Consider the following 288,358-nt stretch of genomic DNA (forward strand, 5'->3'; position numbering starts at 1 on the left):
AACACTCAAATAAATGAATAAAATCTTTTTTAAAAAATTTTTATTCATTTATTCATGAGAGACAGAGAGAAGGAGAGAGAGAGAGAGAGAGAGAGAGAGAGAGGCAGAGGGAGAAGCAGGCTCCATGCAAGGAGCCCGACTCAGGACTTGATCCCAGGACTACAGGATCATGCCCTGGGCTGAAGGCAGGTGCCAAACCACTGAGCCACCCAGGGATCCCCAATAAAATCTTTTTTAAAAAGTTCCAAACCTCACTCATGGACTATATCTTGAAAAGAACTCCATTTGGTGAGGTTCATAAGAAAGAAGTTCCAAATAATCTTACTCCCAAAGCTCAAAGCTGTTGGCAGATGCCAACTGGAAGCTCAGCTGGAGGTGTTGTCCATAGGCTTCAGAGCTCCTAGACTCAGCCTTATTTAGGCTTCCTTGCTGCAGCAGCTGAAGTCCAAGCAGGAGAGTTCAAACAGGACAGGCTTTGAGGTGGTCTTCCATTGTAGCTAATTCCAAACCCATTCTTGTGATATAAAAATCAAATATGGATTGTTTGGTTCAGAAATGCATGATGCCAGGGCAGCTCAAAGAGAAAAATATTGTTTGATAAAATTGCTAAACCTAAATACCAAAGGAAAATGTATACCTTATTTTGAAATGTGTTTTAACAAAGTAGCTTTAGGAAAGAATGCCAAGAAACTTCTACCTTGGAAAAGGAAAGGTGGATTAGTTCCTCTAGATTTATGATGGGTTGGTAATCAAGGATCTTGAGGAAAGAACAATCTGAGCTCAAGGGCTTAGGTCTAAAAAAGATGGAGTCAATTAATACATATGTCGTCTTCAGGGCCAAAGGGGTGATCCATTTTTATAGGTATGAGGCATGTGCTGTCTTTTGCCTGAGAAATAGCCTACTAGAAAGGTGAGGTGGAAAAAGGCCCATGGATTTCCACAAATGAATAAGAGTTCTAGAGTAGTTGCTGATGAAGGTCCTCCTGGTAGTGAGATATTTTGGCTGCAGGCACTGTGAAATATTAACCCAGAAGAGAAAAGTGGAAAAGCTGGCCACGAGGTCTGGGGAATATCCTAGAGGAACTCACTCTCTGGGAATGGTGGTTTCAGAAAAAGAGGATCCCATGGGGTGGGGGACAGGGCTGAGTCTGGCATCTAGTGATATCTGCATGCACCAATACTCCACTGGACAGGGCTGCCAACTCTGGTTCTTCAGAGACCTGCAAGCTTAGGGACTGAAAACCCAACAGGCATAGGTGGGCTGTCAGTGTCCACACACACTCAAGGTGACAATGGGCATATCACAGCAAACACAAGAGGAAACATCTGTGTTCCAGTGGTCTCAGCACCTCCTGGCTGCCTGGTTCCAGACCCTCCACCAGCACTACATGCCAAGAAGGATGGTTACGGGCAGCCCAGGTGGCTCGCGGTTTAGCACCACCTTCAGCCCAGGGCCTGATCCTGGAGACCCGGGATCGAGTCCCACATTGGGCTCCCTGCATGGAGCCTGCTTCTCCCTCTGCCTGTCTCTCATGAATAAATAAATAAAATCTTAAAAAAAAAAAAAAAAAAAAAGAAGGATGGTTACTTGGGCTTGTATGGCTGGACCTTGGAGGGGAAAATAGCAGGAGAAAGGTGGCATAGTACTGAGGGTTCAACCTGAGAGAATTTTTTTCCACTAAGGTGGCAGCAGATTGCCCACATGTGGCCAGAAAGACCTGGATGCCAATGCTCCTAACTTTTTAGGGCCTCACGAGAACTGCTGGGTTTGAGGTACCTCACATGACCCTGCATCAACTGGGGAAAGTAACCATCATTAGGCTAGGTCCTATCAAGTCAACTTTGGCCAACTGATAGTCCGACTTAAGTTTTTTTTAATTTTTTAAAATATTTTTTTAATTTATTCATGAGACACACACAAGAGAGGCAGAGATATAGGTGGAGGGAGAAGCAGGCTCCTTGTGGGGCACTGGATACGGGACTTGATTCCAGGACCCTGGGATCACACCCGGAGCCAGACAGATGCTCAACCACTGGCCACCCAAGCGTCCTCTGACCTAAGTTATTCAGGCTTCCTCCATGCACCACCTGAACTAAAGCCACAGACACTGAAGCATCCAGCTTCCTTGTTGGACCAACCAGTCCTCTTATAGCGAGATGATACAAATTGGAAATGATGCCTACTCACCTGTGTGATTCCTCTAGGGTAGGAACCAGCTGGAGTCAACACACTTCCACTGAGTAAACATGTTTCCACAGGTTTTCTGGGACCTTCCAAAGCAGTGACATCAGAGGTTTGAGCTCTGACCCACCAACTGCAGGTATCACTAGCCTCAGAGTTCTGGAATGGAGAGATTGTGTCACATGGCAAGTCTCTGTCAGCCCTGGGGACTCTGCAGCATCTGGAAAGTAGTAAGGTCATAGGTGGGCTTATATATCCTCATTTGGACCACTTACAAGGGGGCAGGTCAGCAATGGCCATGTTTTAAGTTTAGGAGAGGCCAAATGCCCTCTCCTAAAGCACTTGTATGGAGGATGTTCTGTTAGGACAAGTGGAGCCTGAAAAATAGCCTACTAGAAAGGTGAGGTGGAAAAAGGCCCAGGGATTTCCACAAATGAATGAGTTCTAGAGTAGTTGCTGATGAAGGTCCTGATCCCGGAGACCCCGGATACTGAGAAAACTGTTAAATGCAGGTGCATTCTGGTTCCATTCACTGTATCCAAGTCAAGTGTTGTGGCCTTTGGTTTTGCACTTCAAATGCCAGCCCTGCAAGGTGTCAAATTCAGGACTTTTGTGCTGCCAGAGGCAGGTGGCACCACATCCCAGTGTTCAGCAAAAGTAAAATGAGGGCAGCTCCGGTGGCGCAGCGGTTTAGCGCCGCCTGCAGCCCAGGGCGTGATCCTGGAGACCCTGAATCGAGTCCCACGTCAGGCTCTGCATGGAGCCTGCTTCTCCCTCTGCCTGGGTCTCTGCCTCTCTCTCTCTCTCTCTCTCTGTGTCTCTGAATAGATAAATAAAATCTAAAAAAATAAAATAAAATAAAATGAATTTTCATAATTGCCTGACAATGTCTCAACTGCCAGTCCCTGTGGGACTTTCTTCTATGAAAAGTTCCCAACTATGAAAGATTAGCCCAATCTTAAAGTTAGTCAACAGAGGGGCAGCCTGGGTGGCTCAGCGGTTTAGCGCCTGCCTTCCGCCCTGGGCGTGACCCTGGAGTCCCGGGATCTAGTCCTGCGGCGGGCTTCCTGTGTGGAGCCTGCTTCTCCCTCCGCCTGTGTCTCTGCCTCTGTCTCTCTGTGTCTCTCATGAATAAATACATAAAATTAAAAAAAAAAAAAAAAGTTAGTCAACAGATCTGGGCAGAGTCTAATTACTACTTCCTATTTCAAGTTATACTTTGGTGAAAAGACTCCATTTCAATGCTACAAAACTCTCATTTCAGCTTTTTTGAAAACCTCTGTAGTCTCTACACCCATATGTTTCCTTAGTTTTGAAGGGCAGACTGAAGATAAAGGGAACATGATTTTCCTGGATAAAAGGCAAAAATAATGATTTACAAACTCACAAAACTGAATTTTTCCTACACTAGCACACAATGGGGAATATTTATCATAAGGTGTACAATATCAGGGTTCTTTCTTATTTTATTATTTTTTTAAAGAGTTAAGTTTTTATTTATTTATTCATGAGAGACAGAGATTGAGAGAGAGGCAGAGACACAGGCAGAGACAGAAGCAGGCTCCATGCAGGGAGCCCGACATGGGACTCGATCCCGGGTCTACAGGATCAGGCCCTGGGCTGAAGGCGGCGCTAAACCGCTGAGCCACCGGGGCTGCCCTCTTTCTTATTTTCTTAATTTTTTTTTCAATATCAGGGTTCTAACTCTACTTAGGAGACCGGATGACATGAGTGTAAGAACAGCAATGAGTAATAAATATAAAGTTACTTTCACATGTTTTGAAAAGTTATTTTTCTTCTAAAGTATTCAGAATTATCTTCCAAAATCAAAAGGCAAAATGTTATAATTAAAGAATGTAAAGATTTTAAGCCAAATTATTTAAAGCTGAACAATCTTTTTTTTTTTTTAATTTTTATTTATTTATGATAGTCACAGGGAGAAAGAGAAAGAGGCAGAGACACAGGCAGAGGGAGAAGCAGGCTCCATGCACCGGAGCCCGACGTGGGATTTGATCCTGGGTCTCCAGGATCCCGTCCTGGGCCAAAGGCAGGCACTAAACTGCTGCGCCACCCAGGGATCCCAAAGCTGAACAATCTTATTTTTGGTAAAATTAAATGATTAAATATTGTTATAAAAAATAAAATTAACAGGGTGCCTGGGTGATTCAGTCAGTTGAGCATCTTACTTTTGGTTTCAGCTCAGTTTAAGCTGCTCAGCATGGAGTCTGCTTCAGATTCTCTCTACATCCCCCTGCTTGCACGTACACTCTCTCTCTAACATAGATAGATAGATAGATGATAGATAAACAAATAAACTTAACATGATTTTAGCATTCAATGTTCCACCTAGTTGCCAATGTTTTTTTTTTTCATCCAGTTGACAATATTAACAGCATATTTCATGTATATTGGAATTTGGTATACATGTGTAGGACTTTATAGCTAATATGAATAAATGTTTTCACAGCTGTTGCAAATACTGTGCTAAACTAATTCATGTATAATTCTGGAACCACTTGGCGATGCCTGGGTGGCTCAGCAGTTGAGTGTCTGCCTTCGGTTCAGGGTGTGATCCCAGGATCCAGGATTAAGTCCTGCATGGGGCTTCCTGTGGGGAGCCTCCTTCTCCCTCTGCTTCTCTCTTGCTCTGTGTCTCTCATGAATAAATAAATAAAATCTTTTAAAAAAATTCTGGAACCACTTGTTGAAATATAAAGAGAAGCAAGAAGCTGATGCTCCATACTACTAGGAAACGATAAGTGTGATGTAAGAATGGTTTGCATTCATGCTATCTGAAAAGATTTGGCAAAAAAATGTAACTTGTTATGATATCCCACTTAAGTGCTTCTGCTACTCAAAAACTCTCTACTCCCTGCAGCGGTATCCATCTCTGATGTTGGCCATGTACAACTGGGGAGCCAGCAGAGCATCTGGATGTAGTCGTGTTTTCTTTCTTTTTTTCTCTTAGATTTATTTATTTATTTTAGAGTGAGAGAGTGAGCAAGCACACAAGCGAGCAGGGGCGGAGGGAAGGGGCAGAGGGAAAGAATCTCAAACAAACTCCCTATTGAGCACAGAGCCAGAGGCAGGGCTAGCTCTCATGACCCTGAGATTATGATCTGAGCCGAAATCAAGAGTTGGTTGTTTTTTTTGTTTTGTTTTGTTTTTAAATTTTTTTTTAATTTTTATTTATTTATGATAGTCACAGAGAGAGAGAGAGAGGCAGAGACACAGGCGGAGGGAGAAGCAGGCTCCATGCACCGGGAGCCCGATGTGGGATTCGATCCCGGGTCTCCAGGATCGCGCCCTGGGCCAAAGGCAGGCGCCAAACCGCTGCGCCACCCAGGGATCCCAAGAGTTGGTTGTTTAAGTGACCGAGTCACCCAGACACCCCTGGATGCAGTCACATTTTCTTTTGAGGACACAGAACAAGAGATGTCGTGAAGTGTTTATCTACCTGAGACCTGCAGGGTAGCAGAATATACCATCCCAAAATATACCATTTTGGCATCAGAATTATTTTGAGCTGAAGGCAACTGAATAGAAGTATAAAAAAAGCTTTCTTCCCTCCCCCTTTTTGCCTAAAAGCAGGAAATAAACTCATAAAGATGTTCCCCCTCTTCTATCCACCAGAAAGAAGTTAATTACCAGAGACAACTCTAGACCCTTACCAGCCCAGAGACTGCACCAAAGGAATCTCCATAGCAAATTTTACTAATTTTATATTCCATTAGTTCCCCCATTTATCTGCTTTCCCACAATTCCCTCCTAGAAACTCAAAGACCTTTCCTTTGTCTTATCACTTCTCTAAACATTTATTGTTCTTTTGTTAAGATGCTATAGAAGCCATGGGACGCCTGGCTGTTTCAGGCAGAAGAGCATGCAACTCCTCATCTCAGGGTCATGAGTTTGAGCCCCACATTGAATGTAGAGATTATTAAAAAATAAAATAAAATAAAAATTTAAAAAGATGCTATATAAGACCAAATTCTAAACATTCCTTTGAGTTGCTTACCTCTGAGTACTACCACATATATACGCAATTCTCATATTAATAAACTTGCTTTTGTCTTGTTAGTCTGTCTTTCATCAGTCTAATTCACACGGTTCCAGCCAGAGAACCTAAGATGGACAGAAAGAAAAGAACTCTTCCCCCCTCTCCTGTAGATCTTAGCAGTTTAGTGTTTGTGATATGTGGGGGACACTAAAGTGCAGGGCTCGCTGAGGTCTAAGAGTTAATACTGCCTTACTGGGTTCCTATGATAATCACCAAGTACAGGCCACATCCAATGGACCATGTAGTAAAAATGTAACCATGGTAAAAACATGGCTTTGGAAAAATGAATGCCCAAATAAACCTCAGCAACCTCTTATGCTGCTGTTAACTTAAAACTACCCTGTACTGATTCAAGCTTCCAGATTTCCTTCTGGGGATGCCAGGAACTATGTGGTGCAGGAATCTTCTACCAAATTGTCTCATGCAATATCACCAAAAGCCCATAGCCATTAGGAGGGCATACCACAGAAAGGATGCATTCAGAGTACCTGGCTACTCCCTAAAAAAAGATTTGTACTCCAATGGAAGCCATCATTCCATGTCAAGTGGACCTAAGACTGCTCCCCAGATGTGTTTTGATGAATTTAACACTTTACTGCCCCAAATCTAACTTTTCAGTAACTGGAAATATAAAACAATAAGGTAATTTCACACTATTCAAAGGAAGTGTAAATTAAAGGCCAAGGGATACAGAATTTGTTTGCATTTGAAATAGAGCCTTAGGGTAGCAGGAGCTATTAAGTAAATAGTACAATTTGAATATGTACTAATGAAAGCAACTCTGTTTTAACATGTAGTCTCTGTTTTGCAGATAAAATACTTTTCCTCTCTGAAGAGAGCTTATAAAAAATAAATTTGAAAAATTAAAAACCTGGGACACCTGAGTGGCTCAACTGTTGAGCGTCTGCCTTTGGCTCAGGGCGTGATCCCGGTTTCGTGATCAAGTCCCACATCGGGCTCCCTGCATGGAGCCTGCTTCTCCCTCTGCCTATGTCTCTGCCTCTCTGTCTCTCTCTCTGTCTCTCTCTCTGTGTCTCTCATGAATAAATAAATACAGTCTTTAAAAATAAATAAATAAAAATAAATAATTTTAAAAACAAGGAGCTTATAATGCGACAAATGTTATAGTTTCTTAAATTAAAAATAAATATGTGAGATGCCTGGATGACTCGGTTGGCTAAGTGTCTGCCTTTGGCTCAGATGATGATCCCAGGGACCTGGGATGGAGCCCTACATCAGGCTCCCTGCTCACTGGGGAACCTGTTTCTCCCTCTCCCTCTGCCGCTCCCCCTGCTTGTGCTCTCTCACTCTTGCATAAATAATAAAAATAATAAAATAAAAAAATAAAAATAAATGTGTGTATGCACTTATACTTAAGGTCTGAAAAACAACTACCAACTTGTCAATCAAGATACACATATACAGATATGTCTATATACATTTTAAATTTTCAAAAGTAACATCATGAAGCTTCAATTCATAAAAATGTATGAAACATAAAGAATTCATTTCTGAATATTTTGCCTGAATGTATTTATGGATTTATTTAGGCAAAAAGATAACTCACCAGTGTGAATGACTATGTCTGATACTTAATATCCTACGAATTAAATTATTTTAAAGATTTTATTTATCTATTCACTCATTTATTTGAGAGAGAGAATGCATGCACATGAACAGGGCAAGGGGCACAGGGAGAGGAAGAGGGAGAAAGAATCTGAAGCTGACTTAGCATGAGCACAGAGCCTGATGCAGGGCTCAATCCCACATCTGGGAGTCAAAACCAAGAGATGAACACTTAACAAACTGAGCCACCCAGGTGCCCCTGAATTAAATTATGTTCGAGTCAACTTTACAAAAACACATCTTAGGCTCAAGAAGAGAAATTTAAGTCTGAGTTGGTAAGAGCAAGCCACAGGCAAGGAATAGATAAAAAGCTTGGCTCTGATGCCAGACTCCTAAAGGGGAAAAACTGGGATTTAAAGAATTTTACCTGGGCGGCCCTGGTAGCTCAGTGGTTTAGTGCCGCCTTCAGCCCAGGGTGTGATCCTGGAGACCCGGGATCGAGTCCCATGTCCGGCTCCCTGCATGGAGCCTGCTTCTTCCTCTGCCTGTGTCTCTGCCTCTATCTCTCTCTGTGTCTCTCGTGAACAAATAAATAAAATCTTTAAAAAAAGAAAAAAGAGTTTTACCTTCCTTAGAGGTGGTGGAGTACCTGACAGAAGATCCTTATTCCTTAAATGAATGCATGGAGCATAGCCCCCACCAATCCATGTTAGGCTGTGACGTGAAGAATAAACAACAAAAATTTATTGTGCTGGGCACCCTAAAATTTGGGGTTATTTGCAATAGTAGTTTGCCTGAAATTCACACAATAATTGCAAACTTTGTAGAATTGTTTTAGGGATTCAAGAAAAATAATCTTTTTTTTTAATTTTAGTTATTTGACAGAGAGGGACCACAAAGAGGAGGAGCAGTAAAGGGAGAAGGAGAAGCAGGCTCCCCACGGAGCATGGAGCCCAACACAGGGCTGGATTCTAGGACCCTGGGATCATGACCTGAGCCAAAGGCAGACGCCCACCAACTGAGCCACTCAGGAGCCCCAAGAAAAATAATCTTGCCTAAAAAAAGCAGGTCAGGTTTTAGAAAGATAGATATCAAATCAACAAGTTACCTTTTCTTTGCTAAATGATTAATTGAGGAATCATACTGGTTCTCTAAAATATTTATTCCTGTCAAATTTCAAAAGCTGATTAAATGCGTTAGGTAATAGATCTAGGAAATTTAATATTTTGTTTTAATTTTTAAAAATTAACTTTTTGCTTTAAAATTTTTTAAATTTAAAAAAAAATAAATAAAATTTTTAAAATTTATTTAACAGAGAGAGAGAGAGAGAGAGAGAGAGAGAATGCACACAAGCAGGAGGGAATGGCAGAAGGAGAGGGAGAAACAGTCTCCACGTTGAGGGGAGATGGATCCCAGGACCCTGGAATCATGACAGTTAACTGACTGAGCCATCTAGGTGCCTGTTTTTGCTTTAATTAAAAAAAAAAAAAACTGTATGTTCTTGTGTTTTCTCTACTGTGATTAATCCAGTTTATACACAAGGCAAAATTGAGATCTGGAGACATAGTACATTTGGTTGATTCCATGCAAGAATTTGCATTCCTGAAGTAATATGGAACAGCTAAAGGCTTAAGTAAATGCAATGTAAAACATGGGGTTTTAGTTGAATGTATTACAATTAAAGTATAATTTTTAAAATTTCATATATTTTATGAATTTTGTAGATTTTGGTTCAGGTCTCAAAAGTACAATTGGTTTCAAGGGAATAATCCTGCAGACCAATGTGGGAGTTTAGAGGTTCCTTTTACTGTAGTGGTTTCTAGAGTTGCTTAGGCCTTTGGACAGTTTATGAAAGCAGTTAAAGGGGTTTGTAAGCCTTCTCCTGAATTTCAAAAGGTCTGCCAGGCATTTGTGGTATAAGCACTGACTGTATGATGGATAATGGTTCTTCAGTCAAGCTGTTCTTTGATAAAAGGCCAGTTACTTCACCTCAATTTCTCCCATGTAAAAATTGTGTTAGGACTATTGAACTCAAATTTGCTTTGTCAATTATACCTCAGTTAAGATGAGGGAAAAAAGAATACTTAACTCAAGGGATTGTTTTAAGACTTATTATGAGATAATGTTTGTAGAGTTTGACACCTGATAATATACAATAAATGGTTCTTCTCACCCTCTCTCCAATAAAAACTGTAGGTAACATTTACTAACAATAAGGATGGATAAGATAACCTGAGTTACCTTTTTTCAATTGCTATTACATCAGTTCAGTATTAAATCATTTCCTTCAGAAATATTATTCCACAGTTATTATTCCAAAGTCCTGTTTTGGCAGTACTATATGCATGTGATGAAAACAATTGAAAAACATATTTTTCTTTCTAAAACTGTGTTCCTTTTGGTAACCAAATTGTCTTAGAATTTGATGCATAACTATAAAACATCAATAAAAATCCTTGGTAACATGTGAAACTAATGATGTACTAATTGAATTTATTTAAATTGACTAATTGAATTTAAAAAAAGAAAGGTAAAAAAAAGGTCCTTGGGATAGAGAACCAGAGTAGTATGTCAGGACATATTCTCAGAAATGAACGCTAGATGGCAGCTTTTAGACAACATCTTTGGGTAAAATGACCCATTTTCTTTTCCCCCCTCCTTGACAAAATTTAAGCCAAGTCTTCCCTAAAATCCTTTCTTACTCAGAGGATCCTGCTTCCCCATGAGCCCTCCCACCTGCTTCCATCAAGAGAGCAGTTACTAACCTAAAAAATTAAGCATCTATAGAGACTTCTGAAGAGAAAATATTTTAATTAAAAAAAAAAAAAAAAAACAGAAATGGGACACCTGAATGGCTCAATTAGTTAAATGTCTGCCTTTAGCTCAGGTCATTATCCTAGGGTCCTGGGATGGAGCCCTCATTAGGCTCCCTGCTCAGCGGGGAGTCTGCTTGTCCTGTCCCTCTCTATCTGTCCTTCCCCTCTCCCTTGTGCTTTCTCTCTCTCAAATAAATAAAAATCTTAAAATAAATAAATAAATAAATAAATAAATAAATAAATATCTTAAAGAAAAAAAAAATTAAAAACCTAACCTGTAAGCCTGTCCCTCCATTATACTTTACTGTTTAAAGAATAAATACAAAGTGATTTCATCTTTGTGGTGATGGAGTAGAGCGGAGCAGGGGGAGAAAGGAATCGTTCTTAATCAATTCTAAAAACCTCAGTATATTGTTCATTACAACAGTAGGTTTTTTCAGCTTGTTCTTTTTCTTTAAAAAAATGTCTATTTTTTTCTTTCATTTATGCCTTCAACAAGTCAAGTGTTTACAGTGCCCAGTTTGGTCCATGTTTTGGTGTGTCATTAAGAGTGGGAAATTAGAAAATATATTTGGATAAGTTCACCCCTCTACCCTTCAGACTGCCACAGTCTCATGAGGGAAATAAGACAGGAACATAAATGTCGGAGTAAAATACACTTTCTGGCATGTACATTTTGGAAGCACAGCACCAGTGAAGTCTTATCAAGTAGCATTTTATCATCTTACATTGGGGTAAGGAAAAAGGAAGGGAGCTAATTTGAGTGCCTGCTGTATGATGGGTGCTTTACAAAGCCTGTACCACATTAGGTAATTAACACCTTTTACCATTTTTTTAGATAAGGAATATGTGTTTTACAAAGATTAACTAAAAGGTGCAACATGACACAGATGATGGCAGGATCATGAACTGAACTGTGTGTAACTGCCTCTTGAAGGCACGATGTGGGAGATGTCAATTCTGGTAACTTGATTACTTAGTAAGATGTTTTTCTTCTCTTCAGCAACAGTTCTTTGAATGTAATAGACAAGGATTGAATTATAGTGCACTTTGTGTTACAGAATGGCAATATTCTCTTTCTATAGCTTCTTCTTGCTTTGTATCTGTATTCCAGATGTTGAATTTTCTACTTTCACTGTTTTACATCTTCTTCAACTAACTGTTCCTGGCCTTTCTCATTCTGTTCAAAATCTGCTATCTGATTCTAGGGTGCATTAGTTTCCTGGGGCTTTGTAGTTAATTACTACAAGCTGGCTGGCTTAAAACAACAGAAATTTATTTTCACAGGTCTGGAGGCTAGAAGTCCAAAATCGAGGGATTGGTAAAGCCACACCACCTCTGGAGGCTCTAGGGAAGAATCCTTCCTTGCCTCTTCTAGCTTCTGGTGGTTGCTGGCAAATTTTGGCATTCTTGGCATATAACAGCATCACTCCAAACTCTACCTGTCTTCACATGACCACATATTCTCTCTGTGTATGTCTCTGTACAAATTTCCCTCTTGTAAGAGGGACACCAGTTGTCCTAATCCACCGTAACCTCATTTTAACTTGACTGCATCTGCAAAGACCCTATTTCCAAATAATGGAAATGTATTTGGGAGATATGCTACTCAGCCTAGCACATAAAATTTGTTTTTGTTTCTTGATTCTCTGCATTAGAGTTTGTTTCTAGGTAAGCTTCAAATAATTGCAATGAACAGGATTACTCTTCCAACTTCCTTCTGTGGTCTTCCAACTTATATCTACCATCTATGATTTGTGAGTGGCTGATATCACTTTACTTATCTTGCCTAGTGAAGCATTTCTGTCCTCCTGTTTTCCAGAGCTTGGGTCCTGATTCTCTACTGCCTATTTCAGTGTATGCATTAAGTTTTTCCATTACTTTTGTCCTCAGCTTTCAGAATTCACTTCCTCAAGATAACTGTTCCAATTCTCTTTGCCATTCTCTTTGTAATCAACAGATTTGTTCTTTGCTTTTGGAGACCTCCTCCATACATTTAAGGTTTTACTCAGCCTAATGTGACTGGCTCATCCCAATTCTCTACTCTCTGTAGAAACTGCTCTATTTTCCAAAGCCTCAATCTCCCCCACACCCCGCCCAACTCCCTGCATTTGAAGAGCTCACATTTGATGGTCTCTTTAATAACTTTTGTTTCACTGATGCTGTGGTCTGAATGTTTGCGTTTCCCCTAAAAGTTCCTATGTTGAAATCCTAATGCCTGATGTGATGGTATTAGGAGGCAGAGCAGCACTTTGGGAAGTGCTTAGGTCATGAGGGTGCATTTTAGCACTTGACCTTGGATTTCCCAATCTCTAGAACTGTGAGAAATAAATTTCTGTTGTTTTTTAAATTAGCTAGTCAGTGGTATTTTGTTACGGCAGCTGGAATGGTTCTATAAATTGTAGTGATTTCTTATGTTTTATCTTCCCAGAAATTTGTAACATTTTCCAGATTTCTTCATCACTTCTTTCTCAAAGTCCATCTTAAATTTATTGTCCTCTGCTCTTGCCTACTTTCTTAAAGTCCTGGTTATAATTTTAAGCCCAGCCTTCTTTTTTTTTTTTTTTAAGATTTTGTTTATTAATTCATGAGAGACAGAGAGAGGCAGAGAGAGAGAGAAGCAGGATCCATGCAGGGAGCCTGACGTGGGACTCAATTCTGGGTCTCCAGGATCACACTCTGGACTGAAGGCGGCGCTAGACCGCTGAGCCACCTTGGCTGCCCTAAGCCCAGCCTTCTTTTTTTTTTTTAATTTATTTATTTATTTATGATAGTCACAGAGAGAGAGAGAGAGAGAGAGGCAGAGACACAGGCGAAGGAAGAAGCAGGCTCCATGCACCGGGAGCCCGATGTGGGATTCGATCCCGGGTCTCCAGGATCGCGCCCTGGGCCAAAGGCAGGCGCCAAACCGCTGCGCCACCCAGGGATCCCAAGCCCAGCCTTCTTAATAGTGAGTTGTATTCCAAAGCATATTCTGACGTGACCATGAATCCAAGGATTTCTTAGCTCCTGTTATCTTCTATTAACATTTGGACACATTCTTAGGAATTTCTGGGATTTTTCTTTCAAGTGAGGTTTATTTTCAACAATTTGAACTTTACTTATCTTGCATATTCTGTTTTACATAGAAAAGAACTTTCTCCAGATTAAAATAATATATTCACCAACCTCCCTCAAGGCCATGATAACAAGAGGCCTCCAGGCCACTGCATGACCGTCAGAACTAGATGTGAATGCTACAGGAAGCGTAAGTGATGTTGATTGTTTTCTTCCTGGGTATTCTTCACCTTGCCTAACTTCCTATGTAGATACCCTAGTGGCCAAATCTTCCTTAACTCAATTTTTGGGATATTCCTTTGATTGTTCCAACATGGGCCACCCTTTCCTTTTATGTTTGACTCAAAAAAGTGTTTTGGAACTGCTTCTCCTGTCTGAGTCTGGGGTCAAAGGCAAAGGGGTGGACAGGGGGCAGGACGAAGGGAAGAAGGAAGGGGGACAAGCTGGACTTCTGGGGTATGCCCTCCTCTTTAGTCCCTAAGTGCTGTGTCCTGTGTGTGTGTCCATCTACCACCACCACCTTCTGCCACCCCCAAACCCCCACTCCTCCGCAGCATCCACCATCCCTACCTCCTCCTCCACCTTGGCATGGTCTGCAGCCTCCTCACATTCTGCTGCTTCCCTCTACCTGTCCCACTAAAGCACATCTGCTCTTCAGGTCTGTGTGCCCAAACTTCCCTGATGAAAAATAAAGATAGCCTTACCCAGGTGGAAAAGCAAAAAAACAAAACAAAAACAGATCTTATTTTGAATAGAACACATACTAAGAAATCTTGGTTTTTCTCTTTCTGGTTTATCCAGTGCCAAGTTACTTTGCTGTTACTTTCTGCTGCTTGCTTTTCTCATTGGCAGCCATCCATGTATTGGTTGGAAATAAGTCTTCAGCATTTATTTATCTAATGTGAAATAAAACACATATACTGAAAACTGTACAGAACATTATATACCATTTAAATTGTTTTAAATAGAAACCCTTTAGACACTATACAACATATATACCATATATTCTGCAGCACCCAACTCTCTCTCTCCTTTGGAGATAAATTCCACCCTTATTTTCTTAGGAATCACTTTCTTGCTTTACTTATCCCCACTTTTAGTATCATTACATTAATGTGCATACTGAAACAGGCATTTTGCTTCTAAATGTAACTGAAGATTATGTATGTAGACTCAAACCCCATGCATTTTCTGTTTTATTACTTTCTCTCAACATTGTGATATTTATCCACGTTGGATTTAACTGTAATTTGTTCCTTTTCTGTTGTATGAATGTAGTATACTTTCTTATGTTCATAGATAAAGGCACTGTTTGTTTGGGGCTATCAGGAACACTCCTATCCATGGGGCACAGGTACAGAGTTTCATTCATAAGGTCAGTAGTAAGGCCCAGAAGTGTCCATTTCTAAGAAACTGCTGGAAAATACTGGGGGTTTTGGTCTATAGTCCACTCTTGAGTAGCAAGGATTAGTGTAGAGCCGGGAGTGAAAGTGCTGGTCATAGAGAGAGTATCTGTATCTTCAATTTTTTAGAAAATGTCAAACTATTTATAGAGTTGTTGCATTGATTTACATTCTCTCTCTCTCAGTGTTCCTGTTGTTCATCATTCTTGCCAACATTGGTTATTGTCAGATTCTTAATATTTGTCAATCAGAGAGGTGATTTAAATTTGCATTTTCTGGATATTTATAAAATTGAAAGCCTTTTAATGTTTATTATCCATTTGGATTTTCTCTTTTTGGAAAACGAGGTTCCCCACCACCACCACCCAATTTCTTTTTCTCACTGAAAAAACTGATGTCTCTTTGACTACTGTTGGGGAGGGAAACTTTTTATCTTTTAAGTTCCATAACTGGGGTCTAATAAAAAGCCATTAACAGGAAAAAATGATTTACTTATATACATATGGTATTAACAAAAGAACCTAGCTCATTGAACAGTTAGTCGGAGGCTTATACACCTAATTTAGTAGGTAAAAATGGTTTCTATGGGAACAATAAATAGATTTACTCAGGAAAAACAAATCAGTTTTTAAAAAAAAACAATCTGAAAAGAACATTTGTAATAATGTTTATGCTGGTGGAGTGGTCTTTCCTTCCTTTTCATGGCCATGAATCTCCTCTGGGAAAAGGATTTATGGTAGGTTTACTCTTGGTTTCTCTACTGGGGACAGACTCTCACTGAAGAGGGAAATTCTGGCAGCCCCACTTCCCAGAAGTTTCTGCTTTAGTCAGATAAGGGAAACTCTCAGAAGGCTTCTTTCTGCACCTATTGATTCTCAAATGTCTTAAGTTTAAACTAATCTTCATACCGACCCTGGGGTTCCAAGTGGTCCCTACACCACCTTGTAAATTTCCAATTTTTTTTTTCTTCTTGAGGTTTCTTTTTTCTTTTTCTTTTTCTTTTTAGAGGGAGAGAAAGAGAGCACATGCATGTACAAGCAGGGGGAAGGTCAGAGGGAGAAGGAGAGAAAATCTTAAATCAGACACTTAACAGACTGAGCTGCCCAGACATGACTCTTCTTGAGATTTCTAACAGATAAAGTATCAAGCTATGTAGTTAAATTAACCACTTGGTTATTATAGGACCTTTATTTTTAGACCACTTATAATATCACTGCTTTCAAAAGTCCTCAATTTTTAAATTATTTTTATTTGATTAAAAAGAGACTTTCTGGTATTCATTTTCAGTTGAATTAAATACTAGGCAGGTAAGCATTCTTCTTTTAGTTGGCTTTTATTTTTTTTAATTTTTTAAAAATTTATTTATGATAGTCACACAGAGAGAGATGAGAGAGAGGCAGAGACACAGACAGAGGGAGAAGCAGGCTCCATGCACCAGGAGCCCGACATGGGATTCGATCCCAGGTCTCCAGGATCGCGCCCTGGGCCAAAGGCAGGGGCTAAACCGCTGTGCCACCCAGGGATCCTTAGTTGGCTTTTTAGAGATGCTTTTCAGCAGTCTAAATGAGAATGCATATGGTATAATGTATTCGTTTTTGAGATAAATTTCTTACCTTTCCGAAAAGAGGACTCCTGGAATTGACTTAACTTGGCAAAATCAAAAGCAAAACATCTGAATTTCTGCTTTTCCATTTTCCTATAAATTTCTCTTGATCTAGGGGAAAAAAACAAAATAAAGTCAAAGTACTGGATTCCTTTCTTTCCCCGTATAGCTTTACAGTTCTTTTAGAATTTTTAGAACCCACTAAAATATTTTTCTCTGTCTCATTTGTTTTCTTTTGCCAAATACACCTCCCTTTTTCCACAGCTGATGCAAGCTCAGACTGAAATAAGCCCCAATGCAGCAAATAAATTAAACTTGGTAGAGGGAAAAGGAGATGCCCTGCTGAGCAGAGAGCCCGACATGGGGCTCGATCCCAGGACCCTGAGATCATGACCTGAGCCAAAGGCAGATGCTTAACCAACTGAGCCACCCAGGCAACCCTAGAATGTATGTCAAAAACTATTAAAACAAATGAACAGAAAAATGAGACAGGGTTTGCACTGAGTTCCCAGAAAAGAGAATATAAATGGCTCTTAAGATGCTCATTTTCCAAGCAAATGAAAATTAAAACTGTTATGTGATACAATGACAATCTTAACACATCATCAAAGGAAATAAGTATGCTAATATGTTGTTGATGAGACTATGGGGAAATATATATACATTGCTAGTGGAAATTAAAGTAGTATAATCTTTAAAGGAGGCAGTTTGGCATTTATCTATCAAAATTTCAAATGAATATAACTTTTGACACAGAAATGGTCTTCTAGGAATTTATATTTTGTCATAAATTTGCATAATTGCAAAAAACTTTTTTTCATCACAACATTATTCATATGGACAAAAGACTGGAAAGATCCCAAATGTCCACCAATAGGGCACTGGCAAAAACAAAACAAAAACTACATAGTATATCCATACCATGGGCTCTGTCCAGCTATACAAAAAGTGATAACATTGTATAGTCTTATGGGTCTCAAAAATTTTTTTAATGAAAAAAGCAGGATGAAGAACATTATGTGTGTATTAGGCCACTGTGTAAAAAAAAAAGTATATTTGAATTTCCTTGGCTATGCATAAACTACCAACTAGTTGTCTTTGGGATAGGTTTCACTAGAAATTGAGCAAATAGGCTGCAAGGATGTAAAACAGATTTTTCACTATATATTCTCCTACATCTTAATTTTTTAATTTTTAAAATTTATTTTTCTACTTATTTTTTAAAAGGATTTTATTTATTTATTTATTTATGAGAGACACACACAGAGAGAAGCAGAGACATAGGCAGAGGGAGAAGCAGCCTCCCTGTGGGGAGCTCAATGAGGGACTCCAGGATCACATCCTGAGCCAAAAGCAGATGCTCAACCACTGAGCCACCCAGGTGTCCCTACATCTTAATTTTTTTAATTATGTGACTACTGACACAGATTGGACCTTTAGGGGCAGCTGACTGGCTCACTCAGTACAGCATGAGACTCTTGATCTTAAGGTTTTAAGTTTGAGCCCTATGTTGGGTGTAGACATTACTTTAAGAAATAAAATCTGGGGGATCCCTGGGTGGTGCAGCGGTTTGGCGCCTGCCTTTGGCCCAGGGCGCGATCCTGGAGACCCGGGATCGAATCCCACATCGGGCTCCCGGTGCATGGAGCCTGCTTCTCCCTCTGCCTGTGTCTCTGCCTCTCTCTCTCTCTCGCTCTCTGTGTGACTATCATAAATAAATTAAAAAAAAAAAAAAGAAATAAAATCTGGGACGCCTGGGTGGCTCAGTGGTTGACTGTCTGCCTTCAGCTCAGTTCATGATCTCGGGGTCCTGGGAGGAGTCCCTCATCGAGCTCCCCACAGGGAGACTGCTTCTCCCTCTGCCTGTGTCTCTCATGGATAAATAAATAAATAAAATCTTTTAAAAAGATTGATGGGATTTTTAAAAATCACTAAAACTCTGTTAGTAGAAGTTTTTAAAGCAATTCCTCAGAATTAAGTTTGCTTAACTATGAAGGAAAAGCAGATCTGTTTACAACTCCTTTTTTTTTTTTAAACAATTTTTTTTAAGATTTTCTTTTTTTTTTTTTTAAGATTTTATTTATTTATTCATAGAGACAGAGAGAGAGAGAGAGGGCAAAGACAGGCATGGGGGAGAAGCAGGCTCCAGGCAAGGAGCCCAACATGGGACTCGATCCCGGGTCTCCAGGATCACACCCCGGGCTGCAGGCGGCGCTAAACCACTGCACCACCGGGGCTGCCCTGTTTACAACTCCTGATGTGACAAAGTCCATTAAATGCTTTATTTCATGGAATTTTGTTTTTTGTTTTGTTTTGTCCTTTTTAAGCAGGCTCCACACTCAGCGTGGACCTGAAGATGAGGCCTGAACTTACCAACCTGAAGTCAAGACCTGAGTTGAGAACAACAGTAGCTTAACCAACTGAGTCGCCAAAGTGCCCCTATTTCATGGTTCAGAGTGAAAAAACCTTGGTGTCAATTGCAGATCTATCAACAGCATTTGCACAGGGATACCAATATCTGTACCTGTCAGATAAATCACCTATTTGATATTTAAATCTCACAAAAAGGAGCCATTCATCCATTCAGTAGAAATACATTCCACAATGTGATAGACTAGTTAGTAAAAGTGTTTTCTAAAAGTTAAACTTCAGGTAAAGACAAACAGGCAGCGATTTATTTTTAAGCTTCTCTTTAAAAGTATTACTTTTCGTGACTTTTGAAACGACCAAACAGCCTCCTCATCTGGATTTTGCTCAAACAGGAATTTTGCTGTTGCATATCGGGAGTGGAAACCATTTCAATGTGAAATGGTCCTCTTGTCCCTAATATACTCCTGTTCTTGGGGCGCCTGTCTGGCTCAGTCGGTAGAGCATGTGACTCCTGATCTCAGGGTCCTCGGTGTGAGCCCCACCTTTGGTGCAATTACTTTAAAAACATATACATTCTCATTCTTTTACGAATCATGTTTCACTTATTTTTTTTTTTTTAAGATTTATTTATAGAGACACAGAGAGAGAATGAGAGGCAGAAACACAGGCAGAGGGAGAAGCAGGCTCCATGCAGGGAGCCTGACGTGGGACTCGATCCCGGGACTCCAGGATCACGCCCTGGGCTGAAGGCGGCGCTAAACCGCTGCGCCACCCGGGCTGCCCCAGAATCAGATTTGAATAGTTTAGTTGGGAATGCCAAGGTAGTACAAGGGGAAAAAATATGTTCGATTAACAGTAAAACTAATCACTAGAAGAAAATATTTTTGAGATTTTTGAAGCATGTTTCAACAGTGAAGCTGAAGAGAGGCAAAGATGTCCTGTCCCATCAAACCGAGTCTCATGAGGCTGGAAGATGTGTCTGGAGACGGCAGCGGCGGGGGAGTCCTAGCGCCAAGCAGTGAGTACGGAGACCATGCACTACATGGTACGTAAGGTATCTCTTGAACTCAGTAGGTCAGAATGCAAGAACCAGGCCACTTGTATTCACACTGGCTGCGGTTGTCCTCGGTGTGAGCGCGCGCCGGGAAGGGAGGACCACCACACAGCCGCACCGCGACCCTGCAGCTCGCGCTCTCCACTCCAGCCCCAGCTCCGGAGAGAACACCGGACCCGGGACCCGGGACCCGAACCCCGGCGACACAGCCCTGCCGCTCGCGCCCTTCCTGAGACCCTCGGAGCGGGAGACGGGGATGACCGCAAAACTCCCCTCGGCCGCCGGCTCCCGGATCACATTCTCCTCCAGAGCCCAAGAAAGCGGGCGTTTCCGGACTCTGCTGCGCATGCGCCAACGACCGAGGCGCCAAGGCGGCTGGGAGCGCAGAGAGGCGGTAAACGCACACGCCCCCTAGAGGCCGGCGGTCTCCGAAGTTGCGCCCGGCGCGGCGGTCACGTGACAACTGAGCCTGAGGTCTGTCACGGGCCCTCGCCCGGGCTGACGCACCAGTGGGCGGTAGTGGTGGTACTTAGCAAGTCACGTGAGTCTCCGACAGGTTTCACGACCCCGGTCTGACTCTAGTACCTTTAGCGGCGCCCAAACTGGCGCCGTGCTCTAGTATCTTCTTGCCCCCTAAAATGGGGACACCCTCTTCCTACACAGGGCGGATGTGTTTGAGCAGGGAGGAGGAACAGGTGCATAGGCACCTTGCAGAAGCCTGCACTGACGCACTACGCCCAAAGGTGTGTCGGCACGAGTCCCACCACGCCACAGGCTTTGCTGCGGTCCTCTGGGGACTCTGCCGCGTGGCGACGTCAGAACGCGGCTTCTGCAGGAAGGGTATTCCAAGGCCCCGGCTGCGTCCTGCGTGTTTACTCGCTTCTTCGTGGCCGGAAGTGACGTATCTTGTCTGGCTGCGTCCTGCGTGTTTGCTCGCGGCTTCGTGGCCGGAAGTGACGTATCTTGTGCGCGTTTTCTCAGCCCTGCAGTGCGAATCTCTCCTCCGGCCTACTTCCGGAGTGAAGGAGTCCTCGGCAGGTACTTGTGTGCTCGTGTGCAGGGAAATAGGAAACCGAAATCGTTTAAAAAGTAATTGAAAGGGTAGTACGAAAGTCTTACCACGAAGAAGGCTCCAGGCTACCCTGATTTCCTTGGGAAGTTAAGCCAAACATATTACTAAGATAACTTTGCCGTCTTAATCAGATGCTTCCAAAATGGGGATAGGGGGACAGACACAGGGAGCGCTTCAACGTTTCCTGAGGCTTAGAGAAACCCTAAGAACCTGACAGAGACCCCAAAGTGTTGGGAAGTTTTAAGCCGGTCTTGCTCATTGAACGTAGACATAAAAACCCTTAAGCAGAATATTAACTGAAACCGTCGTATAGAAAGAACAATACATTATAAGCAAGTTAGGTTGTTTTAACATCAGAATTCAAGATATTTAATGGGTTGATGGAGAAAATGCCCTCTCAAAAAATGTAGAAGAAATAATTAAAATAGAAGGGAAGCTAATCTGATAAAAGGCATCTGCAACATTGAAAGCGTCCTCTTCCTTACAATTTTTTGACTGACCTAGGTCCTTTGATACTAGGAGTTTCCTCCGGTCTGAATTTTGCTGATTGCATATATACGGAGCGTTTCAACGTTCCTCGGTCCCATTTCCTGCTAATTGATAGTTACTAATTCAAACATGGTAATCAGGGCAGCTCGGGTGGCTCGGCGGTTTAGCGCTGCCTGCAGCCCGGGGCGTGGTCCTGGAGACCCAGGATCGAGTCCCACGTCGGGCTCCCTGCATGGAGCCTGCTTCTCCCTATGCCTGTGTCTCTGCCCCCCTCTCTCTCTCTTTTGTGTGTATTCTCATGAATAAATAAATAAATAAAATCTTTGTTTAAAAAAAAACATAGTAATCCTAGTTTTGTAACTTGTGTCATAACTAATGTCTCAATTATTTCTTGGTTCCTTTCTGCTGCCTCATATTTCTGTTGTACATTGTCCGTGGTGTCTAGTTTTCTTGTGTATTTGCTTATCCTTGAAAAACTATTTGTGAGAAAAAGTATTTATGGCTTCTTGCAAAAAGGACTTTTGTTTGCTGCCATTAGGTGTTTGAGGCCTTTCAGACTGTTGTCATGGGTTGAGGTTCCTTAGTCATTGCTAACCCAAGCTACAAATCTAAGCAGGAGGGCTGCTTTTTTCCCCTCCTTTTATAGTCAATGTAAAAAACCATCTTTCTTAAAGTTCTTGGGTACTGCTTCACCTCTACCCTTAGGGTGTAGCCTGTGGAGTCCCAACTTAATGTAGGAAGACTCACCTAACAGCGTTTTCACTTTGGATAGCCCTAGACCTGGGCTGCTCTTTCTATGCTCTGTGAAGCTACCAAAACAGTATTAGATGTTTCCTGTCCAGAAAATGTCCTCAAGGCAAGAGTAGCTTTTGTGCTCCTTTACCTCATTTGCTTTTCTGGGCTTCTACCTTCTCTTAGCTTTTGGCATAATAGTTCTTTAATAACTTGTCAGCAATTTTGTGGCTTGGAGGAATTTTTTATATATGTTTATAGTTCATTTAGCATCTTTACTCATTATATATGGATATATTGATCTGAATAACCTAGCCCGTCATAACCAGAAATAGAAATTTGAGATTTACTTCATTTTCTTCATTCTCTTAATTTTTTAAAAAAAATTTTTATTATTATTTATGATAGTCACAGAGAGAGAGAGGCAGAGACATAGGCAGAGGGAGAAGCAGGCTCCATGCACCAGGAGCCCGACGTGGGATTCGATCCCGGGTCTCCAGGATCGCGCCCTGGGCCAAAGGCAGGCACTGAACCGCTGCGCCACCCAGGGATCCCCTCTCTTAATTTTTCTATCTCAAAATACCTTGCTGAATGTTACATTCTTGTATCACACTTTTTTTCTTAACCTGTGTGTTTTGTAGGCCATTGCTTCATTTTCTTTTAGCATTAAATTTTGATAGAGAGATTGCTAACAGCCTGATTTCCCCCTATCCTTTATGGTTGACATGCTCTTTTTGTATGGATAAACCACCTTTTTCAGGTCCAACTTGAAGAAAATTTACTATAGTGAATCTCCCTCAGAGAATAAGTAGGCAAGGAACAATCTCCAACTACCAAAGAGAATTCAGGAAATCAGCTACATTTCTCTTGTTCTAGTTTTATATATTCAGGATTCATATGCACAGCTATATGACCAAGGATGCCAGTATAGATAATTATGGACATTCATTATTTATTGAGTGCCTACTATGTGCTATTAACTGTGCTGTATGCTTGATATATAGCTTTGAACATAATAAGATATAAGTCCTTGATCTCACTGACCTCACAGTCAACCCAAAGAGCTAGATATTCAATAACCAAACAACTGTTATTTAATTAGGGTTGTGGTAAGCACAGCCATGACAAAGTACAGGGTGTTATGAAAGTATAGAACAGAAAGACCTAACTCAGTTTGCAAGATTTGGATAGGTGTCAGTGAATAAGTCACAAATTAGACCTGAAGTGTAAGGAGGAATCGGTCAGGTGGAAAGTTGTGGAGTGAGCCTTGTGGGCTGAGGGAACATTATGTGCAAAGGTCCTGAGGCTGAACAAAGCTCAGTGACTTCCAGGAGCAAAAAAAAAAAAAAAAAGCAATCTATGCTACTGCAGCATTATAAACAAAGAGGAGGCTTTGTGGGCAACATTAAAGAATTGTGACTTCATCTTGATAGTAAGAAATATTAAAAGTTTTTTAAGTTAGAGATTTGATCATATTTTAGTTTTTATAATACAATATCATTCTGGCCACAAATGAAGGCTCTGCATGGGCACAAGTAGAAATGCAGACTCCAGTTTAGAGATAATTGTAGGTGTTTGATAAAACATGAAGCCATTTTGAACTATAGTGATGAAAATAAAGATCTAGAGACTGTATATATTCACAAAACATTCAGAAAGTAGGATCCTTGAGGTGTGGGAACAGGTAAGATGTGATTAGGTGATTGAGAGAATTCCTCAAGATTCTGAGGAATCTCAGAATTCTTTCACCTAGAAGAAAAGCTCTATATTCTCTTTGTGGAATAAGGCTGTACTTTTTAGGAAATGGTAAACATTGAAAGTTTGGTCAATATGAAACTTAACAGAAGCGAACAGGGAGAGTGAGAAGAAGGGAATGAATCCCTGTAAAAGGAGCTGTGTAAAAGTTGTACAGCTTTTGAGGCTCCTAGGAAAATCAGAAGAGTTCGAAGAGTTCCAGTTGAGGATATACTTTCTGGACTCAGCACCTGGCTGTGCTCTCACATGCCTTCCCTTGCCTTTCATGGACCCGAAGTGTCATCCTGGTTTCTGGGATCTAGCCTCCCATAATCCAGTCCTCACTACTGTCACCAACATCCCTTCTGTGACCTAGACATTCTCCTCCCTTTGGATCGAGCTCTATCTAGTTCCAGCCTCAGAGGCTAAAGCACCATATCTTCTCTACCCTGATTGGATAAGACTGTTTCCTGGTTAATAACCACGAGTTATTAAGCATCTACTCCATACCATCCACTTTACATTATTTCACTTAACAACTTTGAGAGAGAAATATTATCACTTTTTCCATCTTCAAGATGAGGAAGATGTGGAAACTGGGTCAAGGACTTTAAATGCATAGCCCCAGTTCATAATTCCTGTACGTAGCAGATCTGATTTTCCACACTGATCTACCCCACTCCAGAACTCTGACTTCATAGGGTTCTGTCTCTGGTTAATCTTTCCTTCAGATTCTTAGCTCTGCATATGTTTGCAAGCCCATCAAGAAATATTACTTGATTTTCTAACAGTTTCCCTTGTGTAATTTAGTTTGTTCTTAACTGGAGACTGCACCCTGATTCCTTCTAATTTTGTCATAATAGCACACAGGAAGGGCCAGAGCCCTGCCTCTGAAAAAGCAATTTATATCAACTTCATTTGGAAAGGCTTTTTTTTTTTTAATTTTATTTATTTATTCATGAGAGACAGAGAGGCAGAGACCAGAGGGAGAAGTAGGCTCCCCGTAGGAAGCCCAGCGTGGGACTTGATCCCTGGATCCGGGACCACGCCCCAAGCCAAAGGCAGACCACTGAACCACCCAGGGGTCCCAGCTTAACTTCATTTGGAACGCTGAGGACAAAAAGGGTTAATTATCTGGTAACTTTGGTACTTAGTCTAATTTATCATTTATTTTACTATTTAACTCCTTGTACCCTGTGCTTTCTTCAAGACTGTTGATTAAAACTGCTTTTTTTTTTTTTTTACTGCTGATCTCTCTCTAAATGTTAACATAGATATGTGTTTAGATATATAATTGTTTACCCCTGCATTATCTTAGAGTAGTAAAAATCTGAACCAAACTATTGAGTCTAAGTAAAATACAATTATCCATAAAATGGAACTCAATGCAGCCATTAAAAAATATAGAATAATAATTCTGTCATGAAAAATTGCTTCAAGTTTTTTTTTTTTTTTAAGGCAATTAGGACACCTGGCTGGCTCAGCCAGAAGAACATATGCCTCCTCTTGGCCATGGGGTCATGAGTTTGAGCCCCACATTGGGTGTAGAGATTGCTAAAAATAAATAAATGATCTTTAAAAAAGAAAACTGTGTGTTTAGTGTGTTGCTACTTTAAAAATTACACAGGAGCACCTGGTTGGCTCAGTTGGTAGAATATGAGACTCTTGATCTCTGGGTTGTGAATTCCAGTTCCACATTAGGTATGAAGATTACTTAAAAAATAAAAAATAGGGGATCCCTGGGTGGCGCAGCGGTTTGGTGCCTGCCTTTGGCCCAGGGCGCGATCCTGGCGACCCGGGATCCAGTCCCACGTCGGGCTCCCGGTGCATGGAGCCTGCTTCTCCCTCTGCCTGTGTCTCTGCCTCTCTCTCTCTCTGTGACTATCATAAATAAATAAAAATTTAAAAATTTTTAAAAAATAAATAAAAATAAATTTAAAAAATCATACAAATGCACGCATGCACATATTTTCAAATACAGATTTAAAACTTTACATACACATCAAAGTATTGGAATTTTAGAGATTGGTGTTGCTTTTTAATTTTGTTTCCTTTTCCTCTTTTTTTTTTTTTTTTTTTTTGAGGATTTATCTATTTATTTGTTCATGAGAGACAGAGAGGGAGGCAGAGACATAGGCAGAGGGAGAAGCAGGCTCCATGCAGGGAGCCTGATGTGGGACTTCATCCTGGGTATCCAGGATCACACCCTGGGCTGAAGACAGGTGCCAGACTGCTGAGCCACGCAGGCATCCCTCCGTTTCCTCTTTAAAAAAAAAAAAAAAAAAAAAAAAAAAAAAAAACTTTTCACCATTGAGCACAAGCTTTATTTTTTAATTAGAATTAAAAATAACATCTCCATGATTTCTACAACTGTGAAACCTCTTATTTAGCTTCAGTTCTCATGAAGATAAGAATATAGAGGGGTCCCTGGCTGGCTTAGACAGTAGAGCATCTGACTCTTAATTTCAGGGTCATGAGTTTGAGCCCCATGTTGAGTATAGCAACTACTTTAAATTTTTTATTTTATTTAATTTATTTTTTCAAGTATTTTTTTTAAGATTATTTATTTATTCATAGAGACACAGGCAGAGGGAGAAGCAGGCTCCATGCAGAGAGCCTGACTGGGATTCGATCCAGGGTCTCCAGGATCACGCCCTAGGCTGCAGGCGGCGCTAAACCGCTGCGCCACCGAGGCTGCCCTAAAATTTGTTTTTTAAAGACAAAGATGTAGGATGTTTTTGGTTTAAGTTTAGTGTTTTATTATTTATTGATCATTTCCCCTTTAACTTACTATCATGTAGTTCATGATACATCTTACATCATCTTACAAAGGTGAATTAAGTCAATTTGTGCTTAGCATCTGTTGTTTCTGACTTAGGTATTGGAAAGTCTGGGTTCAGTTCTCAATGGTATCAATGGTACAATTTATTTTTAAGGACATTAATATGCCAATGGTTTTGTGTTTCTTTAGTTTTTGTTAAGGTCACCATTAGTAGAAATCTATAAGGATATTAACCACAGTCTGTGAGCTATTTCTGGGATTTTTAAACATCTAACAAGTGTTGGAATATAGATTAAAAAGCATAGAGCTTGACATTGGTAGACACAGGTACAAATCCTAATTCTTTTCTCAACTAGATTCAAAAAGCCTGTCAAGTTAAACTGTCTAGGCCTCTATTTTCTTGTTTTTAAAATGGAGATAGTAATATTAACTCAGAAGGGCTTGGGGAATACCTGAATTAGAGTATGTCTGTATAAAGAGACTGTATATGAAAAGTACTCAAATAAACAGCTGTATTCTCACTCCCCAACAGAAGTCACATGTACCTGTAAGGAGGATTCACAGGATAACCCAAATTTCCTTTCTTTGATTTTGGTTGCAATGGTATCAGTTCACTATGGAGTCATTTCTATTAGAATTCTAGGGAAATTTCCAGTTTCTCAGCTACCACCTCATTACTGTCAAAAGTTGTACTTTTGGTAATCAAAATTTCTTCAAATCTGGGATCCAATAACAAAACAATATTAGAGTCCTTACTTAGAGGAAGGAATGAGATTGGTCTGTTAGGACATTTCTAGTTTTTTGAAGTGAACACTAGGTGGCAGCATTCAGGCAGGACTTTCTACATCAACCAAATGGGCTTCCCCGCTGGCCCCAAACCCTCTTATCCCCCCAACAGAGCAAAAGCCCAGTGATCTTCCTGTTTATCTCAGTTTGAACCGTAATTGAGGGACAGTACATGCCAGGGATAAAACTAAGAGAAGTACACTTGGGAAAGCTTATATAGTATTTACTTGTGCCACCAGGGATAAAACTAAGAGAAGTACACTTGGGAAAGCTTATATAGTATTTACTTGTGCCGGGCACTATTCTGATCATTTTTACATATGGTAAAACAAAGAGTAAATAAACTTAGAAATTTCTTAGAAATGAAATTTCTTAGAAAAAATAGGGATGCCTGGTTGGGTCAGTCAGTGGAGTATGTGGCAAGAGGTCTTGGAATCCTGAGTTCGAAAGTTTGAGCCGCACGGTGGGGGTAGAGTTTACTTTGAAAAAAATAATACATTAAAAAAAAAAAATAAGTTATTTCATCCTTGTCATAGATTTTTTTTCCAATTATTTTCCTTCTTTACCTTTATTATTCATGCTTTCAACTAAACAAATATTTTTATACTTGTACTGTATTTGAGATACTAAATGTGTCACTTTGGGCCCATGGATAGGAAGGTGAAATAATTCATATAAGGTTAATTAAGCTTCAAAGTCTCTGTAAACTGAAAAGGAAAGAAGACTGTAAGTTAATAATAGGGCAAGGTAAAGTGTACAATATTTGCATTTTGTTCTCACAAAAGTTTTATTGAATGGCAAAGGATATATGAATTATAATGGGATGAGCAGAGAGAGAAATGGAATGAACATATATTGAAACTTTACTATATGCCAGGACCCTATTAGGCACTTTACATAAACCATTGCATGTATTTTCATTTTTAAAAATTAATTTTCACTTATTTGGTTATTAATATTCCCATTTTTGGATGAGGAAATTGAATCTTAAGAAGGGTAGGAACCTGCCCATAGGTAGAGGTAGAATAGGGCATCATGTATGAGTAATAATTGCTGCTCTTTGTTGCAACTTAAAAAGAATATAGTTATATTTTCAGGATAGAAACTGATAGTTGTGCATTACAGAATGGTAGGATTTTGATAGGATGGATGGAAGTAGAAGAGTGGTCTGGGTCAGCATGAACAAAGACATAGAGACCAAAGGAATGTATATAGTCTGAGAGAAATGTGTGTAAAAAGTGCCCATTTTAAAGCAGAAGAGGAGAGTTTAAAAGTCTGCTCAGGGGTGGAAGATACCAGTGAAGCAGATCAATGAGGAAGAGTCTCCATCTTGACCCAGCACTGTTCTGTAGTTCAGTCCCTGTTTGTTTTCTCTGCTGCCTTCCACATTCTGATCTTATCCACAGAACTCAGACAGGTGAAGGACATCAAGTTCTAATCTCCCACATATGAATAGCTTTGACTTTTTTCCCTTCAACACACAATTTTTGATACTAAACCCACTGTATGCTAAAGCACTGGGCTGTAGAGTGAATATGCATATGCCAGTAATATTGGGTCCTTGCCTTGGTCCTCCCTCTAAATCCCTGTTAAATTGGCCATTACTAGAAGATAGTAGGGCACAGATCGGCCAGTCGCTTTATATTTTCTTGCACATGCAAAGTGGTAAAAGCACAGATTTTAGAGTCAGACTCACAGTTGATGAAATTGTATAGAGAAAAGTGAAGATCCCAGCAGTAGAGGCATATTCTAAAGAGGCTGGTGCACAGGTTGAAAACAACAGTGTGCTCATGCCTTTCTCAGTCTCTATGTGCATTTGCACAGAGTTCCATAAGTACATGAGCACAGCCTTTGGCTGCTGAAGGCCCTAAAAGCACATGGTCTCTGGTGGTGTCTTGGAAGTCTTCAGCCTTTGACTGCTGCCTGACCTCTCCAGACCGTGAGTTTCTCTGACCCTCAGTCTGCATACCGGGGTTCATTAACTTAGAGGAGAGAGGAGAGTTGGTTAAAAGGAAGACTGTATGCCCCAAATAAGGGAGTGATAAAGTAATTGGCAATGAAAATGTTAGAGGAGCAGGATCCCACAGGGAGTAAATGAAATCAGGCTGCACTGAAGTGGAAATTTTAATTAAAAAGGGAAGATATAATCTATAGTGTGCAGGCTTCTAGTTGTCCTTGTCCTCAGATCAGAGGCTAACATTCATGGTGTTTCTGTAGAGAGAAGACTTGGGGGAGGAGAGTCACCTTTGAGGTCATAACTAAGTTTCTCTTTTTCTTTCTTTATTCATTTAACTAAGTAATCTCTACACCCAACATGGTGTTTGAACTCACAACCCTGAGATTAAGAGTCAAATGCTTTTCCAACTGAGCCCCTCAGGCACTGCACCAATGAGTTCTCTTAGGGCCTGCTTATTGCTTCTCAGAGTTAGAAGGAAAACCCAAGCCAGGGCCAGTACTCCAATCCTGCATCTGGCCTTCTGACCCGTTGCCTAGAACTGGAGGTCAGAGTCAGAGTTGATGGAACCCCAAGGATTCCCAACTTGATGTTGATGAGCCAGAATGCCACAGTGGCATAGGCCATTCTGATTCCATGTAGAGACTTGTGGTTAATAAAAAAAATATATTTGGTCTTTGTCCCTGGTTCCTGGCACAAAGCTGCTAAAACCCTTGGAATTTCCTAAGTGAGAGTAGGAGGATTAGGGATTGGGTTTTTTTTTTTTAAGTGAAAATAAACTTTTATTTTTAAAACTCTTATCTTATTTTAAAGATTTATTTATATATTCATGAGAGACATGGAGAGGCGGAGACATAGGCAAAGGGAGAAGCAGGCTCCAGGCAGGGGTCACTGAGCCACCCAGGTGTCCCTACATCTTAATTTTTTTAATTATGTGACTACTGACACAGATCGGACCTTTAGGGGCAGCTGACTGGCTCACTCAGTAGAGCATGAGACTCTTGATCTTAAGGTTTTAAGTTTGAGCCCTATGTTGGGTGTAGACATTACTTTAAGAAATAAATAAAATCTGGGATGCCTGGGTGGCTCAGTGGTTGAGCATCTGCCTTCGGCTCAGGGTGTGATCCTAGAGTCCTGGGATTGAGTCCCACATCAGGCAGACCCGGAGCCTGCTTCTCCCTCTGCCTACATCTCCGCCTCTCTGTCTCTCATGAATAAATAAATAAAATCTCTAAACAAACAAACAAACAACAGTTATTTATAAGAAATTCCTTTTTAGTATATCTGAGTTTATGCTGATCAGGTAATTTAGGGTGGGGTCCCTAAATAGCCTCAGGATGGGGCTAGTCACCAGAGAGACCAAGTGATTAGAGGATCAGAACTTTCAGCTCCACCCATTGGCCTCCAGGGAGGGGAAGGTAGAGGGGGTGCTGCAGATTAAGCTCTATAAAAACTCTTGGTAAGATTTGATGAGTTTCTGGGTTGGTGAAGACATCCAAGGGCAGGGAGGGTAGCACATCTTAATTCCACAGGGACACAAGCTCCTATATACCCTTTCATCTGAGTGTTCACTGTATCTTATTTTTTATTATTTTCTTCAATTTTTTATTTAAATTTGAGTTAATTAACATAGTATAATATTGGTTTCAGGAGTAGAACAGTGATTTCATCACTTACATATAACATCCAGTGTTCTACACAATAGGTGCCCTTCTTAATACCTGTCAACTCATCTAGCCCATCCCCATTGCCCACCTCCCTCTGTCAACCCTCAGTTTGTTCTCCATAGTTAAGTCTCTTATGTTTTGCTTTCCTCTTTTTTTCCCCTCTTTCCTTTATGTTCATTTGCTATGTTTCTTAAATTCCAGGTAGATCATGTCAGAATTGAGTTAAATTTGTAGGACACCGCATTGGTGTCACCTGAGAATTGAGGAACTGTTTGGTGGTGGTGGAAAACACCACACGAGTCAATGCCCAAGGTTGAGCTGGACACATAGCTTTGGCAATGACTGACCTCGTTCTGGCCCCAAATCCCTCCCCCATCATCCTCTGCTGTTGGCCTTCACCTACTCCAGAATCTGAGAGTAATCCACTAATCTGGTCTCTAAACAGGGAAATACTTAGGAGCTTAGTTTTCCTGCTTATCCTAGGGTGGGGTGGGTGGTGATCTACTTGGACCTTATTTCCTGGTTCCAATAACTGGGACTCTGACCGATTTTTAGTAATGGGCACTCTGTATCATTCAGTGACCCTGCCACTGAAACTATCTTAAATTCCAAGTGGATTTTTTATTCTCCCAGTGTCTCTAGGGCCTTGTGGATTCCTTACTGTGTTATTGGAGTATTTATCTCATCAAATTCGAGTGGCTGGACCTTGCTTTGGAGTTACTGCTTGGTAGAACCACTGCCTCATAAAAAAAACAACAACAAAAACTAATTGCCTGATGCCAAGCCCTGGCTCGTGGTGGTGGTGAAATATCCCCTCCCCACTGCATTGTGGCAGTGCCTATTGCTAACAGCTGAATCCCCCAGATTCCAGCCTCCTGAAAGATCCCTACTCCTACTCTTATGTCACCCTCTGAACTATGAACTTGTCCCATGACCCCTCTTTCATCTTGGACTCTCTAAGCCCCTCCTGGGGAGGCATCACCACCCTCAGCAGCCACTCAGCCTGACAGAGTTAGGAGTTTTCATCCTGTTTGCTTTCATCTCCACTTTCAGCCTTCTTCCACTCCACTTTTTGATGGCAACTGTGTTTGTCTAGACTCCAGCTTCTCCAAATATGTGGACGAGCTGTTCATCTTCTGACGCAGTATCCCTATGTTTAATGCACTTTCTTTCCAAAAGGGATAGAAGTTCGGCTATTCCAGAGGTCATTTTTGTATAGATAATGGGATTTGAAGAAAAACCACTCATGGCTTATTTGTTTTTTTCACAAGCTGACCACTGAGTGAACTTTGGAATTGACTCTATGATACCTGTTGGTGTAAAACTCTGACCAGTGAGTGCTGGATTACACCACCTTGGATAGCACCAGCCAGGAAACCCCATGTGAATGTGACACCCAGTGGCACAAAGGTCAGGGTCTGCCTGCTTTGAAAACTTACTCTGTCATTGCTCCCTTTAACCACCATTGGATTTCCTCCCTTCTTTCTTCACTAGACATTTAAAGACTGAAATCTGCTACATCCCTTCCTTATCACTCTCAATTCCAGCCCTGCATGGATAGGCTCTAGACCTCTCAAAGGCCACAGGGGTCTCCTCAGTGCAAACTTCACTGAATCTTTTCCTGTTTCCCTTTCCCTTGACCTCCCTGAGGCATATGGGCACAGTGCCACTACTTATCCAATCCTAACATTTCTCCTTTTTGGTCTCCAGGACTCTAGGCCATCCTGTGTCTGCTCTTTATTTCTCAAGATTTTTCCTTGGTTCCTTCAGAGACTTTGCTCTCTCTCCTCAAATATAAATGATCCTCAACTTTTGATCTGATCTGTTTGGTCACACCCCTTTCCAGAGACCTTGCTTGAACACAGTATACTAAATCCCCACCTTCCCTGCTGGAAGTAGATGGCTCTTAGGCCCCATATCTCTAGGCTTGACTTCTGACTTTAATCTCACATTATCAATGGCCTATTCTGTGCCTTCCCTTGAGTACTTTTACCCCTACCTCAAAGTCACATTTTTGGAAGTACAGTCAACTTCCTACACCCTAAACTCCCTCTCCTCCTGGATAGCCCTAATCCCCTTATGTATGCCAATACCCTACCATTTTCCAGATTAGAATTTGGGAGTGACCTTTGATTATTCTTTGTCTCTTGTCTTTTATCTATATTATAGTAAGAATGTTCATTATATCTTGTAATCTCAAGTACTGCTTTTGTTTTTTTTTTGTTTGTTTGTTTTGCTTTTGTTTTTAAAAAAGTTAAAAAAATATTTTTAGGAGTATATTTCCCCACCGTGATTACCCTTCCCTAATGTTAGGTTTAGTTATATAATTTAATTTATTACTGGGTCAATGTCTATTATTTATTTATTTATTTATTTATTTATTTATTTTTAGAGATTTTATTTATTTATTCATGAGAGACACACACACAGAGGCAGAGACATACATAGGCAGAGAGGGAGAAGCAAGCTTCTTGTGGGGAACCGAAGGTGGGACTCAATCCAGGGACTCCAGGATCACTCCCTGAGCGGAAGGCAGACACTCAATCACTGAGCCACCCAGGTGCTCCAATGTCTCCATTTTAAGTGATTGAATTATTAACATTTAAATATAACCATGTATACTTTTTATTCTGACTGTGGAGGTATCTGAACTCTCTTCTTGGCTTGCTACAAATAGAGAGTCTGTTTCCCAGCAGGTAGTAGTGGCTGTGAGACTATGTCTGACCAATGAGTTACAAGAAGTTCACCAATTCATCTATTAGGTGCGGCTTTAAGTATATGATGACTTGATTTCCTAATCCAAGTCCTATATTTTCTTATTAAAGGACCAGGATAGGGCAGCCCAGGTGGCTCAGCGGTTTAGCACTGCCTTGGGCCCAAGGCCTGATCCTGGAGACCTGGGATCGAGTCCCATGTCGGGCTCCCTGCAGGAGCCTGCTTCTCCCTCTGCCTGTGTCTCTGCCTCTCCCTCCCTCTCTCTGTGTCTCTCATGAATGAATAAATAAAATCTTAAAAAAAAAAAAAAGGACCAGGATAATTTCCCCCAGGGAGGTCCACAGTTTAGCCATGTTAGCAGAGTGAATTACGGTCCTGTTCTCTGAGGTCAGAGAGATATTACAGCCTGCACATCTCTGTGGATTTTCTAGGGAGGAAGTGACCAAGCATGGTGTCAGAAGCACAGAAAGCAGATTAGAGGTTACCAAGGTATAGGGGTAGGAGTAAAGAGAAATAACTGCTTAATGGATATGGATTTTCATTTGGGAGCAATGAAAAACTTTTGAAACTGGATGGTGGTAGGGTTTGCACACATTGTGAATTTACTAAATGCCACTGAATTGTTCACTTAAATGGTTAATTTTGTGTTATATGAACTTAACCTCAATTTTAAAAAAGTCCTATCAGCAGAAACATCATCCTGCCCCACTTCTTCCCAGGAAGAGGGAAGGAGAATGGTTGGTAATAGGGGCATACACACACACACACACACACACACACACACACACACACACACATATATATACAAGAATCACAAACTGATGAAGACCAATAATTCTCCAACCTTTTCCTTCTCCTCCCCCATGTTTTACTTAGGGATACTGACTGTTAAATGGACTGGCCTCACGTCAGACCCTAAATATAAGGAAAGAAGTGTGTAGTAACTTAAGAAAAGCATGTCATAAAAATATTTTTATTATGAAGGCAGACAAAATACATATGAATAGTGATGCAAACATAAAAATTCATTGGTATATAGCTTTTTAAAAAAGTTATTGAAGTATAGTTAACACACAGTATTACATTAGTTGCAGGTGTACCCTATAGTGATTTGACAACTCGATACATTCTGCTCTGCTTACCACAAGTATAGCTACCATCTGTCACCATAGGACAGTATTGCAATACCATTAACTATATTCCTTATGCTGTACCTTTTATCTCTGTGACTTATTCTAGCTTAATATTATTATTAAAAATAAAGTTCCCAAATAATGTTCTGGCTTGTATAATTCTGAGAAAAGAGGATTCAGCAATTCACTCAGAAAAATCACAGCTGTGATTGCCTTCTTTGTATTCACACCTCCAAATTCCTGAAGCCCTCACTGTAAAGACTCTCAACTATTCCCCAGCAGCCCAGATCATTTCCTTTCACCAAGAGACTGCAAAACATCTCTCCATGCTAAGAGAAAGGTCCTGACTGATCTACAACTTTTGGAATTATTTTCCCTCCAGCTGGGATGAGCCACCCTGTACCTGCAGGCTCAGCCTGTGTTCTCAGTCTCTAGGACAATTCCAAACTTTCGGCAGGTGGCAGGACTTGCTTGAGATGTAGTGGCACCCCACCATTTATTCATGGGAGCTGCACTGGTGCTTTTAGGCGATGTTTGTTGTTCTTTTAATTTTCCCTCAAGGGGGTGGAACCATTGGGTTTGGGCAGGCATGTAAATGGTTCCTTACAAAAACCTGTATGAAAGGGTGCCCTGGTGCTGGCTCATTCCTGGTGGTTTATTACCCTAGAATTGGTGCTTAGGCCAGAGTTGGAGTGGCCTGCCTTCATCTGGATCTTGCATAAGAAGTTCAGAGGGGCCTCACATCTTGTTCAATGTTTAAGTCACCTGGCATCAGATTAGATTCAAGGTTAGGGCACCTGGGTGGCTCAGTCAGCAAAGCATCTGCCTTTGGCTCAAGTCATGATCTCAGGGTCCTGGGATCAAGCCCTGCATCAGGCTCCCTGCTCAGTGGGGAGCCTGCTTCTCCTCCCTCTGCCTCTCCCCCTGCTTGCGCACTCTCTCTCTCTCTCTCTCTCTGTGAAATAAATAAAAAACCTTAAAAAAAAAAAAAAGATTAGCTCTGAGACTCCTCATCTGTGGTATTTAATAGTGAAGATATGTATTAGGGCTTGGGGCGGCGACTAAACTAGCCAAATATCCTACTGATGACTCCCTGACATTCAGTATCCTGTATCTGACACTTCCCTGAACTTATCATATTCTCAGGTGGTTTTTTTTTTTTTTTAAGATTTTATTTATTTATTCATAGAGACACACACAGAGAGAGGCAGAGGCACAAGCAGGCTCCATGCAGGGAGCCTGACGTGGGACTCGATCCACGGTCCCCAGGACCAAACCCCGGGCTGCAGGCGGTGCTAAACTGCTGCGCCACCGGGGCTGCCCATTCTCAGGTGTTTTGAATGATATGGCTTTTGCCATTTTGGATCCTGTAGGCAAGTATGACAAGATTTCAGCCCAGCAAATAACCAAAAAGGTCTTGATTTTCTTGTGTCGACTTACTGAAATTAGGAAATTGTAATGCAAGCAAATAAAAATAGCAATCTCTATAAATATTTAGGGTTGTGAACATGAATGTTTTGACAGTACAAGAAGAGGAAAGGAAGGGAAGGGAAGATTTCATTTATTCATAATTCACAATGATTGCATTTTGCCAATGAGGAATAGAGGCAGGCTAAAACGCACACACTTTTCCAGTAAGCGGCCAACCAGGACCCAGCCACAAGGACTGCAGTCAGAGAGCTGAATCTCTGCCCTTCCTTTCACAGCAAATGCTCATTTGCTTGAGGTAGTACACTCAAGCTTACCTATAACACTCATGTCTTCTGTGTGATATTTTTTCCTTTACAAAGCACATTGCATTAAAAAAGAAAAGGTTTTGTTTTTTAAAAATTAATGTCAGAGAGGAAGTAGAATAAGAAAAGTCTATTTCTACTGGATCTATAGAAAGAGGTGTACTTATTTTTTATGCAATGAGATTTACAATTTGAGCAAGGCTGTGAGAGTCCAGCAGTTGTGTGGAGCTGGTGACTCCTCCTGCTTTGGGATCCTGTTATGCACGTGGGAATAACCCAGGTCTGGAAGCAAATGCTACTATATCACATGGCCTGTTCTTAGCCGTGAATTAGTGGTCTTCTGGGCTTTGAATCAGTCTTGCTTTCTTGCCTTTCCAGCCAGCCTGTGCTGGTCCATGAAAGACCCATGAAGGCTGATCCTGATCCTCTTCCAGTACATTTTCTGTGCTGCCATTGCTACAGTCTTCTTTCTGAATCTGCTTCCCTACTTTAATTGTAATAAAGGAGACATGTATTTACTTCCTTATTTGCTCTTTGGTAAATCCAGGGACTCTAGCTGGACACTTACAGGGCCTCAGCTAAGAGCAGAGTGAATTGTCTTTTTAGGGGAATTCACGCGCGTTGTAAATGAGGGTTGGCCTGGCAGTAACTGCTTTTATTTTTTTATTTTTATTTTTTAATTTTTTTAAATTATTTATTCATGATAGAGAGAGAGAGAGAGAGAGAGAGAGAGAGAGAGAGAGAGAGGCAGAGACACAGGCAGAGGGAGAAGCAGGCTCCATGCACCGGGAGCCGGACATGGGATTCGATCCTGGGTCTCCAGGATCGCGCCCCAGGCCAAAGGCAGGCGCCAAACCGCTGCGCCACCCAGGGATCCCCACAAATGTGTCTCTAATTGGTGTATAGTGGGAAGTGATATTTTTGGACAGGGGCCATGGGGTAATCCTTTGTTTCCTGTCTCCCCCACAACCAGCCCCCTCAGTCAGCCAGGAAATACAATCTCAGTTCTAAATTTGCATCTAAATCTCTCAACAATTCAGTTTCTTTCAGAAAACAAAGCATCACATAGGAGCCAAGCTCCCTAGGCTCTCTTACTGGAAATTTAGAGCCTGTATAAGTCTTAACACTATCCTGAGTTAAAAAGCCCATGGGTTTAAAGCATAGCACTAAAACCCACTACTATAACATGGGTATTCACTTAGAATTTTCTTCACTCCTGGTATCTGCCCTTAAAAAAGAGTAATGTGGCAGCCGTTGCTGATATCTAGAAGTTAAATCCTGGCTCCCTCCCTTCCTCCCTAGCTTTGTGACCTTGGGCAAGTCACTTTACTTCTCTGGAATTCATTAATGTGTGAGAAAGTACTGGGCACACAGTAGGCCCTCTATATGTTACTTTCTGCCTGTAATTGAGGTCTTTCTGGAAATACATGTTCAGTTCAGGGAAGGAAGATTTGATGAACCTTTCCCTGTTGAATACCCCATGTTCCTCCACCCCCTTCACACCCTTCCCCCAGCCTTTGCATCTTTACTGGCCAGAATGTTTCTGTGTAGAAGAGATCATTACTTGTCCATTTTAGTATGTATTACCTACCTTTTCATTTATAACGGAACCCAGATTTTTTGCCTGAGCCCATAGCCATCCCAATACAGTTTACATTTTCTAGCTTTCCTCCTTTGCAGCTGAATGTGGCCACACGTCTTATTTCTGGCCAGCAAGATGCAATGGAAATTGTGTGTATGACAACCCACAAATGTCCCTAAATGAAGAGGCATGCCCTATTTCTCTCATTCCTCCTTCCTGCTGGATAGAGTGTGAATATGATAGCTGGAACTTGGGTAGCTATCTTGAGTCATAGGGTAGAAGGCACATGTTAAGGAGGGCAGAGCAGAAACAGAAAATTGATTGTGTCTCCATCATTCCTCCCCAAGACTGTCAAATCTCTAGGCCTCATTTAGAGGAAAAAAAATAAACCATTGTTATTTCAGGTTTCTTGTCACTTGTGACCTAACCTAATCCTAAACAATAAGGCCTATATATTCCAAAGGGCAGGGATTTTGGGGTGGCAGTTCTTTAATGTAATACAACTAGTCTCTTATAGTTACCTTTGAAACAAGATATTAGATACTAAGTTGGTGTGCTATATAGTCCTGCTCACAGAGCAAATTGTCAGCATGGATCCAAGCACATGTCTGTAGGTCTAAGCATCCTTAGGACTTGAAGGATGTTTACTGAATATTGATTGTGTGCAAGACTATGCTCTGGGAATGTCAAAGATGCTCTTTTGCATTTTGCTTTTTGAATTCTGTGGCCTTAAGAACAAAAGCATAATGTGGAAGACAGGAGGGGAAGAAATAGGTCAAAGCATTTTCCCAGGTGCTTCCCTGTAAGCCCTTAAACCCAAGCAGTATATTCCTTTTCTATTTCTACATAGATGCTACCAGATGACCACAATCTGGGCTCCTACTGCTTCTCCCTGCTCAGACTCTCAAGGGCCTATTTTTGTGGAGATCATACTTCTTTCAAGGTTTCTTCTCCCAATCACAATGTGGCTATGGGCACAAGAGTGCTCAGAAGAGACAAGTTGTCTTTGTCCCTAGCTCTTTAGCCCTTTCCCTCTAGCTCTACAAAGCACTGCTAAATCTGGGTGCCTCGGGTGGCTCAGTTGGTTAAGTCTCTGCCTTCAGAGTCCCCAGTTCTGGGATTGAGGCTCATGTCTGGCTCCCTGCTCAGTAGGGACCCTGCTTCTCTCTTTCTCTCAATGCCTATCACTCCCCTGCTTGTGCTCTCTCTCTCTCTCTGTCAAATAGATATAATCTTAAAAAAAAAGAAAAGAAAAGAAAACCAAAGCACTGCTAAATAAAAGCACTTCTGCATTTCTTGGAATATCTTATTCATTATAGAATTTAGTTTCATCAGCTGTTCTACCTACAATATCTCATTTACTTCTCAGAGTAACTGGATGAGCTAGGTACTATTTTAATTGCTGCTTTATAGTTGAAAAGTCGGGTTTAAATTCATCCAAAGTCACCAACCTAGTAAGTAGTGGAGTCAGGATTTGATTTTGGGCAACATGACTCCAAAGCATATTTGACCACTAAGCTATAATATTTTCTTAATGCTGAATTTCTGTTAATATATACCCTCATGTCTAAATATTACCATATAATTTCATTTGGAAGAAACTAGAGAATCATGAAATACATCAGATGTGGGGTATGGAATATTTTTGGTGTGATATCAGAGACATTTTTAGTTCACAGTTTAAAGATATCTTGCTTTTAGGTATGACCGGGTCCAGGTTCTCAACTGATGTCACTGGAACTGGATCTTTCCTTCTTTTTTTTTTTTTTTTTTTTTTTTAAGATTTTATTTATTTACTCATGAGAGACACAGAGAGGCAGAGACATAGGCAGAGGGAGATGTAGGGTCCCTGTGGGGAGCCTGATGCAGGACTCAATCCCAGGACCCCAAGATTACGACCTGAGCCAGAGGCAGATGCTCAACACTGGTAGCCACCCTAGTGTCCCTGGACATTTCTTTTTCTTTGTCCATTTCTTTAACCCAATGTGGGAGATGAACTCATGACCGTGAGATCAAGACTTGAACTGAGATCAAGAGTCAGATGCTTAACCAGCTGAGCTACCCGGGCACCCCTTTCCTCATCCATTTCTGTGTATAAGCCACTTTGGGGTAGGTTGTTACATGCATGAATCTAATCCTATGTGATATGCAACCCCAGCTCTCTCAGGAGTCACAGTGAAAGTCTTGGGCTGGCCTGTGGCCTGGGGTGTGGTCAAACCATTCAGATATATGGTCTGATAATGTGGGAGAGATGCTTTCCCAAAGAAATGATTGTACTCTTAACAGAAGCAAGGAGAATGCTTCAGAGTAGGCAGGAACTTCAGATATTCACAGCAATAATTAAGGGATCTTCTCTATTTACAAGTTTAATGATCAAGCAGCCTGTTCCAATAGAGAGGATCTTGGGGTTAAGATCAGAAGACCTGTATTCTAGCCTTGCTTCTGCCAATTAAAATAAAAGTCAACTCTTTGCCCTCAGTAACTTCTATAAACGTCTATAAACCAAGGGACTTAAGTTATCATTTCTAAGGTCCCACTCAACTTTTTAAATTCTATACCATTTTAAACAGCTTTCCCTACTCTTTTCTTTCTACCTTCCTCATTATGCTCCAGGCATAGCAGTTTTTTTTTTTACCTGCTCATATACGGCCATTGTATTTTTCAACCTTTACCCATATTGTTCCCTCTACCTAGAAAAGGCCTTTTCCCCTACTTGCCATCTGATTTGATATTCAGATTTCAGCTTATATCACTTTGTCAGCAAAGCCTTCCATGCATTCTCTAAATTAGGTTGCCTTTGCCCATTTTTTTTTTTTTTTTTTTTTTTTAGAGTGTGTGAGCAGAGGGGGAGGTGCAGCTGGATGGAGAGTGTGTGGGTGGGGAGAGTCTTAAACAAACTCCATGCCCAGGACTAAGATCATGATCTGAGCTGAAATCAAAAGTGGGACATTAACCAACTGAGCTATCCAAGTGCCCCTGGGTTGCCTTTGTTATTATCTCTCATAGCAGCTGTTTCTTTTAGATTATCACAATTTGTATTTATTTATATAATGTAATACAATACAACACAATGCAATTTAATTATATTGAGAACATACTCAAGCCAGGCAATCTTCTAGACTGGGATATACCAGTGAAAAGGCAGTTATTTTTTTTACCTCATGGAGCTTATAATCTAGCAAGTTGGAAAACAAATATAAAAGATCATGACAAATAGGGACTCCTGGGTGGTCAGCTGTTGAGTGTCTGCCTTTGGCTCAGGTCATGATCCTGGGGTCCTGGGATTGAGTCCCACATCAGGCTCCCTATAGGGAGCCTGCTTCTCCCTCTGCCTCTCTCTGTATGTCTGTCATGAATAAATGAATAAAATCCTAAAAAAAAAAAAAAAGATCATGACAAACATATAAGTGTGGTGAAGAACAATAAAGCAAAGAGGGGGAGAGAGTGTGATTTGTTTTAATGGCATTTTAGATGAGTGCCAAGGACAGATCTGTTCCATGATGTGACATTTAAGCTAAATGGACTGAGGGAACAAGCCCCAGCAGCATCACGGCAAGAGCATTTCAGGCAGAGGGAACAGCATGTGCAAAGCAGGAAAGCTGGGGCCAAAGGATCTGGGGCCCATAGGAAAATGACTACATTAGTTATGTTATGTGTCAAAAATCATATAACTATTACTAATATTATATGGCTATTTACTTTTGTTCATTATTTTAACATATACAAAGTCTTTCCACTACCAGAGATTAGGTGTTCATCTCTGTATTCTTTTTGTGTGTTAACTATATTTTATATTTGTTTTATTTATCTGGAATTTAGTTTTATGTGAAGTGAAACTCTACCTTTTATTTTTACATATTCTTTTTTTTTTTTTTTTCTCTTTTTTTATGTATTAGTGTTTACACTAGGGTATGCCTTGGGATCTTGGTTCCATTTGCCTAACTGCTATGTCTTAAACTAATGCCCCACTGCTTTTTTTTCTACCTTATTATAAGTTTCCAAACAAAGGGAAAATAAAAAAATAATACATTCAATGGCAGAACAAACTCCACGACTAAATGTAGGAAGAAGCTATATCTGAAAGGTTAGGAAGGGAAAAAATGGTGTGGTCAGGAGCTGCATGCAGGAGGAAGGGGCTGTAGTTGTGGACAGGGGAGAGGACCAAGGAGCCCACAGAGGGAAAATGAATCCCCATAATGTCTGGCCTTGAAAACCAGAGGGGCTGAATTCTGTGAATTTGTGTAACCAGTGGGTCTTGGACCTTTAAAAGTCAGCTGACTCAGCACTGGGTGAACTGGGAGGGCTAATGATAACTGGGTCCCCGCCCTTAAAGAGACAATAGCCTAAGGAGAGGCAACATAGAATTGACAGTTTGCACCAGGGGAGGGAGATCTGTTTATATTGATTTTAGAGTGTGTTGGGAGACTTCTCTAGGGAACAAAGGAGCTGGCAGGCTCCATTTTCTTCCCCAGCCCCACTGTGTGAGGTAGCACTGCCTAACTGCTAACAGTGTGCCCCAGGCACATGTTCTCCTAAGACTCACCCACTCCAGGTCTGCTGGCCTCCACTTTAGGCTCAAGGCACTTCTTTTGTACCCTTGGCTGCTGCTGCACTTCAGAAGATCTGGCCTAGGACTAGCAGGTCAGTGCAGATTTTACTAACACCATGAGAGTGTCCTGGCCAGCCACAGCATGCACAGAAGCCATGAGACCCTGATCACTGCCAATGACAAGAGCCATGCTCCAGCAGCAACCAGCAACAATGCCCCAGCCATTCCCCAGCCATGCCCCAGCAGCAAACAGACTTGGAGATCCAGCCTAGGAGCAGCAGCTCAGTACCAATTTTGCTAACATCACTTCCCTGTCCATGAGCCCTTCTATGGTAGTGCCAACTCAGAGCCAGCCTGCCTGGGTCTCATGAACATCACAGAGAGCAAGCACAGCCCACAACAAGCCAAGAGTCAGTGCAAACATCTAAACTGAAAGGAAAAGCAATTCCAACATAACAGCAGAATGCAAGCAACATACTAGGAGACTCCCCTGAAGTGCCAGGTTCTGGTGAGCAGGGAACACTGAACTGCAGGGCACTACAAGACCTCTTTTCATAATACCACTACTTTCAAGAATCGAAGATATAGTTGACTTTCCTAACACACAGAAACAGACACAGAGAGGTGGACAAAATGAGACAGAGAAATATGAAGAAATATGAAAGAACAGAACAAAATCACAGCAAGAGATCTAAGTAAAACAAATAATATGCCTGATAGAATTTAAAATAATGGTCATAAAAATACTGAATGGACTTCAGAAAAGGGTGGAGGACATCAGTGAGATGCCAAAGAGATGAAAAAAAAATTATCAGAGGTGGAGAATGCAATAAATTAAAAATATAATAGATGGAATAAATAGTAGACTCAGGAAGCAGAGGAATGCATCAGTGACCTAGAGGATAGAATACTCTAAAGCAATCAAGCTGAACAGATGAGAGACAAATACTGCATCATGAGAATAACTTAGAGAACTCAGGGACACCATCAAGCGTAATAACATTCACATTATAGGGATCCCAGAAGGAGAAGAGAGAGAAAAGGGGAAGAAAATGTATTTGAAGAAATAATAGCTGAAAACTTTCCAGATCTGGGGAGGAAAACAGAAATCCAGATTCAGGAGATAAAGTCACCCAACAAACTCAACCCAAGGAGGTCTACACTAAGACACATAGTAATTAAAACAGCACAAAATAGTGATAAAGAATTTTAAAGATTGCCTCTCTCTTAAAAAAAAATAGAAAAATAAAAGGGGTGCTTGGGTGGCTCAGTAAATTAAGCATCCAACTCTTAATTTCTACTCAGGTCATGATCTCAGGGTTATGAGATTGAGCCTCTCTCCCTCTTCCCCTCCACTGCTCACTCTCACATACAGTCTCTCTCTCTCTAACTAGAACAATAACAACAAAATAATTTTATTTTTTCAAAAGATTTTATTCATTCTTGAGAGACACACAGAGAGAGGCAGTGACACAGGCAGAAGGAGAAGCAGGCTCCCCACAGGGAGTCTGATGGGGACTTGATCCTAGGATTCCAGGATCACACCCACAGCCAAAGGCAAACGTTCAACCACTGAGCCATCCAGGTGTCCCAACAACAAAATAGTTTTAAAGGCTGCAAGAGAAAAGTAGACAGTTACATACAAAGGAAACTCCATAAGGTTATCAGGTGATTTTTCAGCAGAAACTTTGCAGCCAGAAGAGAGTGAAATGATGTATTCAAAGTACTGAAAGGGGAAAATCTGCAGCCAACAATATTCTATCTAACAAGGCTAGAATTTAAAGTAGTCATTCAGACTAGAAGATAAAGAGTTGCCTAGACAAGCAAAATTAAAAACCATGGCCACTAAACCATCCCTACAAGAAATGTTAATAGGGACTCTGTGAGTGGAAAACAAAAATCATAGGTAAATGTAAGAAAAATAGGAAGCACAAAAGCAAACAAAAATTATATCTGTAAAAGTCACTCAAGCAAAACAAAAAGATGTAAAATATGCCAAATATCTGAAATGTGGAAGGGAGAGGAGTAAAGAATGAGTTTTAAGCGACCATCATTTTAATATAGACTGCTATCTGCAGAAGATGTTATATATTAGGTGAATGGTAACCACAAATCAAAAAACAGTAATACATTTGCAAAAAAAATACAGAGTAAGGATTCCATGTATATCACTAAAGAAAACCAGCAAACCATGAAAGAAAGAGATGGATCAGAGAAAAACTACAAAAACAACCACAAGACAAGTCACAAATTGGCAATAAATACATACAATAATTACTTTTTTTTTTTACAATAATTACTTTTAATGTAAATGGATTAAATGCTCCAGTCAAAGATGTAGGGTGACAGAGTGGATAAAAAAACAAGACCCATCTCTATGTTGTCTTCAAGAAACTCATTTGAGACCTAAAGATACCTGCAGATTGAAAGTGAGAGGATGTAGAAATATTTATCATGCAAATGGATGTCAAAAGAAAGTCAAGTAGCAGTATTTATATCAGACAAAAGACACTACATAATAATAAAGGGGACAATCCAACAAAAAGATGTAACAATTGTATTTATGCATCCAACATGGAAGCATCCAAATACATAAAACAACTAATAACAAATATAAAGGAACTAATTGACAGTAGGGGATTTGACACCCCACTTACACTGATCGACAGAATATCCAAACAGAAAATCAAATAAGGAAACAGTGGCTATGAATGATACACTGGACTAGATGGATTTAACAGATATATTCAGAATATTCCATCATAAAACAGCAGAATATATATTCTTTTCAAGTGCACAAGGAAAATTCTCCAAAGTAGATCACATATTAGGCCACAGAACAGGCCTCAACAAATAAAAAGAGCAGTCATACCATGGACCTTTTCTGATCACAACACTATGAACCTGGAAATCATCCACAATAAAAAATCTGGAAAGACCACAAATACATGGAGGTTAAATAACCTGCTACTAAACAGTGAATGGGTCAACAAGGAAATAAAAGAAGAAATTGAAAAATACATAGAAACAAGTGAAATGAAAACACAACAGTCCAAAACCTCAGTTTTTGTTTTGTTTTGTTTTTTAAGATTTTATTTATTTGCTCATGAGAAGCACACAGAGAGGCAGGGACAAAGGCAGAAGGAGAAGCAGGCTCCCCACAGGGAGCCTGATATGGGACTTGATCTCAGGACCCCAGGATCATGACCTGAGCCAAAGGCAGATACTCAACCACTGAGCCACCTAGGCATCTCAGCAAAACCAGTTCTAAGAGGGAATTTAATAGCAATACATACCCACCATAAGAAGCAAGAAAAATCTCAAATAAACAACCTAACATTACACATAAAGTACCTGGAAAAGAACAACAAACAAAACCCAAAACCGGCAGAAGGATGGGAATAATAAAGATCAGAGCAGAAACAAATGATATAGAAATTGAAAACAAACAACAAAAAACCCCCAAGAGAACAGATTAATTAAACCAGGAGCTGTTTTTTTGAAAAGAGCAATTCATTAAAAAAAACAAGAGAAAGGATTCAAATAAACAAAATCACCAATAAAGGCAAAATAACAACCAACATCACAGAAATATGAACAATCATAAAAGAATAATCATGAAAAGCTATATGCCAACAAACTAGTCAATGCAGAATAAATGGATAAATTCCAAGAAATATGAAACCTACCAAAACTGAAGCAGTAAGAAATAGAAAATTTGAGCAGACTGATTACCACCAAGGAGATTGAATCAGTAATTTAAAAACTCCCAACCGGGGATCCCTGGGTGGCTCAGCAGTTTAGCGCCTGCCTTTGGCCCAGGGTGTGATCCTGGAGTCCCGGGATGGAGACCCACATCGGGCTCCCTGCATGGAGCCTGCTTCTCTCTCTGCCTGTGTCTCTGCCTCTCTCTGTGTGTGTCTCTCATGAATAAATAATAAAAATCTTTAAAGAAAAAACAACAACAACAAAAAACTCCCAACAAACAGAAGTTCAGGACCAGATGGCTTCACAGGCAAATTGTACAAATATTAAAAGAAGAGGTAATATCTATTCTACTCAAGCTATACCAAAAATATAGAAGAAAGGGACGCCTGGGTGGCTCAGTGGTTGAGTGTTTGCCTTCGGCCCAGGGCATGATCCCAGAGTCCCAGGATCAAATCCCACGTCAGGCTCCCTGCATGGAGCCTGCTTCTCCCTCTGCCTATGTTTCTGCCTCTGTCTCTGTGTCTCTCATGAATAAATAAATAAAATCTTTTTTAAAAAAGCAAAAAATAATAGAAAAAGAAGGAAAACTTCCTGGGACGCCTGGGTGGCTCAGCAGTTGAGTATCTGCCTTCAGCTCAGAGCATGATCCTGGGGTCCAGGGATCAAGTCCTGCATCAGGTTGTGCGAGGAGCCTGCTTCTCCCTCTGCCTGTGACTCTGCCTCGCTCTCTGTGTATCTCTCATGAATAAATAAAAAAATAAAATCTTAAAAAAAAAAAAGGGAAAACTTCCAAATGTATTTTATGAAGCCAGTATCACCCTGGTAACAAAATCAGATAAAAACACCACACGCAAAAATGAGAACTGCAGTCCAATATCTCTAATGAACGTAGGTGCAAAAATCTTCAACAAAATATTAGCAAATGGGGACGCCTGGGTGGCTCAGCAGTTGAGTGTCTGTCTTTGACTCAGGGTGTGATCCCGGAGTCCCACATTGGGCTTCCTGCATGGAGCCTGCTTCTCCTTGTCTCTGTTTCTCTCTCTCTCTCTTTGTCTCTCATGAATAAATAAATAAAAATCTTTTGGATCCCTGGGCGGCTCAGTGGTTTGGCACCTGCCTTTGGCCCAGGGCATGATTCTGGAGTTCTGGGATCGAGTCCCACATCGGGCTTTCTGCACGGAGCCTGCTCTTCCCTCTGCCTGCCTGTGCCTCTGCCTCTCTCTCTCTCTGTGTGTGTGTCTCTCATGAATAAATAAATAAAATCTTTAAAAAAAAAATCTTTAAAAAAATAGTAGCAAACAGGATCCAACAGTATGTTTAAAAAAAAACATTCAGCATAATCAAGTGGGATTTATTCCTGGAATGCAAAGGTGGTTCAATATTCACAAATCAATGGGATCCCTGGGTGGCGCAGCGGTTTGGCGCCTGCCTTTGGCCCAGGGCCAGATCCTGGAGACCCTGGATCGAATCCCACATCGGGCTCCCGGTGCATGGAGCCTGCTTCTCCCTCTGCCTATGTCTCTGCCTCTCTCTCTCTCTCTCTCTCTATCTCTGTGACTACATAAATGAATAAAAAAAAAAATTCACGAATCAAGCAACATGATTCATCATATCCATAAAATGACAAGATAAAAACCATTTGATCATTTCAGTAGATGCAGAAAAAGCATTTGACAAAGTACAACATTCATTCAGTGTAGGTTTAGAAGAAACACACTTCAACATTAATAAAGGCCATATACCAAAAAGCCACAGCTAACATCATAGTCAATGGTGAAAAACTAAGTGCTTTCTCCCTAAAGTCAGGAACAAGACAAGGCTGTCCACTCTCACCACTTTTGCTCAACGTAGTACTGGAGGTCTGAGCCACAACAATTAGACAACAAAAAGAAATAAAAGGCATCCAGATTGGTAAGAAAGAAAAACTTTCTCATTTGCAGATGACATGATACTATATGTAGAAAACCCTAAAGAGTCCACAAAAAATCTACTAGAACTGATAAATGAATTCGGTAAGGTCACCGGATACAAAATCAATGTATGGAGATCTGTTGAATTTCTTTTTTCTTTTTTTTTTTTTAAGATTTTATTTATTTATTCATGAGAAACACAGAGAGAAAGAGAAACAGAGACACAGGCAGAGGGAGAAGTAGGCTCCATGCAGGAAGCCTGACATGGGACTCAATCTGGGGACTCCAGGACCACGCCCTGGGCCGAAGGTGGCGCTAAACCGCTGGGCCACCAGGGCTGCCTTATCTGTTGAATTTCTATATGCTTATAATGAAGTAGCAGAAAGAGAAATAAAACAACCTTGTTTATACTTGCACCAAAAATAATAAGATATCTAGGAATAAATCTAGCCAAAGAAGTGAAAGACTAGTACTCTGTAAACTATAAAACAAGATGAAAGAAATTGAAGATGACACAAAGAAATAGACATTTCATGCTCATGGATTGCAAGAACAAATATTGTTAAAATATCTGTACTACCCAAAGCAATCTATACATTTAATGCAATCTCTATCAAAATACCAACAACATTTTTCAGAGAACTATAACAAAAAAAATCCTAAAATTTATAGGGAACCACAAAAGACCCTGAATAGCCAAAGCAATTTTTAAAAAGAAAAGAAAGCTGCATGTTTCAGAATTTGAGACTTCAAGTTATATTACAAAGCTGTAATAATGAAAACAGTACAGAATAGAAAACCCAGAAATAAATCCACAATTATATGGTCACTTAATCTTTGACAAAGTTGGAAAGAATATTCAGTGGGAAAAAGACAGTCTCTTCAACAAATGTTTGGGAAAACTGGACAACTACATACAAATGAATGAAACTGGAACACTTTTTTTCTCACCATATCCACCAATAAGCTGAAAATTTTAAGACCTAAATGTAAGACTTGAAACCATAAAAATCCTAGAAGAGAGCATAGGTAGTAATGCCTTTGACATCAGCTGTAGCAATATCTTTCTAGATATGCCTCCTGGGGAAAGAAAAATAAAAGTAAAACTATTGGGATTACATCAAAATAAAAAGCTTCTGCACAGCGAAGGAAACAGTCAAGAAAACTAAAAGGCAACTTACTGAATGGGAGAAGATATTTGTAAATGACATACCTGATAAAGGGTTAGTATCCAAAATATATCAGTGAGAACAACCATATTCTATCAGCCACATGCCACTTGGTACTATGACACTATCCCACAGGACATTTCTGAGTTCACATCTCCTAACATGCTACTCAAAGAAATTAATCCCCTCAAGTCAAGACTCAAACACAAAGGGATTCCAGAGACCACTGAGGAGGAGACTGGCTTAGAAAGCTCTCCCTTACCCATGTGAAGAAGAAAGCTTGTCAGGACAATTTGAATTTCCAAATTTAGTAAGAGGGAAACCAATGTGCAAGGCAGGGTCTCTTGGGGCTGGGGCAGAGGGTGTGGCAGTGGGAAACAGGAGAGGCAAAAACTGCAGTGGCTGAGACCTAACAGCAAGTTTCTCTCCTCTACTTCTTCCACCCACCTCTCTCTTTGAGGACCAGGTGGATATTGGCACCATTGGCTGTGTTGTAGTAAGCCAGTGAGTTGGAATCCTTGATGAAAGGATTTTAAAAGTCTCCAATAAAGGATTCATCATTATCAGGATAAAGATCCTGATAATCCTGGGCAAATAGCACTTCCTAAACCTTGAAACCATGGAAAATTGGATAATAAACAAAATGTAGATTGGAATAAACTGATCAAGCGGGTGGTTGAGGGCTTGGTGGAGTACAGTGGCTCACCTCTGAAAAGCATTGAACGTTTTTTGAAAGGTCAGAAGGATGTGTCTGCATTATTTTATTTTATTTTATTTTTTTACCAGTTAAAACAAATTTTTAATAAAGCAAATAATTTTACAGTAAGGCATACATGAAATCTTTCTAGAATTTAATAAACAGCCATTTCAAGTTATTACTGGTATTTAGATTTCCAGGTATCATGATTGCAAAAGGCAGGAATGGGTATGAATGGCCAGGCAGTAATTGGTTCTTGGTTTATTTTCCTTTAACCTGTTTACAATGGAATATTTGCATGTTTCCTCCAAGGGTGCTGTACTTTCTTGCTGGCCAAGACATCCAAGTCACAGCAGATTCGCGTAGAGGAAGGCTGGATGATGTCATCCACAAATCCTCTCACTGCAGCAGGAAAGGGGTTGGCAAACTTCTCAGTGTACTCTGCCTGAGCAGCTGCCACATCCTCGTGCCCTTTGAAGAACTAATACAAACCAAAACTCAAAAAAAAAATGAACAGACTTTTCTCCAAAGAAGACATCCAGATGGCCAACAGACACATGAAAAGATGCTCATCATCACTTATCATCAGGGGAATGAATGCAAACCAAAACTACAATGAGGGCAGCCCTGGTGGTGCAGTGGTTTAGCCCGCCTGCGGCCCAGGGTGTGATCCTGGAGACCCGGGATCGAGTCCCGCATCGGGCTCCCTGCATGGAGCCTGCTTCTCCCTCTGCCTGTGTCTCTGCCTCTCTTTCTCTGTGTCTCTATGAATGAATAAATAAAATCTTAAAAAAAAAAAAACTACAACGAGATATCACTTCACACCCATCAGAATGGCAAAAATCAGAAACACAAGAAACAACAAGTGTTGGCAAGGATGTGTAGAAAAAGGAAGCCTCTTACAATGTTGGTGGGAAAGCAAACTGATACAGGCACTGTGCAAACACTATAGAGTTTCACAAAAAGTTAAAAATAGAACTATCCTGACATCAGGAATTACACTCCTGGGTATTTACCAAAAAAACAAAAAACAAAACAAAACAAAAAACAAAATAATACAAAATCACTAATTCAAAAGGGACACATGCACCCCTATGTTTACAGCAGCATTATTCACAGTTGCCAAATTATGGAAGCAGCCCAAGTGTCCATTGAAGAAGAGGTGAGATATATATACATCTATAGATATAGATATATATAATATGTATTTAAAACATTATTCAGCTATAAAAAAGATGGAAATCTTGCCATTTGCAATAACATGGATGTAGCTATTGAGTATAATGCTAACCTATATAGACCAAATTGATGGTTACCAGAGGGAGGTGGGTGGGGGATAGATGAAACTGATGGTGGGGATTAAGGAGTGCATTTGTGATGAGTTCTGGGTGATGTGTAGAATTTAACTGCTATATCATATACCTGAAACTAATATTACATTGTATGCTAACTACTAGAATTAAAAGAAAAATAGAGAAAAACAGAGGATACTGTCAACAACAACCAAAAAATGGCAGGAAGGGCATCAAAGTCTCTCATAAACAATTTTGGCAAGACCTAACATCTGGGACTCTGAGAGAGAAAATATGGATAAACTCAGTTCAGTCTTGGTGAGCCTTTGGAAGGCATTGTGAAGGGAGGGCAGTTTACTCTCTTGAAGGAAGGCTAAGAAGGGTTGGGTATATTGCTAAGTGTCCCTCCACTGGCAGAGTAATTTTGGGGTGAATACCTCCTACCGCTAAATAGTGGGACTTGGGCCAGAGTTGTCCTCTAGTGCATGTAGTGGGGGGCAACCAGAGGCCACATGTTGAAATGATTATTGGTTGCTTTCTCACTAAGACTCTACTAGCTCTAATGGACACTGGAGCTGAGTGCACACTTATCTATGCAGGCCCCTCAAAATTTCAATAAGAAATAAAAGCTATTGCTGATTATGCAGGACAAATTATCAAGGTCAGATAAGCTCTTCTCCACCTGGATGGGCAGTCTTCCTTCCTGCTCTTTTTTAGTGCATATTTCCCCTATTCCTGAGGATATTTGGGGGCATAGATATTTTGCAAGATCTAGATCTAACCACATGATAGGCAAATTCAGTTTGCATATTTGAGTACTAAAAACCCATAGTCATGGGTCATGCAAAATGGGAATCTGTTTAACTACCATACCCAAAGAGTAATAAATGTAATACAATGTAAGCTACTTGGAGGGCATAACAAGATAATAACCACAATTAGAGAATCAGAAAAGGGTGGATCACGCCTGCCTAAAGCCTATTGAATAGCCTGGTTTATCCTATAAAGAAATCTAATGGGACCTGGGGAATGACAAGATTATAGGGAACTCAATTAAAGTACTCTGCTCATCCTAACATGGTCTTATTGTTAGAATAAAATTATGGCATCCTTTAAGACATATCATTATGTATTGGACTTGTCTAAGACCTTTTTCAGCATTCCATTAGGACCTGAATCCAAGACCAATCCACCTTCACATGGAATGGAGGACAATGGACCTTTCAGGCTTTGCCCAGAGTATCTCCATAGTCTCACAATTTGTCAAAGGATGTAGCCAGAGATTTGGAAAAATGGATATTGCCAGAGGAGATGGTGTTTTCTCATTATCTAGATGATGTCAACTTGTGATGATTCATCCTCCTTGTCTCAAGCAGCCATGTCATTACAGGCATACTTAAAGTCACGAGGATGGGAGGTAAATACCAACAAGATCCAAGGGCCAGATCAATCAGCATAGTTACTGGGTGTCATCTAGTTGGGTAACAAAAAAGTGATGCCAAAGGCAATCATTGATAAAATACAAATCTTCCTAATTCCTGAAATGGTAAAGGGATTACAGGCTTTTACTGGTTTATTAGGTTGCTAGAGACCTTTTATTCTCCAGCTAGTACAGATGCCTGGTTTAAGATAAGAAGCCAAGGACACCTGGGTGGCTCAGTTGTTAAGCATCTGCCTTCAGCTCAGGTTGTGATCCTGGAGTCCTGGGATAGAGTCCTGTATCAGGCTTCCCACAGGGAGCCTGCTTCTCCTTCTGCCCATGTCTTTGCCCCTCCCTGTGTCTCTCACAAATAAATACATACAATCTTAAAAAAAGAAGAGAGAGAGAGAGAGAGAGAGAAGCCAATGGGATTGGGGTGCTAACTTATATGCAAAAATGGTAGTAAAACAAGTACAGGTCCTGGGAATATTAATGCCAGATGTGAGTTGTGAATCAGCTGTAAAATCATATCCAAAAGGGTTGGGCTGGGGCTTATGGCAATGACAAAATGGGAGACAAATCCTATTATGATCCTGGTCTCAGTTATGGAAGGGAACAGAATCCAGGTATGTAGTCCCATCGAGAAACAACTATTAGCTGTATACCTTACACTGCACAACAGAAGGACTGACTGCCTACCTGCCCATGTTGATGTGAACCCCTCTGCTGGTAGGAGGATGGATTAAGGATATCCATTGTACCCAGGTAAGCACCTTACAGAAATGGCACACTATCTCATGAGCCACACTTGTTACTAGGGCTAGTCACATACATCTACTCACTCAACTTCCAGGAGTCAAGGACATTATGCCTTCTGTCCTACAAGTAAAGGAAGAGGGCACATGGTGCACTGATGGCAAATTGCCAGAGACACATTTTACTGGCCATGAGGTCCAAGAATGGGCAGATGCCTGGGATATATTATGGACTTTCTACCTGCAGTACAGTCCCATTGCTGCAGGCCTAATTGGAAGGGTGAATGTATTAAAAAAAAAAAAACGTTAAAGATTTTGTCACTAGAAGGTTCCCCTAAAGGATAGTCTCTAAGACTAACAAAGGCAATTCAAGTCCTTAATGCCTTATCTATAGCAGGACAGATATCAACATATGAATACCTAACCAACAACATCCTTGCAGCTCTGTTGCTGGGGTACAGGTATTGTCAAGAGGTCTGAGGCCTATCTGGGAAGAAGGACTCATTTTGTGACTATCCCATCTGGTAAGACTTTAGTTCATTGGGAATTGGTTTGGAGTGCCACACAAGTGACTTGGTGTCTTAATTCCTTAGGGCCAAGGGCTCACATCTAGTATTATTCTTAACCCCTGGTTCTACATTGATCAGGGCCCAACACACATGCAAATAATCGCTTCTGAATCTCTGACACTTAGTACAAAAGTAGGGTTGTTAGTATGCAGGCCAACTGAGATGCCTATGTACAATATAGATACACCCTCTAATAATACTAAGGGACAAAAATATATGGTATCACCTCCCAGGGAATATACCTAAGCCAGTGGTGGCATTGACTCACGGGGACCAAACCATACTGTGTTGTTACTAAATGAAGATTTACCATATCTATTGCCCATGAAACATTTGTCTTATCACCCCTAGCTTCCTATTGCTGATGCTTCTATCACATTCAGAAACATCTTCCTGTCATGGGCCACCACTTATACTGAAGTTCATAATCACTCCAACTGTTGGGTCTGTGGAAAGGCCTCTTTACCAGGTTTCTGGGAAACCATAATTCTAAGTATTTTCTTTGGCCTGATAGGTATATTAATATTCTTACTGTGGCACAGGGATGCAAGTCACCTCCTGATATCATCTGGCTCTAGGGTCATCATGGAAGAATGACGTATAAAGATGGTACCCATAAAGGTGTTAAGGGTGGAGGGTAAGAGCGCTGAAAACACTGATTCCATCTTTGGCCCTCCATCTTGTTCATGGCTGTGCAATGACCTCTCTCAGGGTTACATGTTCTGGGCCCCGTGGAGGTTAATGTATGCCCTGACCAGAATAGGGGAAGGCTTGTTCTGATCTTCCCTAAACTGGTGTATAGAAGGCTCCACTTCAGATAACTAGTAGATAACTAGATAACTCACTCTCTTTCTAAAAATAAAGTTTTTAAAAATTTAGACATATTTATAAAGTTCCAATCACTATTAGATTTTTTACTAGACTTCAATTAAATGTGTACTTTATTTTGTGCAGAAGTGATTTTTTTTTTTTTACTATATTTAGGTTTTCTTTACAGGATCTTCTTTGTTTCAATATTAAAATATTGTCTCTCAGTGAAGTTTTGTTTTTCCATAATATAAATTTTGAATATTCAGTGTTAAGATTATTTCCAAGTGTTACATTATATTGCTATTATGAATGCAATTTTTCTCATCCTAAGTGATCATTGCTGATGTAAAGGAAAAGCTATTGAAACTCTTATTAGTTCAAATTTATTTCGGTTCATTATTTGTAAAGAACTACTTATAAAAATCAAAATAATGAAACTTGACTCCACCTGTCCAATACTTAATGGAGTTTCAAGCTTTAATATAGGACTATGAAAAAATATATAGGACTATGATTTCCAAAATATTAAATAAACATGTTAATTGTAGGCATCCTTGTTTGTTTCTAGATTTCTTTTATAATCATTTATGATGTTGACTCGGTGGTAAATTCTTATGGTCTCCACTCCATTGAAGACAAAATACTCCTTTATTCAACTGATTAGTTTACAGCTATCTTTACATTCTGGTTATAAAAAAAGACTTCCCTGAACATATATATGTTCCACAGGAATCCCCTATATATATATGGCATTATATATATATATATATATATAATGCCATATATATATATAATTTTTACACACCATCTACAGGTGAACTCAAGGCAACAGCTACACAAAAGAGCACCAACTGGGATCAACATTGAGACGTTTTCTTCCAACCATAAAAATGTGACAATCTGGGATCCCTGGGTGGCGCAGCGGTTTGGCACCTGCCTTTGGCCCAGGGCGCAATCCTGGAGACCCGGGATCGAATCCCACGTCGGGCTCCCGGTGCATGGAGCCTGCTTCTCCCTCCGCCTGTGTCTCTGCCCCTCTCTCTCTGTGACTATCATAAAAAAAAAAAAAAAAAAAAAAAAAAAAAAAAAATGTGACAATCTTTACTGAAGTGAGATAGTTGTAAATGAAAACTATATGCATATTCCTGAGAAATTCTTGTCACATAACTCTTCAGTACAGCTTGGTTACTTTCTTTCTTCTGGATCCCTAGACACGGATCTCAACTTAAAGACTATCAGGGGCTATTAGGGTTCAAATAGTTCATCTATGTGTTTGGTTTGGGATTTTAAAAACCTATGCAGGGACATCTGGGTGGCTCAGTCAGTTCAATGTCTGCCGTTGGCTCAGGTCATGATCCCAGAGTTCTGGGATGGAGCCCTGCATCCTGCTCCCTGTTCTGCAAGAAGCCTACCTCTCCCTTCCTTCCACCTCCTTCTCTCTCTCTCTCTCTCTCTCTCTCTCTCATAAATAAATAAATAAATCTTAAAAAAATAAAAATAAAAACCTAAGCAGAAACTATCAGCTATAAGGAATTACTCTCCAAATCATGGCTGTAATAAGTACTAGGCATCCTGGGCTTTAGATGTGCTGGCTTGATATGAGAGAGTGTATCCATCAGGGTCAATCAGGAAAACAAAAATCACTCTGGGCATTTCAAGCAGAGGGTTAATATTAGAGATCAGGTGTTTACAACACTGAAGTCAGGGGAAGCTGCCACTGGCTTCCAGGTTTGTGTTGTTGCTGTGGTCCTGAAAAACAGTAAGTTGTGGTTGTCACACAGGTCAGGAAATTACAGGAACTAGTCACCAATCATCATAGCTGTTGCATATAGACAGGTGATTAACAATGGAACACCTGTGGTTGTTACAATACTTCCCATTGGCCCTATCCCACGTGCCTGTCCACTACTGCCAGAGGAAGAAAGAAAGGATTTTTGCCTCCCTTCTGCCTAACAAATATTGTATGAGTGTATTTGTGTCTGACTATAAATTGCATACAGGATCCTGGAGGAAATGGGGTCAGAGAAATATGGTTCCAAGATTCTCCAACATTTGTGATAGAAAAGAGAATAGAAGGGAATGGGAATGCATTTTCGATAAAGAAAAAAGCAGTCTAGGGATCCCTGGGTGGCGCAGCGGTTTAGCGCCTGCCTTTGGCCCAGGGCGTGATCCTGGAGACCCGGGATCGAATCCCACGTCGGGCTCCTGGTGCATGGAGCCTGCTTCTCCCTCTGCCTGTCTCTGCCTCTCTCTCTGTGTGTGTGACTATCATAAATAAAATTTTAAAAAAGCAGTCTATTTCTTTGGCTACTTGGCAACCATACAGATCTTTCTGTCTGTATTTAAGTTTACAAATAACAGCAACAGAAGTAGGCTGTTTCCTCCTAATGTAATGCAATAATCTCTTATACAAAGGAAAGCATACCCACCTTTTCCTCTGGACAGGGACAACCAAAGTCTCATCATTTATGAATGATATTGCTAGTTCAGTCATAATCTCCCTCTGATATTCTATACACAGTAGATTAATTTATAATGTTAACTACCATGAACACATCTTATATAAAGTAATACAAAAAGGAAAGAGGAAAAAAGGTTGACAAAGTGTGTGTGTATATATATATATATATATATATATATACATATATATATATATATAAAAACATGGAAAAGCATACATAGGAACTTCATGCATGTTTCTGCAATCCATCATTGCACTATAACTTGTATTTATAATCTCCTTAATCAAGTACCTATACCCTGTTCTCTTTTTCCTCAGCCAGCACCTTAGCTGATCATGATTCTCCACCAGTAGTGTGATGACCCAAACCTCCATTTCTGAAGAGTCTGAGCTCTTATTGGCCCTGTCTGTTTAGGTTTACAATAGTTTTAGCCGTTGGATACGGAAATAATGTGAATGATATGAAGCAGTAAACCTATCTTCTGTTTATAATTAGCATCAATTGCATCAGCTGGTAAAGTAATCTTCTTCTTTGCTTGTTGATTTAATGGCATGAAGAGCCCCAAATGTTCATGTGGCAGCCATAGCTTCCAGTTTGATTGGGATCATTGTTGTATTTCCTGAAAGAAGCACTCCTTTTTTTGGAACTAGGTTCTCTAAATCAACAGAGCCAAAAACTAGAATGAGTGTACTGTTAAGCCCATATTGAACTCCTTGGCCATTTTCAACACTGAGCAAAGTTGGGGATTGATTCTGGTTGACATACACAGAATGGGTAGCCTTGTGCACTTGATTATTGGGAACCTTACCTGCAGTCAGTGCTCTTTGGGGAATGTTCACATGGGAAGCTATTATTTTTCTCATTTTATGCCATTCTAAGAGGCCCAAGCAACTTCTCTCCTTATCACTGATCCTGTAGTCTTGTTTTGCAACAACCCATTATCTACAAACCATTAGCCACTATCCCAGAGTCAGTGAGATTTGTATCTCTGGATATCTTTCTTTCCAAATGAACTATTTCAAATTCTGCCCATTTAGAGGATTTTTCTTTCCTGCTGTCCTTCAAGGCAACCCTGAATGGGGCTATAGTTTTATAGTAATTCCTTCTGGTTTTTGTCAAATACCAAGAAGAACCAATTACATATCAAGCCTAAACTTTTCTTCCATGAGCTAATACATATGTAATGAGAGGGAAAAGTCAATGTAGATCAAGTAAGTGTCACAGGAGTCTATGAACTTGTTCATGAAATTACTGGAACCTTCAGAAACTGTTTTTTTTTTTCTTTTTTTTTTTTCAGAAACTGTTTGAACCCATCTTCCACTGGATGATGGAATGGATACCACTTCTACTTGATGGAGTGCTACTGGGCACACATTGCTTTAAAGATTAGTAGGTTAGATAACATCCAGTTCTTTTTTTTTTTTTTTTAAGATTTTATTTATTTATTCATGAGAGACACACAGAGAGAGGCAGAGACAGGCTCCATGCAAGTAGCCTGAGGTGGGACTCCATCCCGGGTCTCCAGGATCACGCCCCAGCCGGAAAGTGGCGCTAAACTGCTGAGCCATCTGGGCTGCCCGATAACTGCCAGTTCTTGATGGACATCGTAAGTCACAAGATCTCTTAAGTGACTCATTGTAAGATATTAAGTTTCATGGCATAATATCAATCCAAGAGCTATTTCTCAAAAAGAGTATTTTGAAAAAAAAAAAAGTATTTTGTTGCAGAAAAGGGCATGGCTTTGCTTTGAAACTTATGTGTCTACTCTGTGATTCTCCTATTAGTGCTTACCAGACGCTCCATAGAGTATCCCTATGTCCCATAGACAGGCCAGCATTGGATTTACTAGATTATGAATCCCAAAGGTTAGGTTTCCTCTTTCATTGGCTCTACTAAAACTGGCAACTTTATAGGTAAATATGTTGGAGCAATACACATAAATGTGACATACACAGCCTCCAAAATCTAAATAGGCCCACCAAACATTGTGCCACTTTTTGAAAGGTAAAGAGTTTAAGGAACACAAAACTTGTTTTTTACTCTGAAGTGGATAGCTCAACATGACTAAGACCACTGGAGCCTTAGGAACTTCAGTGAGGTAGTGGATTCCTGAATCTTAATGAAATTTATCTTATACTCTGGCATGTGGCTTAACTAAAGCATCAAACAAACTTGCTGCATTCTGTTCACCATGTCCTTCAAGCATGATGTACTTCAGGAAGGCAAGACAGTCCAAGGTCCTGGCAGATTAGAGCATGACAGAAAGTTGAAAAGTTGACATAGCCCTGTGGTAAGATTGGTAGGTATATTGCTTCTATTGACAGGTGAAATTAAGTGCATCTGGTGGTCTTTACCAATTGGTATAGAGGAAAAATAATTTTTCCAGATTAACAGCCACATACCAGTTGCAAGGGATTATGTTACTCTGTTCTAGTAATCAGTAGGAGCAGCTCCAATTGGAATTACTACCTGCATAAATTTTCACTATTATCAATCTAAAATTATGTCTCCTGTGCAGATCAAACAGGAGTGTTTGAGATATAAATCAGACTTCTGCTTCTGGAAAAATGGAGTATTAATTATAACTCAAATCCCTGGTTGAAATATATAAGGCACCTATCAGAAGAGTCTGAAATGAAAGGTGGAGAAAAGGAGGTGGCCTAGGCACTTTAGGGCTTTGAAAATGACCTAGCAGTGAGATTCCTGAGGTTTTTATTTTGCCTCATGTGTATCCAGGCTTCAGTGCAAGAGAAACCTGCTCTTACTAGCCAAAGGAATGAGAAAAGGATGACTCTGCAGGATAAAACCTGTTTGACAATACCTATCCTACTCCAGGTAGACACCATGAAAAAAGCCACACCACCGATCCCCTCATAGCTGGGTCTGGCCAAGCCTGTAGGATGAGCCCTGCTGGCCATTAACAGAGGCAGCACTCCTCTAACCAAATGCAGTACAAACTATCAGGTGGGACACTTTTTTGACCATTGCTGCATTAAGAATGCCATTCCAGCTCATCTAGAGACTGGATGAGAATTAGAAAAAGGAATTGGACAGTGGTATTCTTTAAATCTGTAGATGAAGTCCTGAGGAGACCTTGGAGTGGACCATGCATGAAACTGACCATAATCAACACAGCAAACAGAACTGCCCAGGTTTTAGACTGTTCTGGGAAGCACCCAAGTGGGGCAGACCAGAATAGCACTGCAAAGGCTTTGAAAACTAATTGACATTTGAAATATAGCCCACAAAAGTGGGCTAAGACATGCATTCTAAACATAAACAGTTTGCCTTATAAAATGGAAGATTTAAATAGGAACCATATATATGTCCTGGATAAAATGCAAAATTATTCATCATATCAAGAATGAGGAAAATCCTTAACTTGATGAGAAATATAAAAAGGAATTAAAATTTTAGAACTGAAAAATACAATAAAAAAATATAAAAAGAAAATCGATGGCTGGGCTTACACAGGATGGAAAAGACAGAGGAAAGAATCAATGGACTTGAAGGTAGAGCAGTAAAGGTTACCCTGTCTGAATAACAGAGAGTATGTAGGAGGAAATAAATGAACAAAGCTTCAGAAACATATAAAAAATATAACAAAAGGTCTAGCATTCATGTTATTGAAGTCCCAGAAGGAGAGGGAAAAAAAGAAAGAAGGGCTGAAGAAAAAAATAATGTCTGAAAATTTCCTAAATTTGGTAAAAAATACAAACCTGCATCTTTAAGAAGCTGAGTTCTGTGGACTGAATTGTGCTCCTCATCCCAAATTTATGTATTGAAGCCCTAACCCCAATGTGATTGTATTGGGAATAAGGGCTTTGGAGGTAACAAATTGTTACATGAGGTCGTATGGGTGGGGGAACAAATCCAATAGGATTAGTAGCCTTATAAGAAGAGAAAGAAAGATTTCTTTTTTTTTCTGTCTTTTTCTCTCCCCAGCTCCCAGCCCCTGCCTCTCTTTTATCGCGCACACACCAAGGAAAGGCCATGTGAGGACCTAGCAGGAAGGCATCCATCTGCAAGCCCGGAAGAAAGCTCTCACTAGGAACTGAATTGGACTTTTTAGCTTCCAGAACTGTGAGACATAAATTTCTGTTGTTTCTACCTACTCTATGGCATTTCATTACGGCAGCCCAAGTTGACTAAGACACTGAGAAAACCTCAAATAAAATACCCCCACTCCCAAATGATAAACCCAAAAGTTCATGCCAAGACATATCATAGTCAAATTGCTAAATACTAAAGACAAAGATAAATGCTGAAAGAAGCAAAAGAGAAATGACATATTATCTATAGGAAAAAACGCTTTGAATGATAACAGATTTCTTATCAGAAACCATGGAGGACAGAAAGAGGTGGTACATGTTAATTCTTAGTTTTCCTTTTGTGGGAATAACTTGATTTCCTTTTGGAAATCAAGTTATTCCCACAAAAGGAAAACTAAGAATTAGAAACTAGCCTTTTTAAAAAATAACTGAAGGAAGTTCCCTAAACAAAAAGAAAATGATTAAAAAAAAAAAAAAAACCCAAACACTCTTGGAACATCAAGAAAAAAGAAGGAACAAAGGAAAGGACAAAATGTAGGTAATGTCTGCTAGCTATGAATTCTCTTAATTTTTGTCTGAGGAAGTCTTTCTTTCTTTCTTTCTTTCTTTCTTTCTTTCTTTCTTTCTTTCTTTCTTTCTTTTTTTTGTAGTTTCAAGTTTTGTTTTGTTTTTTTAAATTCCAGTTAATTGGGGTCCCTAGGTGGCTCAGTGGTTTAGCTCCTGCCTTCAGCCCAGGGCGTGATCCTGGAGTCCTGGGATCGAGTCCCACGTCGGGCTCCCTGCATGAAGCCTGCTTCTCCTTCATCCTGTATCTCTGCCTGTGTGTGTGTGTCTCATGAATAAGTAAATAAAATCTTTAAAAAATAAAATAAATTCCAGTTAGTTAACACAAGGTGTACTATTAGTTTCAGATGTAGAATTTAGCGATTCATCACTGACAACACCCTGTGCTCATCACAACAGGTGCCCTCCTTAATACCTGTCACCCATTTAACCCACTCCCCACCCTCCCTCCATCACCCTCAGTCTGTTCTCTCTAGTTAAGAGTCTATTTCCGGGTTTGCCTCTCTTCCTCCCTGTGCCCATGTTCTTCTGTTTTGTTTCTTAAATTTCATATATGAGTGAAATCATACAGCATTTTTCTTTCTCTGACTTATTTCACTTAGTATAACACACTTCTAGCTCCATCTTGTTCACTTTTGAAGGATAATTTCACTGCATAGGATTCTAGTGTTGTTTTTTTTTTATAGTTTAAATATTTCACTCCACTCTCTTCTTATTTGCATATTTTTATTTCCAAGAAATCTGCTGTAATTCTTATCCTTGTTCCCCTATAGGTAAGGTGTTTTTACCTCTGGCTTTTTTTTTTTTTTTTTTAAGATTGTATTTTTATTTATTCATGAGAGACACACAGAGAGAGGCAGAGACAGGCAGAGGGAGAAGCAGGCTCCATGCAGGGAGCCCCACATGGGACTTGATCCTGGAGACCCAGGGCTGAAGGGGGCACTAAACCGCTGAGCCACTGGGCTGCCCTTACCTCTGGCTTTTAAAAAGACTTTATCTTTTGGGGTGCCTGGCTGGCTCAGTGGGTGGAGAATGTGATTCTTAATCCTGGGGTTGTAAGTCTGAGCCACATTTTGGGGGGTGATTCTTTTTTTGGGGGGGGGTGATTCTTAAAAATAAAATCTTTTGTTTTAAATTTTTTAAAATTAATTGATTAACTTATTTATTTTAGAGAGAAAGAGCACACATGCAAGTAGGGGGAGAGGTAGAAGAAGAGGGAGAGACAGAGAATCCCAAGCAGATTCTGGCCTAAGTACAGAGTCTGATGTGAGACTCAGTCTCACGACCTTGAGATCATGACCTGAGCCAAAACCAAGAGCTGGTTATTTAACCCTATTGAACTATCCAGGTGTCCCCAAAATAAAATCTTTAAAAAAAAGATTGCATGTTTTTCCTTGGTTTTCTGCAATCTGAATGATATGCCTAAGCATTGTGGTATTTCTCTTGCTTAGTGTGTTCTCTGATCTTCCTGGATCTGTGATTTGGTGCCTATTTTTTTTTAAAAGTTTTCAGTTACCATTACTTCAAATATTTCCTCTGCTTTCTCACTTTTTCCTCTTTCTGATAATCTAATTATGCACCTTTTGAAATTGTCCCACAGTTCTTAGATATTCTTATCTTTTTTTTTTTTTTTTTTTTTTTTTTAAGATTTTATTTACTCATTCATGAGAGACAGAGAGGCAGAGACACAGGCAGAGGGAGAAGCAGGCTCCATGCAGGGAGCCGGACTTGGGACTGGATCCCAGGTCCCCAAGACCCCGACCCGGGGTTAAGTCGGCACTAAACCACTGAGCCACCGGGGCTGCCCTAATCTGTTGTTTTGTTTTTGTTTTCGTTTTCTTCATTCTTTTTTTTTTTTTCTTCTGTATTTTGGTTTGGGAAAATTCTATTGCCTTATGTTTGCATTCTCTAATTCTTCCCTCAGCTGTGTCAACTCTATTCATCATCACTTAGAAGTCATTTTTCATGTCTGTTATAATGTTTTTTTTAATAAATTTATTTTTTATTGGTGTTCAATTTACCAACATACAGAATAACACCCAGTGCTCATCCCGTCAAGTGGCCCCTCAGTGCCCGTCACCCATTCACCCCCACCCCCCACCCTCCTCCCCTTCCACCACCCCTAGTTCGTTTCCCAGAGTTAGGAGTCTTTATGTTCTGTCTCCCTTTCTGATATTTCCCACACACTTCTTCTCCCTTCCCTTATATTCCCTTTCACTATTATTTATATTCCCCAAATGAATGAGAACATATAATGTTTGTCCTTCTCCGATTGACTTACTTCACTCAGCATAATACCCTCCAGTTCCATCCACGTTGAAGCAAATGGTGGGTATTTGTCATTTCTAATGGCTGAGTAATATTCCATTGTATACATAGACCACATCTTCTTTATCCATTCATCTTTCGATGGACACCGAGGCTCCTTCCACAGTTTGGCTATTGTGGCCATTGCTGATAGAAACATTGGGGTGCAGGTGTCCCGACGTTTCATTGCATCTGAATCTTTGGGGTAAATCCCCAACAGTGCAATTGCTGGGTCGTAGGGCAGGTCTATTTTTAACTCTTTGAGGAACCTCCACACAGTTTTCCAGAGTGGCTGCACCAGTTCACATTCCCAGCAACAGTGTTTTGATTTCTATCATTTCCTTTTGCTTGGAGTTTCCATCTTTTGCTTACATTGGCCATCTGTTCCTACAATTGTCTTTTTCTGTTAGAGCTTTTAACAAGTTAATCATAATTATCTTAAATTCCTTGTCTGATGATTCCAACATCTGTATCATGTGTGAGTTTGGTTCTGATGATTTGTCTCTTCAGACTGCTTTTTTTCTTGACTTTTTGTATGCCTTGAAATTTTTTGTTGAAAACTGAACATGATGTACTGGGTGACAGGAACTGAGGTAAATAGGCCTTTAGAGTGATGATTGATGCTAGTTTGGCTAGGGTTATGTTGTGTTGAATGTTTGCTGCAGTTAACAGGACCAGAGGCTTCAAATTCCTCTAGTGTCCTTGTTTGTCTTTCCCCTGTTTCTTGTGGGATTCCCTAGTACTCTTCCTCAAAGAGAACCTATGTTTTGCAGCAATTTTAATTGTTTTATTGGAGCCCTATTTATGTGGTGGTGTGTTGTGGTGAAGAGTGTTTTCTAATGTTCCAGTTAAATATAGGCCTATGTCTTGGGCTGTATACCTCCAACTGTATTTCCAGTGATGTAACTCCCTCACCTCCATCCCAGCTCATACTCCTTTCCTCAGCTGTAGGGTTCTCAATCTATTCCCTCAAAGTGCTAAATCTTTTTAGCCTGTCTTCCCTCATTATGTGAGGCAAGAGGGATCCCTGGGTGGCGCAGCGGTTTGGCGCCTGCCTTTGGCCCAGGGCGGGATCCTGGAGACCCGGGATCGAATCCCACGTCGGCTCCCGGTGCATGGAGCCTGCTTCTCCCTCTGCCTGTGTCTCTGCCTCTCTCTCTCTCTCTCTGTGACTATCATAAATAAATTAATTAATTATGTGAGACAAGAAAGCTGGAGGGGGCTGGAGTGGGAGGAACTCGCTTTGGTAGCTTGGATAAACTCTAGAAATTCTTTTCTTTGGAGAGTAGGCCTTTGTTATGAAGAAGGCTCTGGGCATATTTCACAGTGATTACTCTTTTCCTTTTCCTACCAGTGCTGAGGGGGGCAGATATTTCTTGGATTTTCACCCTGTGTTGGGGCTCCTGGCGGTAAAGCCCATGAAAGTGTGGGAGCCCCACTAAGACTGTAGTCCCCAGGAGCTTCTCCCTCTCTAGTTCGTCCATAATCAGCATCCCATGATCCATCATAATTACTATTACATGTTCCTACCAGATTTAAAAAAAAATACTTTATTTATTAATTCATGAGAGACAGAGAGAGAGGCAGAGACACAGGCAGAGTGAGAAGCAGGCTCCATGCAGGGAGCCTGACGTGGGACTTGATCCCGGGTCTCCAGGATCACACCCCAGGTGGAAGGTGGCGCTAAACAGCTGGGCCATGGGTACTGACTGCCCTGTTCCTACCAGTTTTTAGCTCTTAGCATCTTCTGCTCTAGCCAAGCACATCTTGGCTATGTCTCTTTGGATGAGATGGCATTTTGTTCTGCAATGTCGGTTTTCAGACATGTCCAAAAATCATTGATTTTTAGTCTATCCAGCTTTTTCTTGTTGTAAGGACAGGAGTGATAACTTTTGTGCTCTTTACACATTGGAACTGAAAGCAAAAGTCCCAAATCTCCATTTATAATCAGACTTACATAATATCCCACTATGATTAGTGGACCAGAGTAGTTTGTTTTGGATCTGCAATATTTAGCATTGTCTTAAACCAGGTTCCAGTAACCGCCCAAAGTCTGGGTATTTTCTTTTCTTGGAGTATTATTCAGTATTCTCCAGAGAAACAGAATCAAATATATATAAGGAACAAATTCAGCTGTCAGAGGGTCTCAGTGAAAGTTGGGGGTTCAAGATAATCAAATTCAATCCAAACTACCAGAATGTTCCTGTTCTAAATTAAGATTTGGTTTTTAATTAATCCCAAACTTTCATATGTGAGACATTATAAAGCTGTGAATTCAATTTGTATGATAATTGGGCAATCCACAGGATCAGACATTGGGTCTGAGTTGTAAATATCTTCTCCCTGCAGCTAAAGAAGTTAAGAGATTCTTTTAGAGTGGTGAAGCTCTCTAGTTCTCTGAACTATCATTTTATCCTGTAAATCTCCAGGGCATCTGGAAGCCATAAGCCCTCCCTATAGTGCTTGTAGATATCATTCCCACCACAATGGTCTAACCCAGCAACTATTTTGTCTAGCAAAGACCTGCCTTCAATAGGCACTTAATTTCCCATTGATAATTTAATTGTTTCCATTTCATAGCTAAGACCATCATGATCTCATTTTCCATTAGTGACAGTGTTATCATTTACTTTAAATAGAACCAGGTCAGATAGCTAATCTCAAATTAATCTTTGGGGATCAGTTTCGTAAAGCCACTTTTTGGCCTCAGTTGCAGTCTCTGTTAAGGTTTATTTAGAAAACGTTGAGCGTTTCAAGCAGAGGAGGATTAAAATGCCAGGAATAGGTGCATATAAAACCACTGCAAGGACTAGAAGAGCAAAAAATAGAGTAGATAGACCACCATTATCTTCAGGTAAACCACTGAAGTTCTAGTCTAGGACAATGAGAAATTCCTGATGCCTCCTATGTTAGAAAACCAAAAGACATTTCCATTGAATGACATAGCTGCCCATTGAATGCCATTTCCATTGAATGACATAGCTGTACCAACATGGGTGGCTGGTAAGAAAGCACTTCATGTCTGCTACCACTCATGCATCCATCTGCTGCTGCCAGGGAAATAAGAAACTGATTTCTGCTTTATTCCATGTTCTAGTTCTTATACAAGTCTATCTTGTAGAAGATTAATAACAGAAGATTAATAACAGAAGATTAATAACATCCAGAACCCTGGAGCCAAAGGAATCTGGGAATTATAGTGCTCTGGCTTCCAGTCTCTGTGACACACAGACTGTATAGAAAGGAATATGGATAAATGCAGATCTCTGCCCCATGGCATCGTGCACTGATGGTATCTCCCAGCTTTTATGAAGGCTGTAATTTCCATTCCAAATGAATGAAAAACTGCTCAAAGACATCTAACCCCAGCCCTTCTGGCTCACTACCTGCTCCTGCCTGCCATACACACACATTTTGCTTACTGTTTTGTTTTATAGTTTCCTGTCTCTCTGCCTAGTCTATGTGCCTGTCAGGTACAGAATCCAGAAATGTGCAGAGGATAATTGAAGGGGGGAAGCTTAGAGGAGAGAGAGAGAGAGGAAAAAACAAAAACAAAAACAGATTCTACTTATCTGTAGTCTAAGTAATGCTCTGATGACTTCTGTCCTGTGCTCTTCCTCATATTAGGACAATCACAATTTTGAAAATTCATTTTTTTTAAAGGATCTTATTTTTAAGTAATCTCTACTCCCAGTGCTGGTTAGAATTTACAACCCCCAGATCAAGAGTTACATGCTGTACAGAGTGAGCTAGCCAGGTGCCCGAAAGTTCTTAGATTTATTTATCTATTTTAGAGAGAAAGAGAGAGTATGAGGGAGGGAGGGGCAGAGGGAGAGGGAGAGGGAGAGAGGAACTTTAGCGGACTCAGCGCTCAGCACCTGAGGGGCTCAATCTTACCACCCTGAGATCAGATCTGAGCCCAAACCAAGAGTTGGCCGCTTAACTGACTGCGCCGCCCAGGCGTCCCCAGAAAGTGCGTTCTTGATAAAAATCTCAAGAGATAGTTGGAGAGCTTAGCTGTACAAAATTTTACAACTAGGATGATAGTACAAAATATATACCTCAGTATCTTTTGCGTTTCCTCCCTCCCCACATATCTATGGGGAGAGAGAAAGAAAGAGAAGTGATTCGAACCTACTGTTAGGGCAATTCTTTCAACATATTATTTCTTTATCCCAGCTGAGATGAGAAAACTGAAGCTTGGGTTGACTAACCGCCCACAATCCTAACTATAAAAAAGCTCACCTACCCGTATTGGCTTTCATGAAATACGACCGGGAATGATACCTAAAGTCAATGAATGGAGACTAATGATCGAGCCTGGCTTCCCTATCAAACCGTCTCCCATCGCGGTGGAGCGACGCGGCCCCTCGCCCGCAGCTGCGCAGCGGGATCCCGCGCCCGCGCCCGCGCCGCCCCCGACCTCGGGCCGAGCGCAGGCGGGATCGCCCGGGTCTGCGCACCCGCCCGGGAGCGAGCGGGGAGGGGCGCCGAGCGCCGCGGGGCTGGGCCGCGAGCCGGGCACACCCCGCCCCGCCCCTGCGACCCCTCCATTGGCCGCGCCTCCCTGGCCCCATCCCACCGCCCGCCCGCAGGGCAGCGCTTAAAGTGTGGGAGCAGGTGCCGCCCGAGGAGCCAGAACTTTGCGCGCGTGTCCCGGCGGGGCGCTGCCCGCGCGTCTGTCCCGCTGGTCGCCCGCCCCGGAGGGGCTCCAGGCCGAGGGCAGCCGCCCCCGGGGACGCGGACCCGCAGCGGCCGAGAGCGCGGTGACCCGCTCGGGCCGGGGCCGGGGCCGGTGGCCGCGACCATGCAGACGTGCGCCAGGGCCTGGGGGCTGCGCGTGGGCTGCGGGGTCGGGGGCGGGGGCGGGGGCGGGGGCGGCCGCCGCCTGGCTGCGGGGGCCGGTCCGCGCTGGGGGCCGCGGGCCCGAGACAGCAGCGGCCGCGGCGGGGGCAGCAGCGGGGCTGGGGACTCGCGTCTCCTCGAGCGCCTCCTGCCCCGACACGACCACTTCGCTCGGAGGCACATCGGCCCTGGGGACAAAGACCAGAGGGAGATGCTACAGGCCCTGGGGCTGGCGGTAAGGACCCCGCGCGGCCCGGTTCCTGCGGGCGCGGCCTCCCCACCGGCGGGAGCTGCGGGCGCGGCGCGGCGCGTGGGGCCCGCGCTCGGGTGTGGGGCCCTGCGTGGACGCGAGCCCGCGAGTTCGGTGCCCGCGCCCCCGCCTGCTCTCACCCGTTTACTTTCTCCGTCCGCTCTTCGCGCCTCAGAACCTTGTTTTCAAGCCGGCTCGCCCTCCTGATGAACCCTCACTTTGCACAAGGAGGACCTCCTGGTGTAGCCGATTCTCTCCGGTTGCTGAAATCCAGCCTGGAGTGGTCGAATCACTAACCCAGCTCATTTGCTTTCCTCCAAGTGATCTCTGGCTTGCTTAGAGTTCTTTTCTTTTTAAAGGAAACCCTAATTAGGCGATTTAAATGAGGTTCCCACAAGCCTTAGTCGGTGCAAAAACGCAGAAGTGACTCTTTTAACTCAGAAGCACTTTCCTCGTGCGTTAGTGTCCATGGGTTTGTGTTTAATTTTAGAGCATCGATGAATTGATTGAGAAGACGGTCCCGGCCAGCATCCGCCTGAAGAGACCCTTAAAAATGGAAGACCCCGTTTGTAAGTTGCCGGGAGGGTTCCCTTGGAATTCGCTTGCTCCGGCCTATTTGTCTTACATGGTTTCTGAAAATCCAACTCCGGGTTACGATTGCCCAGGACTGGGAATACGTTTATTAAAATAAAACAGCGGCGTGTACCTCAAGGGGCGGGAGAGGATGGAATGCACAGTTCGTGGAGCAGGCAGGTCTGTAGCCCACGGTGGAGTCCGAGCCTCACCTTCGGAGGTTCTTATCCAGGGGCCAGCAAACTTCCCCGCAGAGGCGGTGCACAAAGGTGTGTGCTGGAGTCCCCGCGTCCCCGGCGCCCATCCCAGGCCACGGGTCTCACATCCTTTGGGTTGAGAGGTGTCCTCACTTCTGTTCAAGTCAGGATACCCTGAAGGGAAAAAGGAATTGCCTGTGATTATACAACTGCGGAAATGACAAAAATGGGAGGAGATGCAGACGTGTGGTCTCCCAGCCCAAGGTTCTTTATAGGACGACAGCTTCAGATTTCTTTATCTTTTTAAAAAGGTTTTATTTATTTAATTGACACACAGAGAGAGAGAGAGAGAATAAACAGGGGAGCTGCAGGCAGAGGGAGAGGGTCATGCAGGCTCCTTGCTGAGCAAGGAGCTCCATGCGAGGCTCCATCCCGGGACTCTGGATTCATTACCCGAGCCCAAGGCAGACACTTAACCTGAGCCACCCAGGCACCCCTTCAAATCGTTTTTTTATCTCACATGCAATTTTTTCACTATTTATATCTAGTGTAAGGCAGCAGTACTCTTGAAGTTCAAGTGATTTTTATAAAGAAACGTGCAAATAAGATCCGTGCTTGGTTAAAAAAGCTTAGCTTATTTACAGAATTAGAATTTTGTTTTACATTTAAATATTTTTGATAGTCTGAAGACTGACTTTCAGAGCAATTTTAATGTGAGCACTTGACTTCCTTGGGCTTAGGCAAGAATCTACATGTCAAAGGCTCAGTCAGGCAGAGCTGAAGAGCAGTCTCTAAACCGGAAAGAATTCCCTTGGAGGTTATCTGGTTTTGAATCATAGAGGCACTGTCTTTTCTTTTTGGAGTCAGGTGAAGAGAAGGGACTTTGTTTTAGGTTTTAGGAAAAAAAGGATAGATGGCAAACTTTAATTTTTTTTTAAAGATTTTATTTACTTGAGAGAGCAGGAGAGTGAGTGCACATGCATGAGAGGGAGGTGAGAGTGCAGCAGACTCTGCTCTGAGTACAGACTAGGGGTTTGATCCCACGAACCTGAGATCATGATCTGAGCAGAGTTCCGACGCTTAACCCACTGAGCCACCGACCTGCCCCTCAACTGTTTACTTTAAAACAAAATAAACGTTTGCGGCACTTGAGTGGCTCAGTGGGTTAAGCGTTGGACTCTTGATTTCTGCTCAGTATATGATCTCAGGGTGGTGAGATGGAGCTGATGAGATTGACCCCACGTCAGGCTCCCATGCTGAGTATGGAGCGTGTTTAAGATTTTCCTGCTCCTTCTGCCCCACCTCCTTCCCCCAAATAATAAGGTAGACAACTTGAGGTATGAAGCCAGTCTAGCTCCAGCTGGCTAGTGCAACTCAAGCTATGATGAGGACTGTATGCCTGGTTGGTTTCAAATCTGAACTATTTTTCCTGATGGCAGGGACCTTGCCTTTAGAAGAAAAGCTGCACATTTTGTTCATTTGAACTGATTGAGACCTAGGGATAGCTGGAAGCCTTACCTATTTCAAATTTCAGGAAATCATATTCCTGATTTTGCTCGATGTTTAAAAAGTAAAGAGTTGTATATGTGCATATATACATTAAAAAAATATATATATTTATTTATGTATTTCTAAAGGGGAAGGGCAGATGGAGAGGGAGGGAGAAACTCAAGCAGATTCCCCATCACAGGGCTTGATCTCACAACCCTGGGACCACAACCTGAGTGGAAATCAAGAGTTGGTCACTTAAAACGACAGTGCCACCTAGAGACCCCATGAATTGTATATTTTTAAAGCAAGTCTTAGGTAATGCCTTTCTGAGATTTTCAAAGTCAGAAAATATTTAGGTCAGCCCTTTTTTTACAGTAAACTCTAAGATGTTCTTTAAGAGCATTAGAGCCTAGGAATCCTGTCAAAGTTGTCTATCTAAAAGAAAGTTCAGCTAGTAATTTCCAGCTGAATAATGTGAACATCTGGGGATTCCATTTCTCCTCCTTTTTCTCAGTGGAAGCAGGCTCCTGATAAGAAATTTGTAACTTACCTGTAAACCTTAACCCAATAGCTTCTGTGAGATTTGGGGCTGGTTCCATCTGGTTATTCTGAGGTGACTCAAAGAAATATTGTATTGTAGTCAGGAGGCTCCCCCACCCCCAGCCCTGCTACTTCCTTGCCTGGAAGTGGACTGGCTCTTCAACAAAGCTGGCTTCTTAGAAGAGTGAGCTCTGGTTGGAGGCCGACAGACTGCATCAGAAAGGCATCAAAGTTTTATTCTGATGTGTGCATATGTCGTAGCTAATGAATGTTCCACATGGGGAGAGCAAATTGGTCCATGGAACTTCCAGAAGTAGCAATTCCTTTTAATAGTGGAGCAGCAGGGGGGGATCCCTGGGTGGCTCAGCGGTTTCCTTTGGCCCAGGGCATGATCCTGGAGTCCTGAGACTAGTCCCAGGTCAGGCTCCCGTCATGGAGCCTGCTTCTCCCTCCTCCTGTGTCTCTGCCTCCCTCTCTCTCTCAATCTGTGTCTATCATAAATAAAAAAATTAAAAAAAAATAGTGGAGCAGCATTATCCAAATGGTTTAATGTTGAACGCCTGTGTTCTATTGTAGTCGGAGAGGTATTCTTGACCCAATATGTGTTCACTGTTTATACAGGAAACTAGGAAGAGCTAGTTGAGTCTTAAATGCCCTCATTGCTGAATAAAAAGAAGACAGAGCTGTAGGCACCATGGAGATACTTGGGTTGTTCTTAAACGTACTAATGTTAAACATTTATGAAGTGCTTACCATGTACTGGGCACTTTAAAAAGTGCTTTTCATGGGTTAATTTTGTCCTTAGTACAACCCTAGGTCCACCCTCCCAACTACTAGCCTAAGCCACAGTCTTCATTGTTTACAGATATGCACAAATCTAATCATACAAGGCTCCCCCCTGCCATTTGCCAACTGCTCTGTTGGCAAATGTGGTGGCATATTGAGAGCGCGATTGTGGGAACACTCAGGGCACTACCAAGGAGAGGCAAGGGGTGACAGGTGCAGGACCCGGGGTGGGTATTGAAGGATGAATAGTGATGCTCTGCTGAACAAGGCTGGGGCGGGGGGAGGCTGCTGCAGACAGAGGGACCATCATGTACAGGACAACAGTGGCTTGAGAGAATCAAGGAAGTACAGTTGATTCATCTGTCCTGAGGATGCTCCCCTTGCCTTAGACATTTAAGTGCCTTGAAAGAATACCTTGATTATCAGTTGTTCTCAGTAAATCATGCTTCAAAGAAACAAGGAAAGCTACTCAATTCAAACCTGTTCAAGTGAGTCCACCATCCCTCACCCACATGCACACATAAAGAGAAAAAGAATGGAAAGGATATATGTCAATGGGAGGATTCATTTTCCTGGGTGGGCCATGATGGTTGATTTTAGCCTTCTTTTTATTACATTGCTTTTTATAGATTTTCTACAATATAACTATAACTATATATTTTGTAATTACTATCAAACTTTAAAAGTACTTTATGAACCAAGCCAATCACTTTTAGCTATGGTATATGCTTTTCAAGTGAAGTCATCTCAAGGTAACCAGACTGTATTAGCTCATAACTTCACAGAAGCTGCAGGATTTAGCGTTTACTAAAAATTGCACTTGCTTGTGAGAATGCTTAGGAAGAGAAAGGAGAACCTAACCCCTCTAATGTTAACATTATTCAACCAGAACCAAGCAGCTGAACTGTCGCAATGAGATTTTGATGGACTTGTGGGAAGTTAATGTTCTAAGCCACATCGTTAAGAGTGGTATTTAATAAATGTTAATGGAGGGGTGTTGTATAATGCAGGTGGTGACTGTCACGTAAGTGTGATTGGGCACTGACCTCCAGGACACCTAAACAGAACAGCTGTTTACCAGGCGGTGAATGTTAGGTGTCTTTCAGAGGGATGATACCAATCATCAGGTTTTGCCTGTAGAATCCTGAGTTTGTGACAAGGCTCTCCCTTGGCCTATTCCTGATCAAATTCCCAGCTTATGTGAATTCTTTCATCTTTAGGATAATACCAATGGATTTTCCTTATATTTCTGGTGGAAATAAATACAGGCTAACCAAATGAAAAAAGCAAAGGCTATTTATTCTGAACTTGTTATATCAAGGGAGTCAAACTTTTGTTTTGGCAGAGGAATGGGAAAGGCTTATAGTGAAATAAAGGAAAGGCTTCAGGTATGTCCATGTTGGGGGCTATTGGCATGTAGAAGATGTAAGGGAGCAAGTAGAAACAGGGGAACCTGTGTGGTTTGGTTAAGGATGCATATTTGGCTTTGTATGGTTGGAAAGCCAAAGACAAGACAAGACATTGGAAGCCAAGACTAAATTTCAGGAAGCTGTCAGTTATTAATCAAGTCCTAGCCAATAGTTTTGGGCCAATTATTACATAAGTTAATGTGCAGTTTGCTGGGTTGTCACCAAAGATAGCAATTTGGCTTTCTGCAGGTCTAATGTATAGTAAGCTGGCTTCTGGTGGTGTTTGTTTTAGAAAAGGTGTTGGTTTTTGGAGTAGGTTGCTGCAGGTTGTGGGTAAAAGTTATGTGGTGATATATGGTCTATCCATTGTCTGTTTGTACATTCAGTCTCAATAGAATCTGTCTGGTCCTTAAATTTTTGTCATTTATTATTGTTAGGCAGACAGCTGCTGATCTGAGTGATACTTTGGACAATTGGTCTATTGCCTAAATTGCTAAATGTTCATTGGTCATCCTAGTATGTGCAAAGCACTGTGACAAAAACGTGAATATACATTGTTAGTATCTTCAAGAAGCTTACATCTTACCTTAATATAAATTATGCCAGAAAGTTAAAAAAGTCCCAGGTGCCATGAGAAGAACTATTAATAAAATACTGTGAGTGCTCAGAAATGTGAAGTTTGATAGAGAAATAGCATTTCTGAAACAACTTGAAGAGCAAAATGCAATATCTTTCCAGACTGTTTTTGGTGTATATATGTGTTATATAAGGAAAATGCAAAGAAATAAAGGCAATATCTTCGCTGAGAACAAAGGCAAATGCAACATGGCAAGCACAATCAGGGAAGTATATTAATATCATTGCAGTCTCATTAATGGAATGTTATCAGAATACGTATGTATGTTCCAGTTCCAACACCACTAAGTAATTCTTCATCTGGGTGTTCTACAAATTTAATGCAATCTGACACTATCTACCTGGAGATAGCATCAGATCCTTTAGGTTAAGGGCTTGGTTCCAGGAAATTGTTCTTCCTTTAGATGCCAATCCCAAGTCTACCTGTGCTTCTGACCAATAAGCTATATTTTGGATGTTACCACAACCCCCTCCTTGAGTTTGATTATTTTGCTAGAGGAGCTCACAGAACTCAGATCAATATATTTGATCCATATATTTATCAGTTTTGTTTTTTAAAGATTTTATTTATTCATGAGAGACACAGAGAGAGAAGCAGAGACTCAGGCAGAGGGAGAAGTGGGCTCCATGCAGGGAGCCTGACGTGGGACTCGGACCCCGGGTCTCCAGTATCACACCCCGGGGCTGAAGGCAGGCACCAAACCACTGCAGCCACTGGGGCTGCCCTATCAGTTTATTTTAAAGCATATTAATAAAAGATACAGATGAACCTCCAGATGAAGAAGTACATAGGGCAAGGTCCGTAAGGGTTTTGAACACAGGAACTTCTTTCCCTGTGGAACTTGGGGCTCATCAGCCTTCCGGCATGTGGATGCATTAGTTGTTCCAGAAGCCCATGAAATCTTGTTGTTTAAAGAGTTTTTATAATAGAGTTTAATATGTAACCTCCCACCCCTAACCCTCTCCTTCCCAGAAATCTGTGGGTGAGGCCAAGAAAGTTCCAACCCTCATATTGGTTTTTCTTGGTCTTTCTAGCCAGCCCCATCCTGAGGCTATATAAGGATACCACCCTAAATCACCTTTATAGTGTGTTCAAAAGGGCTCTTAAAAAGATTATGTATTTATTTATTTGCAAGAGAGCCTAAGGGGGAGGGAGGGGCAGAGGGAGAGGAAGAAGCAGACTCCTCACTGATCAGGGAGCCCAACCTGGAACAACAAGATTCTAGGACCCCTGTATCTGACCTCAGCCTAAGGCAGACGCTTCACCAACTAAGCGACCCAGGCACCCCTCAAAAGGGCTTCTTAGGAATAACAAAAGAATCCTGTTACTCAAGAAATTCCAAAGACAGACCATGTATATTTTTTTTATTATGCCACAGGGATATTTCAGTTAAATGTTGGAGGTATATCCTGATAGAAGTGGAGTAATGCACCCTAACATTAATTTTAAAAGAGGTACATCCTAAAGTAAATTATCAATGTTTTCCCATTTTAAAATTAGAATACAAACTGAAATCTCAGTCTTCGTAAGTTTTTATTTTTAGTATTAAAATGTTTTGTGGGCACCTGGGTGGCTCAGTCGGTTAACTGTCCAGCTCTTGATTTTGGCTCAAATCATGATCTCAGGGTTGTAAGACTGAGCCCCATACTAGGCTCTGCTCAGTGTGGAGTCTGCTTGTGATTCTCTCTCTCCCTCTCCTCCTGCTCTCTCTCAAATAAATCTTTTAAGAGTAAAACAATATGTTTTGGACTTCCTTATTTTCTGACATAGAGGATACAAACATGTAAACTTACGGTGATGAAAGGCCTAATAAAATAGGTCCCCTGACTGGGACAAAGAACATAAAATGTGAAAACAACTTTTTTCCTCTTTGTCTTGCTAATGGATCATGGAATTCATCTAGTATCGTCAAATATATTTTATATATATGAAGTTCTTGAATATTATTTTAAAAACTGACTTTTTGGGGGGCCTCAGGGAAGCTATTATATCCATTAACTCTTGCTGCATAAGAAATTAACTGCAAAACCCCATGGCTTAAAACAACCAAGAACATTTGTTAATCCTCATGGCTCCTGTGGGTCAGGAATCCAGGAGCAGTCCAGCTGGATGGTTCTGGCTCAGCATTTTTCATAATATGTGTTCACACTGGAGGATGTTCATCTGGGGCTGGAGTGGCCATGTCTCCGGTGGTTCTCGCAGTTCAGCTGACAGTTTGGTGCTGGCTGTTAGTGGGAGGGCTTAGTAGTTCCTCACATGGGCCTCTCCACGAGCCACTTACTTGTCCCCACGTGGCAGCTGGATTCCCCGAGTCAGTGATTCAAGAGAAGCTTGATTCAAGTGATTTAAGGCAGAAGCTATCCTTTTTATGACCTACCCTTGGAATTTCTCTAGCATCATGTAACACCACTTTCTATTGATTAGAGAGTCATTAAAGTCTGGCCTGAATTCAAAGGAAGAGGAATCAACTTTCACTTAAAAATGTTTTTAATTTGAGTTAAGTTGGCATACAATGTTACATTAGCTTCAGGTGTACAAGTTGATACATTCAGCTATGCTCACCACAAATGTAACTACCATCTGTCACCATACAATGCTGTTACTATGTTGTGCCTTTTATTCTTGTGGCTTATTCTGTAACTGGAAGCCTATCTCCCACTCCCCTTACCCATTTTGCCCATTTCCCCACCCTCCCTACTCTCTGGCAACCATCAATCAAATTCTCTGTATTTATAGCTCTGATTCTATTTTTTGTTTTGTTTTTTAGATTCCACTTTATGAATGGAATCATAGGGTATTTGTCTTTCTCAGTCTGACTTTCACTTAGTATAATATATCCAAAATATATAAAGAACTTCTACAACTCAACACTAGAAAATCTGATTAATAAATGGGTACATGACCTGAATATACAGTTTTCCAAAGAAGATATGCAAATGGCCAACAGACATTTGAAAAGATGTTCATCATCATTAATCAAAGGGGAAGTGTAAATCAAAACCACAATGAGATATCATGTTACACTTGTCAGAATGGCTAAAATAAAAAAAAAAGTGTTGAAGATGTGTAGAAAGAGTACAGTGTTGTTGGGAATGCAAATTGGTACAGCTTCTGTGGAAAGCAGAATGGAGTTTCCAAAAAAAAATTAAAGAAATAGCGTATGATCCAATAATTGAACTACTGGATATTTAACCAAAGAAAATGAAAACACTAATTTCAAAAAGATGTATGTGCCCCTGTTTATTGTAGTATTATTTTTAATAGCTAAGATATGGAAGCAACCTGTGTTCATGGATAGAAAAATGAATAAGGAAGTTGTGATATGTATGTATACACACATGCATACATGGTGGTGTTACAGAGAGGCATGAGAAAAGGGTGAAGTGAGATCATACCATTTATAACCATGTGGATGGAGCTAGAGGATATTATGCTGAGTTTCCAACTTTTGAAAGGAGGATTGTAAACAAATTTGCAGATGTATTTTTTTACTAGACTTACTTTTTTAAACCAGTTTTAGGTTCACAAAATTTAAATATAAGCTAGAGAATTCCCACGTATCTCCTTCCCCCAAAAAGCTTCCCCCATTATCAATAAATCTACCCCCCCCCGAGTGATACATTTGTGACAACTGCTGAATGTCCCTTGTTGCATCAACACCCAATGTTCACAGTTTACATTAAGGTTCATTCTGTGGATTTGGAGAAATGTATACATGGATACATGTATCCATCTCTAGAGTATCATAGAAATAGTTTCACTGCCCTAAAAACATCTTGCACTTTTTTCCACTGCAGACATTTTTAAAATTACCACATTCATCCAATTTGCACATACTTCTTATCATTTTTTAATTTTTTAAATTTTTTTTTATTATTTATTTATGATAGTCATATATATAGAGAGAGGCAGAGACAAGGCAGAGATAAAGGCAGAGGGAGAAGCAGGCTCCATGCACCGGGAGCCTGACATGGGATTCGATCCCAGGTCTCCAGGATCGCACCCTGGGCCAAAGGCAGGCGCCAAACCGCTGCGCCACCCAGGGATCCCTCTTACCATTTTTTTAAACAACAGGTTTTTTTTTTTAATTTTTATTTATTTATGATAGTCACACAGACAGAGAGGCAGAGACATAGGCAGAGGGAGAAGCAGGCTCCATGCACCGGGAGGCCAATGTGGGGTCTCCAGGATTGCACCCTGGGCCAAAGGCAGGCGCCAAACCGCTATGCCACCCAGGGATCCCTTATCTTAAATTATAATGAATTTTATCTAGCTTTTAAAAATATTCAGTGCTATCAATGAAATCAATCATTGTATCATACATATAGTGTTACTTCTAAGGAGTACAAAGGCACACAGAACCATTTGCCCTACACAGTAAATGTGCCAGCCTACTCACATTTGTTAGCAATGAGTTAAAAGGTACTATCATCAAATCTACTTTTACAGCTTCCTCCATCTGCTTCCCTTTTTCATTTACTGAGAAGCTTCTATTGGAGATAAGATACTGTTTCAGGCACTGAAGTAAGAGTCAAGAGTAAAGGAAGATAAAGATGATTCTTGACTATAGGTTATAACTAATAGGGAAATAGATATTGAATAGCAATAAGGCCTGTAAGTAGGATGAATGCTTTGGCTGAGGTTGAGGCATGAGAAGAGGCATGGAAGTGTAGAAATACATGGTTATTTCAGTGATATGACCATGTGTGTAGAACATCAGTCTGCAGAAAGGCACATCAAACAAGATATGGAGGGCTCAGGGCCATAAGGGGTTTGTTTTTCTCTGTAGTGAGAAGACACTAACAGTTTTTTTAAAAAAAGATTTTATTTATTCGTGAGAGACACACAGAGCAGGCTCTATATGCAGGGAGCTCGATGTGGGACTTGATCCCAGAACTCCAGGGTCATGCCCTGAGCCTAAGGCAGATACTCAACCAATGAGCCCCCCAGGCATCCCGAAACTAACAGTTATTACAGAGGGAAATGACATGATTGTCCTTTGCAGAGTGCCTCTGTGATCAGAGGCAAGGAGACCAGCTGGAGATTATTGGAGAGTTTAGAGGTGAGATGTTAAATGTTCATTATTAGTTCAGGTCCACCCGGAAGTACTCATCAGGATGATATAGATAGGCAAGAAACTTACTGAGAGTGGGAACAGGAGAAGGCATGGGGAGTCTTTAGATTACAATGGAGGTCTTACCCTGGTGGAAAGGGAGAAAGAGAAGGAGAGGAATGGCTAGGAAAATCTTAGACTGTGAGCACAAATCTAAAGTTTTGGTCAGTTCAAATGGGAGCCTTTGAGCCAAAGTTAGCCAGGAAGGGTCCCACATCTTGCAAGGATGGGTCTGCATATTAGTCCTCTTGCTGTTCATAGTAATTGGCTGGGAGCAGCCTCTGGAGATTATGGTTTTAGTAAAAAATGCTGATTCATCCAGAGGGGCAGCAAGTTAGCTGTCAGTTTCTAGGCTGAGTGTCTCAAGGTAATGGTAATATCATTAGCAGAGTGAACAGGAAGGAGCAGAGGGTCCTGGAAGGAGAAATTGTGAGTGTTTGAGTAGAATTGTTTGAGGTGTTCATGGAATACGCATTTGGAAATGTTGAAGCAATAGGGGGAAATAATGAGTCTAGAGCTCAAGAGAAATGAGAGAGTGCCAGATTTAGTAAGTCTTCTGAATGAATTTATAGGAGTGAGATGTCCTAAGGATGGAATATGGGGAGGAAAGCAGAAGTCAGGATGTTGGGAAAGAGAGCATGTAAAAAGAGGCAGAGCTGTCTGAAGTGAAGTGTAGAGGCTAGAGGATAAGTTTTCAAGCAGGGTGTTACGGACTCTACTAGCATATCCTGAACCTTTCTTAGGCTTAAGAGGGAATAAAGTCCACTTGAGGATATAAGGACACTCTGAAGCAAGAAGAGTTGAGAGGTTGCCTGTCTGATCTGAGTGAGAGACAGGAGGTGTGAGATGGCACAGTAGAGAAAAGTAGGTAAGTTCCAGAACAGCTATTGTGAGCATCCAAGTACTGAGAATGTAGTATTTTTACCAAAAAAAAAAAAAAAAAAAAAAGTTTTTACAAAAATGCAGTTTTAGTAAGGATTATCAATGCCTAGATCATTAATATACTGATTGAACAATGAAGAAATAAAATTTCTAAAATTCTGAAATTACTGCATTAATTAATGCATCTGTTATTTCACAGAACTTGTGTAATAGCTGAGTTTTCATTTATAAATGTTTCTCTGGGGATCCCTGGGTGGTGCAGCGGTTTGGCGCCTGCCTTTGGCCCAGGGCGCGATCCTGGAGACCCGGGATCGAATCCCACGTCGGGCTCCCGGTGCATGGAGCCTGCTTCTCCCTCTGCCTGTGTCTCTGCCTCTCTCTCTCTCTCTCTGTGTGACTTCATAAATAAAACTAAAATAAATAAATAAATAAATAAATAAATAAATAAATAAATAAATAAATAAATAAAAATTAAAAAAAAATAAATGTTTCTCTGAAGCCCATACTTTTAGGGATGCAGTTGAACTAAATGTGAGAACAGTTTGTACATTGCTTTGTTATCATGAGATTCTGTGATGGGTGATTATTGTGACTATTGAGCTAGCCGTATGTGGGAGTTGAGGTGAGTTTTCATCCTAACACCTTGATTCACTTGTATTTTCTGAGCGCCTACTATGTGCCTAGCAACTTGCTATGCCCCTGCTCACAAAGAGATTATAATTTAATGGATGTGATTCTGGGTTGGATTTAATACTTTCTCCCTATGCCTATTCCAATCTAAAAAATTATCTCTTTGCTGCAATCATGTTAAATTGAGTTGGACTTGTAGAACATATCCTTCCCTTCTTGTTTTTGCTCTGCTGGCTCTAACAATGTCCCCACGGGGCAGAAAGAGGAAAAACATACTCCAGGACTTCCACCCTGATTCTCATTTCAAACTAATCATTTGTCATAATTATATAGGTAAACTGCTCTTCCAGGTAAATATGAATTGCAATATTTCTCTGTACATTTCTTTTAAAAATGTTCATAGATGAAATGAAGAGAGGTGGTAGAGGAGGGCTCCCACAGAAAGTAGTGTGACCCAAGACTAAGGGGAAAATAAGAAACATGATACCTCTTGTCCCCATTTCTCCACTGTGAGATGTTATTCTGGTTTTCTTACAGCTGATATTCAGATCTTGAACCTGTATTTCTTTTGAGTGAACAGGAAGAGCTGTAGGGACTGCTCACTTTTTATGGAGATGAGTGACCAAGGAGCCATCACAAACACAAATTGGACATGTCTCAGCTCTGTTTGGCTTTGGAGGTGCCCGCTGGAGGACTTTAACCCCTGGGGGTAGTGAGGGGCCAGGTGCAATGGGGTGTTAATTAACCGAGCAAGAGGATGGGGAAGACCCTGGCAGGATTCGGGCCAGATTGATCAGAGCCCCAGGGCAGGCCTGCATGGTCCAGTCCCAACCATGTCTTGTCACATAGGATGGGAGCCCCTCTACTAGTCTCAGAGAGATTCCTATTCAAAGAGTTTTCATGTCACTATTCTACACTACACAGAGCTTACAGATTGGTTTACCCTTCTGGAATGAAGAAATTCTATGATTGCAGACTTGTGATTTGTAACAAGGTTACAGGTTGTGAAACTGTCCTTTGTTGGGGGAGGAAATTTGACAAATAAGAGGGAATAGGGCCTATGGGCTGGGTAAGTGGGTTTAAGTCTGGCTGTTACAGGGCAGGGAGAGGGGTGCTGCAAATGATTAGGTGATACTACAGAAAGGCTACACATAAGGATGGAATTTGTATGCAAATTCCAGGTTCCACTCAGAAAAATCAGAAAATTTCCTGACAAATGCTCTATCATTCATGGCCTGTTTATCTTGATTGAGATCCTTAGCCCCACCCCATGGTTTTCGGAGCAGCTTTGAAGTCAAGGAGCTGCAGGTTGGCAAGAAAAATATGCTAAGGCAGCCTCTGTCCTAAACATTCTGGCCCCGGCTTTCCCCTTCAGCCTCTGGCAGAAAAAGAGCTTTCTGGACGAATTCAAATATGATTGTGTTGGTTTTCAGTCCTGATGATTTCCTTGGAGATATTTATGAGAATATTGCCAAGTACACGAAGGGCAGGAAGTGGGAGGGAGGCTCTGACATTAGTTGAGTGGCTCTTCTACGCTGGGTGCTCCTGGACTTCCAGAAAATGCTCGGTGGACCTTTGGACACCGTGGGGACTGACGGGTGCCTGCACTCATATATTTCACAAGGAGGATTTTGCTCTGCATATGACATTTTAATTTAATTGGAGGGAGAAGCAGGCTCCCCAATACAGAAGCAAGCCCAACGCGGGGCTCAATCCCAGGACAATCCCAGGTCTGTGGGATCATGACCTGCACCAAAGGCAGACATTAACTCGCTGAGCCACCCAGGAGCCCCTATTCTTTTTTAAAAATATAAATGGCAGAGGGGATCCCTGGATGGCTCAGCGGTTTGGCGCCTGCCTTTGGCCCAGGGTGCGATCCTGGAGACCCGGGATGGAGTCCCACGTCGGGCTCCCAGTGCATGGAGCCTGCTTCTCTCTCTGCCTGTGTCTCTGCCTCTCTCTCTCCGTGTCTCTCATGAATAAACAAATAAAATCTTAATAAAAAAAAAATTAAACCCTGGCCTAGGTTGCATTGACTATTTAATAGCTAAATTGGCTTATTCCTGTTACAAGTATTTATTTGGTGTAGTGGTTGGTACAAAGCCCTGATTTTAGGTGCTGGTGACAAGGGAGTTGCTAACGGAAAGTCTCTGATGTGGAATTAGGTAGGGAGAAAGTGTTCATTCTGAATTCTGCGAAGAGGAAGAGCGTGAGATCCACCTGTGAATTCTTAGGTAGGGTGCTGAGGCCACTGAACTCTGTTTTTGGTACATTAGAACCAGGGCATTCATTATGCAATGCTCAGAGGCGGAGGAATAAACAAGGTCAGAAGCAGGCATTTACTCTGTAAGAAAAGAACTTATTGCTTGATAGAATTCCTGAAGGAACTGCTTGAGGACTTCTGTGGCTGGGGGTGCACAATAATGCACAGTGTCTGACTGGCTGCCCTGTGAGGCTGTAGACAAGCATTTGGAGAATGACACGTTGTCTCCAAGTGTTTCTTCATGGGCACTCCCTTTCTTTTTCTGTCTCATTTCTGCCCTGGTTAGTTTCAGGGCCATTCATGGTAAAGAAGACAGTTACTGGAATTGGGCCTCTTTACAGGAGGAAGCTGTTTTTGTCAGGTTGGAAGAGTGTAAGGAATGTGCAGAGCTGTGGGATTTGCTCAGGAGGAAATGGGAAGCATTTCAGAAACATGGCCAAGAACCTACCTTACTCCTGATGACTCAGGAGTATCCATTAGCTTGGTGTACAGAGGACTGCTCATTTAACTCACTTTGTTCCCAAAAGAAGGTAAATAAGAAAAGGTCAAGCTTGAGAATCAAGGCTTGTTTGTCCTATTTCTGTCATAAATGGTATTCTCATATATGTTGTTTTATGTCCAAATTTCCCTTATTTTATAAGGACACCACTGAATTAGGACTTGCCCTAATATAGCATGAGTTCATCCTAACTTGATCTGATCATTTAAACCCTATTTCCAAATAAGATCACATTCACAGGTCCTGGGGGTTAGGACTTCAACATATTTTTTTTTAGAGGACACAATTCAATTCACAACACTCCTTTGTCTGTCTCCTCCTGGACTAATATACTAGCTTCTTACCATACCTCCCTGTTTCCAGGATCTCCCTTCTGACCTAGTGACAGTATCAATAGAATTACCTTTCTACAATGTAGAAAAGATCGTATTATTCAGTGCTCTATTATTTCTAAAGCTTGAACTCTTAATTTGACAGATAAGCCCTTCACAGACCATTCTCATTTGGGAGCTAGACCTTTAGTCCTCATGACATGCTGCGGAACAGGGGTCTGTCTCTTTTGCACCCGATCTTAACTGAAGCTGGCCTTGCTGATCATGTGCCTGCCTGGTACTGCGAGTCAATCCCAACTCCCAGTGGGCTTCTCAATCACCCTATCCTGAGAAGACTTTGGGAAGAGATTGGATTTCTTGCATTATTGCTTCTAAGGATGGTGTACTTGCATATCTCAGATATTGGTTTATTGAGCTTCCACTTATATTTCCTAAACTTTCAACGGAAGGAGGTAAGATCATCATAAGGCAGTTGGATTATATTTACTCATGCTTCTGATACGAACAAAACTATCTTCTCTTTCCTTAACCTGGTCTGGCAAAATGACCCATCTCTTGTGAATTTATTTCTTGTGAAAGTACGCAGAGTGGGAGGGTGGGACAGAGGATAAGTGTTTACACTGAGTATAAAGAAGAGTTAATGAGAGTAATACTCACATAGAATGCAGTAGGGTTAAAACAAAGTAAAGCATCCTCTTAGCCAGTTTGCCATTTTAGAGACTGCTGTATATAGATTTTTCTCTGATATAATAGCAATAAAATCAGACAATTCTAACATTTAAGTGACCAAGTCCCTGAGAAGATCTTAAAGGATCCAGACATTTGTCCAAGCTGTTAAATTTTTAGCAGCATGATATATCTATATGCCGAGGCATAGAGAATGAACCATGCATAGTCATTTATATCAGAAACTATCTTTCAGCATATGTGCTATACCTGTAGCAGGTCTGTACCTGGCCCAGTGGGGGAAGTATAGAATCTGGAGTTAGACAGACTAGGTTGTAACCATTCAATTTAAAGCTATGTAGCCTTAAGCAAGTGATCCTGTTCATGTCTCATTCCTAAGCTGCATGAAAAGCATTTGGTACAATTCCGGGCAAAGAGTAATGCTCAAATATCAGATTTGGTTGTTATTATATGAATGACCCCAAGTAGGTCTCATCTGTGTCTAAGAACTTTTATGATTCCTTCTTAATTATCAGAGTGTCCTAATGGGAATGCTGGTTAACACTGCATCATTTATAACAACTGATACTTTACACTGTTGAGTGAATGGCTTTTTATAAGTAGCCCTTTCAGTGACACAAAGGAAGAATGCATACATTCTTTGAAGAAGCATCAATTAGAAGAGATTTAGAGGAAAATATAGGTCATGTGTTTAAGACTTACACCAGTATTGGTATAAGGCAATTTAGAAGGGAAAACAATAGAAAGGCAGAATTTTTTTTCTTAAGATTTTACTTATTTATTCGAGAGAGAGAGAGAGAGAGAGAGAGAGAGAGAGTGCAAGAGGAGGAGCAGAGTGAGAGGGATGAGCAAACTCCGCTGAGTGCAGAGTCCTACATAGGGCTCAGTCGCACAACAATGAGATCAACACCTGAGCTGAAATCAAGAGTCAGATGCTCAGCCAAGAGAAGCAGAATTTTTATTCGTAAATACCACTGAAATGTAAAGGGAACAGAAGAAACTCAGAATGAGGCAAGTATTAAAATTGGGCATTTGTAACAAAGCCAAAAAAAGAAGAGCCAAAAAAAATTGAGGAACCAAACTTGAGGGGTAATTGAATGCTGTTTTGGGATTTTTGAGAGTTGCTGGGGGATTCATTATATTTTCCATATAGCTGTTTTCAAATATATTCAAACAAAACAGTGATCTTAAACTCTAATTAGAGCTCTCTTTTAAGATTGTTTTCTGTCTGTAATATTTCTCTTTCTTATCAGGTGAAAATGAAATCCTTACAACACTACATGCCATTTCCAGCAAAAACCAGATCTGGAGATCATATATGGGCATGGGCTATTATAACTGCTTTGTGCCGCAGACGATCTTGAGGAACTTACTGGAGAATGCAGGATGGTAATGTATTACTCAATTGAAAGCAGGAGTACTTTGTTTTGATTTGCATGATTCTCCCATTTTCCTACACCCTCTTCCCCCTTGGAGTGTCAGAACTTCTATATTGACAGGTATACTCCTGTGTTGTCTCTAACCTCCAGGAACCTACCTGGCTTTCTCTGGCTTGGGAAATTTCCTTATTCAGATGTAGAGGAAATGTAAAATTTCTTCCCACTTAAATTTCCATAAACAATTTTAGAGCTCTAAAATGTGGATACTGGTAATCTCGTCCTTTATTCTGTCTTTGTAAGCATATTGAGCAAAATGTTAACTTGTAGGTGGGCATATTCAAGGCTTTATTCTTTGGAGACCCTGGAGTTTTAAGGCTCTTTCTTTTCTTTTCTTTCTTTCTTCTCTCTTTCTCTTGACTATGTCTGAGCTTGGTCAGTGAGTCGTGAGTCATAATCTTGGTCCACTGTCTTCTCAGGATTTTAGGAGTATCCTTTACCTGGATCTCTCCACCCCCTACCCCATATTCTGGGTACATGACCAACTGAAAAAGCAGATGTAGGATCGGGTAAATGGAGATTAAAACATCAGCTTTATTACTTAGCACTTTGTAGAAAGAAAATATACGTATTCTGTGAACAGTCTCTTCTAGAAACGGTAAAAGAAGGGGCTAAGCTGCACATACTCAGTTGCTTCTTCTGTTCTCACCTCACCAATCAGGAAACTCATTCCTAGTCTTCTAGGTGTGTGTGTTCTCATCTCTGCCCACTCTGGCTGCTACCATTTGCACAACCTTGAAAGTGTTTCTCTAGTACTTAAGGAAAACCCCCAGGTGCACTTCATGCTGTTTTGCTATTTTCCATTGCAGCTGGCTGTATGATAGAATAAAACAGAGGTTCACCTCTTAATACTAAACAAGAAAAGACATTGGATATTTTTGACAGGGAGAGGTCATAGCTCCAAAGGTGCCTGAGAGCAGACCAGGCCATCTGCTCCTTTTGCCCACTGGGAAATATTGTCTGGTTATAGAGGATGAAAGATGGGGACTCCTGGACCTTTCTTTTTTCTTGTTTTTGGATCAGTGACATTATATACACCAACATCTTTAAAATGAAACTTTATTTCAGTTGATGACTTAGTCTCAAAAGGAATGTGTACACTTATTTCTAGCATAGAAATGGAATGGGGAGGCAATGATAATTCCTAGATGACTCTTTTTTCAGTTAGTTGGTGTAAGAAACAACTTTTTTTTTCTTTTAGCTATGCAGGAATGGATAACAAATATGCAGATGCAATTTATTTGGTCTGTAAGTACAGTATAGGTGTCTTTGAGTTTTACAAAATATCAAATATAAATAACCTGAAACTGTAACAGTACACAGAAATTGAGGGCTTACACAGATATGCCAGGCAGTATAAGCTGAAAAATTGAGTAAATTAACATTGTTTTATGTTAATATACACAGTGTCAGTTAATTTATTTATCTAAGATTTTATTTATTTGGGATGCTTGGGTGGCTTAGAGGTTAAGTGCCTGCCTTTGGCTCAGGGCGTGATCCTGGAAACCCAGGATCAAGTCCCATATTGGGCTCCCTGTGTGGAGCCTGCTTCTCCCGCTGCCTATGTCTCAGCCTTTCTCTCTCTCTCTCTCTCTCTCTCTCTCTGTGTGTCTCTCATGAATACATAAATAAAATCTTAACTTATTTATTTTAGAGATTGGCAGCGTGAGTGGGGGAGGGGCAGAGACAGACCAGGAGAGAGTGTATCAAGCCAACTCTGCTGAGCAGAGAGCCCCACATGAGGCTCCATCCCAGGACCTTGAGATCATGACCTAAGCCAAAATTAAGAGTTGGACGCTCAATCGACTGAGCCATCCAGGCACCCCAGTGCCAGTTAACATTTAAAAACAAGTTTTGGGGAGGCCTGGGTGGCTCAGCAGTTTAGTGCCTGCCTTCAGCCCAGGGCATGATCCTGGAAACCCAGGATCGAGTCCCACATCGGGCTCCCTGCATAGAGTCTACTTCTCCCTCTGCCTGTGTCTCTGCCTCTCTCTCTCTCTCTGTGTCTCATGAATAAGTATATAAAATCTTTAAAAATAATAATAATATAATAAAATAAAAACAAGTCTTAATGCATACCACTTGATATAAGAAGTAACTTTAAAAAAAAAGAAGTAACTTTGATTTCTAGTACAACCAATATTATGTGAGGACAGAATAAGCAATTGCCTCTGTAATTCAAAGGTAGTTATAGCAAGATTTAAGATCCTTTCATGTTAGCATATATAAAAAAATCAACTTTAGTAAAGGGGAGGTAGGCTTATCTATGGGAAGTCATAAATTGCCCCCCACAAGCTTTTGAGATGCCCAAGTACATCATCCACAGTAATAAATCTTAAAGAGATGCCAGTTTGCATCTTTTGTAAAATATTTTATTTAATAAATTTTGTTAGATTTAATTTGAATTCTCAGTGATGAGAATTCTTATTTTCATATAATTGCTTTATAAGAAGCTCTCCAGTTGCCATCCTAAGACAGGCTATTGAGACATCTATTAGTCCATTTTTTTACCTTAAAAACAGAAATATGTAAAGTACTTGAAAGAACTCTAAAGCTGCCCAAACTATTTACTATTTTGTTCTAATTAACACCTGAAGATAGGGCCCTCTCAGCCTCTGTAGGACGGTAGGAGCCTTACTTCTATGAGTACTAGTTACGAGCACTAGTTAGCAAATGCAGATGAGTTTCATACTCCTTCCTGATTTGTGTAATGTTTCATTTCCCTGAGTCCACTGAGCTCCTGCTCACCCCACCCTCTCCCTGCTTGCTCATTCTCTCCTTAAAACATCTAGCCACCTCTAATATACACGCATACACACATATACACACCCTAATATGCAGACTCAACTAATAATACAAACTTTTTGACAATTTGGGCATTTTTAAAAGTAAACCCGATACCTCACTTAATCTTTGCACAAAGTATTCTTAGTACCAGGAATAAACCGCTGTGGCAACTAATAACATGTGAGCTTATATTCACTTACTCTCACACCACCGATAAAGCATAATTGGTATTCTGTGTTTTTGAGTCTCTGAGGAGTGGAAGTTGTGTTTGGCTGTCAATACAGCCTGTAGTTTGGCTTTCAAGTCCAGACCTGTAGTTCTGAGGCTAGGGCAGAGGTTAACCTGGATGGATGGGAAGCACAGCACCTTTGCATCTTTTTCTGCTTTTGAATAAATGCAAAGTATTCCTGGTTAACCAGAGTGCTTTGTCCTCGATGACATTGCTCATGTCCCATCATTACAGAATTCAGATCTGTTGGCCTAACCACGCCTGCCTTGCCATTCCTGGCCAGAGCTTTTAGTTTCAATATATTCCATTTCTTCATTAGTAAGAGAACAGGAAAGAACCATCGAAGAACTAGCTTTTGTTTTATTTTTTTTTCCTTTGGTATATGTTCAAATGTATTTGCATTGCTGAGGCTTCTTTTCCACTGTGTTATTGATACAAGTTTGAATGGTTGAGCTCCAAGTTTGATTTCAAAAGCCTGTCTCCTTACAAAATAAGCCTCAAAAGTACATGAATGAGCTGCAGCATTTCAGCTGTCTGAATACTGGCCAGCAGTCTTCACTCTTGGTGGCCATAGAGAATATTCACCATATTGCTTCCTGGCTGTGAGTGGATGTGTTAATTTACTTTAGGAGCTGCCAGTATTTTGGGAGGGAAACAATGTTTTTGCTTTTTGGTTCTGGTTTTTGTGCGCATTTTAAATATTGTTCCTTTCCATTCCCTGAAAGCTGATTTGAACCAGAGGGTACTATTGTACCTCACCAGCTCTGATAGGGAGGGCTGTGCACATGAGGGTGAGATTTCACAGTATCACCCTTCTGAATGGTTTCCATAGAGACGGAACCAACAAATTCCGGTGACGTGAGGTGAAAATAAATAAGACAACATAGCTTCAAAAGAATACAAACATTGGGGCTCTTACAAGAAAATTTACATCAGATCCAGAATTTTATTTTGTGGGGTCCACTGTTACAAATATTTGACTGCTAAATAACATTAGTCACTAATATAAAAAGTCTTATATTTTCTTTGTGGCTATTTCTGTTTTGTGTAACTTTGGCACTGGGATTAAAATGAGAGAATCTCGTGAATGTTTATCCTACTGCACTACCTCTTTCTCTCTCAAACCCACAAAATCAGCCCAAAGTCATAGCAAATAGTGATTATTTTGGAATAAATGTTAATGACATGTTGAATATGTCAAGCATCATGTTTGAGCCAGACAAAATACCTTTTTGGATGTGTAGATGCTTTAAAATATATATTAAAATACATTTAGAAACAGAAATGAATTCAGTTAGTCAGTTGAAATATAGAAAATGTAGGGGTGCCTGGCTGGCTCAGTGGGCATGTGATTCTTGATCTTGATGTTGTGAATTTGAGTCCCATATTGGGTGTAGAGAATATTTAAAAATAAAATCTTTAATTTAAATAAGTAATATAGAAAATGTAGATCACAGACGCATTTTCTTAATCACCACATGTTGCCTAATTGAGGCAACTAAATGCATGTATGACAGCAGGCCCTGTGTTAACATTTTTCTTCTGAAATGAGGGTTTATTAGTGTCCTTGGGCCTCAGACTCACTGGCCTGAGATTTTTAATAGATGTTTGTTAAGACCTTTAATATCTGTTGTTTTAGTTGTGTAGAAAATGTATAGATTATAAAAGAAGTTCACAGGTAAAAGAAGTGGGATCATATATTTATTTTTGCAAGAAAACAGTTATAAAAATCTATCCTTAGTAGGGCTAATTAGGATCAGTCTAAGTTTGGGCTTATGAAAGTGTTGAGCAAGGTGAGAAAGGCTGAGCAAGGGAAGAGAATATTAAATCTCAAATTTATTATCAAAGGAACAGTGTGGTCTCAGGTATGGAGGACTGTGCTTGGGAGGTTAGGGGGTTTTTTCCTGCAGGTAATAGGGTGCCATCTCCATTAAGCAGGGAAGTCAAATACTAAACACATCTGCACCATAGATATTCAGTATGTTCCTATTTTAAGCACAGCACTAACTAGGGCAGTAAGGCAACAAAGAAAAAGCAGTGGACAGGACACTCGGGTGGCTCAGTGTTTTGGCGCCTGCCTTTGGCCCAGGGTGTGATCCTGGAGTCCCAGGATCAAGTCCCATGTTGGGCTCCCTGCATGGACCCTGCTTCTCCCTCTGCCTGTGTCTCTGTCTGTCTCTCTGTCTCCCTCTATCTCTCTCTCATGAATAAATAAAATCAAAAAAAAAAAAAAAAAAGAAAAAGAAAAAGCAGTGGAAATGGGACATTGGAAGGAAGACTAATGGTAATTGATCATTATTTGGGCTCAAAAAACCTCAGTTTCTACCTTGTAAATTGGCAGAATACCTTTTGAGAAGGAATAAGAATATTCAGGAAGAGAAACTAGTTTGTTTGGGGATCTAGGTGGAGGAAGAATAGTAAGTAAAATGATTTAATACCACATAATAATTAAAATTGTGTTGTTGGGCAGCCCGGATGGCGCAGCAGTTTAGCGCCGCCTGCAGCCCAGGGTGTGATCCTGGATACCTGGGATTGAGTCTGTCAGGTTCCCTGCATGGAGCCTGCTTCTCCCTCTGCCTGTGTCTCTGCCTCTGCCTCTCCCTCTCTCTCTCTCTCTCAATAAATAAAATCTTAAAAAAAAGAAATTGTGTTGTTGAACAATATTAAAGTTACTAGAAATTGTCCATGGCATAATGTTAACAAAATCAGGCAAAAAACTTTACATCGAGTATAAGATTATTTTAAATATGAATATGACTGTGATGTAGAAAACAGTAAGTTAATTAGCTCATTTGTGGTAATCATCTAACAAAATATGTACACAAATCATTATATTGTACACTTTTTTAATTTTTTAAGTAGGCTCCATACCCAAAGTGGGGCTTGAACTCACCACCCTGAGACAAGAGTCAGATGCTCTACTGAGTAAGCCACCCAGGTGCCCCTGTACACTTTAAATATATACAGTTTTGTTGATTATCTCAGTAAAGCTGGAGGAAAAAAAGAATTATAAAGTCACAAATCAACAAGGGACAGACAGCACAACAGAAAGATGGGTAGCATACTTGAGTGTGCCTGTCATAAAATAGAAAAAGAAAAAAAATTGGAAAGAAATGCATGGGGGCGCCTGGGTGGCTCATCAGTTAAGCATCTGCTTTGGGCTCAGGTCATGATCTCAGGGTCCTGGGATCCAGCCCCATGTCATGCTCCCTGCACAGCTCCCTCCGCTTCTCCTGCTTGTGTTTTCTTGGTCTGTCAAATAAATAAATATAATCTTTATATATAAAAAAAGAAATACATGTAAATCATAATTGTTATCTCGGAGTTTAGGAAAAATAGGTGATTTTATTTTCTCGACAGTTATGTGTTTTCCAACTTTTTACAATAAACTAGTGTAAGATAATCAGCAAAAATGGCTAAAAATAAGTTCCTGACACAGAAAATGGTTAATAAATGGTAGCTGAGGTCTTTTAAGAATACAATAAAAATAGAAAGTAAAATTACTGTTAATTGTACCACCCAGAGAAAAACTATTTACACTTTGGTTCATTTGTTTTTACAAATTTACAAAAATGGGATCATGGTATTTCACACTATATTTTTAAAAAATATATATCCAGAGCATCTCCATGGCAGGAATTATTCTTTTATACATCATTTTCAATAAATGCAGTATTATGCATGCATAACTTCTATTTAATCATTCTCTTTTCAGTGGACACTTGGTTTTGTTGCTTTTTTTTGTTACTCATTTTTCAATATTCAGTGTTGTGATGAATTCTTTGGAGCACTGCTCTTTCTATTCCTATTGTATATTCTATGTCTAAGGGTATGCTGAATCTTCCCCATTCATTGGATGGGCTAGCTAATAAGCATATGCTGTGTGCATGTGCAAGTTTGTGTGTCTATTTGTAAAATAACGACTGAGTAAAATCAAAGTTTCATGTTAGCCAGGCAATCTAAGCATGTCTTTCTGGTGTCAGGCTATGCTGCATGTGAAAGTCTTATCTGATGTGAGGTGACATTTGCTCCTTGTCTATGCCTTTTGTGTGACCCCATTTCTATTTGGATTCCTTTTCTACTTTGTTTTTAACATGTATTGTGTGCCTCATTCATTCCAGTTCATCACCCACTTAGAATTTGGCAAATTGATTTACAGTTGCTAAGTCAAGCTGTTCAAGGAGTTAACTGAAGCAAAAAGTGTCTGCTGTACACACACACACACACACACACACACACAATTATACATATACAAGTTTTGGGAAAATTATTTCAAAGATTGTACTGCTTAGTAAGGCATGTTCCCCCACCCATTCCCCCTCCAACATATGAAGTATTGATTTCAAACCTTTCAAAAAAAGAAATAAAGGATGGAAATAGCCTGCATATGATTACTAGAGCAAGAGAGAAAGGGATAGGGCTTGAAAAAATGGGGCAGGGGGGGAGAGACACAAAAAGCCGACATCTAATACTTTTCTGGCTTAGAAGAACAAAAACAATAGATAGGAAACAATATCAATCACAAGGGGGAGCATGACCTAATTGGAAACACTTTGATGGTAGATACAGAATGGATTCTTGGTGTAAAGATAAAAGCTGTGTCACAAGTCCTCAGTTACCCTCTATTGTATCACCTTCCTTTTCTTTAAAGTATCACTCTGAAATGATTTTATTTATTGTCTCTTCCCCATAGTACAATATATTCTTGAGATAAGGAACTGTTATTATTCATTTGCTAATGATGTGTCATCAAGCAGAACCTATCCTAGTTCTTGGCACTTAGTAGGCATGTAGTAATATTTGTAGGACAAGTTAATGAAGGAATGAAAAAAAGGATGAAGGCACTAAGTGGGTTAACTCAAATACCTGAAGAAATATTTTTGGCTAATAACTAGAGGATATAAGATTAAAACTCATGTCTATGCTGCCTTCTAACCATTTGAATCCTTGAATTTTGATCGCTATGGAGTTAACTTTTCAGACTCTTAGTAACTGGTTAGTGAGGATTCTTAATAGACCACTGTTTATTTCCTAGGAGCACGTAGAATTTCTCCTGGTTAGTATAAAACAAAGATCCCCATTAAACAAAAGTTTTGAGTATTAGATAGTAGGTTCTTAGTTGCTTTCCTCCTTGTGAATTGTGATTGGGCTAGGCGTTTAGCTAGATGAAAGATAACAGGAAGTAAAATTTTTGTTTAAATTACCGTAGGTAAGCTCAAGTGGATTTTAAGAACCAGCTTACAATAAAATACATAGATATAATAAGGTTATTAAAAAAGAAGTGTAAGATTATAAAGTAACTTAAAGAGATAGAAATATAAGTACTGAATGTGCCCAAACAAAAGATAATATTGTTACAATGGTTTAACTCTGAGCTTCCTTACTGAAACACAACTCTCAAGAGAAGCTTACTTGTTCCCAGTTCTCAAAAAAGGCAAACTCAGTTTTCAGGTATCGAATTCCGAAATGAAGACATTTTGTGAACCTTTTTGAATAGTGGAGTTAGTTTGGACATGGCCTTTTGTGTCTCTCACAGGATCACCCAGTATACTCCATACCAACCAGAAGTATCTCAGGGGAGACTGGAGAGTTTACTCAACTACCAGACCATGGTGTGCGACATCACAGGCATGGACATGGCCAATGCATCCCTGCTGGATGAGGCCACAGCAGCTGCAGAGGCAATGCAGCTGTGCCACAGGTGAGAGGCCCCCAGGGCGAAGGACATTCTCTAGTGTGTCCTGTTAGTGCCCAGTGACTCATCTCTTTCACAAACGCTCACACACACACACACACACACACACACATATTCTCACGCACACAGTAGTGTTATACCAGTTAGCTGAGAAAACAAAGTGACCACTTTTTAAAGCCACCATGTTTACCGTGTAACATTACACAAGAAAAACATTTGGGTTGCCTCTTCCATAGTGTTAAGTTCATGGATGTTACAGGAACTGAGATAGTGTCAAACTCTCTTCCCTCTGTGCCATCTTCAGTGTGAGGCCTTTGTCCTCATGGTCACAAGATGACCGACTGCTGGGGTTCTAACCATGACCTCTGCACCCAGGAAGAAGGAAGGGGGCAGGGTAAAGGGTGGTGCTAGCTAAATAAGTCCTTTTGAAAGAGTTTTTTGGAAACTTCAACTCAGCAAGTTTATGCTTTATTGACCACCCCTACCTACAAGGGACTTGGGGAAATGCAATTTTTATTGGGTGGGTACATTGCTGCCCTCTACATATTGGGGTTCTGTTACTGTCGGTAAAGGGGAGAATGGATATTGGGTAACAACTGGCAATCTGTATTGTAATAGATAAATACCATCTTTTATGAAGTATATTGTATTTAAATGTTTTATACCATAGTTTATGTAACCTCACCACTATTGTTACACACTGACTTCGATACAATCTTTGTTACTGATGCTACTGTTTTACCTCTTTAGAATCAATTTCGTCAAAAGTTCTGATAATTTCCTGAGGATGCATTTCTAGTAGAATAGCTGGGTCAAGGTATCTAGTTAACAACTGTTCTCCAGTTCCTTGAGTTGCTTTGTTCTTTGCTTGTAAGTATGTTTGAGTTCACCTTCCTGGTCAAGTTCTCGTAGATGTCACCCAGTTGGGAAATGTGCCCATGTTCACGTGTGTCTCTGGGGTTTTGTGCCTCTGGCCCTGAGCGTCCACGGTACTCTCTTTCTTGGCTTCCAGAGACTTAGGGGTATGCCGTCGGTTCTGGCACCAGTTCCAATGTGTGCACGGAGGTGCCCCCGACTGACAAACAATTCTTCCACAGCAGTAGGGCTGCCAAGGATTCAACTCAATTCTGAGGCAATCTATCTGGACTTGGCGTCAGATTCCAGAGGTTCAGCGTTGTTTGACAAGACCGCCCCGCCCTGCTCTGCCCTGACCCCTTCCTCCAACCAGCTTCAGAGCTGAGGCCAAACTGATTAAACCACTGGCTATGGAATGGATCTCAACCTTCTCCCCTGCCAGGGGTCCTCTAGGTTCCAGCCCTCCCAGCCCGTGCTTGGCTCCCTGCATCCACCAACGGTTCCCAAAAGTCACCTAATTAACATAAAAAAGATATCTTTATATTCTGCACAGTAGGAAGTTTGGGGGCTATGAGCCAAAAACTGGATGAAGACTCAATATCTATGAAAAAATGTATTTTGGTCATCTGAGTGACTGGATATGTATCTCTTATAAATCACAACATTGCAGGAGTGAGAGCCCCAAGCTTCCTGGCAGGTACAGAAGCTTCCACATTTCCAGCCACATGTGATTCTGCTCCCCGCCCCCAGCCTGGGCCCTGGCCCTGCGTCCTGACCCTGGCTGGACAGCCAAAAGGAATGCCTCTCCCAGCTGTTATGTTCATCTTCTCTCCTTGTCCACCTTATCTCCCCCTGCCTCTCTAAGAGCTCCCACTTCACACTTGGAGAAGCCAAGGCCTTTCTGCTCCGAGGTTCAGGAGTTCTGTCCTCTACTGATTTGAGTTAATGAGCTACAGCTCTGCAACTGCTTGATTTGCTTCCTCTCTCTTGGTTCTCATACCTTCGGGCCTGCATTTAGTGTGACCCTTAAAAAGCAACCTTGTGATTTTTTATCTTTAGGAAAATGTTCCTTAAAATAGTAGTGTTTTTGTTGGTGGGAATGTGAACTGGTGCAGCCACTCTGGAAAACTGTGGAGGTTCCTCAAATAGTTAAAAGTAGAACTACCCTACGACCCAGCAATTGCACTGCTGGGAATTTACCCCAAAGATACAGATGCAATGAAACGCCGGGACACCTGCGCCCCAATGTTTCTAGCAGCAATGTCCACAATAGCCAAACTGTGGAAGGAGCCTCAGTGTCCATCGAAAGATGAATGGATAAAGAAGATGTGGTCTATGTATACAATGGAATATTACTCAGCCATTAGAAATGACAAATACCCACCATTTGCTTCAACGTGGATGGAACTGGAGGGTATTATGCTGCGTGAAGTAAGTCAGTCAGAGAAAGACAAACATATGGTCTCATTCATTAGGGGAATATAAAAAATAGTGAAAGGGAATAAAGGGGAAAGGAGAGAATTGAGTGGGAAATATCAGAGAGGGAGACAGAACATGAGAGACTCCTAACTCTGGGAAACAAACAAGGGGTGGTGGAAAGGGAGGAGAGTGGGGGGTGGGGGTGACTAGGGTGACTGGGCACTGAGGGGGGTACTTGGTGGGATGAGCACTGGGTGTTATGCTATATGTTGGCAAATTGAACTCCAATAATAATAAAAAAACAGAAAAACAAGTGAAAAAATGTAGCAATGTTTTTGTTTCCATCTTAGGTCATTTAGGCTGAGGTGGCTCTTCCAATTTTTTTAAATTCACACTGTGAAGAACATTGTGCTTTGGATAATTAATCACCTTTCTATCTAACTAACTCTAATCTTCTATTAAGTTTATGTTTATTATAAAAATACCTGTTCAGAGTGGGAAAACAGAATATAATGAAGTGAAACCTGTTTCTCAGTCCTGTTCCACTGAGAAAGCTGTTAACTGGTCATTATATATCTTTCTGGGAAATTAAAATGTATATGTGTTTCCCCTGACCCCCCCCTTTTTACCCAGATGTGCTCATAGTACACAACTGTTATGTATCCTGTTAAAAAACAAAATTCGACTAAGTATATTTGAAGATCTAATTGGCTTTATTATTAAGTGATTCATAAATTGGGCAGCATTCCATTTAGTAGGTAAAAAGGCTCCCTGAAGAGTTGTACAAAATGAAAGCTTTTTCACAGGAAGGAGGGTGGGGCAAGAACATGATAAGCAAAAGAAAAAAAGATTTGTTCCAGGCAATATCACCTTCCCTTAGGCAAAAGAGCAGGGGGTCTTATTATGCAGATTACCTCATCTATCCTCTGTTGGATGGAGAAGGCCTCAGTGACAGATTTCTACCTTTCTGCTTATCAGAAATTTCCTGACTCACAGGTAAGACTACATTTCTAGAGGACATGAAACTGCAATTAGTTTAGATATTAAGGCTTGGTTTGGTGACTGGGTCTGGCCTAGGAAACATTTGGTGCTTATGGTTTTCTTTTTAACAATCTCCATCAATTTTGTTTCCAGAAATCACGAACTTTTAGGAAACTCCCAGGATTTAGATCCTTTAGTAGCTGTGTGGTCCTGCCAATGTCACTTCTCTGAGTACTTTTCATCTTCTATCAAATGAAGATGTTTGGTTTAGATAATCTCTAACTGCTTCTTTGGCAGTAACATTCTCATATTTTTATTTCAAGAGTTAGTTTTTTATTTCTACTTGTGTCCAATCAAGTTTTTATTGCTTTGATTTGCGAGAATGTTTTTTAAAAATTTAAGCCGGTTTAAGATTTATTTTGCTAAATGAGGTTGGCATAGTATTAAAAAAAAAGCAAAATTCAACTGAGTAAATTCGAAGATCTAATTGACATTATTCAGTCTCATGAATCGGGCAGCATCCTAACATCCCATCTAGCAAGTAAAGAGGAGTGACAAAGGGCTGCAGAAAGCAAAGGCTTTTCTTTTTTTTTTTTTTAAACCTTTGATGATTTAGTTAAGTTTTTAAATTCCAGTTAGTTAACATACAGTATAATATTAGTTTTAGGTATAGAATTTAGTGATTCATCACTTAACAGTACCCAGTGCTCATCACAAGTGCCCTCCTTAATCTGCATCTATTTAGCCCCCTTACCATCCACCTTCCTCTAGGACTCCTCGGTTTCTTGTAGTTAGGAGTCTGTTTCCTGGTTTGCCTCTTTTTTAACACTTTCTAGCTTCATACACGTTATTGCAAATGGCAAGATTTCATTCTTTTTTATGGCTGAGTAATATTGATTATATATAATATATATATCACATCTTTATCCTTTCATCAGTGGACATTTGAGCTGTTTCCATAATTTCCATTATTATGTTTCCATAATTACCATGATTTGGAAATATTGTTGATAATGCTGCTATAAACATCAGGGGTCCATGTACCCCTTTGAATAAGTATTTTTGTATCCTTTGGGTAAATACCTAGTAGTGCAGTTGCTGGATTGTAGGGTAGTTCTGTTTCTAGCTTTTTGTGGAAACTCCATGCTGTTTTCCAGAGTTTGCATTCCCACCAACAGTGCAAGAGGGTTCCCCTTTCTCCACATGCTTGCCAAGATCTGTTGATTCCTGTGGTGTTGATTTTAGCCATTGTGTCAGGTGCGAGGTGATATCTCATTACAGTACTGATTTGTATTTCCCCTGTGATGAGTGATGTTGAGCATATTTTCATGTGTTTGTTGGCCATCTGGATGGGATGTCTTTGGAAAAATGTCAATGTCTTCTGCCCATTTTAAACTGAGTTATTTGTTTTTTTGGATGTTGAGTTTTACAAGTTCTTTATATATTTTGGATGCTAACCCTTTATCATATAGGTCATTTACAAATATCTTCTCCCATTCAGTAGGTTGCGTTTTAGTTTTGTTGATTATTTCCTTCACTGAGGGGAAGTGCTTTATCTTGATGAAGTCCCAGTAGTTCATTTTTGCTTTTGTTTCTGTTGCCTTAGTAAGAAATTGCTATGGCCAATGTGAAACAGTTTACTGTTCTTGTCTAGGTTTTTTATGGTTTATTTAGAGCAAGGTTACTTTCCTTTGGGGACAAAAATGGTTTTATTGGGTGAATTACCTCATTGGTGCTTATCAGGAAATTCTAGACTGACCAGTTTAAGATTATAGTCCTGGGGAGGGTTGAAACTATAATCACATATGTATCAAGCCCTAGTTTGGTCACCTGATCCTAGCCCAAGTGACTATTTGGGCCTGTGATTTTCTTTTAAACAATGAAAATTGGATTTCAGTCGAATTCTGATCAGTAGAATTAATGACACATTTTTATGCTGTGCTCAGAGTTCCCCTATCATCCTTGATTTGCATTATTAGAAGATACGTTGATTTCTCTAACGTTCATGTTTGAATGTGATTTCCTTTTCAACAGACACAACAAGAGGAAGAGATTTTTTGTTGACCCCCGTTGCCACCCACAGACAATAGCTGTCGTCCAGACTCGAGCCAAGTAATTAATTTCATTCATATTTTGAACTCAGGGATAATATCATGCTCATATCTGTTTTTTATCCTTCTTACTTCCAAAGTGCCTGGAAGTGAACCTGGTTTAAATTGAGGTTGTTGAGTTTTACTTTCCCTCCCACTTTCTTACTGAGATGTTGCTGGGAAGTAAAGTGTGTCAGAATTGAGAGAATACAGAAGTGGCTTTAGTTGCCTTTGCTTTACATTGAATTACCATGTTTGTTTTATTTTTGTAAAAATAAAATTTAAAATATTAAAATAATTTCAGCAATGTTTTGGGAAGTTTGAAAAGCAGAGGAAAAAAATGGAATTCTCACACAACTGTTAGCTTTTTGTGTGTAGTACTGCAAACATAGTTTAGGGAATCCATATAAAAACCTAGATGTGGTGGAATGCCTGGGTGGCTCAGTGGTTGAGTACCTGCCTTGGGCTCAGGGCATGATCCTGGAGTCCCGGGATCAAGTCCCACATCAGGCTTCCTGCATGGAGCCTGCTTCTCCCTCTGCCTATGTCTCTGCTTCTCTCTCTGTGTCTCTCGTGAATAAATAAATAAAATCTTTAAAAATAAACAAATAAAACCTAGATGTGGTATGATATAGATGAAAGCAAACATACTATATTTTTTTAGTGCTGTAATCAGATAAACACAGAAAAACTATCACTTGCAAATGTGTTAATTAGCTTTCTTCTTGTGAGAACCAAGCAATATTTCCCATACGCATAGCACCATTCCTTCAGGAGTGTTCTATGCATGATTGGAGCTGGATGGTTAAGAAAAGAAAGATGTTTGTCTTTGACTTATTGATGGTTTTCCATTCCCTTAATGCTGATCCTTGCTGAAAGTGGTGACTGCCCTGTAGTTGTAGGAATTGGTTCTTTAGTCCTAGGAATCCATGTTCCTGACCCTCTAAGGAGCAAGTTCTGGCTGGAAAAGGGGAATGGGAGTAGTAAGGGTGGGAGACAGAAACAGAAGTCAAACTGTTGGAAGCACTTGAAATGTTAAGCTCTATAACCAATGAAGAATCAGGTGTGAGATGGGTGGGTATGCATGTGTGTCAGGATGAGGTGGGGGTGGGGGGCAATGAAGGAGGACACAGAATATGATTGCTATTATCACTAAAAATAAATTGTAGGGGATTTTATTTTGTCTTGAAAACCAAAAGCATGATTGCTCTTTGTCTTCTGTCTTTCTAGATACAATGGAGTTCTCATTGAGCTGAAATTGCCCCATGAAATGGACTTCAGCGGGAAAGATGTTAGTGGAGTGCTCTTCCAGTACCCAGATACTGAGGGGAAGGTGGAAGACTTCACAGAGCTTGTGGAGAGGGCCCATCAGATGGGGGTAGGCAAATCTCTCCATGTGGGGGTCCACGGAGGTGTGTCCCAACTTTGAATTATGATTCTTTGATGCAGCTTAGTTTGTATACCTATATCACCTGGTAAAACTCTCTCCTTTCTGCCTCCTTTTTTCAAGTTTATTCTGTTCATTAATTCCTGGCACATACTAAGCACAATAAATGTTTTTCTAAAGATTTATTTGAGAGAGAGAGAGAGAGCATGAGCCATGGGGAGGGAGGGCCAGAAGGAGAGGGACAAGCAGGCCCTCAGGACCCTGAGATTGTGACCTGAGCTGAAGTCAGATGCTTAACCGACTGAGCCACCCAGGTGCCCCTCAGTCAATATTTTTGAATGAATCAGTGTAAAAATGGAATTCACAGGATATAAAGGAACCTTGTCTGTCTGCTTATATTGGAGATAATTTGCTACATTCTCACTGCTCTCTGAGGAGGGTCACAGCCATGTGCACTTTCTCTTTTGTGTTCTTTCTAGAGTCTGGCCTGCTGTGCTACTGACCTTTTAGCTCTGTGTATCTTGAAGCCTCCTGGAGAGTTTGGGGTAGACATTGCCCTAGGCAGCTCACAGAGATTTGGAGTGCCACTGGGCTATGGTGGACCACATGCAGCTTTCTTTGCTGTTAGAGAAAGCTTGGTGAGGATGATGCCCGGGAGAATGGTAGGGGTAACAAGGTAAAGCAGCTCATGTTTCTGCCCTTTGCCTGTGCTTATTGTTTTTCCTATTCCTTCTTCTGATCACAAAAGTTGTTGATTTTTCTATGAATTTCTGGGCCATGCACAATAATTTGCAACGTATTTGTATTGAAGTCATATAAGTGAATTTAATTAGGTTGACGAAAGAGTTAAGAGACGGATCTTTTTTTTTTTTAAGATTTTATTTATTTATTCATGATAGACAGAGAGAGAGTCAGAGACACAGGCAGAGGGAGAAGCAGGCTCCGTGCTAGGAGCCTGACGCAGGACTCGATCCCGGGACTCCAGGATCGCGCCCTGGGCCAAAGGCAGGCGCCAAACCGCTGAGCCACCCAGGGATCCCCAAGACAGATCATTTTAAGTGTGTTTTATATCTAGCCACTTTCATTCTCAAGCATTATACCACACAGTTAGGTAAAAGACAAGCGCAGTGAGAGATTACCACATTTACATTATAATCTACATTACTTCCTAGTGGCCTACCACTTATTTATTCTAGTAATTTCTAAATGTACTTTCTTGAGTGCTTCTCATTTTATTTTATTTTTTATTTTATTTTTTATTGGAGTTCAGTTTGCCAACATACAGCATAACACCCAGTGCTCATCCCATCAAGTGCCCCCCTCAGGGTCCATCACCCAGTCATCCACCCCGCACCTCCCCTTCCAACACCCCTTTTTTGTTTCCCAGAGTTAGGAGTCTCATGTTCTGTCTCCCTCACTGATATTTCCACTCATTTTCTCTCCTTTCCCCTGAGTGCTTCTCATTTATATGCTTCCTCAGATTAGGAATTTAAGATGACTTTCATGATTATTACTCAGTTAATTTAGATCTTTTAGACCTTCCATAGAAGTTGGACTTAGTAGCCTAAGTGAAGAGTCAATATTAATGAATGATGTGAATTTTTCAAATGCAGTTTAACACATAATATAATGAGGTACCTCACTTTTTAGTGTAAAACTAAGTTTCTTCAAGTATTCTTACATTCATTTCTTTTAGTGATGTGACTTCACCAGGCAAGATGAGGCAGAGTTTTCTTTTTTCTTTTTTAGGTTTTTGTTTATTCATGAGAGACACAGAGAGAGGCAGGGACACAGGCAGAGGGAGAAGCAGGCTCCATGCAAGGAGTCCGATATGGGATTCAATCCTGGGACTCCAGGATCATGCCCTGAGCTGAAGGCAGGCACTAAACTGCTGAGCCACCTAGGAATCCCGAGGCAGAGTTTTCTAATTAAAAATAATTTGATATATTACTTATTGTTTGCTAATTTTTATATTGAACTTTTTTTTTTTTTAATTTTTTATTTATTCATGATAGTCACACAGAGAGAGAGAGAGAGAGGCAGAGACACAGGCAGAGGGAGAAGCAGGCTCCATGCACCGGGAGCCCGACGTGGGATTCGATCCCGGGTCTCCAGGATCTGCCCTGGGCCAAAGGCAGGCGCCAAACCGCTGCGCCACCCAGGGATCCCTGAACTTCTTATCTTTCTGAAAAATGGATCCCATAGCTTGATGAAATAAAAAATAAGACTGCTAAATATTTTGATTATCCGAATTCTTTTTTTAAAAAAAAGTTTTATTTATTTGAGAGAGAGAGAGAGAACAAGTAGGAGGAGCAGAGGAAGGGGGAGAGAGAATCTCAAGCAGAGTCCCATTCTGAGCTTGTAGTACAACTCGGGGTTTGATCCCAGGACACTGAGATCACAACCTGAGCTGAAACCAAGAGTTAGTTGCTTAACTGACTGCTCCACCCAGCTGTCCCTCTCCAAATTCTTAATTGTATTAGGAAAGAGGGAAATTTTCTTAAGAGACAAGTAAGATTATTAACACTCATTTTATAGGTTCTTATTTAAATTCCAGTTAACATTCAGTGTAATACTATTTTCAGGTGTACAATGTAGTGATTCAACACATTCTTTTTCTTTGTGCAGTACAGTTGCTTTAGATTCCACTGCACAAGTTATTCATTTGTTACATATTTCCCTTTTTCCTGTGTCTACCAAGTAGCTCATAGTGAAATTTAATTCTCCCTAAATTTAATTTTAAATTGAATCAACCATTCACCATCATTATATTAGTTTGAGTAATTCCTGGGAAGTTTCCTTTCAAGGTTGCTCGTCTTATTGTGTATCTCAGTTCCTCCCTCAAAGTACATACTAAAAATTAGTAGTCCTATTCAGAAGTGGCTGGCTTGGGAATTGTTTCTTTCTTTTTTTCTTTTTTTAAAGATTTCATTTATTTATTCATGAGAGACATTGAGAGAGAGAGAGAGGCAGAGACACAGGCAGAGGGAGAAGCCGGCTCCATGCTGGGAGCCCGATGTGGTACTCGATCCTGGGACTCTGGGATCACTCCCTGGGCCTAAGGCAGACACTCAACTGCTGAGCCACCTGGTTGTCCTGGGAATTGTTTGTTTATGGCCCTGCAGCCTCATAGCTTTGCTGGATTCCCTTCAAACTGGGAAGGAAAGAAACAGGTTCATTTTTGACCACCCTTGGTGCTATGATGTGTGTTAACTAGATGTTTTATTCTCGGGCCAGAGATGCCACTGGGAAAGAAGTGTATCGTCTTGCTCTTCAAACCAGGGAACAACACATCCGGAGAGACAAGGCTACTAGCAACATCTGTACAGCTCAGGTACATCACATGCCTGCTCTTCCCACCGAATGCCTTATAATCTATAGCAATGAGCTCATGGATTCACTCAATCATCTTTTTGTCTGTTCCCCACTTACTGACACTGTGTACACCAGAAATGGTGTGATCTTATTGGTAGAGAAGCCCTGTGGTCTTGTCAGAACCAAAATATAATGTATTTTCCTGGATCTCTGTGTGTGGATGTACTTCATACTTCAGTGTCTGTAGCATTCTTGACTATAGGGCAGGTTCATTATGGGTGGTGGGTGATTTGGCACCTTAGGGCTGAAATGGAAGCCCTGCAGGAATGTAGTGAGGAAGGCAATATGACTATGCTTGAGATATGACCAAGATTGACAAGTTGGTGGTGGTTGTGGGATACTCTTACTGGGGACTCAGGACAGTCATTCTTGAAATGGATGGAATAAAAGGGAAGCCTCCCAAGTTCCTCATAATCTTGGAAGTTGCCCAGGGCTCATGTCAGAGTAAGCAGTGTTTGAGACACAGCCAGTTTCCAGGCTTAGGAAGAGGACTGTTCCTGAGCATCCAGTCCATTCTAGGTCCATGTTTTCTATTCAGGGTGAGAGAAAGAGATCTGACCAACACTTCAGTGGGCAATACAGTGCTTTTTTTCTCTCAGAGCATTGGCTCAAAGCACCACCACCAGGTTTTAGAAAGACTCCTCAGGGGCAGTAGATAAAGTCTTCTTTTAGGTGGTTCTATAGCCATTGGTCTATGGACTGATTTCTTCAATATTGAAGAAATATTGATTTCTTCAATATCTATAGGTTCAATAGATAAGAATACAATCTTTATTGTATTATCTGTTGCCTCAAGAAGGTGGCTGCTTCTTTTCAGCAAAGAGCTCTTCTATTATCACAGGAAGGGGCCAGATTTCAAGAGCTTTTCCTATGTTGACAGCAAATTGAACTTTATTTGATGCTATTTCTTTCTGTAGTTTACCCTTTATTTGTTGAATTTTTTTGTTCAAACAGCAATCAGCTGTCTTGCCCTTTCTGCTCATGTTCTTCCAAAAGATGTCGATCTGGTTATAAGTGTGTTATAGGGTTTTCTGTTTCAGTGTTTGAAATTAATTTTGTAGATGAACTTAGGCTGAATTAAGGTATCTTTTTCAGCAATTATTAAAGTGATGTTTGCCCCGGAAATAGCCCAACTCAGTCTTCTCCATTGTTTTTTAAACATTTATTTACTAATTTTAGAGAATGATTGAGGGGAGGACAGAGAATTACAAGTGGACTTATGAGTGTGAAGCCTGATTGGGGGCTCAATCCCAGGACCCTGAGATCACAACCTGAGGTGAAAGCAAATCAGATGCTTAACTGACTGTGCCACCCAAAGCCCCTGTCTTTCTTCTGTATTTTTATTTTCTTATTCTGGATTGCTTCCAGCTACACATTGTCTATTTCATGTTGTGAGTTCTTTAAAGCAATTGCTCATAAATAACTCCATTTGTATTCTCTATAAGCATGTAATTAATGATTTTTGTTAGGAGATGACTGATCTTTTGAGGTGCTTCTTAAGCACTCTGACTTTAACTCCAGCCTTCTGCTTTTTATAACAACTGCTCCATGTTCCCAGGGCTGCCCCTTTCCTCTTGAGCATGCATACTAGGCTCCACACTGGACTTTTCTTAGTTTTGCATCATTGGTTGCACAGAGCATTTTTTTAAAAAAAATCTCTGAATGTGTGTTATTGAACATACATTCTTTTAAAAAATTCTGTGAACTTGTGATATTTCACAGATACCTGAATTCTCATCATATCCTGTTTTTCTTTTTTTTTAATATTTATTTATTCATGAGAGACACAGAATGAGAGAAAGAGAGGCAGAGATGTAGGCAGAAGGAGAAGCAGGCTCCTCACAGGGAGCCTGATGTGAGACTCAATCCTGAATACCGGGATCATGACCTGAGCTGAAGGCAAGCGCCCAACCGCTGAGCCACCCAGGCGTCCCATATCCTATTCTATGTATTTTCTTATTTCTTAGGTACTACCACAAGCAGTCTTATCATTAGCTTTTTCTAAAGTCCGGTGTGTTGAGGTATAATTTATAATTTACATTTCATTAACTCTTTCACTGAGATAAGATTTGCCCATTTAAAGTATGCAGTTCAGTGGTTTTTACTATTTTTATGAAGTGCTGTAATGATTACTAGCTTTTCATTTTCATCATCCCCAAAAGAAACCTGTTCCCATGAAGCAATCCTTCCCCATCCTTCTCCCCTCCCTGCAGCCTCTGGGAACCACTAACTACTTTCTTTCTATATGTATTTGCCATTCTGGGCATTTCATATAAATGGGATTTTACAATATATGGCCTCTTGTGCCTGGCTTCTTTCACTTAGCATAACGATTTCAAGGTTCATCCTTATTGTAGTATGAATCCGTGCTTCTTTTTTTAAAGGCTGAATAATATCCCATTGTATGGACATACTACTTTTTGTTTATCCATTCATCAAGTGATGGATATTTGGGTTGTTTCCACTTTTAGGTACCTTGAATAAAGCCACTACACACATTCATGTACAAGATTTTGTGAGTTGATATGTTTTCAGTTCTCTTAGGCATATACCTAAGAGTAGAATTACTGGGCCGTGTTATGAACCTACATTGAGGTAGTTTTGAGGAACTTCCAGAGTGTTTTGCAAAGTGGCTTCATTATTTTGTATTTCCTCCACAAGTGTTACGAGGGTTGTAATTTCTTTCTCCATATTTTCACCAATGCTTGTTATTGCCTGTCTTTTCAGCTATAGCCATCCTAGTGAGTTTGAAGTGATATTTCATTGTGGTTTTCATATGCATTTCTCTTAAACTAATGTGTTGTTTTTTTTTAAAGATTTTATTTATTCATGAGAGACACACACAGAGGCAGAGACACAGGCAGATGGAGAAGCAGGCACCATGCAGGGAGCCTGATGTGGGACTCGATCCCAGGGCTCTGGGATCACACCCAGAGCCAAAGGCAGACGCTCAACCACTGAGCTACCCAGGCGTCCCAGAACTAATGGTTTTGAGCAACCTTTAATCACGAGCTTTTGATTATTTTTTAAAAACTTTTAAGTCTACTGATTATATTAAGTTTGTCCAAATTATCTGGGAAATTTGAATTTTCTTGGTCTTTATTTCCTGAACTTTCTTTGGAGTTCTTTATTTTTTATTTTATATTTAAGATTTTACTGATTTATTCATGAGAGACAGAGAGAGAGAGAGAGAGAGAGACCGAGACATAGGTAGAGGCAGCGGGAGGAGCAGGCTCCCTGTGGGGAGCCAAATGTGGGACTTGATTCTAGGACATGAAGATCATGACCTGAGCCAAAGGTGGACGCTCAGCCATTGGGCCCCCAGGCATCCCTTCTTTGGAATTCTAACATCTTTCTAAGATTTCTAAAAATTGTTTAATATTTGTCATCACATTGTTGGCCAGTCATTTGATACAGTCTCCTGTTTGTGGAGAAGAATCATCTCTACATTAAAAAGGGACATGAACCACTCTCTACAAGGTTTTTGTGATAAGAGGATTCCAGAGGACTCTGTGAATATCAGGCCTGAGTTTTTTTTTTTTTCCCCAGCAGTAGTTGTAAGCATTTGGATACACAGTGTCATAGATTGTTTGATTTGCCCTCTCCATAACTGGAAGGTGTGGTAGTGCTTCTGTATTTATTTAATTGTTATACTGAGTCCACAGAGCATCTATACTCTCAGAATTTTGGTCCAAGAAAGTCTATTTTTGTGTTCTTTGAGCCACAGTCAAGAGTCACTTGCTTAACTGAGCTACCCAGGCACCCCAGGGGTCTTCCTTTCCTCTGCGTTGTCTTTATTGACTGTGGGCTTCACTTTCTAGCATCTTTTGAGAGCTGTTTCTTGTTTTGCAGTGGTTCCTTGGATTCTTTTTGGTAGCCTAGCAGGGAAAATGTGTACCTAACAAAATAGGACCTATATTGAACATCATCCAACTTTAAAGCACTATGTTTTCTTAGATGCCCTTCCTACTCTGGGGTGATTGGCTGGGAAGATGATTTTAACTGACTTAGGACATTAGGAGAAAAGTCCCTAGTGGGACTGGAAACTTCAGAAACTAAAATGGTACTGGAGCAGTAAAATGGGAGTGGCAGTGGGAGAATAGATTAGACTGGGCAGGAGAGGAATCTGAGACTTGAGTTGGGACCAGTTACCTGGGGGCAGGGATGATACTGCATGGCTAGATTGCTGATTGGCAGGATGTAGGGTGATAAAGAAGATAAGGGAAGGGATCAAGACAAGCACGAGATGAGCCTCCATCCTTTTTTGCCACTTTGTCACTCATTTGGTCTCTAATCATAGCCATCCTCTTTTTATCCTTTTCCCTAACTCAATATGCCATCATAATGAGGCCTTTCTTTGTTCCCCATGCAGGGCTTTCTCACTGAAGCTTCCCTGGAGCTGTCTGTGCTCCTTACCTCTGAGAGATTCTGATCGATTCCTTTCTATTTTCTGTTACACAAAAAACACATGCTTCCCTGTAAATGTTTTTGCGAAACCTTAATCCCGTAGTCAAGGGAGATATCTTTACCTGAGAAAGTGACCTTGCTTTGCGCTAGGAATAACCAAGAGCCTCTGATTTTTTCTTTCTAATATAAATCCTGCCAGTTCATTTTGGTTTTATTCCCTTGTGTCCTGCATTTTCATTTTTGGTAGTCCTTTGCCACACAATCGCCATTCATCCCTTGGTTGGCTGAATTTCAGCTTCTAATGCTGCTCTGAGTTCTTGTGTATTTGAAAATTACTGTTGCTTTTATCCTTAAAGACCGGTTTAACTGAATATAAAATTCTTGGATCTCATTTTTTTTCCTGACACCTTTATTGCTTTTCTTGTCTTTTCAACATGAAATACTGCTTCTCAATGTTTAATGACAACCCTATCTTCCCCCTTATGTGTGACATGATTATATTGCATGGATGAAACTCCTCCATTATAGTGACCAAATTTGAAGGTTTAATATCGTGACTCCAGGGGATCTTGGATCCTGTGTTTGCTCCTGAGATAGTCAGAGGTTATAAACAATTGTCTACTATAATAGAGAATGCAGGAAATCTGATCATTTTGTTTTGTCTCTGTTTTCAATTTTGACACTTCAAGTGAAAATAATACTCCTTCCCGCTAATTGTGTTCAACACATTGTTGAATGTGATTTCTTAATGTTCTTTGTTGTTTTAGGCTCTCTTGGCAAACATGGCTGCCATGTTTGCAATCTACCATGGTTCCCGTGGGCTGGAGCGTATTGCTAGGAGGGTACATAATGCGACTTTGATTTTGTCTGAAGGTGAGTCACTTATCTGTTTCATAATTTTGGGACATAACAAGAGTGATAAGACTGAGTAAGTAAAAAACTCACTGTATGTCCAATTCTGTATAAAAAAATTGAAAGAAACTTTCGACATTTCTGATACACTAGGCATTAAAAGTTTTTATTTATTTACTTATTTTGCATTAGAATTTTTATTTTTATTTTTTATTTTTTAAAAGATTTTATTTATTGATTGATGACAGACACACGCAGAGAGTGAAGCAGAGACACAGGCAGAGGGAGAAGCAGGCTCCATGTAGGGAGCCCGATGTGAGACTTGATCCCGGGACTCTGGGGTCACACCCTGAGCCAAAGGCAAACGCCCAACCACTGGGCCACCTAGGCTTCCCCTGCATTAAAAATTTTAATATGAAGATACCTTATTTACTCCCTAACCCCTTAAAAAAGGGATGATCACTCAGAAAAATAGGGAAAGGACTTAAATTGTGTTTTTATTTTTTTAATGATTTATTTATTTTATTTTAGAGAGACAGAGAGAGAGAACTAGGAGGAGGGGCAGGGGGAGAGGGAGAGAGAATCTTAAGTGCGGAGCCTGACAGAGGGTCGGATCCATCTCATGATCTGAAGTCACAACCTCAGCTGAAACAAAGTCAAGTGCTTAACTGACTGCATTACCAAGTGCCTAAATGTAATTTTAAAAGAAGCAAATATAGAAATAAATGGCAATAAATATGTAAAATTTCAATCTCACTATTAAGGAAGTGTAAATTGAAACAATAGTGTTTTCTCATTACTTTGGTAAAGACAAAAAGAATGCTGATGTTGGTACAAGTTTTATGAGGGCACATAAGCAATACATATCAAAAGCTTTTAAAATGTGCCTATAGTTTGAATAAATAATTCTGTTTTTTTAAGATTTTATTTATTTATTCATGAGAGAGAGATATATATAGAGAGAGAGACGCAGAAATATAGGCAGAGGGAGAAGCAGGCTCCATGCAGGGAACCCAATGTGGGACTCGATCCCGGGACTCCAGGATCATGCCATGGGCTGAAGACAGGCACCAAACTGCTGCGACATTCAGGGATCCCCAAAAATTCTAATTCTAGAGATGTATCTAAAGGAAATAATCAGGGAAAGATGTAAAGGGTATTCATTGAAACATTGCTTATAATAAAAAGGAAACATTGTTTATAATACCACAATCTTAGAAACAGCCGAAATGCCTGATATTTGATCAAATTATGTTACATGTATATATTTGAATATTCTATTGACATTAAAAATAATGATGGATATCAATCTGTAGAAAAGCAAGATATTCATTAAGAATTTTTTGAGGTAGGGACACCTAGGTGGCTCAGCAGTTGGATGCCTGCCTTTGGCTCAGGGCATGATCCTGGAGACCCGGGATCGAGTCCTGCATCGGGCTCCTTGCATGGAGCTTGCTTCTTGCTTTGCCTGGGTCTCTGCCTCTCTCTCTCTCTCTGTCTCTTATGAATAAATAAATAAAATCTTAAAAAAAAAGTACCCTTAGATCATAACCTGAGCTGAAGATAGATAATTAACTGACTGAGCCACCCAGGTGCCCCATGCATCCTGCTATTGATTTCAGCTCAGGTCATCTCAGGGTCATGGTATGGAGCCCCACTTCAGGCTCTGCACTCAGCGCAGAGTCTACTGGTCCCCTCTTCCCCCTGCTTATGATCTCTCTAAAACAAACAAACAAACAAAATCTTTAGAAAAAATTTACCTCTTTATTTCTCTGTAAAATGTCAGGGGCCGAGGAGCAGATTTCTATATTGGGGACTGGTGGCTCTCCTATCTTGTCTAGGTCTCAAGCGAGCAGGGCATCAACTCCAGCATGACTTATTCTTTGACACTTTGAAGATTCAGTGTGGCTGCTCAGTGAAGGAGGTCCTGGACCGGGCCACTCAGCGGCAAGTCAATTTTCGGCTCTTCGAGGATGGCACAGTAAGTAAAAGTTTTCCATTTTTACAGTACTCTATAATTTCTTGGGTTGCCCGGGTGACTCAGCGGTTTAGTGCCGCCTTCAGCCCAGGGTGTGATCCTGGAGACACGGGATCGAGTCCCATGTCGGGCTCCCTGCATGGAGCCTGCTTCTCCCTCTGCCTGTGTCTCTGCCTCTCTCTCTGTGTGTCTCATGAATTAAAAAAAAAAAAATCTTAAAAAAAATTTCTTGACTTGTTAAAAATTTTCTTCTTAAAATCAGTTTTGGAATCTTGGGAACAATCTATACTTTATTTATTTATTTATTTTTTTTTTAAATTTTTTTTTTTAATTTATTTATGATAGTCACACAGAGAGAGAGAGAGGCAGAGACACAGGCAGAGGGAGAAGCAGGCTCCATGCACCGGGAGCCCGATGTGGGATTCGATCCCGGGTCTCCAGGATCGCGCCCTGGGCCAAAGACAGGCGCTAAACCACTGCGCCACCCAGGGATCCCCAATCTATACTTTATAAAAAATTTTCATTTCCAACTCATAACATTGTGACTTTCAAATAAAGAATAATTCACTCTTAGTTTTACTTAAGACTGTGATTTCGTGTATGGGACTCTTAGGCACATATTTTGCTCATAATACCCTTCAAATATGACTGTTGAAGGTAATGAGTATGATAAGTGATAAAGTTAAGGGAAGAAAAGGGTAAATATATCTAGTGTCAATAAGGATGGCCTGTAGATACCAGACTGCGAGAGTCTAGAAGTGGCTCACAAAACTCTAAATTTTATGAAGTCTGGTACTCATCTAGTCATCTTCACCTAAGGTCCAAACTTGGATATAATGGCACCCAGATATTTTGGAATAACTGGGAGTTTTATCCAGCACCTAACTCCCATTGACCTTTTGGGGTTTCTCCACTGGTGTTGGTGATTAGGGCTAATGTTTTCCCTTTTATTTCATTTCTATAGCTTGGGATTTCTCTTGATGAAACAGTGAATGAAAAAGATCTGGATGACTTGTTGTGGATCTTTGGCTGTGAGTCATCTGCAGTAAGTATATTAAGAAGATACATTTCTGGGGTGCCTGTGTGGCTTAGTTGGTTGAGCATCTGTCTTCAGCTTGAGTCGTGGTCCCGGGCCATGGGATGGAGCCCCAAGTAAGGCTCCCTGCTCAATGGGGAGCCTGCTTCTTCCTCTCTTCCCTGCTTGTGCTTTCTGTCACTTTCTCTGTCTCAAATAAATAAATAAAACCTTAAAAAAAGATACATTTCTCATAATGACTGTTTGAGGTGTTGTCAAAGATGACTTGGCCTCTTGTGGGTCCAGTGTGACATTGGGTGGCCTGCTATTACAATTTACCCCTGACCATCCCTGATAGCTATAGTCACTGCTGTGGGCCCTAGCTAGGACCTTGCAGCCAGGCTATGTGGGAGCATTGTTAATGGTATTCAATTGAAACTGTCCATGATACAGAGAATTATGGCCCTGGCGTCTTGGTTATGTCTGTTCTGGGAAAATACTTGTTCATGTAACATTTATTGAACACCTTTATTGAGTTTGTGGCATTTATTGAATATTTATTGCGTACGTGGCAGCTACTATACTAGGCCCTGAGGATGGTGCTGAATTAGACATGATTCCTGCCCAATAGAGTTTATAGTCTAATGGGGACTCAGACACTCACAAGATTCAAATCCAAGTGATATGTTATGATAGATAATATCCAAAGATGCTCTGTGAGCACAAAGGAAGGGCTTCTCACCAAGACTTGGAGAAATTGTCCTAAGCTGAGTTCTGAACAATGATGGTAGGAGTTCTCCAATCTAAGATGGCATAGTTGAGGAACAGGGAGGATGGGGTCAGAGGTGAGACACTGGCAAAATAAACAATAAAAGCTTAAGGAGGAAGATTACAATGTGAACTAGGGGTAGGCAGTTAAATGTGACTGAGTTGGTTTCTAAAACCAATGAAAAACATCAGGGCCACATGAGGAGAAATACTACAGTTCCCTGGGATGAAGATGGAAAGATGGAGCAGTCATTACATACGTAACCAGGGGCAAGATGTTAATCACAACAGTCAGGGCCCGGTGCACAGGAAGCACTCAATGAATATGGTTGAATGGATCAGTGGAAGGAAATGTTTATTATACCAGTGGTTCCAGAGCACTGAATGGTGGCATCCTGGTTGTCAATGTACTCTTTAAGAGAGTAATTGAGTACCAGATAACAGTTGTAAATCATCAATGAGATATCACACTGTATTAAGCCTTAATTAATAAATAGGACTGAATAAGCCATCTTCTCCCTAGAACTCTCTGTTAAATTTAATCACAGGTTCCATACATTTAAGGGAAATTTATAGAGCACCCACCGAGGGCTCTTGGTAGCTGTACTATCAGCCTGGAGCAGAATGAGACCAAGCCATTGTATTTATATATTCTGGATATTAAGCCCTTCTTAGATATGATATGCAAACATTTTCTCCTGCTTTGTGGGTTGTTTCTTTTCTTTTCTTTTTTTTTAAGATTTTATTTATTTCTTCATGAGAGGCACAGAAAGAGAGAGAGAAGAGAGAGAGGCAGAGACACAGGCAGAGGCAGAAGCAGGCTCCATGTAAGAAGCCTGATGTGGGACTTGATTCCGGGTCTCCAGGATCAGGCCCTGGGCTGAAGGCAGTGCTAAACTACTGAGCCACCTGGGTTGCCCTTGTGGGTTGTCTCCTTTGATATATAAAAGTTTTTAAATTTAATTGAAGTCCTCTTTATTCACTTTTTCTTTTGTTTCTTATGCTTTTGGTGTCATATTTGAGAATCCAAGATCTTGCAGATTTGTGCCTGTGTTTTCTTCTTAAGAGTTTAATAGTTTTGGCTTTTAAATGTAGGTCTTTACTTTGAGTTAGTTTTTGTATATGGTGTAGGGTGAGGGTCCAACTCACTCCTTTGCATGTGGATATCCAGTTTTCTCAGCATTGACTGTTGAAGAGATTGCCCTTTTGCCCACTGAATGCTCTTGGCATATGTGTTTTATTAGAATTGTCCTCAAAGATAAAAGCAGTGTCAAGTGAGAGTCCCCACTTGAAGGTTGTCATCATTACTTTTTTAAAAAAAGATTTTTCTTTATTTATTTAAGAGTGAGTGAGAGAAGGAGCAGGGGGAGGGACAGAAGGAGAAGCAGACTCCTCACTGAGCAGGGAGCCTAAGGTGGGGCTCCATGGGCGAGCTCCATTCTGGGACTCTAGGATCATGACCTGAGCTGAAGGAAGACTCTTAATCAAGAGCCACCCAGACGCCCCATCATAACTGTTTTTTAAAAGATTTATTTATTTGATGGGGGAGGGGAGAGTGTGAGTCTGTGCAATGCAGAGGGGTGGGGCAGAAGGAGAGAGAGAGAGAATCTCAGCCACCCTGCTGAGCACAGTGCTGGAAGTAGGGCTCAATCCCAAGACCCTGAGATTGTGACCTGAGTGGAAGTCAAGATTTGAATGCTTAACTGCCTGAGCTACCCAGGTGCCCCATCATGACTTTTTGATAGCTCTTTAAAATAACTTACTGGAACTTGCTTCATTATTCAAGGAACATGCTGGATAAGTCTTTTGGGGGTGGAAGACTAATTCATTTTTCCTCTGGCAAAGGTTAATAGAATTTAAAAATGTTGCTCTGAAAAATTGCCACAATTCGTGACTCCTGATACCTGTTACCTCACCAGGCCAAATGCTAGGGGGTTGGGCGGTGGTAGTAGATCTCTAGTGCTTTGTTGGGATTCATGCCAAATAGAAGCCTGGATCGCCACATGTGCTTGCAGGCATGCTTCTTGCCATTTAGTCTGTGGTCTCTCCAAATAGGAGCTGGTTGCTGAAAGCATGGGTGAGGAGCAGAGAGGTATTCCAGGAACTGCTTTCAAGAGAACTAGCTCATTCCTCACACATCAAGTGTTCAACAGGTTTGTGTGGCTTGGGAGTAGGATATAGAGTGGCAGCTTTTTTTTTAAAAAACAATTATTTTAAATATTTATTTATTATAGAGAGATCGAGTGAGAGAGTGTAAGTTGGGGGAGAGGCAAAGCGAGAGAATCTTAAGAAGACTTCCCACTGAGCCCGGAGCCTGACATGGGGCTTGATCTCATGACCCATGAGATTCATCACCTGAGCCAAAACCAAGAGTGGGGGACTCAACCAACTGAGCCATCCAGGCACCCCTAGAGTGTGGCTTCTGGATCCAACTATGATGTGGTTTTGGTTATTGTGGCTCAGCTGTGGCTCACTAATAAAACCATTACCATAAGGATTCCATTCCTGATTTTGACAAAGCCACCCCCTGGTATGGCTCTGCTCCATTGGCAGTGTAACCCCTATGCCCACTCGTAAGGAAGAGGGGAGTATGGATGCTTGGTTGCCAGATTGAAGTTCATATCCAGGAACTCAACATCCTCTTCCCACTCTTCTTCCTCTTCTGCCCACAGAAGCTTTTTGTCCTAGTGTATTCCCTGAGATTGGGCGGGGTGGGGGTGAGGGTTCCATGTCCTTCCTTCTGATGCTTTATTGGCATGTTGCCCCTGGCTCAATTTGATCTGTATTTTGAAGGTAGATCTGTGTGTCTTAGCTTTCATCAGGAGGATGTATGTGGACTCTTATCTCATTATAATGCCTCAAATCACGTGTTTTGTGTTTACAGCTATCACTCAGAAACAAACATTGTCCGATATATGAAGAAATTGGAAAACAAAGACATTTCCCTTGTTCACAGCATGATTCCACTGGTAATTGTTATTCCTACTTCGAATCCCATCCCTGGTCCCATATCTTTGGGTTGCAAAAGACGGATGAAGGGGTGGCTGTGTGGGGGGATAGAGGGTCAAGAGGAAATAACTAACGTGATACATTTTGGATGTCCTTGAAGGGGTCCTGCACCATGAAGCTCAACAGCTCATCTGAACTCACAGTAAGTAAGACACTTCTTAAGAGGGAACTTATGAGGAGCAGTGTTCTAGCTTGTACATAAGTAGATAACTAGAGAAAGCTACTAGGACTGTGATTAAATAACTACCTGAATAATTCTTTGCCTTACTATTCTTTTTTAAAAAAGATTTTATTTATTTATTTGCATGAGAGAAAGAGAGCACTAGTGGGGCAGGGAGGGGCAGAGGGAGAAGAAGCAGGCTCCCCGCTGAGCAAGTTGCCCAGTGAAGGGCTCGGTCCCAGGACCCTGGGATCATGATCTGAGCCAAAGGCAGATGGTTACCAACTGAGCCACCCATGCATCCCATCTTTACCTTGCTGTTCAATCTATGAGAAACCCCAATTTTGTTGCAACTTGATTGTTTAAATTTATAAGTAAAATTATCTGAAACTAATAATACACTTATGTTAATTGAATTTAAATTTAAAAATTAAAAAAATATATAACATTTATGCTTTCCTGTTGCCCAGTTTATTTGTTTATTTATAGATTTTATCTTTAAGTACTCTCCACACCCATTATGGGGCTTGAACTGTAAGCCTGAGACCAAGAGTCACATGTCTAGTGACTGAGCCAGCCAGGTGCCACTCCTATCCCCCCTCCTTTTAAGACTGTATCTGTTTATTCATGAGAGACAGAGAGAAAGAGAGAGAGAGAGAGAAGAGAGGCAGAGACACAGGCAGAGGGAGAAGCAGGCACCCTGCAGGGAACCTGATGCCAGACTCAATCCCCGGACCTGGGGATTACAACCTGAGCCAAAGGCAGATGCTCAATCACTGAGCCACCACCCAGGTGTCCCTCCTACTCCCCCTTTTAAACCTGGATGTAAAAAGCTTTTAGCAACCTGCAGTTGTTAAGCTCAGTAGAATTTAGAACCTTAAGACTTCTTTCGAGAAATCCACTCACAGTACCAGATAGGTAGAGATTGGAGGTTTTCATTTATTTCTTTTATCAACAGCAGATTTATGTAACCTGCTCTTGTGGTTGCTAAGTAGCTCTACTAGGCTAGGATCCATTTTAGCAAAACTGTCTTTTTCCTTTTTTAAAAAAGATTTTATTTATTTATTTATGAGAGAGGCAGAGACATAGGCAGAGGGAGAAGCAGGCTCCATGCAGGGAGCCGGATGTGGGACTGGATCCCGGGACTGCAGGGATCACTCCCTTAGCCGAAGGCAGTTGATTAACCACTGAGCCACCCAGGTGTCCCTTTCCTTTTTTCCACAGGATTACTCTGATATGACAAATCATATCAGGTAGAGGAGATCATTTTATATTGTGATCAGAAGAGTTTTCCCCATTTGCTTTTGTTTGTGTCTTATTCTGTTCGTTGAAGAGAGAATAATATGTGTGCTGTATAGGAGTTCAGATAAACTACCTGAAACAACTCATTGGGTTTCATGTATACAAATATATCTGGGGACTTTTTGTTCCTGAAAAAATAGAAAAAGTTTGCATTTTTGTCTAAGTTCCCTTTCTAGGCCTTTGTGACCCACTTATAAAATGAAGGTAGTAATAGCACTTGGTAAAATTGTGGTGAGATTTAATGAATTACTGTATTTAAAGTGCTTAAAACAGTGCCTGGCACATAGTAAGCACTTTGTCATCATCATCATTATTAAAGTTAGTATTGTTATTACTGTTACAATTGTACATATGCATGTGTTTTCTCCCCTGTTGTTCTTCAGCCTATCACATGGAAAGAATTTGCAAACATCCACCCATTTGTGCCTCTGGACCAAGCTCAAGGCTATCAGCAACTTTTCCGAGAGCTTGAGAAAGACTTGTGTGAACTCACGGGCTATGACCGAATCTCTTTCCAGCCTAACAGGTATGAGATTTCTTCTCCCGTCAGTTTAGCTATCTCTTATGGTATAATACCCACCCCAAAACATTGAGGCTTGAAACAATTTTGTATCATTGTGATAGTCGAGTAGACAGTTCAACTTCCCTGGGGTGCATGGCTGGTAGGTCCAAAGTAGCCACATCCACATAGCTGGCAAGTTAACGATGGGCTGTTGGCTGGCAGCCTCAATTGAGGATGTTGACCCGAGCCTTGTTTCTTGTTCATGTAGACCTCTCCATGTGGTTGCCTGAGCTTTATTCCTCCCTGAATGATGTCTAGGTTCAAAGTGGAGTGTTCCACGGTGGAAGAATGTGGAAGCTGCAGACCTCTTAAGGCTCAGCCTCTGAAGTTTCACAGCATCACTTCAGAGCATTCTATCAATTAAAGCAAGTGACAAGGCCAGACCAGTTTGAATGCAGGAGGGCACAACACATGGTTGTGACTGTCCAGAGATGTGATTTATTGTGGGCCATCTTTGGAAACTAGTTACTATATCCATCAATGACATAGAACAAGAATCAGAATCCAGCACAAATGTTAACTCCTAACAAGCAACAATGTTTCAATCCAGTAGGGGCTGGAGAACTATGTACTGGTTTGTTCTGTCACTAACTTTGAAAGTCCCCTGCCTTTTTCCTCTGGCTTCTGTAAAGTAAGAACTTCTACAAATAGTGGTTTTTATTTATTTTTAAGCAGAGGGCTCTAGCAACATTTTCTGGATTCCTGTTAAAGGTACAAATGTCTGTGTTCGATTTGAGGCCTACTGATCATAATTTCCAGGGATTAGGACTAAGAAACTTCATTTATTTTTAAAAAATATTTTATTTATTTATTCAACAGTGGGAGAGAGAGAGAATACAAGCAAGGGGAGCAGAAGTAGGAGGAGCAGGCTTCCTGCTGAGCAGGGAGCCCAATGCGAGGCTTTATTCTAGGACCCTGGGGTCATAACCTGAGCCGAAGGCAGATATTTAGCTGACTGAGCCACCCAGGTGCCCCAAGAAACTTTATTTTTAAAAGCAAAATGGTATACAGCTAATTTCGAATCCACTGGGTTTTTGTGATATGTCTTCATGGGAATAGATCGATGGACAAACACTTTTATCAGCATGAGTTCACATTTTAAGTATATTCAGAAGAAGAGTTGCATTTCTGCCACTTTCTTCATCTTTCACCACTCAACGTGTAATTTTCTACCAGCAGCCTCAGCGTTGACATTACCCAGGAGCTTGTTTTAGAAATCCAGATTTTAAGATACAAAAATCAAATAATTTTTTATTCATTTAAAAAAATTTTTTTTAATCAGATGATTTTTTAAAAGCTTTATTTATTTGAGGGGTGGGGAGCAACAGAGAGAATCTTCGAGCAGACTCCTTACCAAGTGAGGAGCCCAATGTGGGGCTTGTGAGATCATGACCTGAGTTACAACCAAGAGTTGGAGGCTTACCTGACTGAGGCACCCAGGTACTCCAAAAATCAATTTTAAAACAGACATTTATCTTCTCACTCCCTGAAACAGAAAGTAACCAGATCTTAGATACAATCCAGTCCTACCTCCTGTTTGGCAACATAAACTATACAGCAAAACCATGCACTTTGTAAAAACAGTGTAGCCTACAAAATACAAACCCTATAGGAAGGGAGCATATGGCAAATAAGGAAGGAATGACATTCGTGAAAGTCAGGCTTCATGCCTTCGTTAAAATATCTTCATCCAGCACCCCCACTCCCCCTTTTAAGAAAAGAGGAACCCGAGTGAATTATTAATCTGAGGCAATAATACCTTGATTAAATGTTGAAAATGAAGAAACTTCGCCCTCTAGTGATGGCATAGGATTACATCTTCTGTGTCATATGGGAGAGTAATTGTTAGGACTATCTTAACTTTCGCAGCTCATTTTGAGGGCCCAGCCAGGGTCCTGAAAGACTGATCTAAGAATGAGGACACAATGGTTTCCAATCTTGGCTGGAAATTGGACTCATGTTGTGAATTTATAAAAAGATTCTGTTGTCCTGATCACAATCCCAGATTGAATCATAATCTTGATAGGGAAAGACAGGGGTGAGGGAGTCGACACAGGCATGACTAGTTCTTTAAAGCTCCTCAGGTGATCCCAATTGGGTGGCAAGGTTAGGAACCACTGTCTTCAAAGTTTTTCTGTTGTTTTTCTTAATATACCTAACACTCTTTCTCTGTCCTGCTGAACTCACTCATATGACTGGCAGTGAGATTCAGTACCCCATCGCAGTCTTATAGGAAGGAAGGAGATCTTTATCAGGATGTCATTTCTGTCAGTGATGCCTTCTCCACTTATACAGATTCCCAGCTAGAACACTCATTTCCAAGAGCCAATTTGAAAGTGATAGGAGCTGTGCCGGAAGTTGAAGCTTAGATGAAGGATATTTCATGTTCTTAGTAGGAACTGCTATGGGAGATGAGGAAATGCCCTCTCTTTTGTTGAGAAAATAGATCATGCTTCCAGAGATTAAGGTTTGGGGAAAAGAAGAAGGGATGCACCATATATTCTATATGCAAGGGAGTTTATTTTTATCTTGTTCTAATCCTCTTCGTTTATTTGTGCTAACCTTCTCTTCAAGTGAATGATATATCCAGGTTTCATAATGTATATTCTAAGTTATTATTAGTCTACCACAGGGTTATTTATTGTTTAATTCATCTGATTTATTGCTGGATAGTGACCACTCCAATCCAAGGTGCTGATGTAGGCTTCATAATCATTGTAAAAAGAAGTACAAGTTTTCTTGAAAATTTTGTACAAAGGGAGAATTTACTGTATTATGTCAGCCACTGAAATTATACCTTTTTTTTTTTTTTAAGATTTTAGTTATTTATTCATGAGAGACACACAGAGAGAGAGAGAGAGGCAGAGACACAGGCAGAGGGGGAGAAGCAGGCGCCACACAGGGAGCCTGATGTGGGACTCGATCCCGGGCCTCCAGCATCCGGCCCTGGGCTGAAGCCAGCGCTAAACCACTGAGCCACCCGGGCTGCCCTGAAATTATACTTCTTAAATATGCGGTGTAGTCACAATTATCATTCAGGGACCATTTCCTGGTGTTTTCATTTCTATTTAATTGGAATCGGTCAGTATGTCTATAGAGTTCTAGAGTCTAGTCATCAGAAAGTTTTGCATCTAAATGTTTCTTTTCCATTTTTGTTATCATATGATATTTAAAAGATAAAGGCAAAATTTTAGTAAGTAGCATTAATAATATTTTGCAACTCTAAATTTTTTTATCGTGGTAAAATACACAGAACATGAAAATTTATCATTTTAACCATTTTTAAGAGTTCAATAGCCTAAAGTACATTGACATTGTTTTACAGCCATCAATACCATTCATCTCCATAACTTGCTGTCTTCCCAAATCAAAGCTCTGTATTGATTAAACAATAACTCCTCATTTTTTTCATAACCCAGTGCCTGACAATCGTGATTTTATTTTCTGTGGCTATTAACTTGACTACTCTACGTATGTTATTTAGGTGGAATTATATGTGTCCTTTTGTATCTGGTTTATTCCCCTTAGCATAATGACTTTATCCATGTTGTAGCATGTGTCAACATTCCCTTTTTAAGGCTGAATAATAGTCCACAGTATGCGTGGGCCACATTTTGTTTATCTCCTTGCTCATTGATGGACATTTGGGTTTTTCCACCTTTTGGCTGTTGTGGATAATGTTGCTGTTAACATTGGTATACAAATTCCTGAGTTCCTGGTTTTAATACTTTTGGGTATATAGTTAGATGCGACATTGTTGGATGTATGGTAACTTTAATTTTTTGAGGAATGGCCATACTGACTTTGATATATCAATGCAGAGGTATACGTGGGAATAGGTATATGAAAAGAAGAACATTTAGTTACCTTAGATTAGTACTTTTTGTCCTATGCTTTTTTATTTTTCTATTTTTATTTTTCTCCTCCCAAGTACTTTTGCTTTTTTAAATCATTAAAATCTTTTTAACCATGATACATGTTAATATATAATGTAAAAATAAGTTATTTTTATTGTGGGAACATGCATATTATGACGCAAGTAAACACAGTGTAAGATGCTTGCAGGTTCATTCTCCCCTGTGTCTCCTGATCTCAGAGGATTTCTCCATCAACCAATGGCATGACGAAGCTGGCTTTGACACTTGCCCTGGGGCTGGAGGCAAACCACTACTGCCTCAGTCTTAGCAGCAACATAGAACTCAAACATAAAGTGAGAAAGTCTTGCAACAAAGGGCAACGAACCCAGCTCTGCAGAATAGAATAATCTTTAACACCATGTAGACTCGGAACACAGCTCTCTGGTTCTGAGATGACTTTGTAGGAGAGCTACAGTTGTCAGGCATGAACTTGAGCGTTTCTGCACATGGCCCTGACTGCTCCATCTTGTTTGGATTTCTGGGCCCTTCATACTGTCTTCTAATCCAGTACAGTTCTACATTATGCTCATGGAAGGCTCTTGTTCTTTCTCTAATAGTTTCTGCCTAGATATAGACTGCCATAGGACCTTTCTCTTCAGTGGATTTTTTTTTTTCTGAAAGGGAATTCAGCAGCTCAGAGGAAAGATTAGCACCCAGGATATTGAGACCTCTACACGGCTTCTTCCTTAGTCTTGATGTGGGTTTCTCTCCCATAAAGCAAGAAAGCAAATGCAATGTTATTGATCTGATTGAGGTTAAGTTGAGGAATGACCAATAATTACAGTTGATAAGGGATTTAGTATGATAAATTCTGGCATGAAATTTTTCACTCATGTGGCTAAACTTTTACATGGTCTATTTCCTAGGAGTGTTAGATTCTAAAGGTGTTTAAAAGACTTGAAACAAAAATGTCAAGCAACTTGTCCCCATTTCTCCTATTTATTTACTCCATCTACAAACCTGGGGAGCATTTCCAGTTTAGTGAAGAAAATTGCTATGCCCAGCATGACTTGTTTTGACTTATTTCTCCATAACACTATGACACTCTTAAAATTATTCAGCAGCTCACAAATACACTCCAGGAATTGCTCGTTTAGAATTATGATGTAATGTTTAAGGCAGACAGAAACAGTAATTAACACCTTCCACGGATATCCAAAGTGAAAGACAAGCCAGTATTATTATTAGCTCCTTGGCATGTAAGAGTAAGGAAGTTGTTTTTGTCTTTAAAAACAGCAAACTATGATCTTGAAAGTAGATTGAGCTGTCAGTTGCTTTCCCAGAATCTCCTCTTGGAAGGTTCTTAAACAAACATGGTGCAATCTATGGATCTCAAACTTCATCGTGCATGAGAATCACCTGGGTGTCTGGCTAAATTGCTAAGCTTCACTGCCAGAGTTTCTGATTCAGTAAGTCTGGGTTGGGGCCTGAGAACTTACATTTCTAACAAATTTCTGGATGATGTTAATATGCTGGTTTTGCTACCATACGGTGAAAACCACTCGGGTTGCTGGTATTCAGAGTTCTGGCTGCTTATTAGAATTAGTTGGGGCGGGGGGGCGGGAAGGATTGGGAGCCTTTGAAGAATATTGATACTCTCCTAACCCCACAAACTAGTTGTATCAAAACTTCCTCTCGTGTGGGGGGAGTTCAGGAATCAGGGTTTTTAATAACCTCCTTAGGTGACTCTGATGTGCATCATTGGGTTGGAGAGTATGTTGCCCGGAAGAAACAGCAAAAGAGGAAGGTTTAGTTAGAGGACTAATATCTCCTAGTGGACTGAGCTTTGAAAGTGCCCTTTGAAGACTAAGTCACTACCATCATTTGCCCATCCAGACAGTTTACAGTTCACCATAAGGAGAATCAAACGCCTGATAGTTGCCACATCCCACACCCCCTTTCTTGAGCTCATGATTGATGTTACTGTTAGCTCTATAACGACTCATATTATTAATAATCTCTGATAATGCTTTCCTACTGAACTTGGTGCAGCTTCACAACCCCCCTCAGAACTCTGGGAGGCCAAATAGCAGAGACCCTCTTTGTTAAAAACTGATTTCCTAAGGAAGCACTCAGAACACCAGGAAGAAGAAAAAGAAGGGTGAAGGATAAAGAGAACCATCTTTGGCGACATAGAATGCAGTGAGGTGGAGGACCTCACCTTCCCCAATTTCCTTAACTCTCTAAAGTGTATTTTGATTCTCACAGTTTGTAAGACTTGGAGCAGCCATTCTTAACACTTGATGACACATGCAGGATTTTCTGATTCATTACTTGAGAACTTGCATTTCTATCAGGTTCCCAGGTGATGCCAATGCTTTGTTTGGGAACTTGGAATTTGAGAACGGCTACTTTAAGATACTATTCAGCTATCAGAATGGTTAGAACAGGTGGATCTATTCAGATGTTTTTTAACCAGAATTAGAAGGTTAAATATAGAATTTAGTTTATGTCAAATTAGATGCAGAATAGTAAGAACATTCCAGAATGATATGTTGAGAAGTTTTTATTATAAGCTCATTGGAATGGAGATCCAGGTAGTGTTTGGGTACTCAAGGTAAGCAACAGAATCATATTGATGAAAATCCCACTGCTTCCTAGGTATGTGTATTGGAAAACTGTCATTCACCCTGTTTATTCCATTCGTAAGATAGGAATCAGTACCATTTTTTGTTTTCTAAGCTTCTTTTTCTGGGAGTGACTTAGGATGTTGCCATGGACTAAAGTGGGTCATTTTGACCCAGTAGCTGTTTTGCATCTTACTAGGATCAGATTTTTTTTTTTTATAGGATCAGATTTACCATGTCAGTTTCTTAGCTAATGTTTCACTCGGATTACTTGGTCACTTCCTGAGCACTTGATGGTGGTATTTTTAAAATAGTGTCGGGACGACTGAGTTGCTCAGTGCCTTTGGCTCAAGGTGTGATCCTGAAGACCCGGCATCAAGTCCCACCTCGGACTCCCTGCAGGGAGCCTGCTTCTCCCTCTGCCTGTGTCTATGCCTCTCTCTCCCTCTCTCTCCTCTCGCTCTCTCTCTGTGTGTGTGTCTCTCGTGAGTAAATAAATAAAATCTTAAAGTAAAAATAAAAATTTGTTCCAAAGATCTAAAAATTTAACCCTTCTAGATAGAACTAGATAGATAGGTACTTGTAGTACTTATAAATTCTAACCTTTTTGACCAGGGTTCTTAGTAAAGGTAAAATGATAATGTTTGACGTTTATTGTGTCCTTAAACTCTTGTTTAGTCTTGCAAAGAGCTGAACTATCACCCTGACTCTGTCATGTCATCTTAAAATTCCCTCTTTCCCCATTCCCCTTTTTGATAAATTCACAGTGAGTACCTGCCTGAAATTGCTCTTAGGATGCTACACTGATACTAATAGAATCTCAGTAAAATTGTTCCAAAACTGTTGAATCGCATCAACTGTATCTTATTTTTGCCTTGTGGGACATTGCACTTGTTTTAGCTTCTTCTACTCTATAAATGAGTCTGGGTTTTGGAGGAAGTAGTCTGCTAGATTTCACTTGTTATGTGTTAAGCAGTATAATATATAGCAGTTCTTTCATCAACCTGAATAAATGCCATGAGTGGAGGACCTTCTTTTTCTAAGACACTTCAAACTTATACTCACTTGGCGCTTCTGTGGGTCTAAGGCTCCCCACCCACTGGTATCCTTCTTTCTGTGGCCAGGTCTGCAGATCCAGGCCACCAACAACTTCAATTTAAATAGATGTCAGAAAACCACTATCCGGGATCCCTGGGTGGCGCAGCGGTTTGGCGCCTGCCTTTGGCCCAGGGCGCGATCCTGGAGACCCGGGATCGAATCCCACGTCGGGCTCCCGGTGCATGGAGCCTGCTTCTCCCTCTGCCTGTGTCTCTGCCTCTCTCTCTCTCTCTGTGACTGTCATAAATAAATAAATAAAAAAAATTAAAAAAAAAATACATAAGCTTTAAAAAAAAAAAAAAAGAAAAAAAAGAAAACCACTATCCTTGGGGCTGTTCCACATGTGGGAATTTTCCACATGTAGACTCTCACTTTGGGTTATGGAGTCAAGCAGCTACTTTTCATATTTTTCCAACAACAGGTGGCACTTATAATGACCCTCTAAAAAAATTTATTCATTTGACAAGAGAGAGAAAGAGTAGCAGGCAGAGGGAGAAGCAGCCTCCCCACTAAGCAGAGATCCCCATGCGGGGCTTAATCCCAGGACCCCAGGACCCTGGGATCATGACCGGAGCCAAAGGCAGATGCTTAACTGACTGAGACACCCAGGTGCCCCAATTCCCCTTATTTTAATAGAACCCCAGTAATAAGACTTCCGTGGCCTTTAGAACATACCTTTTTTTTGTACTTAGGAGTTGCCACATCCAGCATTTGTGATCAAGTCTTTAGCATATTGCCTTTCTCTTAGATTACTGGCTCATAGTTCCAGTCTCTTTCATTCGTGGTCTGAACACTTTGACTGGCTTTCCAACGAAACAAGATGAGCAAAAGTTGTGAGAAAAATACAGGGCCATTTTTTGAGGACCCTTCTTATGGGGGAAAGGATTTCAGTGTTGCCTGCCTGGACTGAAGATGGGAGCTCAATTTTGAGCAAATTTGCTTTGTATTTATTGCTGAGCTACTCCATGCAGAGTACTGTTCTGTATATTCTGAGACCTAGATCTCAAGCTTACGCTCTGAGATAAGACAGGCACACAAAGTAAATGTGAGCTCTACAGTCATTTTCAAGGTACATACACGTATAAGATTGTATTAACAGAATAGTGAGCAGAATACCACGACAGCATATGGGTACAATTTATTATCCCTATTTTAGAGATGAGAGCACAGAGGTACAGAGAGGCTAAGTAACTAGTAGTGTGGGTGGTTTGCTGAAGCGTGTTCATTTTTCTGCTCCCAGAATAAAAACGTGACCTACCACTGTTTTTCTTTTCTTTTCTTTTCTTTTCTTTTCTTTTCTTTTCTTTTCTTTTCTTTTCTTTTTTTTTTAAGATTTTTATTTATTTACTCATAAGAGAGAGAGAGGCAGAAACACAGGCAGAGGGAGAAGCAGGCTCCATGTAGGGAGCCTGATGTGGAACTCGATCCTCAGACTTCAGGATCACTCCCCAGGCTGAAGGCAGCGCTAAACCATTGAGCCACCCGGGCTGCCAAGTTGCTTACATTTTTAATGCTCAGCTATTCACTGAAACTTCTTTGTTAGAATTTTTTTTTTTCCTGCCAAAGGCAGGCATTAAACCACTGAACCACATAGGGATCCTCCCTGCCACTGTTTATCTAAAGCCAGGAAAATGGAAGACTGGTGTCTGCCTCTCTCCTGGAAGAGAGCAGAGGCAGAGCTTGCTTGGTGTAAGCAAGGAGGAACTGGGTGCCCCGGGTCTTACAGGGACAGACCTGTAGCTGTTATGTGTAGCTAAACCTCTTCATTCTGTCAGTCAGACAAGGGTTCTGTGAAGGAAAACCACGGCTTGGAATCCTTGGGAAAGCATGGGAAGTATGAGCCTCCTTGAAAGGTCAACTTGTGCTGACATCTGAACCTGCCACTGATGACCATGGCGGTCTGTCATCCTCAGACTTCAGTTTTTTCATGTGCAAAATGGGGCAATGGTATCTGCCTCATGGGGATATTGTGAGGATTAAATAAGATGATGAATATGCTTGGTGGCAGCCACCACAACAAGGCCTACAGTTTCCCTGTGTTTCCTCTGTGCAGAGTGCCTGGTAAATAGGAAGTGCTTAATTAACAGAGCAGTTTATACTTATTACTATTACTTAGCTCATCGGCCCTATTTTATTGCTCTGCAGATCACCACTTTCCTTCTCTTTCTCCAACCACACTCTAAGCTCTTCACCTCCAGATGTTTTCCTGTTCTCTGCCCTCTCCTAAGCCCTCAATTCTGCTGTCTCCTGATACCAGACCATCCGTGTCCCCATAATAATTTGCAAACATTTCAGATCCAGCTGGTTTTGTCCTAGCGTTCCCTCAAATTCCAGTGCTCAAAATTGTAGTTTTTGGTTTGGAAATGAAAGTTTATCTAGTTTATTCGTAAGCCTTGTGCTTATAGAGTATGATCTCAGTATTGCAGGGTGATTAGAAAGGATGAAATGCCAAAATCATTAGGCCTTCTACAGAGTTAAAGAATGGTATAATTTTGCGAAATAGTGGAAATATGCGTTTTGAATAGGATTTAAAAAACTATTACTCACTTCCGTTTCCTTCCTGCAGAGATTACTGAGAACATTAAGTAACAGTTTATGATTGACTGACTCAGCATCACTCACTGGACTGTTTGTCATTAACTGTGCTCTAGAAGTGGTGCCTTCAAGGACTGCTTAGTTGGGTATGGCCAGCCTCTAGCAGCCACCTTCATGTTGTGCCTGAGAAGTCTCACCCAGGAGACTAATGGGAATGTTGCCACATTCAAAGTGCATAGTTCCTTTGGAGTGATCTGATCACTGACTAAAAACGTGGTGGTATTGAGAAATTGTGGTTTTTGGTGTAATGATTGGATTTATAAATTTTTTAAAGATTTTATTTATTTTAGACAGAAAGAGCGTGCACTTACATGTGGAGGGGTAGAGGGAGAGAGAAACCCAAGCAGACTCTTCTCTGGGGATCTTAAGCACCTCATCTTCATTCCCTGTTGTAATCTCTAACTTTGAGTGTTGTAGACTCTTCCTTTTGGACTTACTCTTTTTTCTTAAGATTTATTTTTTGAGAGAGAACACAGAGAGAGGGAGGGAACAAGAGTCTAAAGCAGACTCCACATTGAGCATGGATCCCAATGTGGGGCTTGATCTCACGACCCTGAGATCAGACCCAAGCCCAAACCAAGAGTTGGACACTCAATCAACTGTCTGACCCAGGAGCCCTTGTAGTTAAATTTTTAAAAATAATTTTTATATTTGAAAAATACACACTGAAGTTTGAATTGATAAAATGATATGGTATTTAATTTTGCCTCAAAATAACATAGTTTGGGGCACCTGGCTGACTTAGTCTGTAGAACATGCAACTCTTGATCTCAGGGTTGTAAGTTCAAGCCCAGTGTTGGGCATGGAGCCTACTTAAATGATAATCTAGTTCTGATTGAGGGGTAGTGAGGGAAACGGTTAGGAAAAGACCTGAGAATTGTTGAAGCTGAGTGATAGGTACACGGCAGTTCCTTATATTCTTCTATTTCTGTATACTTTTGCAATTTTCTACAATAGAAATGAATTCTTAGGTGCGTAGTCCTAAGCGAGGCTTGAAAGGCTCATCTCTGAGTAGCAGTGAGTGAACTTTAGTACACAAAGTGCCATTCTGTGGTTGTTTGAGTCCCTTGTGCTTGTGCAGATCCTAGGTGAGGTTTCCATGGTGTTGGGTAGTGTTTTTGTGTCTGTCACATGTTGAACCTGTGCCCAATGAATACTGAATGAGTAAATGAAAGCAAAGACGCTCAAAGCCCTGATGCTTCTCCTTCTTATCTTTGCAGTGGAGCCCAAGGGGAATATGCTGGGCTGGCCACTATCCGAGCTTACCTCGATGGGAAAGGAGAAGGACACAGGACAGTGAGTATGGACACATGGTGTGGTTGCTCACCACCAGGTGGCAGTGGGTCTAACTCTCAGCATCCCTTTGTTTTGTGGTACACTCCCTCTAAGCCTTCTTAAAGGCAGTTAGGGAACAGGTAATCAAGAAACCAATTTCTTTGAACTGGCCATTGCAGTCCTTGCCCCCAAGATATTTCACTGGACCATCTTAAGGGAGACCATTTGGAGATTAAAGGTTTTTGTTCAAACCGAGTCTTTAAAAGTTGGCCAGTTTTTAGATTCTTCATAGTAAAATACAGGCAACTAGCCACAATTAATCTTCTGGTTGTAATAAAACCAGAAATGGACTGAGATTGGGTCACCACCTACTGTACCTCATTTACTTGGGCAGCATGAATGAGCCTGGCACATTTTTCTCTAACTCTCCTGGGAGCAAAGGAAAAGACAGGAATATTACCATTTCAGGTCTCCTTTCCCTGGCTCAGCCCTGGCCTTGGGCCTGGGCAAAGGACAGAAACCAACCTTTAGTTGTTCTGTAACTTACTGTGACTAGGCACAGTTCTCATTTCTGTATACTCAAAAAATATTTATCAAGGGGTACCTGGCTGGCTCAGGTGGTAGAGCATGTGACTCTTAATCTCAGTATCAGGAGTTCGAGCCCCATATTGGGTATCAATATTACTTTTAAAAAGTAGAGGAAGAGGGAGAGAGTAAGAGACAATCCCAAGCAAGGCTCCAGGGCCAGCATGGAGCCCAATGTGGGGCTGGATCCAACCACCCCAAGATCATGATCTGAGCTGAAATCAAGAATTGGACACTTAACTGACTGAGCCATCCAGGTGCCCCATAAATTTTAATAAAATATTTACTGAGTAATTAAATTCCCTTTTGAGGACTGTCCTCTCTAAGCAGCAAAAGAGGAAGTGGAGCAGAGTTCATGGTTCTGCTTCAATTTTTGCTTTAGGTATGAGAGTCTATCTCCAGGGTCCAAACTGCTCATCTGTGCCTGTATAGGGACCATTAGGTGCTAATAGGCTTAACTGGGTTCCACTAATCCCTAGACTCAGGGTTTCTAGCAGTTATCTGACATAGGCTTCAAAGTGTGGTAAAAGACAATATGGTTCTGAAGTCTTCATTTTGGTGATGATTAACACTAAACTAGAACTTCCACTGAGCTGTGGACTGGAGTTCTTAGAGGGAGCAGTGGGTAGGGGTTGGGAGCAGGACAAAAGTGACAGGTCATCCCACAAGAGTTAGAGAAAAATGTGCCAGGCTCATTCTGGCTGCCCCAGTAAGTGAGATACAGTAGGTGGTGGCCCAATCTCAATACATTCCTGCTTTTTATTAAAACTAGAAGTGGGATCCCTGGGTGGCTCAGCGGTGTAGCGCCTGCCTTTGGCCCAGGGTGTGATCCTGGAGTCCCAGGATCGAGTCCCATCACAGGCTCTCCTTGAGGAGACTGTTTATCCCTCTGCCTATGTCTCTGCCCCTCTCTCTGTTTCTCTCATGAATAAATAAATAAAATCTTTAAAAAAGCAACTAGAAGATTATTTATGGCTCGTTGCCTGTATTTTGCACCAAAGAATCTAAAAGCTGTTTGACTTCCCTTTCAAAAAAGGAGGAAAAAAAAAAAACCATTTTCTTCCCCTTCTCCTGTGTCTATCCTGATTCCACTCGTGTATTTTTCCCAGGCCTTTATCCTAGTTGAGTAGAATTGATTTTTAAAGAATTTTGAAAAAGAGATCACTCACTAGTTGAATAATTATTCAGTACTGGTCACATACAATGTACTATGTGTGCCCTTCCAGAGTTAAATCAGGTCATAAATCAGACACATGTAGTCCCTGACACACCAACTTGGTTTTTTAGTGGTTTTGAATTCTTTAATTTTCTAAGGAAAGGTTAGTTTAGAACTAGAATTATTCTCTGGACTTCAGGCTCAGCACTGTCATAGTATCCAGAAGGGAAACATTGAAAGTCCTCTTATCCAGGGAAAGGATGCCAGGTGACATTAAAAGTCCCCTTTATGTTTTTCTTCTTTGGCTTCCTCGTACTGAGGTAGCTCTTGGAATTCTTCCTTGTTCTACTCTTACCCACAAGTTATCTGGGGATCCTGGGAAGGGATCCGTTCATCCTGTGTGAACATCTCCACATTGCCTCCTTTCCCTCATGCCCTACCTGCCCAGAGGCCTTAGAGAGAGGTGGTACTTCTGCAAGGCCAGCAATGAGCTAATAACAAAGGGCCAGTTAACATCCAGGTTCTGTCTACTCTGATGCTTCCCACCCCTCATTGTTTCTTAGTTCTCCAGCAGGACTGACCAAAGCAGCTTGGTCTGTGAATGTCCAGGAGTTGGGGACCAAAGCAGAAAGGTCAAGGAGAAAAGATTTTGAAAGAACTTTTGACTGGACCTGGGCAGAGTTCTTCTGACTCATGGATCTTTTCTTTTTTTTTTTTTTTAAAGAATTTTTTTTTAAATTTTTATTTATGATAGTCACACAGAGATAGAGAGAGAGAGAGGCAGAGACACAGGCAGAGGGAGAAACAGGCTCCATGCACCGGGAGCCCAACGTGGGATTCGATCCCGGGTCTCCAGGATCGCACCCTGGGCCAAAGGCAGGCGCCAAACGGCTGCGCCACCCAGGGATCCCCTTATGGATCTTTTCTTGTTCCATTTCCTTCTCTAGGTTTTCTAGCCTTCTCTTCTCTCAGTCCCCCAGTGTGTGATGTTTCTTCACTGACCATTGTCCACACTGCCATCACCACAGTGTCCATGTTCTGTCCTGAAGGAAAGAGGGAAGCTAGGACGCAGCAGTTGGGGGAGGGCTGAGGGAGAGAGAGGCAGAGAAGGCCACCCAGGCTGTGAGCTTGTAGAAATACAGAACTCTTAAGTTTTGAAATGTTGGGATCCTTTCTAGATTAAAGATTTTAATTAAAGCCAACGTTTTCATTTGGAGTAGAAAATGAGTTACTGTTCAAATAATCAGGGAGGATTTTTCCACATCAGAGAAGTCGAAGGCAGCTGCTCCTGCACAATAGACTCTAATGGGATCCAGTAAAATATACCCTTTTTTGAAAAGGAGTGTAGGGAAATCATGTACAATAGAACCTCCCAGATTCCTTATGCTTCTCTTATTTCAAGCTGCTTTGGTCAGTTATTTTCACATTTGTCTTAGGTTAAGTTTCAGACGTTCCTAAAATGCAATAGCTACTGATTGATTTACTACATTAATTTGGGAGAATACAAATTTATTTATTTATTTTTATTTTTATTTTTTATTTTTTACAAATTTAACAAATACTTACCAGGCACTGTCTTCAACCCTACATAATTAATAATTCAATTTGCTAGTCAAATAGTAACTCAGATTGCTGATCAGAGATGAAAATAACCTCTAGAAAACACCAAAACCCAATCCTGCCTGCTGAATGTGTATGGGAATATTTTTCTCTTCCCAACTGCCTGAGACAAAGTAGTAGCCTTTGGTTGTTAGATTTTATTAGTAGTAAAAAATTTATTTCCCTTGCAAAGGAGCACTCCTTAATACTTTACTCATCCAGCAAGTGTTGGAGGATGAGCTGTTGGTTGAGTCTACACTGGGTACATTGGGGACTTGGAAAAATAGAGCATCTACCTAAATGGGCATTAATGCATGAAAGAGGATTGTTTTGTATAAACTAAAGAATCAAATCTGAGTCCTATTATTTCCCTGACCTTTGTGACCCCACAATTTGAAAGTGAGGAAAGATTAACATTAAAAAATTTTCCCCCAAATTATTAAAGTTTCTTACTTCCACATAGAAAACCAGAAGTGTATAATAGCAACATATAAATGAGTCATGATCAAAACCTTATATTTTTTCTTTCTGCTGCCTTATATTAGGATATGTATTAGTTTCCTGTGGTTGCTGTAACAAATTCTCACAAACTTCGTGGCTTGAAAAAACAAAAATTGTTTTCTCCATTTCAGAGTCCAGGAGTCTGAAATTAGTTTCCCTTGGCTAAAATCAAGGTGTTGGCAAGGCTGGCTCCTTCTGGAGGATCCAGGAGAGGATCTGATTCTTTGCCTCTCTGGAGGCTTCCTGTATTCGTTGGCTTTGGGTCCCTTCCTGCCATGATTCTATCCTCTTCTTCATTCATGAAATTTTCTACTTACTTTGTAGTCAAACCTCCTTCTGCCTCCTTCTGCTAAGAATACTGGGGGATATATTTAGAACCCAACTGATAATCCAGATTTCAAGATCCTTAATTTCTCATTTCAAGAGCCTGAATTTAATCACAGTTACAAAATCCTTTTTGCTATAACATAACATCCACAGACTCTGGGGATTAGGATGTGGACATTCGGGGGGCCCATTATTCAGTGTATCCCAGGATGGTTGACATTTTTTCTTGAATTTTTTTACTTCAGCAGAACTTCCCTGGTATAAATTCTTAACGTAGGCTTTGAATCAATATTTTATATTCATTAAAATTTTTAAATTTGAATATATTCATTTTTAATATTTGCCTTTTCCTTCTTGATCAGTGTTCTGCCCAGAAGGGATCCTTTTATCCAAAGGTCGTGTGGGAGAATAAAAATACTTTATGGGAAAGGACAAGTGACTTTGGTTCTGAGAAATTAAAGAAATTCAATACAATAGGGAAGCATTTATTTTTTTTTATTTTTTAAAGATTATTTATTTATTTATAGGAGACACACAGAGATACAATAGGGAAGCATTTATTTTTTTTTTATTTTTTTAAAGATTATTTATTTATTTATAGAGACACAGAGAGAGAGAAAGAGAGAGAGGCACAGAGACACAGGCAGAGGGAGAAGCAGGCACCATGCAGAGAGCCTGATATGGGACTCCAGGATCACACCCTAGGCTGCAGGAGGCGCTAAACTGCTGCAGCCATTGGGGCTGCCCAATAGGGAAGCATTTAAAGTAGAAAGAAGATTTGAGGACAACACTGAATAACCAGCGTGAGATCAGTCACAGTTCCAAAGAGGCACAAGCTTTCTGTCAACAGAAGAGTGACAGCTTGCCTTTGTGTGCACACGTGTTTCCTTGAGTAGACAACTTTGCTGTTTTGGAGGAAATAGCTGTTAGCGAAGGTTTCCCTTCACAAGCCCATTTCTATAATGCCCATCCATTTCTCTCCAAGGGGTTGCAGCACTACTGGCCCTGGGATTCAGAAGAAGGAGGATTATTTTCAGGGTGATCATTGCTTTTCTCCTTGTTGCTTTCTGTTGGTAGAAGCTCTGTGATGCATTTTCCTGTAGTGCAGCATCATCAGATCTACCAGAGCATGTGTGTTTGCTTGTGTTCACGTGATTTGTAGGAGGACATAAATGATTTAAATCTGGGAATTCTAAAATTGTACCCACCATCCACCTTCTGCAAAAATTCAGCTCATCTTTAAATGCTAGCTTAGGCTGTAGCTCTTGAAACATTTCCCTTTACCTCTTCTACTGAAGTGATACCCCCTTATTCTGAGTTCCTCTGGCACCTGTTTATACATTTGCCAGCATTATCTGTTGAACACAGGGCAGGGGTTGACTGGTTTTCATGTTCACCTTATGATTCTTGTGGCAACTAACAATTCATTGCACAGAGTAAGCATCCAGTAAACGTAATTGATGTATCAGCACTGAAAGGCCTTGGACTTAAGTCTACTGTCATCATCTCTCCTGGACCTTGGCAATGCCAAGCCAGAGCACTGAAGCTGTGATGTGGGCACTTGGGTCCTAGTGTTTAATTTCTAACTTTGTGTTCTTCTTTTTTTTTTTTTTTTTTAAGATTTTCTTTTCATTTATTCATGAGAGACACACAGAGAGAGGCAGAGACAAAGGCTGAGGGAGAAGCAGGCTCCCTTTGGGGAGCCTAATGTGGGACTTGATCCCAGGATCCCGGGATCAGGACCTGAGCCAAAGGCAGAGATGCTCAGCCACTAAGCCACCTAAGTACCTCATAACCTCATGTTCTTATAAGATGCTTTCTACATATTATAGCTGAGGCAGGGTCAGAATAAGCTTGGGTCTGGTTTTTTGGTGTGCTTGAGATGAGGGAGGAGAGTACTAATTAATACACAAGTCTTTAAATAGTAATATTTGTGGTTTCAAATGCAGAGTCCTCTTTTGGACGTTGTTTTACAATACAGTAATAATGAAATTGTTACAGATTTTAAGGTTTAATAATCAGTTTAAATAGAGCATGTGGTGCCTATTTAATGTGTGCTCCAAGCATGTTGTAGGACTTTTCTGCCATGGATAACATGGTGATAGTTTTTTCTCCTTCCTTTCATTCCATTCCTAAGGTTTGCCTCATTCCAAAATCAGCACATGGGACCAATCCTGCAAGTGCCCACATGGCAGGCATGAAGATTCAGCCTGTGGAGGTGGATAAATACGGGAATATCGACACAGCTCACCTCAAGGCCATGGTACCCATCTTCCACTAAACAGATGGGCGAGGTCTGGGTTGGGAAAAGATGGTGGGGAGAAGGGACTGGATAGTTTAGATCAATATTGTCTTGCTTTGCATTCTAATGAAAAGACTGCACTTTCCCCTCTAAATGGGTCTGGGGAAAATGGCATAAATCAGAAAACCTAACCATCTCTATTAGAAAAATAAAAAGCAACAGTCACATTTTTGGTCCATAATAAAACTGAACATAGTCTACTTCCTTCACCAGCAGGCAGAAGGTCTTTTAAACTGCAATCCCATCCTCTTAATGCATATGTAAGAAACTAAATGAATTATTCATGGGTAGTAAGGATACCCGTTGCAGCGCCTGCCTGCCTCCTCCTTCCTGCCCAGCCGTTCCGTTCCCTTCTTCCCCCCATTAATAATCAAACTGGCAGTCACAGTTATTATCGATCTTTGTATTGGGAATTAAAACATAAATGTAGATTTTGCAAATGGATGTGACTGTCCCAGCCATCACCTGCCAAATTTCGGACCACATGCCACCCTCCTTCCTGCAACACCAACCCCCATTCCCAACCTCACAACCTCCAGGAGGAGGTTGCCTAGCAACCGTATCTGCCTTCCACTGGTGGACTGGAGGCTGCATCTTAAGAGGGAAGGAAATCGGTTGAATAGCAATGTGATTTTTGTTGGGATTACTAGGCATGGAGTCCAAGAACTTCATGTAACTACCTTCAAAGGAAGGTGAAAACCCACAGCACTGCTCATCTCTCTCATCCATCCCCACCCTTCCAGAGCCCCATGAAGGTTTTACTAATAGATATTCTGGGACAGTAGTTGTAATTGCTAAGTTTCCCCAATATAGGATATGACCTTTAAAAAATGTTTTTTTTCGCTTCCACATGAGTATGCTCTGACTCACTGGCCAGAAAAACAGGAACGTGCCTCTTATGTTTGCTTTCTGTGGAAAGGAAACGTAAGGAAGATTTCTTTTTACCAGAGCAGAACACTCCTTTGTGGGAATTCTAATTTCAACAGAATGAGAGGGAAATGGAATAGGGGTGGGTATGGCAAGATGAACAGAGAGAGATTAACTGTGAGAACAGACATATCTGGAACCAAAAAGATCTAAAATAATTATTGAAAAAATAAATAAATAAAATAATTATTGATTTGACTAAAACCAAAGGAAAACCTTGGGGAGTTGAGTCTAAAATACTCCAAAATCTTCCTAATAGTCTTTTAGGTCTTGATCATGGAGACTTAGCCTGAATGGGATTTTGTTATTTCTGGAATGACTTAAAGTAATGGCGGTTAATCTTTATTGTCATCATATCTTGAGATAATTCCAGAAATGAAAAGACCAAGACTTCATCTTTCCCAATCCTTTAAAGAAAAACAAATTGCCAATAAAGATACATTTCCTCCTTTGTCTCCCTCTGCTCTTTTCTTATCTTACAGGTGGATAAACACAAGGAGAACCTGGCAGCAATCATGATTACATATCCATCCACCAATGGAGTGTTTGAAGAGAACATTGGTGATGTGTGTGACCTGATCCACCAAAATGGGGGACAAGTCTATCTAGATGGGGCAAATATGAATGCACAGGTGGGCAATGCAAGAGGGACTTCCTGAAACAATGGTTAAGTCAAAAAAAGATTTTTTCCTCTGACTTCTAGACAGTGTCTGAAACATGATACTGAATTCAAACTGGTGTTGGCTTTTTTTATTGCCAATTTCAAGCAAAGTACTGCAATTTCACTGAGATTAGATTTGACGGAAGTGATGGAGCGGTTGGGGGAGTAAGTAAAGAGATTGACAGGAAACAGGGAATGAGAACTGAATGTCCTCAGTTTGTCAGAGATTATGATCTTTCTCAAGGTGCTACCGGTAAGAAAGGTACCCGACTGACTCCCTTCCTAAGGGATCTCAGACCCAAGTTCTGGTCACTGGATTTTGGTCCCCCACAGCATGGCATGACAATGGATAAGCCATTAATCTGGCTTTGACTTGCTAAGTGTATAGTGGCTGAATAGTTCAGTCCTTGAAGGGCGAATCCTGATTATGTGTGCGTGTATATGTATGTGTGTGTGTGTGTGTGTGTGTGTGTGTGTAAGAGACAGAGAGACAGAGAAGAGAGAGGAGAGAGGGAGAAGGTTCTGTGTAATGTACACCACTGAGCGAATGCCATAGGGGCTATTGGAGTAGAAGAGGTCATCATCTTTCAGAGTTTTCCTGACTTCTTGGTCATTGTTGTTGTGGTTATGATTGTGGGTTGTTTTTGTTTTTTTGTTTGTTTGGTTTTACTTTACCATTTCAAATTCTTTCTTCTTTATTTCTGTCTGATTCCCTTTTTTTTAAGTGTGGTTCAGAGATTGTTTATTGCTTCAATAGCATTAATGCACTCTTCATCTTTGACCATGTTGAAAATTAGCCCTAATGCCAAAGTGGCAGGAATGCCTGTTGAATGTTGTGGCTGGTATTAAGTTGGCCTCAGGAAAACTATCAGCCTTCCTTCCTTTTCCTTGGCTCAGCATCCTCTCAGCTACCCAAAGTGCATGATACTCAAAGCTAACCATGCAACGGGTGGTACCATTGCTGGGGTAAAAGTAATCTGTTTTTGCAGCAAGGAGGTACCTCCCTTTCTTTCGCTCAGTGTGCTTCCTCTCCTCCCTCTTGTGGTGGAAAATTAGGAATTGATGATATATTCAAATCTGTATTTTAAAAACTAAATTAGGCTAAATGGTCAGTTGCTGTTTCCATAGAAACCATAAACCAGGCTGCCTATGGGATGCAAGGTTTTGACTGCAGAACTTGGCCAGAATTGAGAACATTTCTGTGAAGAACTCTGAATGCCTTTTCTCTGAGGGAAGAGACCGCAGCAAACTGCATGGCCGCCTTTCTAGAGCACCCTTTCAAGCTCTTGACTTTTGATTTTGGCTCTTTCCCTTTGTGGTAGGTGGGAATCTGTCGTCCTGGAGATTTTGGGTCTGATGTCTCACACCTAAATCTTCACAAGACCTTCTGCATTCCCCACGGAGGAGGCGGCCCTGGCATGGGGCCCATCGGCGTGTGAGTTCTGGGCTGCTTGTTTCAGGAAGGTTTTAGAGACTGAGGATGAAAGAATGACCCCAAAATTGCTGTTCCTCTCGTCAAGGTCTTCAAGTGTCACGGACACCTTCAATCTAGTTTGCCAGTGGGGGCTGGGAGAGAAGCAGTGAGGGTGATTCAGGGAATGTCCAAAGAAGAGCATAAGTGGATTTTACTAACCACAGTGCTTGACTGGCCACACGAAGCTCCTAGTCGTGCATGACTAGCGCAGTTTTGTTAACAGAACAATGAATAGGGTTTTTTTCGGGAGCATTATGGATCTGAACTGGATTATTAGCACCTACAGGGACCTCTTAGACTTGAACTTAGATTGCCAAGCAGCCCTTTTTCTTTTTCTTTTCTTTTCTTTTCTTTTTTCTTTTTTCTTTTTCTTTTTCTTTTTCTTTTTCTTTTCTTTTCTTTTCTTTTCTTTTCTTTTCTTTTCTTTTCTCTCTTCTTTCTTTCTTTCTTTCTTTCTTTCTTTCTTTCTTTCTTTCCTTCTAAAAAAGAAATCAGCTGATGGTTACATTGAAAGTGAATTATCTATGACCAACAAAACGAATTCATAGGAGAAAAGTGCTTGCCAAGGACTGGGGAACAGGGACGTGGTTAGGGTGAAGTTGGTAAAGGGTACAAACTTGAAGCTATAAGATGTCTAACATGGTGATTCTAGTTGATAATGCTGTATTGTATACTTGAAATTGCTAAGAGAATAGAATTTTAACTGTTCTCAAGGAAGGAAGGAAGGAAGGAAGGGAGGAATTGGATGTAAAATGTTGAACATTTTGCAGCCTAGATTCTTATTACATCTGAGATAAGTAAGGAGGAAACAAACCTCATTACTAGAAATAATTGGATGAGGTCAGAATAACACTAAAGGAATATTTTGTAGTTGCTGATAAATTTTTACACTGTGAAGTTGAATCATCTTCTGAAAACGATGCTGAACAGCCATTTCATAAGTTTCTTCAGTTTTCCAAAAATGAACCAAAGGGGTCCAGTCTTCAGGATCCTGGGAGGCTGGCCTTCTTGCTTTTTTTTTTTCGCTTTTCTTTTTGATTATTATTCATAGCAAGTAGGGGCGCCTCAGTACCTCAGCTGTGGGGGAGGTGGGTGAGTGATGTTCACATGCTGGCCTTTGATATATATAGGCCCATGGGCCTCCTTCTTACCAGCATTGTCTGTCCCTTAGTTGTCTTGGGAAGGAATGTGGGGGTGTGGGGCTGGGAGGTCTCCATATCTTGGTGAGTCCATGCATTGCAAGGTATTTCATGGCTGCCTATCTCTGCCAAATCCTCTACCATAGTTCTAGGGTGAGCCACTTGGACACTGATGGCTGGTGAAGAGGAGGGAAAGAATACTTCCTGAACATATATTTCTTAGCAGGTGTCAATCCTTTGAGTTCCTCTACTAGGAACAGAGCTTTCTGGGAGGACTCAGCCCTTGCCTGTTTGGTTGGTCTGGATCTTTTTTATATCTTCTGAATTTGCATTTAAAAATAACAGGAAGAAGCATCTTGCCCCTTTCCTGCCCAATCATCCCATCGTTTCGGTAAAGCCAAGTGAGGATGCCCAGCCTGTGGGTACTGTCAGTGCAGCCCCATGGGGCTCCAGTTCCATCTTGCCCATTTCATGGGCCTACATTAAGGTGAGGCCTGTGACTATGTTAGGTGGGCAAGGGATGTGATATGTGGGTGGGAAACTAAGACTGCATACTCCTCCTTAAAAATGAAGAAATCCAGGGGTGCCTAGGTGGCTCAGTCAGTTAAGCATCTGACTCTTGATCTCAGGGTCTGAGATTGATCCCCACATCAGACTCTCTGCTCAACTCAGAGTCTGCTACAAATTCTCTCTCTAGCTGACCCTGCCTCTTTCCCCTTACTCTCTCAAATAAAAAGCAAATAAAAAATCTCTAAAAAAAAAAAAAAAAAAAAGAAGAAGAAATCCATGGATGAGATGTGGTTCAGTGAAGATTGTTGACTTAGGTAGAAGAAATCTTAAAGAGATCAGTTAACTTTATTTCATCTCTTCTTCATGATGCTATTTCCTTTGCGTTCTCATAGTGGGTTTAACATCACAGAAACTGAGATGCCAGATATATTTTTCCATGAGTCATATGGATGTTCTGGGTATGTCATTTAGTTTCCTGTAGGATTTGGATAGCTTCTTGTAGGTGAAAAACACATACTAATTATTACACTTGGTTGAGATTCTGGGATAAATTTTAGGAACTAAATCTCACTTTGCTTTATATTTCGTAGGAATATACGGATAGGATATCTGGAGGATAAGATTAAAAAGTAGCAGAAATTTTGCTTATGTGGTAGTTTCCCAAAGCTCTTTGCCCTTTAGAGCCTGTGGAACCGTAACTCTCCAGGGTAATTACACTTTGTTAGAGAACGGCTTTCGTTTCTTTGTGTTTCTCCAAAAAAACTCTAGGGCCAGAGTTTCTTCAATACAGCTCTTGTTCAAACTGGCCTGCCTACCTCCTGGGCTGACAAGGCCATGCATTGGATAGGAACACTTGTTCAGCAGCTAATTAGGGCAGCTTTCCCAAACTGGCTTCCCTCCTTAAAAGAACGTGGCTTCTGCTGAAACAAGACTCCACAACTCAGCTATGCAAATCATGCTGGATGGTTCTCTGGGGCTGGCTGTTATTTTTAAACAGTGTGGCATTTATGATTCTTAATGAAAACTTTCTGGGAGGCTGGAACAATTCTGTACCTCAGAGACTAAAACCTAAAACAATACTTGAGTTGTTTTACAAATAGTAACAACAAAAACTATCATAATCAAGGTCTGCTTCTTTGCAATTAGAATCTTATTCCCAGGTTCCTTTCGGTCCTTAGATTGTATAAACTTGGATTATTTGTTATGGATGTATTTGGGTTACAGATTATTTCCCACATACAGAAAATAAATGCCCCAAAGCTGGTTTGGCCATATGCCAGGAATACCAGACGGAACCTCAGTTAGGGAGCCTGGGTGGCTCAGTCAGTTAAGTATTTGCCTTCAGTTTAGGTCATGATCATAGAGTCCCAGGATCAAGCCCTGCATCTGGCTCCCTGTTCAGCAGGGGGTCTACTTCTCCCTCTGACCCTCCCCCACTTCTCATGTTCATTCTCTCTCTAATAAATAAATGAAATCTAAAAAAAGAAATGAAATAGGTTTTAAACTACCCCTCTGACCTTGACCCCTCTCTTTATTTCAGGCTGTTATTACTGGTCACTTAGGCTCTAGAATTACCTTTTTTCCCTGCTGCAGTCCATCTCGGACACTCCCTAGAGGGCTGCTAGATTTCCCCTAAGAGCTCAAATTATCTTCTGGTTTCCTTTTTTGCCTTTACTGCTCAGTCTTAGTAGCCTACACAGAATCCTTAAAGGATTAGGCCCCATCCCAGAGAGAATCACTCTCAGCATATGAGGGGTAGGGCTTGGGCCATCAAACTTTCCAAGTGACTCTGATGCATGAGTTAAGAGCCACTGGCTGGCTGAACCCATTCCAAGTTCTTCATAGCAGAGGTTCAAGGCTTGCACAAGGTCACACAGCCCACCAGCCTCTACAGTAATCCCTGGACTGCTCTTGTACAGCTGGGTTTTTGCCATTCATGTCACCTGGAGCACCTTCCCTTTTCTTTTTGCCTCTCAAATTCTACCTATTTTTAGATTTATTTTTTTTAAGATTTTATTTCTTTGAGAGAGAGCGAGTATGAGCAGGGGGAACAGCAGGCAGAGGCAGAGGGAGAAGCCGACTCCCCGCTGAGTAGGGAGCCTGATGTGGGGCTCCATCCCAGGACCTTTGGATCATGACCTGAGCCGAAGGCAGACGCTCAACCATCTGAGCCACCCAGGTGCCCCCATTTTTAGATTTCCACTCAAGTTCTAACTCTTACTCTGGGAACCCTTCTTTGTCTAGCTTGGCAAGATATGTCCTCTCCTTACTTTGTACTTTGGTGTCCCTGTTTTATTTGGTGCTTTCTCACTTGTTTTATACTAGTTATTAATACATACCCAGCTTCCATCATACGTGAACTATTCTGGGAGGAAAGTAGTAGGCAGTAAAAATAGGTGCAATCCTGATTTTAAGCTCCTTGTTGGTGATAATGTTTACTCTATATAAACACAGGATTTAGAAACTACCATAAAAGCGCAAGCTTAAACCTGGCAGTTGTTAAACATATAAATAACCCTAACTATGGACAACCAGAAGACAAATTATACAAAATTGATTTAGTGGAGATTTTGGTCAAGATCCCTGGAGATTCCTGGCAATTATCAAGACATCTCAAATTTATAGTAAACAAACAAAATCTCCCCCCAAAACAGAATCTAAGATTCTTTTTCCTCTTTAGATAATAGTCAGCAGCCAATTTTGCCCTATTTTAAGCTTTGTTACTTTGTTCCTTGTTGTTACTTTGTTACTACTTCATTATTTTTATAAGAAATATAAAGTTAAGTTCAGAGGAGAAAACCAAAATTTATTTCAGGCTTAGAGAAGACTGGCAAACCTCCTTGTTGGGATTTTATACCCATCTATAATCCACAGTAATGGTGGGCTGATTCCCTTTATGGGTGGGATTACTTGGGGTCTGTCCACTGGGTTTACCTGTTCTATGGTTGATGGCTCTTTTTCTCTCTGTGGCAGATGATGGGAGGCAAGGGCCTTAAACAGGCCACAGAAATTGCTATATTAAATGCCAACTACATGGCCAAGCGATTAGAAAAACACTACAGAGTCCTTTTCCGCGGTGCAAGAGGCAAGTATCATCCTTAGTTTACCATCACCTTGGGTGTTTTGGGGCCAAGTTTGACATAGTAGATGTGGTTTTCTGCAGTGGGTAGGAAACTTCTGTTTCTTAGCATATACTACAGAAAAGCATTGATTTTATTTTTAAAAGATACAACCTCCATTTAGTGAACAGTTTAGGAGTATCACTATTTCGAAGGCTGTGCGATACACACAGCCCAGGTCAACAAGGAGCCACACCACTGGGAGACATATACATAAATATTGCAGGCTCATTACCTCACAAAGTGCTACGCAAATGCCTCCAGAACAGTGGAGTAAATCAGAAAGGGCAGAAAGACAGAATAATTGGGAGATCCTTCTGGGAGGAGCCATTCATGATGAGCATGGAAGACAGAGGGGCAGACCCCAGTAAACAGAGATACTGGAGCAAGCCAGGATTGTCGTGGTGGAGGCTTTGGGTGGTTGATGGATGGGATAGGAGGAGGGAGAGCACATGAAGAACTAAGCTGGAGAGGCAGCTTAGGGCCTTGAAGATCTTGGAAGGCTCTCAACTTTACCCTTGAACCAGATGACAGCCACAAAAGTTTCTTGAGCAGGGGAATGACAGGATTAAGAAAATGTTAGTCATTAAGGAAATGGCAGGGGATGAACATCCTGCTAGAAGTAGAATCAGTAGGACTCAGTTACTGATTATTTGAGTGTGGAGAGAAATTCTATGTCATTTCCTTATGCTTATAATAGAGGTATAATAGTAGGAATAATAGAAGGGGGAACACAGTCACCCTTTAAGTGATGGGAGTGGTTGGAGCCAGACAGACTTGCAGACATTTGGCTAGGGGCACAGAATCTAAGAGCAGACTCTTAGAAATGGTGAAACCTAAGGAAAGAGTTTGGAGAAGCTAGAGAGCACAACCCCTCCAGCAGATAGCTGTATTGAAAGGCATGAGCAGAAAAGGGGTACCTGGTGATGGAGGGCCCCATGCTTGAGGCAGCTTTACAGCCCCTGCAGCATTTGTCACAGTGCCCCTCCATAGTAAAGCCCCTGTGTGTCCTGTCAGTTGCTGTTCTACAGGCCTTTCCTCTTCCCAGAAGCCTCCTTTTCCTGGCAGAGAGAATTACTCCCTCTTGTTGGCTCCCTCCTCTTCTGAGGATTTCTCCCAGTCCGTTTATTATCTGGCTCTGTCCATCAGACCTTGAACTCCTGCCAGTGGAGACTGTGCCTGCTTCTGTTCTCCAGCACCTCTACCTGTTGGTCAGGCTTTGTCCACCATAAATGTGTGGGGTGTTACACAAAAGGGGGAGACAGACTGGTCTTATGATAGTCCTAAAAACAACTTTGGTTTTAACAATTAAGAACACTTTGGTCACCTTTGAAAGAATCAGGGTAAAAATGGTAAGACAGATGCAAAATGGGAATGAGCTGAGAAGTGGACTGAGGGTGGGGACATGACAGGAGAGGCCTTTATGGTTTGGCGGAGTTTGGTAGTGAAGGCAGGGGGACAGGTAGGTGGGAGCTGCTCCAGGAGGATGCAGTTTTGTTTTGAAATAAGAACATGATTTTGAACTGCCAGAGAACAGGCGTTGAAGAGGGAGAGTGAAGCTAAAATAGAGGGAATAATAGATGGGAGAACAGTCATCTTGGAGGTGATGGCAGGGGGTGTCTGTAAGAGCCGGGCAGACATGCAGCAGGCTTGCTGTGGGCGCAGGACTGGGGCACAGGGGCAGATGGGGACGTGGGGATGGGGGCAGAGAGGCAGCAGGCGGTAAGCAGCATGGGCCGCAGGAAGACGGCTTCTCTTTGGCTCTTTGTTTCTCCAGCTCAGGCGGAGAACACCTCTACCTCTGTGATCTTTAATTTAAAGTCTGGTCTTGCCTTAAACACATGCATCCAAAGGCGTGGTTCTGGAGTTTGAAAATAGAAAAGCGCTCAATAACCAGAAGCTCTGGTTAGGAATGCCCCCCAGAGATTAGGGAAGAAAGTTAGGGCAATATGTCTCTAAGCAACACAATAAAATACTTCTGAAGTGGGTATTAAAGAATCCACAAGAACAACTAATTCATTCATTCAAATGAATGTTCTCTCTTGCCCTGTGAAATGCGTCCTGCTTCTGTATTGGCCTTCAGGATTAGTTTAAGTGCTTGTTTTGTCTGGTTATATAAGTAATGTCCATATGCTCAACATGGAAAATTTGGAAAATAAAAACCATGAGGAAGGAAATGTAAATGATTCAGGGTTGCATCCAGCAGACATAACCACTACTACTATTTCGCTGTATTTCTTCTCATCTTACTTCTATTTTTTAATTTTTAAAATTTTATTTATTTATGAGAGACACAGAGATAGAGAGAGAGGTAAAGACACAGGCAGAGGGAGAAGCAGGCTCCATGCAGGGAGCTCGATGCGGGCCTCTGTCCTGGGACCCCAGGATCACACCCTGGACCAAAGGCGGCACCAAACCGCTGAGCCACCGGGGCTCCCCTTATCTTACTTTTAGACCATTGAGATCATATTACAAACGCAGTTTGTATCCTGTTTTTTAACTTTATCTTATATTGTGATTATAAGCCCATATCATTAAATGTCTTTTGAAAGTAGCTACATTGATTGCATTGTATGGATATACTAGGATTTAGGTAATTCTATAATGTTTCCCCCCTAGTTGTTTGCTTTGCATTTGTAACACTGTTGCAACAAATAGCTCCTATTTAGATGTTTAAAAAACATTTCTGATTATTTCCTGAGGTTAAAGCTGTAGAACAGAAATTATCTCAGAGTGTGAATACATTTAAGTTCTTGGTCTGTGAGGCCTGTTTGTCCCCACAGAGACTCACCAATGTATTTCACGCTAATAGAATATGAAGTGACCATCACACCAGGGCCTAGTGAACACCAAATGCAAGTCTAAAAAATAATACCAACCCAAAACAAATGTCTTTTCCCTTCTGGTGGCTGAAAAATGATCTTTTTGCTTTAATTGACAAGGTTTATGTTTCTTTTCCCTTTTTTTTTTTACAGTATTTGAAATTTACTTCATTTGAAAACTTTGAGACAATTCATATACCATACAAATCACCCTCTTTAAATGTACGATTCACTGATTTTTAGTGTGTTCACAAAGTTGTGCAATGCAAAATTTAGTTTTTTAAAGCAAAAATGCGTGTGATCTGGACCACAGGGGTTTGGTGGCAGTCCAGCAGAAAGGAAAGTGAACAAGCAAGGCTTTCTCAGGTGCCTGCCGTGTACTTAGCATTTGAGTGACTGCTTTAAGCAGAGACTCTCTCAGTCCTAGGGGATTTGCAGCACAAAATGATAGATGCAATTTCCATTTGTTTTGACATTTTATCCCAGGATCAAATAATGAATTGTATTTCTAATCTCATGCAGAGATATATTGGTATTACAGACTTTATTACCCCATCCCAAAGTTCATGAAATAAAAAACTGTCTCATGTTTGGTTTGGTAAACATATTCATTATATAATTTGAAGCTGAGTGTTCTAGGGCCTAATGAAGTATTAGCACTATACCTCCTTATGGCCCCAAATAGAAATGTTCTTAATAAACACATTGTATTCTGAAATGTCTAATGACAATATTAAAAGACGATTATTCATCTTAATCATATTTACTAGCTCTATATAAGACTATATAGCTCTATATAAGAATTATAAATGACTATGAGGAAATAATTTTAATGAACTCGAGGCTTCCCTTTATGAACCATTTCTTTGAGAGATTTGAAAATACCAGCTAAAGTACTGAGACTTATGGTTTTGTGAAACAAGGAAGTAGCAAGCAAGAATTGGGATGGGGAAAAAGCAGTAGGATTTAGGATGAGGACAGAAAGGAATTACCTCAGGTAAGATTGCACCTTTTTGTTTTATTTATTTATTTATTTATTTATTTATTTATTTAAATTTATTTAGCAGGCTCCATGCACCGGGAGCCCGACGTGGGATTCGATCCCGGGTCTCCAGGATCGCGCCCTCGGCCAAAGGCAGATGCCAAACCGCTGCGCCACCCAGGGATCCCTGTACCTTTTTGTTTTAGTGACAGACTCTTATTTATTGAAAGACATCCAGTTGAGGATTTTTTTTAAGATGATGAATTAAAAAAATGCATTCAGTTTTGTTCTATTAGTTATGGTTCCTGGATTGCAACGGAAAAGCTTGACTAAGTACTGATTGCCTACCTAAGCTTTGTAGAGTGATTGCCAGTGAGTTCCATTTATCTCTAGGCAGTCAGTCACTCTGAGGATGTGGAGCAGGAGGGAAGATGTTCCAAGCTTAGAGCCAAGCCTCTTTTATTTTGCTTTGCCATCATGCCACCCCTCCCCTCCTTGTTCCTTTGACTTGGTATCTTTTCAGACTTCCAGCTATAGTCATGGTTAGGTCCAGCAGGAACACCTACTCAGAGGAAATTAACACTTGTGCTGATCAGTTTATATAATTTCGACTTCAGATTGTCTTGACTCCCCATATTGCAATAGAAGGTTTGTGTATCTTTTCTCCTTAAGTATAAAGATGAACATCTTGGGATCTGGCCTGTAACAGCCAGCAAGTGTCGATTTCACCCCTTTGAAGGCTCAAGTACAGAAAGACAGAAATATGCTGAAATTCCACCATTTTCATTTGAACACATTAGGATATGGATTTAGAAAAGAACATCTGCATCTCATTTTGAAAATGGAGCTCTTCCCAAACCGCCTGGCTCGGGCGGGGAAGGGGGGTGCAGACGCTGGCTTTGTGTTAGTGCCAAACTGGGCTCCGCGTGACTGAACTTCTCCTTGGAAGACTGCCCTCTGCCTACCAGCAAGAGTGACTCCTTTCCTCTGTCATGGGTCCCTCTCCTCTGCCCCTCCTACATGCCCACTGAGCATCGTTCAGAGCAGTGAGCTTCATTAGCTTCTTTCTTATGTCACCATCACAGTGGTGGGGTGGATGCTCAGAGAAGAAAGGTCAAAGGTTGTGGCTGGGCTTCCAAAATGGGGTAGGGATAATTGGGTATGTAGGATTCCTAGATTTAATTGATCTCACCATTCCCACCCCCCATGCCGCCCCCAACGCCCATATTCCAAGTGGTCATTCCTTTTAGGTACCTTTCCCCTCTGAATTGACTTAGCTGTGAATACAACTTTCTACTTTTGAATCCCACTCCTTACAAGTTTATCCCATCATTGTTAGAATATTTAAAAAATATTCAGTGACAGTATATTTAAAGCTTCAGGTTCTCATGCTTTTATTTTCTAACAAAACGAGTCCTTATCTATTCATTGCAACATAAGGGCAGCAGAGTCATAGATGGTCTCGGGCTCTTATTGACTGGAGCTATTCTTCTCAGGCCTGAGGAATTATATCTGCTCCACGTATCTGTAAGTAGATTCAGTGTTTGCTGAGAATTAGGAAAGTGGGTTAAGAAGGAGTACATTAGGGGATCCCTGGGTGGCGCAGTGGTTTGGCGCCAGCCTTTGGCCCAGGGCGCTATCCTGGAGACCCAGGATCGAGTCCCACGTCGGGCTCCCGGTGCATGGAGCCTGCTTCTTCCTCTGCCTGGGTCTCTGCCTCTCTCTCTGTGTCTCTCATGAATAAATAAATAAAATCTTAAAAAAAAAAAGGAGTAAATTATTGTCTCATGAGCAGATACTTTCCTAGAAGGAAATTCATCAGTTGTGTGGGCCATGTAATTTGGAAGGCCTCCAGAAATGTTGTTCTATTTATGAAAATGGCTGACTCGTTGATGGTTTATTTCTGCTGATGGATGGGTGGTCAAATAGCTCATGCTGGGGAGATAGCTGCATGGGCCTAGACAGGCAATCAGTTTACCAACTAGAGTAAAGTGAACTGACTCCCAGAGACTTTGGCTTCATCAGCTTCTTCCATTTTGTGGTGTGGTGTTTGACAGCCTCCATTTCTAATTCTCAGTTTGAATCCTGAAACCAAAACCTCAAAAGCCCTTTTGAAGAATCACATCCAGTTATGTAGGTGCCTTAGAGATATATGTTTTCTATATATTTACATACATGCAGAAGGAAGTTATTTGATTCAGGGGGCAGAGTTACTAAAAATGGTATCAATGGATCTTTAGCTCTAGAAATAATTTGTAATAAAAAGGTCAGGACTGTGATGATATGTTGGAAGTGTTGGAAGGAGATTTTATAACCTCAGAGTAGAAATAATTATATCCCCAGGAATCTCTAGGCAAATGTTGTTCGAGCATTGTATTGGCAGTAAAGTCCCATCTCCCATCAGCCTCTCAGCACTAAGGGTTGGACACATTGGTGTGACATCTTAAAAACATTTTTATTTTTACAATTATTTTTATATTTTATAATTATAAAGTAGATAACATCTTTGTTGCCAACTATAAATTTGCCAAGTAATCACTGATATGTGTTCATTTGCATGGGTAAAACAAGCTGATGCTAATCTTGAACTGAAATAATTTTCCAGGTTACGTGGCTCATGAATTTATTTTGGATACAAGACCCTTTAAAAAGTCTGCAAATATTGAAGCTGTGGATGTGGCCAAGAGGCTTCAGGATTATGGTGAGTGACCTTGTGGGAGCAACTCCTTTTTAGGGCAACCCAGGTTGTTGACATTCATGCAGCTGCCCATTCTGGCTATGGGCCACTTCCTCAAGGCACAAACCAAATGTGCAGCCACCATAGTAAACTGATCCATAGGCTAAATGATGAGCCCAGGGTTCTACACGACCTTCAAAATGATAGAGAAAAGAACTTGCCCTGTGACGGCATTGGTAATCCCTTTAGAAAGTTATTAAATCATACATCTTGAATCCATCGCCATCCAAGAAGTCTTTGTAATTTACAGATTTAAAAATCCCCCCAAAAATGATTGCTGTGTCCTGTGTTTTTCTTTTTTTTCTACATTTTTCATTAAGTTCTTAATCTAAATTCCATTAAAGTTAACATACAGTATTTGTTAGTTTCAGGTGTGCAATATACTGATTAAATAGTTCCATCCATTACTCAGAACTCATCGTGATAAGTGTACTTTTTGATTCCCAGCACCTATTTCATGCATCCGACACCCACCTCCCCTCTGGTAACCATCAGTTTGTTCTCTGAAGTCTGTTTCTGGGTTTGCTTCTCCTCCTTCCCCACTCTTAGTTTCTTAAATTCCACATATGGTTGAAATCATATGATATTCTTTCTCCTACTATTTTGCTTACCATTATACTCTCTAGCTCCATCCATATTGTTGCAAATGGCAAGATTTTATTTTATTTTTTTTATGGTGGACAAATATTCCACATACAGCATCTTTATCCATCCATAAGTTGGTGGACATTTGGGCTTTTGCCATTATTTGGCTATTGTCAACCATGCTGCTGTAAACACTGAGGCACATGTATCCCTTTGAATCAGTAGTATTGTGTCCTTTGGGTAAAACACCTAATAGTACAATTACTGGATTGTAGGGTAGCTCTATTTTTAACTTTGAGGAACCTCCATACTGTCTTTCAGAGTGGCTGTAGCAGTTTGCATTCCCACCATCAGTGCAAGAGGGCTCCTTTTTATGCACATTCTTGCCAACACTTGTTGTTTCCCGTGTTTTTGAGTTTAGCCGTTGTGATGGGGTATGAGTGATATCTTGTAGTTTTGATTTGCATTTCCCTGATGATGAGTGATGTTGAGCATCTTTTCATATGTCTGTTGGCCACCTGGATTTCTTTTTTGGAGAAATGTCTGTTCATGTCTTCTGCCTACTTTTAATTGGATTATTTGGGTTTGTGGGTTTTTGTTTTCATTGTCTTGCCTATGTTTCTGGTATATTCTTACTCCTGTTCTTTGAAGAAATGAGTTGATATAATGGTGAAAGAAGTAGAGCCGGTAGCCTTGGAGAAGTGTTAGAGACAAAAGGCATTTGAGTTTTATAATCACCTCAGACATGGGGCATGGCTGTTTCAGCTGTTTTTATAGATGTAGGAATAGGCACATGTTGGTTTCATAAAGACCGTGTAATTTTCCTGGGAGAATTTAGAAAGATGCAGTACCCTTCATGGATTCGTGGATATTCATTCAGCTCAGTCCTTATTGAAATCCATGTTTTAGTGACATTATCAATAATATCAAAGGCCCTTCAATTATCAGAAAGACTAAGGTAGGGAGAACTTGGTCTTTCAATGGGTGAAATTCTATCTGAATTTTAATAATTTGGATAACTTCTTTTAATAAGGAAAGTGAAAGCTTCAATAATTTAATAGTTTTACTACTGTATCACAATGGGAGTTCCACATGTGTGACTCATTTGTCTCCTTAATGCAAGGTCTGATTATGCAGAATTATACTGATAAAAAAAATGGGAAACCCAGAAAAAGTTTTCATTGATGAAATTAGCAATTATCCCTTCAAAATCTCTTGGTTGTTTCTGTAACCTGACTCAGCCTCCTGGCTAATGGCTGAATGATGGCAGATTCAGGCAGGCTATAGCTTCACTTCTGCCTCACATTTGATGGCAGCAGCAGCATTGCAAGGGAGGGAGGGGGTGGGTGAGGAGGGAGTTGTAATTGAAATTATGACTCAGTATTTCCAAGTCTTGGTCTATCTCCAACCTTGACATGATTTTGATGTTTGATAGAGTGATTGCCACACTTGCCTTAAGTCTAGAATTGTACAGGTGCCTAGCACTTAGTAAGCACCTCAGAACTTATAGTGAGAGAATGGGTTACCTGGCTGGCTATCCAAGGAACATGTGACTTTTGATATTAGACTCAAGAGTTCAAGCTCAGGGTCAAGAGTTTGAGCTACACATTGGATGTAGAAATTACTTAAATAAAACTTTTAAAAAAAATGTGAGAGAATGAATGAATGGCTAAGTAGAAAAATAAATAAACAGCAATTGAGAATGACACCACAGATTCTTAATCACACCTACTGAATCAGTTTCCAGGGGAGAAGCCTTAGTAACCTGTATAATTAACAAGCATCCAATGGATGAGTCTTAACAGCCAAATGTGGGGCACACTGCTTTAGGGCAGAGGTTTACAAACTTAGCAAGTGATTAGAGTCACTTGGGGAGTTTTTAAGACTCCTAGGTTTCTGAGCCTTACTTTGGACTTCCTGAATCAGGGTGAAGATTCAAGAATCTGTCTTCCCAAGACAATTCTGATGGTTTCAGATATGTGAACCACTATAGCAGAATATGTTGGGCTGAATTTGCTCACATGAAATTGAGGTTGGACTTAATGGGTAATGAGATTAGCTTTTTTTTTTTTTTTTTTTAAAAATCCCTTTCTGGTTTGAGTGACATAATTAATATGTATTGGTCAAAACTTACTAAATGAGAAGTTTAAGATTTGTGCATTTTACTGTATGAATTTTATCACAAATACATATGAACAGATAATGAAATTCTAGTTAATGATACGCATGCTAAAGTATTTAAGGGAGAAGTGTACTGATGACTGAAATGCATAAAAAATCACATATGCATCAAAAATCACATATGCATCAAAATCACATGCATCAAAAATGCATCAAAAATCATCAACTATAATGATGCTGTTTGATTAATCACATATCTACTCATCCATGGTAGATATGTGGATGATGGATGAGTAGATATGTGATTAATCAAACAGCATCACTGTAGAATCTAGGTGAGAGGTAATATGGGTGTTTATTCTTTCAACTTACTATTTGAAATTATAACATGTTTAGGAGACAATCCCTTAGCATGCAGGTGTGACCCTAAAGCTCCCCATGTGATTTACACAGATTAGAATTTGGGAACCATTTAAACTTAGCTAACAGATATATCAACTTTGGGGCTCTTCGTCATCTTACAGTTTCACAGAAAAAGGGTAAAAAAATGTGAAAAGTTCGTTTATGGCTTTTGTCCAGAAAATCTCTCTTGAGCATGTGTCTTGTTGATTCATCTTACATATGAAAACTTTTGGAAACAAATATCTTCAGCCTGTAATCAGTATAAAGACAAAGACTTTCCAAGTACAAGCCAAGTCTCAGTTTCCTCTGTAAAATGGGGATAGCAATACTTACTTTAGGCTTATGGTTGCTATCTCATTATTTAACTTTTGATAGACTATGATTTAATTTCTCTTAATTGCAAATAATAAGCATTATAGAGAGATTCTAAAACAAAATTAAAGTGAAATAAAAATCTCATTCTCATATTTTGGTTATAACCCAAGTTAAAATTTTAGCATTTATTCTTCAAGGTGTCTTCCCTCTTAAGATATATGTGCATAAACACTTTGTCAATTTTTTTTTATAAAAATGGGATGTCATTATATAGTTTGCTTTTTTCACTTAATATTTTTTAATGTTTACCCAATTTACCAAATATAAATTTAGATATTTTTGAATGGCCACATATCTATTGTATAGTTACCCTGTAAGACTTCCTAAACTGATTCTCCATTGTTTGATGTTAGTTTATTTCCAAAGTTTTTTTCTTGCATAAACGGTACTGAAATGAATCCATGCATATAAAATCCATATACATATAATTTGCATATATGATCACATTTATCCAGTGATTTCCTTAGGATAAATTATGAAGTGGGAGGGTTTCTTCTTCCAAATCAGGGAGGTCAAATTTAGTGACACAAGTTCCCCTATCTCCTTTGCAGGATTTCATGCCCCTACTATGTCCTGGCCCGTGGCAGGGACTCTCATGGTTGAACCCACTGAGTCAGAAGACAAGGCAGAGCTGGATAGATTCTGTGACGCCATGATCAGCATTCGTCAGGAAATCGCAGACATCGAGGAGGGCCGCATTGACCCCAGGGTCAATCCACTGAAGGTGTGTAGGCACTGGTACTTTATCCAGAATGTCCCACAGAGAAGATTGGATATGAATAGTGTGCCAGGAACCCCCTGGACTCCTATCAGAAAATGATATTATTCTTGCCTAGAATAAGACCATTCTTCTGAAAAGATAAATTCATTACTTGCAAATTTAAATCTTCTTGAACATCATAGTAGCAGTTACTCAAGTATAATGTGGATGCTTTGCTATATGTTTTGTTTATGTAGTTCTTTTTAAAAAGATTTTATTTATTTGACAGAGAAAGAGCAGGAGCAGGGTGGGGGAACAGGCTCCCCACTTAGCAGGGAGTACAATGTGGGGTTCTATCCTAGGACCCTGTGATCATGACCTGAGCTGACGGCAGATGCTTAACTGACTGGGCCACCCAGGGCTCCTGTGTAATTGTTTTGTCATTATGGGAGGTATACCTCCCACATGTACCCAACTCGCTGCCAAAGGAAGGAGCAGAGGCTGAAGAACTCTATCTAGCTGAGGAAGTCTTATTCTATATCTGTTTGATGCACTCTCATGGATTATATACCTCACTGAGTCTGGATAAACACAAGCTCTTGTATTGGAGCAGTTATCTCTTAGAACAACTAATTGGTACTTGGCTTTTTGCAATGTTATGGCTTATTTTGGAGAAAATCCAAAACATGTTTGTTTTATACCTGCTTGTGAGCTCTAAGTCTCTTGTTAGGTCCAGACATTATTAAGCTGAGGGAATCATGAATTGAATATACTGTGACTGGTTATACTATTATGGCCAAGCCAGAGAACAAGTCTGAAATGCTGGGGGAAGCTCAGGCAAGTTCCAAAGTGCCCAGCGGAGGGTGGAGTACAGGGGCTGGCAGGAGAAGGCATCTTGTTTATTATTATTTTCTCTTTTCTGTGGATACTGCTGATTCTTTAAAGATTTAGGCTATTTTTTAAAAATGGCAATAGATATCTAAAGAAGATAATACTGAGTTACAAAAACAAGTGGAGAATAATAGAGGATGATGATGATTCTAAAATGTGCCAGTTATGCTATAATCTATGATATATACAATAATAGTATAAAAACACAATAAGCATGGTGAACACCAAATTGAAGATACTGGGTATCACTGGGGAGTAGGGTAAAAGATAGGATGGAGGGGATATATTGGCAGCTTCAACTGTGATTGCAATGTTTGTTTTACTTTATTTTTTTAAAGATTTTATTTATTGTGAGGGAGAGGGTGAGCACAGTGGGGGCAGGGCAGAGGGAGAATCTCAAGCCGATTCCTCGCTAAGTGAGGATGACACATGACTCAATCCCAGGGCCCTGAGATCATGACCTGAGCCAAAACCAAGAGTCAGACATTTAACTGAGCCGTCCAGGCGCTTCTCTGCAATGTTTATTTTAAAAGGTTAAGCAAATGACAAAATGTTGATTTATCTTGGTTGGGTGATAGATGTGCAAATATATTACTGTGACTTTCTGATATTTTAAGTATTTCACAATAAAACGTTTCATATCACAATCACTTTCTCCCTCAAATTGAAACAAAACAAAGCAGTGGCCTTCTGTCCCTGGGCTTCCATCAGCTCATAGGTTGAAACAAAGCACAGGAATAGGCAGTGCTCTACTCTGATCTCTTTCCATTTGTGTGTCTGTCTCAGATGTCTCCACATTCCCTGACCTGCGTCACATCCTCCCGTTGGGATCGGCCTTACTCCAGAGAGGTGGCTGCATTCCCACTCGTAAGTTCTCTGAACCCGAATGTGCCGGCGGCTCTTGTGTTCATGTGCGTACGAAGGGCCATCACCTACCTGATGGGGCCCCTAGCCTTGCAGCCTCATTATAGTAACTTTATGTGGGACACCTTTTTAAACAAACAAAAAAAAAGATTTTATTTGAGTGAGTGTGAGAGAGTGTGTGAGTCGGGGGAGGAGCAGAGCCAGAGGGACAAGCAGACTCCATACTAATTGAGGAGCCCAGCATGATGGGGCTCAGTCTCCTGACCCCGAAATCATCACCGGAGCTGAAGTGAAGAGTTGGACGCTTACCTGTGTGACCAAGGTGCCCCTCTGTGGGATACTTTCTTTTTTATTTCTTTTTCTTTTTTAAAGATTTATTTATTTATTCATGAGAGACACACACAGAGAGAGGCAGAGACACAGGCAGAGGGAGAAGCAGGCTCCATGCAGGGAGCCCGACGTGGGACTTGATCCCGGGACTCCGGGATCATGCTGTGGGCCAAAGGCGGGCGCCCAACTGCGGAGCCACCCAGGCGTCCCTGTTGGATACTTTCTTAATTGGGTCATGACACATGATGCACAGCATAGGAATTGACTTTCAGAGCTCTGAGGTCAGAGTGTCAGCCACAAGCTTGAGAATCAGCTGGGTACAAGTAGAGGAAGACCAATTTAGAGTCCTCGTCAAATTTCTACTATCATCCAACAGGGAAATAGCCCCAAATGTACCAAATAGAGTCTTTCTTTCCTTTCTGATTCTTACATTTTAAAAAAAGTGCTCGTTAGTCTGTTTGGCAGAGTGGAGCCAAGGGTCAAAAGTTGGGTTTTGGGGGACAATAATAAAGGGGTGGCTTTTAGCTTTTTTTTTAAAAAAAAGATTTATTCACGAGAGGGGGGCGCAGAGACACAGGCAGAGGGAGAAGAAGGCATCATGCAGGAAGCCCGATGTGGGACTCGATCCCAGGACTCCAGGATCACACCCTGGGCCAAAGGCAGGCGCTAAACCGCTGAGCCACCCAGGCGTCCCATTTATTTTTTTGTATTGGAATATGGTTGACACACAATGTTATATTAGTTGCAGGTGTACCCTATAGTGATTTGACAACTCGATACATTCTGCTCTGCTTACCGCAAGTGTAGCTACCATCTGTCACCACAAAAAGTGCTACTATAATAATATTGACTATATTTCCTGTGTTGTACCCTTTATCCTCCTGGCTTACTCATTCCATACCTAGAAGTGTGTACCTCCCACTCCCCTTCACCCGTTTTCCGCATCCCCCAAACCCCTCCTGGCAACTATCAGTTCTCTGTGTTTATGGGTCTGTTTCTTTTTCTAATTTTTAGATACCATATGTAAGTGAAATCATATGGTATTTGTCTTTCTCTGATGTATTTCACTTAGCACAAAACTCTCTAGGTCCATCCATGTTGTAAACAGCAAGATCTCATTTTTTTTTTCCATGGCTGTGTAATTTTCCTGTGTGTGTGTACACGTGTATGTACATACGCGTGTGTATATACATATACATACACAATATCTTTATCACTTCATCTATTGATGGACACTTGGGTTGGTTCCCTATTTTAGCTACCATAAATAATGCTGCAATAAAAATAGGAGTGTGGGTTTTACATTATACTTTTTGGAACTTACTAGGCTGTGGGGACATCACTGCAAGCTCCTCTTTCCCCAAGAGAAATGTTTCAGAATACCCCAGAACATTTCCATCTTTTGTCCCTTGCAGCCCTTTGTGAAACCAGAGAACAAATTCTGGCCAACCATTGCCCGGATTGATGACATCTATGGAGATCAACACCTGGTTTGCACCTGTCCACCCATGGAAGTTTATGAGTCCCCATTTTCTGAACAGAAGAGGGCCTCTTCTTAGTCCTGTCCCCCTAAGTTCAAGTGACTGACTTGATGTCTTTCTCTGGAGCATTTGATAACTATATAATTTTCCATCCCAGACTCAAATTGGGTTTTATATACTGTGTATATTTTTGTAATCTCTGTCAAGGTAATTGTAAATACCATTAGCATAGTGAGTGGAAACTCACTGTTGGAAGACTGATTTGCCTCAGTGCCTGCTTCCATATGTAGCAGTTGATGTTCAAGTTGCCTTGATTGGGAGCCATTTAGTTTTTTGCATAGAAAATTTTGGGTGTGCTAAGAAGTTTAGGAAGTTCAGAGACATAATAGAGGTTATACTGTAGACTCCGAGAGACAGATTCTTGTTCCAAATAAGTCCTTGTGGACTGTGCCATCTGTGAGGAATCCCAGGGCAAATGTTTACATTTTGTATACACTGAAGAAAATTTTTCTCTAATTTGCCTAATCTGTAATAGCATTTCTGAGTGTTTTTTCTTTTCCCCTTGTGTTTTTTTCTTTTATTTGCAATTACTAGTATTCTAATAAAAGCAGTTCAATTTGAAGAATGTCTCCTTTGTCCATTTTTCAATCTTATTTCCATATGCCCTAGGTTCAGAGGTATTCGAAGGGCAATGAGAATATCCAACCCAATAGCCATTTTCACATTATCAGTTTTGTCTAGCAGTTTTTCCTCCTTATACACTAAGTCCAGAGATAATAAGCCACAGTCTAATGTTCCTTCAGTCTTCCTGTTCTGCCTCCCTTTGTATGCAGTCTTCACCCTCATGATCTTAAGATGGCTCTGCATATTGACAACACATAACCATTCTAGATAGAAGAAAGGGAGAAAAACAAGAGACAAAAGGCAGATTTTTTTTTAAAGATTTATTTATTTATTCATGAGAGACACACACAGAGAGAGAGAGAGAGAGGCAGAGACACAGGCAGAAGGAGAAGCAGGCTCCATGCAGGGAGCCTGACCTGACTCGATCCCAGGTCTCCAGGATCAGGCCCTGGGCTGGAGGTGGCGCTAAACCACTGAGCCACCTGGGCTGCCCCAAAAGGCAGATTCCATCCATATTGACTTCTTTTGAAATGAGTTTCCACAGATTCCACCCAGTAATTTCTGCTTGCTTTTATCTGGTCAATTGTTTTACATTGCCAGTTCTAGGTAGCATAAGGCCTTTTACCTGGGTATGTTAGTGCCCCAAAGAAAATCAGGAGTTAGATAAGTCAACTAGCATGCCTGCCACAGAATAACTTTTCCCTAGAAATAGCAAATGCTTCAGATTTTGTTCCCTGATTGTGAGCACTTGTATGATTCCTGATTACTTGGTTCTTTGCATGGTTGCTGCTCAATCAACTGATAGTCATCTGGAGAAAGGTCTTAGTGCTGTATTGAGTACTCTGCAAGTGGTCCACTTATTCTCACACTTAAAATGTATGTAGAACAATTTCAGCCTAAGCATTAGAGAAGTGATGGGATCCATGGTTTCTTTTTTACATTATAATTAGTTAATATTTATTGAGTTCTTCTTGGGGGCCAGGTACTATTCTAAGTGTTTAAGGTGTATTATCTCATTGGAACCTCACAACTGCCCACTTTTACACATGAGGGTATGGAGAGATGCCTAAGGTCACACAGCTGATTAGAGGGAGAGCTTGAATTTGAACCCAGGCTGCACAACTCCAGTGACAGCTGGTCAAAACAAGTTATTACACTTCTATAGTCTCTATATAGCTGGTGACTCTGCCCTTCCTAAGGTGGAAACCAGGGTCTCAACACAGACTAGCCATCAGGCTTTTCTTTTTATCAGACCGTAAAGTATGTCAGAGGCAAATGCAGGTGATCAAATATTCAAATTGTACTTCACTGTTACATCAATCATATGTTCACCTGATGTTTGTGCCCATGTTTCCCACCTCTGGGTCTTTGCCCATGTGATGTCCTCCATGTGGAGTACTCTCCACTGCTACCTTTGCTTTACTGGCTCCTGTTTGTTCTTCGTTTTAGCATTTCCTCAAGGAGGTCTTCCACACATCTGTGAAATATGCTATTATTTTGGCACTCAGCTTGTTTTCCTTTACCCTTAGCACAATTAGTAATTACTCCCTTTACTTGGCTTTTTTCTCACTAGGCTGAGTTGCTTGAGAGCAGGCACTATATCTCACTCATCATTGGATTTCCACGGCTGAGCCAGGGTCTTCCAGGCCTTAAAGCAAGGCTTTGTATAGGATCCTCTCCCGCCTCCCACCTCATTTTTATTGTGGTAAAGTATACATAAAAGTTACCATTTCAAATTACTCCATTCAGTAGCATTAAGTACTTAAACAATGTTGTGTAGAAATTTTTTAAGTTTTGGAGATGAGGATCCATGGTGGACATGTGCATACTTCATATAAATGGGGCATTCCCGTCTGCCTTCTCCAGCCCTAGACGGGCCACTGTTGGAGCCATCATTGCCTTGCCGCTGTATAGGATAGAGGGCAAGGGCCCAGGAGGAGAAGCAACCAGCTCTTGGGCTCTCTGATCTGTAGGCTTACTCCTTTTTTTTTTTTAAGATTTTATTTATTTATGAGAGACACACACACATATGCACACAGAGACAGAGAGAGAGACAGAGACACAGGTAGAGAGAAGCTCCATGCAGGGAGCCCAATGTGGGACTCGATGTGGAACTCGATCAGGGATCTCCAGCATCAGGCCCTATCAGGCCCTGGGCGGGAGGCAGGCACTAAACCACTGAGCCACCCAGGAATCCCCCTGGTAGGCTTAGTTTTACCAGCATTGCATCAAGGATCAAGGAAGTTTTTTTTTTTTTGTTTTTTTTTTTTTTTGAGTTCAAAATTGGTTTTTAGCAATAAAGCTGATTAGCAAATAATGTTTTAGTTAAGGTCAGGAGGGCTTGCTCTCCATTTTTGTCCCTCTGATGCTTGGCCAATCTAAACCTGGGATATTCACTCAAGGAAAAAATTTTAATCCGTAGAGCAGATGCACCAGTGCAGAACTACTGCCCTATGCATTTCCCAGGTGAACAGGAAAGATTCAAAGGCAGGGGGAGGGGTCTCCCCAGTGCCAGTGGAGTGACCCGGATGAACAGATGTCATCATCAATTGTCTCTATGGAGAGCAGTGAGAAATAGGCCAGGAGGAAGGAGTGTCACATTGCCTGAGGTCATTCCATGAAGAAAACAAAACACACAGTATACCATTCTCCTATATCTGTTTATAAAAGGGTAGTGAGGAGGGACAGCAATCAGAGTATGTGTTCTGGAGTCAGATCCCAGCTTCCCCATATCTTATTAGACATATGACCTTGGAGAAGATAAATGGCATCTCTCAGGCTCCGTCTTCTTACCTGTAAAATGATATTACCTACCTCTCCTAGGTGAAGTTTCAATATATTGCTCCAAACAGTACCTGACACAAAGTTAGTTAGCTCTTATTCTCCTTTTCACTTAGGATCTTGTGTCTTTACTGTAAATCCCTGCACTCCCTGCTCCAGAAATGGAGCTCTGATCCCCATTTGGCCTATCTTGCATTCAGATCCATTTCCTTTCCTTTCCATTCCTAAGCACCTCTGGACAGCCAGAGAAAGTAGAAGGAACACAGGCTAGGATTTGGATTAAATTCCCAGTATGCCAATTATTTTGAGACAATAAGGAAATTCACTTATTTATTTTTTTGCACTTCAGTTTGTTAGGGTGTAAAATAACAATAATAAAGTACTTTATCAGGCTTGTTGTAAGGATTAAATGAGGTAATACAAAATGAGCACTCTGCATGGTGTCTGGCACCCAGAAATCACGAACTTATTTTGCAAATTCTGACTGAGCCATTTTGTGCCAGGCACCATTTTTTTTTAAGGTTTTATTTATATATTCATGAGAGACACACAGAGAAAGAGGCAGAGACACAGGCAGAGGGAGAAGCAGGCTCCATGCAGGGAGCCCGACATGGGACTTGATCCCAGATCTCCAGGATCACGCCCTGGGCTGAAGGCAGCACTAAACCGCTGAGCCACCTGGGCTTCCTGCCAGGCACCATTCTAACTGATACCTCTAATCGTGGAGCTTCAATGCTAGATGGACAGACACCACATCAAGACATCAATGTTAAATATTCTTTACTTTTTTCTCAATATTCTTCAGAAAACAAATCAAATGGTATGTGTGTGGAATTGGAGCCCTTTTACATTGGGTAAGTGGGTAAGGATTCTCTGAGGATGTGATTTTTAGGCTAAAATCTGAACAAGAAAAGAAGCCAGATGTGGGGAAAGGGTAAGGGGAGTGTTCAGGAACAGCAAGAAGCATGTTTGAAGCATATTAGTATCTCCATTGCTGCATTTGGTTATTTTCATATGTAAAAAGTTTTAAGAATACCTGGGAAATATGGAGGGGAGAGAGATGAAGAATAAAAGCTCAGGTTGGTTAGAGGTGTGGGACTCCTAGGAGTTAGGAATGGTGAAGACACGTTTTTAGCCTAGAGTCAAAAACACAGGGACTGAAAATACAGTCCAGAGCAGAAAGGGACCCTGACTCAGGTAAAGGACTTTGAGGAAAAAGAAACAGAGAAAAGGAATGGGGTGGGTGGAGGTCCTTGGGTCAGGAAGAGGAGGAAGGATCTGTAATGGAGGACAGGCGGACAGAGAGTAGGATAGAAAGTGGGAGAAAGATGCAGGAAGGAAGTGGGAGAGGAGGTAGAGAAGGGCCTCTAGTATGGATGGAGAGAAGGAAAGGAATAAGACGTGGAAAGAGAAAGAACATTATCAGCTCAATGACCAGACAGAAGAAAGAGTCAGGAAGTGGGATAGGAGAGATGGGAGAAGGTTGTCCACAGTGGAAGTAAGAAAAGGGAGTCAAGAGGATGAGAAATAAGGCACAGGTCAGGAAGTGAGAGAGGACTCCCATCAAATTAGAAAGAGGACAGAGAACAAGAAGAGAATGGGGAAAGGGGAAGGTTAAAAAGTATGCTGAGTACAAAAGTCTGTGAGGGGCATAGGTCAACAGCAGGGTGGCCTCTTAGTAAAGAGGTAGAGGGAGAAGCCCAGGATTGGAAGGGAAAGATGCATGAGAGGGGAGGACCCTGAGAGAAGAAGGAAGAGAAGTCTTTTTTGGAAACCAATGAGGTTTAAACTTGAGGCCAGAGGTAGGGAAGTGGGAGTCAGGGAAAGGAATGCCCTGCATTCCCTAGAATGTCTGCAAAATTGAAAACTGAGCCCAGATTGCAGTGAAGCCCTGGGGATAGGGCTTCCCAGGACGATTGCAGTAACCCAGAATGGGAGGCTGAAGTGCTGGAAGACCCACTTATTTTACCCTGCCAAACTCTAACCACCCAGTTTTGTATACGTTGTTCCTTTCATTTAGAGGTTTTCCCATAGCTCCTCCCCCCCTCTCATACATACAACTCACTGGGGATGGAGATAAGTCTCTGATATTAAGGAAGTTACAGTTCATGATCTCAGATCACCTGTCTCAAAATTTGGAAAGATGTAGTTATTTTGGGACAGGGGATGGACTCTCATGCCTGGGACTGGCAAGGGATACTTTTTCCATAAAAGTAGTTTTGCTAAATTATGGTTTAATAGGCTTTTATATGCGAATCTGGGAACTTACTCCTTTTCTCTGTATCATTTCTTCCACAGGAAATGTTTGCACAAATTCATACAAATGAGATTTTTTGCCTTTTCAACCTTCATCATGTCAAAGATCATGGCCATCATTCTTATACAAATTCAGTTCTAAAATGCATGTTGGAGATTGCCTGTAATTTCTTCTAAGTTCAATAGAATTGATGGGGGGTTGAAAAAATCAACTATAAATTTTTTTTTAGTGGACCTATAGGACTCTTGGGGAGTCTGGATCTCTTTTAAAGTAGAGGCCTAGGGTTTTCAGAACCAATGGAAGAGAAATTGTAGTGTGCTTTTGATCTGTTTGTTGCACTGTGCTGTAACTTTACCAATAAGAGTGTTATCATTCAGGGTGTGGCATATCTACAATACACTTCTGAAGATCATTTGAAAAAAAACAAAACAAAAAACCTTGGTGAGACTCTGAAGATTTAAGTGCTCTAAATAACAGCCAAAGTCATAAATTTTCAGAAAAAAAGAGTGTAATCCAACCTTTTAGGATGATGTCAGTCATCCTTAAAATATGCAGACTATCCCCAACAGTGCTGCCACTGGGAACTTGATCCAGAACTGCTACTCACTGCGGTAGGAGCAGCCAAAGTAGAAATTAGATGCAAACAGATCCTTTCTTAAAGTCTGGGCATAAAGAATGGAAAGAAAAAAAATAATTTGCTTACGTTCAAGATATTCTATCCAATGTGAACTACAGAGGAATATTAAAGTTCCCCAAAATAGAAGAACTAGATGTTTTTATTGGTTAAAGAAGCTGCTTCAAATGCATTCCAAAAGACAATGAGGAAAATACTTTCCATGGAAGGAGACAGCTGGGTAGGCTGTTAAATAAACTTGCAAATAGCAAAGGATTGAGTATAGTATGTGGTGCCAGCCATTTTGAGAGGGAGAGGGTGGATTGTGAAGGGTTAGCACTATTTCTGTATTTTGTCAAAAAGACTTTATTTAGCCTGGGGCAGTACTTGCCATTCAGAAAATTGCTGTTAATCTGAAGTCTAATGCTTCTAAAAGAGGCAGTTCTAGGAAGAGAGGCTGAAAGGTGTCACAGTTAAACAGGCTCACCACAGTTCTTAGGACAATTTCATTATTTCCTAGAAATTAGTTGCTGTTAATGAAATCCATGGTTTTTAGAGTATGAAAATGAGAAGAGGCTCTAAAAGAAATATGCACCATGCAATAACCACTTGGATAGTTTTAGATGAAATTCAGTTAGGTTGCACATGAATTCTCTTATTTTAGAGAGAGAGAAAGAAAGAGAGCGAGCAGGGGAAGGGTGAGAGGGAGGAGAAGCAGACTCCCTACTGAGCTGAAGCTCAATGTAGGGCTTGATCTAGGGACTCCTGGGATCATGACTTGAGCCAAAGGCAGATGCTTAACTTCTTAACCAGCTGAGCCACCCAGGTGCCCCTTACATGAGTTCTATTTAAGATAGTATCCAAACCTAGTTTTCAACGGGCAAAGATATATAGATTAAAAGTAAATAGAGCAGTAAATAACACGGTGAAGCAGGAAAAAGTAGTAGAAAGTAACACATAGCCTTGTGTTTAAATTTTATCTGCTGCTGACTACCTGTGACTTAGGGTGAGTAACTCGCTGAAATCACTACCTTGTCTGTAAAATGGACATAATGCTATTTACCTCACATTATCAGTGTGAATGAGAAGTGAAAAAATGTGTGTATGAGAAGTGAAATAATGTATGAAAAATGCTGACAGCACTCTTCTTTTGGGACACAAGTTCCACAGATGTGAAAAAAAGTACTTGGTGAGACTCTGAAGATTTCAGTGCTTTAAATAACAGCCAAATGGATCCCTGCTCCCATTGGATCTGTTGGTAAAATACTCTTCTTCCCCCAATTAAAACAGAACAAAACAAAACAAAAAACAGGAAAACAAAACTGGTTAGCAAGGAAGAAATGGAAACCTCCAGGTGGCAGCAATGAAGAGGGAACCCATAGGGCTTGAGATCAGCTGGGCCATGGAGAAGGCTGGACTAGATGTGTGTCATAGGATTGGGATTTCACTGATGCCAGGGAATAAATGTTAGGAATTAAGGAGCATTTATAATAGATAGTACGGAGCAGAAATGGGGCATGTTCAGAACTGGGGAAGCCTTATTCCAATATGAGGACTGAAATATCAGTATCTGCTAGCCCAAGGTCATAGCAGGAAATAAGCTTTCCATACCAGACCACGGGTGGAAACAAGGATTCAGTGATACTAACAAATGGTTCAGTTTCAGGAAGCCTATAAGGGCCCCAGAGGAAACAATCTAAAAATTTCTCCAAAGGAAGTGACTGCACACAGAAACAACCCATAAAGAAAACCCTCTGAGAAGAAAATGCCACAGAAGATGAGCTCGTAAATTTACAAAACAATAAAATTCATTGTTAAGCACCAACAAATGGCAGAATTCTTACTTAAGGAAACATAAAGAAAACAACTTTGAAACAAATATATTTCAAATGCTCAGAGAAAATGGAAAGACTAAAATCCATAAACGAGAATAGGAGATCATGAAATGAAAACAGATAAACTTGAAAACAAAATTAGAAGAAAATAGTTCTTAAAATAGAACTTATTTAGATGATAAACAGCAAGTTAGACTAAAAAGGAAAATTCAGTGAGTTAAAGATATGAGAAATCACCTAGAACATAGCACAGAGAGGGTAAAAAGATGAAAAATACAAGAAGTGTTAAGGTAAAGCAGATCAAGAAGGTGATAGAGGAAACAGGAAAAGTACAATGTTTTTAGAAGAAAGTAAAAAATTGCCAGAATAAAGACATGCATTCCCAATTTAAAGGTATTCAATGAGTTCCAATACAAGCAAATATAAACTAATTCATACACCTAGATGGATTTCAGTGAAATTCAGAAGCTATTAGAGAGGCTATATCTTTCAAAGAAATGACAATCAAATTGACACCAACTGTTTTCAGCAACAAGAGATGTCAGAACACAATGGAATGTCTATAAGATGGTGAAGATAACTAGCAACCAAGATCTAAACCAAGCCAATTTTTCTTTCTAACAATGTGAAAAGTAAAGACATTTTAGGACATGGAAAGATTGAGAATATTTACTGAAAATGGACATTCTCTAGAAGGTCTATGGTACAAAAACATTTTTAAGTATTCAACAAGAAATAGTGAGCAAAGAAATAGACAAAATTTGCCAGTAAATCAGTAAGTTACACATTTAAAAAACAGCTCAGGTTTTAAAAAGTTCTAACGAAAATAATAAACATTAACATGGAAAACAGATCAGATGAGGTATTTGAGGTGTAATAAAAATAGGGCAAGATACTTATTCAGGAAAGAACAGAGACAATGGCTATTTTATAAATATTCATATACTCTAAAGTATACAGGTGTGTTAAAAGCTTAAGAATGAGAACAAAATTGGGATGGCTGGATGACTCAGTCGGTTGAACATCTGACTCTTGACTTCAGCTCAGGTCATGATCTCAGGGTCCTGGGATGGAGCCCTGCTTTGGGCTTCCTCCATGTGAGGAGTCTGCTTGTCTCCTGCTCACCCTGCCCCTCCCTCTGTTCTCTCTTTCAAATAAAAATAAATAAAAAGAAATGAGTAAAAAATAAAAAACTGATTTAATAAGTGAATAACTTTTAGTCAGTACAAGGGGAAGAAGGCAGGTTCAAACCATCTTTGATAAGGTAAAGACAAGAAGGAAAGGCAAGAAAGGAATTATATCTACCCTTTTCATAATAAAGATAAATAGAAAACAAAGTGCAACGAGAGGGGTAAGTTTAAATATTTCAGTATCACAATGAATTTACTTTTTAAAAGAGAAAACTATCCCAAAGCCTAAAGTTGATGAAAAAGCAAATTGCAGAATACATACAATATACCATTTACATAAAACTTAACATTTGAAATACTCCATTTTATGAATACGTATACATGAACACATAATAAAAAGTAAACTGAGAAAGCATCACTAAATTCAGGATGATTTCCCGGGGTGGAGGAGGGGAATATGGGCAGGATGACCAATGAAAGTTGTCAACTTCATTTTTAATATTTTGTTCTTTAACTTACTTAAAACAAGTATGTTCACAATGATTGATACTGAATAGTCTATATGCAAGGTGTCTGTTACAGTTTGTCATTTTCTTTGTATTTTAAAAATAAGCAGTTAGGGGCACCTGGGTGGCTCAGTCAAAACAGTCACTTCTGGTTTTGGTTCAGGTGTGATCTCAGGTTCATAAGACTGAGTCCTAGGTAGGTTGGACTTTGGACTTTGCACTCAGTAGGGACTCTGCTTCTTTCCCTCTGCTCTTCCCCCAATGAGTTTGCTCTAATAAATAAATCTTTAAAAAAAAGAAAAAAAGAAAAAAGAAAAAAACCCTAACAAGCATGGAACATGGCACAGTTCTTTCCTTTCCCTGACTCGAGTGTGTTTTATAAATTGAAAGGACATTATCTTCTTTGTTGGTCTGTTTGGAAAATTTTAATATTTCTTGGTATAGTGTCTGATACATAAATGCTTAATAAATGTTAGGTTCCTCTCAAATGAGTCCCTTTAATGTTAAATGTGTTTTGGTTTCTTAGTAGAAAAAAATTCGGTTTTGAAAGGCTACTTGGAGGACTTCAAGTTTCACACAAGATGAAATAAGTATATCCCACTCTATCCCTGCTGCTAAATATAACTAAAAACCCTGGATGAAACATGCAAAGCAACAATCAAAAGACTGAAAGGTGGAAAAATGAAGGTAGCTTTGCCTAGGCATTATAGAACTTAAGGAATGATCTGGCAATAAGTTTCCTGGGGTTTTTCTTTTGCCTTTTTATATTCTTTTAGTTTGGGTAGAAGGGAAGTCTACAACCTAAAAACATCTGCTGCCCCAACACCCTCCTGCTGCCCCCACACCCCCAAAAATGTGCTTTCAAAAAAAGCCAAAGGAATGGGAAAAGGGTGACCTATAGGAAAAACTCATTTGATTTTACCTGTCCCACTCCTGGTGAACACCCAGCCCCTCAGTCACTGATGTGGCCAGGCCTATGGGAAGGAGCCTTGCAGACCATCCCTGCCCTACCCTGAATGACCAGCTGCAAAGAGGCAGCATCTTAACCATCTCAGTTGGTGACTGAGGGAGGATTACAGAGAGAAGGGAGCTGGAGAAAGGGTTCCTTTAAATCTGTATATGAAGTCTTGGGGAGTTCCTCAAGCAGAGCATACATAAAATTGACCATAATCAATACAGCAAACTGGACTATGAGTGGACTATTGCCCAGGTTTCAGATTGGCTGCTAGGTACAAGTGGATACAAACCGGAATAGCAATGCAGAGGCTTAGAAAATTAAACTGACAATGAACTCACATAAGTTAGACAGGATATGCATTCTGAACCTAAATGGTTTGACTGTCTTATAAAATAGAAGATTTAAATAGGGATAAGAGTTTCATAATACTCAAGTGTCCAGGATACAATGCAAAATTACTCATCAAGAACCAGAAAAATCCCAATTTGAACAGGAGATAATACAGAAGACCCAAACATAAATCTTAGAACTAAAAAATATAATGACAGAGCAAAACAAAACACAAAACTTACTGATTTCCTCTGTTATCTACAGAGGAAAGAATTAGTGAACCTGAAGATGGATCATTAAAAATTATCTAATCTGAACACAGAATATAAGTGGAGTAAAACAGAGTTTCAGAGACTTGTGGGACAATAGCAAAAGAAGTATCATTTATGTTACTGTAGTTCCAGAAGAATAGTACAGAGCTGAAACCCTATTGGAAGAAAAAATGGCTAGAAACTTTCTAAATTTGACAGAAAGTGAACCCAAAGCAGGATAAACCCAAAGAAACTTATGCTCAACTGTATCACAGTCAAATTTCCTAAAGTTAAAGACAAATCTTGAATGAGGCCAGAGAAAAACACATTACCCACAAGGTAATGCAATATCAATCAACAGCAGATTTTTTACCAGAAACCATGAAGGCCAGAAGAAAATGGCAAGATACTTTCAAGTGCTAGAAATGCTAATCAGAATTCCATATCCTGTGAAAATCTCTCAGGAGTAAAAGTGAAATAGACATTCTTGGATGAAGGAAAATAAAGAGAAGGTGTCATCAGATGATCTGATCTATAAGAATTCTATAGTAAGTTCTTCATGCATAAGGGAAATAACAGAAAAGTGGAAAATTAAGCTTGGAAAGAACAATGTAAGGGGAAAATATCTGGGTAAATGTGATAAACAATGTTCCTCTAGAGTTTTAAAAGTTGTTTAACCCTAGAAACATTACCCATGAAATAAAAGATTCATAAATTAGACTTAATAAAAATTATAACCGTTTTCTCTGAGAAACACTTTAAAAAAAAATTATTCATGAGACAGAGAGAGAGAGGCAGAGACCTAGGCATAGGGAGAAACAGGGTCCTCGCAGGGAGCCTGATACAGAACTCGATCCCAGGACCCCAGGATCATGACCTGAGACAAAGGCAGATGCTCAACCACTGAGACACCCATGCTTTCCTCTGAGAAACATTGTTATGAATGAAAACATAAGTCACAGACTGGGAAGAAGTATTTTACAAATCACATATTTGACAAAAGACTAGTACTCAGAATATATTAAGAATTCTAAACAAACAGCAGAGACAATCCAGTTAGAAAACAGGCAAAATGCTTAGACACTTCATGAATACACAGGATGGCAAATAAGCAAATGAAAGACTGATTAAATCATTAGCCATTAGGGAGATGTAAAATAAAGCCATGATGAGATACTCCGACACATCTATTAGAATGGCTAAAAAATTTGACAATAACAAGTACTGACAAGAACATAGAGCAACTGGATTCTCTCAGGAATAAAAAACGGTACAGCTGGAAACCTGTTTAGCAGGTTTTTTTTTTTTTTCTTTAAGAATTATTTATTTATTCAGGAGAGACACAGGGAGAGAGAATGGCAGAGACACAGGCAGAGGGAGAAGCAGGCTCCTCATAGGGAGCCTGATGTAGGATAGATCCTGGGACTCCAGGATCATGCCCTGAGCCGAAAGCAGATGCTCAACTGCTGAGCCACCCAGGCATCACTGTTTAGCAGTTTCTTATAAAGTGAAACATACATGTATCACAACCCAGAACTGTGCTGCCAAGAACGTATCCTAGAGAAATGAAAACTTACATTTACATGTTTTTTTGTTTTTTATAGGCAAAAACTAGAAACAACCCAAAAGTCCTTTGATCAGTTAATAGAAGATAAAACTAAATACTACTCAGTAATATTAAGCTATTGATTTATGCAATGACTTCATACTATGGGGAAAAATGCCAATCTCAGAAAGTTACATACTGTATATTTCTATTTACTTAACATTCTTGAAATGACAAGATTATATTTATGGAGAACAGATTAATGGTGGTCAAGAGTTAGGTTTAATGGGAGGGTGTGAATATTTAGCGGGTAGCATGAAGCAATTTTTTTGGTAATGATGGAACATTGAAGTATATTTATTGTGACCGTTACATCTGTATACATAGACAAGTCTCTATAGATTTGTCTAAATGAGTTCAGGTCAAAACTAGTGAAATTTGAGTAAGATATAGTTAATATTATTGTATCGGTGTCAAATTCCTGGTTTTGAAAGATTATGGTTATATAAAATGCTATCATTGAGGTAAAGCTAAGTGAAGAGTACAGAACTGTACCACTATTGGAACTTATCAGTGTATAATTAATTTAAAATAAAAAGTGAAAGTGAGTTTGGAGTATTATACTCTATAAAACTGAAGTATTTTATAAGGACTTATAGATTTGTTAAGATCATATGTGTTTGTGAGTATTTTTGGTAGAGAAATATCTGGGACCCAAATTAAAACAGTCTATGTAGGGGAAAATAGGTAACTTTAGTGGCGGCTGCAAATTAGCTCAAAAACTCATGCAAATTTTACTATGGTTTCTTATTAGACACCAATTAGGCAAATTCTAAGTAAAGCATCTCAGCAACATAGTCCATGATCTTCCACACAAACAGAGTGAACAATGGATGTATGTGAGAAGTAAAGCAAACCTCAAACTTTTCCTAGTGTCTGGTAGAGATCTAATTAGAAGTTGCTTGGAGACCATTTCCAGGCAAAATATTCATGGGATTGCTATGCTTTCCACCAGTATCATTTCTCATCATGGAAATTCACCAGAGATTTTAAAAAATACCTGTAATTTCTCAAAGAGAGAATGCTATTAAGTTAAATTCTTGGGTATGAATGAAAGAATACTTTCAGAAACAGAATTAATTCCGGGTTAGGTCATTTGAGATTTTTTTTTTGTTTGTTTGTTTAAGTAGGCTTCATGTCCAGCGCGGAGCCCAACGTGGGGCTCAAACTCATGACTGAGATCAAGATCTGAGCTGAGATCCTGGCTAACGCTTAACCAACTGAGCCACCCAGGCACTCCAGTCATTAAAGACTTAAAAATTTATATATATATATATATATATATATATATATATATATATATATATAAGAGAGAGAGAGAGAGAGAGAGAGAGAGAGAGAGAGAGTGTGTGTTTGGAGAGGAGAGGAGAGGAAGAGGGAAACACAAGCAGATTCCCTGCCAAGCATGGAGCCCAACTTGGTGCTGATCCCACACAGGTTGCTAGAGACCTTAATGGAGTCTATCAATATGATCTTACCCAAACTGGAACACTTTATTTTTTTAAAAAGATTTGTTTAGAGAGTGTTTGAGAGCTAGCATGTGTGTGGGGAAGGGGCAGAGGTAGAGGTAGAGAATCTCAAGCAGACTTCCTGCTGAGTGTGGAGCCTAAGGTGCACCTTGATCCCACCACCCTGAGATCTTGACCTGAGCAGAAATCAAGAGTTGGACACTTAGCCACCCAGGCAGCCCTCAACTGGGGCACATTATTTTTAGATTTTATTTAAATTCTAGTTAACATATAGGGTATTATTAGTTTGGGAGATAGCATTTTATGATTCATCAGTTGCATATAATACCTAGTGCTCATCACATCAAGTGCTCTCCTTAGGCCCATCACCCAATTACCCCATTCCTCCAGCCACCCTGTTTGTTTCCTATAGTTATGAGTCTTTTATGGTTTGCCTGTTTTCATCTTATTTTCCCTTCCTGTATGTTCATCTTTTTTGTTTCTTAAATTCCACAAGTGAAATTGTATTTTTCCACTAGCTTATTTTGCTTATGCATAATACCCTCTAGTTCAATCCACATTGTTGCAAATGGCAAGATTTCATTTTTGATATATGTGTATATATATGCATATACTGTGTGTATATATATATATTTGATTTAAATGTGTTTACACGTATATGTATATACACACATCCCCACGCACATCGTCTTTATCCATTCATCTGTCAGTGGACATTTGTGCTCTTTCCATAATTTGGCTATTGTGGACATTGCTGCTATAAACATTGAGGTGCAGGTGCCCCTCTAAATCACAATTCTTGTAGCCTTTGGATAAATATCTAGTAAGGCAATTGCTAGATCATAGGATATTTCTACTTTTAGCTTTGAGGATCCTCCATATTTTCCAGAGTGGCTGCACCAGTTTACATTCCCACCAATAGTGCCAAGAAGGTTGTTCCCCTTTTCCTACATCCTCATAAATACCTATTGTTTCTTGTGTCAATTTTAGCTATTTTGACAGGTGTGAGGTGATGTCTCATTGTAGTTTTTATTTGCACTTCCCTAATAAACAGTGATGCTGAGTTTTCATGCGTTTCTTAGCCATTTGTAGGTCTTTGGAGAAATGTCTGTTCATGTCTGATGCCCATTTCTTGAGTGGATTTTTTTTTTTGGGGGGGGGTGTTGAGTTTGATAAGCTCTATGATTTTAGATACTAGCCTTTTATCTGATAAGTCATTTGCAAATATCTTTTCTCATTCTGTAAGTTGCCTTTTAGTTTTGTTGACTTTTTCCTTTGCTATGCAAAAGTTTTATCCTGATCAAGTCCCAATAGTTCATTTTTGCTTTTGTTTCCCTTACCTCTGGAGACGGAAGTTGCTCTGGTCAAGGTCAAAGAGGTTGCTGCCTATATTCTGTAGAATTTTGATGGATTTCTGTCTTACATTTAGGTCATCCATTTTGAATTAATTTTTGTGTATGGTGGAAGAGTGATCCAGGGGCACCTGGGCGGCTCATCTGGGGGAGAATCATTTTTTTTTTTTTAAGATTTTATTTATTCATTCATGAGACACACAGAGAGAGGGAGAGGGGGAGGCAGAGAGAGAAGCAGGCTCCATGCAGGAAGCCCAATGTGGGACTCGATCCCCGGTCCCCAGGATCATGGGGCCAAAGGCAGGGGCTTAACTGCTGAGCCACCCAGGGATCCCAGAGAATCTACTTCTAAGCTCCCTCCTGTAGCTTTAGGATCTTACTGGCTGTTGGTTTGAGACAAAGTCTCTTGCCATATGGGCCTCTCCATAAGGTAGCTCAAAACATAGGTAGCTTCTCTGAGTGAATAAAGTGGAAAACACATTAATTTTAACCTAACTTTGGAAGTGACATCCTATCACTTTGGCTACATCCTATTCATTTACCAGAGTAAGTCCAGGGGTGCTCTATGCTCAGTGTGGAGTTTGCTTAAGACTCTTTCCCCTTCTCCCACCATGCTCCCTCTAAAATAAATAAATCTTAAAAAAAAAATTAAAAAAGTCCAGCTCACACTCAATGGGAAGAGATTACTACAGGAATGAAGATGAGGTGCTGGAGATCATTGGGGACCATCTTAGAGGTTGCCTACCACACCACAGCCAATTTATCAATAGCTTGTACTCAACTGATTTAGATTAATAAAATTTAGTTTGAACACAGTGGAAGTTCTAGTTCCAAATTATTAAAAAGCCATTTAAAAAGTTCAATTCCTTGGGGCATCTGGCTGGCTCAGTTGGTTAAGCCTCTGCCTTCAGCTCAGATCATGATCCCAGTATCCTGTGATGGGAGTCCCATGTCAGACTGCCTGCTCAGTGGGGAATGTGCTTCTCCCTCCCCCTGCTTTTGTGCTCTTGCTTGCTTGTTCTCCCTCCCTCTCGAATAAAATTTTTTTTGTTGTTATTTTTTTTTTAAGATTTTATTTATTGATTCATGAGACACACAGAGAGAGAGAGAGGCAGAGACACAGGCAGAGGGAGAAGCAAGCTCCATGCAGGGAGCCCGATGCGGGACTCGATCCCGGGTCTCTAGGACTATGCCCTGGACTGAAGGTGGTGCTAAACCGCTGAGCCACCCAGGCTGCCCAGAAAATGTCTGTTTTGAAATATAAAATGAGAAACACCTGAGTGGCTCAGTAGTTGAGCATCTGCCTTCAGTTCAGGGCTGAGTCCCACATCAGGCTTCCTCTGAGGAGCCTACTTCTCCCTCTGCCTATGTCTCTCTGGCCTCTGTCTCTCATGAATAAGTAAATAAAATCTTAAAAAAATATATGTATATATATGAAATATTCTGTGATTAATTCTTAAAAATATGCACTATTAGCCAGACAAATGTACATAAATGAAGCAAGATGAGTTATTTTTCTGGTCATAAAATATTTATTAAGGTATACTTTAGGGAATATAGTGAATATAAAATTTAGGGTCACAATATGAAGCAATTTCAGTCCTCTCAAAAGTCAGCCCAGCCCTCAATGCTCTGCAGATGTAAAACCACTGGTGAGACTCACTAAAAGCAGTTTGACTAGTACAGAACAGGCTTTCATGAACATTTACAACTAGAGCATCTGAATACCTCTTGTAAGTGCAAAACCACACCACATTACACTAATGCAGCAACAATGCATTCATATTGTTCTCATTAGTCATTAGTAGTCAACTTGCATAAAACACCAGAAAAAAGCACAATGGCGCTCACAAAATGGGCTAAAAAATGAACCTGTCCTTGCAAAACACATTGTAATGGAAGAAGACATTAAAAATACATAATGTGTATTATGCACAATACAGAAGCTGCGTTCCAAAGATCTTGAGTGTCATTTCCTTTTCTGTAAAATCAAATTACACGAACCAGGCACAACTAATATTTGGGAGGCAGTGCGTAGCTAAAATTTCATTTAACTAATTACTCAATGATTTAAAAAATCCCCATAAGTCTTTTCTGTCCTGAGGTAGTTGCAAAATAAATCATAACTTGGATATCAACTAGAGCTGAGGCTTTGACTTCTTACTCATTTAAAACTAGTTGTTACTGACAGGAACTACCTTTTGATATTTAAAAGACAGTTGAGAAATGGGCCTCTTACTACACAAACAACATAATGGCTATGTAGGAAAGAGGATTAGCTGCTTCAGAACGTGAGAGATATGGTCCACCATTGCGCTTCCACCCTCCCCGCTCCCCCCAACCATTTTAGATTCCTTATTGTCCAAAAAGCCATCAAGAGCAACACAGTAGAAGTAGACAAATCATCGTCCTTTGCTGTAGCCAGGGAAGAAAAGGTCAAGTAGAGTCTGCAGAATCTCATTGGGAATCATGAGATAATTCTGGCCCAGATCATGTCGGCAAGCAGGGCAGGAGAAAACTTGAGCCTTAAAGGAGCGCTGTAAGCAATCCTAAGGCAAAACCAAAAACACAAGAACATACCCAATTTCATCAGAGTAATAGTATGTAGAAAAGTCAATGATTTATACTTTTAAATAGGAACTAGAAACTTAGGATGAATCTGCACTGTGAAAACTTGTCTACAAACACAGATTCAAGTTCTACTTCTAGCACACATGGTGAGACTTTTGGTAAATGACCAACTTTTGTGTGCTTTCATTTTTCCTCATCCAATAAAATGAGAGTGTTAGAATTCATGTATGGTTTCCACTACCTTGATCTTCCAGGTTGGATTTTAATCCTGTTCTTTCATGATAGAACACCTAAAAAAAATTTAGGATTCCCTTGCTCAGAACTAAGTTATACATTTCATCAAATCACCAACGTAGAACGTATCTTCCAGAATATATAGGTCAGGCACAAACACGTATGCGAAGGGTTTACTTCCATTTTAGTAAAGAAACTAAAGTTCAGAAGTTAGGTCAGGGCACATAACCACTGAGCAGTAGAGCAGGACTCCATCTGTGGTTTGAATAAAACTCAGTTTTTCCCTTCACACCACACTAATAATATAATATTCAACTCCTCTGGGCATGCTGCCAGACAGCATCTGTTTTGGATTCCATTAAGTGGATGCAATTATTTCAGTTTGCATTATAATATAGGAAACCTATATAAGCTATAACGTAAAAAACAGCAATGACACCACACTTTCTTCTCCATTTCAACCTCTTCTCAATAACTACAAACATGATAACATACCCCAACTATACATATTCGACTATTACTGCACAACTAAAACAAACATTGCCACCAAAATGTAATGAATTAATTCTTAACTGACAAGGTTCCACAACTGTTCTGCTGCACAGAAATATGCTTTACATGCTAAAAACATGTTTGGGGGTTAGTGGATGCTTTCTCGTCCTAACAAGGGAAAATGAGAAAGAAATCTACTTACTTTACAGACATTATGGAGGCAGTCTGTTGTCACTGGCTGGTAAACTAGCTCCTGGCAGCAGACACACATAAAAGATTGTTCCAATTTTTTCAGAAAATTCTAGAATGATACCCAAGGGGAAGAAAAAAGGGTTATTAGCATTTCATAAAATAGTAATAAGATTTTAAGTAATTAGGGAAAAAATGTCTTTGTCACTATAATACATTTTCTATTAAAAAAAATGATGATAACCATAAGCAAACATATAAAATAAAATTGAAGAAACTCTATTCATTCTATTAAGATATACACTTAGTTTTAAACCTTAGAATTGGATTGGAAAAGGTGCAAAGTCAAAATATACAGCATTAAAAAGTGAACGTTCCCGGATCCCTGGGTGGCGCAGCGGTTTGGGGCCTGCCTTTGGCCCAGGGCGTGATCCTGGAGACCCGGGATCGAATCCCACATCGGGCTCCCGGTGCATGGAGCCTGCTTCTCTCTGCCTATGTCTCTGCCTCTCTCTCTCTCTCAAGAAAATAAAAAATAAAAAAAATAAAAAATAAAAAGGAAACCAAGTTGGATTCCTTTAAAAAAAAAAAAAAAAGAGAGAAAAAGTGAATGTTCCCCTTAAACCTCACATTCCAGAGATGACTATTATCCCCTTTAAAACAATCACAGACATATGTTAATAAACTGGAATTTAAATAAAAACCTGAAAAAAAAAAAAACAACCATGGACAGCTTGTCTCAAAGTCAGCACATACAGATCTTTTTTCAAAAAACGCTGGTGTATTCTAGTATGTGAACATATATTATTTATTCAGTCTTTTGCGGTTATCATACTTCAATATATACTTTTTAAGATTTTATTTATTTATTCATGAGAGACACACAGAGAGAGAGAGAGGCAGAGACACAAGCAGAGGGAGAAGCCGGCTCCATGCAGGGAACCCGACGTGGGACTTGATCCCGGGTCTCCAGGATTGCGCCCTGGGCTGAAGGCAGCACTAAATCACTGAGCCACCTGGGCTGCCCTACTTTAATATTTTTTAAGCTAAAAAAATAAAAGTACTAATACTCTGTATCTAATGCTTTGTGAAGAATCAACATTTATTCTCATAGGATTATCTTCTGTGGTATGTTGCCTCAAATATTAAAAAATCCCATATTTTCCTAATGCCAATCTTTATTCAAACTGGGACTAAATTATAAAGTCTAGTAGAGCCATCTTGGGGCCCCTGGGTGGCATAGTTGGTTTCAGTTCAGGTTATCATCTCAGGGTCTTGAGCTCAAGCCCCATATCAGGCTCTGAGCACATCAAGAAGTCTGCTAAAGCTTCTCTCTCCCTCTGTCTCACCCTGTGGCTCGCCCATGTGCTCACGCTCTTTCTCTCTCAAATCTTTTTTTTTTTTTTTTAAAGATTTTATTCATTTATTCATGAGAGACACACACACACAGAGAAGCAGAGACAAAGGCAGAGGGAGAAGCAGGCTCCATGCGAGGAGCCCGACGTGGGACTAGATCCTGGGATGCCAGGATCACGCCCTGGGCCGAAGGCAGGCACCAAACCGCTGAGCCACCCAGGGATCTCCCCAAATAAATAAATCTTAAAAAAAAAAGTCAGAGCCATCTAAAGCAAAGATGATCAAATGGGTAGGTACTTTTATGCTCATCAAAAGCCATTACTGTTCCATTTTACCCTATTGTTTCTTTTAAACTAGAATGATAAGTAGTTTTTTTGAATAGTCACATGCTAATCTTCCATTCAGTTATTTTGGGTAGTACAAGAATATATATATATATATATATATATATATATATATATATATATGCCCTACTTTAATATTTTTTAAAAATATTAAAAGGGCCAAAAAAAGGGCCAAAATCACCCACAACCATCCCTTCCCCAGCTTCTGCCAGAAGCAGCAAGACTTAGATGAACAGAGCACTAGTAAGGTCTTCCACTTTATCCTTGCCTGGCTCCTGCTCCCGGGCCCGAAGTACTTTCATAACCCGGTAACCACACCCTGGGTAGCGTCAGGAGATCGTTGGGTCGCCGCCTCCTGGGCCACCGCGCTAGGGGACCGCTGGGTCGCCGCCTCCCGGCGCCTACCCTAAGCTGGGGGAGCCCTGGTGGGACAGTATGTATTTCAACTGGGAACTACTTTCTAGTCTGTGTGGGCTACTGAACCACACCTGCCCTCAACACAGCCACTCATCTGGAGCCCAGAACACTTTGGAGCCAGACTTAGACCTGTCTGCATAGGAGCCATCATCCACGAGCCAAAAGGAGTCAGACAGCCTCCAGAGAACAGGGTACTACAGAACATTGGACAGCTACCTGCCATGGCTGGCTCTTAGCCACATCCGTCCAGCTCTGGACACACCCCCCAGAGATGGAGATCTGTGGTGGTGGAGACCTCCAGAATGATGCTGTCCTCCCCTACTCCACCCTGGATACATGCTACTTTTGAACCATGAGGCCTTAGGACCATATGGCCTTAGGAAAGCTGAAGGATCAGCCTGGGAACTTGTCTCTTCATTTAGTCCCTAATAAGACAATAAATGTGTTTTTAGAGGCCTTTCATAAAAAAAAAAAAAAAAAAAAGACTACTATATATACTAAAAGTATACTACTAGTATATACTAAAAGTAGACTACTATATATATAAAAGAGATTTGTCTCTTCATTTAGTCCCTAATAAGACAATAAATGTGTTTTAGAGGCCTTTCATAAAAAAAAAAAAAAAAAAGAGACTACTATATATACTAAAAGTATACTACTAGTATATACTAAAAGTAGACTACTATATATATAAAATATATATATATATATATATATTTTTAAGATTTTATTTATTCATGAGAAGTGGGGGGGAGAGAGAGAGACAGGCAGAGAAACAGGCAGAGAGAGAAGCAGGTTCCACGTAGGGAGCCTGACGTGGGACTCGATCTCGGGACTCCAGGATCACACCCTGGGCCGAAGGCAGGCGCTAAACTGCTGAGCCACTCAGGGATCCTCACAAGAATATATTTTATGTCTGTTTTTTTTGGTCAATAAAAAAGCAGAATGTCCAAGAATTTCAGGCAAAAATTAAATCAAAGATCTCATTTCTAAGTTTTACCTTGGAACTTATTTATGAACACTATATAAATTATCAACAAAGTATTACACAACACACTGAAAGAATATACCATTTAGAGGAGATATGGAAAAAAACTCAAACTTTAATACTAGGTACCCTTCTCCATGACACACTACTTTGTTAATGACTGATAATTTCTCTGGTATCTCCATGATATCTCTAACATGTATTACAAATATTATGAGTTCCTACAATGTGTCAAGTACTCATCTGTGTAGTGGTGATAAAAATGCAAAGTCTGTATTTTCATGGAACTTTATATACCTTTCAGTAAGCAGACGAAAAAAATCAATTTCAGATTGTAGTAACTGAGCAAACAAAGCAAATTAAAGCATGAGTAAAGAGTGGCTGTTTCTGAAAGGGTAGTCAGGGAAGGCTTCTCTGAGGACTAGTATTTTGCATAGACTTACAGGAATGAAGGAGTGAGCCACAAGAAGGTGTAGAGAAGCAGAATAGGTATAATGGCTTAGGAGCAGGAACCGGTATTTATATAGCACAGAGGTCATTGTAGCTCAAGCAGTTTGGGCCTGAGAGGGTAGCATATAAAATATATGCATTTATTTAAAAGTCACCATTAGCTAATACTTGAAGTTTCCTGGTTTAATGAATGTGTTCCTGGTTATAAAATCATAAAATCTGCCCACGACAGTAGTATATAAACACCCAGAATAACTACTAGTAGCAAGGTCACAATCATCTCAGGCAGTAAGATCCTGACAATAGTGGACAGCCTACAGAGTATTTTGTCAACTGGTGACTATTTCATATAAAAATAACACTGAAAGAAGAGTTGACAAGTGTTGATTTGCATACGTTTGCCAAGTCTCACAGGATATAATTACTTCAATAATTTTTTAAATTGATAAACAAGATATACATATTAAAAGTATCACACCGAAGCCCAAATACACATGTCCAATCCAGTCAACAGATGTGCCAAAGAACTTCCCAGTACACTTATGTGGCCTTTTCCTTCACCTATATCTACTACTTTGTCTCTTGCCTACAAAGGAGCTGGAACTCACCTGAGTTATCCCTAACCAGCTGTATCCTCTCCAATCAGAATAATTAGACTATGGTCAACAACTGTTGGCTGTATCTTGCCTTCTCTAAGTGAAAATGACTTACCAGAATCAGATTCTCATTATGCCTGGGTCTCTTGGCTAAAAGCAAGTTAACACTTCACATAGAACTAAATTAATTTCCTTCTGTCCTCCAAGCATGTAAGTCTCATTTACCAAGAATAATCCAACATTTCACTTTTATAAGTAAAGGAAATGATGACTCCAATATAAATCTAAAGACTATTTGAAGGGTATGTGCCTGGGTAGCTCAGTCAGTCAAGCATCTGACTCTAGATGTCAGCTCAGGTCATGATCTCAGGGTTGTGAGACTTGAGCCTGCATCAGGCTCCCCCTACTGGCTGTGGACCCTACTTAAGATTCTATCTCTCTATCCTCACAACACCACCCATGGTGCTCTCCTTTAAAAAAAAAAAAAAAAGTATTTGATATATCTCTAAAAGCTTAAAAATTAGGGGCACCTGGCTGGCTGCCTCAGTCTGTAGAGCATGAGCCTCTTGATACTGGTGTTGTGAGTTGAGCCCCATGGTAGGGGTAGAGATTACTCAGAAATAAATACATACATAAAATAAAATGAATAAATAGGGGCACCTGGCTAAATCTGGCTCAGCTGGTAGAGCATGTGACTCTTGATCTTGGGTTTTTTTTTTTTTTTTTTTAAAGATTTTATTTATTTATTCATGAGAGACACAGAGAGGCAGAGGGAGAAGCAGGCTCCTCAAGGAGACCCTGATGTGAGACTCTGGGATCACGCCCTGAACTGAAGGCAGATGCTTACCTGCTGAGCCACCCAGGCATCCCAATCTTGGGGTTCTGAGTTTAAGCCCCATGCTGGGTGTAGAGATTGCTTAAAAGTAAAATCTTAAAAAAAGCATATATTTTATATGAATATATAAATATATATTTGAAATGAATATACAAATGTTTAAAAATTGTACTGGGGAACGTTCTTCCTTAATACTGGTGACTATTTCTCAAATAAAAAGCCACACAAAAACAGAGTTCTCTTTAAATTTAGACAGAGAGAGAACTAACCCCATTTCAGACACATGAGAAGTTCTGTATTGCACAGACAGAAATAAAGGGAACATTGGAAAGAAATTACTAGAAGATGACAGGATAAAAATTCAAGAGGAGGCTAAAGCTCACTCACAATAGTTGCACACAGGGAACAAACCCAGAAAAGTAACTATATTACACCTAGCAACGGGTTGCTATCTAATAAAATGGAATATTCCAACTTCAAGCATAATTAAAGACATAATAAAAGTGAACCAAGAAGGAATAGACAATTCACATTTGAAAATTCCAGCTTCTAGGATTTGATAAGCATTTGCATAATACTGCTTAACAAAATAAAATCCACACATCAATTTTAATTTCTTTTCTCTTTAAAATTTCATGACTACCAAAAAGTGGGAAAAAAATCCAAAACATAAAGTATTTAAATAAATCAACATTATTTTTTTGTTTTTTGTTACTACCAGGTTAAGCATGTGAATTGCTTAAGACTTACACCATCAGATAACTTTGAACTACAGCAAAAAATTTCCTGATGAGTTTTAAATTAAGTGTGCTATACAAACTTAAAATTCTTCCCATGAAAGGTGCCTTCAACATAAATGATTAGGTTCAGGCACAGAGAGGTCAAACCAACAAACTAAGAGGCCTAAAATCAATTAAAAAGCACTTAAAAGTTTTACTTTAGATTATTTCTGAAAGGTAGTGGCCCTGGATGAGATGATTACATAAAAACAAAGTTTTGACTGACTTGTAAGGATATTAATTTTCACTATTTGTTAATATTACATTATGAAAAAACCTTTACATACTGGACCTTCCACAAGAGATGCAAGCACTTCATCCCATAGCTTCTGGTTTTGGTGATCTTCTCTAATTAGATGCTGTTGTTGAGGGGTTAGTTGGAAAGCCTCAACTGCTTCTGCTGAATCTGATGTTTTTAACACTTTGGAGGCACTTGGACAATCACCTAAATTTATTTAAAAATACATAAGCAGACTTATGAGTGGTTCCAAGCAGAACTATGAGATCAAAGAGTTAACTGGCACCAGTAATGTTTAATTTCTTATGAGTTGCTCAATTTATTGTCTTAATATTTTTATCAGTAAATATGTTTTACAGTATTTATGTTCACAATCATTACCTACCATCTGTAGACGGCCTTTTCGAGGCCTCACTGGCCTGCTTCTTTGACTGTCCTTTAGTCTTCTTCCCTTCCTTATCTGAAGGGTAACCTACTGGATACTGAGGTGGGGGGAAAAGTACAATATAGATTTAAGCTTCACAGAGAACGGGGTGGTTTCTAGATGCTGCTGAGAAATTAAAAAGGGGAGGGGTAAGAGTATATTTTTCCTAAACTGACTTTATATATAGGAAACAGACATTTAAAGGACAGAAGACCATCAATATCCCCAATTCAGTGTAAGACCATGTAGTTTTGACTGTTAAGATATTCCATTTCATAAAATAATGATCTTAGTTTCAGCTCTAAAAGAAACACAAGTTTTCAGCAGATTTGCCTAAGTGGCTTAAAAAGTTTAAGAGAAGAATCTAGAAATAAAGTGAAGAGATCAACCAGAGAGCACAGGATAGTCCTCATACAGATGGTATTACACTCAGTTGTGGATCCAATCCTTAAAAAAGAAAACAACTCCCACCCTCCCAACATTAAGGGCCAAATTTCTTATCTCCCAAAATAAGAGGGGAAATGGGGCTTTTAAAAGACCTAAAGCCACTAAATTACTGAATTCTTTATCAGCTAAAGGTCAGATTTTAAGGAATAAATTCTACCTATTTGTGTTTTATTGGATACCCGTTTTTTTGGCGGGGGGGGGGGGGGGGACATGCTTTGTAGATAACCCTGATATTTAAAGCTTAACATGTTTCAGGCCCCATCAACATTATTAACTTATCACAGTAGATGGGCTTACATGCTTCTGCTTACAGTTTCACATCTAACCTTTCTAGAACATTGCTCTGCTGAACAATGAATCTAAAAAAATCTTTTGAAAATGGATTTAATAAGTTATAAAAAGAATTATTTTGGCAGTTATTTTAGCAGCTGATGGGTCTCATTTAATTAATGAAACAATTAATTCTTCAAGTTTAAAAAGAAAACAAAAACAGACAGACTTGCACTAGAAAACACACACTCACCTGCCTGGGTGGTCAGACACTTGCCCATAGTTCAGCCCCTACACATGCAGTGTGGGCAGAGCCAGGGGAAATGAAAAGCTGGTAGTCTTTACAGGAAGCACAACAATGGGGAATGATGGAGGATGAACTCAAACCATGCTCTGAAGTCAGTGTCAGGGACAGTCTAGGGTGCATAGGCAGTGGATGGGGAATGTAGCCATACCATCCATTATGCACACAAAACCAACAAAGTCTTATATGGGTTAACAGCTGAACATGGGCAAAGGGGAAAAAAAAGGCAAAGCACTAAAGGTGGTGACAGGACAGGGAAGCAGCTTTGAGGGGGAAGAGAAAAAAGGGGTGAGGAAAAGTGAGAAGGGTAGGAAGCAGACCACTCTTTCAAGCCACCTCCCCGTTCCCCTACCAGAAACATACCCCGTGCCCTCTAGAATACATGTCCCTTCTTAAGGCCTCCTTTATGTAAATTTTATGTACCCCATCTCCCTCATTGTTCAAGTCATTTCCAAACTGAATTGGAAATATTTTACTTTTCATTAAAGGCCCAGGTTTTCCCAAGCACAATGGTTGGTCTTAGGGGAGTCTTGACACCGAGAATGCTACCTTTTTACTTGTTTTCCTCCTGCATACTTGCATGATTTCATTCCTCACCCCTTACAGTCTACTGATTGATTGCTGTGAGTTGTATCCAGTGTTAAGGCACAGAGATACTACAGAGGTATGCGTTTTTGTGAACATACAAGTAGCCTAGACAAATGTAATCTAACCTGTAAACGTAGACAAAGTCTCCTTGACCGTTCTATTCCTTCTGAGGTCCAAGGAGCAGGTTCAACATCATCTCTTCTTAAAAGGTAGCGCCAAACCAAGAATCCATGGCTTGATGAAATCTCTGGCCAGTATTTCACCACCTAAATCATAGTATTTTGTAGTTTGAGATTTAATATTTAAGCTTATTCATAATGTATTATTAGTTTACACTTGACTGAACTAAATGCAACTTCAAAATATACTTGCTTTGCTATAGGAATAGTAAATAAAAGATATTTTTTTTTCAAAGCACTAAAACATTGCTTTGACTTTATTTCCTAATTAAGATAGTTTCCATTTAAGTACACATTGCTATAAATTTGAAATATTAACAGGATTATGCTAATAGAATCTTGCATAACAGTAGATAAAAATGGTGGCAGTAAATGCTTCTGTTTTTTAAACAAAGAAAACAACCTATTTTACAAACTGTAACATGCTTGGCTTTGAAATCTATTACAATTAAAATAATTATAAAGATGTAAAGAATCAGTATCTACAATGGCCACATTATGCAAACAGTTTTATCATAGAGAATATATACTTGTAACCCCAAATTTAACTCTGCCCTTATAGATTTCAAATAAGCATTAAGGGAAAAGCATCAAAGTTAGGAGGCTCACTTTGTGCATCTGTTACATTTCTAGAAAAAGTACCAACTTTTCTAGTTGGTAGAAATACCAACTAAGGTGATCTACCGTTTCCTTTAGCCCACCCCAGTAGAGTAGTTCCCCATGGCAACCCTGTCTTGAAAGCCCAGGAAGAATGACGAACAAGATGTCATGCCAGATAGAGCACCTTATAAATGCCATCATATCTGTTGCCTTCTTCAGGAGCATATTTGCTGATCTTCCTCCCTTTAAAACTGCGTATCACTCTGACTGGCTTACCAGCTCTCCAATTCCGAGACTCTGCTCCAATTTTATCATCCAATGGAGCATCACAGTTTAGGGCCAATGCCCTAAAAAAATAAAACAAAGTCTTTATACCAAGTAATCTTTAAGTATATAATCGCATTATTAGCTCAATTAAAAGGTGAATTATGCCTTACCTGATGGTTAAGATTCTATGATTCTTTCCATATTATTCCAGATAATAGGATTATGCTTTCCCCCACCAGCAGAGAAGACAAATCAGTTTTCTGATGTCACCCCCAAGCCAGGGGATTGGTTCTCAGATAGCCTGTAGGGTTCTTCTGAAAGTAATAACATCTGTGCCACGTATAATAGAAAACAACTAGAAATACATGGAATTTTTTAAAAATAACGTTTGTTGAGGGAAGGGAGAAAGTTGGAAAACTAAAGCAAGTGATTGTTGTAGTATTTATTTTTGATAAGGGAGTGAGGTAAATTGCTGGAATAATGTAGAAAGAAATTCAGGAAAATAAATTTGTCAGCAAGGTACAAATGACCTTTCTAAGTCTACTTTCCACATTCCAGACGAGAGAGATTCCTTAATGTTTAGAAGCTATTAAAGAACAAATTTAATATGAGAGTATCGTTTAAAAAGACTTCCAGTAAAAAGTTTAAATAAAACTGAAGCATTCAAATGCCTGTATTAAGTCATGACGATAAAGATTTTTGGCTCCTCCAGATCACTATTTTTACAATGACACATGAACAAGGAGGAACACTGAGGGCAAAGCGCCTGATTTATTTGAAGCTTCCTTAGTATGTGTACTCACTTAGTAATTAATCAGTAAGGTTATGTTAGAAGACCTTTCTTGGGAGAACTTAGTCCTGCCAAAAAACAAAAACAGCAACAACAAAAAAAAAAACCCAAAAAACAAAACAAAAAACCCCCACCAAACTAGAAATTATTTTCTTCTTCTCAGATATCTACTTCCTAACTTCAGTGAAAAGAAACTACTGAGAACATATAAGATTAAAATACACACACACACACACACGCACACACACACACCCCGAATTTGGTAAATTCAGATATGATACAAAGTACTTTTTCAAGGTATAATTCTTTTTATGAAGGCTAAAAAAACAAAACAAAACAAACACCCAAAACCAAAAAAACAAAACAAAAACACAAAAAAAGGCCTCATGACCAAATGTCTAATCTACTCAAATCTCTTGATCAGTTATATTGTTAAAGTAAATGAAGTGTTTTGTTAAAAAAAAAAAAAAAAAAAAAAAGAAGTCTTATAAATGTGGTCAAATAGTTAAAGTTTACCAAGTTATCTTTTTCATCTCAAAGGGAGATCCATTAAAATCTCTCAGAGGTAGAAGAAAATGTAGCCAACCTTCTAGGGCTAGTATTCCATCTTATTAATGTAATACCTATTAAGATATACATGCTTCATCTCAAAGAGCTAGGAAAAGGACAAATACTCTTTTGATATTAATGAGGGGAATACTTTGGTGCTTACAGGCACCTTCATTCAGAATGATTGTCACCGCTAACTGGCATAAATAACTCACTTCTAGCTTCACATAAGTATGTGAAGAATCCAGGAAGATCAAACTAGGTGAAACAAGGCTTTTTCATAACTCTACAGTTCAATCAATTGCTTGTAACTGCTCTGATAAAGGAAGGACAGGTTACCTTGCTGCCCTCTTCAGTTTCATAAATGAAAGAGCTGAGAAGAAATAGGAACAAACTTCTCAAAGCAAGAAGCAGCCGCCAAACTACCTTTTAGTGGAGAAGCAAAAATGAACTTGACCATATATTAGGAAAGAGTATAATATGTGTCAGAACTAAGGGTCTTTCATCTCAGTTTTCATGTTTATGAAAAATACAGGTATCCTTGCCCAGAGGTCTTTACAATCACAATGCGTACTCAAAGCTTTTCATGTATTAACTTAGTGAATGGATGTCAGAGTCCTTATGATAAGTCAATCCTAAATGGTTTGGAGTTAGTGTTTTATATTTACTACCTTCCTTTCAATATAAATATTTTTACTACTTGTCAATTATTTCCTAATAAGATTATATAACATATGGTACATAGGGTTATACTTGATTCTTTAAAAGCTTGGAAAATATTTACCATGTATATTACAAGTACAGGTAGCTAGTAAACAAACTTCATTCAAGCAAAATAATTATTAAAAGATAAATATAATTTTCAGATTTGACAACTTGAAAAAGCCCCTTTGCAAATTCAAGCCCTTTTGCACTTTCACTGACAAAAATACATCAAAATATCTCTAATTACTTTCAAGATCATTCCTATTGAAGAGCTGCTATTTTGCTAGAAAAAGACTAGCTAGGGATTGGATTCCTGCCTCAGGAATGTTTTCACCAGCAAATCTGACCTGTCTCCTCTGCTGGTTCATTTAAATAATCCTACTGTCAGAAATAATATAGAAGGAAGACATAAAAAACAGACTGTATATAATTTGGTATGCAACAAATTCTTGAAATCATACTGGCATATTCTTTACTTCACACGGTAATCAGAAATTAAGGGCACACTACTTAAAACCGAGTGATTTAGACTCAAGAAAGAAAAATACTCATTTTTACTCAATAATCCATGAAACACCTTTAACAATAGGATATAGAAATTTCAACTTTATGAAATTGATCAAAAAATTATCAATATGAGAAGTTATAGTATGGTCATTGCTATATGATGATGTGGTTCACTTTATTATTGCTACTAGCATGCATATAAAAACATTTTGAAGTCATTTTTTTTGTTTCCATGAAGTTGGAATATCATTAATACTCCTATAGAACAAAGCTGCACAAGGTGGCTCTTTTCGTAATGCTTTATGAGTATTTACTTAGAAAAGGTCACTTTTATAACTAAGCATTCTCTTTTATAACACTTAAAAGACAGTATTATAAATTCTAAAAGCACCCTGAGCGTGGTTCTGATTAAGTTATCTGATGTGGCTCCCAAAAATAAACGTATTTCACTAGTGAGTTTCCTTTAAAAAGAAGTTTATTACTTTAAAAGATAAATCTGTGTTGAGTAAAACATAACTTTGACCTATGGGGTAGTAGATATGCCACCTTGTCCTCAATTTCAGTTATTAAGGTTCCCTTCCTTCAAATGTTTTAACATGTTTTCAAATACAAAGCACATATATTAAGACTGGGAATTATGTCATTTAAAAAACAGTATGAAGACGTAAGTTAGAATGCTTACATACAATTATATAATAAGGTAATGGGATTTTAAATTTAGATCTTTTAACTCTTAATTTAAGATTCTCCCCTACAGTCTAACTTACAAATTATATTACTATAATCAAACTTTTATACAAAGCCCAAATAGTCTTTACAAACTCTAATAAAGAGTACCTGTTCATGTTTGTTAATGTTTGATCAGCCGACGGTGCACCAATTCTTTTATTACCAGCAAGATTTTTACCACCACTCCCAGTATATGTGAATTCATCACCTCGGTCCTACAGGAAAAGATTTTCAGCATTAAGATACCTAAACCCAAGTATATTCTTGCCGATTCTTATTTTACAGTGAGAACATCTGGTTAGGATGTTATGAATTTACACATTCTCTCAAGGTACGTTGAGAGATATTTGCCAAAGTATCTCAAATGCAGCTGTGTATGTAGTATATCTTCAAGTTATATATCACTTGATCATTTTTAAGTTAGAACTTCTAGTACCTCCAAATGTGGCCATTCTTATATATATAATTGAATAATCTCTAGAATGTTACAAAATAAGATCTTATGGATTAGGAATATTGTTTCATTTAATTCAATGTATTAAACATCAATACTATCTTATAGGTTTTTATAGACTACCATTTTAGTAAATACTTCATATCTGATTTCCTGTCAGCAATCTATGCCATACTCAAGTTTGCTGTTAAACTTCAAAATTAAAAAAAAAAAAAAAAAACTTCAAAATTAAAATCCTAACAGCATAGTAAATTCCCCACATTTCATACTGTATAGGTTCACTCAAATTACCTTCAGGTGAAATAACTGCCTATCATTATAAAGAACATTGGAAAAGAATTTAAAACGTAAAATTTGTATAAAGTGTCTACTAAATATGAGAAAAAAAAACATGCCAAAGGAAGTAGATCTTACATAAACTAGGACCACAAATACCTCTGTGATAGCTACAAATTTATATTGATATTATTAAGTCTCTATTTGATTCAGTACTCAAAATGAGTTGAGAAGAGTAAGAGTATACAAATTAACTCTACTAACATCAAAATAGTGGTGTTTTTTTTTTCTGATTACAGTTGATGCACATTTTTAGTCTAGGTGTATTAGTGATACAAGTGCATATATTCAATATGCTATGCTCACCACAAATATAGCTACTATCACCATACTGTGCTATTACAATACCACTGACTGTACTTGTTATGCTGTACCTTGTATTCCAGTTATAGAAAGAGTACCTCCTACTACTCCTCTTCACCCATTTCCCCCACCCAATAGTGCTTCTTCTTCATTTCAACATTTTATTAGGCTGAACTTAAGATAACAGAATTTTCCCTACTAAGTCCTTGTCTATAATAAAGGTCAATTATTTTTCATCTTTTCCTTTGGATTAAGTCATAACTAAAATCTCATGTTTTTTTTAAGATTTTATTTATTCATGAAAGACACACACGCAGAGAGAGAGAGAGAGAGAGAGAGAGAGAGAGAGAGACACAGGCAGAGGGAGAAGCAGGCTCCATGCAGGGAGCCCAACGTGGGACTCGATCCCGGGACTCCGGGATCACACCCTGGGCCAAAGGTGGCACTAAACCGCTGAGCCACCCGGGCTGCCCAAATCTCATGGTTTTAAAAATGTTTTTATCTATCCAAAGTCTTGACTTCACTTTTTATTCATCTAATATTGAAGACTACATTTTAAAGACTAAGGCATTAAGGAATTTCATATTTAGTGTGTATTCCATTTGAAGGAAATCTGATAAACTACAAGCCCAGAACACTTCTTAATCAGAAACAGTCTTCCAAATGGTATCTGGATGGACTTCACAAAGTTCATATTCATAACCCTGTCAACTTACACTTGTTGTAGCTATAAAGGAAAAGGTACTGTGACTAGGAGAGCAACCTAAGCTCAGTAGTGTTTAAAATGAAAGAACAAAAATGAAAGTTTCTGAATATTGTTTTCAAAACGCAAATAATCAAGTAAGGGTACTTAAAATTCTATGTCATTAACTCATCTATACTTCAATCATCATACTGACAGAAACCCTTAATTATTAGGGGAAAAAAGAATTGTTGGACTGTCAGAGCTCAGCCAATATATTAGTTCAGATTAATTTCCCTAAGGAAAAATAATCAGCCCAAATTTGTTACTTATTCTAGTCCATGCTCCACAAAGTTGTATCCCTATGGGTCAATAGCCTAAAGAAGATTGCTTATCTGGAAATACCTCATCACATAAGAAGACATCAGCTATAGGAGAAATACTATACTGCCCCAGAGTGACTCAATTTCCCAATCTCGACTCTTCTCTCAAGTTGTAAAGTAGCTGTCTAACACAGTAAGGTGGATGCTCCCATTCCTGGGAGCAAAAGACCTTTATCAAGCAAAAGACCTTTATCTCAATCTTCTCACTACCTGTGACCAGAGACTATAAGGTAAATATCCTAAAGCATAATTAAGATCATTAAACTTTTCCCAGACACTTTTAATGATTCCTTAACTCAAAGCTATCTAGAATAGAGTTTTAATCTCTGCCAGTTTCTCTCATAATATCCCTTATGTTTGGGATGCCTGGGTGGCTCAGTGGTTGAGTGTTTGCCTTCAGCTCAGGGCATCATTCCGGGGTCTTGGGATTGAGTCCCAGATCTGGCTCCCTCCAGGGAGTATGCTTTTCCCTCTGCATCTCTGCCTCTCTCTCTGTCTCTCATGAATAAACATATATTAAAAAATATTGCCTGTTTGCAAAACTGGATACTACCACTACTGCTGATAACAACACCCACCTAGCATTTACTCTGTGTCTGTGTGAAGTTAGGCTAAGCATTATACACATGATTCTTTTAATATTCACATTAACCCTATGAAGTAAGTAATTTTTAATTTCCCTCTGCCTTATTTTATAGATGAGGCAGAGGTTCATTAACTTGCATAAGGTCACTTAAAACTAGTAAGAGATGGCACCAGGACACAAACCCAAAGAGTTTGGTTTCAGAATCTGTTCTGATCACTGAGCAAACTACTTCTCAGGACAACTGTAAAAGGCAGATCATCTTTCTGGGTCCTCATTCCTCATGTAAGGTCACCCTAACAAAGGGCACTAAAACTAGCATTTGATTGTCAAATTACTAGACTAAAATATTAACTAGTTTATCAACAGGTATTCAGTAGTTTCACTTCCATTTATCTGAACAGAACAAGGATCATGGGGTCCATGAATGTTATACTAATGGTTTCAAAACATTTTTTCTCAAATGAGAAAAATTTATTCACATTTCCTTCTCCTATATCTGTAGATATGACCTGCCTGCACTAAGAGATCAAAAGATTGAAATTGCTTATAAAATATATTAACATCTCCAGATACATGTTAGCTGGCAATCTAAGCCCATGTGTTTTAGTTCCAAAATGAATTACCGTTACATTATTTAATTGACTGAGAGTTAATTGCTTAAGACACATAATTAAAAGCTCAACAGTACTTTTCTCTACAAATGTTTAATGTTTGACTAGTAACCATATTCAAAAGATGAGGAAAACGGGAATAACCATCCCAATTCAACTTGGTACTTGTTTTCACTTCCACATGTTTATATTTTGTATATTAAGATAAGCTTCTGCTATAGACAATACAATTGTTTGAATCCTTGTTATATACTAATTCTACATAAATTACCTCATTTAATATCAAGAATTTTGATATAAAATGGTGATACTATTTTTTCTATTTTACACACGGGGAAACTGAGGTTTACTGGAGTAAAACAATTAGGCCAAGGTCTCACACACAAATGTCAGAGCCCAGATCAAACACAACTGACTTGATGCTAAAAACATGTTGAAAAGATCCCACTTTTAGTTGGCTTGTCTCCTTAAAAAGCCTTAAAAAAAAATTAAGTGCCAACTGTAAAAAGACATACAAAATCCTTGTATTTCTGAAAAATACAGCTTAAAAAATGCATGTTAAATGAGTACTCAAATAATTACCTTGCATATTTCCATCTTCAGTTTCCTTTGCCATGCTAATGTAAATATACTGCCAAATCTGCCTGTCAGAAAAATGGCAAACTTTTCTACCTTTGTCTGAAAACATACATCTTAGCCTCTACATAGTTGCTTTAATTCATCATTATAATATACCACTGAAACAAACCAATAAAACAGACTGGGAGAAAATACCAGCAAACTACATATTCAAATAATACCAGAAAAAAATCTAAATATGTCTCAATCAGAAAATGGGCAAGATAAAAATATATCACCAAAGAGGCTATACACATAGCAAAAAAGCAAATCATGTCCATCATCACCAGCCATTAGGGAATTATCAACTAAAACCACAATGAGATCTCACTACATATCTATCAGAATGGCTAAAGTAAAATAAAGCAACAACACTGAATGAGGGCAAGAATGCAGAGAAACTGGATCATTTACACACAGCTAATAGGAATGTAAAGTGGTACAGTGCTCTGGAAAACAATTTGGCAGTTTCTTAAAAAACTAAACATTCAACTACCTTATAACCCCATAATGCACTTCTAGGCATTTATCAGAGAAATGAAGACTTATATTTATTAAAAAACCTGTACCCAAATGTTTATTGCAGTCATTTGTAAAACTCAGAAACTGGAACAATCTGAATGCTCTTCAAAGAGTGGTTAAACAAATTGTGGCAGACCTATAGCATGGAATACTACTCAGCAATAAAAAAGAATAAACTATTAATATATGCCACAATTTGAGAATTGTGCTGAGTGAAAAGTGCCATTCCCAAAGGTCATACACTATGATTCCACTTACAAAAATTTTTTAAAAGATTTTGAGAGAGAGAGAGAGAGAGAGAGAGAGAGAGAAAGAATATGTGCACCCGAATGAGGGAGGGGAAGGGGCCAAGGGTGAGGGAGACTGAGAATCTCAACCAGACTCTCCACTCAGTGCAGAGCCCCACTCAGGGCTCCCCCTCCCCATGGCCCTGAGGATCATGACCCAAGTGGAAATCAAGAGTTAGATACTTAACTGAGTCACCCATGTGCTCCTCTACTTATAAAAATTTTTGAAGTAACAAAATTATAGAAATGGAGAACAGATTAGTGGTTGTCAGGGGTTAAGGAGAGTTTCAGGGAGGGCAGATATAGTACGTGTGGCTATCAAAGGGCAACATGAGGGACACGTGTAGTAAGGGAAATTTTCAGTGACTTGAAATGTATTAATGTCAATATCCTGTTGTGATATTGTACTACAGTTTAGCAAGATGTCACCACTGGGGGTGAAATGGGTAAAGGGCACCTCTGTAATATTTATAATGCTACATGCCAATCTACAATATCCCAAAATAAGTTTAAGAAGATGAACTGTACAGAGAATGTATTTTCATTGCCACAGTTACCACAAATATAAATAAATCAGAACATATAAAGATTAAAGACTGCCAATTGATTTATCTTGTAATTTTTTAAAAAATTATTTTTATTTATTTTTAAAGATTTTATTCATTTATTCATGAGACACAGAGAGACACGGGGGGGGGGGGGGGGGGGATGAGAGAGGGGCAGGGACACAGGCAGAGGGAGAGCAGGCTCCATGTAAGGAGCCTGATGTGGAACTCGATCCCAGGATTCCAGGATCACGTCCTGGGCCAAAGGCAGGCACCAAACTGATGAGCCACCAGGGATCCCATTATCCTGTAATTTCTATAGAAGTGACCACTTCAACATAAAAACTATGCTAAAAATAAAGATGGGATTTGATATATGCGAGAAAAAGCTTCTGCATTTTACTGAAGTGATCCTGATCAGGACAAGTTCTAAAGAACAAAACTGTATCATGACTTACTACTTCATCTGCAAATCCACCAGCAAGGACAAGAGAATAAGCCCCATCGTTACTTCGACCATGAATTCCACCAACATGTGGCCGATGGACACCTGCTTCGCTCACCTATGAAATAAAGAGAGTCTCAAAATACTTTTGAATAGTAGTTATATTTACAAAATGTTTTCACATGTATTCTTGGAGCCTAAGAGCCTCCAACTAAGAACTGAATGTCATTTACAGTTCTTTTCTACTCACCAATCTTATTTTTTCCCCAACCATATATCCCTTAGGTACTAGGCTGATGACCTTAAAACTGCTCAGACCCAATATTGAGTTTCAAAATAATCATTAAATAATTATCATTTAATGTCTACTGGTCATTACAGCAAAACATGGGTAAAATAGAATTTGTTATCAGTGGTCCAGATGCCTTCCTATCTTATTTCTTCTCCTAATTATGGCACTGCTTGCTAGCCACATCAGAAGGCCAAGAATCATTTTCTTTTTTCTGTGAGAGAGAGTTCATATAAGTGGGGGAAGGGGAGAGGGAGAGACAGAATCTTAAGCAGGGGCTCAATCTCATGACCCTGAGATCATGAACTGAGTCAAAATCAAGTAATAGGATGCTTAACTGAGCATACTAAGCAGCCCAGCCATCCCAGGCAACAGTCATTTTAGCCTCATTCTTCTCCACTATTCTTCAAACCTATTTTGGTCACAAATACAGCTGATTCAATCTCCTAAATCTCTCAAATACATCTTTTTCTACTCAACTGCTATAATCTTAGTTTGAGTCATGAATGCTATAAACATCATTTTTCACTGCCTCCAGTTTTTCCCTTCAAACCCCATTCTACCCATTACAAACAGAAGGATACTTTGAAGAACAAATCTGCTTTTTAATATTCAACTGCTTAAATCATAATTAAATGGTCATATTGTATAGTAAGCCCCAAGTATTACATATTACCTTTTCTCAGTCTGACTCCTATCTACTTTCTCAGCCTTAACTCTTATCCCAGCTTCTCCTTCATAGAACATATATGTTGGAGCCAAAACTATGCCATGTTACCCACACATGCTTCCTAATATGTTAAATTTATTCATGCTATTCTATTACTCCACTGGCCTACTGCTTCTTCCCACGTATCTTCAATTTTGGTTCACTAAAACAGTGTCACTTTGTGTACTTCAAGATCCCTGAGATAAGTATTAGAATTATTTATCATATTATTGTTCTTAGAGAAAAAGAAACTGAAATCCAAGCCTGCATAGTGGGGTAGGGAAAGACACACATTAGAAGCCAATGAGAGCTAATAAAAGCATTAGAACCCAAGTTTAGACCTTGAAGACACCAGGTACTCCAGAAGACAGGACCACTTGATTCCCAACCTCACCAACTCTGATGAAAATAAATCTAACTCTTCCCCATTTCCTAAATGGCATATCCATCCTTGTAGTTGTGCTCAGGCCAACAACCTTAAACTCATCTAAGACTGTACCACTAGAGCTTTTAGAGTTTGGGAATAAATTAGTAACAAGGATACAAAAAAATGAAGCAAACAAACAAGGCAATTAAGAATATACTAAGTGTACTTTTTATTCTATTTATATTTCTTTGTAGTTTTTTTTTTTTTACTGTATTTAAAGAGCTAAAGTCATACTATAAAACATGCATATGGATTTAGCCAAAATTATAATATAACCATTGCAAGGATGGGTAAACAAAGAATGTGTTCAACTAAAAGCTCATCTTCCATAGAAAAAAGTTCATAAACTAAAATATGAAGACAAAAGCAGTAGAAACAAGCTATTTAAAGTGGTTATCTTTGAAACAAAAAGATGAAAAACTTTTAAGTTCTCTATAATGATAAAACCATTCTAAACAAGAAGTTAGAAATGAATACAATAGAGCCTTCAAGATGAAGAGAGAAGTACTTTTATCCTTGGGTTATCTGATCACTTCCTCTGATCAACAACTTAACATTCATTCAAAAGGATAAGCCCCAGGCAAAACACCTGAAGCAAGCTTTCTTGAACTTCAATGACATTAAATAAGAACTTACATAAAGAAAAAAAAATTTAATATTTTCAAATATTAAATTCTTAGCCAAAAAAAAATCCTCTAGAAAGCTTAACAATAATGTTAACTTTCAGAACATTAAAACTAAGTGATGAAAAGGCATAGGTGATGCCTAATTCCATAATGTATGGCCCTCTGTCTTAAAGTATAAGGAAGAGCTTACACATCCTATAGAGAATCTTTCATTCTAACACTATTTAGTCCACTTGTAATCAATAGATATTAACAATGCTACAGTTTTAACTATCTCCAACTTCACCCTTTCAAAAAGCCAATATAAAACATACCTGAACTCTAAATCTCCATGTCGATCCAACAGGAATCCCAGGAATAGGTCCATAATGATTAGAAGGAACAATAGTACATTCTCTAGTGCGACCAACACAGGCCATTCCCTACAAGTTAACAAATAAGCTGTTTGAGAAACTAGTTATGTCAAATATTAAAGCCCTTAGTTCCCATAAAATGAGAATAAAACAGAAACCTACTGATATAATTAACATAACAGTTATAGCAAAAGTAAACAATACAGTAATTTATTAATCTTTTTGAGATAGAAAATGTAATTTATATCACTACTACTGTTGGTATTGAAACGTTATAACTTGCATTATAGTTATAAATGTTACAACTAGGAGGAAAAGGAGAATTTCTTCTTTACCCTGCCCCAGTCTCTCCGGCTTTCGGTACTAGCTGATGGCATCTTTGCTTTCTTTTTACTCATCTTGAGTCCTTCACCAGCCTTTACAACCTCACTGGAATCAGTTTTACAGGAAGGACAATACCTTTAAAAGAAAAAGGAATTTTGATAATACCATATTATTAAAGCAGTGACAGAATGGCCTTTCTAGGTCAGAACAAATTTTAAGATGTAATACTTGGTGCATATCACAGATCTTCAGGTGGCATTTAAATATTAAACTTTTCAAAATATTTACATGGTTAAGCTAGCAGGAAAAGAACCCCAAACCAAAACCTTATCATTCCTTTAAAGAATGTAAAAGATTATTCAAAAGCCAGACAAAGCTGTCCAACTCAAATAGTACTATAAACTCTGATCTTATCATTAACCTGGAGAACAGAATTTATTCATTTGAAGTTCCTAATTATTAACACAGAAGTAGCAAGAATAGATGATCCTAGACTGAATATTTAATGATGCAAATGAATTGGTTACATCTCCATCGAAAACGGTTATTAAAACTCTCAAAGTCAAAAATGTATAATCTATCAGATGTAATATACAGGATCCAAGGATGCTTGTTTATATTAGCCTTATCTCTAGGTTCTATTTTAATTCCTATACTTTTTGTCTTTTAGCCTATTTGCAGTTGGTCACACTACTATAATTTATCATTATGAGCTACCTTAAATCATTCCTAAAAAGCAAAGTATAAATAAGTCTGTAGAATCAGATGAAGCTGCCTATATCACCAAGGAATGCAAACTTGAACAAAGATCAACTGGCCACTGCCCCCCTCATTAATCGTTAATGTGCCTATGCTTTCCGTTTTAATTATTTTTCCATATAGTCTCTAGAGCAAAAAAGACATCTATGCCCACCAGTAATTCTGACTGCTTAATTACAAAATATTTTGTTTAGTACTAGAGGAAAGAAAACCTAATTCTGTCCCTGATTCTAAGAAAATTAATTAGGTTGTAATATATAGATGCAAAATCAAGGCAAAAAATTAAAATACAGAAGGTAATAAATATTATTAAGTAAAACCCCTTCTAATTGGGAAATCAGGAGGCTTCAAAAAATTAATTTGTTCTTAAGACTAGATTTTACCCAATGTGCTAACCTCTAAAACTATAATTTCATCAGTGCGTGTAGGGGCAAAGCAGATACCATTTCTGGTGAGAAAATTAGTTCAGAGGTTGAACATGTGAACAACTGGATTTGGAGAAATAAAAAAGATATATCAGGCACCATTTTGGTGCTGGGGATAACTGATCAGAATGTTTGTACAGAGTAAAGAAAACTAGTACATATAGTGAAACACTTTCAGAAAGTTCTATAAAGGAGATACATCAGGGTTATGTGGGTGCTAAGAGTGATTAGAAATAGTATGTGTTATTATTTTTTTGTATATTTTTTTAATTGGAGTTCGATTTGCCAACACACAGTAAAACACCCAGTGCTCATCCGGTATGTGTCTTTAGATAGAGTAGTTTGAGGTGCTATTACAGTTAAGACCAAAGGAAATCAGTCCTATGAAGAAGCCAGGGAGTGCATTATGGGCAAACAGACATCATCAAGTAGGAAAGTCCTGAGAATGGTATGCTTGAAAAACATAAAGGTGGGTGGGTCTGAAGTTTAGCAAAATAAACTGCACAGAAATAAGCAATGAGGTTATACAGCAGGCAGGGCCAAGTCTGAAGAAAACCTAAGCACATGCCATCTCAGTGCAAGAGGAAGACATGAGGGGGTTTTAGAGAGAGGAGTAACCTGATTCAGGACTTAATAAGATCGTGCTGCTATGGGAGAAAGAATAGCTGGTAAAGCAATGCACAGTCAGGCATTTATTATGCAGTTTCAGGGAAGTGCTGGTTTGGACTGAAGGGGGAGAGTGGAGAAAGAGGACAGAGAATTGACAAGACCTACTCATGTATTAGATGTACAATACATGAGGAGGATGAAGAGAGAATCAAACATGAAGTTCAGCTTTTCAGCCTGAGTAAGTAGATAATTACAGCATTTACTGAAGACTGAGGAAGAAGCAGGATTTTAGGGGATGTGTTTATGGAAATCAAGATCTCCACTTGGACTAATCTTGTGATGCCCATGAAGTAAACAGTTGAATGAATACAGGAATAGAGAGCTCAGGGAAGATTAGATACAAGGATCTTGAAAAATTTAAAACCTTGTTAGCTTGATATTTAAAGTCTCATGACTGGAGGAGGTCATCCAGGGAACAAGCACGGAGACAAAAAGCCAAGTGAGTAGTGCTATGGAAAACTCAAATCTGATAGGAGAAAACAGAAGGACAGGCCAAGTGAGTATGATGAAAATTAGGTCATATGGTATCATACAACCTATAAAGACAGGGAGCTGAGAAGTACAAGTAACAAAAGGACCTAGAAGTGACCACTGGATCTGGCAACACAGAAAGTGTCTTGGAGGCTAACATAAATACAGAGTAGCTGTGGAAGGAAAGTCCAACTGGAGAGCCAAGGTATGAATGGGAAGAGAGGAAGTAGAAATCAATGCAGAGAGCTCTTCAGAAGCTTTGCCATAAAAGGAAGCAAAGAAATGGGATGAAGAGAAGAGGGTCTGTGTGTTTGGAATACAATAGATTCCAGGATACTAATGAGAATGACCCACTAATGGCAATTTGAGAACTACAGTAGTGAAGTTCCTGAAAATGTAAAGTTATGGAACTGTGAGAGCAGGTAGAGGAGTTTACACTGTAAAGAAGAACTATCCTAAACAGAAATAAAAAGTAAAATAATGAGACTTTAGAGGAAATATAATTACAGTTTATAGATGGTAAAATTCAATTGATGACCATGCAAGGTAGAGGTAGGGAATGAAAGGACTGAGTTATATGCCTTCCCTTCTCCCACCCTTACAGCCTCTGTGGTAATACAGTAACCACCTTCCCAGCAGGTGGGGAGAGGCCAAAGGAATGAAAACAATCTATTCTTCACAGTCATACCAGGTACCCAATTGTGAGGTTATTACAGGCACACCTCATTTTATGGCACTTCACAGATACTGTGTTTGTTTTTTTATATATATAAATTGAATTGCACACAATGTAGTGAGAGCACTGGGTACTACATGACTGATGAATCAATCACTGAATTCTACCTCTGAAACTAATAATACATCATATGTTAACTGAATTTAAATTTAAAAAATTAAAAAGTGTAAGAAATGAAAATAATAAAATAACTGGGGGGGGGGGGGGGGTAGATGGGACCACCCACAAAGGCTTTCCCAGTTGAAGTCATAATTAAGTGAGAACTTGAAGGATAAATATCATCCTGAAGGTTAAGCAAAGATGAAAATGCTTCCAAGAGAAAATGTGTCAAGTGTAAAAGCCCAGAGGAGAGAAAGAATACAACTTACTTAAGGAGCTGAAAGATATTTAATCTGGCCAGAGTATAGAACATTTGGGAAAATGAAAGAGGAAAATGACAAGAAATAGATCTGGAGAAATCAACTAAAAAAGTATTTTGCAAGGCCCTGTAGGGCGATATAAAGCCTCTAAAGTAAAGGAGTTAACACAATCAGATTTGCATTTTTGAAAGAATACAGACTCATTATTAGAAGAAGGACTGCAAGGATTGAAAAATGGAGCTACAGATCAGTTCACAAGCTGTTGTAATAACCAAATAAAGTTGTCAATGCCAAGTAACCACTGGCTATAAAAGTTTTAAGATCTTTAATACACATTATATATCTTCAGAAATTTCCTTTTGGTGGTTCAAATACATATTTCACATTCAATTCTTAACACAGTAACAACAACAAAAAACCCTGATGATCATACCAGTACTCCTCTTCAGGGACCTTATCCAAAGGTGGATTCAGGCAGTAAATATGATAGGCCATGTTACATTCATCACATAGAAGCTGCATGTTGGGTTCCTGTTTTCCACCACATATATGACAGGAGCAAGAACGGCAGTTCTTATTTGGATCTCCACCACAAATGTCACACTCAGGATCATTTTTCCCTATTAATAAAATTGTAACAAGCCCAGTCTTAAGATAATTTTTACATCTATGAATCTTATAAAGAAAAACACATAAAATAGCAGACAGCTTTTTTAATGAATAGGGAAAAACTACAAAGAATAATCAAGAGTGAGACTTTAAGAATAAATGCCTGAGCTTCATTCTATACTTGTATACTCTTGCCTTTAAAATTTGTGTTGACTCGACTGAAAGTTCCAGGGGCAATGCAGTGAACTCACCAGGGCACCAAAAGGTATCTTTAAATTTCACAGGAATACAACATTCTGTGGAGCAAAGTTGTTTGGATCAAACTATTTAATACATGGAACTATTAAATACCATGTATTCTCCTCAGACCTAAACCTTTCCTTGAGTGGGCTAACCTAGGAGGAGGAGGACTGATTTTGTTAAGAGTAAGCAAGCCCATTTTGAATCCCATTCAAGCTATGCCCCCAACACACTTTTTAGCAGTAACAGAAATAGCATTTCTAAACTCAGTTGATTTTTATCTTATTTGTCAACTGATTCAGAACTCTGGCAAGTGAGAGGTGTAGCATTTATTACCCCCCCTAAACTATCTAAATACAAACACCTTTGTCAAAGTGTTCCCTTGAAATTCTAAAATATACATATGCACATGAAAAAATCTTCATGTTTGTAATACCAAAAATCAAATTTAAATGTCTAAAGAGAAATGGCTGGAAAGATTTTATTAAAAATAAGGTAAGTTTACAAGAACTATAACACAGAGGTAATAAGATATCTAAAATTCAAAAAGGAAACTGCAGAAATTTTATTTTTAATACACAAAGATGAATTATGTAGATAATGGAAGATGTCTACAATGATATACATTGCTAGGGTGATTACATCCTAGGAGTCTTATATTTAAATTACTATTGTTCTAGATTTTGAATTTCTGACAAATGTACACAATACATTTGTAAGGAAATTTACCGTATTTGAGCTGATCTGGCAAATATGTGAGAAATGGGGAATCATATGGGGGGGAAAAAGAGGGGGAGGGGAAAGGCATGGATTTCAGTACTCTCTTTGAATGGTCACTGCTATTCTTGCTAATGAATGGCAGATGATAACTCTGTTTCATTTCCACTAAGGGAGCCATGATAACATATAAGTAATGGATGCATAAGAGATCTACAAACATGCCTTTGACGTGTAGATTTCTGGTATGGAGACTGATGTGATCAAAGACAGTCTGGCTGTGGCTTTGAAATGATTTCTTTACATACAAGTTTAAAGTTGTGGCTATTCTGTAATTAGTATTAGGCAGAGGAGAGATATGGACAATGAGAGAGAGCAGAATACATGCAGATGTAACTGAGAGAGAACAAAGACAAAATAACCCTCATCTATCTTGGTTTTCTATTGTGTTTTACTGAGAATGACTAAGTCACATTACATTGGTTTACTCAGGGACACCGGGGTGGCTCAGTTGGTTAAGCATCTGACTCTTGATTTCAGCTCAGGTCATGATCTCTGGGTTGTGAGATGGAGCCCTGCTTCAGGCTCCAGGCTCAGGGGGGAGTCTGCTTGAGAAATTCTCTTTCTCTGCCCTTACCACACCCCTGCACTCTAAAAAATAAAATAAATAAGTTTAAAAAAAAAAAAAGAAGAAAGAAAGAAAGAAATAGGTGTACTTAAGTTACCTTTACTTCTAGGATATAATCATACAAGTCCTCATACAGAGTATGCCTGAAGGTTCTTAATTCAAATCTAGATCTATCAGCGCTGCAGTCTCAAAAAAAAATATCGTCTTGCTGTAATCTTGCAATATTAAACAAAAGGCTTTAGTTGGGAGTATTTTTCTAAAGTAATACTAAGATATTGAGGCTTGTGGCTGGCTCAGTTGGTAGAGCATGCGACTTTTGATCTTGGGGTTGTAAGTTTGAGCCCCACGTTGTCTGTAGAGATTACTTTAAAAAATCTTTAAAAAATTAAATATACTAGATATTGACATATGGCACAAAGCCAATAAATTGCTTCCCACAAAAAATCCAGAATTAATAGAGTATGAGACAGTAATCTATTTGGAAAGATAGTGGTTGAACCATGACTTAAGATCCAGAATCTAGTCTGTTATCAACTAGCTACAGGATATTAAGCAAATACAATATGTACAATGAAAAGGTAGGGCTACATTCTAATATTCTTACAATTGTTTAAACTTCATTTATTACCTCCTAGAAATTCAAGGCTCAACGATCCATTACTATCAGTCAGACTCTATCTACTCATATAAAATAGGTCTCATTATGAAAAATCAATCTTAGGTAGTCACAAAATTACTAAATGGGTTATTTGGATAGAATCTACAATCAAGGAACCAAGAAAATGTCAATAAAATGCCGAGAAAATATTTTTTTGAAAACAAATTTTGCCATTTGAGAAAACTCCATTAAATCCATTAAACCAAAATGGATCTTGCATCAAAATTATTGTCTTGAAAATGTTTGTATGATCTACAAGTTTTATATTTTCTCAAAAGTTATTTCCTGGGTGGTTAAAATACCAACCAAATACAACATATGTACTCTAAATCCACAAGAAAAATCCATACTTAAAAACTTTCCATCTGCCAACGACAGGGGATGAGCTCCAGGTTTCTCGATCTTAAATATTTCATTTACGAATCTTATCTGGCAGTCATTTAGTTTTCCTTCAGAACCCCTGTTTAAAAAAAGAAGAAAAGTTAAATTTTGCCAGCAAAATCTAAGCCATATACAAACAATTAAGAGTCATTTGGGAAACCCACTGAACTTTGTTGATTTAAAATTGGGATTGTAGCTATTCTAATCACTTTGAGCTATTGTTTCCAATGGCAGGAAAAGTCCAACAGTGATTAGTTACTATTCAAAGTTAAGTGTAATTTTAGTGTAATATTAGGAAAAAAGTTACAGACTTCACCAAGCAAGATAATGGCTTGAATTGGTTATCTAGTAAATTTAAACACTAGATGAAATGATTATCAACCAAAATAAAAGATTTCTTTACAACATATTTCTAGTAAATATAATCTCTGGGTAAAAAGAGGACATTAAAATGAAAAGTCCTTCAGATACTAAGTCATATTCAATATTTTGTATTGAATTTACACCTGCTTGCATATGCTTCTTCAAAGTTTCCTGCTATTATTATGGATATTATATATAGATTTCTCCTTTTACTCTGTCAACTTTGGTTATAGATTTAGGATTTTTTTTTAAATTTTATTTATTTATTCATGAGAGAGAGAGAGAAAGAGAGAGAGAGAGGGAGAGAGAGGCAGAGACACAGGCAGAAGGAGAAGCAGGCTCCACGCAGGGAACCCAACATGGGACTCAATCTCAGGTCTCCAGGACAGGCCCCTGGGCCCAAGGCAGTGCCAAACTGCTGAGCCATCCGGGCTGCCCTAGATTTAGGATTCTTAAATCATCTTGTGAAATGTCTCTACCTCTAGAAATACATTCTGTATCACAAGTGTACTTTTTTGGGGGTTAGAATGTGCGTGAACTTTTACATATTTTCACATGCAACACTTTTAAAACTTTTAATGTCAAATATTCACAAATGCAGACAACTGCATAAATGTATATAGCTTAATCAGTTATAAGGTATACATCCTGTAGTCACCAACCATGAGGAGACAGAACAGTTTACCTCAGAAGCCCTTGACAAGCTCCCTCCCAATATCAATCTCTTTTATTCCAGGAGTTATATTTACCTTAATTTTCCTCAGTTTTACCACCTGTCTTCCTAAGCATATCATATAGCTTTGCCTGTGTTTTAGAGACTATCAATTACCCACATTAGCTTTTTCTTTACAACCTGAAGAACCATCACCATTTGTCCTATAGAGTTGCCTCTATATTTTATCTGACAGTCAAGTCTTTTTTTTTTTTTTTTTTTTTTTAAATTTTTATTTATTTATGATAGTCACAGAGAGAGAGAGAGAGAGAGAGAGAGGCAGAGACACAGGCGGAGGGAGAAGCAGGCTCCATGCACCGGGAGCCTGACGTGGGATTCGATCCCGGGTCTCCAGGATCGCGCCCTGGGCCAAAGGCAGGCGCCAAACCGCTGCGCCACCCAGGGATCCCTGACAGTCAAGTCTTATCTTGATTTTGGTATTTGCATTCCCAAAGCATAATTTAAGTAGATTTTTTTTTGATATTTGTATTTTCAGTAAATTGATAGCTGTATCCAGAGTAGAGGTTGAAAACCCTGTTCCACTGCCTGTTTTTTAAATAAAGTTTTACTGCAATATAGCTACACCTAACTCACTTATGTATTCTCTATGGTTGGTTTTGTGCTACAATGGCAGAGTTGAGTAGTTGTGACAGTGGAGACCATTTGGCTGTCAAAGGTTAAAACTACTATCTGGCCCTTTTTGCCAATCCTTGCATTTAAGAAATGTTTCATCAAATCCAGATTCATGTTTTGGTGATTTATAGGTCTATTAGGAAGCACCCAGTTAATTTAGTTGTCTTTTCCTATGATGACAGCAGCTATCTATACTCAATGCTAAGATTAATTCACCGGGGTTTAAAGTGTTGATGTTCTAGTTCTAGCATTCCTTTCTCATTTATTTGCTAAAATTCCATAAAAGGAAACTTGACTCCATCAATTATTTGGTGACTCAGTGATACATCATATAAAAAATATGGATTAAGTGCTTTCTTTGGCAACTTTAATAAACAGCCTCTAATGTCCTATATAGGTGACCAATGAGTTTCTTCTATATTACTAAGAATTCACATACATACTTGAGGTGCTTCAATCCAACATAGTTATCTTCTTTGTTGATGTTCCAACTATCTTGGACCAATAGGAACTTCCAGTTGACTCCCAATCTTTCTAACAACTTAGCAGCCTGTGGGTTTCCATGTTATCCCTAAGACAAGATGTGCCAAGTTCATCTTGCACATTTTCTGTCTCTACCCTGGAGTCCTATCTATAAGGAAGCCCAGTTTCTTTTGGGTGGAAATAATATTTCAAAATACTTCAGGCACTAGAAAAACTTAGTGCAACTGGGCTGATCACCTTGAGGTGGACAGAGCTACAAAATTTAAACATATACAGGAATATACATACAAAATACTTCATGAGTTCACACAAATATTTTGTTCAAATTCAGGACCAAAGGGCAAATATACTTTTTATAAAACAATTATGTCTCTCTTTCTCCTTTCTCCCCCAATTAGAAAAAAGTAGTTATCAAAGACACCAGGGATGTCTAAATTAGAATGCTACAAATACTTCTTTGCCTTATCCTACATTACACACAGGACATTCTTACCAGTTGTCATGATTACTGAAAACAGTTTTAAATTCTCTTGTGTATTTCTGCCATCTTACAGTTGTATCTATGATGTCAGATCATATAATCCTTACATACTATACTTTCTCCTTTATATACCTCCTTTAGTCCTTACTTCTAAATGTAAAAATATTTTTTAATGTTTGTCACTACTCTTTAGGTCAAATTTTCTTCAATTATCTTGATGGCCTGAAGCTAATTCTCTAGAACATTCCCCAGGAAGTGTCCATGAGAACAGCTCCCCTAGTTCTTCCAAGTTAATGATGGGGTCTCCAACCTTTATTCTGAAGGCCAGTTTAGCTACACTTAAAATCCTTGGTTCGGGATCCCTGGGTGGCGCAGCGGTTTAGCGCCTGCCTTTGACCCAGGGCGCGATCCTGGAGACCCGGGATCGAATCCCACGTCGGGCTCCCGGTGCATGGGGCCTGCTTCTCCCTCTGCCTATGTCTCTGCCTCTCTCTCTCTCTCTCTGTGTGCCTATCATAAAAAAAAAAAAAAAAAAAAAAAAAAAAATCCTTGGTTCATCTTTTCTCGACTCATGCATGTCTTTCTGGGAGACTCTCCTTAAAAGGAATGAGGATTAACATACTTACTTTTTTTTTTCCCCTTTTCTTCTAACTTAATATAATTTTAAAAAGGTGTTGATGTCAAATTACATATCTCTTGAACCCCTAGAGGGTATAATTTACTTAGCTCTACTAGTTCACAGCTACCAAGTTCCATAGAACTCACTTTTTTTAATTGTTATTTTTTTTGAGAAGTATTCAAAACCATAGTAGCTAAAATCTAATTTGACAAAAAAGCAAGTAAGTAGTTGTCTGGGGCCAATGCTGATGGTAGTGGTGAAATCCAACGAAACCCGAAGGAACTTCCTGAGATGATGAAAAGGTTATCTTGATTATCGTGGTGATATGGCTATATACACTTGCCAATATTCACTTAAAATATTACATATTGCTTCATGTAAATTATGCCCCAAATTATTTTTTTAAAAAAAGGTACTATGGAAGCTTACTTTTTGAAATCTCCTAGCTCTATTCTCCTTCCCTATTTTTAACTAAATCTTTTTTCTTTTGTCTTCATTGTCCCTATTCTAGTCAATTTGGATTGCATTTCCAGTAGTTTTTCTGTATGGGGCTTTGTCCTGAATAGTTTTAGCTAGATTATTTTGAGAGCTCGCTGGACTCTAATCCTTTCAAAATCTTACTGCACACTGCTTGTACTCATCTAAACTGGTGTGCATACCCCTTTTAGCTTTAGTCTTTGCTGTCACATAACGAGTCATCCTCAAACTAGCAGCTTAAGACAAAAATTACCTCATAGTTTCTGTGAATTGGGTATTTGGGAGTAGCACAGCTGGGTAGTTCTCGCTCAAGATCTTGCACAAAGTTTCAGTCACGCTGTTGACCAGAGTTGCGATATCTAGATCTAAAGGCTCAAATAGGGCAAGACCACCAGGATGTATGAATCCTCACAACACAGCAGCTGGCTTCCCCAAAAGAATTGACCTGGGAGAGCCCAAAATGGAAGCTTCAATGTTTTTATAACTGAATCTTGGAAGTGGTAAACCAACACTTCTGCCATATTCTACTGGTCACAAGAATAACCCTAAAGAAAGATGTGGGAGGGCACGGTGTGAATATTTGAAGTAGGAATCACTGGGGGTCATCTTGAGAGATGGCCACCATAGTTGCTCTTCTCAAAACCGTTTGCTCAACTAGTTTTATTATTTCAGAGTTCTTGGGTCCAGCATATATCCTATAGTTACCCTTTCCTACCTCTTGCACAGGTACTGATACCACATTGGTCTTGTAGTTTTCAGCTATTTATCCCACCAGCTATTTTGATGTTTGTAGGGGATACTATAAATACCCTGAATGGTTAAAGATGTTGCCCATGAGATTTGGATTAGATATTTTAGTTGCCCTATATGTTTGCATAGGGACATTCAGGGAGATTAAAAACCTATGCTGTTGTCATCTACCTGGAATTCCATCTATCCTTGTAATTTTAACTTGTGTGACTTCATATTTTAAGGAGTCTTTTGCATAAACAGCATATGAGTTTTGTTTTTGTTTTAATCCTGTTGATTTTTGTGTTTACCAGTAATATCTAGCTCACTTTTAGTTAATATAAGTGGCTGACATTTGGGTTTATTTCTACTCTTTTGCTATGTTTTCTATTTTACCTACCCTTTTGTTTCTTTTACTCTTCTTAACTGCCTGCTTTTTGATTAGTCCATTTCACCCTATTAATTTGTTAATAGCTTAATATTTACATAATTTTAATGACTAAAATTTTATTTTAATAATTTTATTAATATATTTTAATTTAGTGGTTCTTAGAGAATATACCATGTAAATAAACCTTAGAAATCAATCTAAGTTTAATTTCACTACTTCCTTGATGTCAGAATTTCATAGCTTCATTTTTCAACCCCCATCTTTTGCATGGTTGTCATGCATTTTATTCTACACAAACTTTACTACTGTTGTGAATAGTCTTGTCTGTACTTACTCATATAGTTATCCTTCCTCTGTTCTTTCATTCCTTCCTGTATTTCCATGTTTCTATCTGAGATCACCTTCCTTCTGTCTACAGAACTCTTGAGTATTTTAGGGCAAGTCTGTTGGTACTGAATTCTTAGGTATGGTTTGATTACCAAAAAATGAAGCCAAGATAGAAATTTCTAATGAAAACAGGTAACATCTCTGAGTTTTTTTTAGCAGTGTTTCAGATGCTGTTCCATTGTGTTCTTTTTTTTTTTTTTTTTTTTTAAATGTTTTTTTTTTTTTTTTTGTTTTTTTTTTTTTTTATGATAGTCACAGAGAGAGAGAGAGGCAGAGACATAGGCAGAGGGAGAAGCAGGCTCCATGCACCGGGAGCCTGATGTGGGATTCGATCCCGGGTCTCCAGGATCGCGCCCTGGGCCAAAGGCAAGCACCAAACCACTGCGCCACCCAGGGATCCCATTGTGTTCTATAGCTAATATTATTTCTAATAAAAACAAAAGGAACATGAGCTGAGTTTTCATCTTTAGTTTTCAGCAGCATTATTGCAATATGCCGCTGTGTTTTCTTTGTATTTATCCTGCTTAGGGTTCACAGGACTTCAATCTGGGCTAAAAGCTAGAAATTTCAAAAGTAGGATGATTTTCAAATATCGTTTCACCCTTCTCTTCTTCAGGAACCACAAATAGATGTAATGCATATCTTTCACAAGGTCCCATACGTTCAACAGTTTTTTCTGTTGTTTCTCCTAGTTTTTTCCAGGTTTCACAATTTGGATATTTTTCACTGACTTGCCTTTGAGTTCACTACTATCTTCTACTGTCAAGCCAATTTAATGAAGTCTTACTTTCAGATATTGTATTTTTTAGTTCTAGAGTGATTTCACAGATTCCATGTGATTAGAGATTCCAATTCTCAGTTGAAATTCATCTTCTCATCTATTTTCTGGAGCATATTAATCATAATTATTCTAAAACCCGTCTGGTAACTTGAGTTATCAAGATTTTTTTTTTTTTTTTTTAAGGATTTTATTTGAGAGAGAGAGAAAGCACAAGTGGGCAGAGGGAGAGGGAGAAACAGACTCCTTGCTGAGCAGGGAACCTGACTCTGAGCCTCAATCCCAGGACCCTGGGATCATGACCTGAGCAGAAGGCAGACGCTTGATGACTGAGCCACCCAGGTGCCCCAAGATAAGCTTCATTTTTATTGTTGTTTTTTTCTTCTAGTTTTTGATTATGTAGACCTGTCGTCTTTTGGAAGCATGTTTTTGGCTTCATGGCAGGATGAATATAAAGAAAACACAATGGCATATTGTGAATAACGCTGCTGAAAAACAATAAAAACAAAGAGAATATGAACTAAGTTTTCACCAGAAACAATGTAAACTAGAATACAATGGAACAGCATCTGAAAACACAAAAAATTCTTTAGAAATACATTTCTAATGAAAACAGTTTGAAAAAAATAAAAAAAAGAAGAAGAAGCCAAGATAAAGATGTTACCAAACCAAACTTAAAATTCAGTATTATAAATATAAAACATTCAGATGTTTCTATGCCATAGGAGGGAGCAATCTTCCTTCTGATGGGGAGATAATATGGTGTTTCAACATCTTAATCAGCAACCACACTGAGGCAAGGCTCGTTTACAGTCTTGGTAAGGCTTAGTCTACACATCCACAGTTTTCAACTAAGAGCCTTTTTTGTATACTCTGTGGGACCATTCCAACCACCAGTGATCCCAAAATCCATGTTTGCTTTCTAAGACTGCTGAAAATTCCACTATCCTGTTTACCTAAATTTTTAGCCTCCCTGCTCAGCAAAATGCCAGTATTCAGCAAAAGTCATGTGAAGAAAACAGGTCATCCCAATTAACTGCCCAAAGCTCTGATTTCTGTCTCTACCATGCCCCTAGTTGCTTTAAACTACATCTGCTCTGCATCCATTACTAGCAAAGTTCCCAGGGCAAAAAGCAACTATAAAAACCAACTAACTGCCTTCTAAAGTTCTTTCCATTCCAGAGTCCTAGGCCCTGTAGTTCTCCTTGCCTCTCTGTTGCCTTCAAACAGATGATAATGATATTCAATCTGGATCTTCTGTAAAAATGCTAATCACTGCCAGCTATTCCATTCTACCTGGAAACACAAACCTTCCATGTACTTCATTAGGTGCTTCAACAAATATCAAAAAAAGTTTCAAAACTAGAATCACTTGTTCACTTATTCACCTATCATTTTAGTTGAATGATTACCACTTCCTTTGCACAAAGCTGATGAAGTCCTAAGTCAAACACAAAAAAAATTTCCTTCAAGAAATACTATGAATCTAATAAACTGACAATTGTAAAATGCATTATTTTATGTACTACCAAAAAAGAAACTGGCCTGCAATGGGGTAGTCTAAGAAGAACTCCCAAAGTTGGTACTCTAAATGGAAGCCAACGATAATTTTATGAAATTATAAGAAAGAAAGAAGTTTGGAATGAGGGGCCTAAGAAGGACCTCCAAATAAAGCTAGAAAACTATATGGCTCTTGCTCTTCTCACAGATTAAGATAAGTAAATAAACTACCTTCCTGGTAGAGACAGAAAATAAACAGGTCAAAACAAATACCCCCCACACCCCCCACAAATGTCTATTTCAATTTTATCACTGGGTACAAGGAGAAAAAGTATCCCAAAAATTGAACAAGTTTTGCAGATATGAATTCATACTACCTGTGTGGTCTAAAGAAGCTCAAGCAGAGAATTTTAAGTTATTTGGTACTTGAGGTGCCTAGCAGAAGCAAACTGAAATCTCTGAAAGAACCCAACCTCAGGTGGCTCAGGGCATGATCCTAGGATGGCGTCCTGCATTAGGCTCCCCATAGAGAGCCTGCTTCTCCCTCTGTGCCTCTAATAAGTAAAATCTTAAAAAACAAAAAACAAAACCAAAAACCCAACCTCAGTTCAATAGTAGTTTTAAGATACATTTTGACATGTTAAAAAACAAAAACAAAAACACAAAATCTATCTCAGATTCTGTGAAACACTCTATTTACTGAATACTCATTATAACTAGTGCCTAGAACAGGGCCTGGCACACAACAGCTAACAAAAATCAGGGCATTAACATTTCAGTGGTATAACAGGCAGAATTATGGGTGCCCGAAATGTCTATGTCCTAAGTACGGAAACATGCGAATATTATGTTACACGGCAGAAGGGACTTTGTAGACATGATTAAGTTAATGACCTTGAGGGACGCCTGGGTGGCTCAGTGGTTGAGCATCTGCCTTTAGCTCAGGGCATGATCCCAGGTCCCAGGATCGAGTCCCACACTGGGCTCCCTGCAGAGTCTGCTTCTCTCTCATGAATACATCTTAAAAAAAAAAAAGTTAATGACCTTGAAATAGGATTATGCATGTAGGCCCAAGATAATTATAAGGGAACTTAAAAAGTAGGAGAGTCAGATATGTAATGTTAAAAAGGGAGGAAGTGGGCCATGGGCCAAGGAATTGGGGTACGGCCTCTAAAATCTGAAAAAGTCCAGGAAACAGATTCTCCTTTTGAGTCCCCAAAAAGTAACATCTCTTCTGACACTTTTAGCCTAGCGAAATTCGCACAAGACTTCTGACTTACAAACTATAAAATGATAAGTACTACTGTTTAAACCACTAAGTTTGTGGTAATTTATTGCAGCAAGAATAGGAAACACTACAAGTAGGCTAAGAGAAACCAGTGTTAGGTGATAATCAATGCCATAAAGAAAAAAAAAAAGAGTTAAGGAGACAATTCAAGGAATCTATGCTTGGTATGTGCATATATAATTTTATACATCAAGAAAGATGTTTTTTAAAGTGATGTCTGAACAAAGAACTGAGACAAGAGAGAGCAAACCAAATGAGTATCTATGCAGAGAACAAGCAGAGAAATGCAAAGGCTCTGAAGCAGACACAAGCTAATATATGTGATTAGGTATCACACGGCAGCCAATCTGGTTAAAATATAGTGAGCTTTGATTTATAACTTGATAAGGGACATCAGAATTGTGCTGTATAAGAATGTTAAAAATATCACTAAAGAGATTTGATGATAAACGAGTATAGATAAAATTTAGTAAATAAAACCTTATAAAAAAAAAAAGGCCCTGAAAATAAAGTACATCTGTAGTTTTAGTTTAAGCTTTAAATTATTTTGTTAAGGTGTACATGTGAATTATTTTCTTGTTAAGGAATTCAAATTCTTATAAATATCTAAACTAGTCTAACTTCATATGGTATTAAATGCAATATGCATCACAATAGTAACTGAACAAAGCATTCTGAAAAATGGATTTAAACTCCAAATTTTTGTTCTGAATTTTCCTCAAAGCTAAAATAGAAACAGAAAATAATACTAAATAGAATTTGATCACTAGACAGCTTAAGCATATTCAGTTTTTGGTACTCACAAATTAAAAATAGAAATGAGCATGAACTTTAACTCCAAGTTCCCTTATCAAATATCCGAGGCAGATTAAAAACCATGTCCTGTATTTACTTCTTACTTTGCACTTCCAATATAGTAGAGAATGTATCAAAGCTGAAGGTTAGTTATCTGTAAAAGCCTAATAAAACTTGTAAGCCTCTGATGGGGCAGATTAAAAAGGCACAAACTAAACTCAGGAATAAAAAAGAGAACATCACAATAAAGACTGCACACTAAAAGATGAAGTTAAATAAACTTATGACAATAAAGAAAATTTAGGTAAAATCAAGTTCCTAAAAAATAAAGTCATAAAAATCCTTCCCACAGGGCAGCCCGGGTGGCTCATTGGTTTAGCGCCACCTTCAGCCCAGGGCGTGATCCTGGAGACCGGGGATGGAGTCCCACGTCAGGCTCCCTCTGTGAAGCCTGCTTCTCCCTCTGCCTGGGTCTCTGCCTCTCTCTCTCTCTCTCTCTCCCATGAATAAATAAATAAAATCTTAAAAAAAAAAAAAAAAAAAAGAATCCTTCCCACAAGAAAACTCAGCCCAAGAGCGCTTTTACTGTGTAGCTCTACCAGTTAAGAGGACACAAAACCTCACCATAAGACAGAGACAGAATATTCATTCTATCTATTTTAATTATTTTTAAAAATCCGAGTAATTTGTGAAAGACAGCTAGATAGGAAAACTAACATGCAAATTTAACTCATTAACACAAATGCAAAAACCCCACAGGAAATTCTGTCAAAGCAAATCAGGACAGTATATCCCCAAAATGCTCATGTCAAATACTATAGTTATTGGTGAAATTTTGAAGTTTATTTCTTAGAGATAAAGGAGAAATCTCTTTCAACAATGTACTAAAGGGCAGCTGGTAAATAAAAAAAAATCAAAAGAAAAGACAAAAATGTTGCAGTTAAAAGATGCTTATTATAAAAATTCCAAAAAAGAACTACATGTAAATTAAAACTAGTAAATCTAGTAAGACTACTAGATCCAAGATCAAAGGTTACTTATAGGGGCACCTGGGTGGCTCAGTTGGTTGGGCAGCTGCCTTGGGCTCAGGTTGTGATGATGGGGTCCTGGGATTGAGCCCACAGTCAGGTTCCCTGATTAGCAGGGAGTCTCCTCCTCTTTCTCACTCTGCCCCACCCCTCTCATGCAGAGAGCAAATAAATAAAATATTTAAAAACAAATCAATAAACACAAAGGTTACTTATATATGAGTAACAGAAACAACAAAAAGAAAAATAGTATTTATAGGAACAAGTAGTATCTAAAGATAACAGAGTCATAAGATCAGATCTCTGGTGAGTATTAAATAAAATTCTACCATATAATTGCCATCACTCTATTTTGAACCTACAAAAACATTTTATACGGTTCAAGCTAATAAAAATATGATAAAAATACATTAAAGACCTAAATAAATGGAGAAAAAAAGCACATTCCTGGATTAGAGTCATCACAATACGTATTAAATTCCCAATGGTTTTTATATTTAAATTACCATGATGACTTGGAAAGTTCAAATGAAAGCACAGAGACCTAAGAAAACAGAACTACTGAAGACCAAGGAACGAGGCCCTGTTTGTCATTATCATTAAAATGTGGAACTGCTATTAGGATACACAAAATAGACCAGTGGTACAGAAGAGAAATCAGATAGATGCATCATATATACATTCTTGATATGAAGTGATATTAAAGACCAGTGAAGGAAAAATGGGCTTTTTAGTAAGTGATGCTAGGAAAAATAATTATCCATACATATCAAGGTAAGTCAACTCCTTACCTCAAAACCTACTTCAAATGGATTAAAGACCTACCAAAGAAAGGCAAAACCACAAAGCTTTTTAAAATACTAATGGAGTATACTTAATGCATTTTGGGTAGGAAAGTTTGTTCCCAGCCCACTCCGTGTTTTACTGAGATATAACTGGCATATGCTGTGCAAGTTTAAGGTGTACAACATAATGATATGATAGATGTATACACTGACAAATGATTACCACAAAAAGTTAACTTCCATCACCTGAGATAGTTATAATTTCTTTTTGTAATGAGAACTTTTAAGACCTACTCTTAGCAAATACATAATATAGCTAACTATAGTCACCATGCTGTTCATTATGTCCCTGGAACTGTAAGTTTGTGCCTTTTGACCACCTTCACCCATTTCCCCCACCTCCTACCCAAACTCCAAAAGGTTTAAGTCACAGAATGCAGAGCATCAGGTGGAATAATCTGATAAACTACTTAAAATTAAGACTATTATTCAAAACATGAGAAAAAGCTTAAAAGTGAATTTTTTCTCTACACATAACTGAAATGGTCAAGTCTCCACAATCAGAACTCCTCAAAAAAAGAAAAAGTCAATAATACAGACTAACAAAACATTAATGTCTGGAACAGGGTCCTTTACAAAAGATATCTAAATTGCCAATAAACATAAGGCTATCAATCTCATTAGTTGTCAAGGAAATGCAAATCAAAACCATAATGATATACTATTTTATTATACAGCCCCCTGCCTAGCAAAAATTCAAGTCTGACAAAATTAAGTGTGAGGAGAATGAGAGCAATGGGACCTCTAATATTGCTGTAGATGTGTAATCTGATACAGCCACTTAAATATTTGGGTCACATCTATTCAAGTCAAAGATGGACAGGTTCTACACCCAGCAATTGTACTTCTAGGCAAGATACACTCTACAAAAACTAATGCACATAAGCACCAGAACACAGTAGGATGTTACAACAGCACAGTTTGTAACAACCCCAAACTATCAACAACAGAATACATTTAGACCTTCATTCTGATTATTTACCCACTCTTTCCAGTAAAGACAAAATATTTCTAATCATGAAAAAAAAATCCTATCCATAGCCACATGCCACACTTGCTCCTTTTTAGCTCTCATGTTCCTAACATTTGCTTCATCTCAGATTTGTTATACTATATCCATTATGTTTAACATATATTCCATATTATCTGATCCAATTATATATCTATCCAATATATACTATATATAACATAATAATCCTGTTAATCAGAATGTGACAAGAATATGAGTGTGGCTGCTTCCTGTATATACATATACATACACACCCACACACCTGCCAGAGTAATTCTAGAATCGCTAATGCTCCACAAAAATGTACTAAGAATTCATTCCAAAAAAAAAAAAAGCAAAGCACAAAATACATATATGACATTGTTTGAATATTGTAAGAACTAGAAACAGTTTAACAGACTTTAAAAAAATTAGTGATTATTCATCCAGTAAACTCTATTCAAAAGAACTAGACATAGATAGTGGTAATTTTTTCCTATGAGTAAAAAAGTACCTGTGAAACAATGCACAGTACACTTCGTCACTTGAGGGAAACACCAAAATATTTCTTAAAAAGAATTAATGATGGAAATAGTGAAGCAGTTTGGCATTTGGGTAACATTTTACATTTTGAATTCTCTTTATTAAGCTTGTTAAATTCTGTAAACTGAAGAAAATTACTATGAAGGAAAATTTCAGCTAGTCTTACAAGTACAGCAGAGAGCTGGTAAGGTTGATATTGACTATTTCACCAACACAGATTTTCATACAACCACAGCTATTGAACGCTTTTGTATATTACCTTTAAGAATCCTGTGAGGTAAACAAGGATTTCTCAAATATTCAATTATTTCCATGATGCTTTCAAATAATATCTCCAGCCTTAAAGTAGTGATGGACATTTAAGGGACATTCCCAATAAAAAAGAAAAAAAAAATCTCAATTTATATTAAAAGGTTCTCCTTTAGTATATAAATTTCTAACTTTCATAGATTTTTTTCCTAAAGAACATTTGTGTAATATCTAAAAATTATATTCACTGATTACTTCAGTAGCTAAAGGGCATAGTGTAAGTAATCTTACCCTAAGATAATATTCACACGAAGTTCTTTTTTGGTCCTTGAGATTGTCTTCAATGCAGTAATTTCTGCATCAAACCAAAATCCTCTATTACCAGGATTTTCTACAGAGTAATTAACCATTACCACATCACCGACATTTAGTTCATTCCATTTCAAATTGGTTCTAGCTCGTGGTCGAAGATCTTTGACATTTATTTCTACAGTACCACTTTCTGGATATCTGAGGAAAGAAAAAGAGAAGAATCAGAGAATGCTGTTTATGATTACTACCAAAGACTAGAAGTATACACAACATATATTTTTTCATGATTTTAACTGCCAAAATAAACAGTTCTTGCTAACATTTTAGTAAGACCTTCTTTGCCAGCTTGAGGGGTACAGGCTGGGGTAGGTAAAAAAAACATAAGCTCTTCTGCTCCATTTTCTTAACCTAAGCTTAAAAATTACTTTAACAGGACTAGACACTGAATTGTTCTTGAACTTGGGAGTCAGTTCACAGTGATCAGCTGTTTGTTTTACATATAATAAAAACATGAACTTAGTACATTTCAGTATGTTTCAACAGCCTCCATTTTTCCAGGAGGCGGCAAAATTCTAGTTCTTACATGTAGCCTAGTAATGCCGCCCCCCCCCCCAAATGGAACCATGTGAAATAATTCTAGCAGGATCTTGACTCTGTGCTTCTTTAAGCTTAACTTAAACTGAAACCTCATCTGAACCCAAACCTTTAGAAGTTTCCTGAATTTTAGGCCTAACTTCTGGTATCAACAAGCCAAAGACAGCAATATAACAGTCCACATTGGATCCTAAAAAATTAAGACCAGTCACCTTTATGTATTGCTTGGTAGTAGGGGAACAAAGAGAGGAGTAGGAGTAGTATCTGGTTCCTACTCTTGGAAAGCTCAATCTGTTGGGGTAGGCCATACTACTATAATGGTGTTTCTTAAGGTATGGGCCCCAGACCAGCAATTAACATCACCTAGGAAGATGTTACAAATGCAAACTCTTGGGCTCCACTTTGGATCTAATGAGTCAGATAATCTGGGAATAAGACCCAACAATTGATTTTCATAAATCCTGTCAGTAATTGAAAAGCACATTCAAGTTTGATAAACCTACTGTGAATAAGTATCATATCCTAGTGTGACAGTATTAAGGTAGAAACTAAGAGAAAAGACCATTAACCCTTAACTGAGAGGCCTGCTCAAAATTTAAGTGGGCCCGAAGTCGGAAGCAACTCTAACAGGGAAAGCCTTGGCCTTCTGAAGAAACCAAGTACTATGCAGCAAGTCTAGGACTCTCACAGTATACCCAACTCATTTAGAGTAAATGGGTATAAATTCTGGGTGGGATCTTTAATCATCCAATTTAACAAAGTCTCTTCATATTTTAGCTAATTGAAAAAAAATCTCAGGATTAGCAAAGGATGTCAGAGTGGATCTTGTCCATTTGCCTTCTTAGTGCCATAATTCCCTTTTACAAGCTTTCCAAATAAGCATGTAACCTCTGCTTGGACAGTGATAAGAGGGCAGTTTTAATCCTAAGAAACGCCATTCTATCTTCATAAATACTCTGACATAGCAAAGAGAAGATACTTGACACTGGATCAAACATAAGCTTTGGAACTCATTTTATGCCTAAGTTCCATGAAGAAATCTACACTCTGTCCACAAAAGACCTAATACTGGACAGTCTAAAGGCCCCTGCCACCGTCAATATTTTTTTTTTTTAAGATTTATTTATTCATGACAGAGAGAGAGAGGCAGAGACACAGGCAGAGGGAGAAGCAGGCTCCATGCAGGAGGCCTGATGTGGGACTCGATCCAGGTCTCCAGGATCACATCCCCGGGCCGAAGGTGGTGCTAAACCTCTGAGCCATCAGGGCTGCCCTCAATATTCTCTTTTAAGTAAAAATACTTAAAACAGATTTCCTTCAACTTATATAAAAAGGTTTTGAGTCCTTTATCATCCTGGTATCTTCACTGGCTGGGTTTAAATTCCCATTTTGGCTTCTTACTAATGAGTATCCTTGGGAAAACTATCTTTATAAACCTCCGTCATGTGTAAAATGTACCTTAATGACAACTGTATCACACGTGGTTGTTTCAAGAACTAAAATGAGAAGACTTGTTAAGTGCTTAAAACAGTACATAATGGGTTAAACATCAGTTAATATTTTGTCATTATCCCACAGAAATAATCCTAAAGAAACTGACAAGTACAAAAATCACGTCTATGGTTCTGTTCTTCTCCCATTTCAATCTCATATTCTATGGTTAAACCTAAATTGGGAAGTCTCTAGCCTAACACTTGGGGTTTATACACTTATGTTGTTTCATTCTGGTTTGGAAATAACCAACATTTCTCCTAATCTGTAAAATGAAGTTAGATTACTTCTTTTTTTTTTTTTTTTAAGGACTTCTCTAATTTTGAAGTTTGTGAATTTGTTTCCTGCTTCTATATTCTTAAAACCACATAGGATAGAAAACTTTTTTTTTTTTTTTTTTATTCTTGAGAGATAGAAGGAGAGACAGAGCCAGAGACACAGGCAGAGGGAGAAGCAGGCTCCATGCACCGGGAGCCCGACGTGGGATTCGATCCCGGGTCTCCAGGATCGCGCCCTGGGCCAAAGGCAGGCGCCAAACCGCTGCGCCACCCACGGATCCCGGATAGAAAACTTTTTAAAGGGAGATTCTTTTCTCAGCCATAATGTGAAAATTATATTGACATTATGACATTATATATTTCTGTATTTTTAATAGAGTAAGAAAGCATATTTCAATGGCAAAAAACCCCCACAAAATTCTATTTGCCTAAGTTTGTCAAAACTAGATACCAAGGAAATATTTTAAACAAAGTAGAAATCTTGACCCATGTCTCAAAATTGTATATAAAAATCATGTTCATCAGAGATAAGGCAAAATAAATCAACCTTTACATCAGAGCAAGAGAATTTAAGCTATATATGCCCTGGAAATAAATTTGTAAAATTTCATAATGTAATTATATTTACATATACTCTGTATGTATAAACTAGTCTATAAGAGGTAACTCATGAAAATGAAGCATATGTTTCCTAATTCCAGCCAAAAATATGTTAAGTCAATGCATTGTATAAAAACAAACATGGAAGGAGTACATAAAACTCTTACCAAAGTCAAGAACATGCCAAGTGCTCAAATATCATTACTCTTTTCCTGGGCATCTTTATCTACAGACATCTTAACACACATAGAATGAATACATAAGCTCCACTATAACCCCTTTCCTTCAGATTCATATATCCAACTACATTCCTAACAGATATTCCTCCTTATGCTGTGCCTTTTAACACTTCTTTAACACTAAACTATAACCCCTTAATGAAGGCCTGCATTTCTCTAAGCCTACCTGACATAAAAGCATAATATAGCTCCATCTTTAGGATCACATCTTAAATCATCACACTTTTGCTGAAGTCTAAGACACAGACCTACTTAAAAGTATTTTGTGAAGTTTGATAATTGTTCATAAACTGTGGGAAAACAAGTATTCTCATACTGTTGATGGGAATACAAAGTAGTACCAACCCCCTGTAGAGAGGAATTTAGCAATAGCCAGCAAAATTTCCTATGTTTACCTTTTGATCCGGGAATTCCATTTCTAGGAATCCATCCCAAACATTAAACAAAAATCCCCTTCGAGGGACACATACACAAATCTATTTATAGCTATATTATCTGTAACAGGACTACAAACAATCAAATGTCTATAGTAGAAAACCACTTGAAATAGCATATGGTAGAATTATCTAATGGAATATTATGTTCATTAAAAAGGCAAAAAAAGTACCTACAATGGAGTTATATGGAGAGCTATGGTAATAAAAAGCAAGATGTTGTGTTCATAGCGTGCTACTTCCTAGTGTGTGTGTAAATACAAATATATATTTGTATACATACACATACAGATGTGAATATACACAATTATATGTTTTTAAAAACAGAAGGATAAACCAAAACTAATATAGTTACCATAAAAAGAGGTAAGAGATAGAAAAAACCATGATGACATTCTATTTCTCTTCATGTATCTTGTATGGAGATTTACCTACAGAACCATGCAATGTTTTTTGTAATTACAAAGCAAAACTTAAAAAATCTAAGAAACCCCTAAAAATCAAAAGCATAGTGACTTAACTACATAGGGACAAACCATTACAAGTGACTTAAAAACACTAGGTTAACAATACATCCCAAATAGGGTTATTTTCTAAGGACACAAAGTAAAAAAACTACTTTTTCAGTAATCATATTGTTTGCAATGTAACTGCCTAGTCTGAAACTACAATGAGTAAGATAAGGCAAATCAATGTTATTAGGAACTATGATTTTTGAGAAAAAAATAATAAATGGAAGATTAAAGAGATTAATTTATCACTCTCAATTTCATTGGAAATATCAATATAAACCTATGGTATATTTAAGTATTTACTGGCAGGGTCCAATGAGAAGACCTAGAAACATGATTAAACAAGTATCTATGAGCAGCCCAAACTATGTGCTCTAAATACCATCTCTAAGAAGAACTAGAGTTCCGTGAAGAAATGGCTGAATCCATGTCTGTGCAGGAAATAGAAGGGCTCGGGACATCTTGCTATACCTGAATGCAAAGAAGCCCTCAAGAACGGTAATGTCAAGTTCAACTTGAAGGAGCCTCCACAGGCCAGAGATGGGACAATTTGGGCACCAAGAACTTTAAAACATGTGTTAAAAATCTATTAGTTCAAAATAATGGATCTAGGTAAAGATTAATGGCTGTCAAACCACCATTAAAAGCTAATAGCATATTTCACAAGAAGCAGGTATTATGTGCCTTCCCATATTACACAATATGTAAGTAAACACTGTCTCTCAACTAGTCTTATCAAATAAAGAATTTGAATGCAATCAAACTTCTAGATAGAAGTATAAGCTTTCAGGAAACTAACATTAACAGAGGAAAAGTTAACTACTACTATGGGGATGTAATCAGTAAAGCCCAGACTCTGGGAAAACTGAATAAACTGTCACTTGCCTTGTATAGATAACCTTTTTCCCTCTTTGCTGATTTAAGTCTTAACTTACAGGTTTTACTCATCTATTAAAAGCAATGGGTAGATCTTGGTTTTAATCCTTATTTGGACAACTTGAATATATTTTTTGAAAAGACAAGCCTATGGACAGGTTATTTGATATTTATGAATCATTAAGAATTTTATGCGGGATTTGTTTGTTAGGATCTCTAAAACCATCTCCAGGCTCAGTGATTTACTTGGGAAACTCAAAGGGCTCTTTTTCATAGGACAGCATGTGGTTATTTTCACAGCTATGACTTACTACAGTGAAAGGATACAAAACAAAAAACAGCAAAGGAAAAAGGTGCATAGGGTAAAATCAGAGGAAACCAAGTACAACTCAGAATCCTCTCCCAGGAATCACACAAAATATGTTTAAATCCTCCAGCAACAAATTTTGACATAGACATAATATGTGAAATATTATCTACCAGGGATGTTCAGTAAAGAATACATGGTTTTTATTAGGGGGTGACCACATATGCACTCCTCGAAGCAGGTGTTCAGCATAAACCATACTGTTTGCAGGTCAGGTACAGTGAGTTTTTCTTTTTTCTTTTTTTTTTTTTTTTAAGTCAAGAAATGATGAGAATCTTCCTGAAAGGTAAGTTCGCAAACATGAGCCAAAGGTCCACTGTGCAGACTTTTCAAAGAAAATCAGCCTGAGATCTGAAATGTTCTTTTCTTACATACTTTAGAAAAAGAATCCTTTTGGCTATTTTGTCAGTTGAATGCTCTGAAAGGTTATGATGAAGGTGAACCTATAAAAGATAGGGAGAAAGAGTAGGACTAGGCAGCAAAAGCCCTTAGACTATGTTCGTCTGCCACTTTGAAAGAAGAAAGGAGAGCTGGGCAAGAAAAGCATCAGACTGTGGTACAACTCTGACGAAGTCTTGACCAGTCCAATGGTGAGCTCCAGTACAGAAACTGACCATAGGGATCCCACAGTGGGCAGAAATGGCCAGGCCACACTTGCTCACTGGTTGGAGGATGCCAGGAAAGTGTGGTCTTGGCTCAAACACTGTGGCAAGTCTCCAAAGTGCTGTTGCTAAAAGTTTTCAGCTAATTGCATTCATTCCTTGCAGCTGGTCAAGTTTTTTTTTTTTTTTTTTCCCCCTTTCCTTGAAGGGAGGAAGAGTGCACCCACCATAGCTACTTAGGCCATTTACTGGTTGAAATGAGCTAAGGTTTGGGACTTGCTTCAAAATAATCCAGCGGTGCTTGGGGATGCTGGTTTAAACAAGACTGGCCAGGAATTCATAATGGTTGAAGCTAGGGGATGGATTCATTATACTGTTCTCTCAACCTCTGAATAAATTTAAAGCTTTCTATAATAAATAATAGTGTTTTGTAGTTCAAGTTAAAATCCAAATAAAAGGCTCATCCTTTTTCAGTTTCCCCATATATGTACAAAATTCAGAAAGTTAACACTCAAGCCTTACAATGAGGACAGTCTCCTGCCCCAGCCCACCATATTCTTGGCTCGTATTCCCCGAATGCAACCATTTTCAATTGTTAGCTATTGCTTTTATTTACATCTGTATTTTAAAGTAACACGCTTATACTTTGTATTTTACTTTATTATTCTACCCATCCCTCATGTACAGTTCATTTGTCTCCATTCTCCTCTTCCTTTTAATTGGTAACACATGGCCCTGCTTTAAGTGTTCACATATTAACAACTCTTAGGATAGAAGTGCTATTCTACCTCCCATTTTGCAGATGAAGCACAGGTTTTTATTGGAAAGGAGGACCAGAGACATGATTCAAACTGATTATCTGGCTCTAAACCCATATTCCTGCAAAGACAAACATTTTCCTGCTCTTACGCACATTATACAAATTTCATAAACTTTTTTTTGGGGGGGGGGGTTTACGGTTTAAAAAAAATGGTGATTAAGTAGAAATCACAGGTAAATAAAAAAGTATGCTTTAATTAATACCTTTCTTCCACAGCTTTGGTTTCCATTGAATGCTTAACTGTTCTGCATCATTATTTTATCTCCATTCTGCCATGGTTGTTAAACTCCAAGGCATCCAGACATTTCAGGCATTCAACCAATCTTTTGGGCTTCAAAACATCTTTTAGAGACCACATTCTAATCTGGACAGCTTGCTCTGTAGACCTAGACCTGTTCCACAGCTTCATGCTGGGATCTCCTTCCATTATTTCCTGTTTTCCTGAATGCCACTGTCTCCCTCTTTCTTGGTTTAAAACCTGAGTAGGGTAGGAGTGGTTAAAATGATCTTACATATAAATTAACCAATCCTTTTGTTCTCAGTTTTATTCCATAAAGGCCTGAGCCTTCCAAAGGTTCTTCAATGCCAGTTCAGTTGCTTGTTGTTGGCTTCTCATCCTTAGGTTCCAGTTTTCTCTGGCCTGCTAAGTTAGGTATCATTTACCCATTAGCTTCTTACCTTCCAAGTTTATTGCTTTCTTTTTTGTGTCTTTTACTCCTACCCCATTTTTTATCCTTGGGGGTTTATGCATTGATTCTTTTACTGTCTTCTAGAAGGGTTTAAGAATGAGTGGAGACAGGCATCTTAATCTGCCATGTTTAAGTGAAAGTCTTTATATTCACTTTTAGTTTCACTTCTTACTTACTATGTACCTCCTACGTTCCAGCCATAGTAATCTATCTACCCTCAGGTAACCCTGTTATTTCCTACTTTTTATCCTTGGAATAATTGGAATTAAATTTTTTAGAATTGGAATTAAAATCTTAAAATTAAATTGGAATTAAATTGGAATTAAAATTTTTAGAGTACTACTTTGCTATTCTCCTTCAAGAATATAGAAGTTATCTCCTCTGCTTAGAGCCCTGGGTACTCTCAAAGCAAGGGGTGCATGTTTCTATCACAGTAGTTAAACTATAAAATAGCAAGTTTTCATTGAGGAACAGGTACTATGTTCACACTTTGATGTGGCTAGGATATACCAAGGCCTACAAATGTTTTGGAAGCACATAATTCATTAAATAGAAAAGTCTGCTTTTAAATAGCTAAGGCTTTTAATCAACTATAATAAACTATGACCACTTGGGATGTCTGGGTGGCTCAGGGTTGAGCATCTGCCTTTGGCTCGGGTCATGATCCTGGGGTCCTGGGATTGAGTGCCACATTAGGCTCCCTGCATAGAGCCTGCTTCTCCCTCTGCCTATGCCTCTGTCTCTCTCTCATCTCTCATGAATAAATAAAATCTTAAAAAAACAAAAACAAAAACTATGACTACTAGATTTCAAAAAGATTCTCTTGATTTTGTTGTATCTCCTCTTCATCCTTGAGCTAGATAAATAGGATCACAGAATTCAATGAAGAGCTAAATAAGGGCTTTTTAGATTGTTCTTGATCTTCTTAGAAACAGAAGTGAAAGTCAAGGTTATTTAATATAAATTATTCTAGTGAGCTACTTTACTTTGCATCCTTTAGAGTTTGGACCACTCAGATAAGCCTTAATCTCCAAGCTTATTGTCGATTCACTCTATAGTACACTTGCAACTAATAACATTGTATGTTAACTATATTGGAATTAAAAATTTTAAAAACCCCTAGGCTTAAGTTTTCTCAGTAACATTTTCATCACTAAAAATATTTGGATATCTTTCAGAGCTATCATTTGGAGTACATGCTTTTGATTATTCTCATCTATGTGACATCTTAGCAAAAGCCAACGGTTTTCAATCGACAAAACTATCAATCATCAAGTACAGCCTGGGTAGTTAAATTTCAGGGAAATTAAGCATTGTTCCTCAAAAATAGGTTTAACATAAATAGTAAGCTACATTTCCTTGGATGTCTTGCAGGCTAACACTAATTTTAGACTCAAACTGTATTAAGCATAGTAATATCACTGAAACCTTCCTGCAAAACATGGCTTCCTGGAACTAATATGCTTAAATAAAAACACCATTCACCTGGAGGCATGTTCTAATTTAGCAAATTTTTAATGTTATACTACGTTCAAAAAGCATTTCTTATTCTAATAGATAACACTGCTAAGTTTCACATCTTAAATGTAAAGCATACTCACAATTTATAACTGCTTGAAGTAGGGTTTTACATATTACATGGAAATCTCATTTGTATAACCCATTAACAATGGTAGACAACCATTTTAGTAATGTAAACAACATAATTATGCGAAGAAATACCTATGCCAAAGATAAAACTCTATTTAAGAATACTTACCAACTTGGTTTTATTAATAAATGAAATGCAGAAAATTTGATTCTATTACTGGGTACTTTAAGGTTATTAGGAAAAAAAATAGGTCAAGTAGATATTTACAGATGAGGGAGTCAAAGCTTAAGAGTTCAAACAAAACAAAAAACTTACCAATAAACCTAGAATCAAACCAAATTCTGATTCTAATGCCTGTACTGTAAAAGAATTACCATTCTAAATACTTAACAGATCTCTGGAGGGTACCTATTTGAAAAGCAGATTCCTGGGCCCTACCGCAGGCCCACTCTAAGCTGAAGTAGAAGTTTGGTGTCCCTCTGGAATCTACATTTTAAATACCTTTCCCCAGAGCATCTGCTGACCAACCTTCTGAGAAACACTAACGTAAAGGGATGATATACAAATTTGAAAAGGTGAAATTAATCTGTAAAGTCATTCTTCTAAGCACTAAGTTATCTTAGAATAAAATACAAGAGCAATGATAAAGTCAGAGACCTAACTTCTTGCGCCTTCCTTTTGATTATAATCTATTCAGAATGTGGCATGTCAGAGAACATCGGAGGAAATATTTGAAGTCTTTGATAAATATATTAGTAATAGTCAAGTACCAATGGGGCAGACCAGTTGCTGCACGAGTTCTGAAACTAAACCTCTCATTCTTGCTCTCTATACTTAAAAATAATCAACAGTACACTGACTTGATTAAAGAAAAATCTCCTACTTTCCCTCCCATCAAAACCCAGAAATTCTATTTTGACATTGCTTTTAAAGTATTTCTGGGAGTCCATCAGAAATAGATCACTACACATCAATACAGTCAAGTAAATCAGTTTTGTTAGTTTACAGAAAAAACTACTTTAATCTAAAAATACCACTTGATTCAGAACTGGCTGACTTCTATATGCAATAATTAAGGCTACTCAAAGACATGCAACACAGGCTGGGAATAGCTTGAAAAATCTTAAAGGATGCTGAAAGCAATGACAACATTATACTAAGATACTTGCCAGATGAGCTTTTAATTATAGCCTAGCATAAGTTACCTTCCAAGTCCTAAATGATGCTATGACATTTCCATTTGATCTCCATGCCTTGGTAGAGCCCTGACACTGTTAAAAGCAGCTTAACCTATTTGATTTAAAAAGTCTTAACACTGGGATGCCTGGGTGACTCAGTGGTTGAGTGCCTCCCTTTGGCTCAGGGGATGATCCCCAGGTCCTGGGATAGAGTCCCACATCAGGAGCCTGCTTCTCCCTCTGCCTGTGTCTCTGCCTCTCTCTGTGTCTCTCATGAATAAATAAATAAAATCTTAAAAAAAAAAGTCATAACACTAACGAACTATGGATTCTCCCCACAGAAAAGGGGCACACAGGCATGTATGGACAAGTAAAGAACCTTTGGTTCAAGGTATCTGTTCTGCTAAAGCCATCATTAACTGCAGAGAGAAAAAAAATTATGTAAACAACCTTATATGCTAAAGATATTTTACTATATTTTATAAGCATGCTTCTCTCAAAATTATAGTATGGTAGAATGGTTGCAAGTATGTGCTTTCATGAACTGGGGTCTACCACTTACTAGCTGACCACCATCAGGCAAGTTAGAACCTCTAAATCTCAGTTCTTTCCACTTAACACATAAAAAAAAGTACCTACACTTCACTGAGTTTTTATGAGGATTACATAAAACAATCTAGGTAAAGTACCTGCTAAAAAAACACTCTCAGGCACTGTACAAGAGGATTATTAAGCTACTATACTTTAAAAATACTTTGGAATTATTAAAAGTCAAAACAAAAAAGAACATTTGTTTCTGAGGTAAACTGACATTTCTATTTTAAATGGGAACACCATAGAGCATGAAAACTCTGAGCAACCATTTACTCATGTTTAAAGATTTCAACTTTGTCTACCTACAGACAATAATTACTCATTCTTAACACACGATATAGAAATAAGGGGTGCCTGGCTGGCTCAGTTGGTGGAACACATGACTTGGATCTCAAGGTTTGAGCCCCATGTTGGGTGTAGAGCTTCCTTAAAAATAACCTCCATAAACATTTTCCTTCTTAACATATACATATTTCCTTATTCAAACTAGTAGGTATTTTCTGGCTTACTTTTCTCTTTATAGAAATCAGCTACAATTTGGAAATCAAGATCTCTACATTAAACTACTAAGTTTAATAAAGCAATTAAGAAAGCAAATCACTTGGGGCACCTGGGTGGCTCAGTGAGCTAATAGTTGGACTCTTGGTTTTGGCTCAGGTCATGATCTCATGGGTCGTGGAATCAAGCCCCAAGTCAGGCTCTACACTTAGTATGGAGTCTGCCTCAGATTCTTTTTCCCTTTCCCAGCCCTTCTGTCCTTCCCCACTCATATTCTCAGATGCTCTCACACTCTCTTCTCTAAAAAATAAAATCTTAAAGAAAAAAAAAAAAGATCAAATCATCAACAAGAATATTCCCAAATTCACTTGTTTAACAGGCAATAAGACTAACCTAAAGGTGCACTGTGAACCTTAAAAGCAAGAACATATCAGGGTAGATTTTTGAGATCTAGTTTAACCCTAGGTCAAATTCAGAAAGTTCTTAGAAGGTTCTACTGTATAATTAAGAGCCCAACTTAACAGGAAAACCAGGATTAGTCTCAGAACAAAGCATTATATTTTCCCTCCACTCAAGAATTTACCAACACATCATAATAGATCAGTTTCCCAAAATGGACATTCCCATTATGGACATTGCTTTCTATGCAAAGTTAGTACAGATAATTTACTGCATAGTGGAACAGAGTTCTCCTTTCAAAGTTACATATAGATGATTTAAGCTTGACTGAAATATCTCATTAAGAAACTTAATCCTAATAATTTTGTCTATATGAAGACAAAATGAAAAACAAGCTACAAACCACCCAGACATGTGCAAAATAGGATGAACACTCAGATTTCTTAGCTATTACATATCACCTTTGACCTTTAATAAACTATATTTACTCAAACTGTCATATCAATCCCCTTTCTCCATATTGCTCTTTAGTAGCAGGTATCTGTCAATTGTCTTTGGCCCAGCCTTAACAGCTATTATCAATGAGTGGTTTGCAAACATGAATGTACATCAGATTCACCCAGAGGACTTATTAAAAACAGATTGCTGGGCTACTCCAAGATTGATTCATTGTATATGGAGTGTGCCCCAAAACCTACATTTCTAAACAAATGATGCTGATGCTGCTGGCTAAGGAATACACTTTACAGAGAACCACTAGTCGAAGGGCAGTGGTTCTCAACCATGGCTGCATGTTAGAATCACAGGGGAACTTCTGTAAATTCCAATGCCTGGGAGTCCCTCAGAACAATCACACCAGAAGTTCTAGAGCTAAGTTCTAGACAACTAATGTATACCCAGGGCTGAGAACCACTTGTCTAGTTAATTAAAATAAATTTAAACCAAATCCATTGAGAATAGATATTGCTTAATACAAAAACAAGGTAAGATTTTTTTTAGCCCTCATCTGCTGATAAGGCAGCCAAATAAGGAGTCAAGATTAAATTCATTATGGTGGCCTCAGTTGCTTACATACTGAGGGTTAAACTCAACAGAAGTTTCATGTATACTGTCTGCTTTAGATCCTAGGCAAAGTCTAAGTAAGGTAAGTCCTTAAGTCGTACAAAATGGTTGACTTTTGAAGGCAACAGAAATGTAAGTTACTCTCAATCCCATGTACCATGTTTAGGCTGAGTGGCAATACTGCATATTGGTTAACTCTTGGCTCTGGAGTCAGAGCATTCATAGATGTTACCTTTGGCAAGTTACATAATTAAGCCTTGGTACCTTTATTTGGGAGTTAATGAAATGAACACTGTAGTTAATGCTAAAGATCACATGAGCATCCACATAAGAAGTTAGCTCAGAGTCTGGTACCTAAGATATAATCGAAATGGCTGTAAGCTATGCCATACACACGCTACCTAGAAACATTAACCTACCAGAAATACTAAAAAAATTATTGTCCTTCCCAAGTCTACTTCTTCCCCTTCAGTCAACATCAGGGTGCTTATAAGATTATATTCACACCCTTGTGAATTTATTTTTAAAGATTTTATTTGTTCAGGAGAGACAGAGAGAGAGAGAGAGACAGACAGACAGACAGACAGACACTGGCAGAGGGAGAAGCAGGCTCCATGCAGGGAGCCTAACATGGGACTTGATCCCGGGACTCCAAGATCATGCGCCGGGGCCAAAGGAAGGTGCCAAACTGCTGAGCCACTCAGGGATCCCCACACCCTTGTGAATTTAGATGTTCAGGACTGTTAATAATATTAAATAATAGTTAATAGTTAATAAAGGACTTTGAATACCTTACCTACAGAGAGTACAGTTAATGGAAATACAACTTTTAGAAAGCTATAGAAGTATACAGTACAAGCTTACTATGAAATAAGGGAACATTTCATGTTCCCTCTCTTGACTGCTTAACTGTTTCATGATTTATAATTGCCTGTATTACTCTGACAAATGCTTATTTCTGAATCTTCTTCCCCCTTTTTTGTCCAAAATACCACAAAAAATACATTTTCCTCAGACATAGTCTCCCCAGTAATCATGGCTTTGGGAGGAAAAATGGTAGCTTTCCTCACAGCCATTCTGTACATTCCTGTTAACTGGGTACTTTTAAAAAACTTTGAGGATTTCAGAATCCCTTGGAATCTAAATCTTTTAAGTATAAATTTAATGCCAACTCCTTTCCTCTCAAGTACTTACGAGGATGGTTGAGTTCTACAAATACAAAGCCCTTGGTAAGACAAGGGTGACAACAGATAAGTGGTATAGAACAGCAATTAGGAACTCCCCTTTTACCCGCCCCCCCCACAAATATCTACTTCGTACCATGCACTATGATGTTAACCCACATGTCTGCTTTGTATTATTTGCAGTAAGAAGTGAATCATAAAGCTAACAAGACTAATCTAGGCCTTATGATTCAACTACAAAATCTTCCACTAGAATGCCCTCAATAATTCAGTCTGTGTTTTAAAGAATCTATGGAAAAGGGAACATTACAAATAGTAAAACTCTTAAATCTTAAAATATTGGACAGCCCAGGTGGCTCAGCGGTTTAGCGCCACCTTCAGCCGGGGGCCTGATCTTGGAGGCCCCAGATGGAGTCCCACGTTGGGCTCCCTGCATGGAGCCTGCTTCTCCCTCTGCCTGTGTCTCTGCCTCTCTCTCTCATGAATAAATATTTTTTAAAAAATCTTAACATATTTCAAATAAATCTCTTAACATGTTTATGGATTTATAATGTTTTAATCTTTAATTTTTGAAAGGAAAAATGAAGATTAGGAAAAAAAAATTCATTTATGTTGTAGAACCATGTCCACCACTATATTTTATTTGGCTTTTTGGGGTTCTCTGATTCAAAGTACCTCCTTGCCATGGCGAAATGACAGCTTTCTCAATCACACTACTATGCACAGAGGTTTGTAGATATGATTAATTAAGCAGATTACTTTCAATTTACTCTACAGGAGAGAAATGAGGTTAGTTCACTGAGGGATATGACAACACTCAATTAGTATCAAAAATGGAATGGGATGGTAGCCTAATAAGTACTTAGCGCCTATTTAAGTAAGCTTAAGTACAAAAAACCCGAGGACTTCTGTCGCAGAAGTTACACTAAGTTAGGGGTCACTCAAACTTTATAAGTTCTCTTTGCAATGTAGCATCTCTACTAATTCTCTGTTTATATGGCTGAAAATCGCCAATGCTTGTACCTTTCAGGGCAGACCATTCTCTATCTTTCAAGATTTGATTGGTTTGAAGTTTAGATTATCCTAAATTTACCATTTATGTTGTATAGAACTTTCTCCTATACAGAACTTTTAAAATGTGAAAGCTATAATGATCCGTGTCTTTTCAAGCTAAATACTTGGGTCCTTAGGTCATTTTTCATAATTTTACATTTTGGGTTCTATTCTGAAGATGCGCTAGGTCCTGTTGGTATTCTTAAAGCATGAGAGATGGAAAACAATATTCCAAGTAGGGAATAACCAGCTCAGTACAACAGTAACATCACCCTGCTTATTCTAGCTATCTTTATAAAATATCCTTACAGTGTAATTATTTGATAGCCACATTCTATTGACTAACTTGGAGCTTACTACTCAAAAAAAAAAAAAAAAAAAAAAAAAAAATTCCCCCAAAACAAAAACAAAACAAAAACTATCACATCCCAACAGCACTCCTCAATGCATCAGCCTTCAAGAAATCAAGAACTTGATTTTCTCAAGAACTTGATAAGTTTATTAACTTATTGAGATCAAGAAGTACTTTACTGGAGTTTTTAACATAGTTTTCCAATAACCATGAGGAACAAACTAACAGAATTTGTTATCATATCCATATTGGGTCATGATTCTTTCTGGGTAGATACAACAGCCTTCTGTTACTTGAGACTCTTAACCAAAAGCTCATCTATGTTATACTTTGTTTTATATATATATTTTTCTCTTCTTAAAGATGTGAATGACATTATCTACCACTTAAGTTTTTGTCATATTTCTCAAAGATAGTTCAGCTATCCTAAGTTGCCAGCAGTGAAACATGTAAAATTACATGTAATTATATATCACATAAAAGTATTTAGGACAAGCAATTTTAGTCTTCTCATGCATGTTGAATTTAGACTTTTACTAACATTTATTCTAATTAAGACTAAGTTCTCCTTCCAAAAAACAAACAAACCCCCCAAAACCAGCCAAATAAATGCTAAGGTATAGGGATTTGTGCCCTAACGTTATACCAAACTCAGGCCTATCCCTTGGGAAGTCTTAGTCCAAACCAAGAGTCCCCCCAAATTTAAAAATTTAGTAAGCCTTAGTTCACTTAGTTTTTAAAGCTTATTACACTATTTCCATACTGTGCCATTCTGTATAATATTTGCCAAATAACTCTTCTTCTATATTTTAAGAAATAAAACTCAAGGCAAATCAAGAACTTTACTTGTTGATAACACATATTGTAAGCAAGGCATTTTAGGATCTTGAACCTTATACTCAATAAAAGATTTGGTAGCCTAATATTTTCTATACATATTAAGGTTATCACTTGAGTGATTACTCAAGTTCATTTAGTATGTTGAAAAAATACTAAACCTGCCCCAATGGTAACTTTTATACTAAGATATTGAAAATAGGTTAAAAAAAAAAATCAAATTTAGAATCTTGGCCCTCAAGGCAAGTTCTTAATACCGCTTTTACAAGAACATTTAAAAACATTTCATTGGATGAGGGAAGAAAAGCGAGTGACTGCCAGGTATGGGGCTTTTTGTGGGGAGGGGATAAAAATGTTCTACAACCGGTTTGTGGTAATGCACAATCCTGTGAATACACTAAGAACAGTGAACCGTACCCTTTAAAAGAGTAAACTGTGAGTTTTCTCAATAAGCTATTTGAAAACATTTCAATCTCATCCCAATAGCTCTACATGTTATACCAAAAAAACAAAACAAAATAAAACCCCAGAACAAAACAAAACCCAGAAAACTACATCATAAAGAAAGAGACCAAGAAACTCTTTACATACTAAATTAAACCAGGCATTAGGATACCAACAACAAACCACTTAGGAGCCAGGGATGACTGAACGTTAAGAAGCCCTTATTACAACCTCTAAACAAAGGGTAACGGACCGAAAATGACCTCTAAAAGATTTCTTCAGACTTATTTGAAAACAATCTTGACATGGAAGTCTCTGCCTCTATAAACAATAATATGAATGAAGTCCTCAATAACATGAGCACTTACTCATCATACTCGATATGATAAATAACGTCTTCATCAGCAGCAACAGAGTCTGAATTAGACGTAGAGGGTACACTGTCCAATTTATTTGTGTTCTCTTTGGAATTATGATTTACATTTCCATTAGTCCTTTTACAAGAACTGCCATTCTTCAGTGGAGTTTTGCCACGTGAATGTCCATCAGAAGCTCTAGTAACACTACGTATACGGGCTTCAAACCAAGCACCAAGGCCGACATCTCTGGCATCCACCAATTCATTTACCTAAAAAAAGTTTAAAATTAGTTAATGAAGCTTAATTTCATTTATTGCTTCAAAAACCATACTACAACTCAAGTTATTTTGAGCGTTATCATGGTTAACAACATTTGCAGCTATTCCCGTTTAAGGTAATTAGAAATATTAGATCAAAACTATTCTTTTTGGATTATACTGTCAAATCTGTTATTTACTATTACGAAAATTAACTTTCCTTCCAATTTTCAATAAAATAGATATTTTCTTTATTCCTTGCCTGGGTCTACACCACACTTTTAAAAATATCATTCTTATGTACCCAAGTGTTATTCTAGTAAGTTATTAAATAAGAATGTCACTTAGTGAAAAGTCAAGACTTCATAGTATTGTGGCTGTTGCTGATTTGCTTCATCAATTTCTTCCGAATCCTAGAGATAACTTATAGTCAGTCTAACAGAAAACAGTTAAGTATTAGAAAAAACTTGATGGGGGAATTATACAAGTATAAAAGAAAAGAATCTAGCGAACCCATCTATTCAAAATGGAGTAAGTTCTATCACCAGTTAATAACGCACTAGGAAATGCACTACTTAGTACCTCAAAGAAGAAAACAGAAGACAGAGCTGTAAGACACAGAACAGATGAATGCAAGTCTAGTGGATGATCCAGAACTAAAAAATGCAATCTGATAAAAGGAAAACAGTACATTAGAAAACACGTATATCAGAAGAGTTACAATATGGAAGCTGGTTAAATAAAACACACACACACACACACACACACACACACACACACACAATCTCTTCTAAAAAATCTGAGGAAATTGGTCAAGCCTTTAGGTCAGGGCTCTTTCAAGAGCAATAACCAAGAGACATCCATTTTTTTTCCCATTTTTTTTAAGCCCCTTAAAAAAAAAAAAAGACATTATTGTCTTTTTTGTGTCATTATTGTCACAGGATGATCACCTACTTAAGCTCGTTCTTCCTGAGGGTATTAGAGACCACTTAAGGTATCCAATAGAATTCTGACAGATGGTATAGCTTGGGGCTGGGGTGGGGGCTTATATTAAAAGTTAAATACCCATATATTATGCAAGGCGTTCTTTAGGCTTGTCTAACTCTTACAAGCTTAATAATTCCTCTTTTACAGGATAAGAAAACAAAAAGCTCTGACAAGTTAACTTGCTCCAAATGAAAGCTAATGAAATGTAAAGCTAGAATCTGCAGACATTGACCTTGAAGCTTGTTTTTCCTACTGTATTAGGAAGCTTGATGAAAAGATGACAAGATAGGTAAGCAGGACTCCAAAGGTTAAGTTAGGTTAAGTGATGAAATAAGGTTTTAAAAGGTAAAAAAGGTTTCAAACCACCAAGCTAACACAGAAGGTAGACTACAGACAAAATAAAAAATTATTAATGATCACTGCAGATGAGGTACAATATCTGACCAAAAGCACTATAAATAAATGAACATGACAGCAAATAAAAAGCCTGAAGCTATAACAACGTTTGACATGAGAAGAGTTTAGTAGGAGAGAAAAAGATGTAAAGATCAACCAGGCTAGACAAAGAATCAGAGATGAAACATAATATACATCACATAAACTACTCTATGCATTAAATGGACACAAGTGCTTTCCTTTCTTAATAGTCACTAATAAATTTAAAGACATACTTTCTTACAGGCAATATTAGCTAAAACAAAAAATAATCAATGTTAAGGTCAATCATACTTGGGAGAATAAACTGAGACTTCTCTCTCATAGCAAATCAAAATTTAAGGGTTTATGTAGCACTACACAATTATTATAGCAGAGAATGGGGCACAGAGTTGATACTGATATAGCTAATAGAAACATAAGGCAATCTGAAAAATCTCCCATTTATTTATCCCACAAAAAAGAAATTACTATCTCATAAACACAGGGCATTCTTTAAGTAGAATCTTAGATTTATAACCATAAACAAGAACTATAAATTCTCCATTTAGTTAACCACTCATGTCAATGCATAAAAACCAGGTGGAAAAAAAAAGTTTCTAAATTGAAAAGTAAGGATTTTGCACATTACATAGACATGGTGAATTAGGTCAGATTTGAATGGGCTGAAATGCATGCAAGAGATTAAAGATCCTAGCCACAGCAATTAGACAACAAAAAGAAATAAAAGGCATCCAAATTGATAAGAAGTAAAATCCTTTTTGCAGATGACATTCTATATAAAGAAAACCTGAAAGACTCTACCAAATAACTGTTAGAAGCAATAAGTAAATTCACAGTAAAGTCACAAGACACAAAAATCAATGTACAGAAATCTGTTGCATTTCTAATACACTAATAATGAAGCAGCAGAAAGGGAAATTAAGAAAGCAATCCCATTTACAATTGCACCAAAAACAGTAAGATTACCTAGGAATAAACTTAACCGAAGAGGTGAAAGACCTATACTCTGAAAACTCTGATGAAAGGTATTAAGGATGACACAAAGAAATGGGAAGACATGCTAATGGATTGGAAAAATATTGTTAGAATGTCTATACTACCCAAAGCAATCTACACATTCAATGTAATCTCTATCAAAATATCAACATCATTTTTCACAGAGCTAGAACAAACAATCCTAAAATTTGTATGGAACCACAAAAGACTTCAAGTAGGCAAAGCAATCTTGAAAAGGAAAAACAAAGCTGGAGGTATCACAATTCCAGATTTCAAGTTCTACTACAAAGTGGTAGTAATTAAAACAGTATCGTACTGATACAAAAAGACACCTAGATCAATGGAATAGAAAACTCAGAAATAAACCCACAATTACATGGTCAATTAATCTTCAACAAAGGAGGGATAAATGTCCAGTGGAAAAGGTCTGTCTTCAACAAATGATGTTTGAAGAACTGGACAGCCACATGGAAAGGAATAAAACTGGACCACTTTCTGTCACCATACACAACAATAAACTCAAAATGGATGAAAGACCTAATTGTGAGACCTGAAGCCATGAAAAACCTAGAACAAGAGCACAGGCAGTAATGTCTTTGATGTTAGCTGTTGCAACCTCTTTCTAAATATGCCTAAGAGAAACAAAAGCAAAAACAAACTATTGAGACTACATCAAGTTAAGAAGCTTCTTCACAGCAAAGGAAAACAACAAAATTCAAAGGCAACCTGTATGGGAGAAGATATTTGCAAGTAACAATACAGTAAAGGTTTAGTATCCAAAATCTATAAAGATCTGATACAATGATACGATCTGATACAATCCCAAATCCTAATAATCTAGATTAAAAAAATAGGCAGAGGACATGAATAGAATGTCTGCAAAGAGAAATACAGATGGCCAAGAGACCCATGAAAAGATGCTCAACATCTCTCATCATCAGGGGAATGCAAATCAAAACTACAAGAAGATACCACTTCACACCTGTCAGAATGGCTAAAATCAAAACCACAAGAAGCACCAAATATTGGTGAGGACACGGAGAAAAAAGAACCCTCTTGCACTGTTGGAGCAAATGCAAACTGGTGCAGCCACCATGGAAAACAGTACAGAGTTTCCTCAAAAAGTTAAAATAGAACTACCCTATGATCAAGTATTCACACTACTGGGAATTTACCTGAAGAATACAAAAACACTAATTTGAAAGACTTTATGCACCCCTGTTTATAGCAGCTTTACAATAGCCAAATTATAGAAGCAACCCAAGTATTCATTGATAAGCAAATGGACAAAGAGGTACAGGTGTGTATACATGCACATACACATGCACATGATGGGATACTATTCAGCCATAAAAAGACTGAAATCTTGCCATTTGCAACAGCATGGATAGAGCTAGACTGTATTATGCTAAATGAAATAAGTAAGTTAGAGAAATACTGTATGATTCCATTCATATGGAATCTAAGAAAATAAAGGGGGGAAAATCACAAAATAGACTATTGCACAACTGAAGCTAATATAACTGTTAATTACACTGGAAATAAAATAAAAACTTTAAAAAAATCTAAATCTCTCTACATTTAATAAGTAAATTAATTTTAAAATAAAAATCATCTTACCACCATAGGGCATGGGTTGGAGGACTGGCTCACTGACAAATTGTTTCCTGTCTCTTTCTAGAAAGAGGTAGCCTAACCTTGGCCAGCAAGTACCTCCCTCGAAGATGTCAAATCATAAGAGATAAAGGGAAACAAATTAACGGGGGAGGAGTGTTTGAGCTGAAGTCATGAGATAAAGTTAAAAACAAACCCAATCACATAAATGTTAGCTGAAAAGCTAGACTTATTCATATAAAGAATATTTAGAGAAGAATCTTCCATATTCAAGTAGGTGATATGAAATAAAAGGTATGGGAGGCAAGAAAAAAATCATTAAAAAAATGAAATGCCAACAAATACTGGAAAACTTACTATATCAGGCATACTTCTAAGCACTTTATATGTTCCATTTAAAACACACCAGCTCTCTCATTTAAGAACCAGCTCCTAACTTAGTTAAAAAACAAATAAAACACACACACACACCCCTACAAAAAACCCCACACAGCTTTACAGATAAATCTAGGTTTAGGTTTGTGTTTATCATCTACCAGATATAACCCTGAATAAATTAACCTGTCTCAGCCTCGGTTTCTTTATAAAATAACATACTTTCCTGTGTATTAAGAGATTAGGTGACTAAATCCACATGATGCGCCAATGAAACAACTGTCTCTTTCCACTAAGTATCAACATGTCCAATTTTAAGACTCATTAAATCTCAGTATAGTCTTAATACCATGGTCTTCTTAGTAAAGATATTAGCAATTTACTTGATGTATATTATCTACTTTATTTTTAAAGATTTTATTTGGGGGGGGAAGGGCAGAGGGAAAGTGAGAAACAGACTCCTCACTGAGCAGGGAGCCCCTATGGGGGGCTCAATCCAAGGCCTCTGGGATCATGACCTGAGCTGAAGGCAGATGATTAACCGTTGGGGCCAACCACGGGCCCCTATTACCTCTTTAAATACCTATAATACAAAGTCATTCTTATTTTCCAATGAGGCACAGAAGGAAATACACTAGTCCTCAGGAGATACAGAGCTAGAAGTGGGAAACAAGCCGATAAAGATTTTTCTGACTCTGAACAGGATCTCTCATTTTAACATGTTTTTTTCTAAAATTTACAAATCAAACTACAATGTGGTTCCATTTACATAAATTTCAGAAAGGAAATAGGGGATACACACATAGGTTAAAGGTTATTAAGAGGCTGTTAAAGGGTAATGATAGGATCAAGTTAATAAAAAGTGAAGAAATGACTGCTATAGAAGTTTGGATATTAGTACAACTAGGGAGGAAGGAATAAGAGAGGAGAGCCCATGAGAAGTTCCTGGGGTACTGCTTTGTATTTCCCAATCTGGTGGTATTTGCAGACATTGACTTCCTATTTCACTAAGCTCTACTTTTTTGTATTATTTGTTTCCTATTCAAAAAGGTTCAAAATCAAGAAGCAAAGTTGTACTGTAGATAAAAGCTAGGAGATACTAAAATATCCATGATTTTTACTTAATTATTGAGAAATTTCCCCTTTCCATTATTTCCTATAATGAATATTAGAATATATGTAAAACTTTAACAGTGCCACACACTTATCTGAACTCTAAAGCTTTATTATCCTCATTCTAGAGTTTAGGCCAAGAGGACAGTTATTTCAACAGGAGGATCTACTGTGAGTTATCCAAAACTTCCAGGTCCAAAAACCAGAATTAGCTCTATTTAGGTATCAAAAGTCCACCTTGTTTGAGAAAATTATTTCCCAGAGATCATGGAAACAGATGGACCTAGCCTCTGTACAATCTTCCACAGGTTATCTGAGTGTGATAATGATTTATCGGACTTCTTACAACATATAAAAAGATGTCTAAAACTGACCAAATGTCATGTAGTTATCAAATATGGCAAAGCAAGAATGATGGAGGACAAAAACTTCAGATTAAAATTCTATCTTCATGTATTACATTTAAATGTTTATCTATGCCAGTTTTGAGAAATACTGACTTGAAAATTCACTCTTTGTATCCACTTACTTGAGGTCCAAGGAAAATTTTAGGCAAAAAGGAAAAGCCCCAAATCTGTTTGCTCATCCATAAAGCAATTTCAATTATAGAAAGCCCTATGTCTATAAAAGGAAACTCTTTATAAAGTACAAGCGACATAAGTGGGAATTCAAGATAAAGGCAAAAAACTTCTCCCAATTTTAGTGATCTAGAACAATTTAATTTTGATATACTATTCACAGACTTGCTCAAAGGATAATATTCAAAACAAATCAATTTAAAAGTAGCAGCTTCTAAGTGTTTTCAGGTTAGCCAAATTTAAGTTTTAATAGCTAGTAAGAGTCTGTGAAAGCAGGGAGTAATATTTATCCTTCCATCTCTAATATCTAGAATATATACTATACAACCAAATATACATCCAATGAATGAATTATCCAGAAGTAAGCACTTCTAGGTTTAAAAAAAGTGAAAATTTCAAATAACTATGACAATTACTGAGCTTCATCAAAAAAGCAAATAAATCTGCTAGCCTCTTCAACTAGTAAGTTAAATGCAGCTCTGACTAAACATTATAAACAATAGTATACCCTTTTGAGAGTTTAAGTTCTAGCTTTCATGTGTATTTCTAAATGAGGAAAGGAAGACAATATAAACTACATTTATACAACTGGGAAGAAGCTGAATTGGAATCTGAAAGCAAGTCTGATGACAAAAGTGGATTTCTTAACCTCTGTGCTATATATTAATATAAGAGTTGTTTAAAAAGTGAGATATTAGTAACTGGTAAGTCAGTAGAGCATGTGACTTGATCTCAGAGTTGTGAGTTCAAGCCCCACATTGGATGCAGAGCTTACTTTAAAAACAAAATAACATAGGAGCACTTGGACAGCTCAGTCAGCTAGTGCCTAACTCTTGATCTCAGCTTGAATCTTCGTCTCAGGATCATTACTTCAGGCCTGTATTGAGCTCCACAATGGGCATGGAGCCTACTTAAAACAAAACAAAACAAAACCAAAACCACCAACAAAACAAAAAAACCCACTCCTGTGTCCTATGAATATAAATCTCTTTAAAAAGAAACAAAAACGGGGCACCTGGTTGGCACAGTCAGTTAAGCATCTGCCTTAGGTCCTGATTTGCGGGTCCTGGGATCAAGCCTTGCATTGGGCTCCCTGTTCAGCAGGAAGTCTGCTTCTCTTGCTGCCCCCTCCCCACCCGCCTGGGGCTCATAGTCTCTTTGTGTCTTAAAACAACAACAACAACAAAATATATATATTAAAAAAGTTAGTTACTAGAAGTATTGACAGTCAAAGTACTAACACAAGAAAAGCACAGATATGCTGAGAGAAGTAGTTTCACATAATACTCTTTTGAATTAGGTTGGAGACTTGGCAGGGTACTGATGAATATGCTCAACAGAATTTTTTTTTAATAGCTATGTGAGAGAGAGAGAGCATGTGCATGTGCAGGTGCCCAGGAGCAGGAGGTAGGGGAGAGAGGGGGAGAGGCAGAAAAATCTCATACGGATTCTTCACTGAGTACAGAGCATGACGCAGGGCCTGAGATCATGACCCTGAGCCAAAACAGAGTCAGACTGCCTAACTGACTGAGCCACCCAGGCACCCCTGCTCAACAGAAAGAATTTAAGTTAACTAGAACTGCTTAACCTTAAGCTCAGACCTAACTGATACATATATAAGCTGGCCCTCTTTAAAAACAAATTCCAGGCCTTCACTGCCCAAAACATTAAGTCAGAAGTAGCAGCTTCTGAACTATTGCCATTAACCAAAAAGTTAAAATAATGTAAGCTTAATATACAGATGGCTACGTACTTATAGACCATCGAGATACAGGGGTTCTTATATATACATACATATACCTCCTCAGTTTGTCAGCTGAGAGCCCTAAAAGCAACAATATTCCAGTAGCAAGGAGCATACTTAGACCCTAGAAGAAACGTTGATTCCAGGTCTGGGGCAAAGAATAACTAAGATGAGCCAGGTGCATCTTCTAGTGCCAGAAAGAAAGAGAGTGCTTTAACATAAGCAAACAAACAAAAAAAAAACCCTCACAGAGAACACATATCCCTACTGATGTGAATGACTAACTGAATAAATAGGGGAAAAGAGATAAGTCTCCCATGTAGAATTCCTAATACATTTTTAAATAATCTACCCTCAAGGAAGTAGAGTTTGTAACTATCCTACCTTCTTAAGTGTGGGCTATATATACAGACTTCATCTAAAAATACAGTATGGAAAAGGGGTAGGGGAAGAGTAATTTCACAGTAAAGAAACTCGACAAATGCCACCTCATCAGCCAAGTGATTAAGGCTCTCAACAGTGTAAGTTCCTACTAATATAAAAACCTAAGGTATAATTAGCAAATAGAATGTTGCTAGTTTGTGCCCTAGATAGAATGTGATAAAAACAGCACTTTACTTCTGTGGTCTTCCTCCAAAAAATATGTAAACAAGATGAATACTAATAGAAGGGTATTCTACAAAATATCTGACCAGTATTCCTAGAAACTGTCAAGGTCTTCAAAAACAAAGTCAGTCTGAAAAACTGTCACAGCCAAGAGGAACCTAAGGAGATTCAACAACTATTTAGTATAGCACTAATGTAAATATAATGTGGTATCCTAGATGGGATTCTGGAATAGAAAAAGGATGTTAGATAAAAGCTAAACAGTTATGGTTAATTTTTTATAACTCATTAATGTAAAGTGTTAGTTAACAGGACAAACCAGGCATGGGATATATGGACACTGTAGTATCTTCCCAATTATGCTATAAATCTAAAACTGTTCTAAAACAAATTAAACAAATTTTTTTAGAAAACAACGTAGAAAAGACTGCTTACTCAGAAGGATGAAATCAACAGGTGATGTAGACAATATGGAAAGTAGGCATTCAATATTAAGAATTCTAAATTTTGGCTACATAAAAAGCATTGTTTTAATTGATGTAAGTCTTGCCCTTATTACGTAAATTTACTCCCAGACTCTACATTTTGGAATTGTAAATTTCTTTTACTAAATGATTGTAGCAAGGAACACTATTAGTATTTAAAAAGCCACCTTACTGATTGCTCATAATACTCTAATATGTTTATCTTAGTCTTTCCAGATATTCATAAATAATAACTTTGCCTACTCCAATATTTACACTTTGTTGTTCTCCTATCATGTAGAAAGATATTAAGTAACAGCATTAACTGGCTTCCCTGTCTGGCTCCTATCTTTAATGGGAATGCTTCTGGCTTTTCCCCACCATTAAGCATGATGCCGGGTAGAATTTAAAATATTCATCTATTCCATCTGTTCCACTTACAAAGGATTTTTTTTTAAATTAGAAATGGATTTTTAGATTAGATCATTTGTTTTCTTTGGTTACCACAATGATTACATTAATATTACTATATTTGGGGTTGGGTGAAATGCGTGAAGGGGGTTGACTGTGTGATAATGCATGATAACTAGACTTGTGGTGGTGACCATCTTGTAGTGTGTCAAATTATAAAGTTATAATCCTGAATTTTAGAAGGCAAATGATAAAGCTATATACCTGAAACTTCTATTGAAAAAAATCCAAATAATGAACTAGCTCACTTCTTGACATACCATCCTTGATCAAGGTATTATGTTCTTTTAACATACAGTCATAATTTTATTTGCTAAATAGAACTTTGGTTTTACATCAATATACAGGGATATCAGTGTGCTTTTTGTTATATTTGAGTATCAGTGTTAAAAAGCAATGGGAAACTTTTTAAAGCTGTGAATCAATTTAGATAATATAATTATTCTTCAGAGCTTTAAGATAATCCATCAGTATAGTCATCTAGTCCAGAGACTTCTGAGATACAGCTCTTGACCAGTTTTCTTGATTCTATATATATGGATTTCTATCTTTCCTTAGATAAAAAATTATCTCTATTTGCATTTTCTTAAACAATTTACTTCAGCTACTAATTTTTTTATTTTTAGCCTGAAAAATTGAGTCCCAATTTGTCCTAAATGGTAAGGATTAAGAAAAAAGTTTTAAGAATAGGAGAGGATGAAGCAAAACTTTCATTATTTCTACAAAATTTATTAGAATTTGAAAAAGTTGGCAGATATAAGGGTCAATAAATGTATCAAGTACATTTCTCTATGTAGGCAAACAAATCACAATTTTAAAAGATAACTACTTATAAGAGTATTAAAAATGCATCCACTAGAAATAAGATATGTAGAGAAAACTGATAAAGAGATCAAAGATCTAAGTTAGTGGAGACATCTATTCTGTCCATGAATGGACTCAATGCTGTAAAGTTGTCAATTCTCCAAGCTATTTTATAGATATAATCCCCACCAAATCCTGTATTACTTATCTTTAGAGTTTGACAAACTAATTCTAAAATTCTTTACATACAAGTGTTAAAAGCCAAACACCAAGACACACTTAAATAGGAATAGATTTGGGAGATGTGGGATAGGGAGATAACAGTTAACTAGGCTACAGTATTCAGAACAGCAAAAGCAGAGACACACACGCAGACCCACAGAAGAGAGTAGAGAACAATTTGGCAGTATCCTGTGAGTGAACCAGCACTTTGGATTTCTAGGTAAAAATTCCTAAAGAAATTCTACAACAGTGTACCCGGTTATACAAAGAAGGTTCAAAACAGCTGAAACTGGGAAAAGCCTAAATTTACCTATTAATCATGGATTAAATGTGGCATGTTAATAGAATAGTGAAAAAATAAAATACAACTATATGCATGAGAATCAAAGCTGATAAAAAGAGTTCTGTTATATAAACTTCAAATACAGGAAAAGCAAAAAAAAAAAAATTTTAAGAGATAACAGAAGTAGTAACACTAAAACAAAAAAGATCAGAATAGTCAGAATAAGTAGTTTACCCCTTAGAGAGGGAGACATGTTGTGGTAGTGGCACACACAGGCTTTAAAAAGGAACTGATATTATTCAACTTAATCTCGGTGGAATTACACAGGTTTTTGCTTTATATTCTTTAGGCTGTACTTACACATTTTATATACTTATCTACATACTGCACAATTTTTAAAGACTAGTTTTAAAAGCGTATCAACAGCTCAGTCTTTACTTTGAAATGGCAATCCATCTTCACTTATTTGCAACATCCTAAAGAACAGACATCTGTATTCTCACAACTATCAAGTCTAAAGACAACATACCTTATACAGCCCAATGCCAGGATCAATAAGAAAATCACAAGTTGATGTAGACGGCTGACTAGAAGGTCCCACCCTTGGGGTTTTCTTTACTTTAGGTGGACTACTAGAACAGGGTTTGGCCTGTACATCAGTCTGTTTAGATGTGCTAGGAAGATCAGGGTCTGGGCGAACTAGTAGCTGAATTATGTCATTCAGTCCAACATCATAGTCAAATAAAGTATATCCATTTTCCAACTGGAAAAAAAGGATAAAAAAAAGATTAAAATGCTTCTCTTAAAACTTGATCTTTCTACATCTTTAGTTACCCAAATGTCCTAGCCAAATTATAAAATTCATAGCAATGCAATTTAGTGACCTTGAAACCATTCCTATTACTTTATGGCCTCTAACAGTAGTACCTTCTCAGGACTTAAGAATATTTTTAAGAATCATTCCTTATTATCTATCAGGAACATGGATAGCCACTGAAACCAAAAATATATCACTGCTTATGTGACTTCAACATGGAGGCAGAAAAACTCTAGATTTCTCACCAAGTTTTATTTAAATTAACAGTACCTGAGTCCACTGTTAAGAAAGGTGAATTTTGAAGGTGAGTGGTTTTATGACCTTGTGTTCATAAAGACATTAACAATTTTAGATTCTGAAGCACTGTAGTTTTTTTTTTTTAATAAAGCAGAAAAAAATTAAAGCAGCAGTAATTACAATTCTTGTTCATGCTATTCCACTTGCCTAAAGTTCTCTAATTCTATCCATTTGTAAAGGCTGTCAAGTTGTATCATGAAAAGTCTTCCAGGATGAAAAATGAATAAAATTATCTTGCAACTTACCCACATTTTGGCAAAGTCTCTGCAATGGATTAAATTGTGACAACCCCTCCCTCAATCATACTAAAATGCAAATCCCAAATATCTTAATACGTGAGTATCTGGAAATATGGTCTTTACAGCAGTAATCAAGTTAAAATTAGGTCATATTGGGTGGGCCATAATCCACTGTAATGGACATCCTTATGAAAAGTTTAAATTTGGATCACAGAAGATGTAATGGTAGCCACATGACTAGAGCAATGCATTTAGAAACCAAGGAATTTACAAAGGAGTGTGAGCAACACTAGAAGCTGAAATAAACAAGGAAGGATTCTCTACTAGAACCTTCAGAGAGAACATAACCCTACTGATACTTTTGACTTCAGACTCAGTCCCTGGAAACAGGGAGACAATAAATTTCTACTGTTTTAAGCCACTTAGATTTTGGTCCTTTGTTACAGAAACCCCAAAAACTAATAACTAATAGTCTCCATTTCGCTTCTTTGTAAAATTCAGTTTGGCTATGTTACAATACAGTAAGAAAAACCAAACTCCCTCCACCCCCAAAAAAAGAATGAAGACCAAACTCTATGAAGATCAAAACTATCATTTCCCCAGAAACATTACCAATTTAATCACGGTTCATTTTCCTTCTTTATAATACCTGTCACCATCCTCAATTCCCTAACACAATAAGGCTATATTTCTAAAATCCACCAAAGGGAAGAATGCATTTGTTCTTAAATGATAAATTTACTAATATACACATAAATGATTTTAATTCAAGTGGTCCCAAAATACATCTAGCACAATCCTGCATGTAGATATTCACAATTTTAACTACATAAGGGAGCGAAGACTTCAAAAATTTCCCAGTGGGGGTTAGAGATTGTTTTTTAATAAGGTAAGCAATAGTAACAAAACACAACAACCTCCCACCCCCTTGCAATCCTGAACTCCTGGAGAAAAACTCAAGAAGCAAAAAAAAACTATACATTCACATTTCCATTTTGACATTCTCCAATACCCCTTTCCCCCCAAAAGATAAGAACTCATGCTGAAACAGTTGAAAAAGTACAGCTTAATTAAACATACAACTGTTGTATATTACGAGTGTTCAAAGTAGAAAAAAAAATTTGCAGTACAGAGCATGTAAAACAAAAAAACCCAGTATACAACATGCAAATTAACTGGAAGGACATTCCCCAAAATGACGAAAAGCGGTTAAGGTGGTAAAATAATTGGAAATTCAAAGTGCTTCCACAAACAATTTTCCATTGAAATCTAAGGCACAAGAGTCAAAAGGACAATGGGAAGGGACATTTTTATAATCAAGCCCTCGGACAAGTTTCTATTAAGTGATTGGTCAAAATAACAAACTGCTTAAATGGTATTTGGTTTGAAAGGAAGAGCAATGTCTTAAGTCAGTAAAACACTAAGCATATCAAGGCATGAGGCCCTATCACAGAAGTTAGGCCCACATTAATGTGTAACTTTTCCTTCCATTATTCCTGCTTGCTAGGATAGCCACTTTTACTCAGATTATCTACTCCTTCCCTAATTCATAGGTATTCTTTTGTTTTCCTAAAACAGTGACTACTATCCATTGCATAGTAATTTCCATACAGCCAGGCTTTTGTGAAGAACTTTGGAATCAGTTGTTACATAAAAGTAGTAAAGTTCTCCCAAACTTAATGAAAATGTAGACTGGAAGTTATTATCACTTATACACCAAGCGGAGAAGGGTGGAGTCATTTAGGAATTACAAACACCAGTGAGTTTCAGGCACGTAACTATAGTCCATCAATCATCAATGTCTCACAGCTGAAAATGTTTGGGAACTGCCATCCCAGAAGATGGGAGCGCAGTATTTAAAATACTAGAGAGGCAAGAAAGGCCCTAGAGTTTTTTTGTTTGTTTGTTTGTTTGTTTTGTTTTTTGTTTTGCCAGACTGCTGTCCTGAATCTGTACTGGGTTTAAGTAAGAAATTCCAGGTAACAGGAAGAACTGCAACATTTATGCAAAGTAAAACTAGGAACAAATACTAGTACTGGCAATAGCTGAGAAGGCAGTGGGAGAAGTCATTCCCAAGGGATTACTAATGATGCCCTCTACCTGTATCCCTTAACAACTTTCATTTATCTTTCACATCGTACATATATATACACATATATAGGTATGTATATACATATATAAAACATTGATATGACACACTCTCTCCCCTTTAAATAGGCCAACACTTTTACTTTGTATTCCATGTAAAAACAAAGAGTCCAGGGGCAAGAGTTCTACCCAGTTTTCCTTCAGCTCTGGTTCATGTCCCACCTACAGTGGTATAAACAAAAGAATGAGAGGAGGTGATAGAATCCTTTCAAAGTAGGAAAAGCTCTGGATTCTCAAAATACTTAAAGATCTATCAATGTAACTCTTCCTTAAAGACCTGATCCCAGGAAGCATTCTCAACCTCCCAGAGTAATATAACAAGTGAGGTTACCCTACTCTAACCAGAACTTAGAGTCCTGAATTGCTGCCCTCTATTCCTACCTTCAAAAGGAGTCAATTACAGAATTCCTCTGCTTCTCAAATTTAATTTGCATTAGAGATCACCTAGGGACCTTGTTAAAAAATATGGATTCTACTTCAAAAGGTGTGAGGCTCCTAGGTGAAGCTAATGCTTCAGGTCCTGTTGATTCAGGGACCATACTTTGCATGTTAAGAAATTAAGTGATCAACTATTCTTCAACATCCATTTTCAAACTCTGCTGGTCATCAGAATCTCCCATGGGGGCCTTGTTGTTAAATGCAACCACTTGCAATTCTGAGATGGGCTGTGCACCTATAATAAATATCCTCAAGCGATTCTGATATATACCAAAGACTAAAAACAGTAGACCTAACATAAAACGGGTGCGGAATAAGGGGGAAAGGGTACCATTTACATCACACTGTAAATTCTTTTTTATGATATTTTTCACTATGTGGCAGTAAAGGGGTACCTTATTCAAATAAGCACAAAGGCATTTTTAGGGGCAGCCCTGTGATACCAATCCCCAGTAGTTATCTACTACTCTGTTCATGGACTGTGAACTCCAAAGAATAAGAGAATGGAGGTAATAATCATTGCCATGGCTTACTCCTCAGCTCACAAAGTAGACACAGCTGAAGCAGTGTCCTCCTTTCGTCTTCACCTCAATGGGGGCACCAAAGGCCCATTCCTCATCCCTACTGGTTTACCGAGCTGAAGAAATCAAAGTAGTGAATTATCAACTGTTCTGGGGGAAGAAGTACAAAAGGGTAATTTTCCTCAACAGTTTTTCCCGGAATGAGTTTCCTGGTTTACTGGAAGTCTACTTTGTTGATCTGAATTTAACTCAATTTGTACTTTTTCCTCAAGACAGCCAGGTGCAGGTTTTTTTGTTTGTTTTTCCCCCCAATATACTTAATAATTAGACTTTAGGAGTGTTTCCCAGGAATACATCCTCAGGCTTCATTTCATTCTCTGGTGCTGAAGTCACCAAAGTATCCTAGCAATTTATGTAGTATTATCTCTAGCTAGAAAATAAAATTCAGAAGATCCAATTACATAATTTTTATCTTTGACCAAAAGAGAAAAAAAAAGGTATCAGTCACTGGAGGTGTAGTAACAAAGCTAGGTAGTGTTTAACACAATGATTTCAAAAGCATAGTCTACAACTGAATTGAACACCTGTTTTTACAAGTCAAACAGTAAAGGATCAATATAAAACTGCTCCAAACACCTATCAGAGATGCTATCACTTATTTAAAAAATTAAAATAAACTCTGGCTCTTTCTCTCTCAGTGTAATCTCGTTACTCTGACATTTCTGGGCAGTTTTTGAAGCCAAGCCCACGAAGGGAAGAAAAATATTCCTTTCAAATCCTTTGTGGCTACAGGAAAACACTACTTCCACCAAATCAAAGAGCTACATCTATTCCAAACCACAGAACTGAAGCCAAACTATCCAACTGGAGAATGCCACCTTTTGGGGGGCGGGGGTGGGCTTGGGTCTCTAGGTATAGACTTGTGGGATAAGAAAAATCTTCAATGGGCCAGAGTATGGCCATACCATACAAGTACCAGAGACACCCACAGACACCCTCAGTGCCAAAACCACTTTCAGCCTTCAAGTATGTACTGCTGGCTATGCTCCAGTTGCTGTTTTAAAAGCTTGTCTGAAGGGGACGTCAGGAGGTGAGAAGCAAAAAAAGCAAAACAGTCTTTCATACTCCTCTCCACTCGGAATAGCCCCCTCTGCCTGTACCTGGGAGTTTAAACCCTATCCCGAGTTACATCAGTAGCTCCCTCCTCCAGCCCAAGTCTCTAATCTTCAAGACGGATTCCAATTCCAGGAGAGGAGGGGAGCGAGGGAGGGGAGCCAAAAGTTTTAGACACCCGTCGAATCTTCAGTGCGTTCAAATACCTTCACAGTGAAGAAGCAGAACTAGGGTTCTCGTGCCTAAGAGGAAGCGATCTGCACGCTTCCGCCCTACTTGGGAGCCGGGAGCGCGGAGGGGCCACGGAAGCAGTGCGAGCCGTTAGCGGGGTCAGGCCCGCCGGGCGCTGCAGCCGTCGGCCCTCCCCGCCGGCACCGAGGCATGGCCGCCAGAGCCCGCCGCCCCCCCCAGCCCCCCGCCTCCGGGAGCCCCGACCCCGCTAAGCGCGGGAAGCGAAGGAACCCAGGCGCCCGGCGGGCTGTGCCGACGACGGGAAGGTCTCGCGCTCTGGGCGCCCCCGCCTGACCCCACGGGGCGCACCTGCACTGTGGGGCTGGTGGGACCCCGCTGCGCCCCCTCGGCGGGCCCTGGGCCTGCGCTCTGAACCTCGTGGGCTACCCACCCCGAGCGGAGCCGGGAGCTCTCGAGGCGCGCGGCGCACCAAGCCCTCGGGCCCGCCCAGCCTCGCCCTGCGCTTCCCGGGGGCGCGGGGGGCGCCTCACCTGCTTGCCCCGGTAGAAGAGGCGCTGGCACTCGGGCCTCACGTCGAACAGCGCCCACACCCGCTCGCGCAGCTCTTCAATCGTGGCTTTGCGAGACACGTCCTCAATGGTGCGCGTCTGGGAACCGTCGATGGTGCGCACCTGAATCCACATCTTGGCGCCGGGAGCGGGGCTGGCCCGGCTTTGTCTCCCCCGGCGCTCCGGACGCCGCGCCCCGCCCGGCCCGGCCCGCTTCCCCGGCGGCTCCGGCTCTCCGCGGGCGGCGGGCGGCGGGCGCGAGCGCGAGCGCGCACCGGTGAGGGAAACCGACCGGACGCCGGGCCCTACAGCCAGTGGCGACCCTCAACCGCGCGCCCGCCCGGCGGGGCTGAGAGGGAAAGGAAACCGGAACCAGTCGCAGGGGCCGCTACTACCGCAGCCCCCGCCTCACAGGAAGAAGCCTTGTCTGTGCAGCGCCGACTGTTTACTTATAGAGCTCCGGCACCCACATGGAGGTCACGGCGCCAACCCGGATCTCGCGAGATGGGCGCCAGGCTCCGCCTTAAAGAGGAAGCGGCGGGGGGCGGGGGTGTGCGGGGGAGGGAAGGCTCGGGACCCGAGCGAAGGGAGCTGGGGGGCGGGCGCGGGGGGAGCAGGGCTGCGGAGAGCTGATCCTCGGCGCCCGGCCGGCGCCCGGGCCTGGTTACGCCTTCCCTCTCCCGCTGCCGCGCAGTTACAGAGCCCACCCACGGGTTCCCGTCGGAGTCCTGGTTTGGGGACCCAGGGGGCGAGCGGCTCCTGAGACCTAGCGGGGACCGTTTCTTTGGTCCCAAACACACCCAAAATAAGCCGGTCTGGCGTGCGCCTGTGCGATCCTTACAGTGGGGTGCGGGCGGCGCGGCCTGTGTTTCCGAGAGAGCACCGGGGTTAGGGAGCTGCTCCAGGCGCTCGGCCGGACACGGCCCGCCCAGCGGGGCCCGCCGCCCGGGGGGGGGGGGGACCCTGGACCTTCCCGCCGGCCCGAGCGCCGCGTTCGCGCCGAAACCTGCTTCCTGGGTCTCCCGCGGCTGGGCCCGCTGGGCCGGCTGGGCCCGGGTGGGGGCTTCGGGCCGCCGGCAGCGCCCTCTCCGACCCGGCGCGCTCGCACCTGGACCGTAGGCCGCAGGGGTGTCGGGGCTGCCGCCGCAGGGCCGCTCGCCAGAACCGGACGTCCCTGTTTGCGGGCCTTCCTTGCTGGTGCGCCTTGACCCGAGGGATCCAGGGGTCGTGGAAAACGCTCGTGAAGGATGCAGCTCCACACCTCAGAAGAAAAGGCTCCAGAGATCTTACCAGGAATAGATGCTCAGAAATAAGCCCAAAGTAGCATTACCTAACAGTAGATTTATTTAAAATGAAAATGTCCCGGGGCGCCAGGCTGACTCTGTGGGTTTGGGGCTGCTCTGCTGAGGTCATGACTCCAGAGTCCTGGGAGGGAGCCTCCCCCGGGCTCCCTGCTGGATATGGGCAGCCTGCTCTTCCCTCTCCACCGCTTGTGCTCTCAGACACTCTGTCCCAAATAAAATCTTTAAAGAAAAATGAAAATGTCTTCCTAAGAAGGAAGAGAACATATGAAAGTAGAAATATAGAGAAAGATATAAAGTAATGTATATAATAAAATTTGGACTTTATACTTGTCAAAATCCATAACTTAAATATTGGCTGGTGCTAATTATTATTACCCTAAAGGTGGCGCAGCAATTTTTTGTAATAACCGATTCAAATAAGTCTGGCAAAGTCCAGAGGTAACATAAAAAAAGAATGGCCCAACATGCAAGAGACAAAAAATGGAATACATACACATATTTTGGGTCTCTGCCCTTGATGAAAATTTTACACTTATATCCTCTAAATATAATTCATCTTGCCTGCTCCTCATTTAAGTACAGCAAATATTGAATATTCATTACATGTGTAAATGAGGTGATGGAGATATGTAAAGCACACTTCTAACCTGCCCCAATAAGGAATAGCTATTTGCTATTATAAGAATGTGCTATACCCTTGTGCAGACATGTTAAGAGTTTAATTCCCTGCATATAGAGAATTTACAACCTACTTTAGTTAAGATGTAGAAAAGATGAAATACTAAAGAATCCTTTAGCACTAAGTAGTTGTCAGTTTAAACAGTAATTAGTAATGAAAGAAGGGAGACTAGAATGATCTGGAAGTGTAAGGATAAGGGGACAACTTGACCTGAGTTCCATGGTATATTGTAATGGGGGCAGCGTTTAAATGTTCAGCTCATAGACTGAGATAGATCTGAATTATAATCTCATTTTTGATGTTTATTTAAAATATGATCTTGGACTCGTTATCTGTTTTAATTTCCTTGGTGTAAATGGTGTCTATAACATTTAGTGAGTGTATAGTGCTTAGCATAGCATAGCGCTCATGTGTTGGTAGGATACAAAAATTATTTTCATGCTATTGTTATGGAGGGGATTTACTTAGGCAGAGAATGCTCAAAGAGAAGAGAGTGCTTACACACAGACAGAAGGTATGCATTTTTACAGGTCAGAAGAGATTGCATGTCAGAGAAAGGTTGACTAGATAGTGTAAAGATTAGTATTCAAAACAGTAGATTTTGCAGGCCCCAGGGAGAAACTAAAATTTTTAAGGAGTCCACTGATGTGATTAAATATGCATTTGGAAAGATAACGGAATGTTGAAGGATACTTTAGGGAAAAACTAAAGGACTGGTAAGAAAGTTTAGTGAAGAGGCAACTGTGTCAGTTTCAGTGAAATTTTGTGGCAGTGGATAAGAGAAGAAAGAGCAGATTCCAGAATATTCCAGAAAATCAGGCCTACCAGACTTGTAAGATGTGTGAATATGAGAGATGTGGAAATGTGAAATGCTGAGATTAATTTCTGAGTTTCTAGTTTGGGAGAAAAATGGATGTCTTGGATAGATGGTGATTCTCTTAAACTAGATGGGGATGTATAACGGACCATTGGAAATATAAGTCCAAAGTTTTGAAGGGAGGTAGAAAAGTTCTGAAAGAGGAACTAGTTAAAACCTTTTGTATTCATTCTCATGAGGGGATTTATCCTCGTTAAGGTGGTAAACTCGGGAGGAAACAGTCAAAATTGGTATCTACTTGGACTGTACAGGATTTGTGTTAATCTAGTTAATAGAGATCCCAAAGGATCCACAGGACAGGACTTAGAGGTGTGAGATTCAAGAAAGATATATTGTTCTGTGGAGACCCAATTAATTACTTCTTGAAACATAAGCTTATGTGTGTAGTAAGCCACTTAGGATATAAATAAGTAATTGCAAATGTGATTCTATATGTAGCAAAACACACTCTTCTGAGTTTCTCTGCACAGTACATATTGTAACTAAGGTTTCCCCTCTTTGCCTACAAGCTTTTGTCTGCTTAGGAAGTGGCGCAGTTGAAAAAGCAAGACAAAAGTTCTCTGACAAAAAACAAAATATCAGACAGTTCTGATATAACATGCCTTATTATCACACAAGTAACTTAAACAACTTGGATGTGAACAAAGAGGAACTTTTTACATGGATACAAAGCAAATACTAAAATTTATGCCATCAGTCATGACTCAATATTTGTTCAAGTCAAAACAGGCAAAACAGAAAGTTTGATTTTTGAACTGATTATTCTAGCTAGACTCCTCACACCACAGAATATCTCCAGTTTTCTCACCTAATGTCCTAAAATCCAGAACTTTTGTGTATTTTAAAGAGGGGATTTTTAATTTGCTCCCTGAAGCTGAGTCTCACCTTTTCACCAGCACCTCTATGTTGGTGGTCTTCCTTTTGTTCCATCAGAGCCACTCTACCTGTTTGCTGTCCTGGGTTAAGGAATATATCAATGGAATCAGTGCTCTCAGGTTTCCAGTTGAATCTGGCCAGTGGGGAGGAAGCACAAATAGGAAACTAAAGGAGTTAGGTCAGTATATTTATTCCACTGGCTTTCTCCCTGAAAGTTCATCTTTAGCTGTCTGTTGCCTTCCTGAGAAGTCACTACTACTCTTAAAGTAGCCTAGTCTACGTGACTCGCTCTTCCCTGTTTTGATAATCTTTCTCTTGTTGCTTTGGGTCTACAGATCATGATAGTTCTACAGTCCTAGATTCATGCATATTCCTTCCATTCCCTGTAGTATGGCCCACACCCTGCCAGTTGGTACCTTGCTGTATGTATCTATGTGTGTGTGTGTGTGTGTGTGCGCGCGTGCGTGCGTGCCATTAAAGTACCTTAACTGAAGGTTTTGTTCCAATCTCTAGTGCTATTTCTAAAAAAACTATATGTAATGAAAATTTCCATTGACTAAAAAACACTTCATATTGTGGCTCATTACTTAAATTAGCTATATTTTAGAGGGCATTCTCCTTTTTAATAGAATCACAGATTTTTACTGTGGACATCTGTTTTAGAGATCATTCTGGTCCACCTCCTTTTTAACAAATAGGAAAATGATGTGAACAAGGATATGTAATCAATGAATGACAGTGTTCGAGCTTAGAACCCCCCCCCCCACCTCGTGTCCTTCCTCTTTAGCCAATGTTCTTTATCCTTCAGCTTTCCCTCTTTTGTTTATCTCAAGGCTTCTCCATTCACTTTGTCCAGAGAATAATCATTGTCCTTCAGATAGAAGCAGGGGTCTCAGATTCTCACTAAAGATTTACATTTTTAAAAAATATTTTATTTATTAATTCATGAGAGACACACACAGAGAGAGGCAGAGACACAGGCAGAGGGTGAAGCAGGCTCCATGCAGGGAGACGGATGTGGGATTCGATTCTGGAACTCCAGGATCGTGCTCTGAGCTCAAGGCAGACACTCAACCCCGGAGCCATCCAGGCATCCCAAGATTTACAATTTATCCATGCTTTCAGTCACATGCTTTCTCTTGCCTTCTAAAAAAATGTTTTAAAAAGATTTTTAAGTTATCTCTACACCCAACATAGAACTCAAACTCAAAATGCTGAGATTAAGAATTGCATGCTCTACCAACTGAGACAGACAGCCAGGCACCCCTCCTGCCTTCTAGAATTGGTCCTCATCTCTTTCTTTGGATCAGTTCAGCTTAGATTTCCCCACTGAAGGTAGGTAAGGCTCTACTTTCTGACGATGGGGTCAGTTCTAGTTACAACTTGCTCTATGAAACAAATTTTAGAGGTTTAAAATCACAACAGCGACTTTACTGTCTCCTGCAGTTTCTGTAGCACAGGAGTTCTGAATTGGCTCAGTTGGAAAGCTGGAGTTCTGGCTCAGAATTTATTATGCTATTGTAATCAGATACAGCTAAAACTGGAAGAATGGAGATTAGAGCAATTGGGAACTAACCAGGCATCTCTCCCTGGGAAGTCTTAGGACTTCTCTGTGGACTTCTCTCTGTGGGTAGTTTGGGCTTTCTTACAGTGTGGCTGCCCTAGAATAGTCAGGGTTCTTACATGGTAGCTGAAGACTTCAAGTGAGCAAAGTATAAGCTGCATCACTTTTTATGGCTTTGTTTGAAAGTCATATAGTAGCACCTCTACCATACTCTTTTGACCAAAACATTATAAAAGTTCATCCAGTGTCTGGGGGAGGGGATGGATACCCCACCTCTTGATGGGAGAGGTGTCAAAAATCATATTATAAGAAAAGCATATGGGATGGAAGATATTGTTGCAGCCATTTTGGGGAAATAGAAACTTCTATAACTTCTTCATTTATTTTTTTCCATCTATTTTTTTGTGTGTGTAACCAAAGAGTTTTTAAATTATGACATACATCAGTCATACAAAAAAGGTATAGAGAATAATATAATAAACACTTTTGTATTTACCACCTTGCTTTAGAAATAAAGCATTTCAAGTAGTTAAAACTCTGCTTACATTCTCTCCCTTTTCCAAAGAAAGAAACATTGTCTTGAACTGGATATTTATTATTGTCATGCCCATCTTTATACTTTTAATGCATGTATCTCTAAAAAATGGTAAATTTGAGGTCCTTTTAAGGTTTATATGACATGATTCTTTATAATATTGAAACATGTTTTAACTCATTATTTTTCTGAGATTTATTAATCTATAGCTCTAGTGCAAACTCTATTAAAGGTTCAGATGGGGAATATGTTAAGTTTTTGTGGATAGATGATGCTTTGCAACTTTTCATCCTGCAGTTGTAATACAAAAGCATATGTAATAGTGTGCCTGTGTTCTGATAAGACTTTATTTATGAAAATAGGTGGCAGAGTGCAGAATTGCTAACCCCCTAGTTAATATAAAAATTATAACACTACAGATATCTTGAGTTCCCTAAAAGTTACTTTAGGTTATAACCCATCTCCAATTCCATTCTTATCGTAATCCTTTCCTTAAGAAATTTTGAGCAACACCAGCTTAGCAATGAAATTGGCAGATCTGCTAAATTTTGATTTGTGGAAAGCCTATTGGATGCTAGTTTTCACCTTTTATTCTTAAGGGTAAAGGTCAGTAAACTACTGTCTTTAAGCCCCTCTAGCCACCTACTTTTAAATGTGGCCAGGCTCTTTCTTACCATGTCTTTTCTGCCTAGAAAATTTCAACTCGGGAACCGCCATCTTCCAGTAATTTGCCAAAATGACCAACACAAAGGGAAAGAGGAGAGGTACCTGCTATATGTTCTCTAGGCCTTTTAGAAAACATGGAGTTGTTCCTTTGGCCACATACATGCGAATCTGTAAGAAAGGTGATATTGTGACATCAAGGGAATGGGCACTGTTCAAAAAGGAATGCCCCACAAATGTTACCACGGCAAAACTGGAAGAGTCTACAATGTTACTCAGCATGCTGTTGGCATTCTTGTAAACAAACAAGTTAAGGGCAAGATTCTTGCCAAGAGAATTAATGTCCGCATTGAGCATATTAAACACTCAAAGAGCCGAGGTAGCTTCCTGAAGCGTGTGAAGGAAAATGATCAGAAAAAGAAGGAAGCCAAAGAGAAAGGTACTTGGGCCCTACTGAAGCGCCAGCCTGCCCCACCCAGAGAAGCACACTTTGTGAGAACCAATGGAAAGGAGCCTGAACTGCTGGAACCCATTCCCTATGAATTCATGGCATGATAACTGTAAAGAAAATAAAAGACCTCAGGACTGTAAAAAACAAAACAAAACAAAACAACAACAACAAAAAAACAAAATTTCAACTCATATGTCATGGTTTCCCTCAAATGCCACTTCCTCCAGGCTGCCTTTCTTGATATTTCCCAGCTGAAGGAAATGCTTCTCCTGTATTTTCATACTTAGTTCATGTCTCTACTAACACTTAACTCAAAGCTGTAATTATTTGTTTGCATAGCTGTCTTTCCCCATTAAATTTTTTATTTCCTAGAGGGCAGGGACTTAGTCTACCTTTGTTTTCAATACAAAAGTCAGTGCTTAGTACCTGTATACTCAATAAGGAGTTGTTGAAGGATGGATGGGTGGGAGGGAAGAACTGGAGTCTATTTAGGTGTCTAATAGGAACAAGAAACAAATTCGCATAATCTGCAAGCCTCTAAAGGTGGCAATACATCTTTCTTTTTTTTTTTTTTTTTTTTTTTTTTTTTTTTTTTTTTGCAATACATCTTTCTTCATCATTCTATCCCACCTCACCTTACAGCATTTCTTCATGCCCTCCTGCCTCATCTTTTCAGGCAGATAGATAAATCATGTATTCTTTTATATAGATAATTATAATTTTTGTGTAGAAAAAACTTTGCTGTACCTTTTTCTTATATTCTAAAATCCCAAATTCTAAGAGGTTGAACACCTTTAAAACTATCATTTATGAAGAAGGATAAGAAAATTGGAGTAATAAAAAATAGGTTTTTGTCTAGACTGCTACAGAGGAAAAAATAAAGTGTTTCAATTTCGCTAATATAGTATTTGGTTTGCTATTAGGATTACTGCCTATGAAGGGGAAAAGTTATTAATGTAAATACTTTCCAAAGAAAGGTGTTTTCCTCCATTTTCCAATTGAAAACACATGTTGACATTATTTTGCTGATTTGCATGAGCAAGAAATCCTTTATAACTGATCCATATCTATTTAGCAATTAGTTTGTTTAATGCAGGTTTAATGAAAGTGTGTAGCATGATGGAAAGAATATGGGCTCTAGAATCAGAGACCTGAATTTGACTCTGCAATCTGCTAATTGCCAGAGTCATAGCATTGGGCAATTTACTTAATTTCTCCAAGCCTTGATTTCTGTGTCTGGAAATAGAGTGCCACAAGAACGAAATGAGACAAAATCTCTTTGTATAGGCACTTTTTTTTTTTTTAAGATCTTATTTGTTCATGAGAGACACAGAGGCAGACACATAGGCAGAGGGAGAAGCAGGCTCCTCGCAGGGAGCCTGACATGGGACTTGATCCCAGGACTCCAGCATCATGCTCTGAGCTGAAGACAGATGCTCAACCGCTGAGCCACTCAGATGTCCCTGTATACGCACTTGATAATGGATACTTTCCTCTCTTTTGTCACATTATTTAAATGCATGTTGTCAATAGAATTTATTCTGTTTTTCAAATAGTTCTGTTGGTGATTTGAGACAATAAAGAATTTGGATTGGGAAGCAGCGTTGTCATTTATAGTCCATTTTATGGATTTGGTTTTATGAGTTTGAAGAAACTCTAATAGGGTTCAAGTCAGCATAACATGGAGATGAATTATGAAGTGCTAACTTCTGCTTGGCAGATTTATGTATATCTAAATTATTTTTGTGTTTCATTAGTTCATCAAGCAAATGATAATATTTATGAGGCACTTTAAGAAGCTTTCTATCCTTTTTTTTTTTTTATTGGAGTTCAATTTGCCAACATATAGCATAACACCCAGTGCTCATCCTGTCAAGTGCCCCCCTCACTTTCTATCCTCTTATGAAGTCCCAGAGGATTTCCAAAACTCAGAAAGATCCACTGTTTGCCTTCTCTCTGCTCAGTCTCAGATTCCAAGTTTAAAATCTAAAACATAACTTTGGGGCAGCCTGGGTGGCTCAGCGGTTTAGTGCTGCTTTCAGCCCAGGGTGTGATCCTGGAGACCTGGGATTGAGTCCCACGTCAGGCTCCCTGCATGGACCCTGCTTCTTCCTCTGCCTGTGTCTCTACCTCTCTCTCTCTTTGCTTCTCATGAATAAATAAATACAATATTTAAAAAATAAAATAAAACATAACTTTGTAAAGCTAAAAGAAAAAAAAATCACAATACAATTGCAAAAATATTTACAGTGATATAATAGTCTCATTTTCTTCCTGGTACCTAAAAGGATATTTACACTGTGCAAATAAGCCAAATACATCTATGTACTCCCTATAAAATTGTACTGTTAACATTTCATTTTATAAAGTTTCCATACAGTGAGGAAATTTTGTTATCCCCTTAGGTTGCTGAAAGAGAATTTTTAACAAACTATAGAAATGATCCCTAAAAGTATAGTCTTTGAAAGAGAATTTTTTAAAAATTTTGTTTATATATTCATGAGAGACACAGAGAGAGAGGCAGAGACATAGGCAGAGAGAGAAGCAGGCTCCATGCAGGGAGCCCGGTGTGGGACTAGATCCCGGGATTCCAAGATCACACCCTGGGTCAAAGGCAGGACTGTTAAGCCACCCAGGCATCCCAAAAGAGAATTTTTAAAGGATATTTAGCCTACATATTTTCTTTTACAAACTACCATGGAGATTTTTTTATTATGAACATTGATATAACTTATAAACTACAAAGAATTTTAGGAAAGACTACATTAGACTAGGAGGTAGCAGGGACTAGTTTGAGCAAATCAGTTTTTCTTGGCTACCGATTTCCTATCTCTAAATTGTAATGAGCAAGAAAAGTAGTATTGGGTTACAATAAACTACTAGTAATTAGCTGGTAGTGAGGTGGCTGATAGCTCCAGAGTCAACTCTGTGAGGCAATCCTCAGTTTTCTCAACTTATGGTAAGAATAAATGAGATATCATATGTAAGTACTTAACCTACAATTCAGTAAATGCTGAGTACCATTATCAGCAGCAACACCTATTGGCAGGACTCAGAAGCAATTTATGTTTGAGTTTTTCATAAAGATAATTAAGAATTTTTTTAATCAAGTGCTTGTACTATACTTCCTGTATTTGTTAGATTTTGCTGCATAGCAAGCCACCTCAAAACTCAGAGGCTTAAAGAAATAGCCATTTATTTAATTATTCTATGTTTTAACAATTTGGCCTAGGTTCATGACAGCTAAAGCTGGTCTAGAATGTCCTCACCTGAAGTGATCTGTTGCTGCACCATATGAGTCTAGCATGGGCTTGTTCACATGGTGGATGTGCAGGGTTCTAAGAAAATCAGTGGAAGCCTATAAGACCTCTTGAGGCCTAGGCCTAGAATTGGCACAGTGTCAATTTATCAGATTTTATTGACCAAAGCAAGTAACAAGGCCAGCACAAATTCAAGGAGAGGGAAAATTGACTCCCCTTCTTAAGAGGAGGAACTGCAAAGACTAATTGCAAAGGGGTAGGGAGGAGAATAATCATGGGCATTTTTGTAATTAATCTAAAACACCATCTCCAGGAAACCTGGGTGGCTCAGCGGTTGAGCGTCTGCCTTCCGCTCAGGTCATGATTGCGGAGTCCAGAATCGAGTCCCATATCGGGCTCCCTGCATGGAGCCTGCTTCTGCCTCTGCCTATGTCTCTGCCTCTCTCTGTCTCTTGTGACTAAATAAACAAATCTTTTAAAAAAATAAAAAAATAAAACACCATCTCCTACTAATCCTAGAGGTAATAGATTATCCATTGGTAATCTTATATGGCATTAGTAAACTTGTTACTCTATTTCTCATAATCCTCAATCTCTCAGTCTAACCCTACATTGTTAGTATAAATGTGCTTCATGTATTTGCTGGTTCAAGCCGAATTTTTTGTCATATGGCCATTTGATGCTGGTAAACTTTGATCTACCTCAAATTTGTGACCCAGTATCATTTTATCTAGTCGCAGTGAGGGCAAAATTATATTCTTTCTTGAGTGACCCCTCAGAACATATTATGATGCAATCTGAAAGACCTGAGGAATCATTGTTTTGTTTTATAGCCATAGCAGTAAAAAATGTTTTTGAGAATATCACAACAATGTTTAGTTTCTTAAAACTTACTACAAATACCAGGAAAATGGACTAAAAATAAAGGCTGACAAAGCTGAGCTTTAGCAAGAATAAAGAGCAATTGGGACTTTCATACCTTACAAAATGGGAATGGGAAGTGAACCAAATTTGAAACCTGGGCAGTTTCTACATACCTACCCTAGGAACAATTCTACTCATAAGCATATATGCTATAGAAATTAATGCATATGTCCAGTAATATATGTAAAACAATATACTTTTACTTTTAGCGCTTTTAGTTATATATATTTTATTTTTTTAAGATTTTATTTATTTATTCATGATAGAGAGAGAGAGAGGCAGAGACACAGGCAGAGGGAGAAGCAGGCTCCATGCAGGGAGCCGGACGCGGGACTCCATCCCGGGACTCCAGGACCACGCCCTGGGCCAAAGGCAGGCGCTGAACCGCTGAGCCACCCGGGGATCCCCCAGTTATATATATTTTAAAAGATTTTATTTATTTATTCATGAGAGACACAGAGAGGCAGAGAGGCAGAGACATAGGCAGAGGGAGAGACGAGCTCCCCATGGGGAGCCTGATGTGGAACTCAATCCCAAGGCCCCCGGGATCTCGACCTGAACCAAAGGCAGATGCTCAACAGCTGAGCCACCCAGGTGCCCCTGCTTTTAGTTATAATAGCTCCAAGTTGGAAACCACCTAAATATCTATAAATATGAGAAAGAACAAATTGTACTATATTTACATCATGAAATACTACACAGCAATAAAAAATGGGCTACTAATATATGCCACAACATGAACCAGTCTTAGCCCTCTTCCCTCTCCCTCAGCCCCTCTCCTCTCCCTCAGCCCCTCTCCTCTCCCTCAGCTCCTCTCCCTCAGCCCCTCTCCTCTCCCTCAGCTCCTCTCCTCTCCCTCAGCACCCTCCTAGCCCCTCTCCCCCTCCCTCAGCCCCTCTCCTTCTCCCTCAGCCCCTCTCCTTCTCCCTCAGCACCTCTTCTCCCCCTTAGCTCCTCTCCTCCCTCAGCACCCTCCTAGCCCCTCTCCCTCTGCCTCAGCCCCTCTCCCCCAGCCGCTCTCCCTCTCCCTGTCCCTTCTTAGTCCTTTTTGTTTCTTCTGCCCTTCCCCCACTCTTGCTCTCTCTTTCTCACTAATAAATAAATGCGTAAATAAGTATAATCTTTAAGAAAAAAAAGCAAAAATAATAAGCAAAAATGCTTCTGCATTTAGCTTTCTGATTCATGAAATTATGGGAACATATAGAAACTAAGAACAAATTTTTGAAGTAGACTTAAAATATATTACTTGAGGATTTAAATTTTTCTGAATTATTCATAGATCAATGGGGGGAAAGTCATGGATTAGAAATGAATGTGGTGACATTGTGGATACTTTCAGCAACTTTATCTAAAGTCAGCAAAAAGGCTACCTACTTTTAATTGTCAAAAATGTCAAAAGAAACTCAAGGAAAGTAAGTGCAATTGAGGCAGAGGCATGCCCTTGTCATTTTTTGTATTCAGTAACTTCAAAGCAACTCTTTAAATATTACTTGAAAAAATTTTTTTTAAGATTTTATGTATTTATTCATGAGAGACACACAGAGAGAGAGGCAGAGACATAGGCAGAGGGAGAAGCAGGCTCCATGCAGGGAGCCCGATGCAGGACTCCATCCCAGGGCCCTGGGATCATGACCTCGACCAAAGGCTGATGCTCAACCACTGAGCCACCCAGGCATCCCCAGAAAATTTTATATTCTCCATAGTCTTGGAATGTAAGTAGAAACAGAATATATGCCCCTGAATATCTTCTTTGAATGTGAAAGTCCAATCAGACCAATACTAGGACTAGTATGATTTTCCTGTGTCATTTCTGGGCTCAGTCCGAATCCATACATAGTGATTAAGATGGTAACTCTGAATGTTGCCCAGTTTTGGAGCAGTCAATTCTACCATGGTGTATAGTCAGTCATTAAAGCATCTAGACCCACATAGTCATTGTATTTGCTATTTGCTATTGTGTATAGAACCAGTTTATTTTTTTTTTCTGTTAAATTATCTGCAAGATTCCTGAAATATTTTTTTTCTATTCTCATTGGTAGACATTTGTTTGTGGCTTACAAATACTTGGTGAATGCTTCAGATGTTGGATTAGTTTGCTAGGGTTGCCATAATAAGATACCACAAACTGGGTGGCTTAAACAACAGAAATTTGTTTTCTCAGAGTTTGTAGGATGGAAGTCCAAGTTCAATGTATTAGCAGGTGTGATATCTCCTGAGGCCTCTGTTTGTGGCTTGTAGATGGTCACCTAGTTGTTCTGTCTTCACGTGGTCTTTTCTCTGTGCATGTGCATTCCTGGTGTCTTTCCCTCTTATAAGAATGTCGGTCATATTGAACTAGGGTCCACTCATATCTCCTATTTTACCTTAATTATTTCTTTAAAGGCTCCATCTCCAAATACAATTATATTGGGGGTTAAGACTTTAACATTTGAATTTGGGGGGAAGGGGACACAATTCGGTTTGTGGGATATTGCCACACTTACGATCTTGAAATTCTATCATTATCCACTTTCCTTTTAAGATGATAACTTCCTGCTCATTATAAGCAACAAAATACCTTAAGTAAAGGATTAATTATTTAATAATAATTAATTATTAATTATTATTGGAGAAACCCTTGGAACTAACTTAGGGATTTTAAAATTTATTTCAGCCAGGTAGAACCTCAGATTGCTAAGAGCTGAATGAATTATAACCACATGTTGGATATTCTTAGAAAATTCAGTTATCTGTTAATAAAATCACTGACAAATAAATAACAACTGTGAGAAAGAATACATGGATCTGATCTTTTTCACTTTGCAAATTTAAGAGAATCTAGATTTTTTTCAGAGTTTTTTCCTTTTTAAAAAAATATTTATTTAAACAATGGAATACTACTCAGCCATCAAAAAGTGAGATTTTATCATTTGCAACAATGTGGATGGAACTAGAGGATATTATCAATCAGAGAAAGACAATTATCATATGATCTCATTATATGTGAAATTAAAGGAACAGAGGATCATAGGGGAAGAGAGGAAAAAATAAAATAAGACAAACCCAGAAAGGGAGAGAAACCATAGGAGACTCTTAATCATAGGAAACAAACTAGGGTCGCTGGAGGGGAGGAAGGTGGGAGACGGAGTAGTGGGTGACGGGTATAAGGAGACACGTTGTAATGAACTCTGGGTATCATATAAGACTAATGAATCACTGACCTCTACTTCTGAAACTGACAATACCTTATTAATTAATTGAATTTAAATAAAAAAATCAGTGAAACTAAAGAAAAAAATTTATTTATTTGAGAGAGACAGAGACAGAGTGAGCGAGCAGGGGTGGGGGCAAGGGGCAGAGGGAGAAAGAAAATCCTCAAGCATACTCTCCGCTAAGTGCCTAAGTGCGCAGCCTATCCCAGTACTTGGTCGTCACAACCTCATCCAAAATCAAGAGTTGGCCATTTTACCAACTGAGCCAACCAGGCACCCCCAAAGCCTTTTCCTTTTAACGAATCATATTACATCCTAAAATAGCCAAAGTAAAGAGTTTTGCTTCCTAAAACTAAATAGTTAAGATGCAACATTATCCTTAAAAAAGCAAAGAACCCCAAAATGTAAATTAATATGTTCTAAAGATATGTAGTGAGAAAAGAGCGAGCTTTGTATCTATAACTTAAAGAGATAGAAGTGATATGTATGTTTTGTGTTAAGAATAGCTATTCCTTCTAGAAAAAGAGGAAAGAGTACTGAGATAAATCATTTTGAAAAATGATTGTTGTTCTGATTTGGCTTTCTTACTTTTAAAATAAACATGGTGTGGATACAAGAAAAGAAGCCTGTGGTTTTTCTGCAAATCTGGAGAAGCTCTTGTGTGTTGGCAAGTTTTGATGGCTCGTTCTCAGAGAAATTCTTCCTATTTTCAAAGTCCAAACCCTTAATTAGAGTTTAAAATATGATATTATGGTCACATAAAGTTATAGATATGAAAGACATTTTAAATTTACTTTTAAAGTTAGAAAAATTTACAATCTGTTTCTTTCCCAAGCACCTATAGCCACAGGTTTTATCCACTGCAAATATCTTAATTTTTCCTTGAAATTCTAGGTAGGATTTTTTTGTCTTTCCTGCTTAATGATGTTTTCTTCTTTTTTTTTTTTTTAATGATGTTTTCTGAAAGAAATGTTTATATACCTGTATGCCTAATTTTAGTAGTTTCTAGAATGGCTTATGAAAATAAAAATGGAAAAAGACTTTCTTCCCCTCTGGCATTGGTAAATAAATACCCTTCAATGATATAAAGTAGTGATAAAAATCTATTGCAATACCCACAGAAACCCCATTATGGTAAGTTGCTTTCTAAACATTGTAGTAACTTGCTTTTTAGGAGAAAATTTAGAGAACATTTTTGTAATTTCTATTGAGGTCCAGAAAGATAAATGTGGTGTTAAGTGGTCAAAGAATCAGAATTGGTCAATTTTAAAACATCAATTATTATCTTTCTGAGCCCCAAACCTTTTCATTTGTCTTTTGTTATCTTTAATACCTAGGCAATATATATACATTGTAGAAATTAGGGAAACTTACTTGAATTTCTACCATCTTCTAGAGCAAAGCATTGTGAATTTTTTAATATAAATACTCTAGACATTTTTCCATGTGTATGTAACTTTTGCTTAACACTTAACAGAATAACCTGAACGATGTTTCCTTGTTACTACAAGTAGATTTTGGTATTTTTGATGGTTCTGCATAATATTCCACTGAATGGATAACATGTTTAACAAACTGCCATTGATGGATATTTGGGAAGCCTCTAAGTTTTGCTAGTGTAATCAAAGCCTACACGAACACACACACAGACACACACAAACATGTCTATAGCTATATCTATATATTTATCTATTCCTATCCATTTTTATGATAAGTGATAAATGATATTTCTTTAGAATAAGTTCCTAGATATATTTTTCAGGATTAAAGAGCCTGCATATTTTGATGGATAGAAGCCCTCTTAATCAAAGAAATAAAAACTGGTAAATGCCCTATTAATCAAAATAAGTGGCTAAAGAGAAGAATCATAAAAATATTATATATATATACACACACACAGAGACATACACACATATACATATAAAATGTATATACACATACACATATCTTAAGCATTTTATTTTTACTTAAAAAATATACATGCATATGCATCCACTAATTTAGATGAACTTAGAACTTCTTTTTAGGACTAAGGAATTTATTGTTGTTGACAATGGGACCCATGATTAAAGTTCTATGTAATCTTTCTTGAATGAATAACATCTGCAATGAATTGCTTAGGCTTTTTAGTTTCCTTTTTTTAAGGTAGAGTAAGACCTGAAAAAATGTATGCTCCTTCCAATCTTTTGCTCCTAATTTGACATTTGTATGTGTGTGATGTGTGTTTAGAATCTATCCAAAGCATTCAAATTAGTTTTTCCTGAATCATTTCTTTTTCTTTTCTTTTACATAATACTGATTAAATAATATAATTACAAACCAAGTACAATCAACATAAAAGTATTTTTTAAAAACCAAACTACTGACTCTTGATAAGCAGAAAATTCAAAATGTGAAGAGCAGTTCAAAGAGTAGTCTACTCATATAAAGGACTCAGTGGGTCCTGGCCAGCAAGTGTGTTTTATAGAAACAATAGAGTGTCAGTTTATCTGATAATTTAGTTAACTCAGAGTTGGTTGAGAGAGTTACTACTAAACTGCTTTCCAGTAAAGTACCACTGACTTTCAGCAAGATATGAAAGTGCTTATCTGCTTCCACTCTAGTTCTCAAACTTCAGTGCCCATAGGAATCATTCAGTTTGTTAAAAATGCAGATTCCTAAAAATATAAAAATAAATAAATAAAAATGCAGATTCATGACACACCATTCTAATAGATTCTGATTTGGGGCAAGTTGAAGAAATCTGCAAAATATCAACCTAGGTGATCAGGTCAAAATATTTAACTCAAATATGAGATTCTATGATTTTCATTAACCCACAGTCTTCTAACAAAATTTGACTAAAGTAACAAAATTACCCACTTAGGTAATTTTGGAGAGATAACTTTTAGGGAAATAATTCTCTTGGTCCAGCTTTTCTGTAACTTTTAGGAAGTCTTTGAAACTTTTAGAGAGATAACTTTTAGGAAAAGAATTCTCTTGGTCTAGAAAGATAACATGTAGGAAAAGAATTCTTTTGGTCCAGCTTTTCTATTATAGAGATTTTGACAATCTAAGCATTCAGAGTTATTTCTGAAAAATTTAAACTAGATATTTGAAAAATCTATTTTTTTTTAATTTTTATTTACTTATGATAGTCACAGAGAGAGAGAGAGAGAGAGGCAGAGACACAGGCAGAAGCAGGCTCCATGCACCGGGAGCCCGACGTGGGATTCGATCCCGGGTCTCCAGGATTGCGCCCTGGGCCAAAGGCAGGCGCCAAACCGCTGCGTCACCCAGGGATCCCGATATTTGAAAAATCTCAATGCCTCTTAGCAGTAGGGAATAGATCCTCTAACACACACCAGATTAGATTTTTCAAAGTTGGATTAGGATTAAGAGATAACTCAGATTCTTTTTTGTTTTAATTTTTAAATTTGAGTATAGTTGACATACAATATTATATTAGTTTCAAGTGTACAACATAGTGATTCAACTTCTCTATATGTTATGCTATGCTTATCACAAGTGTAACTGTCACCATACAATGCTATTACAATATCATTGACTATATTCCTTATGCTGTGATTTATTCATTCCATAACTGGAAGCCTGTATCTTCCACCCCTTCCCCAATTTGCTCATCACCCCTATCCTCGCTCTCTCTAGCAAGCATCAGTTTGTTCTCTATATTTATAGGTCTGATTCTGCTTTTTGTTTGTTTATTCATTTGTTTTGTTATTTATTTATTTATTTATTATTTTTAGATCTTATGTATTTATTCATGAGAGACACAGAGAGAGGAAGAGACAGAGACAGAGGCAGAGGGAGAAGCAGGCTCCCCGTAGGAAGCTTAATGTGGGACTCAATCCCAGGATCCCGGAATCAAGACCTGAGCCAAAGGCAGACACTCAACCACTGAACTACCCAGGTGTCCCTGTTTTGTTTTTTAGATTCCACATATGAATGAATTCATATGGCATTTGTCTTTCTCAGTCTGACTTACCTCACTTAGCATAATACCCTCTAGGGCCATCCATATTATCACAAATAGCATGATCTCATCCTTTTTCAGGACTGTGTATTACTGTGTTTTATATCTATATCTATATATCCATATTTATATCTATCTCACATCTTCTTTATCTATTCATCGATTGATGGATACTTAGGTTGTTTCCACATCTTGTCTATTGTAAATAATGCTCAATAAACATAAAGGTGCATATATCTTTTCAAATTAATATTTTTGTTTTCTTCTTTTTTCTAAAGATTTTATTTATTTATTTGACAGAGAGAAAGAGAGTACAAGCAGGGGAAAAGGCAGAGGGAGAAGGAGAAGCAGGCTCCTCACTGAGTAGGGAGCCCCATGTGACCCTGGGATCATGACCTGAGCTGAAGGCAGATACTTAACCGACTGAACCACCCAGGTGTCCTCTGTTTCTGCTTTTTTTTTTTTTTTTTTTTTAGGTAAATACCCAGTAATGGAATTATTGGATCATATGGTATTTCTATTTTAATTTTTTGAGGAACCTCTGTACTATTTTCCACAGTGGCTGTACCAATATACATTCCCACCAATAGTGCATGAGCATTTTTTTTCTCCACATCCTCACCAACACTTAATTTTTTTTTTTATTTTGGCCATTATGACAGATGTGGTAACTCAGATTCTTGCCTATATATATTTAATATATACATTAAACAATTTCATAGGGGCAACCTCTACCTTAGTTTTTACCCAGGTCACTTTGACATTAAATGGAATTTAAATAAGCTTCCAGCCAGCTAATGAAAGAATTTGTTCTCTAAAAACCATGTCTCTTGTAAGCCAATGATGTTAAAACCTGAATTTATAGTAAGTAAGTAATGCCCATCATCTTCTAAAACAACAACAACAAAATATTCATTTTGGGGGGAATAGAAAACCACAGTTAATTTATTAACATTTTTAAAAAAGATGTTATTTATTTGAGAAAGAGAGCGAGTGGAAAAGAGAGCATGAGGGCAGAAGGGGGATGGCAAGGGGAAGGGCAGAGAGAGAGAGGGAGAAACAGACTCCCAGCTGAGCAAGGAGCCTGAAGCTGGGCTTGCTCCCAGTACCCCGGGATCATGATCTGAGCGGAAGGCAGATGCTTAACTGATTGAGCCACCCAGGCACCCTTTTATTAACACTTTTAAAGGTTTAAGGACTTCATTAATCTTGACTAAATTACAGTGTAGCTACTTAGTGTCTTGCAGAGAAGAGGGAGTGAGGGGATTTTTATCTTTTTTTTTTTGCTATTTTTTCAGGGTTGAGAAGTGATATTCAGCTGCACAAGGAAGATGATTTTCATACTGGAATGAATATTTCTGAATTTTTCTTGCCAACCTAGGGCCCTAGAACACTGAGTTAGCCTGGAGAGCCAGGGCTAGTGTGATGGAGTCAATAGATATCAGGAGGAGAATGCCCAGAGGTCAGGGAATAGTTGAAATTTGAAGAGGCTATCTGTGGCTCTAGGAAGCTGAAGCAAGAGTCTTATTTTAAGGTGCTTGAGGCTTTCATCTATGAGTCAGGCAGGAAGTGTTAAAGGCCTCAGCTTTCTCAGAGAAGTTGGGGCGTAAACATAGGTAAGCATCAGGCTGAAAGTCCAGGGCTCCACTGATCCATTCAACCCCACAATTTCCATGGTTCTTGGCTGCTTATCACAGTAACTCTAGGGCCTTGTCTGATCCAGCTGGAACCAGTGGATGTCCAGAGGGAACGTGGAAGTGTAGGGGCATTAGTGTTATATAGGTGGTCATGACTAAAAGGAGATAGGAAACAGGAAGAAATCAGCAGATGAATTGCCCTCCCTTTCTAACAGAAGATTTCAAGATGGAGAGGCTTCATATGGCTTCTTCTAGAGAGGTCCTGTGAAACTGAGCAATCCATTGTGGGCTTATGAAGCTATGGCCAATTTAGTAATGCACTATTGTGTTTGCTTTCTCTCCCTACCTGAATGAATTCTTTTTTTTTTTTTTTCACTCTTGCTTTCCTGAGATTTATACTCTTCGTTAAGACATTAGCACAGGCTCTTTATTTTATTTTATTTTATTTTATTTTATTTTATTTTATTTTATTTTATTTTATTTTCTTAGGAAATCAAGGCTAAGAAAATGGATTCTGGGATTATCCCTAGAAAGAAAACTCTCAGGATGGAATTTTGGAGTTGGGTTACCTACTTGAATAAAGGCAATAGAGACCTCACTGCTGATGGTAAGTGGGACGATAATGACTCCTGGCAGTGAAATCACAATTTATGAAGTTTTGCCTGTGGTTAGTTGGGAGGAGATGCAAGGTAGAAGGCAAGACATTCTGAGATCATTATGTGGAAAATAATAATTGTAAGAATTGTTACATGGTGTGACTGGTTTTGACCGCAGTGGAAGTATTTTAAAAAGAAAATGATACTTTCCTCAGCTGCCACTAAGGTGCTCAGTCCTTCTGAAGCAGCTAAGTCTGCATTGAGGTCCTTACTTTATCTGGCAACTAGCCCTGAGTGACTGGTTTTGACCGCAGTGGAAGTATTTTAAAAAGAAAATGATACTTTCCTCAGCTGCCACTAAGGTGCTCAGTCCTTCTGAAGCAGCTAAGTCTGCATTGAGGTCCTTACTTTATCTGGCAACTAGCACTGAGTGACTGGTTTTGACCGCAGTGGAAGTATTTTAAAAAGAAAATGATACTTTCCTCAGCTGCCACTAAGGTGCTCAGTCCTTCTGAAGCAGCTAAGTCTGCATTGAGGTCCTTACTTTATCTGGCAACTAGCACTGAGTGACTGGTTTTGACCGCAGTGGAAGTATTTTAAAAAGAAAATGATACTTTCCTCAGCTGCCACTAAGGTGCTCAGTCCTTCTGAAGCAGCTAAGTCTGCATTGAGGATACTTACTTTATCTGGCAGCTAGCGCTGAGCCTGGCAGTGCCCTTCAGCATTCACTTGTACATGGCCTCTGTCTAGGAGCTTGCCTGCAACTTCTCAGCCCTCATTGTGCATGACCATGAGGTGTCAGTCATGGAAGATAAGATCAATGCCCTCATTAAAGCAGCAGGTGTAAATGTTGAATCTTTCTTGGCCAGGCTTGTTTGCAAAGGCCCTGGCCAATGTCAACATCAGGAGCCTTATCTACAATGAAAGGGCTGGTGGACTTGACCCAGCAACTGGTTCTGTACCAGCAGGAGGTTGGTCCTGCTCCCTCCCCCACTGCTGCCCTAGCTAAGGAGAAGAAAGTAGAAGCCAAAAAAGAAGAATCAGAGGAGACTGATGATGACATGGGGTTTGTTTTTTTGTTTTGTTTTGTTTTGCTCGTTTTTTACTAAACCTCTTCGGTAAACTGTTGAATAAATAGCTGAACTCTAGGTGGCTTAGTCCATTAAGACTGGGATCAAGCCCTGCACCTGGGTCCCTGCTCAGCAGGGAATCTGCTTCTCTTTGTGCCCCTCCCCCACGCTTGTGCACACGCTCTCTCCTTCTCTATCTCTTAAATAAATAAATAAAATCTTAAAAAAAAAAGAACAGAACTCTTAAGAAAATGGAGGGACCTCGGGGCTCAGTCAGTTGAGTGACTTACTCTTGATTTTGGCTCTGGTCACGGGTTTGAGCTCCAAGTTGGGCTCCATGCTGGGCATGAAGCCTGCTTAAGATTTTCTTTTTTTTTTTTTTAATAAATTAATTTTTATTGGTGTTCAATTTACCAACATACAGAATAACACCCAGTGCTCATCCCGTCAAGTGTCCCCCTCAGTGCCCGTCACCCATTCCCTCCTACCCTCCTCCTTCCTCCCCTTCCACCACCCCTAGTTCGTTTCCCAGAGTTAGGAGTCTTTATGTTCTGTCTCCCTTCCTGATATTTCCCACACATTTCTTCTCCCTTCCTTTATATTCCCTTTCACTATTATTTATATTCCCCAAATGAATGAGAACATACAATGTTTGTCCTTCTCCGATTGACTTACTGTACTCAGCATAATACCCTCCAGTTCCATCCACGTTGAAGCAAATGGTGGGTATTTGTTGTTTCTAATGGCTGAGTAATATTCCATTGTATACATAGACCACATCTTCTTTATCCATTCATCTTTCGATGGACACCGAGGCTCCTTCCACAGTTTGGCTATTGTGGACATTGCTGCTAGAAACATCGGGGTGCAGGAGTCCCGGCGTTTCATTGCATCTGTAACTTTGGGGTAAATCCCCAGCAGTGCAATTGCTGGGTCATAGGGCAGTTCTATTTTTAACTCTTTGAGGAACCTCCACACAGTTTTCCAGAGTGGCTGCACCAGTTCACAAGATTTTCTTTCTCTTTCCCCCTCCCTGTCTGGTCCTTCCCCCCACTTCCCTCTCTAGAAAGAAAAGAAAAGAAAAGAAAAGAGAAAAGAAAAAGAAAAGAAAATGATATACTCAGGGCAGCTAGTGGCATACTTAAGGGATCCTCTGAAAACCAGAGGTGTCAATGGCAGTCTGGCCTCAGGGTAGACTGGGTTGAAAATCAGATCCAGATTCTAATTATAAGGACAGTAGAGAGGTAAAGGAAATTAAATTTGTAGCTTCCATATATACATACTATATTAAAACCAGGACCCAGATGGGGAAGAGGGCACAAAAGATCTGTGATAAGGATATTTCAATGGATAAATCTAAGAACACTGAACTAAAAAAATTCCCTGAAATATTCCTGGGCCAGTGGAATCTACTTGTTTCCCTTGCCAAAGGAAAATACCTTCCCCTTTCCTAGAGTCCATACAGTGGCCTCACCCAAGCAGGCACCTAACAAGATGATACTTGTTCTCTTTAAAAGCTGATCTTGGGACACCTAGGTGGCTCAGGGGTTGAGCATCTGCCTTCGGCTCAGGGCATGATCCTGGAGTTCCGGGATCGAGTCCTGCATGGGGCTCCTTGCAGGAAGTCGACTTCTCTCTCTGCCTATGTCGCTGCCTCTCTCTCTGTGTATCTTATGAATAAATGAATAAAATCTTAAAAAAAATAAAAATAAAAGCTGCATCTGCCACAACTCATTGCCTCCAGGCCAACAGCCAGGATCATGTTTCAGCACAGCCTGAGAAGAAAGGTACAGTTCCTGCTTAGGGAAGAAATAGACTACCTATTAAACAAATGACATAATCTGGCCATTATGTATCATGGGAATAATGGAATTCCCATGAATAAGGGAATAAGGGAATATGTATAGAAGTAGATTTTTGAGGATATCTGATTGGGGGGCCATAATCCTGGATAGGGGAGAATTCACAGGTATGGGAGTATCTTGTATGACTCAGGATTCAGTGTTCCAGGACCTAGAGTTGCTCTAAACACACTGTCAGGTTGGCTCCTTGAAACTTGGCCATGATAATGGCCTAGAGTATGTGAGATGAATTTACTAGTTGTCTTGGCGTTATTTTGAGCAATGAAGACCATATGGATTAGGGAAGCAGGAATGTTAGAATGGATTTACTACGTACAACCTGAGGACCTCTCACTGATTCTAAGTTCCCAGGAAGGACTCAGAGCTCCCTCCTATCTTGAAGGAAATATGTTAGTGCTGGGTATACCAGTTTCTTTAGGAAGCTTAGTGATCCTGCTCTCTCAGACGATCACTGAAGATGTGGCGTGGAAATTAGGCTGTCTAATATAAATGAGGACAATGAGATTCCAGAATGACAGAGACCTTTGGCAGGACTTAATTCTCAGAGGCAAGATGGACATAATTAATGCAATGGGCATCAAAATTAGAGTAGCAGTTTGAGTGCCTTGATCTACATGAATCTAGTGATTTTAGGGGCAAGATGCATGGAGAACTAATCAGGCATTGCCTGATTTGGATAATAGAAAATTGAGAGCTGGAAAGCTGACATCAGCGGTACAAGTAAAAATCACCCAGTTTCTAGAACTAAATAGACCCAGAATCCATTGACTCAAGGGGAGATCAGGTTTCCTTGAGGAAGAACCTAGCAATGCCGCTAGAGTACTTTTGACAAATATTCTTCTGATCCTTCCTGAAGGGGATCTTTGGTTATTTGTGAGTATGCCAGGGGAAAGGGAAATAACCAGGCTTTTCAAATCTGTTATATATGAGATCTGAACTGGCACTGGCATTAACATTAAGAGTCCCAAAATACCATCCTCTCTTCCAGTTAGAATGGGAGTTATGGTAGCCAGATGATAAATGGAGTATTAGCACAAGTCCAATGCACAATAGTATCAATGAGTCCGCAGACCTGCTCCGAGTTATTCTCTACATATATTCTAGTTATTCCTTGAATATATAAATGGAATAGCTATCAGCTGGAACAGGTATCAGGACTCTTACATGGGTTTCTTGTAACTCTGTGGGTTAGGGGCCATTATTTTCAGAAAGGCCAAGTGAGAGTGCCAGAAACTGACTGCTCACTCAGTAAAAAATGTAAATTATAAATAATGCCTTATCCCAGAAGGGATTGCAATGATTAGCACCACTACCAGACTTGAAGTATGTGGGGTTGTGGTCCCCATTGTATTTCCTTTCAGGTCACCTCTTCACTCTCTTAAAACTGTGGGATTTTGGTGGATGATGGTGGACCACCATACATCCAGTGTAGTGACTGTCTCAGTCATAGCTCATAGGCAGGATATGGTTATCTTAACAGAAGCACATTAATTTATTCTCTGGTGTTTGCCATGTGGGTATTGGTTTAATGAATGTGTGTCTTCCAATCCTCATCCATAGGGAGTATCAAAATCTGTTTGCCTTTATAGGGTAGGAACAGCATGGAGTTAATTGTCCCTGGGGCAAACTTTTACTTATGGGAAAGGGGAGATGAAAAAAAAACTGAAAGAGGGATGCCTGGGTGGCTCAGCGTTTGAGTGTCTGCCTTTGGCTCAAGGCGTGATCCTGGAGTCCCGGGATCAAGTCCCACATCAGGCTGCCTGGGATCAAGTCCCACATCAGGCTCCCTGCATGCGGAGCCTGCTTCTTCCTCTGCCTATGTCTCTGCCTCTCTCTCTCTCTCTCTCTCTCTCTCTCTCTCTGTGTGTGTCTCTCAAGAATAAATAAATAAAATCTTAAAAAAAAAAAAACCCTGAAAGATAAATTGCCTGTCTTCCAAAGATTCCAAGATGCAGCAATTCCAAAATGCCTTTTCAAAGATATCCCACATTACCAAAGAATTTAAGTCTCTTTTATAAGTATGACCAGCTCAGTAAATACACTAAAGATTATATTATCTTTTTGTCCTTCCTTGCCTCATTTACATTTTCCCTTTGTTACTTGCCTCTCTGGGACTGAATCTCCAAGGAAGAAATAGCAGAATTTTGCTTCATGTTTTTTTTCTAAGAATCTGAGCTAAGAAAATGGCTCTCCACACTCTACTTACCCAACACCAACTAGATGAACTTAGAAAAGGAAACATAAATGTGTAGGTAAGCACATGTTAGTTTTGAAAGACAGCTGCTCTCCATTATTTCTATGAAAATCCTATAGGAAAAGTGGAGAAGATGAAATTCCAAAAGATTGCTTAAAAATGAACTACAGATCGTATTTAAAGATATTTACACAATAAAGGGGCGCGTGGGTGGCTCAGTGGGCTAAGCGACTGACTCTTGATTTTGGCTCAGGTTATGATCTCAAAGTCCTGAGATGGAGCCCTGTGTCAGGCTCTGAATTCAAAGGGAAGACAGCTTGGGATTCTCTCTCTCCCTCTCCCTCTACCCCAGCCCTGCTCTCTCTCTAAAATAAATAAATAAATCTTAAAAAAAAATTTGCACAATAGAAATATAAATTCTATTTACCTCTGTAATAACTGGCCAGACTAGACTATAAATTAACTTACTATTCATTAATATCGCTTGGAGCTATAAACCTTCTGAATAGCTGTATAGCATCTGATCATTTTTACTTACATTTATCATTTGGTTCATGTCAGCAAGCCAGTATCTATAAACAACTGTTTTAGATTGTAAGTACTGAATGTTCTAATCTCTGCACCAGAATCCAAGTATGATTGACATTCTGAGTTGGAAAATATTTTAAGGAGACAGTTTTGACCATTGATAATAAAAGTTGTGTTGTAGCATTAGTTTCCAGTGAACTTATGAAGTGCTGAACTTAATCCTCAGACTTAGGCATTGAGTTTATTGGAAGACTAGGAGCAAATTCCTGAAGTTTTATCAAAAGAGATAAGAATAAAGGTGTCTTGAGGGGCACTTGAGTTCTGAGTTTCCCTGCCTTTCTGGTTTAATAAAGCCTTAATGAGTTGATCTTCAGGGAATAATTTCAAAAGCACTGCTTTTAATTTAATCCTTTTTTTTGTGGGAAGATCTAACCAAACATGTTATTTAATAATTATTTTCCATGTCATTGTACTCTACGATATGCTGTGTACCACAGGTTCTACAGATATACACACCAGTGGGAGTGGCTGCCTCAGGAGGGTACACCTGAGGAAGAGGTCCTTGCAGACTCTTGCAGGCTTGATGCTGTTTGGACAAACCTTTCTGTGGTTCCAGCAATTCCATATGTAATTTAGAAGGGTGGGAGATACTGGGTCTTCATAGGTACATCCCTTGACCTGTGGACCTCATTCCATAGGGTGGAGCATGGATGAAGGAAGGCTAAATGGGCCACTATAAATGACAGGATTTGGGGCAGGGCCTGGGTCTATGGGTAATATGGGAAGTTGGCATGTTTAAGGAACAAAAGGACTGGTGAAGCTGGAAGGAGGTAAAAATGAGAGGTTGTGGTAACAGGATGAGATTGGTGAGATAAACCTTGAAGATCATAAGGCATTTAGAATTTTATATGCTTCTTTGCCAGTCAGACTGCATTAGGTCTGCAGAGCCTTCAGTAAGAACTGATTAGGACATTGTCTGAGGTTTATCTGCAAAACTTTGGGACAGGAGACCTTCTGAACGAAAGCTTGAGATTTCAGATAGTCTGTGGTGAAGCAGAGGTCAAAGTAGACCAGAGTATTCAGATGCAGCTAAGGTAATATCATAGCTCTGAGAAAAGAACTTATTCATAATATTATTCACTATGTATATCTCAGGGCCTATAACTAGAAGCAAGGCCAATTTTAACTCACCTAAGAGCTGGGTAGGAGATAGAAAGTTAAAATTTGCTATGAAGCTGACAAATGTTTGTTTCATGTTGTCTTGGTTTCACTTTACAAACATCCTGAGGTTCTTTACAGCAGTGCCCTTGGACCTTTCTTTTCTTTCTGTCTTCCTGTAAACTGAACCCCTGTTTGCCTGAATCTCAAATCCTGGTTCTGCAATTCCAGCCTTTGGCCTTAGATTAAGTATTAGCTCTTTGTCTTGCCAGCTTTCCAAAGTAAGCTTTCCCTAACAGAGCCTGACTTAGCTGGCCTGTCTGACCTCCTGGTGCCACATGGCAACCACTGTTCCAGTTCTGACCACTTGCAATCTAACTTCTGCCCTAGCTAGAATAACCTCTGCCTCCAGCAAGGAGAAATTAAGCATTTTGTTATGAACCACTGAATTCAGAGCACCTGCTCAGTTGCCCTGGCAACAAGGCAGTGGCTCCGCTTTTCTTTAGTCCCCGGGCTTGGAGGATATGACACTACAGAAGGAAAATTCAGAGCTCCAAGGACAGGTTCCTGTTGGGTCTACCCAGGTAGAGGTAGGGATGCAGATACAGACTGCTTTCACAGACTGGGGCTAGCAGTTGCTGTAGGCAGCTAGGCCTGTCTCTGTTTACCCATCCAGAGGAAATGTAGAGACAGTTTAGCAGAAATCTCAGAAATTAAATAGTCATAATAATTCATTGAATATCCAGAGCTTTGGTTTTGGTTGGGAATTAGAGGAAGGGGGTGGTGCTGGTGGGTGCAAACTGATTTCATTTCTAATATCCTAAAAAGATGTGGATGGTGATAGTTCTGCTCCTGAAGCCCAAAAACCATGTCCAGAGGGGGAATAAGGAAGGTCCACGCGTAAGAACTGATAGATATTGCTTATCTGCTAGGAGGAAGAATTGACACTTCTAGAGCTTTATGGGCCATCCTGGAGGAAATGAGGTGGGGTGATCCAAACTGCCACCATAATTTAGCCACAGCCTCAAGAAAGGATTATGTAATAAGCTTGCTCAGGACACCAGGCTTGAGCCTTTATATATATATATATATATTTAATTTTTAAAAAATTTTTTTGAACCTTTCAATGTTAACAAGCCTCTGGACAAGGCTGGAAATGGGACTAGCACACACTATGCCTCTCTTTCTCTTTCTCTCTCTCTTCTCTGTCAGTAGTAGCAGGGCTACTTTCCCAAGATGTGTGCATGTGTGTATGCACATGTGTGTACATGTGCGTACTTGTCCCCATCTGTTTGCCAGCTCCCGCAAGCAGGGTACCTATATCCCTGTCATACATCATGCCTATTTTTATGCAGATTGCATTATTCCTATTCTACTTCTAAAAGATACTTGCTTAAAGATCATCTATTGCACAAAACGTATAGATTAATTTTAAGGCAATTAAAATGTTATTGGCAATTAATATTCAGGAACACCTCCTCCAGCAAGTGCTCCCCCTCATACAGAGGAAAATCAAAATCAAAAGAGGAAACTTTGGGGAATGTTTTGTATATGATACTTGCACTATGAAGATGTTCCTGGACAATCCTTGGTAACAATGACTAATGTTTAACAGTGGTGGCAGGACTTCTGCCCTTTGGGAGGCAGCAGATAGCTGAGAGCCTGAATCTGAGTCAGATGCACCTGGATTCAAATGTTCACTCTGCCTTTTACAAGCTGCAGAGACTTGGGCAAGTTTCTTATCTGCCTTAATTTTTTTCAGTTATGAAATTTCTTCCTGTAAGGGACTTTGATGAGGATTAAAGAAGATAATAGATGTAAAGTCCTTAGCACAGCATTCAGATAAATGCATGACATGAAGGTTTACAGGACTTTATCACTGTGCTCATGCTTATGAATGCTCTTTAAATATTTGCAGGGCATTTCTTCTTTTCTCTTCCTTTTTAAAAAGAGATGTGCCAAGATATTATTTCTTTAAAAAGAACAATACAGGGATCCCTGGGTAGAGCAGCGGTTTGGCGCCTGCCTTTGGCCCAGGGCGCGATCTTGGAGACCCGGGATCGAATCCCACATCGGGCTCCCGGTGCATGGAGCCTGCTTCTCCCTCTGTCTGTGTCTCTGCCTCTCTCTCTCTTTCTCTCTCGCTCTCTGTGACTATCATAAATAAATAAAAAAATTTTTTTTTAAAAATAAAAAGAACAATACATAAAATTCTATAATTCAAAAATGATTATGTATAATACCAAAATGACTGCTAGGAAAAACCTAGAGCAATGCCCCTTCAGGAGAAGGAGGTACTTAAGTCTATTCATTATATTTCTAAATTCTTTACAGTTCCTTGTCTCCACCATTCTATTTGCTGATTTGCAAGCTGGTTATTTATGTAGAGTCTGGGCTATCAATATTAGACAGTATCCTGAATTAGTTTAAAAAAGTTTCTTGATATTCTACCCACTCCAACACCTCAATATAGAAATCAGGTGGTTTTTTTTTTTCATATAACAACTGTAAAAGAACTGTTTGTCCAAATGATTTGCTTTACTGAAGACTAAATGGATTGTTACTATTTTATCACAAAGCAAACAACCAGTTTTCATTGTTATTTTTTTTTTAGTTTTCATTGTTATTGATTATAATGAAAACAATACTCTTAACATCTGTGCCTACAAACCACAAACTTTAAAAATACATATTTTTTTTTAAATATTTTTTTTTGAATTTTTATTTATTTATGATAGGCACACAGTGAGAGAGAGAGAGGCAGAGACACAGGCAGAGGGAGAAGCAGGCTCCATGCACCGGAAACCCGACGTGGGATTCGATCCCAGGTCTCCAGGATCGCGCCCTGGGCCAAAGGCAGGCGCCAAACCGCTGCGCCACCCAGGGATCCCTAAAAATACATATTTTGCAAATGTTTTTTTCTTTCCATAATATCATTTTAGAACCGCTACAGTTATTACACTGCTATAAAAATCTTTTGAATAATTCTGATAATTATGAATTGAGCTATATATGCAAAACAAGTCAGCCTTTGCCTTCTAAAACTGTAAGTAGGCTGTGGTTCTTTTAGGAAGCACTTTAACCCCAAGCATAGGTCAACTAGCCTTACTCATCACCACTGTTTCAGACACATAGTTTCTTTTGAAAAAAATATATATAGCTAGATTTGACAGGCAGATTAGATAGGTCACAGATGCAAACATATATATGCATATGGGTGATCTCTTGGTAGAATATACAGACATGCATCCCGCTGAAATGTTCATTTTTATGTAAAGTAATAAAGAACTAAGGGACATAAAACTTGTTAGGTTGCCTTATGCCTACCTACATATGTAGGAAAGAGATGATTAAATCCAGCTCCTCAGGCTTTGAAATACAAGATTGAGATGTCATGGCCACTAACTGAACTTGATCAGTAATATTTGATTTGCATGCCGAAAATCCAGGACAAACACCTTCAAACTCCCAAGTTAACAACCATCTGAGCTAGAGATAAAGAAAGGAGGGTCTCCCCAGATGTAAACTGACACTGTAAGGAATCTATATTGCAATAAAAATAATTTAATTTAGCAATTAAAAAGGGATCTGAGTTAAAAATGACAACAAGGAATATTTCATTTGCTTATATCTCTTTATAGAAGGAGGCTGTTACAAAGCAAGAGAAAGGAATCAGTGGTTCAAAACAGTAAATTGTGTTCTCTTTCAAAACAACAAAATTTAATGCTAACCAGTTATAATCAAAAGCTGTACAGCATTTGTTGGAAAACATTTTTCCACTAATATCGTTTAGTTCTGGCACTTATAGCAATAATTAAATTACAAATGATAAAAATGGCATCAGTGGATATGTATTTACAAAAAAAAATTGTTACAAAAGGCAACTATATACTAAATGTCACAATCTGCGTAGAGATAACACCGCATCTTCAGCCTGAAAAAAATACTGAATGACAGTTTCAATCTCATTTGACAGAAATAAATTCACAAGCAAAATGCTTTCAGGAAAAGTTCAAGAAAGACATAACAGGACTTTGGCATGGTTTAAGACTGTGAAAGTTTAAACAATCACCACTAAGGTGAAGAATTTCCATCAGTTTAACATCACCACCACTGCCAAGCCTTCTAAAACTTCCTCTCAAGAAACAGGACAGATTTGAAAATGAACCGAAGGAATTTAGGAATGGGGTGTACAGAAAGTAAGAAAAAATGGGAGGAAAAGCAGTGACAAAATTTTTTTGAAAAAAAAATCCTTCTAATCCCAAAACATATTTTCTAATCCTGGGAAAAGGGTGTGGCTACTTTTGGATCTTGCCTCCAAATCTTCCTGGACAATTGCAATTCACAAAATGTAATCATATGTATGACCTCTTGCCTTAAAACTGCATTTCCATCTGATTGGTGTTAGTTTTCTTTTTAAAATGCATTTGAAAAAAAATGCATTTGATCCATTCCATGGTTAACGGGATTTGTATTTGTGTTTTGTCCTCATAGATGCCATTAAAATTGGGAGGAAGTCCAGGTTTGTGGCTGGTGTTAATCTGAATTACAGAAGAAGTTTTAGTAATATCTTTGCTGTTTGCAGAAGCTATAGCTTGTGGAGTGGAGAATTCATAGCTCGAATTGGCAGCTGGGGAGGAATCTGACCCTTGAAATTCATGAACCTTCATGTGCTTGTACAAAAGGCTCAGTCTGTATATAGGACTTGTGGACAGTTTGCGGATATAAGGCTTGTCTGAGGCGTGCAAATGCATGTACTTCTTGCCGTCACTGCAGTTGGCAAAGTGTCTGTCACAGCCTTCACATTCACATTTGAAAGATTTCTTACTTGTGTGAGTGCTCTTGTGGATCTTGAGGTTCTTAGAGTGGGCAAAGATCTTCCTCCAGCCTGGAGAAGGGGCATGGGAAGTATACGGTTGAATGTGGTTGCCCAGTTTGTACTTTGCCTTGTCCTTGTGAGGGCACTCTTCCCAGTAGCAGACATGGTTGTTCTGTTCCAGGCCCCCCACATGCTCCATGGTGACAGGTGTCACCAGCTCCTGCATGATGCTGAAGGTCCTGTCACAGCTTTTCTTGGGTTAGCTCAGCTGAGTCTCCTGGATCCACAAGCATGACACTGCAGGACATTTCTTATATGTAAAAATGTTAATTACAAAATTATCATATGAAAAAGCCTGTTTCATCTGTTGCTATTTCAAATTATGGGGTTTCTTTTCCCTTAGAAAAACAATTTGCAAACAGGAATATTTCCATGTACTAGAAGTTGATTGCATTGTTTTGCTAAGCCCGCCCCCCCCCAAAGGATAAATATGATTTGGTGGCTAGCTTGTATATAAACAATGAGCTATAGCTCACATAGTAATGGGATCTTCAGAGCTAATTAAACTTTTAATTTCACTAAGAAGATTGCATGAGTTGTTTTCTCCCTGCCCTCCTTCCCTTATACACACACACACACACACACACACACACACATCCACACATGTATGTATGTATACACACTCACAGTTAAACTAAAGCAGCTAAAATAAAATACACTTTAATAACCTGAATTTAGATAACTTAATTTTCTGAGCTTCAGTAAAGCTCAGATATACTTTAGTAGTTTTCTGGATCAAACAGCCCAAGAAGGGATGCTTGGGTGGCTCAGTGGTTGAGCATCTGCCTTTGGCTCAGGTTGTGATCTCAGAGTCCCAAGATGGAGTTCCACATTGAGATCCCTGCAGGGACCCTGCTTCTCCTCTGCCTATGTCTCTGCCTTGCTCATGAATAAATAAATGAAATCTAAAAAAACAAAAACCCACAAAATTATATTGTATGTGAATTATATCTTAATATAACTCTTTTTTTTTAAAGACTCTCTTATGGCTTCATTATGTAGCTTTCTGATAATTCTAGCTTAATCCAAAAGTAAAATTTAGAGACTCTATAGCAGTGTTTCTTAACTGGGATTAATTTTGCCCCCAAAGTACATTTAAAAATATCTGGAGACACTTTTGTTTGTCACAAATTGGGGGACAGGAAATTCTACTGGCTTCTTGTGGGTAGAGGACAATGATGACATCCTGCAATGCACAGGACAGTCTCCTGCAAGGAAGAATTGTCTGCTCCAAACTACCAACTGTGCTGAGGTTGAGAAATCCAGACTTAG

The 288,358-nt window shown here is 39.2% G+C and overlaps 2 protein-coding genes, 1 long non-coding RNA gene and 2 pseudogenes across 5 annotated transcripts; 2 read left to right on the plus strand and 3 right to left on the minus strand.

Annotated features, from left to right (window-relative positions):
• Positions 1-2,235: 2,235 nt before the first annotated feature.
• On the minus strand, positions 2,236-70,338 carry LOC140594578 (uncharacterized). The gene is made up of 5 exons (XR_011995568.1): positions 69,987-70,338; positions 16,695-16,795; positions 14,443-14,574; positions 14,249-14,356; positions 2,236-2,341 (listed from the first exon to the last, which is right to left on the minus strand). It is a non-coding gene; the product is annotated as an uncharacterized lncRNA (long non-coding RNA).
• On the plus strand, positions 69,386-160,856 carry GLDC (glycine decarboxylase). Its single transcript, XM_072728399.1, has 25 exons — positions 69,386-69,831; positions 70,337-70,415; positions 87,139-87,274; positions 95,874-96,038; positions 101,322-101,399; positions 102,608-102,755; positions 103,244-103,440; positions 106,002-106,098; positions 111,314-111,419; positions 113,240-113,379; positions 114,341-114,421; positions 117,215-117,312; positions 118,044-118,128; positions 118,269-118,310; positions 120,014-120,156; positions 131,590-131,665; positions 137,950-138,075; positions 139,524-139,673; positions 141,025-141,137; positions 142,661-142,802; positions 145,799-145,910; positions 152,354-152,449; positions 156,520-156,692; positions 158,346-158,426; positions 160,169-160,856. The coding sequence occupies exons 1-25, from the start codon at positions 69,559-69,561 to the stop codon at positions 160,310-160,312; spliced, it is 3,081 nt and encodes a 1,026-aa protein (XP_072584500.1). The 5' UTR covers positions 69,386-69,558; the 3' UTR covers positions 160,313-160,856.
• A 16,602-nt stretch (positions 160,857-177,458) lies between these two features.
• On the minus strand, positions 177,459-255,327 carry UHRF2 (ubiquitin like with PHD and ring finger domains 2). Of its 3 annotated transcripts, XM_026001363.2 has the most exons (16): positions 254,848-255,327; positions 249,082-249,315; positions 237,610-237,869; positions 220,527-220,745; positions 206,916-207,025; positions 204,147-204,333; positions 200,306-200,429; positions 199,932-200,039; positions 197,580-197,684; positions 191,903-192,009; positions 188,432-188,594; positions 187,594-187,734; positions 185,821-185,917; positions 185,485-185,642; positions 179,446-179,544; positions 177,459-178,495 (listed from the first exon to the last, which is right to left on the minus strand). In XM_026001363.2, the coding sequence occupies exons 1-16, from the start codon at positions 254,998-255,000 to the stop codon at positions 178,349-178,351; spliced, it is 2,412 nt and encodes an 803-aa protein (XP_025857148.1). In that variant the 5' UTR covers positions 255,001-255,327; the 3' UTR covers positions 177,459-178,348. The 3 variants fall into 3 exon arrangements, with proteins under 3 accessions (XP_025857148.1, XP_025857149.1, XP_072584502.1); XM_026001364.2 differs by lacking the exon at positions 249,082-249,315 and having other exon boundaries at positions 254,848-255,133; XM_072728401.1 differs by lacking the exons at positions 177,459-178,495; positions 179,446-179,544; positions 185,485-185,642; positions 185,821-185,917 and adding an exon at positions 186,830-187,143.
• Positions 255,328-261,421: 6,094 nt separating this feature from the next.
• LOC112921929 (large ribosomal subunit protein eL21-like) lies at positions 261,422-262,187 on the plus strand (annotated as a pseudogene).
• Positions 262,188-264,183: 1,996 nt separating this feature from the next.
• Positions 264,184-264,276, minus strand: LOC112922018 (small nucleolar RNA U3; annotated as a pseudogene).
• Positions 264,277-288,358: the final 24,082 nt, after the last annotated feature.

Source organism: Vulpes vulpes, chromosome 12, assembly GCF_048418805.1.
Source record: "Vulpes vulpes isolate BD-2025 chromosome 12, VulVul3, whole genome shotgun sequence".
Taxonomy (NCBI): Eukaryota; Metazoa; Chordata; class Mammalia; order Carnivora; family Canidae; genus Vulpes; species Vulpes vulpes.

Excerpts from the sequence above, each read along its gene's own strand:
- UHRF2 (XM_026001363.2), bottom strand. The coding sequence starts at position 255,000 with ATGTGGATTCAGGTGCGCACCATCGACGGTTCCCAGACGCGCACCATT. Across the intron at positions 188,595-191,902 it reads ACATTAACAAACATGAACAG|GGCATTGGCCCTAAACTGTG; the intron begins GTACTCTTTATT and ends TTATTTTTTTAG. Across the intron at positions 179,545-185,484 it reads CATCTCTTGTGGAAGGTCCA|AATTTTCTGAAAAAATTGGA; the intron begins GTATGTAAAGGT and ends GTATCATTCTAG.
- GLDC (XM_072728399.1), top strand. The coding sequence starts at position 69,559 with ATGCAGACGTGCGCCAGGGCCTGGGGGCTGCGCGTGGGCTGCGGGGTC. Across the intron at positions 114,422-117,214 it reads TTGGCTGTGAGTCATCTGCA|GAGCTGGTTGCTGAAAGCAT; the intron begins GTAAGTATATTA and ends CTCTCCAAATAG. Across the intron at positions 158,427-160,168 it reads AGGTGGCTGCATTCCCACTC|CCCTTTGTGAAACCAGAGAA; the intron begins GTAAGTTCTCTG and ends TGTCCCTTGCAG.